This window comes from Lissotriton helveticus, chromosome 1_2 (genome assembly GCF_964261635.1).
Source record: "Lissotriton helveticus chromosome 1_2, aLisHel1.1, whole genome shotgun sequence".
Taxonomy (NCBI): Eukaryota; Metazoa; Chordata; class Amphibia; order Caudata; family Salamandridae; genus Lissotriton; species Lissotriton helveticus.
Window position 1 is genome coordinate 183,132,374 of NC_136058.1, and position 228,917 is coordinate 183,361,290.

At 45.1% G+C, this 228,917-nt stretch overlaps 1 protein-coding gene across 1 annotated transcript; it reads left to right on the plus strand.

The window, feature by feature from the left end:
- The first annotated feature begins 37,857 nt into the window (after positions 1 to 37,857).
- LOC144799482 (calreticulin-like) lies at positions 37,858 to 199,704 on the plus strand. The gene is made up of 9 exons (XM_078670817.1): positions 37,858 to 38,026; positions 67,866 to 67,967; positions 94,159 to 94,362; positions 112,219 to 112,313; positions 126,280 to 126,489; positions 153,729 to 153,842; positions 155,207 to 155,350; positions 191,226 to 191,318; positions 198,640 to 199,704. Exons 1-9 carry the CDS (start codon positions 37,933 to 37,935, stop codon positions 198,877 to 198,879), a joined length of 1,296 nt encoding a protein of 431 aa, XP_078526943.1. The 5' UTR covers positions 37,858 to 37,932; the 3' UTR covers positions 198,880 to 199,704.
- The last annotated feature ends 29,213 nt before the right edge of the window (positions 199,705 to 228,917 follow it).

The following is a 228,917-nucleotide window of genomic DNA, read 5'->3' on the forward strand; positions in this document are numbered from 1 at the left end:
CGGTCGCTAACTGGTGTTAGCGACAGCTAGGTAATACGGAGATAATTTTATCTCCGCTTTCTTGGCTTTTAAAGCCAAAAAAGCGGAGATAAACCCCCTTTGATAATATGCCCCGTTATCTCTCCCACACTACCGGTCCCCCTGGGCTTAAACGCCGAGATGGTAGGGACTGCATCCCGTGAAGATAGGCCGAGACGTCACTCAGCAGAAAAAAAAGTTAAAAAAAAGTCTATAAACATACAATAAGTTAAAAGTCAATCATTCTTCATTCCTTGTAGTACGCTCCCCAGTCCGCTTCCCGTTACGCTAACCGGGCGCACCCCACCAAAAAAACGTTTTTTGTTTTTTTTTTGCCCCGCGGAGCCCTTTTAAAGCCTCCACATCAAACCTATGGGGTCAGGGAGGATCTACTATGCACCCTTATGGTCATTTGCCCCTTCGCTTTGGCCTCCTCTTGTCTCTCGATCCTACCGAGAGACAAGATGGCGGCCGCTACGGACTGTTTGGAATGTTTACAGACGCCGGAGAACCAATCAGCTTCGCTTCACAAAGCTCCGTAACGCGAAAAGTACGCGAACTGGAGCGCTGCCCGTTCCGCTGTTACAGATGTATATCTTTTTTTGAACGTTAATTTCTCAAAATCCACTGGAGCACATATATTGAGACCTAGCAAAGGCACAAAAACTGAGCTGATGACAAAAACTGAGCTGATGATCTTGGGCCACTCAAGTTTTGCCCTCTCGCCGAGCAGCTGGCCCAACTGTATGGGCACTCCGCCTGACCCAAAGAAGGAGATTAAGAGCCTGGGGGTCTGGCTGGAGCCTGATCTGTCCTTTAGGACACACGCCAAGAAGATCGCTGGCGTGTGTTATGGACTGCTCCGATCGGCCCGTAAGGTCCTCCCCCTCTTACCTGAATTTTCCCGGAAGCTGTTAGTCCAAGGTCTGGTCATCTCACGCCTGGACTACAGTAATGCACTCTTTCTTGGAGCACCGGAAGCAACGTTCAAAATCCTGCAACAAGTGCAGAACGCGGCAGCCAGGCTGCTGCGGAACGTTCCGGCCAGGCAATTAGCCAGGCCCGCTCTAAAGGCACTCCATTGGCTCCCGGTCAAAGAGAGAGTGACCTTCAAGGCCCTCTGTATTGCTCACAAGAGCATTCAGGGGAAAGGACCTGCTATTCTGAAGGACATGATTCGGCCCTATAAGCCCACTAGAGCCTTACGCTCCGATAATAAACACCTCCTTCAGATAAAGAGAATTAGGAGAGCCCGTTCAGGTGGCAGGAGCTTTTCTGTTCATACGGCACACGCCTGGAACTCCCTCCCACTCTCACTACGCTCTGAACCAAACCTGCTCAGGTTTCGGAAACATCTTAAAACTTATCTATTTCCAGAATAATTCCAGATCTGTTCTGCTCCACACAGGTAGCTTCTTCTGATTCTCTATAAGCGCTGGGATGCCTCTGGGTAACCGTGCGCGGTACAAAATTCGTTAATAATAATAATAATAATAATAATAACATCGGGCTACCAGTCCCTACAATTTTGCCAAGTTTCGTGCAAATCCATTCAGCCGTTCGATTATTATTATTTATTTATTTTTTTGCCCCGCGGGGCCCTTTTAAAACCTCCACATCAAACCTAGGGGGTCAGGGAGGATCTACTATGCCCCCTTATGGTCATTTTCCCCTTCGCTTTGGCCTCCTCTTGTCTCTCGATCCTACCGAGAGACAAGATGGCGGCCGCTACGGACTGGTTGGAATGTTTACAGACGCCGGAGAACCAATCAGCTTCGCTTCACAAAGCTCCATAACGCGAAAAGTAAGCGAACTGGTGCGCTGCCCGGTCCGCTGTTACAGATATATATCTTTTTTTGAACGTTAATTTCTCAAAATCCATTGGAGCACATATATTGAGACCTAGCAAAGGCACATCGGGCTACCAGTCTCTACAATTTTGCCAAGTTTCGTGCAAATCCATTCAGCCGTTCGGGCTAAAAGTGAGGCCAACCGCCCTATGGAAAACTCAATGTTAAAAACACATTTTGGGACCCCCCTTTTTTCTCGGCCCCCCCTTGACGAAACCCCCCCAAATTTTCAGGGGCTGCTCAGAAACATAATGTTCCATTTTCCTGAAAATTTCAGCCAATTCCGGTTACAAACGCCAAAGTTATTAGACATAGAATTTTCAAAAATCCCATAGAGAAAAAATCCTAACTATGTATACCTACTGGCGACCGCCAGTAGGTTATATGTGTATATATATATATATATATATATATATATATATATATATATATATAGATATATATAGATAGATATATATATATATATATATATATATATATATATATATATATATATATATATATATATATATATATATATATAAAACCATAGGTTTTAGGGGTGTTATAGTTAGCTGGACATTTCACTCGTACAAAACCATTGAAATTCCTCAGTTTTAGTCAGTTGTACAAACTATAACTCGCAAGCACGCAATCCACTGCTGATGATGTCACATATTACATCATTCATGACATGGTCAGTGACATCACTGATGATATCACTGATGACATCTCAAATGATATCACTGATGACATCACTGATGACATCATCCAGTGAATGTGGTTTGGTTTGATATTTAAATATGTATTATATATATAGCAATCTGCATTGAAGAATGAGTGAATGTATAAGTGTCTGGATGGAGCATTTAGTAGCACTGTGATTGACTGTCTAAGTGACTAATTTAAAGTGTCTCACTAAATATATGGGATAGTGATTAAACTGTGTGAATATCTGTTTCACTGTATTTCTTGTTGTGTATACTACTACATAAGTTGGCTTCTAGCTGAAAGTCTATATTACTATTAATTAGTTAGGTGAGTATCTGTATTGGATAGTGAATGTATTAGTGGTTGGGTGGGAGGTGTGTGACTGTTCAAAAATGTGTAAATGGTTCAATTAGTAGGTATATGACTTTAATACTGCATGTGGAAACACTTGTTTGGGTGAGTGAATCTCTTTATGGGTGTGGTGATGAGTAAATATATTTCTCAATGATACATGTCCAACAAAGTAGAAATATAAAAGGCAGTGTATGTAACACTTGTTGTTTATAAATAAGTATACATAAGACTCAGTGATTGTATGAGTGACTGTATTAAAAACTGTATACCTGTAATAGTGATTTTATAACACACTAAGGGCCAGATGTAGGTGGCCAATTACCGGTCATTTTACAGAATCGGTAAATTTACTGATCGGTAAATTTACCGATTCTGTAAAATACCGAATCGGTAAAAATAAGTCCCACAAGCCTTACTGAATCGGTATTTTACCATAAAATTCAATTTGATGGTAAAATACCGATTCCAGTGTGCATGCACATGTGTGCATGCACACCTGTGCCATATGACAGGCAGACCTGCCCTTAGGGCATGTATGCCTGCCACATGGCACCCGACCCTGTTTTGGGGGTGCTAGAGGGTGTCAAAGTGACACCCCCTGCACCCTTGTGAAATTCGGTATTTACCGATTCGGTAAATACCGAATCGGTAATGCCCATTCATTCCTATGGGCTTCAAAGCCCATAGGAATGAATGGGCATTACCGATTCGGTATTTACCGATTCGGTAAATACCGAATCGGTAATGCCCATTCATTCCTATGGGCTTCAAAGCCCATAGGAATGAATGGGCATTACCGGTCGGTATTTACCGAATCGGTAAATACCGAATATTTCCGATTCGGTAAATGCACATCTGGATTTACCTACATCTCCCTCTTTCTATTTTACCGATTCATAAATACCGAATCGGTAAAATTCGGTATTTATGAGTCGGTAAAATAGATTTACCTACATCTGGCCCTAGGTATAAGTTACTATCTCTATGAATAAATAAAGTGGTGTTTGTATAAGTGTGTAGCTTAGTAAATGTAAGTATGATCAATTGTTTGCATAAGCGTGTAGGATGACTGCATAAGTGACTAGGATGTGTGCTTGTGTGTAATGTCGATGTAGGTGTATAAGTATAATTAATAATGTTCTATTGATATTTGTTAGCATGTATGAGAGAATCTATAGGTGTTTAGAGGTGTGTGTAGATGTAGGAATGACTGAGTGGGTTTTTAGAAACTTATATTGGTGTATCAATGGTTTCAAACATGGTACTCTATATTTTATAATGAGTGTTGAAAGGTTATGCTAGTGTATGATGAGGTGTATCAGATTGTCACATGGATGATGTAATCAGTGATGTCATTTGAGATGTCATCAGTGATGTCACTGACCATGTCATGAATGATGTAATATGTGACATCATCAGCAGTGGATTGCGGGCGCGCTAGTTATAGTTAGTAGAACTAACTATAACTGAGGAATTTCAATAGTTTTGTACGAGTGAAATGTAAGCTAACTATAACACCCCTAAAGCCTATGGTTTTTTCAGTGAATTTCTATGGTTTTTTAAATACTAATTCCTAACTATAACATGTCTTAGACCTATGTTTTTTTCAGTGAATTTCAAAGGTTTTTTAAATGATTATATTTAAATATATTTATTGTTGTATTTTTTAAATATTGTTTAAGTACCTTTTTTTATCTTTTTATTTTTAGATATGTTATTTTTTTAATTACATTACACACATTTTTTTAAAATGTGCTTTTTAAAAATAAAAATATATTTATTTATAATTTTATATTGTTTCAAATATACTCAAATAATTTTTCTTAGTATTTTTTTCTTTTTTTGGGAGTCGCGCACCCAACGCGCACCCTGCTCATTCACTGCGCGGAACGTGTCCGCCATTTTAGGATTGGTGTGTAGGATCCGCGTATGGTGTGCGATGAGTTCGACTTTTCCAATGGGACTCTCTGTGACTTGTACGCGACTCCTGGCGCATACGTGAGATGTACGTATTACGCGACGGGACGGATGCGCGGTAGTGCGTGCCGTCATATGCATGTCGGACACCGTGGGTGCGCGACTCCTGCGAAATTTTTTAATGTTCAAAAACTTATATATAAATATTTAATATAAATGTTAAGACAAGACATTATCTGAGGTAATCATAAAAATAATACTCTTTACTTTCAAAAAAAGTACATTACTTCTAAATGCAATTTCGCAAAGTCGCGCTCAGTGCGAGCTGGGTGCGTGCTGGGTGCGCGCACCCTATGCTTACCCCATGTGACCACAAAAAAAGAGATTTGATTGGTTCAATAGACTTCCTATTCAAAGTATTGAAGAACCTCACCCATTTCAATCACTCTTCTTAGACCTTTTCTTAGAGAAAGACCTGCTGAGAAGAACTGCTCTTTTTTTCTCATTGCAGACTTGATTGACCTCATAATTTTCAAAATGGCTACAAATCCACCTTCTTCTTCAGATTCTGAAGAGTCTACCACTGAGGAATTTGTTCCAGAACCTCCCCCTCCAGAGAGGTATTCATCTATTGTGTGGAAGTTTTTCACATTCCCACCTGGACTAAAAAAGGTGAATGCGACAAAGGTAACATGCAAAATCTGCAAGGCGGTCCTCTCTAGAGGTGACCCCAACAAAAAATACTCGTGTGGGACAGTGAGTATGAGGAAGCATTTGCAGACACGCCATCCTGTCAACTATGCACGAGAGGAGAGGAGAAGGCTACTGTCACGATTCGCTCCCTGTGCTCTCATGCCCACCACCAGGGGGCTGAATTGTGGGGCTTTCCAGTGTTCTAATATGCCTCCAGACACTCCCCTGTATGCATATCCTCACTTCCAGGCATTTGAACATCATTTAGAAATTGACATCCATTCCCAATTCATGCCGGGTTTTGTGAAAGCCAGCCTGCTTATACTTGAAGCCAGCCTACTCATGCCTGAAACTCCATTACCCAGAATTCTCTGTTCACTGCTTTGTCTCCACCCCTGCAGGCCAAGGATGGGTGGAGGAATTCAGCTCACATGTGGCTGGCTGCTGCTAGCTTTCTCACACCTGATGCATATGATTACTGTGAGCTCTTTTAAGCCCTAGCTCCCTTCAGACCAAGGTTGGTCATTGTAGCTGTTTACCGGTGAGACCGATCCTTGTTTCCAGTGATCCCTGAGCTTTTGCTGTTCTTGTTTCCTGAGCTTTAGTTATGCCTTGTTCCTGGCCTGCTGCTGTTTTCCTTGTTGCTGAATTAGCACTGCCTGCATTGCTACCCTGACCCCTGAGCCTTAGTATTCATTGTTCCTGAACTGCAGCAGTTTCCCTTATCCTGAATTAGCACTGTTTGCAGTGCTACCTTGTTTCCTGAGTTCCTGAGCTATAGCTATTCCTTGTGCCTGAATTAACACTGCCAGCAGTGCTCTTGTTTCCTGAGTTCCTGAGCTATAGTTATTCTTTGTTCCTGGGCTTCAGCTATTTCTTGTTCCTGATTTGCACTGCTTGCAGTGCTCTCTTGACTCCTAAGCTGTAGCTATGTCCTGTTTCTTGAACTAGCACTCCTGTAGTGCTACCTTGACTCCTGAGCTTTAGTAATCTCCCTGTTCCTGAACTAGCACTGCCAGCAATGCTACCTGACTCCTGAAGCTTTGGTAATTCCCTGTTCCTGAACCTGCACTGTCTGCAGTGCTACCTTGACTCCTGAGCCTTAGCTCACTTCTTGTTCCTGCCCCAGCACTGCCTTCTATGCTACTTTGTTTTCTTGATTCTTTAACCTGCACTATTCTAGTATACATTTGTAGCCTCCCCTTCTGTATATGCCTCTCCAGTCCCTGCCTTTCTTCCCAATTCCTTGATTCCAGTTCCTTGTTTGCTGTCTTTCTATTCTGCTGTCTTGCGTCTGTTACCTTGTATGTTTGTTACCTGCTTTCTGCCAAGTGTGCCCTGTGATTTCCTTCCTTTCCTGTTAAGCACTCCTCCTTGTTAGCTCCTTGTCTATTGTGCTTGTGTTTAGTTTTACCCTATTGCTGTTACTGCCTTGCGTGTTCCTGTTTGATCGCCAGGATCCGTGGGCACAGCTGACTACCTAGGTGGTGTTTCTTGTTCACTGTGCGTTTTGTCTTGGTTACATTTATAACATCACCATAGGTATAAACTCCACAGACCCTGCCTTTGCATGCCTATCCTACATGTGGGTATTTGCAGTCAGTATCTGTAACAGCAATTGTGGGTAAGAAACGTACTGAGCTTCAGTCTTACCGTGTGGAGCTCCTGAGTGCTTTACCACACACCCCCCCTTTATTGTTAATGTTGTATTATATATATGTCTTGCACGTCTGTCCTGGGTGTAGTTAGTCTGAATCCTAAATTGCCTTGTGAGTGCCCTTCCTTTCTGAGTCTTACCCAACTTGTTCACTTGTACAGGCTTTCTCTTTGGATCCCTTTTTCTCCTCTGACTCCCTGTATGATCCTGGGCAGCGCTGTACACCTTTCTGTGTATGTTTTCTTCCCAGTTCCCAGTTCTTGCCCAAGTCCCTGACTGTGTTCCCCACATAGTCCCGGACAGTCCTTGACAGCTACATCAAAATGCTCCTGCACCACCAGCTGTTCCAACCACATCTGGGACAGTACCGTCAACTTCAAGTTTACCACCAGATATATGTCCCCAATTTGCACGAGTCAGGATGAATTGCGTAAAATGCGGACGGCTCATTTCTTATGGAGAACAATCAGTGGACCTTGTTTGTCTGGCTATTGACAACCACCATTGTTAGGTTTTTTTTCTCCTCATAGTTTTTGGTTCTGTTCGTCCTGTTTCCCTGTTTTAAAAAAACCCAAAAAATCGTTTAAAATAACCTAGAAAAAATACAAAACTACAAAACAAACAAAAGTTATTTTCAGAACTACCTACTCTGGTTAAAAAAAGAGCTAAACTTGTATGCTAGTGTGTGAAAGTTTAGATGTATGTTTGTGTAGTGCATAATTGACTGAAAGAATGCATTTGTGATGTGTGGTGAATGCATAAGTGCAGAACTATAAGGAAATGCTGCAGCATGACACAATAAACTATTTAGCTACAGCATGCTGTGGTACATCCGAAGCACAGGGATGCAACATTTGTACATACATATGTTGCAAGTCTGTGCTTCCCTCTGCACAGCTGCTTAAACTGCAGTCATGTGGTGACACATGCACCCTTGCACCATGGTGCAAGGATGTCTGTGTCATGCGGAGATTGTTTTTGTGCAGCATTTTTCACCGTCAATATATGCTGTGCATTGTAGCATATATTGAAAGTCAAAAAATGAGAAGTGAAAAAATTCTCCTTGTTGTAATTTGCTACGCCAATTGGAGGATGGTGCAGCATTCACAAACATGGCCAGATTAATAATTTTTGATAAAACTGGATTTATGTCTTGTTCTATGACTGTTCTGTGCAAACACGCACAGCAAAACCTATAGAACGCCTTTTCAACTGAAAGTGCTGTGTAAGATGAGATTATATTTACATGGAAAACAAAAGGTATATAGAATGCCTTTTTCTTACCTTATAAATAAGAAAGAGAGTTAATGGCTAGACCAAGTCTTATGATAGGTGTAAATTTCTGTACTGCTAACAGAGAACAAGATACATTTATAAGTACTTATGTTTTACGAAACTTATAGCACATATTTATATATGACTGAAGAGAAGGGATGGGGCCTACTGTCACATGTGGAATAACACTTTGTGATGTGCTTTAAGTTAAATAGTTTTATTTCTTATAATTCTAAAATTACCAGGACCACCATATGTCTCTATTGTGTACTATACCATGTATCTTGCAGACAGGTGTTCTGAAGCTGTCTCCTATTTGATACCTGTCTGCAATGGAATTCTCTGGCACAAATCTAGTCCATCAAAATTCCATTTTCTCAACTGTGTGCAAACACAGTCCATTGTGCATTTTAAGACTTACTTAAACTTACCTCAACAGTAATACAACTAAAAAACGCTACACATTTTATTCAGTTGTTTTTTATAATGTAAAATATAATAAAATCCATATTTTAGAATTAGGATCTGTAAAAGAAAAGAAAAAATACTTATAACATGTAATAATACACTTTTAACAGCACACCATAATTTTAACATTTTACAAAGTCATTTCTTTGCCTTTTTTGCTGTTCTCAGAATACATTGAATTTCACTAGAAACAGTGATTTCAATCGTACTCATCACATAACAGCGGGCAAAAAAATCAATTAGATTGTTTAAAAAATAGCGGATGATACAAATCACACATATATAAAATGTTTACTGCTAAGAAAATTGTATAACTTAAATTTATAAATTTATGATTTAGACTTTAGGGTAGTGCAGTGGTGTTTGGGTAGTGTAGGAGGTCGTGCTGGAGTCGATTTAAGGTTTAGAGTACTGCAATGGTGTTTGGATAGTCTAGGGGGTCATGCTGGGGTAGTGATTTAGGATTTAGGGTAGTGCAGTGGTGTTTGGGTAGTGTAAGGGGTCGTGCTGGGGTAAGTTTAAGGTTTAGGGTAGTGCAGTGGTGTTTGGGTAGTGTAGGAGGTTGTGCTGGAGTCGATTTAAGGTTTAGAGTACAGCAATGGTGTTTGGATAGTGTAGGGGGTCATGCTGGGGTAGTGTTTTAGGGTTTAGGGTAGTGCAGTGGTGTTTATGTAGTGTAAGGGGTCGTGCTGGGATAGTGTTTTAGGGTAGTGCAGTAGTGTTTGGGTAGAGTAGGGGGTCATGCTGTGGTAAATTTAAGGTTTAGGGTAGTGCAATGGTGTTTGGGTAGTGTAGGGGGTCATGTTGGGGTAGTGTTTTAGGGTTTAAGGTGGTGCAGTGGTGTTTATGTAGTGTAGGGGGTCATACTAGGGGTAGATTTAGAGTCTAGGGTAGTGCACTGGTGTTTGTGTATTGTAGGGGGTCGTGCTGAGGTACTCATTTAGGATAGTATAGTGGTGTTTGGGTAGTGTAAAGGGACGTGCTAGGGTAGGTTTAAGGTTTAAGGTTTAGGCTAGTGCAATGGTATTTGGGTAGTGTAGGGGGTCATGCTGGGGTAGTGTTTTAGGGTTTAGGGTAGCGCAGTGGTATTTGGGTAGTGTAGGGGTCATGCTGGGGTAGTGTTTTATGGTTTAGAGTAGTGCAGTAGTATTTGGGTAGTGTAGGGGGTCATGCTGGAGGTAATGTCACTGCAAGAGTACATTTACTTATATGTCTGCAAACACATCAACCAAACAAATCATAAATGGAGTGTATAGATACTGACAGGGGAAATGTAGGCCTGAAACACAAGTGTGAAGGTGATTACACTACTACTTGCATAGTGTATAGGAGTTTCAAGCACTGCATGCCCTAAAGCCTGGCTCACTGCAACAGTTCATGTACTTATGTATCTGCAAACACATCAAGCATCCATTCCACATATTTCATTACTGCATTTTACTATTCAAGCTAAACTCATTTTGCAAATACATAACCAATGACTATTTTCTAATTCTACTACAATGTCAGAACACAATACGTTTTTAATCAATTACATGTCAGCAAGCACATGAAGTACCAAAATGCTTCTCTCAGACTGATTCCTAAAAGCACACAGACTCACTCTGGGATTCTAGACAAGCAACACTATCCCTTGCATTTTACCAAAACGCATTTACTAGTCTACAAAACATAAGGTGACTGTACATATTGCACACCATTTTCTACTACACATTAGTATAGAGTGCTTCTGTCAGAATGATTCCTAAATGCACACAAGACTCACTGTGTGATTCTAGACAAACAACACTATCCCTTGCATTTTACCAAAACACATTTCATAGTCTACAAGGAGTACTGCATTTTATTGTAGAACCTTGACTCATTTTGCAAATACATAAAAAATGACTAGTTTCTAATTCTACCAAAACATGAGAACAGCACGGTTATCTGTCTGCAATCACATGAAATACACAAATGCTTATCTAAGAATGGTTTTCAAATGCACACACACTCACAATAAGATTCTAGAAAAAAAAGTTGTTCCTTCACTTTAGCAGGAGAAACACATTAGTCTGATTAAAATCAAAATGCACCACATACATCTCCTCACAAATTAATAACTCAGCTTACAAATTGTTTTGTAGATTAAGAAGTAAGTCCGTCATACACCAGATTTTCTCATACAGAATTTCTGTTCTGTACACCTGTCAGGAAAACCAAAGAATGGCAAAGTTTCCCTCTCAATTTCCACACATATACATGTAATCATCAAATCACATTGCTTCTCACATTAATTCAAAAGCAAACACACATTTCTATTGGTTACACATTTCACCCCTTTCCAATTGACATACATTTGAACCCTACCTCCTATCTGCCTTCTGCCTGTTACCACAGAAACAGTTCATGGAACACTTAACTAAGCACACAGGTCAAAAGTTCCTCACACAATGTTGCTAATTAAAACAGCAAGTGTGCTTGACTTTTCAACATATCAGCTTATCCTATGTAATGTTCCTTTCAATCAGATTTTGTTAACCAATAAGAATCATGCTTTTAAAAAACAGAAACATGCACCCTAGTTTTCAGTGTAGAATGTTCTCAAACAAACAATAATTTCTTTTCTTTTTTCAAACTGCATCTTATCCACCATTTTAGAAAAATCTTACTTTTCAAACTGCCATTTCATTTATAGAAACCATCTGAGTGCATCCAGACATCCCTTCAAGATTCTTAGAGTGTGGATTGTGGGACACAGCTATATTTTCTGAAGCCAAAGGTATGCAGAAAACAAAGGAATTCACAAAGACCTAGGTTTACTAAATGTAGACATTAAATGGATTGGACAGAGAGGGTTAAAGTGGCACCAATTGATGCTATTGGTTAAATCCTTTTTGCATCTCCAACACCCTGACCTCATAATTGTGCACTGTTGTGGCAATGATCTAGGCACTTTGACAGGGGTAGGTCTGGAAATGCTTATGAAGGATGCCTTTAGAGAATTGATGGACCAACTGACCACCACCCTCGCCCTGGGACCACCCCCTGACTCCACCAACCCGACACTGCCGCCATCAACCTCAAACAGTGGATCAACGACTGCGCCGACACCCTCGCCCCACTCAAGACCGCCGCCACCAATCACACCAACAAGAAAGCCGCATGATTCACCGCAGACCTCCGGACCTCCAAGCGCAACTGTCGGAAGCTGGAGAAGAGCTGGCTGCACGACCGAACACCAGACAGCTACACAGCCCACAAGAAAGCCACCCGCAGACACCACCAACTCATCAGGACCGCAAAGAGGACCGCCTTCAAGGACTGCCTAGACAGCAACGGACACAACAGCAAAAAGCTCTTCAACATTGTGAAAGAACTCTCTAACCTTAGCTCCAACGCCAACGACTTTCCACCATCACAAGACCTGTGCAACTCACTGGCCACCTTCTTTCACCGCAAGATCACCAACATCCACGACAGCTTCAATACTGCCACCCCCACACCCACCGCCGGGACCACCAGCCCTGCGACCACCGCCCGCACCAGCCGCCTGACCACCTGGTCCAACGTCAGCAACGAAGACACCATCAAGACCATGAACTCCATCCACTTCGGTTCCCCATCTGACCCTCACATCGTTTTCAACAAAGCCAGCACAACCAGCGCACCCCATCTCCGGAAAACAATCAACATTTCCTTCGAGACAGCAACCTTCCCAGAAAGCTGGAAGCACGCCGAGATCAACGCCCTGCTGAAGAAACCCAAGGCGGACCCCAACGACCTCAAGAACTTCCGGCCCATCTCCCTGCTCCCTTTCCCGGCGAAAGTCACGGAGAAGATCGTCAACAGACAGCTGACCCGCTACCTCGAAGACAACAACATCCTGGACCCATCCCAGTCCGGCTTTCGCAGCAACCACAGCACCGAGACCGCACCCATCGCCGCCACCAACGACATCAGGATCCTTATGGACAAAGGAGAAACAGCCACCCTCATCCTTCTGGACCTATCAGCAGCCTTCGACGCGGTCTGCCACCGCACCCTAACAGCACGCCTCTATGGCGCCGGAATCGAAGAGAAGGCCCTGGCCTGGACCACATCCTTCCTCCCCGGCAGAACCCAGAGCGTCCGCCTCCCACCCTTCCGCTCCAAAACCACCAAGATAATCTGCGGCGTTCCACAGGCATTATCCCTCAGCCCAACACAGTTCAATATCTACATGGCACCACTCGCCCACGTCGCACGACAACTCAGCCTCAACATCATCTCCTATGCCGACGACACCCAGCTGATCATATCCCTCACCGGAGATCCCCACACTGCCAAAGCCAACCTCTACAGAGGAATAAAGGCCGTCGCCGAGTGGATTAAGGACAGCAGGCTGAAGCTGAATTCAGACAAGACGGAGGTCCTCATCCTCGGCCCCACTCCCTCAGCCTGGGATGACTCCTGGTGGCCAACATCGCTGGGATCAGCCCCAGAACCCACCGACCACGCACGCAACCTGGGGTTCATCCTCGAATCCGCCCTCTCCATGACCAAGCAGGTCAACGCAGTCTCCGCTTCCTACTTCAACACCCTCCAAATGCTCCGTAGGATCTTCAAATGGATCCCCTTCGACACGAGGAAAACCGTCACCCAGGCCCTTGTCACCAGCAGACTGGAGTACGGGAACGCCCTCTATGCAGGAACAACAACCAAGCTCCTGAGACGGCTGCAACGCATCCAGAATGCCTCGGCACGACTGATCCTCGACGTCCCCCGATGCAGCCACATCACACCACATCTGAGAGGCCTGCACTGGCTCCCCGTCAACAACAGGATCTCCTTCAAACTCCTCATCCATGCACACAAAGCCCTACACATCGCCGGACCAGCATACCTCAACGACCGACTCAGCTTCTACACCCCCACCGAAGCCTCCGCTCTGCCAACCTCTCCCTCGCCACAGTTCCACGGATTCGGAAAACCACAGCCGGCGGCAGATCCTTCTCCTACCTCGCCGCCAAGACCTGGAACACCCTGCCTACCAGCCTACGACAGACCCAGGACCTGCTGGCCTTCAGAAGACTTCTCAAGACCTGGATCTTCGAACAGTAGCAGTCCCCCCGCCTCCTCCCCCAGCGCCTTGAGACCCTCAGGGGTATGTAGCGCGCTTTACAAATGTAATGATTGATTGATTGATTGATTGATGTCACTTTTCCCCCAAACTACCTTTGTCTATTCTAACATATGCCAAAGGCAGAAATGGAAATGGTCCAATCATTTTTGTCCACAGATTGAGAAAGTTAGGAAGCATGTGAATAAATCTGTTTCTGCTTTTCTCCGAGACTATAGAATGGGGTCCATTTACCACAACAATCTGCGTTTCAATATGGATGGCATGTATAGGAGAGATGGTGTACATTTTACAAATGAGGGAAACAGTGTCTTCCTCATAAACTTTAGACTCTGCATCGGTACTTACTTTGAGGAACTAAAATCTCACAATAAACACAAGGGGTAATTGCGATTCCTTAAATGCAATGTAAGTAGAACAAAAGAAAGTGCACTTTAGCCTTAAGGAATCGCTAATTACCACCAACTTGACGTTGGTGGTAATTAGCGATTTCCTTTAAAAAAGCACTTTTTTGCTCTTTTTAAGTGCCACGTGGCACACATTCATGCCCTTAGGGCATGTATGTGCGCCACATGTGCGCACATGCACATTTCAGGGGTGTAACAGGGTGTCCTTTTGGAACCCTGGCACCCTTGGAATTGCTCCTACAAATTGCGAGTGCCTCTTGGTGACTCGCAAATTGCGGGAGCAATTCCCATTCATTCATTCATAGGAATGAATGGGAAGGTATTCCTTAATTGCGAATTGGAATTTGCGATTCACAATAAAGGAATCCCCAAAAATATTGCGATTCCTACCTACATGGCATTTTGCGATTCCTTAATAGCGATTCCCTAAAAACCACTATTAAGGAGTCTCAAACATGCATTTACCTACATCTCTCCCTAAATTTATACGGTATACAATTGTTCTCCTCTAGTTTATTAATTGAAGTTGTCTGAATTTAAAGAACTAATTCCATGAAACATTTCTCTCTAATAGTTCCTGGTATCCTGGTACCCTGTTAGCCTCAATGAAATAAATCAATTCTCTCAAATTGCATCCACAGTGTAATTTTAGCCATCTACTACTAGACTTGATATTATATGTTTCTGTTCTTTCCCAGGTGCAATGACTTATATAAATATTGTAAAGTGGTTGACTTAAGGTATGTTTGGGTTCAGCAAAGATCTGATAACTATAGAGACCATTTCCCTGAAGATTATCATCATTATTCTTCAAATAAGTGACATCCATCATTTAACAAGAAGGTCTGATGTGCCTCCTGTCCCATCCTGAAACCTTCCAGTGTTCTTTGCCCAAGAATCAAAACCATATAGGAGAGTACATGGGAGAACCCAGAAAAGTAATCAGGAAAGACCATATTGTTCATTCTGCTGACTTAGACTTGCTCCAGTGTCTTTAAAAAATGTAAATTAGGAAGGAGAGCATGAGCAAAGATGTAATAGTTCTTTTTTGCAGATCAGACTACAATAAAGTGTTTAATTAAGTAACGGTGTATCTGCTTCCATTAAAGAAGGCTCATCCGTCTTCCTCTATAAATCTACTTCAACAGCAATTTATGAACTTACCCCCAGATTCATCATGCTCCTCTTTCGCGAGTCCTTAATAGCGATTATTAAGGAATCGCTATTAAAGACTTGCAAAACGGGATGCATGTAGAAATCGCAAAATTTATAGCGATTTCTACAGCTTCCTTATTTGCGATTCGCTAATTGCTAATCGCAAATAAGGAATGACTCCCCATTCATTCCGAATGGGGAGTCATTCCTTATTTGCGATTTGCGATTAGCAATTAGCGAATCGCAAATAAGGAAGCAATTTCAAGGGTGCCAGGGTGTCCAAAGGACACCCTGTAGCACCCCTGAAATGGTGATTTACACTGGTGTTGCGCACACACATGTCATTTGGACATGGGTGTGTGTAACATCCAACTTAGAAAAATGCACTTAAGTGCATTTTTCTAAGTTTTCGCTATTTACCACGAAGTCAGACTTCGCGGTAAATAGCGGCCCAAAATTGCGAATTCGCAATTCTAAAATGGTTCATGAATTGCATTTAAGGAATCTCAAATAGAGATTCCTTAAATGCAATTCCTCACAATTTAGTGATTTCAAAATTTGCGATTTTTGCATTTGGGATAATGAATCCCAAATGCAAAAAAAGTGCTCGCAAAGGGCCAGATTCTGCAAGCCGATTTTTGCTTCATGAATCTGGCTGTATGTGACATATTTGTTGATGTCTTAGATGTAGAACTTTCTTGTGAAGCCATGTTAAAGGGTATTACAAAGGTTCCTGCCCAATGCAGCATCTGCTTCTCTGGTTTGAATAATTTCTAAAAGCATTATATACAAACTGTGTTAATCACCTGAAGCAATGCACTCAACCAAAACCAAGAAAGAAGACACAACAAGAATCTATTTTCATATCTACTACCAGTGTGTAAACATTCATAAAACAATTTGACATGTAACTGTCGCCATTAAGGGATAAGAATGCCCACGGTTCAACCAACTCCAATCGCAAAGACTGTACTTCATCTGCCCTAGGATCATCGGCCACTTTTGTCTTCTCCATTTGCATTCAGCCCCTCTACATAATTGATTATTGTCTCTGTTTCAGTAAATAGGAAGTCTTTCTCTTTATGACCTTCAAGTTGGTTGGGAATAGGGTAGAGGCTTGTCACCCAAAGGCATCAGGTTTCTGTACACACCTTGAATGTATCTCCTTCACTCAACCAACATGCACTACGATCTGGTGACAATAAAATGTGTTCATTCTTAAAAAAAACTCTTTATTTATAGTAACTCCCCTCAAAATGCCCTCTTTCATGCCCTACGCCATGTGAACAGCCACCATGGTGTCTCACTTCCCTTCTCTATATTTCCACTTCCTCATGGGTAGTCTCCTCACTCTTTCTGCATGTGTGGTTCTCCATGACAGGTCCGCCTTACCTTCCTGCTGTGGGAATGTTTCAGGATACAGGATGGTCATCATTTTCAAGCCCACATAGTAGCCAATGCTTTCAGTCCTTTAGGCGCATGGAACCAGGAAAAAGCATGTCCAAGTTTCCCCCTCAATCCATGCAGGATTCACCCAAACTCTTCTCAGATTCAGCTATTCTCCTGCCCATTATAAAGATATACCTGAAGGACTGCTGTGGCAGTAAGGACCTTCTCTGGCCCACGTGTTTATCCCTATTGCCACCGAAAGTATATTTTTGAGCAGGAAGTTTATACTGTACTGAATGGTGGGAGTGACCCCTGCTGACTGTGGGGCACAGGTGCAATATCTCTCTCCAGCCATGGAGCCATAACAGGCATACAGGGGCAATGATGGAAGTCTTAGTGCTGCATTTTCCTTCAGAGGCCACTTGATACACTGGTTTCTATCAATTAGTGTCACCCACTTTGTCGCAACAATGTGCTTTGTGGAGCCATGGAGTATATTTGTAGCTTTTGTGGCTGCTTTTCCTCAGTAGACACCGCAGTGTTAGCTGGACCACCACACTTGGAATGTCTCTCCTGAAACTGAAGGAGCAGCGATTCACCTCCATAAAAGACATGCTACAGTTTGTTCAAGACCTCTCATAAGTCTGACAATCATCTATTCCTGCCATCTAAAACTGTGCAGATGGGTCAATTCACCAGCCACCAGCGGCGACTTCTTTGCCATGTTATTGGAGCGGAAGAATGATAGTAAGAAACAGCTGAGGTTTTCAAGAGATGACTTGGTCAAGTCCGTCTCTGACATCAGCTAGAACGTTTAAGGTGTGAAGAGCAGTGAGCTAAAGACTGCTGAGTTGTTTCCCTGAAAAGACAAGTTGTGGCCAAAGTTTCAGGAGCTAACAATGCAGTATATGCATATACCTGATGTTGGGGCGGTAATATCCCCTGAATGGTGTACAGTTGTCTTCCGCCTGCCCAGAGTGCCATACTGCATGTATCTTTTTTTCCAAGCTTTTCATTTTGGCCCTGGTATCATGCTAATCTAGCACGTGCACAGAGGCCTAGGACTGCCCCTTGACATGAGAGAGTTCCTGGATTTGTCCTGTGACCTAGAGGAGAACACCAATCACACCTTCATTGGCAGACAATGGACTACTATCACTGTCATGGGTTTGGCACATAGAGCAGTGCTGGCAGTGTATCATGTTTTTCACATCCATATGTGTGGCTAGACATTTGTATCTGTGCCACTGAAGTTAGGGCATACTGGCCCACTCATGTAAAAGTCTGCTTCTATTTGTCTACCCTTTTCCTAGCTACTCCTAGGGCTGACATCTCACGTGTATGTTGCACATGTTTTGTGTGTAGCCTGCATGGTACATGCATAAGCTCTGCAGTATCCAGTTTGGTTAGCCCTGGCCTGTCCTTTTGCACAAGATGGAGGTGAAGTGGTTTTCCCAGACAGTGAAAGTGTATGCTAGCATTTCAGAAGCTATAGGGCAGGAGGCCTAGACATGTAAGTGAGGAAAAGAAGACACAGCTCCTTTAGAAATTCATCTGATCCTTTTTACTGAGCCTGGGACTGCTGATTAGTCTTTCTGAAATACTGTCATTTTGTGGATAGTGGGAGTGAAGGTTGGGGTAACAGACTCTCTTGTGCAAGATGAAGAGAACCCAGCCTTTTGTCTCTCCCTGATCACTGTTTTAGTTTGGCTGATGGCAACCAGGGGAAGAAAGCTCAGACTTCTTTGTGCTTCTGTTGGGGGTGTTAAAAGGCTGGAGATAACCTTCTTTGAGAATCATTACACTAAGGTTGTTTATGGAGGGCAGTCTGGAGGGGGCACTTGAAATGAGCACTGTCCTAAATCAATTCTTAAGCGAGACAGTGGATACCCATCTCCTGTATGTTGTTACTATATAAAAGTGGAACCCCTGTATCCCACTTGTAGTTCCAGTTCCAATTTATCGATAATCAAGGAATGGAATGCTCTGCAGAGTACTCAGAGGGCTGCTATATCTGCCTGATAGTCATCCTCCCCCAACTGAAGGGACATCACCCGAGTCTTCACCTTCCTGGAAGAGCTATATACCTGACCCGAAGTGCCTAGAAGCCAGCCTCCCTGTTGAGAGGGGGAATGAGCTTGCCAAACTGCAGGAAGAGTGACTGTCCAGGAGGAGTGTAAAGCAGAGTTATAACAGAACTAGTGGGGCTTCCAGAAGATGAATATTGCGACGAGCGAGCTGTGTGTTGGTGGTTTACAGTTTTTCAAGAGTGGTTCATGGTGAGAACCATGACCACGCTACCTGAAGATCACCAATCCCAGTCAGGGCTGCAATTAGAGTCCAGTGTGGCCTTTTCTATTATGTAGTACTCAGAAGAGAAGAAGCACAGCTTCTTTAAGCCATACTGCCAAGAAAGAGTTAGGCTGTCACCCAGATGAAACCGACTGGCAGCAACAGTCAGAGATCAGCCTGTACGTGACTGCACCACCACTTGAAGCGTTGCTCTGCGCATAGCAGATTGGCAGGAGGAGATTGACCCTTGTCAGAGGTGCAGCCCAACCTCAGTGCCAACAACAATATGTTGTTTCTTGCATATATTGTGTGTTTTATTCAATTCCAGCGTGCATTTAAGTATTTATTTAAAACTAAAGCACCGGGATCCACTATTAGTTATTATACTGTGGTGTGATTGAGTCCTGTGCTTAGCACCCCACAATACCTCCCTGAAAAGTCTGTGACAGCTCACCATCACTACCACTGAGAGTCAAGTGCTGAATGGTCTGCACCTAGCTCAGTTTACAGAGCCATAGTCGGATGGACCCCAGAACATCAGAGGCAAACAACTTCAGTCCGGTGGTTGAGGCCCAATAGCCCTTGCTTGTCCTATGATCCCTTGAATAGGGTCTGACAGGATTTAGGGTGGGACAAATCACTCTAGGAGGAATAAAATATGAACCCAAGGCATCCAAGTGTCCAGCTTGGAACTGGAAGGAAATGTAGTTACAATATTCGCCTAATATATCCTTCCTCTTTTTCGGTATTCTACTGTTTGGAGCCAGGCTTTCTGGCTTTATTTATTGGGCTGTACATCAATCCATGTTGATTGTAACCTAGATATCAGAATGGATGCTGCATTCTCGTAAACTGAACAGATGGACTCAGTGACAAAAATGTGCTTTTTCCAATTGAGGATTTTGAAGATAATCAATTATATGTTTTCAGTTCAGCAAACAGTTCAAATTGTCAATGGACAATTAAAACCACATTCATTAAAAAGTTACAAATGGTTCAAAATGCAGCATCCATGCTGATATTAAACATCAGCAAATTCAACTCCTTCCCAGGAGCACTCTCAAAACCCCATTGGCAGCCAGTTCGGCACAGGATAGCATATTTCAAAGCAATGTTCAAGAGAAAATATAGCCCTCTAACAAAGTGCTTCTCTTTTTACTCTCTTACATGCAATCTGAGATTGAAACAGGCAAAATGAATCCAGTAGCTCCATTTAACAGATCATCACTGGAAGGCAGATCTTTTTCAGTAGTTGCTGCAAAACTGTGAAACGCCCTTCCATCCTAAATTAAACCCAAAAGTTAATTACCGAAATTAAGGAAACTATTCAAGAACTGTTTTTTCGTTGAATAGGATCTGGCTTATTTGTGCACAATGTACAGGAAAAAGAAATTATACTTCTTGATGTTAAAATGTAATCAGAAAATAAATGGATTAGAAGTGTTTTCACAATCCCAAAGTCTGGAATAGAGGTTTTCTTCCTGAACAACTTAAAAACACTTGGCTTGCAGCCAAATGGTGAGGAGCAAACCAAAACAAATAAATCATGAGGAATCAAAATGAATAAATGTAAAAGAAATAAAATAAATCAGCACTTAAGAAAAGAGGCTATAAAGAATAAGCATCCTTTAGAGCGGAAGACAAAGAGCCAGATTTGGAGTTTGGCGGAGCGGATACTCTGTTGCAACGGTGATGTGGAGTACCCTGTCTGCCCACCTTATTTAGAGCCATGCATACCTTCAGTAAATCGACAGCAGTGACTACCTTGTCTCTTCCGCCGGTATACATGGCTGATAGAGTAACGACTATTGGAGGTTTTACCATTTGTTCACCCACCCTATTTTGAGTGGGCAGACTATTGGCAAGTTTTCACTGTCGGTCACTGCCAGGTAAAACCTGGCGGTAAGGGGCATTGAAAACTGCAAAAATAACCTCCACACCATGGGAGAAAGATCATTGATTTTTTTAATTTTCAAAATCAAAGTCCCACTTTGGTATTTTGTTTTTGGGAAATAGAAATAAGTTTGACATTTATTTGCATTTACAGGAAACACTGTGAAGGTGGTTCCGGCTAATGCAAGAGATGTCCACTGGGTAAGCGAACCTCTCTAATTTTGGGGGGTGGAGTACCCTCTCCATGGTGGGTGTAAAATACTTTGCTATAGCAACTTAATTTGTCCGCCAATCTATAAAACAGGCCAAAAATTGCAAATGCTATTAGAAAACCTGTTGAAACATAAAGCAAAGATGAAATTAGGAAAGAAGACTTTTGCAAAGTAAGAATCTTCAGGAAGGCAGGTTGTAGGGTGTAAGTATATCTTTATTTGTAGTTCGGTCACAGGAAGCTTAGATAGAGCCAAGATGGTAAATAGGCTACGAAGTATACCCCACCAGGAGCAGTATATCCTTACAGCTCAGCCTGCTGACACCAACTGCCTAACCTCATGCACCCAACATTCTGTGCAGTCATCACATTCCACACACCACTAGGCTGAACAGCAGGAAAGGGGTAAAGAAAGAAGAAGGGGGTGAATTAACCTCGCAACAAAGACCTGTGTTGTGAAATAACATAACATAACATCAAATGAAAAAAAATACAGAAAAATTAGAGATTAATTAAATATGTAGAAGAATTAAAGAGGTTGTTTAATTTCTTATCAGAATTTTCAGATTAATTACCTATCAGAAAGAAAAGAAATTAGGAACATAAGTAGTGAGAACAATCGAAGAAGCTTGGGATCAACAAACAAGAAAAAGGATTTGTACGCCTGTTTAAATTGTGCCAATTACATCTATGTTCTGAAATTTGGTATATCATCTAGCAATTGGCAAAATACTATGGGTGTCATTTAGTGTTTGGCGGAGTAGAAGGGATGTGTACACCAGCGGTTCCCTCTTCCTGCTAAACCGACATCCTCCCAGCTCTGCTTAGAGTCTGGGAACCAGTGGGCTACTGTTGGATGAGCCACAACTGATGGTAAACCCTGGCTCAGTGATCAATAATAATCCTTACGTGAAAAACGCAAACATATCACCCTTTAAGGTTTCAAGGCCCTGGGAGGCGGCCAGGAGATTGAGTGAGCTATTCACAGGTTTTGTTGAGACTACAATGGAGTGGTCTTGATGCAGGAGGGGCAAGATGGCCGCTGACAGACCGTAGGAGGCAGTCGCTACCCTCCTAGCTCCTGCTCGAAGGTGAAAGAGATGGGAAAAAAAATGCTAACGAACATTACTTTCGGATAGCATGCAGCACTCTACAAAGTTTGTGAAATGGTTCCTTAGCTGGATAACGAGAAGCAGAGCGAACCTGATAATTGTGTTCTCCTGGCTTGGCTCTCCATTAGGTCCTCGGCAACACTTGGTGCAAACCATGGCTCCACGCGGACCAAGACCGCAAAAGGAAAAGGAAAGCGATAAAGCTAATCTAAGTGACCCTGGCGTGGCCCTAAGTTCTAATTTTCGGACTCGAACCCGTAAAAACATAATGAGAGACAATCCAGATAACATGGGTAATACGGAGTACGAGGAAGAGCTGGACACTGGTGAGAACCCACAACGGAAAGATGGAGTAAGGGCAAAATCAAAGGAAAAATAAAAATAAAAGACAAAAAGGAAAAAGCGCAAGCAAATAAAAAAGGTGTAAAACGACAGAATAATGAAACCGCTGGCAGAGCAGTGGGTAAGGAAGGTAACATGAGACAACCTACCCCTCACGAATCCTTTGCAGCGCCTCCGGTAGCCCAGTTTCCAGGCGCAGTGGCTACAGCGGCTACAGTGGATACAGCGATAGTAGCGCGGACAGGGACGGAAGCAGCGGAAGTAGCAACCGCCTTACTACAGGCAGACGCAGGACCCGATGGATCTCATGGAGCCGCGCTGGGGGTGTTAGAATCGAGAGCGGAGCTTGGAGAGGATCGGTCGGAGAATCCAGGCGAAAATGACGACCAGACAGCAGAGGGAGACCCACAGTCATTGGAAATGCTGGAGAGTGAGAATACAATGAAAAAAGGACATGAGAAACGAGAGTGCCGGGAAACATCTGAGCTGGATGCGAGAATGCAGGATGCCGGCTTGCCGGTAGGACGAAAAATCATGGAAGTCTCCGACGGAGGACAGTTCACCAGGACTAATGTGTTGGGTGCCGGTAAGGAGAGAGGAGAGGGCGGTGATGGTCTCGACAGTGTGGATAGTGGCGGGGCTCAGACTTGCCTGATGGAGCTTGGGGGTCGGGTGGAGAAGCCGGTATCCGAGCAGATAGCCACAGAAACAGTAGTTTTTCCCCCACCCAGGCCGAATGATGTGCAGATTGATGTACAGTCTGCGCCCCTGATGATATCCAACTTAACGCCCCTTGAAAACGAGAAAGAGCATGATGGGGCCCCAACAATAGAGGAGGGAGGCGGGACTCCACAACAATCATTACAGAATGGTGGCTCTCATAACCAGAGGCTGGTGGCAATATTGAGAGAGGGGGAACCAGAGGGGGGACCAGGGACTGTCATACAAGCTCCTCTTGGTCCTTCTATGAACACGGGCTCTCCTAGTGATGATTGTTTTTATTCAGTCAACGACGAGGAGGACAGTAATGAGAAGGAGGACTCCACTTCTGAGAGTGTTACTGGGGGCTCGGAGACTGAATCAGACCTGGAATCCGAACTTATAACTTCGGACAGTGATGTAACTCACAAGGTGAATACAAAAAGAAGAGGGAAAAGTGGGAAAAACAGATCTCGCAGTAAGTTAAGAATTAGTATGTGCCTATCTCACACAGATGTCTCCAAAAAGCTAGACTGGGATTATGCAGCAACATCTCAGCTCTATCAAGAAGGGGTAGCAGCAGTAACACCTGGCTTGCAACCGCAGCCCAATCTGCCTGCACAAGCAACAACGATGGATATAGTATATACGACACTAAAACAAATGCAGGGAGAGGCTAGAATAGAGTCTCGGAGGGCAAAATATGCTAATCAAAAGATACAGGCATCTCTACGTAAAGTTAATAAGCTATACACAGAGATGGCATCAAGGGCTACTGAGGTAGAAACAAGAACTGAGAAATTGGAGGAAGAAGTCGGGAATTGGAACGAGTTTCGGAAAGAGCAAGAACAGATGACAAGCGATGTACATTGGAAACTGGAGGACTATGAAAACCGCCAACGCCGTAACAATATAAGACTACTGGGGGTGGCGGAAGGAAGGGAAGGGCAGGATGTGCGGGCTTTTGTTATTGAGTTACTTAAGGGAGGCTTTCCTGAATTAACAGGTTGAGAATGGGAAAGGGAGATACAAAGAGCACACAGATTCCCTATGGTTCAAAGAAGGGCTCCACCTACTGATAAACCTAGGGCTATCTTGATATTTGTAGGGAACTTCCTTTTAAGACAGGAGATTATGGACAAAGCAAAGCCTGAAGCACAAAGAACATATAATGGTATAACTTTTTTTGCCCGCCCCGACTTCTGTCACGCCACAGTGGAAAGGAGGTGGCAGATGAGGAAAATGATAACTCCTTTCCAAAATGTGGGCTGTGAAGCATATCTTATGTTCCCATCTCGGCTAAAGGTAATAGATAAGGGGCAGACTAAAATTTTCTTCTCCGAGATTAAAGCACAGGAGTATCTCGAGGAGATTAAGCAAAGAAAATGAGGCACTAAGAACATGGCGGTTGCGCTGATTCAGAAAAAAAAAGTTTAATAATAATTTGGATCATTCATTATGTAAAAGGTGGAAAAAAGTAATTTTGTCTTTTTTTTTTCTCTTATAGTGTAGTAATTGTAGAATGGCATAAAGAAGCAGATGGTAACTAGAGCAGGGGAGCAGGGGGGGTGTAGCGAGTGGTACCTGGGGTGACGGCTGTCACGCATAGGTGTCAGGACTGACCTATTTGCCTGTAAGGGGGGGTGGGGGAAGGGAGGAAGGTGGGGGTTTTGTGTCAAATTCCCTCCAATCAAAAGTGAAAATTGAAAAGCTACCACGTATAATGTCTGACCATAATCCTCTAGTTTTAACAGTAAGTCTTAGCAGTAAGAGACCGGACCGTGTTTGGACATTTGAGAGGGGGCTGTTAAAGGATGAGGCATATATATCCCATATGAAAGAATGGATTACTGATTTTTTAAATATTAATAGAGGTAGTACAGAAGCCGGGAATGTCTGGGATGCATTTAAGGCTGCTATTCGGGGGGAGACAATAAGTTATAGTGTAGCGAGTAGGAGGAGGGATAGACAAAAAGAGGAAGATCTTATCAAGGCGGTGATAGAAGCGGAGGACGAGTTAACTAATAACGTCATAAGGGGAGCACCTCTTGATCAAGTACTAATAAAAATAGCTAAAGCAAAGATGGAGGCACAGGAGAACGTAGCTAATAAAGCTGCCAAAACATACTTAGCAAATAGAGAGAGATGCTACGAGTTTAATGAATCTGTGGGACGTACTTTGGCTATACGAACCAGGCAGAATGTGTCTATCGCTCAAGTACGAGGGGTTCAGGATGAAGCTGGGAGAATAGTTTCAGATAAAGAGGATGTAAGAGAAGTATTTAGAAAATTCTATACTTCATTATATAATCAAGAGAACCAAGCTGACACCTCTAGGATAAGTGATTATCTTCGATATGTCCCAGTAATTAAGCTACTGGAGAATGACGCAAAGGGACTAGAAGAGCCTTTGAGCTCTGACGAGATTTTTATTGCCTTGACTAGTCTGCCTTCTGGAAAGGCTGCTGGACCTGACCAGATCCCAGTAGAATTCTTTAAGACTTTTTGGGACACAATTAAACAGGATTTCACAAATACAATGCAGCAGGCGCAGGGGGGACATCCATCCCGAAAAGCTGGGCAGGTGCTGATATTGTGGTAATTTTGAAAAAAGGTAAACCAACTGAACAACCTGGATCGTACAGACCCATAACATTGATGAATGCAGACACAAAAATATATTCAAAGGTATTGGCTCTTAGAGTAGCCAAAGTAATTAATAGACTTGTGAGCATTAACCAGCACGGGTTTATACCTGGGAGAGGTACTACCCACCATATACGGAAAGTCATTACCCTTCTTGATGTTGCAGAGGTAACAGGAGACCCGATAACGATTATGTTATTGGATGCTGAGAAAGCGTTTGATCGGGTCTCCTGGGACTTTTTATGGTTTATATTGAGGAGACTGGGCTTTGGAGAGGGAATGGTGAGAGCGATTCAGGTATTATATCAGACCCCAACTGCTCGCATTCGAGTAAATGCTGGATATACACTTCCATTCAATATAAAAAGGGGAACGCGACAGGGGTGTCCCTGTTCCCCTCTCCTGTTTGCCCTATACATGGACCCGTATATACGTCGCATACAATTAAATGATAATATCTGCGCAGTAGACACTTATGGAGCCCAGTGCAAAACTCTGGCCGACGCAGATGACGTCGCGATTGTGACTTCTAAGCCTACTGAAGCAATGGCAATGGTTGAGATGGAAGCCCAACAGTTTGGAGAAGTATCAGGTTACGCCCTCAACACAAGCAAAACACAGATCATTAAAAACTGTAAAGCATATTGTTTAGATAGTCGGGTGGTGGAAAGTGGAGTTTATTTAGGGGTAACAATTACAGCGGATCTAGATAGATTAGTGGAGGTAAACATAGTACCTATAATAAGTAAAGTAAAGAAGGAATTAGATAGACTACACAACATACACTTCTCAATAGTAGGACGAATGAATATAATTAAAATGATTTTTTTACCAAGGTTTTTATACATATTTCGGGCTATACCTCTATTATTTGAAGCGAAGTGGTTTAAAACATTGGACCATATGATAAACCGATTTGTCTGGTCGCATGGAAAGACCCGAAGGGCATTAAGATTTATGGCTTTACCTAGGGAGCGTGGTGGATGGGCCCTGCCAGATCTAAAACTATATTACTGGGCGGCATCCCTTCAATATATGGCAGGGTTATTAGGAGGGGGAGAAAAAGAAGGACAAGATCAGTTAGGAACCTTAGCAATTTATACACTGGCTTTAGGAGAACATGCTGAGAATCTTTTTTTGAAAATCACTGATCATAGCTATTTCAAGAGGACTAAATTTAAAACAATTAATGCAGCACATAGAATTTGGACGTCATTTGCTAAAAAGTTTGGACTTGGAAGATATAATGCCTATACTAGGTTTAAAGGGAATCCTAATTTCCCTGACGAGATATTTGCAGGGGTGGTCTTTAACGAGTGGACAAGGCGCGGGATCACGAAGGTGGGTGATATTATGGGAGCACAGGGGGTAATGCAATTCAGTGGCCTACAGGCAATATATGGGTTGGATGCAACTCATTTGTTTAAATATCTGCAAATAAGAAGCTTTATCACGACAAAAACTGGAGGGGTCGAGGGATTTAACTCAAATCCCATTTTGGCCATTATAGAGAACGGAACAGAGGGCACAATAAGAAGATTTTATTCTGAGTTGATAGAGCACCAAGCTGATGATCTGTATAAATTTGAGAATAAATGGGTACAGAAACTAGGGGTTGAAAATAACTGTTTTCATAGATCATTAGAATTGGGCCAGAAACTCCTATGCTCAGCACCACTCCAATCACAACATTATAAGACTTTGTACCTATTATATCACACACCCACCAGGATAGCACAGTGGGGAGGTACAACAGGAATTACATGCCCAAGATGTGACAGTGATGAAGCTGATCTTGTTCATATGCTCGCGATGTGTACCCATTTGAAAACCACCTTTGATGAAATAGAATTATTTCTTAAAAATGCATTGAGGATAGAAGTTACACTTACTCCAGCAGTGGTAATGCTCGGAATTAATCAGAATGCTACCCAGGCATCTTATGAATATTTTATATTTTTGGCTATGGCCGTTCTGAGACTATGTATTTCCACAGCCTGGCTGGACCGCATACCACCCACATTTCACCAATGGTTAATGAAGTTATTGAATATATATAATCTTGAAAAAGCAATTTATGCTAGGAGAGGCTCAACTAGTAAGAAAATAGGTAAGGAAATATGGGAACCTATTCAAAGATGGAGAGATATAGATCCCAGATAGGAGCCATTAAAAGGAAGGACTCAATGATTTAATTATTTTGCTGGATCTAAGATATTACATGTAATAATTATCTTTGAGGAAACTATTTTAGGATTGTAAAGTTATTGATTAAGTCTCTGTGAAATGTATAAGTTGGAGAAACGCTTGTGGATTATATAATTTGGATCTTACATTATTTTGTATGTTAAATTCTTTTTTTTTTTGTTTAATTATTATCCTGTATGTATTTGCCTGCCCTGTACCAATATATAAAATGGGGGGAAAATTTAATAAAAATACTTTAAAAAAAAAAAATACAGAAAAATTAGAGATTAATTAAATATGATGAAGAATTAAAGAGGTTGTTTAATTTCTTATCAGAATTTTCAGATTAATTACCTATCAGAAAGAAAAGAAATTAGGAACATAAGTAGTGAGAACAATCGAAGAAGCTTGGGATCAACAAACAAGAAAAAGGATTTGTACGCCTGTTTAAATTGTGCCAATTACATCTATGTTCTGAAATTTGGTATATCATCTAGCAATTGGCAAAATACTATGGGTGTCATTTAGTGTTTGGCGGAGTAGAAGGGATGTGTACACCAGCGGTTCCCTCTTCCTGCCAAACCAACATCCTCCCCGCTCTGCTTAGAGTCTGGGAACCAGTGGGTTACTGTTGGATGAGCCACAACTGATGGTAAACCCTGGCTCAGTGATCAATAATAATCCTTACGTGAAAAACGCAAACATATCACCCTTTAAGGTTTCAAGGCCCTGGGAGGCGGCCAGGAGATTGAGTGAGCTATTGCACAGATTCACATAATCCTGAACTGAGCTATCATGGCACCAGGGATCAAACCGTGATCCCGTTCTCCGGAGTGAGCCACCCTGGCCGTTGCACCACATATCAATCTGCCACAGAATTCCTGGTTCACAGTGACGTTTGTCCTTCCCTCTTCACTCATTTTCCCTGCCCTTGTATGCCATGTGCAGAATGGATGAAACAAGCATAACAATTAACAGGTTCCCATGTACAGCAAAAAAGCTCCCTGCATGTCAGGGCTCTTTACTTTTTGTTCAGGGAAAAGAAACTTCTACTTTAGAAGTTAATTTTCTTAGTACAAAATGGTTTGCCGAGCCGGTATTGTAAATGTGGTGCCTGCTCGGCAACCCCCAATGATGTGAAGATGGGGCATCTCTAAATATAATCTGGAATAATACACCAGAGTGGTGGAGACCATGACCTCCCTAACAGACTGGAGAACCGTCTTCTTGGGTATAACTAAGGCCATACATTCCAACAATTTGTGACTTGTCAAAGTGAACACTACACATATTGGGGTAAAGGCCACATGTAAAAATTTGGCAATTGCAATTTCCTAGGTGCAGTTCTTACCGAATCGCAATTAGGAAATTGAAATTCATAATCTAAGAACACTTACAAATATTGGATAGAGATTGCTAGTAAGTTGCAAATCGACCTACCTCATGAATATTAATGAGGTAGGATGCAGTTTGCCACTTATTGGAAGCGATAACCATCACAGGGATGGTGGAAAGGTGGGGTGAGCAAACCCCCATGTCTGTATTGCTTTTAAATAAAGCAATCTTTATTTTTGTAAATGCAGCCCATTTTTCTTAAACGAAAATGGGATGCATTTAAAAAGAAAAACGGAAACTTTGAAGTTTGATTTTTTAAGAGTAGTCGGTGGACCATGAGACTACTGCCTGTTCTTACATTTTATTTCCATTGGGGACGGACCCCTTCAACTTTGCGAATGCATTACAACCAATTTAAGTTGGTGGTAGAGTGCGAATGATTTGCTCCCTCATTTCATTCACAAAATATTCATACATGATAATGCAATTCGGTATTTAGAAAGGATGCCCTAAGCACGCCCCTTCCGAATACCGAAACGTAAAACGTGGGCTTTGTGCATTCCCAAAAGTATTTCTTCCTGTTGCAAACGCCCTGATTCTGTAATTCAGCCCATTTGCGATTGGAAAAATGCTTCGTACATATGGTCCTTGGAAAGAACGGCCAAAACACAGACCTTGGAAATACCAAATTTCAAATACAAATTGCGATTCGGTAACATGTTGCCAAATCGCAATTTGTGCTTTAAACATGTGTAAAAGTATTTTTGCAATTGGAAACTGCCTGATTGGGGAGATTACAACTGCAAAAATTGTTTGTACATATGGCCCTTAGTATCTTTGTGGCTTTTGCTACATCAGAACAGAACGCGCACAATCATTATTGAAGTGACCGTCACTCTAACATTCCTCTAGAAAAAATGAAAAATCGCCCATAGCAAGACATTTTAAGGAGAAAGCACGTAAATTCTCACAAATTAAATTTTGGGTACTTGAAGTAGTGACAGTAAGTAAAAGGGGAGGAGACTTCAAATAAATCCTGATTAGATGATAAATCAAAGGGATGAAATTGTTGAAAACAGTTTAAATACATCTGTTAAATAAAGCTCAAGATTTAAGTTACTTTTGGAATCAATTCATGAATGATGTGTGTCGGATGTGGATATAATGAAAAAGCTACCTTTGTCATTACAAAAAATAGTAGTAATAATTCTCTTAATTATTTATTTATTTATTTATTTAAAATACTTGTATAGCGCGACTGTCACCTTACAGGCATCCTGGCGCTGAGATAAGTCCAGAGGGGGAAGCACGGGGAAGTGCAGCAGTTCAAATGGCCAGCAATTTAACATAAGCAGTTCTAAAAAAAATACTAGAAGCGAGAGCCGCCGCTACAACTGAAGGCTACTTGGGGATGCTATGGAGAGGAGAGAGAGGGGAGAAGGAGAACAGAACTGCACTGATGAGTCACATTTGCAGGGATTGCAAAAGACTGTATTTCACATGTACTTGATTGATAGATGGGGTGATGACTAATGCTTACCTTCTGTTTTTCTGGTTACGTTTTCAGAAATGTACAAAATAATTGCTCCAATGGGATACGCTGAGGAAAGAGTTTATAACCTCAAACTGCATTGGGGAATAAGGGAGGGTTCCTATAACATGAAATCCATTGAAATGGAAGAAAAAGTTTAGATGCAACATTTAAGCAAATCATGAAAAACGAAAACGAAAACAAATTAAGTGCTATATTTTCCAGAGGAGTGGAAAAATGTTGTTGGGGTTTGAATTCATAATCTGAGGTCAATTTGGGGGTTCAGGCTGCTGTTCTTTCAGGGAGTGCGACTACATTTTAGATAAATTCAAGTACGAAAATGTATGCACACACAATTGCCACATCCATTGTATGATTAAGACCATGGGCTGATACCAATGAATGATGGGGCTTTCACTAACTCTGCATAGCTCACAGTTTCACATCTGGGAATGTAAGCACTACACAAACGTACATACCTAAAAATAGTAACAATTAATGGTTGGGTTTCATCTCAGTGTAGGAGCACAACATCTTAACTTGTAGGTAGGATGAGATGGAGGTAAATAAACATGACATTGCACCAAGAAACTGACCTCCTATGGAGGGACAGACAGAGGCTCGAGGAAATTGCCCACAGAGTTCCATTCATTGCAAACAGCCAAATAGGGGACTGTGATCCTAGTGAGTGCCACTGTAACCTTGTGCATTCAAGAGCAGTACAGTGATCAAAAGGGCAGGATGGTATGGATGACGGGCAAGATTTGGGGACATTAACTGATAATTATTTTGATACGCCAACAAGTGTAAAAACACATTGTTTTAGGATGTATTTGTCCAGGGTTTATTTTTTAATTTATGGAAGAACCTTTGATACAGGGTGGTGATTCTACTTCTATACTAGACCCCACAATGGACAAATCTGTAGCACAACTGAGTAGCCCATATTGGTCCTGGGAGTCCTTCACCAGGGAATTGGCAACCTGGTACTGATGGAAGCTTGGAGGCACCCTCGCCTCGGTAAATAGCATTGCATCCACTATTCCACACACATCGAACATACTTGCAGTTAGATTTGTTGTTACTTAGGACATCATTAGTGAAGGTGCTCAAATGTACATCTGTTTGCGCAATCTTCACATCAGGTTATGTGCCTCTTAATCTAGGCTTCTGATTTACAACATTACACCTAAAGTCTTTTGGAAATCTGTTTAGGCTTTCACCAAGGCCATGATCCAGTGAGAAATAGTATATCTATTGGTACCAGCAAGAAAGAAGTTATCAGATCAAACCAAATTTGATGGGTAGACACATAAACCAATAAGAACATCTGTGCTCTCAGTGGCCCAAAAAAAGTTCATATAATGCAAGAGCGCGGTCTATAACACTTTCCCACAATGAAGCACTGACCAGGATTTCAGGTTTACTGGCCACTCCACAACTTGGTGGCTAGCACTGGAATCTATCTGAGAGAGTTTGAATTTGTGGCTGGATGCAAGGATTAGTGTTCATTGAGGAGGTACAGTCAATAAAGTGCATTAAGGGGTCAATTGTTATCCTTGTTCAGGGCAAAGGCTATCAGGGGGTCTGTTGTACCTGAAACTGTTATTATTCATGACATGAATCTGGAAATAATGAAAAGTTACTGTGAACAGAAGTGGAATAGCAAGTGGTAAAGGTGAAGAGAAATGGAGTGGCAGCACTTATTCTGCTAGCTTTGACTCTGTCCACCACCATACTCAACTACAGACATTGAAAAAAGTTCGGAATACAAGAAGGTTTCACAGACTGCATCCTCTTCCACCTTCAAGGCAGGCACAGCATTGTCTCACTACCCCAGTTCCCATCAGCCCTTTTCACTCAAGGCTTAATTTTATCTCCACGACTATTCAACCTCTACATGAGTCGCTGAATAATTCCTACAACCTAACTGTTATAACTTTACTGAGGACATGCAGGTCGCATAAAATTGGAAAACGTGGAGGAACTAGAATCATCAAGACTGGACCAATGTGTTTGTGCCATTGATGACAGCATGCTTTACAAGGATATTACTCTGAACTGCTCCAAGACAGAAATGCAGTCCTGTATACAATGAAGAGTCCACCTCTTACTACCATCTGCCCAGTGGAATTAGAGACCCCACTGTCAAGATCAATAGAGGGAATACATCTTAGAGTGATTATGAACTCCACACTTTCCTTCATTCTGCAAGCGAATCACGTCACAAGAAGTGTTTTCTGCACATTGCAAACATGTGGAGCAACTACAGCCCATTATCACCCTAATTATGTAGTGTGTGTACATATGCATATGGGCTTTACCTATGGCTGCTATTCATACTTCATAAGCAGCAACGGATCCAAAATATGAAAGAAAGACAGCTACTGCATATCACCAGTAAGACTACATTACACCAGTGCTCCAAGTGCTTGGCTGTCTCCCTGTAGCCATATTCACTGCCTTCAGAGGACTCTGCATCATGCTTGAGCCATCCAGGTCAAATGACCCTTGTTTATCCAAGTTACATTTCAAAGATAACCACAGAATAGAGAACTCCCCTCTAGATCAGCAACTCATCTATCCATCCCCTCCCACAAGAAGAACATTGGTGGATCTTAATTCGCTATATAAGCAGCAAAACTATGGAAATGGCTCCGAACAAAACCAAGAAACCCAGAATACCATATGAAAAAGAGGAAGGAAGTAAAGACCTGCCATTTTCCCAACTAAGGAAGCTGTATGACAAACCCTGCAAGATCTGTTCCACCTGCACGCCATGGCCACTGTCTCTCAGCTGCGTTCTACTGGCCTATTGTGCCCTCCCCGTGGATGTTGTTTATAAAAATGAGCCATTGGGTGTTTCAGGGCTCAGGTTGGATTGCCCTAAGAGAATTACCCCTTTTCTGGCATCAACCACTGCACATGTTACTAACTTGACTTACTGATGCTCCTCCTTCTCTACCTACCTTTCTTTCTCCAGCCCTCCAGCCTTGCCATCTATCAACTGGATGGGGCTGGAAGAGTGAAACTCTGCCTATATGACCTCTGGGTTCTTCCCCTCCGGCCTCAAGAATCTGTTGCAGAACTATATCTATTGCCTGTGAAATGACCTATTCTGACACTAACACCGGCCGTAGCACTTGTCTTCCTCTGGAGAAAGGAGATGCTTTCGTACCCACTGTGGCAGGTATCATCCCCTTGATGAATGTGTGACTACAGGGACATACCACTGCTCCTCATCTATTAGATTTGGATCCCCTAGAGTTTAGAGTGATATGTACTAGGCTGAAAATCAGCTACAAACATACACTTTTATATAGACTTCTTGTTAATCTGTTCCATATTTGTACATTAGCCCTACACCATTCAACACAAAACACTACATGTTTAGGTAGGGATAGTTTAATATGGGATACCTGTGTTCTGGCCTCTACTGGTAGGCCCAAACATGCTGACAACATGGATGCATGCATGATTATATTCAAAAACATCCTTCTGTTTCTCTTAATCTTACTGTAGACAACCTCCAATAAAAACTTTTTGGTTACTCCCTAAGTAATTTTATTACCTTATTATTCGAAGAACTAGATCTCTCTCGCTGACAAAAAGATCTTGACAAGAGCTCTGTAAAGTAGAAGACCGTTCAGACCGTTCAGACCGTTCAGACAAGAATGCTTCTTGATGTGAACGAGGAGCAAATCAGATGATGAATGCATGAAGCATCGCACTACTAGCATCGCACTACTAGTGTGTAATGTTTTTTTGTTCTTATGAAAGGAATGTTCTTTAAAAAACAAATGACCTACCCATGTTAAGAGGTTTGTCACATTTTCTATTATTGCAGTAGTTGTTTTTAGAGGATATGCAATGGAACGTAACAGAAATTCTCTCACTACCGTTTGCTTATGAGTGCTATATGCGGTCCATGCCTGCATCTTGTTAGTGGCGGCCGGCACAGGTAGACACTGTGGTGTGGTGAGGCGGGGTGGGAGAGGGGGGAGTAGACAGTCAACGGAATAGGTATAAATACATAAATAAATAATACCTATTCTGTCGGCTTCTCGCCCCTGCCGCACCCTGCCCCGCCCCACCACTAGGCCTGGGCGGTGAACTTTGCTCCGTTCGCTGAGTTTTCTGCGACCCGCACTTCACAGAGCTCGCAGAGTGCAGAAAACTTTGCTTTGCGATGTGCAGCGGAGTTTTTTCCCCCCGCTCGCGATCATGAACGGTAAGTTGGTGATCGCCAACAGTAAGTTCGCGAGTGCAAGCTGCCGCTCGGGTAGAATTTCTACCCGAGCGGCAGGAATACCAGCACAAACTGCAGTTCACACTGCACTCCGCCACTCGCTGAACTCTGCGGAGGTTTATTGTAACTTCGCGGAGTTCCGCGTAGGAAAACTCTGCAAACTACGCCCAGGCCTACCCACCGCGCTTAACTGTGCCGAACGCTACTGCATCTTGTTAGCCTCCCAACCCAAGGAGATTTTATGGAGGTTCAGCAGGGAATTTAACCTCCTGTTTGGCTTTCATTAAATTAGAGGCTTTTTAAAGCAGGAAAATGTTAACATATGTTAATGAGTGACTTAAAACTTGGAATTCTTCCACCTAAATCTAGATTGTTGGCAGGTATGCTACATACATGTTCATAGTAATGCAGAACAATAACTTATTGTAAAGTGCATGCTCTTCTCAGTCCTGCCGAATTTGAATACACTAATACTGTGTAAGTGGGGAGGTGGGTCTCGGAGGAGGTGGGACTTTAAGTGTGGCAGGACTTTCAGACATCCAATCCATAAATGGATACTGAGAGATCAGGACCTGATGTGGGGAGATTGTATACCTGGTGTTGTCTGAGCAGTCAATGATAAACCTCTGAAAACAACAAACATAATGATTCTATGGCTGCCTCACGTGCCCAGGGAGGTAGCAAACTTGCCAATAGACCCGAGTCAGGCGAGATGCTCCTGATTTTTGTAGCTAAAATTGCTTTTTTTTTTTTTAGCTATCTCTCACCTAATATTGCCTCTGCTTCAATATAAGTCAATAGGGAAAATACATGCACCTGATTTTTCATTCAAAGTTTCCCACTTTCCATTTTTAGGTCGAAGCCTACCAGACAGCGCAGTTGTATGGTTTGCTAAAGACAACTTGGGGACATTCAGAAAGCTTCCTTGGGAACGCATTCCGCCCGTTGCTTACCATTGACTTTGTGATTTGTAACTCAAATGTTCTGGCTTTCTGTTTGCTAGCTTTATTTGTTTTAGGCTGTCTAAGGTGAGTTTGCCTCTCCCAAGGAGCAAAGCCTTTTCACACTAACAAGCCTTGTATTGTTCCATGGGTGCTCCTTTCTGTAAACAGACCTGTAAATCTTGTTCTTACCTTCTCACATTTGCTATGTATTCAAAGACTGAGGTCAAATGTCAGGCTCTGTCTTCCGGGGGAGCTTGGGGTTTACTTTTCTTTCTCTGAATTCAACATGAGAGGGTTTACGCGGCAATCATACTGCATACTGGGTGTAAGAAAGGTTTTTCATAGCACATGACAACATTTAAATGAACTCTGCAAGTATTTCCGAATATATCACAATGAGGAACACAAATAAAGCACTTTTTTTGTTCATTTTGAAGTGTGTTGGAAACAAATACTTTAATATGATCAAAACAGATCATTACACTAAGGGGATGCCATTTCTACACATTATTGTTTGTGAGCTATATAGTTGTATTAGTATATAGTATATAGTTGTATTAGTAAAGCTGAATGTGCAGATGTAATGGTCATTTCAATTGAAAATGTGTTGTCTGCAATGGCAGTGTGCTACCACACCATGTATACTAAATCTTGGCATGTCTGAGGTAGGAAAATGTATACTGGATTTTAAAAGTATAGCGCTTCTAACTCGAGATGAAATCCTACTCTATGTAAGGGTTTCTGGCGTACCGTATGTTATAAGTTCTTCACCAGTTCACTGTGAATTGCGCCGATATCTTGTTACACTCAGAGACACTGAGTGACCAGATGCTCTAACCCACTGCCATTCATCCTGTGCCTTGGTGCAGAAAATTAAGGAAAGAAAAGGGCCACCAAGATGTTCCCCAAAAAGTACTCCCCATAGGCGCAGCGTGCTGCTAACGTGCTTCAGCGCCTCATCATCGGGAATGAAACGCTATATAAGTGTAACAACAGTATAATACGTCGTCCTCCTTTTGAAATCCAGCTAAACTGCTGTCCTTTGCTGATGTAGCAGTGGTGTCTTTCGCACTGTACTCAATTTAAAAAAAGTCAATTTAGAAAGTATTTTCCATGTTTGTGCTCGTTTAACACATACATCTTTGAGGGATACAATCACGAGAATAAGTTTGTTTATATAGGTGTTCTGAGATGTCCGTCGCGTTCACCTGCGATTTGTGGGCAGGCTCTTCCTAAGGGTGAATATTCATGTCCGTTTTTTGTTTTCATGAATTTCCCGTCTCAGGGACCGATGCTTTAGCTGTTGCCTCCACAGGTTGCTCAGCATCTTCCCGCAGGACCCGCCCAGTGCGTGGTCTGAGTTGATTGGCTGTCGAGGATGCATGGAAGTGTATCGGTAGCCAATGGGAAGAGGCCATCTGTGGCAGATTGGCTGTGCTCCGTGGAAGCATCTTCTGACAGCTCGGTCCTGGTTCCTGCACCCCTGTCCAGCGCTCGCGCTCCTCCAAGAGAGAGTGATGACCGGCGTCAGCTGGTTGCTGCTGGCCGGGCTCGCGAGCGCGGTGTGCGCCGAGCCCCTCGTGCACTTCAGGGAGCAGTTCGAGGATGGAGGTGAGAACAGGCTATTGCTTTCGGGCAAAAGGGGCTGTCGCTAGATGGCCAAAACCCTTCGGCTGGCCACTGGCATTTCTGGGGAAAGATATCCAAGAAAGGGGAAGAGGAGACCCCAAGGACCTGTCTTCAACACCTTTGTGTGCGTTGCAAGGCCTCTACAATGCTCGGTTACTTACCGGTAATTTTCATTACTCTGAGTCCATGTCTTCCTCGTCACAATCCCGAGCCCAGTTTCTTTTTTCTGCATGGGAAGAGATAAACTCATAGGTTAGGACTGTGAAAGGAAGATGGACCAGGAGGTAATGTGTTTTACTAGGCACAGTGCAATGTTATCGCCAACACATTCCTGTGTTTTGTCTGAGGCACAATTGTATGGTTACAGAGACAAGTGTATGTGTTATCCTTCCAGAGAGATGCGTGTTATCAGTAAATGCTAATTGGTGCAGTTTTGAACTTTCAAAGACACACTGTAGAAGTGTATTACTAAGGATTGTAATATGCATGTATTTTAGCTTGCTGCAGACAATGTTTGTTTTAATATCAGTGAAATCAATGGTAATATCTTCCCAGGAGACTATAAAACCGGCCCTCTAATAGCCATCCACTGCTGTGTGTTTGATTAATGGGTGGCATTTTGCAAATTGTGGGTCAAGTGGGTTGCGAGCTGATTTTCATGGATCAGGAAAGTCCGAACAATAAATACAGATGCCTTTAAATTCTGTGTTAATCTTGCCACCTTTGCTGCTGCTTCAGAGACAGATGTCAAATTTAAAGCTATGCCTTCTGACAAATTGCTGCTTATTCTTTTAGCATGGGGATTGCTGTTTTCTTTCTCTGGCTTCAAAGTGAGAGGTGTTTATAAAGTGAATTATGTAACAATCTTGCAAGAGCACAGGGAGTATGAAAACATAGGCTGTAGGATGTCCGTTTTATGCAAAACACAACAAAATGTAAATACGTGTAGTTGAACTCTATGCATTCAGCAGTTTGGAAAGCAAAAATAAAACATAGTTGCTTTGGAATTCTGAAGTGTGCTGGAAACAGAGATTTTAATAGAATCAAAACAAATCAAGGCACTTTACTTGGTGATGCACAAATGATAAATATTCATAGAAACAGCGCCTTGAGACCCTCACGGGTGGGTAGCGCGCTTTTATAAATGTAGTGATTGATTGATTGGTTTCCACAAGTTATAATTTTTGTGCTATATAATTTTATCAGTAAAACTGTGAGACAGATGTACGCAGATAAATGTTTGTGATTACCAAATAGTGATTTTTTGCGATTCGCTATTTGGTAATCACAAGCACCCATGCACAAATTTGTGTTTTACACTTTTTGCAATTCCCAGTGGGTTGAAAATAGACCTACCTCACAGGCATGGCCAGCCTGTTAAGAGCGGTTGGGCAGGCTGGGGCGGGGCAGGCTGGGGGGGGAAGTCAATAAAACCCCATACCTTGCGCTCGCCGCATTGCTGAGTCGGTGATACAGCGAGTACAAAGTAAGTGGCTTATTAAAAAAAAAAAATCATAACATTATTTTATTGTTGACAGACAGTACAGTACAAGGGCCTTGTAGGGCACCCAGGGTATGTATACAGGGTAAGTTACATGAAAGCCAACATTTTCAGTAATAATAGAGGATTGATTACATAGTAAATATATTGCAGGAAAAGATAAGAACTGAAGAAAAAAGGAGAAAGAAAAAGAAAAAGAAAACAACAGTGCCACATTACCTCCGTTCAACAAATACCACAATTCTGAAGATAGGGTGAATACTTGCCACCCATAGTTACATCGAATATTAGCACTATGTTACTATTGGTCCATTGATGTCATAGCAGTGGTTCCTCAGTGTCTGTCGGGGGGGTAGGAAGCTCTAGATTTAGCCCCCAGTAATAAGCCCACCTTTTCTAGATTTTGTAATGTTTAAGGGGGCATCCCCTCACTGCAAAGACCCAGAGTTCCAGGCCCAAACAAATGTTTAGCCCTTTTTTCCATACCTCTCGTGACGGTGGTGCCTCGTCTTTCCAGAGGCGGGCGACATCTCGTTTTGCCAGAGTAAGCCCAAGGAATGGGAGATGGCTCTTGCATCTATTCCCACTTATATCCTCTGTGATATGTAACATGGCAAGCCTTGGTGAGGATTCAACGTCCCACCCCAAAACCTCAGACAAACATGTGAATACCCCCTTCCAGAACTTTGATAATGTTGAGCTGGACCAGACAGTATGTAGGAAGATACCCACCATAGAGTTACAGCGTAAACAATGTGGGGACGCGATAAGCCCAGCATGCCACAGCCTGTGTCTGGTATAGTAGGTTCTGTGTAGGTATTTGAATTGAATAAGATGCAGGAGGGCTGCGATTGCTGCGCTGCATGGAGATTCCAGAGCCTAAACCCAGTCATCCTCCTCTAAAGGCCCTAAGTCCTGCTGCCATGTCAACTTTTGCCTCAATAGGGTTAAAATCAGGAATCTCTGTGAGATGAGAGATATACGGGGTAACGGAGTGTCGGAATTGGAGATAATAATACAATTGTGTGCAGGGCATACCATATTCCGTCTGGATATCAAAAAAGGACTTAAGAGTGCATCCGCGTACAACTGTCCCCACTGTATCTATCCCAATGGTCTCCCAGCCTCGAAAACCGGGTAGTCGCGTAAGCTGTGGTAGCTGTCTGTTATCCCACAGTGGAGTTCCCCTAGTGAGTCTCCCTCACCAACCCCTCTGACAGAGTGTCGACTTCCAGATCTTAAAAACCGTGCTTGTGGCAGGTCGTAATTCTCAAAGTAATGCCCCTGAATAAAGAACTGTATGGAGGGTGTTGTCTCCCAGTAACCAACATTCCACAGCATACGCCGGGTCTCCACGGTCGCCATACCACCAGTCATTGAGGACAAGTAGATGAGAGGCCATGTAGTATGCCTGGACGTCCGGAGTGGCCACTCCGCCGGAGTAGATGGACTGGAAACAGGTCCTCCGGGCCACTCGCGATGCACCGCCCCCCCAAAGAAAGCGGGCCAGGATAGCATTCAACTGACAAAAAATGTTGGTTTTATCAGATAGGGATGGTTTTGTAATTGATAAAGGAGGCGAGGCTGGGAAATCATTTTGAAAATAGCGGATCTACCAAAAAGAGACAAGGGGAGATGGAACCACACTCGCCTCTGGTTGCCCACTTGTTTCCATAGAGGGGCGAGGTTCTTATTCCACGCCAATGTCGGAGACAAGGAGAAATATACTCCCAGATATTTAAAGCCATCTGGGGCCACTATCCCTTCCCGCGACCAGTCGCCCAACTGATCTCCGCCCAGCAGCGCACACAAATAGGATTTTCCCTGGTTCATGTAAAGGCCGGATGTTTCACCAAAGATCTGCATGATGCGGAGAAGGCGTGGACCAGTTCGGTCGAGGTTTGTGAGGAAAAACAAGACATCATCCTCATAGAGCGCTATGCAATCAGACAGGTCCGGTGCCCACTCGAAGCAGCGCAGCTGCTCGTCTATGTGTATCCAAGCCGCGAGCGGCTCCATAGTAAGAGCAAAGAAATAAGGGGAGGGCGGACAACCCTGGCGCGTCCCCCTCTCAATAGGAAAGCTTTGAGAAACCGAGTCGGTCACACGGACTGCGGCAGTTATGTCCATGTAGAGGAAGCGAATAAGGCTCAATAACCAGGGTCCGATATTGAGGCGATTAAGCAGGGCAAAGTGATATGTCCAGCTTAGGGAAGGTTTATTAATTTTTTGTTAATTTAATTTTACCTATACCATCATCTGTCAACTTCCTCACCACCCCTCCCCACCACTCTTACCTGTGTCAGCTGCACTGACTACCTCATCAATATTATTGAGGTAGGTCTTGGTTTGCAACCCGTTGGAAATCACAAAAATCACAGGGATGGTGACCATCATGTCTGCGATTGTTTTTCAATAAAGCAATTCTTTTTTTGAAATGCAGACCTTTTTCCTTAAAGGAAAGCGGAGCGTTTCAAAAGGAAAAAATATATATTTTCATTTTTTGAGAGCAGGCAGTGGTCTGTGGGACAACTGCCTGCTCTTAAATAATTTTTTTACAAAGATTCACAAAGGGGAAGGGGTCCCTTGGGGTCTTCTTCCCATTCGCGAATGGGTTACCACCTACTTGAAGTAGGTGGTAAAATGTGAATGTTTTGCGACCACATTTCGGTTGCAAAACATTCACAGATACCATTGCAATTCGCTATTAGGAAGGCATGCCTTAAACACACCCCCTTATACCGTCTCGTAAACCCAAATTGAGATTCGGTAACAGGTTACCGTATCGCAAATTGGGCTTTTGTACATTACAAAATGCCTTTTTGCATTCGCAAACAGCAGAACAAATTTTTTTTTATACATCTGGCCCCATATGTCTATGCAAATTTAGTGGCCATTTCAATGGAAAATGTGCTGTCTGCAAATGGCAATGTGCTACCACACAATGCGTTAGTTATCTTAAAAAAATCGCCAGCCTCATGTCTATTAAAGGTAGGTGGGTTGTAATAGTTTGTCAATCTAAAAAGTCTGGGGAGCACTGACCTAAGGCATAGAATGAAATATAGTACCCTAAGCAATGGAATGTGAGCTGAATATAGAGGCGCCTGTTGTCAGGTTCATTGGAGGTTGAATATTACTCTGGTGATGGAGATATGGTGCCATGTCATCCGGGGCAGTGTTGTTATACAGGCCCCCGCATCCCCTGCGGTGGATTGGGCCGAAGCCCTAGGGGGCCCTCTCAGCACAGTTCCCTAGCCTGAGAGCTCCTGGTTGAGTCCAGATCGGGGGCCCTCCATGGACCTTGCAGGGGGCCTCCTCAAGTTACATTACGGCATTGATACGAGGACCCTCTGGGGGCGTATTTTATCTGGGAGCAGAGGTTCGCCAATGTTATCCAGGGAAAAATGTTTGTGTTATTCTGGACCAAAGAAGCATGTGTACTATTTTAGGGCATTGGGGTAGGTGTTCTGATGTAAGCAGGGCCGGACTGGCCTTAGCGGGCACTGGGCATTTCCCCGGTGAGATGGAGGAGTGGGGGCCGTTTTTTTGCCCGGTGGGAGCCAGTTTTATCACTGGGGTCCGGTTTTGCAGCAGTGCTGCAATATCAGCTCCCTTGTAACAAAAGCGGAAACCGTGCTTCTTGCCCGCCCCACCCGTGCTCCCAGGGCCAGTCGAGCAGCAATCTGCCAGGGCTGGTTGCTGTTCCCAATTTATCCCTGGATGTAAATAGCATTGCATATTAGTCCAGGACACAGGGTTGTATGTTATTTGTGGCACAGGGTGCAAGCAGGCTATCCTTATGCTAATGTTGTAAGAGCATAAGGGTATAGGTCTGTTATCTCAGGGCTCATATTTGAGTGTGTTTTCCAAGGGTGTAAGTTATGTATGCGTGTTATTCTCTACCTTAGTGTGCAAGTGTTAACCAAGGGCATCTGAGTGCGTGCGCAGCTTTTTTCAAAGGCAAAGAATGAACGTGCTTTATCTGGAGATGCAGGGTGTTGTGTCTTGTGGTGCAAGCTGTGTGTCCATTAAACAGTAGTAGGGGTAGTTTCTCAGGCTCATGGCATATGTGTGTATATAACAGTAGAACAGTCAGATTTGTGCAGACGAGGGAGTGTAGAGGTGGTATCTTATATCAATGGGGCATATGTTTTTTGAGGCCCAGCATGTATGTGTTTTCCATAGTGATGTGTTATCTATGGGTTTTAAGGGTATTTTTATCCAAGGGGTGCTGTTGGAGGCGTGCAGGGGGGGGAGAGGCAGGGTTGAGGTTAGTGGTAGCTAGAGTATTCAGCTGCTTAGAATGCCACTGTTGTTTGTGGCTGGAGGTCACTTATTTCTTGCTTCTTATTAACAAAGAAGCCACAAATTTCCACATAGTCCTACACACTGTGTAAATGTGTGACTATATGTCCAATTCACAGAAACTCTAGGAGGGTGAATGAGTTTCTTATTAATTTCAGAATTTCTTTTTTTAAAATAATTTTTCTACAAATACAGGTACATTCCCATTGCAGTTGAGAGTTCCAGTTGTTCGTTACATGTAGTCACATTAAAAAAAAAAAAAACCCGGAGCAATAATTACATACTAGCTTATCTGTTGTTAACAGTCGAGCAAATTGCCCCCCTTTTTTTTTTTAAGCTTATCCATCCGGGGCCCTCTGTATTGCCGACGAGGTTAGAATAAGGATAGAGAAGTGTAGGAAGAAAGTAGAGGAGAGGAAGGCTAGTGTGCAAGAAATGTCTTTTGGTTCAATGCTTAGCCTGGGTTGGGGACAGCGTTTGTATGATCTGCTCCTGCAGCGGGAACACTGGTGGGTTCATGGTGGGTCGTATGTTCCCAGAAAAGTGTCAAGCGACTTCCACATCCCGCTAGATGCTGGTTTCCAGGGAGATTTTTGCAGGGCCGTGCTATCTGCTCCTCCGAGGAATGTCACCCAGTTGAACCAGCACCTGTATGATGTTTTGGCGGTATCTTTCCAGTTTGTAAGGACCAACTTGACGGCAGCGGTCAGCAGGAGGTCAAGGAGCTCCCTATCATGTTGTGTGGAGAGATGTGCAGTTATGAAGGCTGTGGTAAGGGAGGAGAAAGCCAGGGTTATTGTGCATCCCAATGCCTTTTTAATGAAGCCAAAGATTTCTTCCCAGGACTTTTTGAGTTTGGGGCAGTAGTATATGAGATGCGCTAGGTCTCCCTTCCCCCTGGTGGAATTCCAGCATAGGTTGTCATCTCTGAGGCCTAATGATGCCAGCCGGGCGTGTGTCCAGAATGTTTTGTGGAGCCAGAATTTTGTCTGTGACAGTGTTGATGTGATTTTGTTGTGTAATGGTGATGACCAGAGTAGAGCTAGGTCTTGGTCCGTGAGTGGGGTCTCCGTCTGTTTTACCCAGTAGCTAGTGATTTTGTCGTTGAGATTGGTGGTCTTTGGGCATAGTAGTTTATATAGGTGTGATACTTGGTGGCCTATTTTATTGAGGTTGGCGACGTACTGAATGATTGAGGGTGTGTGTGGCGAGAGCTTGGTTTTTGAGAGGCCTGTCTTGATTTTAAGGACGTTGTAGAGCTCTATTGGAGGGAGATTGTGTGTAGCCCTAAGCGTGTTGCCCTACGTGTGTTGCCCTAACTGCCCATTCGTGGAGTCTCCTCATGCATTGTGTTAATAAATTAGAACCACTTCAAACCCTTTCTTCCGTCTTTCTTTTCATGGGGAAGTATTTTCTATGAGAAGTCTACACTGGTGCCCGTTCCCATACTTAAGGTGGAGCTTACATGAGTACCATTGAGTTGGGTAACAATAAACATCTGTTTTTTAGTGCCATGATACCCCTCTGGGTGAACGTGTCCTTCACAAATACCCATGTTCTGTTATGTTATGCACACTTGGATCAATCAAGTGCAAGTTTGCAAGTGAAGTATGAGTGATTCATTGGAATTGTCTGTGAATACCCAGAATATCATGCCTCAATTGTTCAGCTGACCTGAATTTCGTTTTCCTTACCATGCCTTAGGACCCTTCACACCTACTTCTCTTCAGTCATGGCAGAGCACAAGTGTAAGCGACATACTAGTGTGCAAAAATGGATTTCAGAAACACCTATCAGTTTGGCATGCAGAGTGTCAGATTCTTGTAAGCAGAGTCAATTTACATACAAAAAAAGATTTGTAAACAGGGCCCTATGTGGGTTTCATCCCAAAGTAAAGGAGGAGGTATCTTATAACCTGGGGCCCTGGGTGATTAGGTCAGTGCATACTTTTTGAGCAGGTGGTGGGCATTAGCACTCTTTTTTGGGGATAGGGACTTACTTTTATTATTAAGCTTTAACCCAGAGCAGAAGAGAGAAAGTCAGAAAAGGAAGAACGAATGAAAGGGAGAAATTTATGAAAACAATGACACAGGAAGAAAGTAGGGATACAAAATTGCATGCAAGAGAGGAGCTCAAAGCATGACTGATAACTCAGAGCACACATGTAATTGTTATCTTATAACTGATTCCCTTCGGTAATTGTTCAGATACGCTAAGGAATGATGGAAGGATCATGTATTTTGAATTTGTATCAATAACGTTTTGTTGTCTCTACGTAGAATATTGCCTGTATCCAAGTCTCCCATGCTACAATCTGATTGTCAGAACAAATCTTGGAGCATTGATGCAATAGGCTACATACAACTCCTCTCTGCTTTACTGTGTATGTAACTGTCCTTTTACTGATCCTGTTTGATTGCTTTGTTGTGGGCGGCCGAGGACCTCAACCGTTGCATCAAGAGGTTTTTGTATATCAGGGAGATTGGTTTACCACTTTTTTCTGTAGTTAGAAGTTTGGTTCATATCTTCATTCAATTCATGTTAATGTTATGTTTATTAATTACATTTATAGAGCGCGGTATACACCCACACAGAAGTCTCTTGGCACTAGAACTGGCTTTACGAAGTGAAAAGGTGGGTTTTGAGACTTTCCCTAAAAATGAGGTGAGCAGCTGCCTTCTTTACAGAAGGAAGAGTGTTGCAAGGGGGGTAGCCACGCCTACAAAAGATTAGCCTCCTTGTGAGGACTTGTTTAACCATGGCATGGCGGGATTATTAGTGTTAGAAGAAGCAAAAGTCTATGGGAACATATTTTCGAAATCTGCAGCTGAGGAATCCTGGGGAAAGACATCTGATGCATTTGTACACATCACAGATAGACTTGAAGCAGATTCTTAGTTGACTTAGGAGACAGTGGAGCTTGCAAAAGGCAGGATTGGCCAATAATTAGCAACGAACCTAAGTACTCTCCTTTGCAGTTTGGCCTGGATGTCTTGTAGCCTGTGGACTTGACACTCTGAATTGCCTAGGGATTGGACTAGCCCTGCTGCGACAATATCACAGCTGAGACTACATTGCCTCTACTTTCCTCAGGCAAAAGTTTCAGAAAAGGTCTAAGCTTCTGAAAGAGAAAGGCACATGCGGCACTAAAGTTGGGAATTGCTAGCTGAGTCTTAGATGGTTGTCCGGTTTTATTCCCAAAGATATGACCACGATCTTGTGATAGGGAAATGGCCCACGGGAGTTTGACCAAATGAATGGGGACCAGATCTGTGGGTTGCAACCAACTATTAAAACACTTTTATCAGGATTCATTTTTAACCAATTTCGGTCCATCCATTTTTTCATATAGTCTAAACGAAGTTATTAAAGGGTTTTTTCCTTATAATGGACCACCAGAAAAAAATCTCTGTGATTAGCTTTCCTTAACCCATTCCATTTTTCATTGTTATTTATTAATACTTTCGGTACAGTATTTCTCATAGTAGTAATTTTAAACACTAAATTTGACAAGCAATTTAGAAACAACACAATTAAAATATTTAAACACTTTTATTTTATTAGTATGTATACAATTTCAGGGCGATAACACTGTTCCATCACCTGCCTTTTTCAAAATTGTTACCCCTTGTCATTGTGTCAGATAATTTCCAAAGGTTCCATGGATGGCTTTCCTTCTTTCTAAAATTCAGAGCATTCTGAATGCTGCAGCTCGAAGTGAAGCGAAAATAAATGTTGGGGTTCAATGATAATGAAATCACACAATACATTGACAATAAACCTGTTGTCCAGTGAGACTTTACACTGTTGATACTTTACATTTGTCAATGTACCAATGGCCCATCTCTCCCTTGGACAAGTTTGTCTTACCTACACAAGTGTTGTCTTAATGTAAGACAGATATTCATGTGTTTTTACTAGAGAGTGGGCCTTTGGTGCATTGACAAATCTAAAGTATCAACAGTGTAATGTCGCATTGGGCAACACATTGTCACTGTATTGTGTGATTTCATTATCAATGAACCCCAGCATTTATTTTCGCTTCAGTTTAATATCATTTGATGCATTTAGCAAGCATATACGCCTGTCTGTTGGATTTTTTCATTGTTTTGTTATTTCAGATAAATACTACTAATTCATGTACAATGTCACGAAAGGGCATCCTAGACTGACTTTAATGTTACAATGTTTTATATTTTTGAATGATTCCCTTGTTGGTAGATTACCTTACCAATAGCCTGATACCCAAGCCTACAATGGACTAACGGGTTGCCCTCTTCTACACAATAGCAGCTCGAATTGAGACATACTAAGAAGCAATACAATAGCTGGCCTTACCACAATCCCAGCATTAATATATATTAGGATACAATTTAAAGCCCTCAACTACCACAACAGGGTCACGTTCGTCAGTGTTGTTCACTCAACCTTACATTTAGTAAAATGTATTCATATAGAATCTACGCCTGTTTTCAATACATTTCTAGAGCTTCATTGCCTACAGCCGTGTTAGACAATTCCCCATTGAAGCAGCTCGGCTTTGAAATCCAATTTTACACCTATGAGAGGTATTTATGACTATATAATAATTGAAAGAAGCACCGAGTCTTGGATTATCCATCAGCAAGGTCTTCCTATTATTCCCTTCCAGTTGTCCTTGAGGATATTTTTTTTGTTCATAATTTCCTGTTGTGTGTTGGTAAATAGAACAAAAGTAAGACATATTTATAGACTTGCAAGACAATGTGAGATTTGAAGATAAATTATCAGTAGGTAGGCTTTAGCTGAATACGCAGCCGTTATTTTCATTTCACAATGACTGGTGCACTGTTCGAATGAAAAACAGATTTTGCAAGTCTTTGAAATGATTTGTTTTAAATTGATCTTAATCAATTTTACATTTTCCAGTGCTCCACCTGGGTATATTGTACAAAGGATATAATGTGCATGCCATTTCTAAGGATAAGCATCATGGGCATATTCAGGCACTGAATTACGTGGCATCTGCTGCCTGAATGCAACACTAAGTTACATTTAGGACAATCTTATGTTAATTTATTTTTATTTTACAGAGTTTTATATAGCACGAACTTGACCCGAATCGGGTATCAGAGCGCTTTACATAGCACCAGTTGCATTACATGAGGACACATTCATTTTTTTGTTAGACACGAGGAGATTAAGTGATTTGCCCAGAATCACAGAATGTTCAGCGTCATTGCCGAGACTCGAACCGAGTTCCCCAGATTCGAGGTCGACCGCCCTAGCTGTTAGGCCAACTCCTCTCCCCACTTAAACTTTACAACTTAATCTTTACAACTTAAACAAGAAAGAAGCATGAAATAAAGCCAGGTCAAACTTCCCCTCCTGCCAGCCAGCTACGCCTCCCCAGGCACCATTACCACTGAACGTAATGATGTCTTATATTTGTGTTCGAGGTATTGGGGTGTGTGCTGATCCCTGCGCCCAAGCTTTCTGAGCAACCGGGGACCCATTAAATACATAATGAGTATTTACCACTCCTTCTTTACGTGTCATCAAACCTGAAGTCTATGGAGCTTTATCTAACGCCTTGGGGCTGATAGCTCGCAATGGGGGGTTCCTATTCCAACATCACTTTCGGCCAAGGTATTCCCCCTGACCTTTAGCTGCTTGAAGAAATTTCAGCCAATGCAAGTCTTTCCATATGTACTTTCCCTCGTCCCAGATCCAATGACTGTGAGGACCACCATCTCATCGAGATGAGTCTCTTAGAGAGAATCAGTACCAAGTTGTTAAATTTGCTGTGGGACTTGTCAATTTTAGGTCTTGTCATGAGTCCCAATAACCATACCGTAGGTTAATCTATACTCTATCTGCCTGTCCAATCTGTGATATCAGCCGCCACTTCCATCCACCATCGCTGTATTACAACACATGACCATACTATGTGACCAAAGGTAGCTCCACCCAGCAAGCCTTTGAAATTATGAGAGGTGAACAGAAGGAAGAACAACGTAAGTGGTGAAGAGAAGAGAAAAAAGGGTTGGTTTGTGTAGTGCTCAACATTTAAAGAAACATAAGGTGTGTGTTGCCAGTGTAAATTAAGTCCACAGGCTTGTAGATAATGCACATCTTTCAAATTAAAATGGGATAAGCAAGAGGCGTGACTTGTGGGGTTGGAGTTTTTATTCGTTGAGGCTGTCCTTTAGTAGCTTGTGGTTACTAATTAGGCCTTTGTTGAAATGTGTCTAAATTATCACATTTATGAATGTACAACAACCAAGTCCATTAAGTGCATCTGGATGCTTTCACAGCCTGTTTCCAGTGGGACAGGATGTTCATCACATTCAAAGAGAGCGGTAGACGAAAACAGTCGTTTTAACTCAGTCTTAGTTCAGTTTTGCATGCATAACAAACTATGACCATGCTAAGGACAAGGTTAAATAAAAATGTCAGTTGAGTTTGGAACACGTGTTATCTCAAAATGCTTATAGAGGTTTACACCCATATCACATATGGATCAAATGACCAGGTTATCCTTGGCAGTACCAGCAGAATAGCAATGGTAGTGAACCCATTGTATGCATTATGTCCAGGATTTTCTAAGGTGTGTCCCAAACTTAGCTTGAGTAATAGCAGCAGTCATTGTGGTTTTAAGTATGGGTTTCCTCATTTGGGACAATTGGTCCTATGATGGGGATGACAGTTTGAGTTATACAGGTCAACAACAACAACAACACTTTATTCAGCTTTTGTAAAAAACCATAAAAGTCAGGATTACAGAAATCCAAAGTACATCATTCCCATGTTTCATCTTCCATCGTTTACAGTTCTTCATTAAAATACACATGATTAAAAATGCAAGTAAATACGAAGTAAAAAGATACCAAAGCAGCCTCACATCAATGCCCGATCCACCGTCAATAATTAGTCACAGCTCGATCTTAGCCTGACTGCAGACTTTAAAAAGTAAGAACATACAAAACTGTGCTCCCAGAAAGCATTAATAAAAAAAAGTAAAAGCAGGACGCACTTGTTTAAAACTTGCCTTTTATAAATTGGAATGATATAGGTCTTCCTCAGTACCTCACAGTAGCTACAAAACTTTAAAAAGTGGAGAATGTCCTGTGGAGACTTCCCATCTCAGCCACAGGGCAACAGGGTCTCACCTTTATTTTTCCCAGTGGATGGGCGAGAAGAAGTTGGAATAAATAAAAGCGGAACCTGGTCAGTAAAAAGCGGTTATAAGAACTAAGAAGCCCTTTAAGATATGGTTCTATAAATTGAAAAGTTTTCAAGATGATAAATCTACATATACTGGGCTTCCTTATCTTATGCTCTTCCCTGTCTGCTACCAACTGTCTGAGAAAAGCCTCCATGGCCCAAACCAGGCCCTTCCTGCTGGCTGATTCCTGGTTGGTAAAGAGATCAGCTCTTCCTAGACCCCTAAAGCTTTCCCATATGTATTTGAGCTAGGGACAATAATAAACGCGGTCAAGGGCCCGACAGTCCTTTAGGATCTCTTTATTTAAGGCAGTCTCATTACCTATCCATATTTTGATCCAAAGGAAGAGGGGGCGAATAGACAACTAGTCGGACAAATGGGCCTAACCCACCTCTTCGTGTACTATAAAAGTGAAGGTTCACTGAGGTACACATAAGAGCCGTCTCAGGAAGTTATTTTCAACTCTTTGGAGCTCATCATTGGAGATTTAGCCCCAGATTTCACTACTGTATGCAACCTGTGCAATGCACTTGGCTCTATAAATCTGCAGGAGTGATCCTCTTGTTGTTTTGCCCAAACGAGAGGCAAAGTTGAAAACAGCAGTGTTAGCCCATAAAAATTCCTCCAGCTTTCTGCTTTTTAATGGTTCCCAGTTTAACTTGGCATCCAGCGTAACCCCCAGGTAAGAAAAAGCACTGGTCTTTGGGACTAAAATAGACCCAACCTTAAAGTTAAAGGACTTCCGTGAGCTTTATCCCACCTGCATCACATATGCCTTGAAGTTATTAAGCATCAGGTCCCTGTATACCATAAATGTCATGAAGGAGTTAAGTAGAGTTTGCAGCCTCCTCGCGGTCCTGGCCATGAGGACTGCATTGTCCGCACACAATAATACTTGCAAGCCGCGCCGTCCAACGGGGGGAAATCCACCTTTGTGTCTACTAATACCTTCTCCAAATTATTAATATATAAATTTAATAAAAATGGGGCCAATATGCAATCCTGTCAAACCCCTCTCTGGATTGACAACATGCTGGGTCACCTTGCAGTCATTAGTATAATGTACCTCCGCTTTAGTGTCCCTATGGAAGTCTCGAAAAAAGATGACAGTGTCTTTATCCACTATCATACATAACAAGGTCTCCCATAGCTTACTTCTGTTCACATGATCAAAGGCAGAGGACAGGTCCATGAAGGCTAAATGAATAGGCAACTGTGTTCTTGTTTAGGATCACAAACAAATTCAAGCATTGGTCCACTGTTGACCTCCCAGGACTGTGGGTTAGATATGTAAAGATCCGGGGGAATGCCATCAAGTCCTGGTGTCTTGTTTCTAGACAGTCCTTTGATACCCTGTCTAACTTCTTCAGCTGTGATAACAAGAGCCGATTTCCCTTCTCCACTTCCTTAAGCTGTACTCACATCTAATGGGCATCTGAACATTTCCTCAAAGTGACCTACCCATTCGTCTTCTGTGATACGCGCATCTCCTGCCAGAAAATAACTTTTGACAATGCTCCAAAACTTCCCACTGTTCTTTAAGGTGCTAGCCTCGGAGAGCTTGCTCCATGCCTCCTTCCTCAGCTCGGACTTGTACCTTACTAATTCGGCTTTATATAGCTTTCTACAGGCTTTTACCAAAGCTGGATCCCTTGGTCTGGTGCCTAACGCTTCCCTCAGTTTCTTAACCGCACAAGAGCAGTCTTGATCAAACCATCTTGGGGCCCAGTTCGACGGGTACAGGGACGGAGCCTTTAATAGGTCTCCAATAGTACAAGAGATGACCGAGAATGCCTGCAGAACGATCCACAGCATTACCTTCTGGTTTGTACAGATATCTATCCCCCTATGGCACCGAGCTAAAAGGGACTCGTAGAAGAGATCTGAGATTATCTGTGCCAATCTTAGCCTTCTGCTCCAGTGGCGTGGCTTTCAGTATCCCCCACCTGTTGTCTTCCTAGATTTCCCTAGTGGAGGCCAACTGATCTTGATACACACAGGGTTGTGGTCTCTGAAGATACTGTCTTCTATAGAGAAGTCCAATAAAAGTGAATAAAGGAGGATTGAACCAAAAATAAAATGTATAAACAATGCACTTCCTCTCACTGTAAAGGTGTGAATAATGGGTTTCCTGTCTTGGTCCAGCCGGCACATGGCCAGGGTTAGATCGAACTCATCAACTACGGAATAAAGAATGTCTTACTGCTTAGTATGGTTTATGTGAATGTTCCTCAAATGAGGGTAGCCCATGTCATTTAAATTCGAAACACTCATGCCCCCACATAGATGAAGGTTAAAATCACCTGTGATCATGAGATTTCTAAAGTGAGGAGCATTAAAAGTCCATTTTCTTAGAAAGGAGCCCATCCTCGAGATATTACAAACAACCGGAAAAGCAGAGGCAGCATTATAAAAATTCAGAAGCAACAAATTATCAGACCAACAGGAACAAAACAAAGCCTATACACAAGGATTATCAGTTGGCAGCCCACCAGACTACAGTGAACTGCTAGTGAGACATAGATTACCAACCCACCCTTAGATCTTCCCACCCTTGATGGGGTGGCAGGCACAAAATAAGCCTACAAAGAAGCTGTTCGTGATGTACCATGTCTCCTGAAGGCATATCACATCAAATCCTTTTACAAATATTCTCCAGCCGAGGTCAGAAACTTGCTTGCTTATCCGGCTATGTTCCATGATACAAATTTAGAAGCCTTACCAACCTACGGACTAACCGAGAGGCCAGGTGAATTCTGAGAACAAGAGATTATTTACTCTGCTGGATCCGTCACAATGAGTCAATCGCAGGTGCCTAACATTTCCAGTGGAGCAAATCTATTAAACATGGGTGTGTCATGGGTCACCATCTGCCAACCACGCTGGGAGTGAGGAGGATGAGTAAGAAACCTTCACGGATTTGCATCACTAGGCATCATCACGCTACTCGAGGATCTATAAAAATGCCCCAGGAGGAGGGCTACGATGGACGAGACAGGACCACGGGGTTTACTCTGATTAGCCGCTTTTGGTCTATGTTGAGAGCAGACAGGCGGTAATCTTGTGCTTCAATCCAACCCTAGCACAGTTGAACTGCCGCCTTATAAAATTCCTTGATCTCACTGAACAGACAATAAAAAAACGTATCTCTACTGCCCTTGCACAATCACCATATGATGGTCCCCGGAACTAATCTAGTCAGCTTAGAAAATTACCCTTAATAACTTAAGCAGAACATCAGGACCACTTCCCCAGTGACATCTTAAAGCTGTTTTTACTGCCTCGAACAATTTCACTGGCGAGGGAGCCCCAATGAGAAGCAACGAATCTGAGGACGGATTGCTCAATAACATATCCTATATGAGACAGACTTTTTAACCTGACTAAAACAGTAACCACATTTTATACGGCTTTATGTAAGATACAGTCTGGATTGTTTTAAAACTAGTTAATTTCTTTGAAATAGTTAACCATTTGAAAACTGGTCACACCTTTGTAACAGTGGATTGTTGTTTTTAAAGATTATTTAATGTATGCAACGGTTTTAATTAATCACGCATAATAATAAATTACTTACTTACTTACTATGTGTAGAACAGAACTTTGGTGGGTTATGAATTTCCCCCTGTTATTGTTCTTATGGTTAAACTTAACAGGATTTACAGGAAGATGCATCAAGCATTTTTGCGAGCGCAAACGGTGCGAATCGCAAAATTCGGCCGTTTGCGCCCGCAAAAATGGCATTTGAGATGCATCAAGGGTCCATGCACTCGCAATTTAAGAATTCGCAAATAATTGCGAGTTCTCAAATTGCGATTGCATTTAAGGAATCGCAATTTGCGATTTCTTAAATGCAGTGCATGAACCATTCCAAGATTGCGAATTCGCAATCTGGGGCCGCTGTTTACCGTGAAGTCAAACTACGTGGTAAATAGCAAAAACTTAGAAATATGCACTTTAGTGCATTTTTCTAAGTTGTACATTACACACACACATGTCCTTGGGACATGTGTGTGTGCAACACCAGTGAACATTACCATTTCAGGGGTGCAACAGGGTGTCCTTTGGACACCCTGGCACCCTTGAAATGGCGGCACATTTGCGATTCGCTAATTGCTAATCGCAAATAAAGAATGACTCCCCATTCATTCGTTTAGGAATGAATGGGAAAGCCATTCCTTATTTGCGATTAGCGATTAGCAATTCGCAAATAAGGAATCAGTAGGAATCGCAAATAACATTGCGATTCCTACATGCATCCCGTTTTGCGAGTCTTTATTGGCGAATCCTTAAAATTCGCTATTAAGGACCCGCAAAACATAACTTTGATGCATCTGGGGGTAAGCTCTGAAACAAATTGGGAAATTGGAGATATATTGACCACACAAGAGTGGTCTGTTCTTGGTAGATCCCGGATGTTATAAAGTTCAAGGGTTTGTTTTTCACTTTCTAGTAACTACCCGAGAGAGGGGAAGGGGAGAGATGTGTTCAGGCAGGGCGCTTACGACTACGTCGGACTAGACACACAGAGGCGGAGTCCAGTGACAGCATTTATCCCAGAGTCTAACAGGAAAAAGGTCACAGAGGTAAGGATATATTGAAATGTGAAGAGGAGCAGTGGGTGATATGAGGAAAAGATCAGGTACCTTAGCGGATATTTCGAGGGACATGGCGCACTCCTGCCTAAGTAATATGGTATTGTGTTGTAATTGTATTTATATAGCGCTTACTACCCCTGCTGAGGCGTCGAAGTGCTTTTTGGTGAGTAGTGCTGGGAGAAACACACAAGTGTGGGGAGGAAACAGGGAAACTTCGGAAAAACGTCATGGGCAGGTGTTTGCAACAAATTACTCGATTGACCCAAGAGTGGTGTTGACCTGGGCAGCGCCAGGGGTGCCCTTCTATGTGGAGACTGGCAAAGCATTGGTTAAGACCTTGGTCAGTACTAGTTAGTGGATGGAATTGGGACATGAGAGATTGGACCGGGCTAAAAATGTTCAAATGAACATGACAAGCTGAGATGAAAAATGACTTTTACACCGATATTTTGGAGAAAAGAAAGTCGATCTGAGGGAGGGCGGCTGGTAGAGTAATTTAAAACGTGCCGATAAGTTACAGGACTCCTGAGACCTTGATGGAGATTGTAAATATTCGACCCTCAATGGTCGCGAAATGAAAATACATTGCAGACGCATTGGTGTGATGATTGCGTCTCCTGCGCACGAATTTCATCCTTTTAGGACAAATGTCGTATGCTCATGTTTGGATATTGTCAAGAAAACCAATAAATATATATTTAACATTAGAAATACATGATTTATCTGTACAGAAAAAATGCGAGCGTTGATTGTTGATGGTTGCAACGGCACGGATTGTTGTGCAAAGTTTCAATATGTAATATGGGGCTAAATTGTACATTAAGTTAAATCAGCATCCTCGCAGGTGTGCAATCCATGAATCCAGCCCATGTTTTTAGACACTAGTATTAGTATCATTTTACAAACATGCTTTAAAATGCATAATGAAAATCGGCTGCTACTTCTTGCTCCACACAAGTTGCCGGGGGTTTCTGCGCTCCTAGGTAAACTATGTCATACATTTGGCAATTATGAATTTTGTTTATCCCCTGAATGAGGAATAACCCCGAGCAGCACTTTGGAATACTCCTGCGTGTCCAGTGCTTTTTTAAAAATCGATTTCTGGGACAAATTGGCTGACAAATACCGCATATTTTGAGCAAACAGACGATTTCCGTCAGAGGGCCAGTAGGGTTGGAGTGGTGGGGGTCAGGTGGTAAGGGGGTCAAAGCTTGCTGTGGCAGAGGTGGGGAGGGTGTATACTTCTTCCCTGGTGCTATGTGAGTCAGGTGATAGCTGGGTTTGTACTTCTGCCCCTGCAGTGGTTTTGCCAGGTGAGATTCCATACCCACTGAAATTGTGCCAGTGTTTCCAGACTCGAAGTTAATGGGTCTAGAAACACAAGGCTACTTGTAACAGCTCAAGGCAGTGTCCTCCTCCCCGGAGTTAACCCAGGGGTGGAAGGGGTATAGGGGGAATACTGTCGGTAGTAGTAAGGGCATTAAAGGAGAAATCATTCCTGTTTTTTCATTGATCTAATCCGTCTCCAACCTGATTACTCTCCTTCTTCCCTGGTGCTATGTTTTTCTCACTGTTTGAGGTGCAGGGCCGCTGATCATACTGTGAGCAGTTGCTAACACAGAACAATATGGTCCTACTCTCTGCAGCTTCTCCGGCTCGCCAGAGGACGTTAGTGGTATGGTGAGGTCGAGACACCTTGACTAATGTGTGACTACAGGGTCCATCCCCATCGGAAAATCCATGTTGCAAGAGAATACCATAATATAACCTATTGCGAAGAATGGTGAAAAGTGTAAATTACGAATTTACCACCGCATGCCTTAGCCTACATGCTACCACAAGCTGGGAAATTAATTCTAGCCATCCGTTCTGAGGAAAGTCATATTGACAATGTAGGCACTAAAATAGGGGGGAAACATGTAGACCTAGCTTGTGTGAGATCATGATAATCTCACATCATATTCACAATCACTATTTTTTAATCTTACCCAAGGTGTCCACGGTTAAAATAACCTTGAGGGACGGATTACCTTGAGGTAGTTTTAATTCACTGATTCTCATAAACTCACAAAAAAACACTCAGCTGTAATTCAGGCATCGCAGCACACCCAGAGGCACTATGCGTCTTGAGTGGGAACCCTATGATGAAGCCTGCCACTAAATTGTGTCACTGGGTGAGGGTTCTTTTTAAAACCTAAAGGATTTTCATTCATACTTGAGAGCAGGGCATTTTGATGCTCTGAATCTTGGTAGCAAGCTCGTTTTCACAGTTGTGTATACAAAGGGAAGAGAAACGAGCTTATCTTTACATATCACTCTCCTGCTTTGTTATCGTTTGCCCATAGTGGAGAGCCAAAGATAATTAGACCGGTGACAAACATGGTGGTAAAGATAAGAAAATGTGGTTGCTGAGATTGCAACATATATTGGTCTGAGATGCTTGGGCTAGAATGCAGATGTTCTCTGTAAGTGATCATCTGCTACTCGGACCTAGGTCTGCATTCTTTCATTTGCACAAAACATGTCAGCTTTATTCGATTTCATGTCATAAAATCATAAAAGCACAATATAAAAACAATAATTTAAAACTAACCCCGTTTCCCACATACAGCAGTATAATTAAAAAGTGCAATCCATTTACAAGAACATAGATACATATCAGAATTCCATATATATACAAGAAAGGGTAGACGTAATACCAGACATTCCCAATGAATTCACATAGAGTGCCTGAACCTTATGACAGCCTTTAAGAAGGAAGAGGTAGCTGCGATAATAAATTCAGCATTTGTATTCTTAAAAAGGCTATCTGCATTGTCATTTAAGTGGCTACCGGTTTTACGGGGCACAACATAGTAAAAGAGCAGTAATTTATTACACAAGACACACCGATTCGAAAGCACCTGTACTGTGAATTGCATCCAGGTAGCTCGTGATGGAAACACATCTCTAGAATGGAGTTCACATCTATGGTATTGTGGTGTTTCTTGGGAGCTACACTATTAACTCAGCCTTTAGTTACAGCCATGATTTAGTATAGAACACATTTAAGACGTCTTATGAATTAAATTGCAACAGCGATATTTTGTTTAGAAAGGTGGTGACGCAATGATTGTCTGTGCCTGCAGCAAATGTATAACTAAATAATGGTATCAACCAGCAAATCACTTTGTGACTTACTAAATTACTAACAAAAACAGGCAGTTGCGTTTCATAAAATTTTTTTTATTGGCTTATACCAGGGGTCTTCAACGTTTTCTGTGATAAGGGGTACCTATGTTGAATGGAAATCGTCCTTAGCTACTAATATTATTAGTAACCGCATCAGACATGCTTGCATTAGTGCCCACCATGTGCAAGATATGAGCAGTGATCACCTCGGTTCATCGGACATAGGTGCCAGCACTAATGTGAAAAAGGCTTTGCTAATGTGGAATAGCTCTGCACAGGTAGTACATAGCAGCTATTCACACCAAGGTCATAATATTAATAATAAATCTCCCCAACAACGAATTATTTAAATATATTATGGATATGTAACCATTTTTCTCCATACATCGGCTTATAGGTGCTTAGAATGCATGCATTTTCATCACGAATGTAAACTTTTCAGTTTTGATCTACATACCTTAATACAACCAACCAAAAAGTCTAATTTAGTATGCTGGGCTGCACCCAAGAGAGCTACTTATAGGTAGCTGAAGAGTTGCCAGTAGCTCACAAGCTATTCGTTGTAGAAGCCTGGTTATACAAAAAGTCGGTGCAGATCATCACAATCCAGTTGGCAGCAAGGCCAGACTGTCCTTAGCGGGCATCAGGCGTTTGCCCGGGAGGCTGGAATCATGGGGGCTGGTTTTGGTGTGGTGGGGGACAGTTTTGCAGCAATGCAGTAATAAAAGCAGCAGTGCTGGGGACAGATTTGGTTAAGACCAGGCCCCCCCAGCACACCTGCACAATACCCCCCAGGGGTGCGGGTCGGTCTGAAAAACATTGCCAGGGCTGCTTTGGGTACCCAGTCCCCTGGTTGACAGTGTAACATGTATGTTTTTTTTTACAAATTCCTCACGTTAAAAAAGAAGTCAGGTTATACCCTTTTGACTCGCCTGAACTGAACAGTACTAATAATAAATTAATTAACTTCTAAATTCAACAAGCCCCCCACCAGTTCCCTCAGTGAGAGTCACAGTTATATTCCTTATGTATTCTGATCTCCGTCTGGGGGATTTCGCTACAATAGGGTTGGTTGCACTGGGATGGGAGGCGCACCAGATTTGTCATCGTGAGCACATGGGCTGGAGCTCTTCGGCAAGTTGCAGGTTGTATACATGTAGTGTAGGATCACGGGTGAGAAAGTATCATTGGAGACGTGCAGGGGGAGCAATGTCATTTTAAGGAGGGAGGAGTATGGTTGAGGAACACCAGGAAGCGTAGATCCATCTACAGTGGCATAGAGTCATCCTTTTCTGGTTCTGTCAGAGCAGTCATCAAGGTTTCCCACCCCTTTGAGCGAGTCGTTTGTACCAAGCTCTATATTCTTGTCACAGTACTTTGTATTCTAGATCAACAGCCCACTGTGCCACATCTCTCGTCCTTGCTTCCATGGCAGGGGACCTGGCCGATTTCCATCTCATTGTAATTGCCCTTTTTGCCAATGGCAGCGACATGTATGTAAACATGGAGCAAACTTTTGCTGCCTGGGATCTAGGGAATATTCTCAGTAAGCAACTTTCAATTATATGAAAATTCTCTTGACCTGCTACCCCTGTCACCTCTCAAAAGTGCCGTCCAATAAGTTTGAAGGTTGTGGCATGCCCATACCATATGTATGAAATCCACATGTGTTGGATGGCATGTGGGGCAATGGGCATTTGCGTTGGGAAAGGTGTGGTTTAGTGCCTGAGGTGTGTGATATAGGCCCTGGGGAGGACACTACTGCATGGATTTAAACTTGGCATTGTGTGAGCCCTTGTAGGAATATCGCAGGGCTGTCTGCCATTCTTTATAATGCAGACTGCGGCCTAATATTATGGCCCATCTGTCTCTGAGGGTTTGCACATTTGCTCATGTATGTTCTAAAAGGCCTTTATATAATCATGTAATCATGCGGCACCCTGACCCAATCGTCTGTAAGGTGTTTACTAGGACATGTGTCGGGGGTTCAGACATTTCTATTTGCCATTCTAAGTGTAGCACCTTACGAATCCTACTATGCAGTAAAAATTGCCCCTGGAGAAGGTTCTATTGTTCCACTAATGTGGGGAAGGGCAGTAGTGTGGATTCAGAGAATAAATTGCTGGCGATACCAGTTGCATCCTAATGTCCCCGTTCACTCTGGTTAGCGCTGCTGCACCCGCCATCATGCCGCGGAGTGGGACCATGGGAGCGTAGGGGCAGCGGTACGAGCACATGTCTGTGCTTACTCCCAGAGAAGTCGCAGGCAGCAGGCGCAATGGGGGACAGCGACCCCTCCTATGTGGTTCATGGAACAACGCTGGATTTGTCCGTGATAACGGAGGAGCCTATGGGACAGATAAGGCCCCTCGTCTGTTGGGGCTGATAATAAACCACTGTACTTAGGGATGAGAAGTCTGGGCCTACTGGGATCTATCTGGACAGCCTTTAGAATGGAATAGAATGTGTTTGCCATACGCAGAAACTGCTTTTCATTGTTCAAGTCACGCTTAATGTGACATTACATTCCGTTTTTGACATTATTTTGAGGTTTTGGGGTGTAGGGTGGACAAGCGTGGGCTGTGACCACCTACTTTGAGGCAAGGGGACCCTTGGAACCCAGCAGCAGAGGGAACAGTGCCAAATGTATTAGAAAGCTAGGCACAGTTGTGAGATAGCTGCATAAAGTGGCATTTCAGAAAGCCAGCTTTGACTGTGGTGATCCCAACCAGGAGTGTAACACAGGCTCCTGCCGCCCCCCACATCCACATTTGTAAAGCGCGAACAATCACCCTTAAGGGTCTCCAGGCGCTGGGGGGCGTCGGGAAGATTAAGCAAGCTATTGCCCAGAGTCACATGGTGCTGGGCTAACCTGCCGCCGGAGCCGGGGATCGAACCGTGATCCCCAGATTCCAGCGTCAGTCGCCCTGGCCGCAGCGCCACACCTCTACCTCTCCCCCGGCAGTGAAAGTAGGCCCCCCAGCCTACAGGGGTCCCCAACTCTACAGGGACCCCTTTTTCACCTAAAGGCCATAAATACCTGTGAGATAAAGGAGACTCAGGCACCCCTCATCACAGTGCAGTGGAGCGGGAGCCCCATCATGTTGTGTTTCTCTGCTGATCCCAGTTCCTAGACCCTGCAGATTTGATGATCTGGGAAGGTGAGTGCGCCATACCCCTGTGATCTGAAAACGGTACCACCGCTGGTGGCAGTCAGATGAGTCCTAATTACAGCAACATTTCAGTTATAGCAAGGAACACTCTTGCTCCCCCTCCCCACCCCCCATAACCTCTAGGAACCTCAGTGGACTTCTTTCCATGTTGACATTTGATTATGTCGCTCACCAGGGAAATCGTTCCATTTGCATGAACGCATGCAAAGATGTCTTTGTGACCACGTCCATACAACCACGAAGATGTACACTGCACTTCCGCGTCAAATTACCAGGCTGTACTGTGTGTGCTGGTGGTGGGACCACAGACTGCACCACACTTCCACCCTTCCTCTTCATTGGCTGACTCAGATGCAGAGTCAGTGGTCAGACAGGTGACTCCCCCCCCCCCCTGTGACCAGGGACGACACCTCCAATGTGCCCCAAGAACCTCTGTAGCATGAAGCCCCGCTTATCATCTGCATTATGCATGTGCCTGTCACACGAGTATTGGGAGGCCGCCACGTTTTGAAGCCTCAATTAATAATTCAGATGACGAAAGCAGGCTTCCTTCCTGAGGTACAACCAGCCGTGAAGGCTGCTTAAGAGTTCGACCAAGAGTAATACTCACCAGAGCATACTAATTACTTGAGATTAAACTCCATATTGGTCATATTTTTACCTATTATGTTTTTTTTCTAGGTTGCTTTTTTGGGTCGTCCTTCTGCTTTCCTTGTTTTTTTTCAGCTCACTAATGCAATGATCGGAATTAGCTTTTGCGTCAACAAGCTGTAGCCCCAGGCACGTGAAGGCACGCGAGGAGGGCACGCAAAGACATTGAGCCCCGTCACCAAGATGTTGGGTGTGAAATGAGACCAGTGTCAAATGTACTTGAGACTATACAGAAAATGCGCATGTAATGGCGATGGAGCAACATTTCCATCTGCGCATGCGCAAAATGTGTGTAGTGCAGCACCTGCATACAAATGTGTAAATTGAATTACATGTGACTCAAACACATTCACAAAGTTAGCGTGTGTTTTGCGCTCCTTTGTGCTACCCCGGCCCACCTTGGTGCAAACCCTTCTGTTATGAAAGTATACGTCCTCGGTATATTCTGGCCATTTTTAGGCCTTTTGGGCATGTTTCCTGTCATCGATACCTGGTGCAAAATGGTATAATTTAGCTTCAAAGAATGAGCAAAGGTAAAGGTATTTTCGGATTTTCTCCTTCGTGAATGAAAAATGTATTTGGATTGCCTGGACTGGACCCTCAAAGAACTCCCATTTCCATATTCAGATGAGGTCAGTCTTCAACCTGCCTTGTTGCTTCCATTTGCAGTGTGAGCTTACTTAAATTGTGCGTGGAGTGACTTTCTGAATCACATTGATTTTGTCATGTGAGTATTTTTCTCATTTGCATGCCAGCAAATACAGGAGCTAGTATGAGAACATTGCGAGTTAAGCACATTTATGGAGGTCAATTGAACAAAATGCCAGTGGTAGCGGAAGTAATTTACAACTAGGGGTGGTGATGGACAGAGTCTCTGAATTAAGCAGAGTACTCTCACCCAGTCAAGAGATCAGGGCTAAATCCAACACCGTTTTTTAGCTCATTGCACCATCCCAGTTTCAGAACCTGGCTGTATGCAAATTAGTCTGTCCCTGGCCCAGTGCATCATGGGAACAGGGCAGACCAGACTACAAAAGCCAATTCTTACACTGGGAAGGAAACAAGCTTCCGGGGACCGGTTTCTGGCATTTCAGCCGTCTTCGGCCCGGCTTGCTTGAATCCTGATGGTGCAATGAGCAAGGGACTCACATCTGAGTATACCCTTCCACGCTTAGGGTGGACAAAATTATTTACAACTAGGGGTGGTGATGGACAGAGTCTCTGAATTAAGCAGAGTACTCTCACCCAGTCAAGAGATCAGGGCTAAATCCAACACCGTTTTTTAGCTCATTGCACCATCCCAGTTTCAGAACCTGGCTGTATGCAAATTAGTCTGTCCCTGGCCCAGTGCATCATGGGAACAGGGCAGACCAGACTACAAAAGCCAATTCTTACACTGGGAAGGAAACAAGCTTCCGGGGACCGGTTTCTGGCATTTCAGCCGTCTTCGGCCCGGCTTGCTTGAATCCTGATGGTGCAATGAGCCGTGAAGGCTGCTTAAGAGTTCGACCAAGAGTAATACTCACCAGAGCATACTAATTACTTGAGATTAAACTCCATATTGGTCATATTTTTACCTATTATGTTTTTTTTCTAGGTTGCTTTTTTGGGTCGTCCTTCTGCTTTCCTTGTTTTTTTTCAGCTCACTAATGCAATGATCGGAATTAGCTTTTGCGTCAACAAGCTGTAGCCCCAGGCACGTGAAGGCACGCGAGGAGGGCACGCAAAGACATTGAGCCCCGTCACCAAGATGTTGGGTGTGAAATGAGACCAGTGTCAAATGTACTTGAGACTATACAGAAAATGCGCATGTAATGGCGATGGAGCAACATTTCCATCTGCGCATGCGCAAAATGTGTGTAGTGCAGCACCTGCATACAAATGTGTAAATTGAATTACATGTGACTCAAACACATTCACAAAGTTAGCGTGTGTTTTGCGCTCCTTTGTGCTACCCCGGCCCACCTTGGTGCAAACCCTTCTGTTATGAAAGTATACGTCCTCGGTATATTCTGGCCATTTTTAGGCCTTTTGGGCATGTTTCCTGTCATCGATACCTGGTGCAAAATGGTATAATTTAGCTTCAAAGAATGAGCAAAGGTAAAGGTATTTTCGGATTTTCTCCTTCGTGAATGAAAAATGTATTTGGATTGCCTGGACTGGACCCTCAAAGAACTCCCATTTCCATATTCAGATGAGGTCAGTCTTCAACCTGCCTTGTTGCTTCCATTTGCAGTGTGAGCTTACTTAAATTGTGCGTGGAGTGACTTTCTGAATCACATTGATTTTGTCATGTGAGTATTTTTCTCATTTGCATGCCAGCAAATACAGGAGCTAGTATGAGAACATTGCGAGTTAAGCACATTTATGGAGGTCAATTGAACAAAATGCCAGTGGTAGCGGAAGTGACATCACTGTTTGACCCATCACCTCACGACTTCTAAAAAAAAGAGACCTTCCATAACCTTTGACCTTGATTATATCAAAGGAAGTGATGTCACGTGGCGTCTGGCTGTTGATTTTACAGAAAGTGCTAACACTGAACTTCGAAAACACACACAGAATAAAAGCATCAGTTTCGAAATACAGAGAAAAATATAGAATCAGCTAAAAATCTACTTAGTTACCACCCATATATGGACTAGGGTGCTCCCATGGGATGGCAGAGGCAAGGCAATCACAGGCCAGCAGTGCAGCCATCCCATACTGAAGCACAGCCTCAAATGTCCTAGCACTACCATCATTCGCTTAGATGCAATCATAGCCTCAGCTGCCCAATGACAGCATCATACAAGCTTGTGTGCTGGCTCCCGCCATCTTACAACTAGTTTGCACTCAGGCTGCATGTGTGCACAGGTCATACAGAACAAAATCCTGTGGGCTCTGCTACTAACAATTGGGGGCCTGATTCACAATGGTAAGTTTACACTTTTGTGTAAGTTTACGATTGCTTGCTATTCCCAAAGTTTTTTTTTTTAATGGGCCCAGTCTACCTCTGCGAATCAGGCCCTCCTGCTCTGAATGAATGAAGGAGCCGGTGTGTCTGTTCTAGTGTCATATTACTTAGTTTTGCCATTCATCCACGCAGCATAGCTATACAGTCAAAATATTCCGAGAATTATAATAGTTTGGTTTCATATGTACTACAAATGTTTTGCATGTACAAAGCACATTCCACAAAATTACAGTGGTGTAATGAGAGATATGCTGACCCTTTTCTCCAGGATTTAAAACTGTGACTGCATACCTCTTACACAGGTTTCTGTCGTCAGCATTCAACTTGCTGAGTTATTTTTCCAACCAAAAATATCTACATATTTTACAGAATGCAGCCTGGAAATGAAGCATGCACAGAGATCCAAATGACAAATCCGGTAGGACTAGACACAGGTTTTTACATTGCAGATGATATTATTATAAACCGCTGTTTTTGCACAGGCTCAACCAAAACCCAAGTGCAATGTACCATAGGTGTAGGCACCTAATTGTGGATTTCTTTGTGAAGATGCGACCCTGAGGGACACAGACGTATTGGAGTATCATTTGCTCAACTGTGACTAGAATATTAGATGTAGATGTACCAACAATGCCACTGGTGGCCCTACTGGGCTATGTCAAGAAATCCCAAAGACAGTCAGAAGACTGGGCTAGCCATTTCACTAGTGCTAGCTAAACGAAGAGTATCTATGTTACGGATTTAGAGTCCAACTCCAAAGAAGCACGCTGGATTAGAGATGTGGTCATGTACGATGAAGGTGCGGAGGGCAATGTTATGCCCCAACCCAACAATTCTAGTACTCAGGATATTATGGACCTTCTGATGGATTACTTGGCCAAGATAGAAAACCAAGAGGTTAGTAGGGGATTAAGGTGTGATATAGTTCAAGTTCAAGTTCAGAAATTTGTATAGCGCACTACTCACCCAGAGGGTCTCAAGGCGCTTGAGGGAGGGGGGTGCTTTACTTATCGAATATCCAGGTTTTAAGTTGCTTTCGGAAGGAGAGGTGGTTCTGTGTAAGGCGGAGGTGGGTGGGGAGAGAGTTCCAGGTTTTGGCCGCTAAGTAGGAGAAGGATCTTCCCCCCATGATGGATCTATGGATGCGCGGGATTGCGGCGAGGGCTTGATTGGATGATCTTAATTGGCGGGTGGGGGTGTAAAAGGACAGGCGCGTGTTGAGGCATTCGGGTCCTAGGTCGTAGAGGGCTTTGTGTGCGTGGGTGAGGAGACGGAACGTTTTTCTCTTGTTGACGGGGAGCCAGTGGAGGTCTTTCAGGTGGTCGGAAATGTGTGCCTGGTGGGGGATGTCCAGTATGAGTCTGGCTGAAGCGTTTTGGATGCGTTGGAGTTTTTTCTGTAGTTTGGCTGTGGTTCCGGCGTAAAGGGTGTTGCCGTAATCCAGTCGGCTTGTGACCAGTGCGTGGGTGACCGTCTTTCTTGTTTCGGTGGGGATCCAACGGAAGATTTTTTTGAGCATGCGTAGGATGTTGAAGCATGATGACGAGACGGCGTTGACCTGTCTGGTCATCGAGAGGGAGGAGTCCAGAATGAAGCCCAGGTTACGTGCGTGGTCCGTTGGTTTGGGTTATTTACATATATATATATATATATATATATATATATATATATAGTGTTACGCATCGCAACTTGTACCCCTCGCCAATAATACACTGGCTGGCTCAATGCAATGTGGCTTTCGGGTTTGGCAAATTTACGGATTTATCCTAAGCATAACGTTATGCAATGTGTTCTTTCTGCTTGACTTTGGTGGTACTGGGCAATGAACACTACAGCAATGATACTCACCATTGTGTTTAAAGGTGTGATTATTAGACTGCCCATGTGAATGTGTTTTTATTCTTTTCTTCTTTTTCACTTTTTATTGGTATGTTGGTTACTGTTGTAACACTTCTGAATTACAAATAATAAAGACAAGCTGTTCAGCGCTTTTTTCTAGTACATCAACATGAATCAACCAGTCCATTATGAGCCTTAGCTGGACACCTTTCAGTGGCTGATTGCTAGTAGACTAATGAAGTGAAACGTTTGCACATACTTAATGTTAATTTGTGTTAAAATGTCAAAATAGCGAACGTTATAGCAAGTTCATCAGGTATTTACTAAGCATGTTTGAGATTACAGATCATGACTGTGGTTGTATTTTTTTCTCTATAATGGATGTTTGCAAAACTTTGTGATGATTCTTTTTTCTTCCAGATGAGTGGCAAAAACGGTGGGTTGAATCAAAGCATAAATCAGATTATGGTAAATTTCGACTCACTTCAGGAAAATTCTTTGGAGATGAAGAAAAGGATAAAGGTAAACAAATATGTTCAATAATTGCATACTTATATTTGAATATGTGCATATTTATATTATTTGTTCTAAAAAAGAAAGGGAGGTATATATGGAGAGACAGCAGCTTAGTTTTAGCAGCTTAGAGAGGGAGACAAAGAGAATAATTCTAAAAGCACACTTACAGCAATCACAGAGTCTAATGTACTACTGTAGGGTTAACAGTCCAGCATTGATACACATCAGAGGTACTACTTTTTGGCGTACTCTTCGATACTGCCCAGTGACACCACCCAGAACAGCCCCAGATGGCGTTCTTTCAAAGATATTGACTGTTAAGTTTTCCATATTTATTTATTTATCTAGCGATAGTGGTTCTACCCGGTCTATACTCTATCGTGCGCACCAAGCGGTTTATAGTACTTGACCAGCGGTCTTCAATGGTAGAGTTGTTTTCCACAAGCCGGTACGTACCCTTCGACCTGCTAGCCGGGCTTTGATTAACTGTAGGTGAATTAAAAGATCTCGAATGGGAGGGCCGCTCCTTTACTTGTTTGGTGACTTTACACTGGAATACTCTTCCTCTTTATTTACGCTTGACTTGTGATCTTATGACTTTTCGCAGACTGCTGAACATGTTGCTATTCCCTTATTGATTTTGTACTTAGGGTTCATGAAGTTAGGCTGGATAGCTGTCTAGCACCGGTATATCCTTCGGGGTTGTATATGCGATTTATAAATGCTATTATTAAATAAATAATCAGCATGCAAACATTTTACGTATTTGTATTTTGGATGAGGCAGCTAAACAAAGCTTCTTAATATCGATGCCAGGATATTTGGTTGGGTAAGTTAGTGCTGATTCCTAGCGCCCCATATGCTCTTGGTTCCCTTGTCCTCATTGTGCTCTGCTTGTTTGCTCAGTCTCTGGACACTGTTGTACGTAAAGCATCAAAGATCAAAAATGCATTTCTTGTAAGTGACCAGGGCTTCGTTTTATGTTGGTGGTAAATGTTTTACCACAATTGCTTTTGTGGTTTAAAAATAAATATTGTATAAGGTTACCTTCCCAAGTCCATGATTACAGTTGACCAAATTAATTCCAATACGTGCAGAGACTGTGGTTTCCTGAGGTGCTGGAACTGTAAGGTTGGTGGAAGAGACATCCAGCTGTTTGTGGGAGATGCCCCAGTGGGAGAGAAAGATCTCGTCAGGAATATACATTTTTGTCAATTTTATTATAATATTCACATACTAAAATCAAGAGTATGACAGTACTGGCAATTCCATTTCATATTCAAAAGAAGAATCATTTGTGAGTAATGCTTTGTCAGTATACATCAGCAAAGGAGATGAAACCTTCTTTTCTCATTACACATAGCAGCAGATAAGGATTTTCTGTGTTAAAGAAAGACATTCTAAAGAAAACTTAGAGGAAAGAGTTATGTTTCTTCAATTATCATCATCATCATCACAAACCCCTAGTATCACATAGAAACATAAAAAAGCACAACCATGACTACAACCCCATACCTCTCAGGGAACTAGATGTCAAAACGTAAGCAACATTAAAACTACCACCAATTAAATAACCAAATATCCAATATACTTTGACGCCTTCGTGGTCTCCTCTTTCTTTGATTCGAAACAGATCTTCATAACCTTTTCAACTTGAAACATGTTGTTTTCTGAGGACTCACACCCAGCACGTCGCCCATAAAAATCAATTTTCATTTTATATTTTAAAAACAACTGCGCAACACTTTACACATCTGGTAAGATACAACATTGAAAGACCAGTACATCCTTTCTTAGTCAATTCTCACCCATGAACTACAATCATAGCAGCCTTGCAAAGTCATCCATTCTAAACTACCCTTATGAACCATCATGTTATGTTATGCTAGTTTATTTTTATAATGCGCACAGCTACCCAACAAGGGTTTCCCAGCGCAAGCCAACAGAAGCACAACAGTGATCTAGCATTAGCAATATTGATTAAAAAAACAAGTTTTTAATTGTTTACGAAAGTTGGGAAGCAGCTTCTCCCTCCTTCATTCGCCATGAAGACAGCTTTGCTCCTTTGCATCCAAGATGGATAATACCCCCTTAATGTCTTTAAGTGACTCTAGACCTCTTTAAACATTAGTACAGAAAATTGGTATTCTAATGCAAGACGCCAATAGTGTGGTAATACTGGTTTAATATTTCCTAAAAACTTAGCCACCGGATCCACAGGTATAAAATAGTCCTTTTTAAACATTCACCCCCTCAACCAATTGCCTTCCTTCAGACTAGCCTTTGAAGATAGCCCCACTCTAAACCCCTTTGACACTATGGCCACTCTAACAGAATGAACCCCCAAAACTAGAAACATCAATGCCTGTTAACTTCATTACCCATTTCTCCCTCTTTGTTAAGGTGGGAGAGGCCACTGTATGATGGGGCCCCTTGATTGTTAGAAGTAGAATTTCTTGCCTTCTTCCCCTAAGACTCAGATTCATATTCACATCATCATATATCTTGAGCCACCTGACCAAGCAGAATGTCAGTCTACTTGGAAAAACAGGGGAAGACACTCTGGAATTAAATTTGGTTCTTCTGAAAACAACAAAGCAAACCCCATTCAGCAAAAACAACTTGCAGTGATTTCTAGTGCCCTCACATCAAATACTCTCTTGCAAGATACCTAACATAAAAGTATTGGCAACTTTTTCGACAACTCCTTGAAAGATTAAATCCGGTTGTCTGACCATTCTAAAATCAAACAGAAAACCTGATGTACATGCCACAAGGAGGAGACCTTAAGGATTTGGGAAGGCACCTCTTGGGGGATAAGGTACTTATTCCAGCAGAGGCCAGATAAGCTCAGACAGGTCCAGTTACATGTCCAGGCAGGTCTAGGTACAGAAGGTAAGCTGTGATAGCACTGAGCTCTTGAGGCGGAAGCCGGGAGCGTGATTTGACTTGTTTTTAAAAATACCCCATTTCAATTGTCACTTGAATAAATTGTTGTTATTATTTACTCACTTGCTCCGGTTCTGGTCGCACAGCGGATTTAGCGCTGCTGCGGCACCCCAACCAAAAAACCCTTCTTGCCACCATCTCGGCGAAGCCGGAGGCCAAGCCCCTTTCAGAGGCCACGCCCCCCGCCGCCGACCTACAAAAGACGCTGATTGCAAGCGCCCATACCAGATAGCACTGAGCTCTTGAGGCGGAAGCCGGGAGCGTGATTTGACTTGTTTTAAAAATACCCCATTTCAATTGTAACTTGCATACATTTTTGTTATTATTTACTCACTGGCTCCGGTTCTGGTCGCACAGCGGATTTAGCGCTGCTGCGGCACTCCAACCAAAAAACCCTTCTTGCCGCCATCTCGGCGAAGCCAGAGGCCATGCCCCTTTCAGAGGCCACGCCCCCTGCCGCCGACCCACCTTTCCTATAAATTATGTGCCTCTTCCGGACGCGCAGCGGATGAGCGCAGCGGGCGCGCCGTCTGCGTGCCGAAGGCGCACCAAAGGTAAGCCCGTCTGCGCCCGTCCGCGGCCGACCGGGCCTAGGGGCATCCCACCTTGCCCAGACTGTCCAATACTCCTCCACACAGCTCCACAACCTACAAGGTCCGTGGCCTCTGGAGGACCCGGTGATTTCACACATCGGCAGACTGGGATTGATGACCTTGTGCCCACTCCCTTCTTACCCGTCCTCATCCCCCTTTTCCCCTGTCCCCTCCGGCCCACCCCCCGCCCCCCTTACCCCTTCCATGCCTACTACCCTGTCCGTTTACTATCTTAACACCAGGTCAGCAATCAAGCACTGTCACGAACTTTTCTTCCTATTGGACTCTCACAAACCGGATCTCTTATTTCTCACAGAGACTTCGTTTTGTGACAACTCCCTTCCTTCTCTGTTAGCAACCCTTCCCGCGGCCTACTATGCTCTGCGCGCCGACCGACCTTCCGGCAAATCAGGCGGCGTCGCTCTGATCGCCCGTAGAGAATTCACCTTTCAGCCGTTAACCTTCTCCCCCATTGGATCCTCCGATTTTTTAGTCGTCCGCTCACCTTCTTTTAGAGTCCCACTCACCTGCCTGCTTATGTACCGTCCCCCTCAACCCTCTCAACTCTTTCTCCCCGGCTTCCAAGATCTAGTGGCCACTCTAGCGGTCAACAACTCCTCCATCTTGATACTAGGAGATTTTAAATTTTGGGCATCCAACCCCGCAGAATGCTTGACTTCTAAAGAATTCTCGGACACCCTTCGCTCCCTCAACTTCGACTCCCACGTTCACTCCCCTACCCACACTCTGGGCCACATCCTTGATCAGATATGGTCCCTTAATTGTCCTATAGCCTCCTTGTCTGTCTCCCCCTGCACCTGGTCCGATCACTTCTTGATGTCCTTCTCTTTACACCTCAGCCCAGTCACCAAGCCCTCTCTCCCCAAAAACACCTGGGCGCGCTCATGGACCAAGGTGGATGTGGCTGCTCTTTCCGCCACGCTCTCCGCATCCAGTCCGGACCTTCACGGTTTGTCAGCTTCCACACAAGCTGACTGTATCAATTCCTGGCTCCTGTCAGGCTGTGACTCTGTCGCTCCCCATAGGCGGGTGTCCTCCAGACGCGCGAACGACGCTAATCGCTGGTTCAATGAGGAACTCAAGGCCCTAAAACTCACAGTGCGCCATGCCGAGCGGGCCTGGAGACGAGATTACTGCCCCAACCTCAAAACCCAGTATATCATTCTCCTGTCTCAATACAAAAAATCAATCTTGGCTACAAAGACTTCCTACTTTTCCTCTAAAATCCTGGCGGCCGAAAATCAGCCTAGAGAAATTTTTTCCATCGTTCACGACCTTGCCTACTCCGACAGAGCCACCCTCAAACCCTCCCCCTCCCAGACTCTATGCGACTCTCTTAACACTTATTTTCTGGCCAAAATTTCTAATATCAAAGCAAACATCCCCTCTCCCCCCTCTTCTTTCGCCGACCCCCAGATTCCATCAGTCGGGGCACGCCTTGACTCCTTCCCTCCTTTGACAGAGGAGGTTTTTCTCTCCCTCCTCTCTTTGGTCAAATCAGATTCACCTCTAGACCCCTGTCCTGCCCACATCCTGAGGCACATCTACTCGGTTTGTGCGCAGCCCCCTCTTAAATTTCTCAACAGCTCGCTGTCCCAGGGCATTGTCATTCAACCCCTAAAAACGGCCACTATTGTCCCCATCCTCAAAAAACCAGGTGCTGACCCTTCCGCTCTTGTCAACTACCGCCCCATCTCCCTTCTGCCCTTTTTGGGGAAGGTACTGGAGCGCCATGTGACCAGAGCACTCAGTACCTTTGTGGAGGAAAACAGGGTGTTATCCCCCCGTCAAGCTGTGTTCCGCCCCGCACACTCCACGGAGTCCGTAGTGTTGTCAGTCCTCGACAACCTCAGAGAGGGCATGGACACCAACCACCCCCAGGCTCTGGTCCTCCTCGACCTCTCCGCCGCCTTTGACACGGTTGATCATTCCATCTTACTTTCCCGTGTCAGAGCGGCGGGGATTGGAGGCTCAGCCCTGGTCTGGTTGTCCTCCTTCCTGAGGGATCGTACCCAGGCAGTACGCCTGGGCAACTTCACGGCGAACTTCCGGAAAGTACAATGCGGGGTCCCTCAGGGTTCCTCCCTTTCCCCTCTTTTATTTAATTTGTACATTGCCCCTCTCATTTTTGCTCTCCAGCAAATAGAGGTCTCCGTGTACAACTATGCGGACGCCCTTCAGCTTATCTTTACTTTATCCCCTTCCCCAGAGTCCATGGAGAAATTCCAGTCTACCATGATCTTTATCCAGGACTGGATGAACTACAACCACCTGAAGTTAAACCCAGACAAAACTGAGCTGGTTCTGACAGGTGGTTGCTCCAGTCCCTGGACCCCTCTCTTTTGGCCCCCCTCCCTAGGCCCCCCCTTCTCCTTCTCCCTCTGTGAAAATCTTGGGGATCAAACTGAACGACAAACTCACTCTGCACTCCCAGGTCAGTTCTGTGGTGTCCTCCTCTTTTCTTTCACTCCGCACCATCCGTAAAGTCTCTCGTTTTTTCTCTTTTTCCGCCCTAAAACTCATTGTCCTGGCGATGGTAATCTCCCGCTTAGACTATGGCAACGCTCTATACTGCGGCATGCCTGCCTACAGTGTGCGGCGATTACAGCTTGTCCAAAATCAGGCTGCCCGCCTGGTTTACAACCTGGCTAAATTCCACCATGTCACCCCGCTCCTGAAGTCCTTGCACTGGCTTCCAATTCGACAACAAGCTCAGTTCAAGATGGGATGTATCACCTTCCAGGCCCGGGTGGGCGCAGCCCCTGCCTTCATTTCCTCAGAAATTATAGCCTACGCCCCCGCCAGGGAACTACGTTCATCCTCCCAACAACTGTTGACAGTCCCCCGCTTTAGGCGTAAAAAGTGGGGGGGCACGAAATTTTCCACACTTGCCCCTGCCTTTTGGAACTCTCTCCCCACCCACCTTAGATCTTCCACTCAGTACTCGCACTTCCGTAGGGCGCTCAAAACCTTCCTCTTGTCACAAGCTTTCCCAGTTTAATTGCCCTTTCCCTTCCCTCCCCCTCTCCCCGATCCTCCTGCCCACCTGGGTTCAGTACTACTTAGCGCCATGAAACTGCCAGGTGTACGTGCGCTCTATAAATATTTTAAACTCAACTCAAACTGTGCTGTTGCAGGGAGCCCCCTGAAGCTTGTTGTGCCCATGTAGCTCATGCAGGAGGTCAGCCAACTGAACTTAGAGTCATGCAGGTTAGCTCGGGACAAAGGTGAGCAGGTCCAGTCTTCCTTCTCAGACAGCAAGGCAGTCTTCAAGCATCAAGGCAGTTCTTTGGCAGAAGAACACTTGTTCGTCTGTAATGTCCACAGGTCCAGGATTGTTCTGATGAGTGGCTCTGGGGGTCCAATATTTATATCTGGTGCTAACCTTTGTCTGGAGGGACTCCCTAATCTACCCCCACATCTGGTTCTGGAAAGTTCTTCCCCTTCTCGTTTCAAGGCCCCAATCTGTCTAAGGGTGACAAAAGGCAGGCAGACCTGGTGTCAGATTCCTTTGTTGGTGCAGGAGGTACCTTTGAAGTGTAAGTGAGGCTGGGAACAGCTCCTCCACTAGCCATCCTGCCAGGATGGCTAAGCCTGTCTGCAGCTGAGCCGTCTTTGCCTCACTGCCTGGAAGCACTACACAAACCCCAACAGCAGAGCTATTCACAATAATGTGACCCAGGACACTGGCAGAAGGCGAGAATGGTTGGAACAAGAAAATGGCAACCTTCTTAACGTGCCATTTCTAGAATTATGACTTAAAATCCAACTTCACCATTAAAAGGCGGTTTTACATTGCAATTAATTTGAGTGTAAACAGCATATTTCTCTCTGTTTCCAATCGAAAAATAGCCCTTATTTAATGTAATAAGGTAACCCAGTGTTAGTCGATGGGAGAGATAGGATGTTCAGCAGTTAAAAACAGCTATAAGAGTTTGGCATTGCCCGGACATGTAAAACTTAAGCACACGTATTTTATTAAAAAAAAAAATACAATGCACCCATGTAAGCTTTTAGGGTCTACCCTAGAGGCGACTTATATGTATTAAAAAGGAAGGTTGAGGCCTGGCAAAAGGTTTATTTTGCCAGCTCGATATGGCAGTTTAAAACTGCACTATAGGCTGGAGGGACATGCCTGAGACATGTTTTAAGGGTCTATTGTAGTGGGTGGCACAATGGGTGGTGCAGGCCAGCTGGTACCATTTAGTTTACAGGCTCTGGGCACTAGTAGTACCTCTTTGCTAGGAACTTACAAGTAAATGAAATCTGTCAACTAGACATAGTTCAATTTGACCATGTTTAAAAAAGAGAGTGCAAGCATTGTAGCACAGGTTAGCAGTGGTAAAGTGCACAGTCCTAATGCCAACAAAAATTAATTCTGCAAAACAGGAAGGGTGAAGACAAAAGGCTTTAGGGAATATCACACCAAGGATGTCAGGTCTAACAAAACAAAAAAAGCAGGACCCAAAATACTGTTTCACACTTTTGAAAGATTGTATTTGGATTATATGTATGGCTGGCCATGCCTGTTCTTTCCTCATTGTTATAGTTAGCATGGTCGGCACCAGACAAGGCACATTTTGTGTTCCTTTGTTCATTCACAACAGAAGAATCATGCATTGAAAAACTCTTGAGGACCGCCATGGCCAAGAAGAAGCTAGCACATGGCTGCAGAGTGGCTACTTAAGAGTGTCTTAAGTGCTGTAAGATCCTGCCCTCAGAGACATGCTCTTGCCCTAACCACTCTTGCCTCAGCTGCTGCTCCCCAAACCACTGCTGACGCAGAATGACTGAAGTCAGCACGTGTCAGGTGGCACGAGGAGCTGGGACAGAAGGAGGAGTCGATGGCTGTCATTTACAAAACAAACCCATGTCAGTTGACTCATAATCTCTTCTTCAACATATTCTTTGAAGTACTTTGCAGCATTTCTTCCTTGAAAATTACTAACCCTTTATCTATAGGTTTGACTTCTCATCTCTTTCAATTCTATTTTAATCCATTCATAGCCTACAATTCTGTACCAAATACCTAATATCGGTGCATACAATTTGGCCTCATTTCCAGTTAGGCCTGATCCTCGTCCCATAGCTTCTATTGACTCCTCCTTTCTCATTTCCTTTAGCCTTCTCCAGGAAAAAAAATCCATACCTTCCCGCCTCGTTCTCAGTTCTGAATATGAGAACTTTATTCCATTCAGCAGAATGGTAGGGCACTTGAGACTTGAGTCCATATATAATTTGTATCATAAATTAGCTTAATATTGTTCAATCATTGGATTACTCATACTAGAAAGGAACCTAAAGACACCCTTGTTTACGGCCAAGACTTTAGTTCTTTGCTTCTTTCCATGAACTTTCCATTTTAAATTGTAACCTGCAAACCCAAATAACAGTAATTTTCCACAATCTCCATTTATAACAACATTTTATTTTATAACGGATTATTTTTGGAAATATCATTATTTTGCTTTTTCCATAATAATTACCTAATAATAATCTTCAGCTTTAATTGTGAGATGTATGATATAATGCAACCAATGTCTTTTGTCATCCAATTTACGGTAAGGTTTAAAAGTATTTCAAAAACAAAATGGAATCAGCCACACCAGACAACACCGACTGTAGGAACATCAGTTTTCTGCACATATTATGCATGTTTTAGTGTAATGGTTTAAATGATAACATCACTGTCTTCCAAACTTGGGGGGAAATGAGCACCCTCTTTCAAAAACCCTAGGGAAATCTAACAAATACAAAGAAAGATATGCCAACACAATCTCTTGCTTCTATCTATTATATGCTGATGGATTTGAAGCATATGTATTTGAGTTATCTAACAGCAAAAGTCTCAACAAATATCTATAATTTCCTTCAGGCTGCAATGGGGAGACCCTATCTACATTATTGAAGAAGCTGCTTCGACTTATAAATGCAACAGATACAGGTACATGCATCATTGTAGTCATTTGCGATTTCTTAATTGCGATTTTTAAGGAATCGCAATTAAGAATTCGCAAATGCCTATGCATGGGTGACCTACTTGTAGGACACCCCCGCGCCGCACGGCCACCAGCTGCTGCGTGTGCCCCCGCCTGCCGACTCTGCCTGCCTCGCAGTGCCTTCCCGCCCTCGGGTCCGCCCTCTGGCCACGCCCCCCCGCCAGCTGCTCCCTCCGCGTTGTGATCCTTGCCTGCCTACTGTATTATTTTGCTGCTTATTTCTCTGTTTATTTTTTACTGTGCCCTGATTCTTTTGCTTCTGTCCACGGGCTGCCCCTGGTTTCCCCCCCATTGTGCGGCCGTCCCCTGCACCCGCTGCCGCCTTCCCGCCACCGGGGAGTGTAGCCACGCCCCCTTCCTCCCCGCTCCCGCCTCCCAGCTGCCCCTCCCTCCCTGCACTTCTCCATAAATGGCGAACCTGCGCACGCGCAGCGGTAACGCGCAGCGGGCGCGCCGATTGTGCGCCGAAGGAGCGCCAAAGGTAAGCCCGTCTGCGCCCGTCCACAACCGGACCGCGCCCAGCGCCAGGACCCCTGTCTCCCGCAGACCCCAGCCCACCCGCCGGACGTACGACGCCGCCACCCTCAACGCACTCAACACCGGCCGACTCCCGGCATGCTACCGAGCCAACCCGAGACGAACCCACGGACCCTTCAGCTGTCACACCTGCAAGTTCTCCTGCAACCGAACCTGCCCCGCTCCAGCACCCGCCAAGCCGAACACCCGCAGCAACCACCTCAAGTGTATCCTACTCAACACCCGCTCCGTCCACAAACACACCATCGAACTCTGGAACCTCCTCGACACCACTGCTCCTGACGTCGCCTTCCTCACGGAAACCTGGATGAACGCCTCCTCAGCACCCGACATCGCCATCGCCATCCCAGAGGGCTACAAGATCACCCGAAGAGACCGCGGCAACCAGACTGGAGGAGGCATCGCCATCATCTACAGGGACACCATCCGCATCACGACCGACACCGACGACACCCTGAAAACCGCCGAACACCTGCACTTCCAGATCCACGTCAACCCCAAGACCACCCTCAGAGGCACCCTCATCTACAGACCCCCGGGACCACGCACACAATTCAGCGAAGACATCGCCGACTTCATCTGTCCGCATGCCCTCCCCTCCGTTGACTACATCCTCCTGGGGGACATCAACTTCCACCTGGAGAACAACAACGACCGCAACACCACCACCCTGCTTGACAACCTCGCCAACCTCGGACTCAAGCAGCTGGTGACCACCCCCACCCACCTCGCCGGACACACACTCGACGCTGTCTTCTCATCCAGCAAGGACATCACCTTCAGCCACGCCACCGGACTCCACTGGACGGACCACAGCTGCGTCCACTTCAGCTTCAGAAGGACCACGATCCACCACCACCAGCAACAGGTCGCCCGAAGAAACTGGAACAAGATCACGGCAGACCAGCTCGCCGCTTCCCTGAGCCAGCACCTTCCCGCCAGCTCAGCGAACCCCAGCCAGGCCGCCGACAACCTCACGAAGTGGATCACCAACTGCGCAGACGACCTCGCTCCACTGAGGACCCCGCCTAGCAGACCCGGCAGCAAGAAGGCCCCATGGTACACCGACGAACTCAAGAGCTCCAAGAAGAACTGCCGAGCCCTCGAGAAAGCCTGGAGAAGGGAGCCAACACCGAACAACATGACCACCCTCAAGCTCGCCACCCGGAAGCACCATCAACTGATCCACGCAACCAAGAAAACAGCATTCAAGGACCGGCTGGACAACAACGCACACAACTGCAAGGAACTCTTCAACATCGTGAAAGAGCTCTCCAACCCCAACGCCGGAAACAACGACATCACCCCTTCGCAAGACCTCTGCAACTCCCTCGCCTCCTACTTCCACAACAAGATCGCTGACATACACAACAGCTTCAGCCCACAAACAACGCTCCCTACGACCTCACCAACGCCCCCCACCAACACCCTCAGCGCCTGGACCCAGATCAACACAGAAGACACCATCTGCACGATGAACTCTATCCACTCTGGATCTCCGACCGACCCCTGCCCCCACCACGTCTTCAACAAGGCCGACGCTGTCATCGCACCCCACCTGCGGGACATCATCAACACCTCCTTCGACACAGCCACCTTCCCTGAGAGCTGGAAGCACGCCGAACTCAGCGCTCTACTAAAGAAACCAACAGCAGACCCCACCGAACTCAAGAATTACCGCCCCATCTCGCTCCTCCCGTTCCCAGCCAAAGTCATCGAGAAGACCGTCAACAAGCAGCTGGCCGCATTCCTCGAGACGAATGGATCCCTCGACCCCTCACAGTCTGGCTTCCGAGCCAACCACAGCACCGAGACCGCCCTCATCGCTGCCACCGATGACATCCGAGCCTTGCTGGACAACGGTGAAACAGCGGCCCTCATCCTCCTAGACCTCTCCGCGGCGTTCGACACTGTTTGCCACCGCACCCTAGTGCAGCGCCTCAGGAACGTCGGAATCCGAGAGAAAGCACTGGAGTGGATCATCTCCTTCCTCGCTGGAAGGACACAGAGAGTCCGCCTACCACCGTTCAGATCTGCAGCCACGGAAGTCATTTGCGGCGTTCCTCAGGGCTCCTCGCTCAGCCCCACCCTCTTCAACGTCTACATGAGCCCCCTGGCGGCCATCGCACGCCAGCACAACCTCAACATCATCTCCTACGCCGACGACACCCAGCTGATCCTCTCCCTGACCAACGACCCCGCAGCCGCCAGAACCAACCTCCACGAAGGGATGAAAGACGTAGCCGAGTGGATGACGACCAGCCGCCTGAAACTGAACTCAGACAAGACGGAAGTCCTCATCCTGGGCTCCTCGCCCTCCGCCTGGGACGACTCCTGGTGGCCCCCCGCCCTGGGCACCGCACCCAAACCGACAGACCACGCACGCAACCTGGGCTTCATCCTGGACTCCTCCCTCTCCATGACCAGACAAGTCAACGCCGTCTCCGCGTCCTGTTTCAACATCCTGCGCATGCTACGGAAGATCTTCAGGTGGATCCCCACCGAGACCAGGAAGACGGTCACCCAGGCCCTCGTCACCAGCCGACTAGACTACGGCAACGCCCTCTACGCCGGAACCACCGCAAAGCTCCAGAAGAGACTCCAGCGGATCCAGAACGCCTCAGCCAGACTCATCCTCGACATCCCCCGACGCAGCCACATCTCCGGACACCTGAGAGACCTGCACTGGCTCCCCGTCAACAAGAGAATCACCTTCTGTCTCCTCACCCACGCACACAAAGCCATACACAACCAAGGCCCGAGCTACCTCAACAACCTCCTCAACTTCTACGCTCCCAAACGCCACCTCCGATCGACCAACCACGCCCTCGCCGCCGTCCCCCGCATCCGAAGAGCGACAACAGGAGGAAGGTCCTTCTCCTACCTGGCCGCCAAGACCTGGAACACCCTCCCTACCGACCTCCGCCTGACCCAAGACCACCTCTCCTTCAGGAAGAAGCTCAAGACCTGGCTGTTCGAGCAGTAGCGGCACCCCCCCCCCCCCAAGCGCCTTGAGACCCTCCGGGTGAGTAGTGCGCTCCATAAATGCCTTGATTGATTGATTGATGTAGATATCGCAGAAAAATGTGCGATTTCTAAACATTCCTTAATTGCGACTCGCAAATTGCGAGTCACAATTAAGGAATCCCTCCCCATTCATTCCTAAGGGCCTAAGGGCCCATAGGAATGAATGGGAAGACATATTCATTCTGCGAATCGCAATTAGCGATTCGCAAACGGAGAATGCGAATTCAAGGGTGCAGGGGTGTCCAAAGGACACCCTGTTGCACCCCTGAAAATGATATGTGCACCCATGTTACGCACACACATGTCCCAGAGGCATGTGTGTTCTTAACATGGGACTTTAAAAAATGCACTTTGATGCTTTTTTTAAAAAAAATCGCAATTTACCATCACCTTACATGTGATGGTAAATTGCGATTCTTAATTGCGAAATCGCAAATCTTTTTACTTTCTTGCATTGCATTTAAGGAATTGTAAATTGCGAATCCTTAAATGCAATCGCAATTTAATAGATCGCAAATTTAGCGATTTCTTAAATTGCGAGGGGCTACTTGTTTCATGCATTCCAAAAGCAATTTTTGCGATCGCAAACGGCCGATTTCTGCGATTCGCACCGTTTGCGATCGCAACATGTTTTGATGCATGTGCCTGATAGTCTTTGTGGCCCTGTATTCATATGTTTATCTGTCATTATTGTTAATGCCATGCCATTAACCAAACTAGAGGCCTCCTCCATAAAGCCTTCCTGTGCTACTGGGACTAAACCACAAGGACCCACCTATCGTTGTAGTTTTAATAACAACAGTTTTGCAAACACTTTGTCCAGTTGTACCTAATACAGCTTCCAATTTGTAACTCCTTGGTGAATTCCCAGGCTTCCTTTCCGTGAAGCAAGTATTATGCAGCGTAGCCAAAAGTAACCAAATGTCACGCTTTGAGCACATTGTGCAGTGTGGTGCTTAATTATTACCATAGGGATGCCGTCATGACTTTGAACCCTTTTTGATTTGAAAGATTCTGCTATCTCCTAAATCTCTGACTCGCCTGCAATTGATTTAACTAATTCCAACTCTATTTGTGACAACTTATATACATTAGTTGTCAGACAGTTATAACCGCTTATTTAGGAGAATAGCTTCCATAAAACAGGCATCCAACAATAAATACATAAGACATTAAAAGCGTCAAAAGTTTAAAATCATTAGACCCGAATAAACATGGCAATCACATCTTCCTATGAAAACAATGGCAACAATTATTTATCAAGACTTTTCTTTACAGCGCCTCTTAAAAATCCAGCAAAAGACAAACAAATGCGTTCTGTAGTTAACATCTGTAAAAACATTACCGCCTGCGAACAAATGATGCATTTAAGGAGGGGAATTATGAATTTCAGAGGAAGGTCACAATAAGAGTCGCAGAAAAAAGATACTAAAGTGTTTCTTGTCTTGAAAAGTTGTCTCAGCCAATGAAAACCCTTCAGGCAACGCGGGCAGGTGTGAGGGCCCTGCTGCGGATACAACAGGAGAGTTCAGTGAGAGTAGCTTCGACTTGGTAATGAGACAGACTGGCTTTAAAAGTAGCATAGGTGTTACATCATTTTCCTCAGCAACAAGATGTGAACAAACGTACAGTCCAATAAACACACAGGGGCCATGATGCTAAGGACAAATCTTTTCTGGGTTATGATGTAGTGTCTGCCCGTACCCTTTTCCCTGCCCAAACAGTTTTTCTTTTTTTTTTTTTTTTTTTTTTTTAAATATCTTTTATTCAGTGCAAAGGACAAAAAAAATTACAAGCATACGTCATACAGAGTCTTGGTATATGAAGATTCAACAGTTAAAGAAGTTCATACATAGATCATGGAGCGGATCGCAAAGTGCATTGCAACAGTTCGCTGATAAAGTCAACGTTCAAACATTGCGTGATCATGCTATCTCTGTTAACGGATCTTGTTAAGCGAGCAAATTCAATAACTGCCCAAACAGTTTTTCATGACCTCCTCTACCATTAATCACACATTCCTAATGTTCCTTTTTGTAAAAATTGCAATCCGGCCCATTGATTACACTTTATCCAGCCCCAGCCAGAGATTACAGCTCGAGCCGGAGAGTACGGCCCTAGCAGGAGAGTACGGTCCGGGTGCAGAAAGTACTGTCCGGGTGCGGGGAGTACGCTCTAGGTGCGGAAACTACGGTCTGGGTGTGGAAATTACGGCCCGAGTGAGAATCTAAAGTTAGGAGTCGTAAGTGCATTCTGTGAATATCAACATTCGTAAGTGCCTTCTGTGAATACCAAAAGTAGTAAGTTTAGGATTTTGTCTCACATTAGTTCTGTGAATCGTCCCCAGAGATGTTTAAAGGCATGGGCAATGTGTCCAATTTCCTAGGGCCCCCACCTTCCAAGGGCCCCATGGGAAAATGAAAATTCTGTCAATTAGACCTCTGAAAATTCTATTTCTCTGTCTAAAGTGCTGAATTATCAGGGAATGGGTAATAAAATTTTAAATTTCAATGTGTTCTGTCCTCGGTACACCAAAAAGTGCTATGCCCATGGCCCCTCAAATCCCTAAGATGACATTAAATACGCAGTTCTCAATTTGTAAAAGAACGGCCGCCGGTGTCCGACGCTCTGCTGAGAATCTTGGAGCTGGCACAATTAAACGTTGACATGGTGAACACCAGGGCTGATAGTCTTAACTCCAGCTCATGCCTCTTCAGTTCTCTGTCAGACAAAGACTGCCTCTTTATCTCTCTCTTGGTATTATCAAGTTTCTCTCTTGGTGATGGTTTTTCCATCTTTCTCTTTCTCCGTCTCCTGATTTGTGTGTTTTTCTGATGCAGAAAAATAAGTGCAGTTCCTTAGATATAAGTGCCAATGGCTGCACCGGCAACTACCACCTCAAATTAAGCACTGCCAATACAAAGAATGTATAGGAAAGCCTATTGGCAAGTTGGCCCCAAACATGCTAACAAGTCCAAAAACCGGAAGCCTCACACAGTGGTTTCTGAAAGAGCCAAAGTCCTAAGGAGCTCTGTTGTGTTCCAACTCAAAGTTTTCATTGAAGAAATTTAACCTATCTAAAAATATACAGTCAGATATTTGCTCTGTGTGCATCAGTTGTACTAGAACTTTGACAAGCATGGCAAAGTCAATAGGACATGTGTTGGCTGGCAATCTATCTCTTAGCTCTGTCAGATTATTTTGTCTTGTTATTTGTGAACCATTTTTGTTGGGAATGCTCTCAATAATATATCTAAAAGGTTGCTCAACGGCAGGATATTTTTGGTCTCAAAAGCACACATTGCCATAGCAATACCTGACTCTCAAGGGAACTACTTTGTGTTCAGATGTGCCCCTTGTGAAAGTGAAAAATGCCCTCGCTCACAGTGAAGTTAGTCAATGACTGAAGTGGGCTGACCCATTATCCCATGCTGTATGCTGCAGTGGGTATTAGAAAAATGTGAATGACACAACAACAGATGAATGGATGGAAAGAGTTGACTGAAAACCCTTAAATACATATATAATTGTAGTGAAATAACAAGATCTTGGCTAATGCAGGCCAACAAATTCGTATCATTTACCAGTGTGACTCATGCCTCTTGATCCTTAAAGACCACTCAGCTGCCTTTGACATGAGGAATCAAGCCACCCTTCTGGAAATACCAGGCAGTGAATGGGTATGAATGGTATTGTCCTTAGGTGAATCTCGTCATATCTGTAAACCAAGAGGCATTATATCATATTGACAAACAACTTTTCCAAACCTGCGTTTATTAATCGAGTTATCCCACAGGGATCTATTCTCTCTCCCACCCTTTCAATAAATATGTGAAACCACTAGCCTCTGTCAGTAAGAGATTCATCATATCATACAATTTCTATGCTGATGCCACCCAGCAACCCAGAAGACTTGAAATGCAGGACTTTTGTTCTTGAAGAAATCAAACCTGGATTTTGTGTCACCACCTGAAAATTAACCTGATGAAAACAGAGTTTCTACAGATATCACCACCGAACTGTACTTTTTCGATCCAAATATGGCTGAACTCAATTTCAGTAATTAGTTGAAATTCCAAATAAACATTTTCCTCTCCTAAAAGCTGCTCTGCTTGCAGCTGCAAGGCTGGCCACTGGCACTAGAAAGTTCAACCACATTTCACTGATTGTAGGCTCATTGTAACAGGTGCCCATTAAGGTGCCAAGCATGTTTATACTTGCATGTATCATGCACAAATGCTGTATTTCTAGAAACACCCCTTACCTTGCCCCTAAACTGGCCGTCTCAGGGGACAATGCATCCTTAGAAACCATGCCAACTTGCTTCTTAAACACTAGGATTTATGAAAATAAAAAACTTAAAATAATCTTTGTTTCGCTCCGCGAATATGGAACTCTATTAGAACAATACAGTCCTATGAAACCCGCAAAAATGAACTCAAGATCATTCTTTTCACCGACATTGCTAAATGTAAAGTGTTCTTGTGTATCACTTCTAATCTAAATCTAAAGTCATGTCATCAATGATGTCATAGAACATGTCATAAGTGGTATCATATGTGAGGTCATTAGTAGTTCATGGCGGGGGCGCAATTTATAGATAGCACTGCTAACTATAACTGGTGAATTTCTGTGTTTTTCTTAGTTCAAAAAGTTAATATTGACACTGACAAATTCACCTAACTACAACGTTACTGTGGCGCGGTGGGGAAGCAAGAGAGAAACTGTATTCAGTAATTAGGTAGTTTATTTTAACAACACAAAGCAGGCTTGCCTTCTTCAGGGGGTCAGAGGGAAGCGTCTTCTTTCTGTCTCTTCTATTCAGAGATCTGGTTGGCTTCTCCGCTCTCTCCCATAGGTCACCGAGATGCTCTGGACGATTTGATATAAAAGGAAACAAAGGAACAAAAAAAACTATAGATGGCTGTTGTCCAAAGGTCCTTACTATAATAAGGGGAAGGGTGTGAAGGGAGACTGCACCCGAGATCCACCACCAGTGTTGTCTTCGCTTTTGCCACGCTCTACGTTACGGGCAGCCTACAACGCCACACACAGTGCAAGAACCTCACTTGCCTCCCTTCTCCTCCCAACCCGGCTTTGCGCCACGGGTTACCTTTCCCCAAGCGGCTCGCAAACGCTGTCATAACTCATATAGCCACTCGCTTTATGCCCCCAACACAGACCAACAGAGATATCTCGAAATGGTGTCCACAACCCTAGCGCACTGGCACGGGATCCCCTGGATATTGGGGGGGGATTACAATAGTGTATTGGATGCCACACTGGACCGCTCATTCCCACCTCTACCCGGCGCACCAGTGGTGGGTGCCATGAAAGCTCTTATAGCCTGGGCCTCACACTGGAACGTACACGATGTGTGGCGCCACCGGAACCCAACGGCCAAGATGTACTCGTACTACTCAGGAGCCCACACCCTGCACACCCGGTTAGACAGGTTCATGCTCACGGATGATCTACTCCCACTAGTGACGGAAGCGCTTTACATGGGCAGGACACATTCCGACCATAACCCACACATGTTAACGGTTTCATGGGCGAACACTCGCCCCCCTGTCCCCACCTGGAGGCTGCAGCCGGACCTCCTGCTAGACGCGCCCTTCCGGAACTCATTGTTCGCACACATTGTACACTACTTTGAGGACAATGCGGGCACGGCCACCTCACTACAGATGGAATGGGAGGCGTTCAAGGTGGTCATTAGGGGACAGTGCATGGGAACACAGGGGAACCTCAAACGGCAGGTGGAGAGGGACTTACACAGGGTAGAGGAGGAATTGGGCCGACACGAACGGGACTCGGTGGGAAGACACGACACTGGGCTTCAGGCAGCGCAGGCGACACACGAAAAACTGATGGAGAGGCTCAGATGTCTGAATTTCGCGGCTCATGCGGCGCGCACACACGATAGGGGGGACAAGCCTGGTAAATTGCTGTCGTGGCTCATCAATAGAGAAGACCGGACGAAGCCAGTCACGAAAGTAATAGACATGAACGGGGTGCCCTTACACACACAGGCAGAGATCCACGGAGCATTCACCGCACACTACAAAACACTGTATCGCTCTTGCCTACCCACACCCGCCCCGGATATGGAGGACTATCTTGACCAGGTACTGCTGCCGTCGCTTACCGATGCCCAACGCGCTGACCTAGCGGCACCCTTATCCCCCGAGGAGCTCCGGGAAGTCATAGCGGCGCTCTCCAACGGAAAGTCCCCTGGCCCCGACGGACTCCCGGCGGAGTTCTATAAAGCATACCAGGACCTCCTGATCCCTGAACTCGTAAAACTGTACGAGACGGCTCTGGAGGACTCCTCCCTGCCACCGTCTCTGAGTGAAGCTACCCTGGTCTCCCTCCTGAAGCCAGGTAGAGAAGAGACGCTTGTGGGCTCATATAGACCCCTAGCCCTCTTAAACACAGACTACAAAATACTAGCCTCTACACTGGCGAGGAGATTGGCCCAATACACACCTACCCTGGTCCACCCAGACCAGAACGGGTTCGTGCCCACACGCAGCACATCACACAACATCCGCCGGCTGTTCAGAGTACAGGAGTACGCGAGAGGCCCATGGCCACGATCGGGTTGCATAGTATTAGACCTGGAGAAGGCATTTGATTCGGTGGAGTGGCCGTTTCTTAGGGCAGTTATGCAGAGGTTTGGCCTGGGCGACGCATACCTGGACATGGTGGGACTCCTATACCAAACACCAACCGTCAGGGTCCGGATAGGGGGTCTGATATCGGAGGCCATACGGGTGGGGCGGGGCACACGGCAAGGCTGCCCGTTATCGCCTCTACTCTTCTCGTTGGCCATGGAACCACTGGCTGAGGTGCTGAGGATGCAAGGCGCCGAATGGGGCATCCCGTTGATAGATGGGATACACGCGGTCTCGCTGTATGCTGATGACCTACTCCTCTACGTCAGAGACCTGACACGGATACCCCCGGGACTCACCGACGCCCTCCGTGAATTCACAACACACTCGGGACTGAGGGTCAACTGGGGCAAATCTGGGGTCTTCCCCTTTCACCCGGAAATGCAGGACTGCGCAGTACAACTAGGAGACACAACGCTGACATGGTATGCCGGTACCTTCAAGTACCTGGGCATCCACGTATATAGGAACGCAGCAGATATACTGGATGGCAACTTGATTCGAGCCATAAATTCCTTGCGAGCCCAGATCCAATTCTGGGGCACACTCCCGCTCAATGTCCCAGCCAGAATCACCCTGACCAAAATGGTAGTCCTACCCAGACTCCTGTACTATTTTTCAAACATACCGGTGTATGTCCCAGCTCGGGTCTTTCGAGACTTGGAGACCCTGACACGTACACTAATCTGGAATGCGGGGAGACCGAGAGTGGCCCTGAAGAAACTGTATGCCCCGACATCCTCGGGGGGGCTCGCAGTCCCGAACCAGGAGCACTACTACCTTGCCGCGCAGCTCCAATGGGTGGTGGCTTGGTTGGCGAGTAGGAACCTAAATGACACAGCCTCAACAGTCCCAGCACTGACCCACGCGGCGACTCTCGCACTGTTCCACCCCCTCAGACGAGCGACACGCGAGACGCAACTGCACCTGGCAGTAGCGCTGAGATGCTACAGGCGAGCACTGCGATTGACCAAGGACACTACCCCCTACGCTCCGGCCCTACCACTTGAGGGTCTGCCGAGGCCCGGGGGAGTGGTGACTGCAGCACGCCTGCAAGACTGGGCGCTAGTGGGGCTTGAGACTCTGGCGGACTTATATGACGACGGAGCCCTGGTACGGTTCGAGGGACTAGTGGAGAATCCAGGTCTGCCAGCGGGACAATTCCTGCTGCACACATCAATGCTGCGGGTCCTAACGGAACACTGGGGCGATATGTCAGTGGAACCCGAGACGCACCTATTAGTACAATACCTACACGTAATGGGGGCGGGTTCGCACGTGGTGCACTGGCTAACACAGGCGCTGAGATCCCACACAGCGACCTCCCTTCAGTCGCTCAGGGACAGGTGGACCACAGACAGAGGGAGGGACTGGTCGGATAAAGACTGGGAGAGGATCCTGGAGGGACCGCAACACGTTCCCCGCAATTCGAGATTCAGACTCATACAGTTCTATATCATGCACAGAGCATACCTGTCCCCGGACAAGATTAACCGCTACTTTGGTTTGGATACCTCCAAATGCCCGCGATGCGCACTACTGAACGCGGATCTCCTACATATGCTGTGGGCATGTCCCAAGCTACGGACGTACTGGCAGGATGTCAACACGCTGCTGACAAAAGGGACGGCGCTGGGCCAACGTCACAACTGGGACACCTGTGTGCTGGGGCTCCTAGCCAGAACGAAACACAACAAGGCACATATGAGGTTCTGGGATCTGGGGCTGATAACCGCCAAAAGGCTCATAACCCGTCGCTGGAAGGCCGCGGAACCACCCCTGACGAAACACTGGAGTGCCTCCCTCATCTACTGGGCAACCGCAGAGGGCACGGTGCTACGTAGGGAGGAGACGGCGGGGCGGAGGGCCATACCAATAGCTGAAACATGGGAGGGCTTCCTGAAAGAGTTCACCAGGGCCTGCCACGGCCGAGGGATGTCATAAGGAGATGACTCCTCCCCAGTGGAGCAAGGGAGGCATGACTGGATCACAGGCTGCGTAGTGGGAAAGGGAAGAATCGGGAACCACACACATACGGGCATGACACGCTGCCCATGCGGTCAATTACTCGCCCCCATGGCCTTCCCCCCCCCCCTCTCTTTCTCTTTTCCACTCCCCTCCCCCCCCCCCAACATCTCTGCCCATCCCGCCTTGCCCCGCCCCCCCCCCACCCCCCCCCCCCGCTGGTTGGCGGAGCCCACATACACAGTCGACCCCACCAATATGCCCCCACCCGAGACCAGGAACAACCGCACACCGCTAGGACCTCCTCCCCGAGCACACTCGAGGCCAGCACCCTGCGAGACCATTACACCCGAAACTACCCAGACAGGACCCGCACTGCAGCACCCCCCCCTCCTTACCCCGAGAACGGAATCTTTACGCCCTCCCCCATTTTCCTGGTTTTCCCCAGTTCGAATTGGTGGCATCTACAGCAAGGACGCCCCCCAGTTGTCCGCGCTGGTTCTGCCTCCCCCACGCACACTTCCCACTTCTGATACACGGCGGCGAAACACAGGGGAGCAGCACACTCACAAACCACTGCCGCAACCATCCACCACACGGAGGCACACCACCGAACCTCCTAGCAGACCACGGCACACATACAAGCCGCCCGGAACCTAGCCCAGCGGGTTATTCCCACCACTGAGGGGCATCGAGCAATGTCACTTGCTAGCGAGCTACGAACGCCAAGGGTGCGGCTGGCCATCAAGCTACCCGCCCCGGCAGGAGAGGTCAGGCACTAGAGAAAGGCAGGCGGGGCGCGCTGCGCAGTACGATAGCAGTGAAGCGAATGGTCTGGTGAATACAGTGACCACCCCATGACAACGTATGCAGTTCTTTAACAACAAGCGCATTTATCAACTTTCAACTGTCGCCAACATTCGCATTGATGGTGTACGAACTGCTCCAATTGTTGTTTCCCCTTTGAATTATGCACACAAGAAATGTAACTGTATGCCAAGTGTGTCAATAAAACAGATTTAAAAAAAAATAAAAAATAAAAAAAATAACTCATATAGCCACGTCCCTCCTAGAATGTGGCTGGCCTGCTCACAGCGCTGAATATGGTCCGCCGCCCTCTCTTCCGTGGTCCCGGTAACGGTAATCTGTCTCTCCGTTTCCTCCTGGGTCTCTCCTTCTCGTAGCAGGTTTCCGTCCTTCTTCTCTTCCGGCGGGAGGTTGTTAGGCCTCTCGGGTCCAACTCCGATCTCCAGCTGGAACTCTTCCGCGTCCCCTCGGAGGGGAGTGTGAGAAGTTGGCCTGGTATATGATGTTCACTATTCTAGTGAGCACCTTGCACCAGTACAAACAACCCTTATGGTGATGGTTGTAAAGTCAACCTTATAGACCAGCTATCCTAGTGGTAGCATGGACAAAGCAGTCTTAGGCTAAACTCGAGAGGGCATGTGAAGCCAGCTGTTTTACCATATGTAACCCCTTTAATACCAAGTGAAAGGACACCACACAGGTTGTATATCAAAATATATATGTATTTATTTGTAACACAGTCCTCTGAACTCTTTATGAGGTCAGAGGCACAAGCACATAACAAGAAACTTAATTATAATACAATAAGTTGCGCAAAATACAGTAATGCCCTAGAGGCACTTCGTACCATATACTAAATTAGTGGTATAAGAACCACGTCACGAACAAAGGATAGGCCTAGGGCCTGGAGAATCGCTGGGGCAACACTGTACTACCAAAGGATAGGAAGTAGGAGGCCCACGGGATGCGCGTGCAGTGTCTTTACACGCACGCAAGTTACCATAGAGTTAGAATGGGTACGAAAGAATTGGAAACTAGTTCTTTTAGGACACTTCCAGATGGACTAGGGAAAAGCTACTTGAAACTAGGACACTAGGATAGTCAATACCCACAGGAGTACCGAAATACTTGCCTTACCTCACCCAGAGGAAGCGGGTGCATAGGTGTCAAAGTGTGTCGGGTTTCGTCGCTGATTCCTATGGAGCCTTGGAGAAAGATGCTGCAGGCGACCAGGAGAGAAGTGTCCGGGTGGATCCAAGTGCGGATCGAGGATGAAGAGTACCTAAAAGCAGAGGGGACAGAGTCTGGGTCACTACCCAGTGACCAGGAAGGAACCAGGAAGGAACCAGGCGATGTCACGAAGCAATCAGGTGATGTCGTGAAGCTTGTCTCTGCAGCCACGTGGACCAGGAGGTGTCGACGACAACAAGGAGCTGGATACGGACTGTCCCACAAAGGCTCTTGCTGTCGGCGGTGTCGTCTTCCGGATTGGAGTCAACAAGCCTTGGCAAAGGCAACCCACGCAGGAATCGTAGATGGCTTACGGATCAGACCAGCAAGGTCTGATGGACTTCTCCATTTCAGGGAAGCAAGGGCCAGTCTGGAGCAACCAGACCAGTGGTGTAAATTGAAAGGTTCATCGTCACGGAGGCCACTAGCCAAAGGGCAAGCGACCTGACAGATGCGTCAAGCAGGAAAATGCAGAAGGGCCCCACGCAGAACTCGAGGAGTGTGAAGTGCTGATCTACGGTGCAGTTGGTGCTCGGGGCTGGGGCTTCTCAATCCCCAATGCACAATTTCGAGGGTTCCTCAGAAGTTGCACGGAAAGCAATTCGCTAGCTTTCCAAGATGGCCGGTCCCACATCTCTCGTCGCCTCCACGGGTCTCAGCTCTGCTGTGACTGTGGATCGGGCTGTTGGAAGTCTGGAAGTCTGGGTCTCGTCAGGCTCTGTGTTCGGGCTCCGGCAGGAGCATCAACAAAGCAAACCGTTGATCACTTGATGGTGCCTGCTTGCACAGGGTGGTCACTCCTTGACCACAAGGGAGATTCTTCAGTCTTCTATGTTGACTAGAATGTCGAAGGTCCAGAGTTTCATTTCAAGTTTCAGTCAGGATAAATGTAAAGTTTTGGGACTCAGCTCCTACCCATATACCAACTTTAGAGGCTGGATTATGTGCTAGGTGCCTCCTATGGGTGGGACCAGGGAAGGGGGTGGTTACACCCCTTTCCCTTTGTCCAGTTTCACGCCAGAGCTGGGGCTGGAGTGCCCCAGCACCGGTTTGAACTGGACTATGCATGCGACACCTTGTGTGCCCCAGGCAGTGTCTCATTTCATTCAGCCCTCCCTGCCCCAATACACTATAGCCTGTCTGGGGTGGTGCTAGCACCTCCCAAGACAGGAAACCTATTGTCCAAGCCTCCCTCGCTGGAAGGACTCCCAGCAGCAGGATGTCAGACTTGTGTCTGTGGCAGCTGCATCCATTTTGTCATGCTGAGGCTCTGGTTAACTTTAACCGGGATTAGTAGGAACAACATGTCTTCTCCCTCTAGAAGGGTGGAATGCTACCCCCGTCGCCAGAACTGGAGAGGGGGTAGTATTCCAAAGCGTATGACACCTTACACGACATGTTTTGATAAAGCCAAACCAAAGTTAGCAATAACCGCGAGGATTATAATGCACTTAAGAGTATATGGTATGGCTATATCATAGAACAGCTATAAGGACATGGTTCCGAAAGCTGCAGACAGGCTCAGCTCATGCTAGAGTACCATCTCCCATAAAACCAAGCCCTCTGCCCTAAGGATTGTTAAGGCCTGCCATAGGAGTGACTTATAGGTGCATATGTGTCTATATATAATGGTAGGTATAGGAATACTATACCTAAGCAAGGGGTGATTACACAACCTTGCCCCAGCTGAGTGATCAGCCAGTTGTGTCAGTTTGGATGGCCAGCCAGGGGTGGTAAAATATATGCTGCAGCCCCTGGTAGGCCTTGGGTGCACCTATGCCCTGGGTACCTATGGTCCCGTCAGCTGGGAGTGGACATGGTGTTTGCTCCCGCTTGGTGGGAGATTTAAAAATACTCATACCAAGCAAAAGCAAACACAGGATTCCTGCTACATCCCAGAAGTGGGCACCCTGGGCCATAGCTGCTGAGATGGGCCCCAGGGGTGGGCCAGAGTGAACATACCAAGAGTTATTGAAACCCTGTAAAAAACATTTTCCCTTTCACAGACAGGCCTCAGTAATGTTCAATTCACAGTCCAACATTTTCAATTAGAATTATTTGCAACAACCATTGCTACTCATTAATCTTAACCCCTTCGACGCTCATGACGAGCTGGGCTCGTCATGCAGTAGCCTCCTGCTACGCTCATGACGAGCCCAGCTCGTCATGAATGTGCGAGGATCGCGAAATCCCAGCACAGCAGGGGAATTCCCATAGCATCCAAGAGGTTAAACAGGTAAATCCCATTGACAAAGCAAATAGTCTTGGCTGGTTTTAGGTGTATGTCAGTTGTTGTGCTATTTATCTGGATGCAATACCAGAAAACTCAGAGAGGCACCACAATAAGCTCTTGGAAGTCTGATACTAGTATTTGTTCTCTCTCTCCCAGGTTTGCAGACTAGCGAAGATGCCAAATTTTACGCAATCTCATCAAGATTTGAGCCTTTCTCTAACGATGGTCAAACATTAGTCATTCAGTTCACAGTTAAACATGAACAGAACATCGACTGTGGCGGCGGATACATCAAGCTGTTCCCCGCTGACCTGAAGCAGGAGGAAATGTACGGCGACTCCACCTATTACATCATGTTTGGTGAGTTCCTTAGACTCGGTGCTTCTGGGGGTTCAAGGGATGTTACAGCAAAGCTTACTTTCCCTGTTTTATGGATTGGCTCTGTGTAAGTTTCGGAGAAAACATTCTCCTGATACAGCTGATTTAGTATTTAAATTCGACATTCACTCAGGAGTAATAAAAGTGCAGATGTAAGACAGTCTCTGCCTCCCTTTTGGGGCTGTCTGGGGTCTTGAGTAGTTGAAGAGCTGTAGCAACGCTTTTGTATCGGCTTGACTGGTGGCAAATGGTTGATTGTCATGGGGACTTTCAAGTCGTGCTGCTTTTGGCTGGAATTGTAGCAGTATGTATTGACATCTTTAAAGTAAACAAAAGAGCACAACACACACAAAGAATTACACCAACATCATTAAAACATAACAGGGAGCAGCACAACAAAACAGTCAATGCAGAACGCATCATAAACCCCACACAATACAGCACAACAACATTTCAATAGTACAGCAGAAAAACACAACAAAATAAACAAGCCTTGGCAAAACCAATGGGTCTCACTTTCAAGATCTATTGGCTTTGTCAGTGCCAGTTAGCCATGCTGAACAGCGTGGCTAAAAGCTAAAAAAAAAAAAAAAGTCCAAATGATGCCACCACGTCATTTTGTATGCCACATGCATGCTCTATTACGCAAATGTGCCTATAAAATGATGTTGTTCTAACAATGGAGGTGGGAGCATACTTCAATTTGCAGTGAAGCAGGGCAGAAGTATTCATGTTTGAGCAGCTGATGATAAAGTGGTGAGTTTGTGGTGTCTTATAACCCATCCTTTTAGCTACCTTTCAGTCGAGCAACTGATGGCGAACACACCTTTGAAATGCTTCTTTCTTTGCTAGTATTTTTAGTTCCCTTTTTGTTTGTCTAGCCTCAAGAGCAAATGAGCGATGAAGTACAGCCTTTGATTTATGATGATTTTTCCTCAATAGTTTCCTTATGACTGGAAGATAAAGTGGCGTAAAACATGATAAGACAGTGACTTGCTAATAGTTAGGTCTAGGCTAGCGTAGGCTGCGCATATGCGCAGTCTCGCTGGCGAGATTTAATGTCTCTGAGTAGCGAGGTTAAGCCCCGCCCCTCTTCTCCATTGGCTGGCCTCCTAAACGGCGGCTAGCCATTGGAGAAGAGGTCCCAGTGACGACATTCTCTCGATCTAAGCCCCGTCCTTTTCGGATTGGGGGCGTGTTTTTTTTTTCTCCCCTCTTCTGCATTGGCTGGAATGTAAACAACAGTTAAAAACACGCCCGTTGTTTAAATTCCAGCCAATGGAGAAGAGGGGAGACAGAAAAACACGCCCCCCAGTCTGAAAAGGACGGGGCTTAAAGACAAATGGCAAGCGCTTGTTTAATACATTTCTAACCTGGAATACCATTTCTCTGCACATTTGAATCATTCTCTTAACGTCACAAACCATGAGAACTCTCTCAAAGGCCTGCTTTCCCGACCGTAGGGGGGAGACACTTCTCCCGTGAAGCGAATTAAGTCATCACTCGTCGAGCAGTACCAAAGTTGGACATTGGAGGCCTGTTTCCCTTTGCTGCTTGCTCTCTTTCAGTGTCTTTGAGGCTGTTGCTCCCTGGGGAAGATGGGAGGGCAGCGCACTACGGTGTGAGGATTTTTCGCTCAAAGAGCTGCTGCTAATTAGCAAACTGTGTGCTTGAATAAAAGTTTGTGTTCGCCGAGAAGGCCTCTCTCCGCTTCTTGGCATTGTGGCACCGCACAAGAATGCAGCGCTTGTGTGGAAGCCCTGCTCCCATGCAGTAAATCCCTCCCGCTGGAAGTGCCCTCAGAGGTGGCTACTGCTGCCCTGGCCCGGCCCCTCTTGGGGTGCTGCCAGCTAAATGCACCGGAAGGCGCTTTACACAGGGTACAATGCCCGATCCGCCTAAATGTCACACCGAAGTTCAAATGCCAAAGCCCCGCTGCTGCTTTCCCACTTCAAGTCTGGGGGCTGTTTTTATAGTGCCAGGGGTAGGCGACCGCCCTTTCCGCCACACTGGATGTCTGCAGGCCTCTCTGCTGCCCACTTATGACAGGACCTTGCTTCTGCGTCAGCTTCAGCTTTGAACATTTTTATATATTTTGCGTTTATTTTTCAGCTTTCCCTTTAGACGGAAGAGGTGAGCACAGGCTTTTTAAGCCTGGGAACAAGCCTCCCATTTTCCAAGAGCTCACTCCCCACCCTCTCACCCTCACACCCTCACCCTCACCGCCCCACCCTCAAACACCCTCACCCTCACACCCTCACCCTCACACCCCCTCACCTCACCCCCACCATCACATACCCTCACACCCCCTCATACTCACACCCTCACACCCACTCACCCTCACACCCCCTCACCCTCACACACACTCACCCTCACACCACCTCACACCCTCACAACCCCACACACCCTCACCCTCCCTCACCCTCACACGCCCTCACCCCCACCCCCGTTTACACTCACACCCTCACAACCTCTCACCCCCACGCCCCCTCACCCTCACTCACACTCACCCTCACACACCCCCTTCCACTCCCTCACCCTCACACCCCTCACCCATACACTCTCACCCTCACAGCCCCTCACCCTCACACAACCTCACCCTCACACAACCTCACCCTCACATCCGATTACACTCACACCCTCACAACCCCTCACCCCCACGCCCCCTCACCCTCACACATCCTCACCCCCCTCACCCTCACACCCCCCCCCACCCTCACAACCCTCTTACCCTCACACACCCTCACTCTCACAAACATCTCACCCTCACACCCCCTCACACAGCCCCTCACACACCCTCACACACCCTCACTCACCCTCTCACCCTCACACACCCTCTCACCCTCACTCACCCTCTCACCCTCACACACCCTCACTCACCCTCACACCCCCTCACCCTCACACCCCCTCACCAGGCCCGGACTGGCCATTGCGGGCACCGGGCAATCCCACGGTGCGCCGCAAGGGTGGGGGCCGGTTTTGGGCCCTGGGGGCCGGTTTTGTTACAGGGCCGGTTTTGCAGCATAGCTACAAAATCGGCCCTGTAACAAAATCGGCCGAAAACCGGCACCGCCAAAGAGCTCGGTCACACCCCCAGGGGGCCGGCCGAGCACTTTGCCAGGGCCGGTTTTGGTGCTCAGTCCGGCCCTGCCCCTCACCCTCACATCCCCTCACCCTCACACCCAGCGCTCTGTATGTGTGCGTGTCGCTGTGTGTGTGTGTGTGTGTGTGTGGCGCTGTGTATGTGTGTGTGGCTCTGTGTGTGTGTGTGTGTGGGGCGCTGTGTGTGTGTATGTGTGTGTGTGTCTGTGTGTGGCACTGTGTGTGTGTGTGTGTGGCGCTGTGTGTATGGCGCTCTGGGTGTACGTGGCGCTCTGTGTGTGTGTGTGGCTCTGTGTGTGTGAGGCTCTGTTTGTGTGTGTGTGTGTGTGTCTGTGTGTGTGTGGCTCTGTGTGTGTGTGTGTGTGTGTGGCTCTGTGTGGCTCTGTGTGTGTGTGGCTCTGTGTGGCTCTGTGTGTGTGTGGCTCTGTGTGTGTGGCTTTGTGTGTGTCTGGCTCTGTGTGTGTATGTCTCTGTGTGTGTGTGTGGCTCTGTGTGTTTGTGTGAGGGTGCAAATGCAATAGGTGTCGCATTTGCGAGAGGTTAAGCTATTGGCATTGTAAATGACAATGCCATTTATTTATCTGTTTAAAAAAAACAACCCATAAATAACAATTTTGTCATTTACAATGCCAATAGCTCTAACTTTTGCAAAGGCGGGACCGTTGCATTGTAAATGCTTGTTTTATATAAGCTGTTTGGTTACTATAATGTGAGTTGTGCATAAGATGTTATCACCCCTTGAGACAAGTAGGAGAGGGAGTGTGAGGTATTAAATATTAATTTCAAGTGATATTTTAAAAGCATTAAATAACATGGATAACCATGCACTGTAATTGGCAAAGCATATTAAATCAATGTGTTTGTGAGTGTGTGTGTATGTATATTGGCTGTCATGACGTGCAGAAAAAGTTACTTACATTCTGGTAACACTATTTCTGGTTGATTCTATATCTTCCATCTAATTCCTCACCTTAATAATATCCTCCGGGCACCAGAGTGGAGCAGGAAACTTTTTTCCCATCTGTAGCTCTGAAACACAACACTGTGGTGCTATGTGCCCTCAGGCACGACTCTGCCTGCCCAGAATGTGATGATATTGAAGTATATAATGATCTAACTGGTGCACTGGATTCAGTTCATGCCATTTTTCCTGCTCCCCATCTAGCCTTGAGAGGAGCCAAAAAAGAAACAACAGCAGCAACAATACAGCGTATGATATGCTTGCATACCTTGGGATTCTAATAATCACAGAATTAGTTCACAAGGAAGATATAGAGGCCTATTTACAAACTATATTTTGTAGTGCATAGGGTAGTACTTCATTAGTGCTACTCATGTACTATAAAAAACAATTCACAAACCAATGGCTGGAGATATCCATCTTGCCTATTTTTTCTAGGCACAGAGCTCCACCACAGTGGCACAAATCTCCACACGTGTAGCTATACATTTTAGTAGTAAATTTGGGAACAAACAAATGGGGAATACTTAGATTAGGATTTTCTTCCTGTCTGGTTGGCGGTTCTTTGGCGTTCCCAGGGCTGTGCCTACGAAATAGGCACCGCAATGGGAAAATCAAAGGCAGTACCTGCATGGCATGGCATGGATGTTTTGGCAGCCATGATAATGCCCACAACTTCAAGCAATAAGTAGAACGACGGCTGTTGGCACCGTGACATCCCCACCCTTGCAGCTACAGCATTTGGCAATTGGTATGAAGGACCAGGACATTCTGATGCAAAAGCAAGTCCACCCATGTGAGAGTCAAAGAAGAGGCTAAGCAGTGTGTTCCTAAAGATCAACATACCAAATCATTCGCGTCCAGGCCAGGGCAATTAGGATCTCCTGTGCTTAATCCTCCTGCACCTTCTGGAAGACACTCAATAGAAGTGGCATGGCCTCAGGGGTGGGAAGTGTAATTTTAATGCTTCCACTACTTTCCGTACCACCAGAGTCAACAAAGAGACTTTCTCTGAATGAGTTCCAGATAAGCAAAGGATACCCCTATCTAGAGGTGTACCTTGACTAATTAAATTTTTTAAGTCCAGGAAAAGGCCACAATCTGAGTTGTAAGAGGGAAGGACAGTAGGTTGGCATACTTCGAGTCATTATAGTCTGTATGGCCATTACACTTTTCAGCCATCAAGAGCATTGGAGTCAGACCTGGAAAGTTCCTCCATTTGAGCAAATCTCTTGAGGTGGTGCCAAAGGTTTGCTATTAAAAACAGGCCCAAACTTTTTCTTTTACCCACTCATATAATATCTGCTGGACTTGAGGGTCTTGGACAGGACACTGAAATCAGTTCCAAGGGTGTCAATGTCATGGGGAACATCAAGAGTATGGTAGTTAGCAACTTGGAGGGGACTTGCTTCCTCAGAAGCAGCTCGAAAGCTGGGGTCTGTTTAGGTTTGGAGTTGGTTGGTGTCAGAGTCATAACCACCGGAATCAGCATAGCTACAGGAGTGAGCACACCCTTCGGGAGTGGCCCAGAGTGTAAAAAGACCACTCTGAAGATATCCAGCATGGCATGCCAGAAGGTCTCAACCAGAGCAGGGTCACCATCGAAGTCCGAAATTCCGGCTTCATCTTTTTATAGCATTTTAAGGTACAAGGGAAACCCAAAGGAGCAATAGGTGAGGGACCTTGAGTGCATTTATTGTTTCAAGGAACAGTGGTCCCTAACAAGTAGGTGATGATTTCAAATAAATATAGATCAGAAATTGAAGTCTATATAAACTGTCCAGCCGGACAGAGTTTAATAACACAATTGTTGAATTTGTCAATCAATTAAATACAATATCAAAGTGGGACACAGCCTGTGTCCTACTACTGTATAAGAGACAATTGTGACACATATGAACATGAGTGAGGCAAGAGCAGGCAGTCTAATAGCTAATAATCAAATCAAATCATCCAGTGTGAGGTGTCGACTGTGTTCCCCCTCCCCAGCAGACCTGCGGATGCGGTCTTGCTTAATTGATTCAAACCAGCAATTATGCTACTTCCAATACCATTACGTATACCATTACGTATGAAAAGGCATGTAATTTGAATGTCCTGATGATGATCCTGCTATGCCCTAAGGGGATCGAAACGCCGTCGACACCTCACACTGGATGATTTGATTTGATTATTAGTTAAATCACAACAGTGTACCTTGTGCAAATAATTGTCTGCAAAAATTTGGAATAAATGCAGACTGCCTGCTCTTGCCTCACTCATGTTCATATGTGTCACAATTGTCTCTTATACAGTAGTAGGACACAGGCTGTGTCCCACTTTGATATTGTATTTAATTGATTGACAAATTCAACAATTGTGTTATTAAACCCTGTCCGGCTAGACAGTTTATATAGACTTCAATTTCTGATCTATATTTATTTGAAATCATCATCTACTTGTTAGGGACCACTGTTCCTTGAAACATCATCTTTTTATAGCGTCGCAATCAGCTCCAGTGACTAAGAAGAGCATAGTGAAATGGCAACGAGACTCCAAATGGCCCCAGGAACAGGACTGTTCCTCTAGGAAGAAGGGGTTTCTCCTTCTGATGGTGCTTTTTGTGTTTTTTTATTTTGTGGGGAGATCTTTCAGAAGACTATATCCTTTTAGGGGACTGATCTGAAAGGGAAGGAGAATGCTTCTCCAAATTATTGTTGCTCTTTGGGAAAAAATAACTTGGCTTCCTGCTCCCTAACGGCCTTCATGTACACTAGTGAACAGGAGTCACAGGTCATTTTTGGAGCTAAGACCCTGCATACATAAATTGTGTGGATCTGACATAGACATTGTCTGACATCTTTGACATGGTTTGAGCCCTGAAAACTTTAGAGGAGACCTATGACCTATAATTTTGATAGAGAAGCACCGAAAACAGCTCCGGACCCATGTCAATGAGGCGTGGAAAAACAGGAAATGACCCCAATATCGTCACATCATGGGTGGACAGTGTCACTGCTGTGATGGAATGGCACCAGCTGCCAACACTAAAGAGCCATTGCAGGGGTTAAAAGTTCTGGATCCAGGCTGGCACCTGAAACATCAATAGGGCGAGGAATCTGTGGGAAAAAGTATCCATCAGAATGAATGCTTGTAGCAGAGGCAAAGCACGAGTTGTCAACTGGTGCCTCAAACGCAAAATTGTAAACTTGAAGACGTGCACTGAATGTTGATATGTCATCATAGGCTAGTTCCACTGAAAGGCAGGTAGTGCTGGGAAAGAGTCAGAATGAGTGGCATGCCAGCCATACCCAGAGCTGTGACTGATTCAACCCTGCTTTACTCAAATGACAGGGTTCTAACCTGTTGGAATTTCTAGATTTCCATATAGGCGAATGCACTTCTGCAATCTTGTATTATATTTCCAAAAATATTTACATGTGACATTGTCGAAAGCATTGTTCTCTGGAGTAATGAACAGGACTACACAAAACATTGTACAAATGTAAAAAAAACAAGCTTACAAAAAGATTAGAAAAAATGTCTTTCCTCTCTAATTCCACTGTTGGTTAATACAAATAGTCAGAAATTTACTCCTGCAGGCTTTCACCTAAGCGTGGGAAAATGTTTAGGTTTTTTTTGTTATACCAATAAACCCCCAAGATTCTCATGGGTACTTGTGACTTTTGCAAAGTCTGAGAAGTACTCACAGTGTAAACATTTGCACATTCAGAACTGTAACTGGTGTGCATTTCATTTCAGAAGTAGAACATGCAATGTATAAATGTTTCGCATCTGCTTTTTTTCTCCTCGATGGGGTAAGCATTTTTCTCAGTGCATACATTCCATACCTTGCCCCACCACTAATTGCAAACGTATCTCCTTTCCCAGCTTGAAAATGGGCTTACTGCTGCTGCCTTTAACAGAGATACATTTTAGACTGTTCATTGTGAGAAATTAGCTGCGAAGGTTTTGTGAATACCTAACTATGTATGAGTTTGTGGGAGTTCATGCGCACCCTTCCTGCAATTCACACACCTTCCCCCTGTGAGCAGATATACTCATGTGTAAAATGAGCACACACTGATATTATTTGACATGTGAGTAAATACACTCATGAGTGAAATTCGTCAAAATTTAAATTTTGTGAGTTAGCAATTTCAATTTACACTTGTAAATACTGCTATTTGCATACCAACATGAAGCTTAAGTGCACTAATAACGTTGTGAGTTTGGACCGGAGTGCTTTGAAGTGAATGGAGAACAAACCAGAAAATACAAATTAACAGGGTCATTTGGAAACCTATTCATAGATCCCCACAATGTCAGGGGGAATCTCTATGGTGGCGCTGCCTAGACCACTTGGAGGTGCATTCAATAAACTGACTCCGCGATCGATGATCCACGGGGTATGGTGTTATCTGAATGAAGACTTGTGCTCCTTTCATATGTCTGTGTGGTGTTGTAGTTCACTTGGAATAAATCTCACCCTGCTGATTAAGCTCATTAGAAATGCTTAACTGAAATGTTTATTTTTTTTTTTTTTTTTTTTTTTTTTTTTTTTAAAAACCTTTATTGAACAATGAAAGCTCACAAATACTGGCCTACAACCCCACGGGCTGGCCAGAACAGAATGGTCAAATAACCAGCATACAAAAAGAAGATATGCACAGGATATAACATCAGGAGCACTGGTGAAGCAATAAAAACCATCGAGCGTTCAGCAAGAGCAGGATAATAAAGGTTAATTTTCTAGCACGGGGAGGGGACCAAAGAAATAACGGGCCGTACATGAGAGTACAAGGGAGGGACCGTGGCAAGCCGCCATTTTATAGACACAACGTAAGAAAATGAAACCATATAATCAAATCTAGCAAAGGACAGAAACAGAATCAGACCATCAAATAGCGACAGTGGCAACAGTCAATCGAGCTCACTCACCTCCGCCCCTACCCGAACAAAGAAGACGTGGTCAAAAAGCCCCATCACAAAGACTACGCAATACGCACCCCAACGGAAAAAGGGAACCTCCATAAAGGAGGAAGGGAAAGAGGGAGAAAAAGACAACAAAAGGAACACCCGCCAGATCATGCACCCCCAGGGGGAAAAACAGGACAATAAAACCGGCATGCGATGTAACAGAAACACGATACCAGAATAGGCAGCGAACCACAATCAGCCACACACCGGAAGAAGGACAGAAAACCCCCGGGGGAGATACGAGGTGACAGAGTCCCGAAAAAGTGAATACACAAGAGCCATAGAACAAAAAAGGGGAAAATAAGGGGGGAGAAAGACCCCCCGACACAAACAGACCCCCCCCACCCACCCTTAAGCCCACCCTGCACCCCTGCAGAAGGCTACGGCCTACCCCCCCCGCAGCGTGCCTGTCGCCCTAAGTAGAACCCGAAATATAGTGGAGCAAGAAAAGATGGAATTAAAAGACAAAAAAAAAAAAAAAAGGGGGGGGGGAAGGAAGGGAAGGAAAGAAGGGAGTAAAGACATACAAACATACACACGGGGGAGGGCCAAAGACAGGAGTAAACGCACCCATCCACCCGCCCGGGTTAAAGGTCCAAGTCCTCGGGAAGCCAAAGAGTATCAGGCCAAAGTCCAGGAGCACTAACCAGTTACACAGAACCATATCAGGACACAGAGATCATCCAAGCCGTTCATGAGCTACCGCATATAAGAGTCAGTTTTCGTCAGCCCTGACCCTTTTTATCCAAAGCAATAAGGGTCCGATCCAACGAGGACCCTGCCAGAAAGAACAGAAGGCAGGCAGCAGGAGAGTCCAACGGCAGTCCAAAAAAGTCACAGGAAGAAAAGCACGGAAGATCCAGGAAAATCACAGAATGTAGCAAACGATGCAGGCACAGTTCCAAGGATATATCCATAAAAACCGACCCATCCGGGCCGGCACAGGAGACGTCATCGGGCAGTGGTGATTGAGAGGGACCAGGAGAATCATGAAAGTCCGGCAAAACAAAATCCAGCTCCCGGGCCAAGGGCAGAGGAGGCAGCACAGGAGGAGAAGGCGCCATCAGGTTACGCACCTCCGGGGCGGCAGCCAGGACCGAGTCCGCCAGGAGAGTACCAGCCACACCCCGCGATATCAATGCCTCATCCGGTCGTGGGGGCCCGGGAGGCCCGCAGTGAGGAACCGTCTCCAGAGCCAGGAGTGGCGCGGCCACCGAGAGCCGCCAGGATAGCAGGATGTTTAAGATCCCCTTAAGTGCAGGAAAACCTTCACAGTATCCGACACCCGGGCCTTGCGGCGGGCCCCCAGTGCTCGTCCGGGCCCGGCCCAAACAAATGGGGTTGGTCGCCATCTTGAGAGCCCGAACAGGCCGCGCGGCCAACAACCTCCGCCGGGGCGGCAGTCAAGCAGATGAAGTCCCGCCGACAGGCAGAAGAACACCCCGGACAGGAAGGGGGGCCACCAGAAGAAGGGGATTCGCCGGCCCCCCAATGTCGCCAGTCCCGATCTCCGAGTCCGGGCGGCAAAGAACAAAATGGCCGGACCGGAGAACAAAGGGGGAGGAAGCTGAACACACGAGGAACCCCAATAATGAAGGGCAGCGTCACCATCCAAGGCTGCCGCCACACAGGAGTCTCTCAGCCAGGAACCTCCGGCTCACACGAACAGCGGCCCTCCAATCACCTCCAGTGCGCCCCGAAGGGCAAGCCCGCAGGCTGCATCCGGCCCAGGAGCCGGGACGAAGAGCCAGGCCAGTCCGCTCTCGAGTCCCGGGAATGGTCTGGGGCACTGCACCGGACCCACAGCAGCCAGGACAACCGGAACAAGCGGTAAGTGCCTGCAGTGCGTCGTAGTAGTACCACACAGCAAGGAGGGCTTCCCGGGGCAGGATAAATGCAGGATAAATGTGAAAAACACAGGCGGGCGAACGGAGCCGAGCTAAAGCGCGGCCATCTCGGTCGCGAGCTAGGCTCCTCCCCCTGTTTATTTGTTATTATTGGTTTTGGGATTAGTCCTGTGTGCTGCAGCCAATCATTCCATTAATTCACCCCAGTTTCTTTGTGGTAGATTAAACTAAAAGGAGTTTGGTGTTATCATTGGATTGGGGGGGCAGTGCAGGTGTTTGGTGGGGTGAGTTGATGAGCTAGAGGAGGTTATGTGTTCTTAGGTTGAAGTGGTACAGCTTTTAAAATAGGAGAGGTTCTGATCTTTGAAATGAGTTGTAGGCAAATTTCAGAAATACATAATAGGGATTAAGGCAAACATGCAAGTGACCTAGAGAAGGCTGTGCCTAGAGAGCAAAGACATTAGGCGGATAGGAAAAGAAGAAGAGGATAATTTGTAGGAAAATAGAGAGGCAACTATTTGAATGTTGAGTAAACGTAAAACATATGTTTTCCATGCTGTACTTTATGAATAAGGGCACTTTTAGACAGCATGCTATTTAACGATGCAAGACTCTAGACAAAATCAGCATTATTTGCATGTGAAGATAGTGCTATATTCGGTACTTCTACAATCTGTGGGATGCTAGGCTACCACAAGACCACCGCATCAGGAAGGATAATTGATCAACCCAGGAGTTGGAAACTTAAAATAATGGCTAGATGCAAATCTTGAAAGGAGATTCTACGAGTGGATTGTAAAGTGAGTTGGGATCCATTTTGGACACACGATGGGCGGCGAGTACAGATTCCCCAGGCAGTGGAATTGTCTCAGGCTGTAGAGTGGTGACCCAGACACTGATTTCAATGAAGACTTTGTTAGCAAGGGCCTGCAGATTGTATTTTCTGAAACACTGCCTTTTGGTAGATGGTAGGGTTGAGGGGTGAACTGTGGATTCTGTTGTGTAAGGTGAACGGTACACATCCCAGCCTTTTCAATTTTACTAAGGCTGATGTCAGCCAGTGAATATCCTCACACCTCTATCTGCCTCTGTTGTAGGTGATCGAGGATGGAGACTTCCTTGATGTGAGGGGTATTACTACACAAGGCTGTGTCTGGAGAGCAGCCTGGAAAAGATTTTGAAAGCAGAAGTACTCCAAACTAGCTCTGTAGTGTGTAGACTTGAGAAACATTAACCCTTGTTTTAGGGCAGTCCCAAGCTGTGTTAGATCAGGAAATTAAACTCAATAGTAAACAAGCATTTGCAATGCAATAGGTCTCACATTTACGTGAGTTTTAGCTATTGACATTGCAAATAACAATGCCTTTTATTTTTGTTTTCATTTTTAAAACATAAATAAAAGACATTGTCATTTACAATGCCAATAGCTTAAACTCGTGTAAATGTGAGACCTGTTGCAGTGCAAATGCTTGTTTTTGTTTGTTGCTAAGTCCCTCTCAGGCTTCCTGGGTATTGTGCATATATTTATTTATTTAATTACAGGGCATACTTTTACTGTGAGTCTTATCTAAAGTGCATGTTTCTTATGCTAGGTAGGACATGCATTTGCACTACTTTAAAAACTCTGTATGTAGAGTGTTCGTTTCAATTGCTAGTGAATACACGAGGACCCTTCTTTGTGGTGCAACTTTCTTTTGATAGGGGAGGCAACTGTGTTTATTGTATGTTTGACTTGTTTCTTGTGCTAGGTCATGCATGTGTGCTTTGCAAGTTTACTGTGCTGTTTCACACACCCACTTCCTGCGTTAGTTGATGCGCACACTTCCTACATATAGAGTGCAATATCCTGTACTATCTCATGCACATGCTCGCTGTTTAAGGTGACCGGCAATGCAGAAGCCACCTGTACAGTGCACGTGTATCTAGTGAAAAGGGTATGCACTCCACTCTCCATAGGGTGCACAAGTTTACTGTGATCAGCAACACGGAAGTTCCCTGTGAACAGTGCCCATGTTTGATCATCCAAATCCTGGCTCCTTGTAGACAGTACCAATGTCTATATGATAATCCAAGTGATGTCCCCCTTTTATACAGTGCCCATGTTTTCGGTAATGGGCCATTCAGTGGCTCACTATCTAAGGTGCGCACCTTTCTGGCGAGGTGCTCCCTGTGTATAGTTTATATGTTTCCTGTGAAGAATAAAAAAGCTGTTGGTAGAAGGCTTGAATTAATCTCAGACATACTTCCTCTGAGCGACGATGCACTGGCTTCATGTGTAGAGTGCCCATGTTTTCTGTGAGCACCCATATACACTGACTCCCACCCTGTGTAGAGTGCTTATGGTTCCTGGAAATAGTGCCTTAACATGAGCAGTTGCTGTCTGTTACTCAGTGCCTGCACTTCTTCAATTTGGAAGGGGAAGTACCAGCACTTCTGAGTAGGGGTGCAATACTCATTTTGGGGTGTGCAGACATTTCTCAGAATGAAACAGGTACTATTGGAACCTGCACTTTTTTTCTCTTTGCTCTGCTAGGTTGTTCATTGAATCATTTTGTAAAGTGCCCGTTTCCCATGGGAGCCCGCTTGCACTGTCCTGTTGAGCAATCACTGACTCGAGCAGACAAACAAAACAAGAGCAGTGAAGGTATCACTACCGCTGGCCCGATTCAGCGCGAAAACCGGAAGTTCTGGAGCATCACGCCTGTCGTGGGGCGGGACTTCCGCCTTCTGCGAGAAGCCCGCGCCCACGGAGTGGCTGGTCCAGAGGAGCAGTGGTGACGCGGGGCTCCCATCCCTGAAGGAGAGCCCCGCGGTCGCTGCAAAAGTAAGGAGGGTCAGAAGTGAGGCCGCCGATGCAGCCATAAAAGAGCCCGGTGAGTGGGGCTTAATTGTACCGTGGGGGCTGGTGCGTGTGTTTGTTTTTTAGTGATTGCGTATGCATGCACTGGCTGGGGGCGGCTGCTATGTGGTGTGTGTGCGCGTTCAAGTTAACTCTAGCCTTATTTACACGGCGTGGCTGCTATGTGTGTGTGTGTGCGCGTTCAAGTTAACTCTAGCCTTATTAACGCGGCGCGGCTGCTACGTGTGTGTGTGCGTGTGTGTGTGTGTGTGTGTGCGCGCATTCAAGTTAATTCTCACCTCATTAACGCGGTGCCAAGCACCAGTGTACACGTGCACATCTCATTCAGTACATGCAAGCATGTCTTCACAAGCGCGTACACCCGTGCAAATCGCCAAAAGCCCTGCTCGTGGTCATCTCCTGTCCCACTTCCGAGGCCAGCCCACAATAATAAGCCTCGCTGGCGACAGTGCTTCGCGCAGCCTACGCCAGGCGCGACCTAAAAAGGTTACTTGAAAAGCAACAATGGAGGCTGGATTATGGAAGCATTAAGGACACAAAACACACTGTTGCAGTAACAAATGAATGTACCACAAGGCACAGTGAGTAAAATTGGAGTGTATACTGGGGAAAGAGTTTTACAGATTATGGTGTCCTCCACAATGGAACTATGAGGCAGCACACAAACAGAGATAAGATCACCACTTCATCAACAGGTGAACACACTTTAAAAAGCCAACACCAGGATTACGCTTTGGGCTGGAGGTGAATTTCTTGCCCGATGTCCAGGTTACAATCATAACGACACAATCATAACAACTTCCATTCAGACAAGTCCTTTTCTGTGTTCCTCTGATTTCCTCGAAGCTGAAAGTTTGTTAGATATGGAATTGTTGCATTCTGTTGATGAAACGAGTGAGGGTGAAGTTTGATGGATCCTTCTCCATCAAAGGGAATTGGTGCTGTTGATTACAACTTGACCCTGATATGAGTTGTTTGCTAATGATTGGGTGACTGATACTTACTGCTTTAGGGAGGTGGAAAGTTCAAGACATGCTGGATGAAAGTGTGGGGTTAGGGATAGCTGAGAATGGCCAAGTGTTAGTTAAATGGTTTGAGCTAGATTTCACAAAACATTCCTGGATGGGACTTCTGGAGGATGCCCTACATCTTCTGTTAACATAGCCTAGGACACTGTAATACCTAATATATATTTCCATGGTGAGCTGAAAATGTTGTTCTGTGATATAAATGAATAGGCAATAAGAGAGGGCCAGTAATGCAGATGCTGAATAGATATAAACCAGACCTGGTGATGCTACAGTATGCAACTCTGGCTCTTGAGGAGTTACTTTACTCAAAACTTGCCCCCATTTGTATTGGATCGGTCATGCATTTTATGACCGGGGCTACTATGCTTCAGTGTCTTGTACCTGGGACAGCTATAGTCTAGTGTTTCTGTCGGTGTACCATCCTTTGAAGCTGCAGCTGTTAGTTCTTGAAAATGTGAGTGCCCTGAGACTGCAGTTTCCCGAGACCACAGTTATACTAGGTGGTGATTTCACATTGATTATGAATTAAAAGATGAGACTGATCCTCCAAAAACTCTGTTAGCTCAGTTGCCTGCACAAAATTGTAATGTTTTACTGCATCCCTGTGCTTGGCTGATGTATGATGTCATTCACGCAAATGTTTTTGATCGACTTGTGGTTCTTTTTCTAGGCTTGGTTACTTCTTTGCACCTCAAGTCACTTGGCCCGGGTTGAAGATGGAACATTTTTAGCGAGGGGATATCTCTGATCATTCGCTATCATGGAAGGTTATAAGAACGCACACAGACATTCATAGGGGTGGAACCTAGCTGCATGGGAGTCACAATCCCACCAGGACATAGTGGATTGCCTTACTGAAAGTGCAGATCCTTTTTAACTAAAATGTGGCATGAGCGAGGTCTGAGATATTATTATGGGAATCTTTTATGGTGGTCCTGGACAGCAGGCTATTTCCAAGGTGATGGGGACAGAAAACCTCTCAAGCAGCCACTGAGCTCTAAAAGTATATATGATGGGGGTATTACCTTACCAGTTACCACACCTGCTGCGTGTTTAATACCAGGCTTCACAGTAGGAAGTACTGAATGAATGGGTGTTAGGTGGCTCAAGAACTTTCTCACAGGATTCTCATGATATACAGAAACACCCTAGAAAGTGTCACTTACCAACAAGCATACATGATATGCTCCCGTAGCCTATAAAATCAGTGTTACTGTTGTGTGAAACAGTTGCAGCCATGGTTGGTAGGGTGGAGTAAAGTGATTCCCAAGGAATTTCCCCTATAGATATTATCAAAACGACAGCTCTTCAATGATTGGAAGGGCCCCGATGATGGAACGTGTTTGGTATGCTTAAAATTGGAGGTGGTTCGGATCTTACAGGTTTACATAGCTATGTGTAAATTTGATTTGGTTAAGAATTCTTTTGATATCTTTAGATTAGACATCACTATTATAGTATTAACCTAACTGAATGTTCTCATGCAGAGAGAAGAATGTTGACACTAGTAAGAAACTGTGCAATTAGACTCTCTAGACCTTGAACTAAATGAGAAAGATACAATTGTCCCCTGGATTGGAGGAACCATTGGCTTACCCAAGAGAAGCGGTGACAAACTCTGGCTTCAGTTCAAGGTTCTCCACATGATTTATTACACTAGAACTAAATTTGTTGAAGCATTCAAAAAAGGTCTCACCTGAGCTGTGCAGTAAGGGCTGTGAGCAAGAAGGCACTTTGAACCACACATAGCATTGAACGTTCAGGCGTTTTACAAAAAAGTAAGAGAGAGAGTCTACCGCATTGCCTCCATTGCTATGTAGGGTAAATTGGTGTTGCTTGGGGTGAGCAGACCCTGGATCTGAGTGTGGTTGACATCAGGAGTGGAGGAGTGGAGTTTAAATATGGACTGTTGTATGGCCACAAAAAAAGTTCTGATTAGCCGAATAAATTTGACTAGCTATGGAAACTGTGTATGCATCATAGTGGTTTTCCTTTAAACTTCGTTCAAGGAGCATGCTACCCTGTTTTTTTTTAACCGTGCTGCGACTGTATAATCAATGTAATGCATTGTACTGAAAGCCCTGGGTTTAATGTAAAAGTTGGGATAATTCATAACTTGCTTTTGTCAACCCCGGACTCAGTTGATTGATGACACTCGTCACTAATGCTACGTCTGTGTTTCTTTTATGAATTGTCTGATGGTGTACATAAAAAAACACAAACTAATAAAACTATTTAAAAATTAAGGGGCTGATTACGATGTAGGGCGGATCGACACCGCCCGCATGGCGGTGGCGGTCCGCCCTACATTTCCCTTGGCCCGCCACCCATATTAGTATGGCAGGGGGGGACCCTGGCGGACGGAAAGACCGTCCGCCGGTTTTCCACCAGTCGACCGGGCAGAAAAGGGGCTAGATATTGGTGGCGGTGTCTGTTAGACACTGCCATCCATATTAGCATGGGTGCGGGAAGCAGCCTTTCCGCGGCGGCGATGCGGTGGCATCCTAATTGCAGGTGCGGGACAGCCGCACCACAGGCGGCCGGTCCCAGCACCTCCAGGGAAGCGGGTGGACAAAAGTCCGCCAGCCATCCTAATCGGCCCCTTGGTGTCTGGTTTTCTTATAGATATGCACCAAACACTTTTCTCTCTATGTTTAGGCCTAGAATACAATACAGTTATTGTCACTCTTGAAATTACTGACACCATAGTATTTCGAGGATGCAAGGAAACCATGGTTTTCTGGGTTGTACTCCATGGATACCATGACAAATGGGAAATTACTGTGGAATTAGTTTTACCACACCCAACCACTTTGGTAATTTCTCATTTTTGCTTCCATTTCCACCCTAGCATTTTGACAGCTTTTTGCTGATGTAATGTCTGGAGAGGGAAAGATCAGGAATGTGGTTTTCCACATGTAATAATAATTTTGGCCAGTAGCAGGCGCTACTGGCCGAAATTCACTGTGACAGCTTTATAAGTCGAAAATACTGTAATAAAAATTGTTTCTGTAATGCAGTGATTATTTGTTTTTCGTATGAATGTGCTGGATTTACTAAAACATCCCTTATTTTTAGGTCCTGATATTTGTGGAACAGGAAACAAGAAAGTTCATGTTATCTTTAACTACAAAGACAAGAACCACTTGATCAGTAAAGACATTCGATGCAAGGTAAAGCCTGTACTTTTTATTTTCTCATTTTAAAAAACTGTAACATAATACAGTGAACTTACTTGTAATAAGCAAAGAAAACACTACAATGGCGCTGTCTCGACTTGATTCAATGTCATAACACTGAGTAGTGCCATTGAAGCCACTGGTTCAAAGAAATGAGCAGGGGTCTAAGCCTTGTGCTTTTTCTGACTTTCAACAAATAAATGCAGGCCTAGTAGAGTGTTATTGACACTTCGTTAACCTTGATGAACTTTTACGCGTATAATGTCTATAAGCACTTTTTTTTCCTTTAAAGCACCTGGCACTTTGTATGGCTCCCTGTGGGCTAAGATCAATGCAGCTTTATTTTTGTCCTGATGGAATCTATATGTATTGGCATTAATTAGACCTTCAAATAATTTCATATGGCACTTGGATGCATCTCTAACTTTGATGAACGTTTATGCATATATATTGTCTATAGGCTCTTGTTACCTGTATGTTTTTCTTTTACGGGCTAGAACAAATGTAGCCTTATTTTTAACCTTGATGAATTTGACATGTTTTAGCTCTAAATCGCATAGTCGAGTGATCCCATAAGGTTGTATGTTTCATGCAAGAATATTATATGTTTAATCGTGGGAAATGTATTGTAATGTATCTCTTCGTGATGATTTTAAATCAGACAATACAATGTATTTTACCATTTCTATATACAATGATATTGTGGTATATAAATAAATAATACCGGATCTAGGTTTTACTGGACATAGCAATAACAGATAGCTCAATAAATAAGAGTCAAGATTCGAGGTAGTAGGAGTTTGCAGGTTTAATACAGCATAAAGGACAGGAACAGGACAACCTGCACAGGAATAGGAGGACAGGGCCCTGCAGGGGGGACAGGGAATGAGCGAGCTAACGTTTAATAACATTACATAGGTATATATACTAAAACAGTTGCATTACAGTGAATTACAGTAGGCGGAGCAGTGGGTGTGGTCAATAGCAGTCGCGAGAGATAAGAGTGAAAGTGGGTGTAACAAGAGGCGTGTACATAGACATGTGATGTAAACGTAACAGAATATGTCATAAATGGGGCGGAAACATGGAGGGGGCTACCTAAGGAGCCGGGACCTCTAACCTAATGGTGCGCGCAAACTGACAATGACGTGTTACTAGGAGAAGCTGGGGGCTATGAACTCTGTGCTAGGAGCAGAGACTGAAGTCTGGAGAGTCAGGGCGACATGTACCTAAACCCTATCTAGTATCTAATGTTTAGAGGACATGTTGATATAAACTAAGAGTCAGGAGGGGAGAGGCTAACAGACTCTAAGACTGGAGCATGCATTATTCTACATGTAGTGCGTGATGAAGAATATTAAATGACCATTAATACAGTATTTCTCTTACATGGAGACGTAAAGGCTAGACAATGACGGAAACTATTGATGCGATTCAGTAGCTTAGGAATGCAGAGAAGGAGGGCTGGACTGATAACTAGAATCATAACATACTCTTGGCAGACTCAGAGGCAGAGCCAGGCCGAGCCGGGCACTGCGAGGCAGGAAGTAAGTGAAGGGTCGAGGATACAGGTGGGGGCTGTATCGCTCCTCAGCGAGGGCTCAGGAGACAGGAGCTGAATCTGGTGTCCGGGCCCTTTTGAGGCCTAGAAAACGGGGACTTTACAATGAAATAACGTGCACACTGGGAAACGTGGCAACGTAGCTTTACACAGGCCTAATACTCGTAGCTTTCACGAGAACTGGAAACTGGCATACTAGAGATGGACACAACTGTAATTGTGTCTTTAATCAAACATGGGGAATACATATGCATATTAATCATGCACACATAACATAAGATGGAGGACACGTGGGGACACAGAACATGGCAAAATTTACTTTTCCACATTCCCTCCTTGTCACTACGTTTCCATCAGGAAACATCAATATTCATGATACCATCTATCATTTCATACAGTATCATTTGCTCGTCTCAAATTTTCTTGGAACGGGGTTTAGAACTAGGAATACAAGAGGTAGCACAAATGCCGCAAATCGCGGGGCCACATTGTAAACAGAGGCAGCAACTGAATATGATCGCTACTGCAATACCCAGAAATGACAATACTTTCCATCCCCAGGCGGAAATCATATTCCAGAACCAACCGGACCATGTCCAGGTGCCTGGATCTTGGTGTAACATATGGGCAATATTATGGAGTCTGGTAATAGCTGAATAAACAGACGGCGCGTTATTAGGAATGAAAATGCAGCAACTAGATCCGATGACTCTACATGCCCCGCCCCTATCGGCCAGTATGACGTCAAGGACGAGACGATTCTGGAGCACGACAATTCTCATAAAGGATTGCTCTTCGGTTAAGTTACTTAGAGCAGAAGTAGTCTCAATCACTACTGCTTCGAGGGTTCTGGTTAATCTACGTATCAGTTTACTATTTACGACAGTACCTAAATAGGGGAAGACACCTTTATTGATATCTATGTATTGCTCTAGAGCAGTTTCAGTATAATCGACAATCGGGAGGTCTCTTTTGTGTCTAGTATGTACTAGGTGGGAATTCCTATGATAGTCAGGTGGGGCTAGAAAAACTGGTGGCAGTAGGAAGGCAATGTAACAGGTTCCCTCCCAATCGAGGGGCAAACGAACATATGCGGTCTGACCACAAACAAAATAAGAATGACGTGAAGCTTTGAAAATAGATTTCCTACTGTCACTATACTTGACAATAGTAGTACAATCACTATGGCCTACATGTACGGAACCATTATTTCGGACACATAATTCGCCTTTAACTGGTAATACTGAAATAGTAGGTAGGTCTGGAGTAGAATCAGACTGAACATTCAGGACCATAAAATTCGAAGAATAATTACTCAAATTATAAACTTCATTTTCTAGATCTAACCCTATTCTGTGGGGAAGACCTTGCTTGTCTGGAAAACATGTACTGTTAAGAAGAGACATATCTGTTGAGGATGACGTTAACGTGGACCATGCTCCACACGAACCATTATGTGAAAATGGATAAGGAAAGAGTGGCAGAACTCCCTTCGGTGTCTGGAAAGGGGGGAGTCGACCACACACCCAACAATTAGTGGCATTGCTGGTCTGGTGTGAATAATGTAACATGCGGATAAAAGAATTATTTCGCATAGCGAGACGATATGAGAGTTCATGAGGAGGCAGATCACTAAACGTGTGTTCTACTGTAGCATTAGCAGACTTATTTACATGAGAAACTGGAAAATACAAATAAAATGCATAACATGTGTAGGTAATCATAAGGCTGAAAAACAATATGAAACTTAGAAAAACGATACATCGGATTGAGTTTTGACTAACTCTCTCACTATGGGGGTCTATTTTATACATGTCAGAAACCGGTCTAACCGTTTCACCTAGGGGAGGACTTAGACAATCAAACTGGCTGACTTATTTTACTAGACCTTAGTTTTTGCTTATACTCCTGTTGCGGAGTGTTCTCTAACAGGGAGGGTTCAGTAACATTGTCTTTTGCGGGACAGTCCTTAAGAATAGTACTTTGGCTATTTTTAGAATCCTCGGAAATGATCTTTGAAACAGGTTTCAGTCCATAGAACTTCTTTATATGCGAAAGATGCACCCAGCCTTTTCTCCCCTCCAACTTCACGGCTGTACGGGTGGTTAGGAGGACCTGTCGGGGCTCTTTCCAGCGAGGCTCCAGCGGACTTGAACGATCAAAATTCCGGACAAGAACCATGGATCCAGGAACGATTTCATGCGGTGCCACCTCGGTATTGTCTGGAAATGCGGCGGCAACCTGTGAACGACAAGAGTTGAGGGCAGACATCAAGGAAGCTAGGTAATCTGTCAGCATATTACTTGAAACATCTGTAATACTTCGAGGTCTAGGTGTACCCCACATGTTAGGGGGGCGGCCGAATACGACCTCATACGGGGACAGACCTGATCTGGAATGTGCGACCATGCGCATATAAAATAAAGCGACTGGCAGAGCTACTAGCCAGTCCACACCTTTTTCTTGACATACTTTTGCAATTCGGATCTTCAGAGTCTGATTATGTCTCTCTACGAGACCGGCTGCTTCAGGATGGCGTACACAATGGAACTTCCACTGGTACCCTAACAAAAGGGAAACGTGCTTCATCAACTCAGATGAGAATGGCTGGCCGTTATCAGAATATACGACTCTAGGGAGTCCGTAGCGGGGGAAGAATTCACGAACCAACTGCTTGGCAGTGGTCGCGGCTGTGTAATCTGGGACTGGATATGCTTCTGTCCACCTGGACAAAGCGCATACAACTACAAGGACATACTTGAAACCTCGACATCGCTCCATCTGAATATAATCTATTTGGAGGACTTCAAAAGGGTGGTCAGGGGGCTGGAATCCACCTTGTTCCACCGGGACACTTTTACCTGGATTAAACTGGCAACATATCATACAGGTACGGACCTTCTGTTTGGCTGCAGCTCGTAAATGCTTGTTGAACCAAATGTTCTGGATACTGTCTAACATAGCTTTTTCTCCTAAATGTGCTGGACTATGTGCGGTATTGATAATGACTTGAACCATAGAGTCGGGGAGAAACCATGTGGCTCTACCCTTCGTTACCCATCCCTGATCTGTCTGGACCCCTCCTTGTTCGGACCATTTCTTGATTTCATCGGGAGTAGCATGTAACTGAATATCTATGACATCTTGAGTAGGGTCCTTAACTGTCATACATGTAGTCGGATCTGGAATATGTGTCTGTGTCGGGTTAACTGAAATGTCTGGAGTCTGTGCTGTAAGCTTGGCTGTTCGATCTGCTAGATCATTACCTTGAGAAATAGTGTCAGTAACTTTCGTATGTGCTTTGCACTTCATGATAGCAATAGATGTCGGTAAATGTATGGCATCTAACAGAGCCTGAATAAGGAGACCATGCTGAATCTTGGTTCCATGAGAAGTCATGAAACCTCTCTCCTGCCAGAGCACTCCAAAGTCGTGTACGACTCCAAATGCGTAACGTGAATCTGTGTAAACATTAACTTTCAGGTTCTTAGCGTATATGCAGGCTTGAGTCAGAGCAACTAGCTCTGCTGCTTGAGCAGACAGGGTGTCAATACGGTGTGTTTCTATAACTTCAGTGTCTGTAGTCACTGCATACGCGGCTACTAGTTCTCCTGTACTTGTTCTCATACATGAACCATCCACATAAAGTGTCAGGTCGGGATCTGGTAATGGAATATCTGTCAGATCTTGTCTTGGCTTAGTCATAATGTTAACTACTTCCACACAGTCGTGTGTGGCAGGATTTGAATTAACTGATGGTAACAGTGTAGCAGGATTTAGAACGTTGCAGCGTCTGATTTCTATGTGTGGCTGGAACAATGTCAATTCATAACCTGTTAAACGTGCAATTGTCAAGTGCTGAGTTTGTGTTCGGTTTAAAAGAACTTCCACAGAGTGTGGAACTTGTACTGTCAAGGAGTGTCCTAACACTATGGAATCACTTTGTCTGATAGCTAGTGCTGTGGCTGCAACTGACTTGAGGCACGCAGGCAGAGCCTGGGCTACAGGATCTAGTGTGCTCGAAAAATAAGCACATGGCTTGTATTGTCCTGCTTGATCTTGTGTGAGAACAGATAATGCTGTACCTTCACGTTCAGTGACGAAAAGTGTAAAAGGCTTACTGTAGTTCGGTGTAGCTCGAACAGGAGCTTGGCATAAAGCTTTCTTTAACTCATTGAAACTAAGTGTATGTTCAGATGTCCAAGGGAGGACAGTCGATACGGCTGCCTCCTGTGTCGTTAACTGTATCAGTGGCTTGGCTAGAAATGCATACTGAGGAATCCATTGTCTGCAGTAAGAAGTAAGGCCGATAAAAGCACTTACCTCCTTCTGTGTCTTGGGCTGAGGAAGACTCGCTATTAACTGGATACGGTCTGGTGTCAACTACCTACCCCACTTGGACAGTAAGTGGCCTAAGTAGATCACTTGCTGTACACAGAATTGAAGCTTCGAAGGGGACACCTTGTGCCCCATCTCGGCAAGGAAATACAAGACTGTAAGGGATGCTCGCTCGCAAGCACGTTCAGAACGGGCTGTGATTAGTAGATCATCGACGTACTGGAGCAGGGCAGTGTCAGTTGGCATGTGAATGTTGTCTAGTTGTCTCTTAAGTGCTTGACTGTAAATACTAGGACTTTCTGTGAAACCTTGAGGAGCTCGTGTGAACATATAGCTCCTTCCATTTAAACAAAATCCGAAAAGAAACTGGCTGTCTGGATGAATGGGGACACTGAAAAACGCGTTCTTGAGATCTATGACTGTGAAAAATGAGGCTTTGGAATCAATGGCTGTCAATAGGGAAGAGATATCTGGGACAACTGGGTACTGGGGAATAATACATTTATTAAGTTCTCGAAGGTCAATCACTAATCGATATACTGGAGGTGCATTCGGATCAGTACGTTTCATGACGGGAATAATCGGAGAATTACATACATTGGAGTCAGTTTCTACAACTACCCCTTGAGCCATGAGCTCGTCAATAATTTTGGATAAGGCTGCTACAGCCTCAGGTGGCAGTCTGTACTGTCTGATTCGTGGCAGGACTACACCTGGCTTGAGAGTCACACGATGGGGTGTGATTTGCATATAACCAACATCAGTTGGACCTTGCGCCCATAGATGCTGCGGAACATTAGACAATCTCGGATCAAAATCTCGTAACACATAGTGACCCTTGAAGTCACGTAGGAACAGTCGTATTCCTTCTGGGGAGCAGCAAATAACTGCACCTAATTCTTTCAGTGTTTTAATACCTAACAGATTTTCTGGACATGACTTCGTAAGTAATAGATCAGTAGTGCGAGACAATGGACCTACTTCTAGAGTAACTGGCTTAGATATCTCGTTTACAATAGGCTTTCCTGAAAATCCAAGGGAAACATTTCTAGAGCCTGAGAGCGGAGCCCCTGGAACTTCGGCGTGGCTGATGGTGGTCCTACTTGCCCCTGTATCAATCAGAAACTTTCTGTCTTTCCCTAGTACTTGACTATGAACATAGGGACCCTCTTGATCTACAGGAATCTCGATGAGAGGCAAGCCTACCTCCCTCTCTAGGCTGTTTCATGAATATGGCTGATACTCTGGATACTCGGACTGTGCATACTGGTACATCTGCTGTGTAAAATGCTGTGTTGCAGCGATAGGCTGCGGTGCTGGAACTGTCTGTTGTGCATTCTGTGGCTGAGAAGTCTGTGAAACTTGTTCTTGTCTAGGCGGACGTGGGCTTTCTTTAGTCTTACCAGTAGCTATATTGTGTTTCAGAACTGCACACTCGTTTATAAAATGACCTGGCTGTTTACAATAATTGCATGTCCCTTTAACGGGAACTGCAGGATGACTTGCTTGATTCAGACCCCTCTTCTGACTGTCTTGAGGAACAGATTGTGCAACTAGTACTTTCATTTTCGTGTCTTTCATACGTTTTCTTTCATGATCTTGCTCTTCTCTGATTCTATTCTGGTGGTACTGGAGCATCTGTAACATCTGGGACGGAGTATTAGCTTGCCAGGTACTTTCGACTTTCAGAACTCGGTTCTTAACTTGTGGACTTGAATTCTCGACTAATTTAGTAACAAAAAGATGAGGGTATGACTCGCTACCTGTCTTGAGGCCACTGTTTATAATAAAACACTTTTCAAATCTAGAATAAAAATCACTAGTGTCTTCGTCTTGTTTCTGTTTACAGGCTGAGATTGCATCCCAGTCTTCCTTTTTAGTGGCTAATAATCTAGGCAAAACTTGTATTAACAGTTCTGGTAATTCTTTACATTTATCTCCTAGACCGGTACCTGGTACTCGTATCTTATCTTCAGCTTCGAGAACTGCCCAATCGATCTTTTTCTCTCCCACCTCCCAATCTTTTTCCTTGAGTTTCTCGTATACCCCTGCGGGCAACAGGACCTTTAACATTTTAATTATATCTGGATACGTGTATTCTCCCATACGGAGCATGTCTTTTAATTCTCGGTGGAACCCTGCTGGATCTTTGTCGTGACAAGGAATTAATTTCTTCATCTCTAAGAGTTCCATCTTTGTAATCGGGGTGTAAACAAACACTCGTTGCATTTCACCATCTGTTGTCCTGACTGGGTGTACTTCTCGTAACGGGTTCTGTCTATCTATGTAAAACGGTTTACTTTCTGGGGGTGAGACATGAACAAAATGCGGGTTCAAGAACGTTCTATATTTGTGGCGCTGTTCTAGAATGACACTAATTAAATCGGTACCTAAACCTTTCCATTTATACTGGAGTAACTCGTTCAGGACATCGTGTAACGGACCTGGATCAGAGTGTTGACCCTCATACAGAGTAATGAGGTGCTGGATCATATACATACCCACCAGTCGTTGCTCGGCTGGGGGCAATTTCAGAAACATTTGTGCCACTATTTCGTCTGGAAAAGTGGTAGAATCAGTAATCCATCGGACTGCTGATCGGACTAGTTCTTGTTCATGCATAGTACTTAACTCACTATAACCGATTCGTGACTTCAAAATGTGATCGGTAGCTTGAAATACTTGTTCTAGAGAACCTTGTTCTGGTGCTGGATGATGAAAAACTGTCTTGTGTTCTAGGCATAAATGGCGATCTGGAAATCTAGATTTTCCTACATACGCTATTCTAGTGGGATTCTCGTCGTCTACCTCTTCGGTAGAGTCATTTTCTTTCTCGCTTACTTGTGCTGCTTTACGTTGTTCGTGTAACTTTAGTATTTCTTTACGAATTTTCTTGTACATACTCTCTATACTACTGATAGTCTTGTGCTTACCCTCGGCTATATTATCACTCCACCTTGTCAGGATTCTCATTTCGGCTGGATCTTTGGTCGGATAATCTTGTTCCCTTATTAAACAATTAATCAGAAACTTTAATATCATGAGCTGGATCTCAGCTTTTCGTTGAGACATGGCTTCGCCAATACTTTCTGGATCATTCCCTGTACGGATGAAACGATATATTCTGTCTAAATCTCCTTTCATATCTGGTAGGGTGTCTAAATACCCGGTCACCCGTCTTACACGGATGGAATATATTACTGTACTATCATCACCTGCAACTGGATCATAACGGCATTCAGTAAGAGCTCGTCGGATATCTGCAACGGACTTAAATTTGGGCGTACGTTGTAACGCACATTCATGTAACTCGGCCAACGTTCTACGTTGGTGTGGTGGCGGGGTACCAGGAGGACCTCCTCCTGCGGCCCCTAAACTGGAATCGTCGACTGACACTCGTCGTACCGGTGCGGTGGGAAATTGTAATGTAGGCTGGACCGGGGGTACCGTAGCGGGTACTGCAAAGGGTGCCCCGGTGTCTGGGGGAGCAGGAATTGCCTGATTTACAGGGACTGGCGGAACAGGATTTGCATATTCTGGGACTGTGTCGTCCAAATAGGACGAGATGAAAATATCAGCTGCGGTCGGTTTGTGACGTAGCTTGGTCGGAACTAATGGTGGCGGAAAATTACTGGATGCCTCCGGGGTCGCTTTTGGCAAGCCCTCGGCAAGAAGAGGATACATACCCTTAATAAGGGCATGCCTCTGTCTGTCTGACTGTTCGGTTTTGACTCGTTCACCTATCTCGATTAATTCCCTTTCTTGGGCTCGTTCTAAAGATTCTCTACTTAATTCTGACTTTCTGATTTCTTTTTCGGTTCTTTTATGAGATTCTTTGCGCCATACCTCGATGGCATCTTTCTGTGACTGTCTGGCTTTCTTTTTCCATAATGCTTCTTCTACTCGCATGATGCACTCGGCATCCCATGTGCCTGATACAGGCCATCTATACTTTTCCTCTAACTGTTTGGTATACTCTACCCATAAATCTAGATATAATATGGCACTTATGCCATGCTTTTGATACATAAAATGACCTGGACTGTCCCTAGGCGGGACAGGAACTGCTGCTTCTAGCAGACCTTTTCTGGTTTTTAACTGACGTAGTTTAGAAAATAAGGGCATGACTGAACTGTAACCTAGACACAGTACGCAATTACAATACACAATGAACACGATAAATACTCCACATTCATACCACGACATTAAAATACATGAAGAACATTTAAAATAACAGTTCGAACAGAATACTACCTGGAATACTGAAAACAGAATACATGAATTTTCTCGAGAAACAGAACTGACTAGAACAGAAACTAGATGTACTGCTAAAACAGTACGAAACTCACCGGTCTCATAAAGAGACACGTTAGGACCCGCATCCACCAAAGTGGACACTTCGTTTTGGGTCTGTGTACCACCAACCCACGGACCAGAGTCAATTTAGATTGACCCTGTCTAGATACTACCCCAGCAATGGTACTCACCGGGCAGCAAGAACGGAAGGCCTCGGACTGGACTGGACTGCTTCGACGCCGGACGGACGAACTTCGGACTTCTGTTACGGGTGGGCCTCCGGATACCTCGGACCTTGGACTCTCGGCTTGGGCTCCGGTCGGGACTCGCCGCGTTCCTCCACCGCCTCGTCTGGATGCTGGACCGCCACCTCCGTCTCCTCCGTGGGCCTGAGGGATACTTGAAGCAGAAATATCTGCCGGTGCGCAGAAGAGTTCCGTCACGGCTGCAGAGGGTCAGGGGGCCGGCGTGGCTTCGCCGGCGCGTGGGGAAAGGGCAAGTGCCTGTTCGGGCGCCATTATGTGGTATATAAATAAATAATACCGGATCTAGGTTTTACTGGACATAGCAATAACAGATAGCTCAATAAATAAGAGTCAAGATTCGAGGTAGTAGGAGTTTGCAGGTTTAATACAGCATAAAGGACAGGAACAGGACAACCTGCACAGGAATAGGAGGACAGGGCCCTGCAGGGGGGACAGGGAATGAGCGCGCTAACGTTTAATAACATTACATAGGTATATATACTAAAACAGTTGCATTACAGTGAATTACAGTAGGCGGAGCAGTGGGTGTGGTCAATAGCAGTCGCGAGAGATAAGAGTGAAAGTGGGTGTAACAAGAGGCGTGTACATAGACATGTGATGTAAACGTAACAGAATATGTCATAAATGGGGCGGAAACATGGAGGGGGCTACCTAAGGAGCCGGGACCTCTAACCTAATGGTGCGCGCAAACTGACAATGACGTGTTACTAGGAGAAGCTGGGGGCTATGAACTCTGTGCTAGGAGCAGAGACTGAAGTCTGGAGAGTCAGGGCGACATGTACCTAAACCCTATCTAGTATCTAATGTTTAGAGGACATGTTGATATAAACTAAGAGTCAGGAGGGGAGAGGCTAACAGACTCTAAGACTGGAGCATGCATTATTCTACATGTAGTGCGTGATGAAGAATATTAAATGACCATTAATACAGTATTTCTCTTACATGGAGACGTAAAGGCTAGACAATGACGGAAACTATTGATGCGATTCAGTAGCTTAGGAATGCAGAGAAGGAGGGCTGGACTGATAACTAGAATCATAACATACTCTTGGCAGACTCAGAGGCAGAGCCAGGCCGAGCCGGGCACTGCGAGGCAGGAAGTAAGTGAAGGGTCGAGGATACAGGTGGGGGCTGTATCGCTCCTCAGCGAGGGCTCAGGAGACAGGAGCTGAATCTGGTGTCCGGGCCCTTTTGAGGCCTAGAAAACGGGGACTTTACAATGAAATAACGTGCACACTGGGAAACGTGGCAACGTAGCTTTACACAGGCCTAATACTCGTAGCTTTCACGAGAACTGGAAACTGGCATACTAGAGATGGACACAACTGTAATTGTGTCTTTAATCAAACATGGGGAATACATATGCATATTAATCATGCACACATAACATAAGATGGAGGACACGTAGGGACACAGAACATGGCAAAATTTACTTTTCCACAATATGCATAACATAACAAAATTCATTCAAGGGCCTGAGGCGTCAAGGCCAGGAGATCCTGGCCAAGCAATCACGATGACACTATAGAGAAACACTTGCTGCAGCACCTCAGCCATATCAGCTTTGCATTTAGTTCTGAATGTTCCTTGGTGTCTAGCTCTGCTCCAAGTTTTTCTGCCAAAGGGTACATTCAATTAAAGATGAGTGCCATTGTACACTGCTTTGAGGTGGTGCACTTGCATAAGACGTCTGAACGGCAAACCACTTAAGTTGTAGCCAAAATACTTCATAGCCGTCATAACCCGAGGATTCCACACAAAATGCTGATGCATTAGAGCACTCACATATCTACATTCTATAACTCTTTCCAAGCAACAATGATTACTTAACCACCAACAGCCAGTACTGGAGGTATCTCCAGCTGTTGTCACTCTAGTCTTCTGATTGATATTAATATTCAGTGGATGACTGTAAGCATTCAGTCCCAATCTTCAATCTGCATCTGAATGAGGGTACAGTCACAAAGCAAATAATTGTGTATGTCACAAGCCTGGACAACTAGAGCTCCAAGGGTAGGAGGGAAACTGCTCTTTCTGGGTATTTCTTCAGGAAGATCAGCAATACGTTTGAATAAAAGAGTGGGATCATCTTTTAAAGGCCCTTCTGCAATTCCCCAGGCTCACAACTTTGACTATAAAACTGAGCACTGACTTCAGGAGTGCTGTTGACTTTTAAAAGTCCTGAGCAAACCTACAAAGGCACCGAGGAGTAGTGCTGTTAACTTTTACACTTTTAAAATACCTACAAAGGCGCAGTTAAGCTGCTGACATTTACAATGCCTTACTTAATAAAACCTTCCATGCCATGATACCAAGAAAGTAGATGATCCCTTGAGGAACCAGATTTGCACAAGTAACAAAATATTAAACTGCATAGCCCAAACAGCAATTCAGTAATTGTGACGTTATCTACTTGGTTTTCGGCTCTCTATAGTGAAATTAAAGCCCGGTTTCGCCATTAATTATGTTTTAAAGGCTTTTTGTGCCAATCCTCTACGAACACTGTAGACCCATAATCCTCTGCTCGACGTTAGAAGTTCCTAGTAACACATTGCTTTTTCCATAATTGTGGGCTGTGACCCGATGTGCCGGAAATGGGCATAGAGTCCATCCTACTTTTTCCTGCCTGAGTCCTGGAAATTGAGTGCTAGTCGCCCTTCCCCAAATCGGCGGGTTAATCTTCAGTGTGACCTCACAGCCCTTTCGCGAACAGGCCATCAAGTCAGAGCTTTGCACTGGCGGAGCAAGAGGAAGTCCACTGGTGTAAGCCTAGTGCTTTCCCAATCCAAAACTGAGCTGGGGAACTGAAAGTTTGATGTGATGGACAAACCTCTGGTTCACAGTGGTCCTACCTTGCTGCTGAACTCTCAATCAAGCCCTAATTATAGAGTTTCTGCTGAAAATAGTACAAATATAAATAAATACAAAGAATGTGGTAAAGACAACAAATGCAGCCTTTCTATGGTATCATGTAGTCCTAAACTTGTGGTCGAATTTTAGGGTTGATATGCGTGTTATCGCTTGTGTGATGTCCTGAGTCTAAGCAAAGCAGCAAAAACATCCAAAGTCGAGCAACTGCTGTTGTTTCAACAAATTTGTCCTCCACAACTTCTCCAACACCAGCACTACAAATTATAAAAACAATTTTGTTCCGACTGAAAAACTACTAAGTACACATTTCTTAAATCCAGCTAGTTAAAATGTTACTTCATGTTTTTGAATCTAGCAAATGCATGACTGAACTTTAGCCACATGGGGGAGCCAGTATACTGTGACGCTGCTTGGCCTTACAAGTTTTCTCTGCACCTAAGAATCAGAAAAGCGCGAAAAGTTGTGGTACAAAAGGACGCTTGAGGCCATTTTTATTGCCCCATTGATCTACACCGTTGTATTGTGTGTTTTGATTTTCCAGTCGTCATGTACTCACTGTACGCAATCCCAGAGCAAGTGACCAATGATGTAATTTGTTTTTCTCTTAATCTTCATTCTCCCCCACAAGGATGATGAATTCACTCACCTCTACACTCTAATAGTCCATCCTAATAATACCTATGATGTCAAGATTGACAATGCAAAAGTAGAGTCTGGAACGCTAGAAGAAGATTGGGATTTTCTTCCAGCAAAAAGAATTCTGGACCCTAATGCAACAAAACCAGAGGACTGGGATGAACGAGAACAAATTGAGGATCCTGATGACAGGAGACCAGATGTAAGTAGACTACTACAGAAGACTTCTATTCTCCTATTTACATATTTTTTAATTCTCTTATTTAAAAAAAAAAACATAATGCAAAGATACTTAGGCCCTCATTACAAGTGCAGTTTATATCCCAGTTCAGCCAGTAAGAGGAATCATTAGCTGAATCACAATTATAAATTATGTATACGTTTTCCCTCTGCACATTTCACCAGTAAAAACCTGTCAAACTCTGTGAGAGAAAAAGGGCCGGAATTGTGCATACACTTATTCCTGTGTTATTCCCCATCACTAAGGGCCAGATGTAGGTAGGACTTATTTACCGATTCTTAATTACCGAATTTTACCGATTCGGTAATTAAGAATCGGTAAATAAGAAGGGGGGACATGTAGGAGCATCCAGATGTTTCATTTACCGAATCGGTAAAAATCTGTATTTACCGATTCGGTAAATACCGACCGGTAATGCCCATTCATTCCTATGGGCTTTGAAGCCCATAGGAATGAATGGGCATTACCGATTCGGTATTTACCGAATCGGTAAATACCGAATTACACAAGGGTGCAGGGGGTGTGACTTTGACACCCTCTGGCACCCCCAAAAGAGGCTCAGGTGCCATGTGGCAGGCATACCTGCCCTAAGGGCAGGTCTGCCTGTCATATGGCATAGGTGTGCATGCACACCGGAATCAGTATTTTACCATCACAAATACCGATTCTGTAAGGCTTGTGGGACTCAGAAGAGTCCCACCTACATCTCAAATTTACCGATTCGGTAGAAATACCGATCGGTAAATTTACCGATCGGTAATTTTACCGAATCAGTTACACATGCCCCTACATCTCATTTCTGTAATACCGGTCGGTAACGGCCGAAAATACCGATTTTCGGCCGTTACCGACCGACCTACATCGGGCCCTAAGTCATTAACTCGTAATTTCAAGGGAATTTTCCCAAGAGAAATACCAACTCCTGCACTTTCAATATTTCCCTGTATGGCTATTCTAAGGTCGTATTTGTACTTGACCAGTTTCCAGGGTCACCCGGTAGGTCATGGGTTACAGCAGCATCAATTTGAGTCATTCACTACTCGTGACCCGAGCCCCCAGTATTACTGGACCCCGAACTGGATAACTTGATAACTAAGCACTAGACTCTCTCAGGGTACAGTGACAGAGCAGTCCCAGGCTTGCTCAAGGAGGTGAGATGAGTCAGGATACAGTTCACCAAGTAATACCAGTTAATAAGATAAGTGTCCAGTCATTGCTTTACATTATAAAGGAAATGTACTTTAATTTGTAAATACAAAATTAACATACACAGTGAAAATCAGAACTCTCTATGATCCTTTGGACCAAAGTTCTGACCCCAAATATTATTATAGCACCTAGACACTAGGCACTATAAAACAAGTTAACATTGATATATATATTCCATGTTGCACAAGGTTACTCTAAAAAGCTAGATCAACTGTACCAATGCTTTTCTTCAGTGACTTGACTCATGCAGTTGAAATAAAGTCAACTTTACTGGTTCACCCACTGTTTCACCACCCAAAGGCATTGAATTGCCCACCCCCCTTGGAAGGGACACTTCTCAGATGGTATCAGTGTTGTCGTTTGGGAGCTTGATGTCTAGACACGTTTACTGGAGTCCCAGTAGCCCAGTAGCTACTGAGCTAACCTGGTGAAGGTCCCAGAAGTCCCCTATACCCTCTGATGACACAAAAAGGGGTGAGGGCCTGTACTTCAGAGCCCACTGGTCGTTTCCAATAGAAGGGCACCCATGGGATTGTACGGTTTGCTAGTGGTGCAGGACAAGCAAGGGCAAAGCTGAATACTGTGCTGGTCTTGGGTTCAAATGGTAAATTCTCCAACAAGATAATCTCCAACTGCAGATGGAAGCACCCACAGGATCCCAAAGCACAGTGAAGCGGTCAGGGATGAGCTAGTTTCAACTTCAGTGACAGTACTTTTCCGCTTCCATTAGCTTCAGCAACTGCCTCGAGTCTCTTTGTACTTTAAAGCATTCACCCTTCCACAGTCTCCTCCGACAGGTCCTAGCAGATAGCTCTCTGTTTCCTGGGATGTTGTAAAATCTTTCACCTTGTGAGCCGAAGCCCAGCCCCTTTCATCAGACCGGCAGAAACACCTTCTCAAGCCCAGGCCCTATTCCTGAGTCTGGCTGGGAAAATGGGAATCCAAGCGACTTCTGTTCCTGGGTCTCTGCTCCACCAACCGCACTGGTCTGTGGCTATTCGCAGAAGACAAGTGAAATATTGAACAGCCCACTGGCCGATGAGGCCGGTCTTTAATCGTGCTTTGATGGATAGGATTATCTTATAGGGTCTGCTATACGTGAATCCTGGGTGCCCCTCCAATCCAGTTGGCATATTTGCTGCATTGTCACTAAATGGGTAAAGCCTGCTGCTCCACTTTTCAGTCGTTTAGTGCCCATGAAGGAATGTTCATTACCTCCATGCAAGAGGTCCTGGCTACAAGAGTGTTACTATCACCCAGAAGAAGGGAGCGGAAGGTTGTCCCTGCATCAGCACAATCTGAGCTAAACACAAGTAATAGCAGGCTCCTTCCGCTACCCAACCAGCTTCCTGGGAGGTGGAATTCCCAGCAGAACAGATACCAGCTCAGTTTACATTAACCACTGGCTCACCAATCCATTCTCACCCATTGATCTCACACTTGACATACATATCCCAAAATATAGTGTTATGGAAGGACGTTGCAGGTTTCTTTTTCTTAGGGGACTGTGCAAACTTTGTTGATAGGCTTCATGCTTTTTCCTGCAGTCTATCAGGTAACATTATTTTTCTTCCTTGTTAATCTTTGTTTATTAGGTGATAATTTATAGATATTATTTGTAATATGCTACCACTTAGGATACACCCCTGTTTGAAACAGGTGGCCCTGGGCTCTATCAATTTGATAATTTCATCCCTGAATTACATCAGCTGGTTGTTAGTCACACATAAGATGTTCATTCAGACTTCTTAGATCTGAACCAGGGAAATGAAGATCTGTTGACTTATGTACACTATTGTTATCAGTTGGCTGCTGAAACCCATTGGTCTCAGTCTAGGAAGGAATCCCTGTTTTAAGACAGGATCTGAATATAAATTAAATTATGGTTTAGCCTTACTGCCTGTAGACCACAAACCTATCTGCCTTACTATTACTGGTGTTAAAACTTGATTTAAAGAACTAATATGTGGCAGATTGAAAGATGAATATATGAACAACCGTACATTTACACCTTCGCTTGAGAGAGGGCCTATTGACATTCCACGGTCACATCCTCATGAACCATCTCTCGAGAAGAACATGAAAGCCGTTGTCTACACAAAATATCTATTGTGGTCAAGACTTTGAGAATGCCCCAGAATACACCCTGTTCTGCCGGAATTGAGAAAGCTTCTACCATGTTAGCTTCCACTGGATCCAACTTCACTCTGTGGTCTCTCCTGCATCTAAAGAGGTATTAGCTTCAATATGCTGTCATATGGTGCCAAAGGGGAGCTTGTTTAACTCCAGTAGTCCTCTAGAAGCCTGGTGGTCTCAAAACAATGTAATGAACTGGCAGACACCTTCACTGGACACCCACTATAAACTATTCCATATTGCTGTATCACTTTACATACAAAAGCCATTGCAAGGTTGCACTGAGCATAATCCTTACTGACCACTACGTACCATTTCTTTTATGTCTCCCACCCTTAATTGAGCTGCCAAAATGTCTAAAGCTGCCTCCCAACCCTGCTATCAATGTCGGCAGACACTCGCTACCGCATAATAAAACAATGTGGCTTTCAGCAGGAAAATCAGATTTGAGTCTTTGCTCTCTGTAATGAAATGTATTAACAGGGGTTACCTCATAATAAGGGTCCTTTTATGATTGCGGAATTTCCGCATCCTCCGGGCCGGCGGAAGCCACCGCCGGCCCAGAGGATGCGGGAAAACTGTAGCAGACCCACCAAAGACCCACCACCACATTAGGATGGCTGGTGGGTCCTGGTTTCCGTCCACCGCTTTTCCGCCGCGGATGGCTTACAACCGCGACGGAAAAGCTCTAATATGGTGGCGGTGTCTCTCAGACACCGTCCGCCATTTTAGGATTGCTCTCAAGATATGCTTTTCCGCGGCGGGTTTACCGCCGTTAAAAAGCATACGGATCTTCACTGCAGGGGCCCGTTGCGGGGCCCCTAGGTGAAGGGGGGTTGGGGGGTGCACATGGGGGGTACCTATGGTACCCCCCTGTATTTGTATGCAGAAAGCGGCAGGCACCGCGCGGTGCCTGCCACTTTCTACATACAAATGCAATGCGTGCATTTTTAACATTGCGGCGGGTGCAGCTAGAAGCTGCACCCGCCGCAATGTTAAAAATTTTTGGATGTGACCGCCAGGGTGGCGGTCACATCCTAATAGCACAGGAGGGAACGCCGCAGCCCATGCGGACGTTCACTCATCCTCGGTGATCGCGGACGGACTCAAGTCCGTCCGCGATCATAATCGGCCCCTAAGTTGGCTTCAGTAGATCTGCAAAGTGACCAGTTTAAAGAGGATATTAACAACATTTAACCAACGCCATGGAAAATCTTCACAGCTCACAGAAAACATACTTTTCACAGAGTATATAAAAGTCTCTCATTTCCCACATTCATATGTTTGTGTTAAGGTGTCCATGAAGCTTTTACATTATTGAGGACTTTTGTACACCAAACAGATCCGTTTCACAATAGGAAGCAGAAGAGACCTTCCCATCATCTTTTTCCCCATTCAATATTTTCCAAGCCATTCATTTCTTTCATCAGGAGCTGCAGTTGATAATATTTTATCATAATATTGTGCATCCAGTTTCTAAATCCTCCTTGGGTTTAATGTATTATTCTGTACTAGCTGCTCCAGTGTTTTGAGGGTTTCATCTTGGTGAATGTGTTGTTTTACCAGCAGTTACTAGACTGTGTTTCTTAATTACAATTTGGTGAGTAGGTGAATTATCGTAAATTGGCAGTTCACCTGGCACCCCAAACCTCAGGTTGTTCCACCTCATTAAACATGGGAAAATTAAAGGGCTTCCACTGGTGGAGACTCAGCTGACTCTGCTGGCAGAAATCCTCGACCTGCCTGCCCTGCTGCCACAAGGTCGCCAGTCGATTGTGACAGTCACTTTGCCTTGTTAGTATGGGTTGACGGATACTATCTTTTCCTGCCTGGCACCTTCATCTGAGAGAAATCAAATAATGACACCCACAAGCAGGAAGAAAATTCGAGTCTTTATTTTTTTCTCAATAACAAATTCCAGCTTTTGAAGTTTTTTGGGGAAAAACTAAAAGGTTTGCCTAAACAACATGGAACACCCTCAGCAAACTATTCTATCTAGAGACAAGCACTGCAATGGCGGTTGCATTGAAGGCAGTGAAATTCTTGCCAGGTATGTGGGCACACAATACAGGACCAGAAGAACAGTGGCCACAGCCTCTTAAAAGCTTTTAGAGGCTAACTTTAAATGAGTTCCTGAGTATTCATCTGTTTGCAATCAATGCACTGCATCTAGTAGGTGAGCAGTACCGCTGGGGGAAGTTCCACACACAATATCACTTGTATACCTCTCTTATGGATCTCACTCCTTGGAGTAAAGACTTTAAACTCCATGTATGCCCTCTCTGACTATTGGGTCAGCCCCACGGAAACATTTATATTCCCTCTGTGTCGCAACAGCCCCCCCCGACCTTATGTTCACCACTGACAGACTACAATGGACCCCACATTCTTTCAAATACCTTGGAATCAAAATATTCCATACGTCCAAGGCCCTCCTTAAGGGCAACCTTGGGGCTGCGATATCGATATATGCCATTAGATCCCATTTTCCTTACCCAGTCCTGAGGCGGAAAGCCGGGAGCTGGTGGTACGAGTGTCTATTTCATTGAATTGAATTTTAAAACTGCTTTTAATATTCGTGTGGTGTCACTTACTTTACTGTCTGTAAGCTAAGCGCCACTGTTAGGAACTGCTCCTCTTCCAGCGCACAGCCGACCTGAACGCTGTCGTGCTTTGCATCCACTACAGCGGCCGCCATCAGCCCAGGCGTGCGCGCTGACCACGCCCCCTTTAGGCCACGCCCCCCGATAGTACTACAAAAGCGCTGAGCACTAGCGCCTTTCACTATTTCCTTACCCAGTCCTGAGGCGGAAAGCCGGGAGCTGGTGGTACGAGTGTCTATTTCATTGAATTGAATTTTAAAACTGCTTTTAATATTCGTGTGGTGTCACTTACTTTACTGTCTGTAAGCTAAGCGCCACTGTTAGGAACTGCTCCTCTTCCAGCGCACAGCCGACCTGAACGCTGTCGCGCTTTGCATCCACTACAGCGGCCGCCATCAGCCCAGGCGTGCGCGCTGACCACGCCCCCTTTAGGCCACGCCCCCCGATAGTACTACAAAAGCGCTGAGCACTAGCGCCTTTCACTATTTCCTTACACAGTCCTGAGGCGGAAAGCCGGGAGCTGGTGGTACGAATGTCTATTTCATTGAATTGAATTTTAAAACTGCTTTTAATATTCGTGTGGTGTCACTTACTTTACTGTCTGTAAGCTAAGCGCCACTGTTAGGAACTGCTCCTCTTCCAGCGCACAGCCGACCTGAACGCTGTCGCGCTTTGCATCCACTACAGCGGCCGCCATCAGCCCAGGCGTGCGCGCTGACCACGCCCCCTTTAGGCCACACACCCCTCTCTGCTAGATATGTGCATGCACAGGAAGCGCAGCGGACGAGCGCAGCGGGAGCGCCTAAGGCAAGCCCGTCTGCGCCCGTCCGTGCCAAGACCGCGACAGGCGCAGGCAACTCTGCCCAATCCACCACGCATATCAGTTATCCCTCCAGCGACCTCCACCGACTACGCGGTAAGAACAGCTGCTCCTGCCAACCAGATCTGGCGAACTTCATTGGCTCGTTCCACTGTAAAATCTGCCGATGGTCTCCCATCACAACCCCAGTCCATTCACCCCCCTCCACTCCATTCCCTAGGGCTAGCCTACCGCACTTTAAAGGAGGACTGATAAATGCACGCTCTATGTGTAAACATAGCCAAGACATAAGAGACCTTATCCTCGACTCAGACCTCGACTGCCTCTTGATAACTGAAACCTGGCTAACTGAAGATAGCAATCCGGACCTAGCTATTGCCCTTCCCCAGGGATTTTCCATCTTCAGACAGGACAGACCGAAAGGGAGAGGCGGAGGAGTTGCATTAATACTGAAAAACAGTTTTACTTGCCATACCTTTAACCTAGACCCCCTAAAAGACACTGAAGGTCTTGGTTTCTCAATAAAACTCAACGAATCCTCGTCCTTTTCAGGTGGACTTATCTATCGCCCAAACGGCAATCCCTCCAGGTTCCTTGATACACTGAGTGACACTCTGGGTCATCTCTTACTTAGATACCCTCATTTCACCCTACTTGGGGATTTTAATCTCCACCTTGAGTCCAACTCCGACCAACAGGTCAAGAACTTTCTACAGACCCTAGACATTTTTACCCTTCAGCAAAATGTGACTTCGCCCACTCACACCCTTGGACATACACTTGACGGGGTATGCTCCAACTTTCCCTCTCTCACAACCCTACCCCCGGTCCCTCAAATATGGACGGATCATAGTCTGATCCCATTCCATATTAAAACTTCCCACTCACAAACTTCCAGTAAATCCAACTCTCATCCTGACAATTCCGTCAACTGGAAAAAGATGCAAGAAGCCTTCGTACTCGACCCTATCTCTCAATCTCATGTCCCCACTCTCACCGGAGACGTTGAATACGACGCAAATCTCTTCCACAGATGGATTGCTCAGGAAATCAGTGCACGGGAACCCCCTAATCGCTCCCGAAGAACAGACAAAAAACCCAAACTTAATGCCCCCTGGTTTACATCCGACGTAGCCACATCCCATCTCTCCTGTAGAAAAGCCGAACGTAAGTGGCGTAGAACGTATGATAATGCTGACCGACTATCATACATTCAACTAAGGAAAAGTTACCACTCCCACATAAAATCAGCTAAAAAAATCTTTTACATTAAAGCTATCAGTGACTCCAACCAGAAACAAAAAACACTGTTCTCTATAGTGAAATCGTTCACCCAGCCCAAAGCATTACAAACTGAAATACCCCCATCCCAAGACCTATGTAACAAAATAGCTGACTATTTCGAGGAAAAAATCAACGCCATTCAAAATAATTTTCCCCCTCCTCAAGCTACCCAAATCTCAGGTGATCTGCCTCAAAAAGCAACCCTTGGGTGTACTCTAAAAAAATTCTCTCCAGTTAGCTTAGACCAATCCAGAGAAGTTATCTTGGCATGCAAATCTGGGTCGCCCTCCGACCCCTGTCCCCCCAAAATTCTCCACCAACTCATTGATGTGGTAAATCCTATAATTAACAACATTGTTAATTCTTCTCTTTGCTCGGGCCTTGTCCCTCGCCTGTGGAAACAGGGAATAGTTAAACCCCTGACGAAGAAAGCCAACAAACCCCCGACAGATCTTGCCAATCTTCGGCCTATCTCGCTCCTCCCAGCTCTGGGAAAAATTACAGAACAAATGGTATACAAAGAACTCAAAAAATATCTTGAAGCTCATAATATACTCCATCCGCAACAATCTGGCTTTCGCCCCAATCACTCTACCGAAACGGCACTGATAGAACTCACGGACTCGATAAAAATGCTTCAAGACCAGAAAAGGAACGTCGTCCTCATCCTCCTAGACCTTACCGCGGCGTTCGACACCATCTCTCATGCCATCCTGATTAGCAGATTGGTAGACATAGGGATCTCCGACGTGGCCCTATCTTGGATAAAATCCTTTTTAACCGACAGATCCCAAACCATCGCTCTTGGTCCCTTCCACTCCAAAGAGAAGAGAGTTTCCTCAGGGGTTTCCCAGGGCTCTATCTTGAGCCCCCTCCTCTTTAACGTCTACCTCATCCCTCTCATATCCCTTATTGAGTCCTTCGGCATACTTGTAACATCGTATGCCGATGACACTCAACTCATCGTACCCTTGGAGAAAAACTCTACCAAGGCTGAGCTAAACCTAAAAAACTGCCTGAAAGCGGTCTTCCAATGGATGGACTTAAACCACCTTAAATGCAACTCCAGCAAAACGGAGATCCTCCGCATGGGAAAAAATACCACCTTCTGCCCAGCCCTCTGGTGGACAGAAAACTCTGCTGCCCCTCCCCAGACCGTTACCACTGCAAGGAACCTCGGCGTCCTGTTTGACACCGATCTATCTTTTGACCATCACGTCAGGACCGTAGCGGGCCGATGTTTCGGAATTATTAAGTCCCTGAAAAAATTCTTTGACTTTTTACCACTTGACTCTAGGAAAACGGTAGCAGTGGCCCTAATAATCTCACGCTTGGATTATTGTAATGGTCTCCTTGCTGGAGCTAAAAAGGCCACACTCAATAAGCTCCAAAGTATTCTTCACACCGCAGCCCGACTTGTTCTAAAGTTGCCCAGGAAATCGTCCATCTCCGCTGCTTTAAGATCTCTGCACTGGCTTCCACTTCACAAGAGAATATTCTTCAAGATGCTGCTTGTCGCCTTCCGGGCTTTCAATGGCTCCGGCCCATTATACCTTACCAAACGCTTCCCCCACTACAACCCGTCCAGATCTCTGCGTTCCTCCCATGACAATCTCATTCTCCCTGCCAGGTTCAATATGAAGACAAAAGGTGGCAAAACCTTACACCACTTAGCCTCTAAAGCCTGGAACCTCATGCCCAAGAATCTGAGATTCCAAACCCATGAAAAACAATTTAGAAAATTGCTAAAAACCTGGATCTACAGCCTTAAAGATGACTACACCAAAGCCGCCATATAACTTCTTCTCCCTCTAGGAAATGATCTGATCCTCTACCGGGAAATTTAGCACCAAGATGCTCCTTCCGGAGCGACCGTTGCGCTCTATAAATACCCTCACAAATTCACAAATTCACAAGTAACATTCTGGAACACTCTACCGCTTACAATAATGCGCTGAGAGGAAGCTGGATTGTACACAATAGGGGACATTTTGGAGGATGGACTGTTAATGGACTTTCTGGCTCCGAGTGCCCAAGGCAAGCTCCCACTTGGACACCTTCTCACCTTTGGCAGGGTTCGCATGGTGTTGCATCAAGGCAAAACCCTCACCAAGGACCACAAACACTCTCCGCGCTACAGTCTCTGTACATTATCGGCCATGGGAGATGGTGGTTGACATCTCTGTACAAGTGCCTCCTAGCCCACAACGGGGTGTCCCTGCAGACCTTATGGTGCAACTGGGGAGAAGAATTACACATAGTATTTAATGATAAGGAATGGCGGGTGATCCTACAGTACCCATCCCAAATAGCATGCGATGTGCGCTTTAAGTTCATTCAGGCATACACACTCCTCCGAGAGTATCTCACTCCACAAAGCAGCAGGCTATATTCCCCACAACATCTCTGAACTGCCCCTGATGCCAGTTGACACCAGCACACCTTATGTGCATGCTCTGAAGCTGCACACAGTTAAATTCCTTCTGGACTGAGGTACGAATGAGGGACAGGCCGCTCAAATGCTGCCCGCGTGTAGTCCTCCTAGGGGACTAACCTTGGTCATCATCACCAATCTGGATACTATGCTTTCACTTACAGAATTAAGGAAATATTGGTTCTTGTTATGCATTAGCACATAAGCTGCTGCTTTTTACAAGGTCATCCTACAAAGCTCATAGTGACAACTACCAACAAGAAAATAAAATATGCCAATTTTGCACGCACAAAACATTCTCTCAGCTTCCACGAAATAACAGTGAAGATACATACTTTATTTTTGAGGCCCCGGTTTCAGGCCTAGGGTACTTCGGCTATGTGATTATATAGTGTTGTGCCATTGTGGGTATTGGGAGCTGGGTAGAAGTTGCATTGATTGTACTTTTCCATGGTTTTTTTCCATTGGTTTTAATCGTGTAGTTTTATTTCGTACCACAGTGACTGTTTTGTACCTATTGCATATTGGCATGTTCTTCAGTGGTGTGGCATGTATAGGTCGTATCTTGCCACATGCGATTTGTTGGCCTTGTGAGCATTCGCACATTGCACAAAGCTCCGGGCAAAGGGGCTGCATCTTGTTTTACAGGCTTTGTAGCATTTTTTGAAATTGTATTTCAATCATACTGAACGTTAGTGTGTACATGGGCACTTTCAGTTTTCTGAACTTCAGTTCTGTGTCTGATGATCGTTATTTCATGTCCATGGTTGCGTTTATGAAACCATGGCCATAGGATGGGTGTGGTGTGGTTTCAGGTGATGTAAGTTAATGCATGTGTTTGTGGGTTTGTAAGGTCAAGAGTGGCCATCCACCAGTATGCAGACAGCACACAACCTTGTATGAAAATTGCCTCCTTCACCAACTTATTGCCCTTGAATACCATTTAACAATCAGAAATGGCTTGGAGGCACTGTATTTGGTGCACTCAGGGTTGCCCGCAGTATGCCCCCTCTAACTCTGGTGTGACTGGTATGACTCATGCGGGGGATCCGCCCGACTTCTTCACAGCTGCACAATTTTTTACATGGACAGAAATGGGCCTCTTTACTATTGGGGATTATTATTAGACCTCCACATTGATGCCTGTGGAAGTCCTTGTGGAGACTCCTGGCCTGCCCCCTGGTCAGCCCCTCACCTATGAGGCTTTGACGCGCATAGCTGTAGTTCTTTGGGGAGCAGGTGAAGATGAACCCCGGATCCATAACATTTTGCAGCTGTTGCTGGCCGTGGGTCATGAGAGGCACTTAGGTTAAGCGGCTATATGGAGCGCTTAAAGGGATGGCACATAACAACCTACAGCACCTTAGATTGACATGGGAGGGCATATTAACCAGGGAGCTAAAGGATGGGTAATGGTCAAAAATGCTGTCTTTCCCACAAAAGGTCTCTAGGACCACTAGGTTCAAGGCTATCCAGTTCAATTACTTTCGTATGACCTATCTTACCTCTAAAAATTGACTGCGATATATGGGGGAGAGCCCAAGCCTTGTCCCTACTGCGCTCAGGTTGAGGCTGATTTCTTCCACATGACATGGGCCTGTGCACATGTACAATTGATCTGGACTGCCTGTCCTATAATGAACGGGGATACATAACGGTTACTAGCGTGTTCAATTGCAAGTCATAATATTTACAAAAACGTTATACAACTGCTTGCTGATATAAAATAGATTTTAATATCCCAAAATAATCTATTCAGAGAATTATTTGATAAAAGTGTTTGTTGAACATTCAGAGTTGCTTAGATTGGTATACATGACATAACAGTTAAAAACGATTCAATCATTAAACAATATAAAAGTTGATGGGTTCCTGTCGACGCGTTTCGACACGTGGGCTGTGTCTTCATCAGGACTGTACCATCACAATGCTGTAAATGACATTTATAAACATGATTTTACTATTGGTTGTTTTTGTAGGAAAGCAGTTTAAAATTAATTCATTGCATATTCAATAACGCTAGTAAACATTTATTCAATACGATATGTCGTTAATTGCTTATATATATTCCACCTATCACATATTTCTTGTATAAATTTGAACCACATTTCTTAATTGGCAAGGGTAGTGTAACCATATATAAAATGATATTGTGCTATAATATACAGTGTACTACGTCACTGTAGACTCTTTCTGTATGGCATTTATCTTTTAACATTGTTTCTCGACATGGTGTATTCATTCATACATTTCCAAAAAGAGAACATGGGGCACATGGTATTACATGAAAAATAGAACCATAGTTTCTTAGATATTCTGTCAGTCGTATTGCCTATACAGTGTGAGCTATCTGACTAGATCATTGCCAGAGAAAACAGTTTTACAGCAAGGAACCATACATATTTGAATCCCATACTGATTTTATCCAAATATAACCTGGGTGTTGCTAGGGGGAACATGAGGTGTCAGCTTGGGTTATGGGCGCCTAGGTATGTGGTGAAAACGACCTAACTTGGTACATTGGTGCTGAAAGGCTAAATTTTCATTTCGTCAATTTAACATGTTATCATCAGTCAGACCCTTTCAAATTGCTGTGCTTCCACTCTCACCTGTGAGAATGTAGCTAAAGCTATAGCCACATGGATGATGTTCTAATTAGATAAACAGTCACGTTGTGCACCATGGGGCGATGATCGGTATCTGGAAGTATAAACCGCAAAAGTCACCCAAACGGTATGCATAGAACCATGTTTAATCTAGATGTAGGGAAACATAGTTCATAGTAGCAGCGATGTATATTACCTTTGCGTTAGGTCTCTAAAGGCACTCGCGGTTTGTTGCAACAACGGCAAGATAGCGTGTTGCGTAGACAAGAATAGTAAAGCGTGCTTGTCGCCTGGTATTATGGGGGTTGTAGTTTTCCTCGACCTTATGGTACGCCAAAGTATCGAACTACCTGCAATGGAGGGAGTCACTATTAGGGATGTGGAGAGTTTCTATTTATGGCTGTGAGTGGGGATTTTACTAGTCCTTACCGGGAGATTTAGCGGCGTTGTCCTCAAGATAGGTAATTAAATGCAGCGCATGAGTTCTCAGAGGGGCGCGCAAACGTGATGTTTCCCGATAACGGCAAGGTACAGGATGGATCTATATTAATGGGCAGAAAAAAGAGTAATGGAGGAATTAAAAAACAGGAATGTCTGGTGCCGTCATCTCGGTGGGGATTTATATTTCTAATCTTACCGGCGCTGGCGTGTGCTCTGTGATGCATTGGATACGGCGTCTTCTTTTGTTTGATAGGAGTCTCGGCAGGGCATTTGCCTGGCTCATTTTATAGTAGGGCTTTGACTATTGGCTGAATACAGTGTCTGTTCCTTAAAGGCATACAGGCTTTATTCAAGAGCGGAGTCTCGTGTTGCTCTATATTTCAGAATGCAGAATATTTACTCATATTTGAAATGGGAACAGACTCTGCAAGACTTTCTTGAGTGGATTAATGCGGCGGACAATAATCTTCGGTTCACTGCGCATGTCCATGCATCGCAAGTGGAATTCCTGGATATATATATAAGGAACCAATCCAACCAACTTGAGGTGGATTTATTTACAAAACCCACTGCAAGGAATACTCTCCTCCAGTTCACAAGCTACCACCCCAGGAGTCAAAAAGATGGAATTCCCTTTTCACAGTTTCTGCGTGTCAGAAGAAACTGTACTAACATTAAAGACTATGACCACCAATCTATCCAGATGAAACAAAAGTTTTTAGATAGGGGTTACCCTCACCGCCTTGTACGAGAAGCCTACAAAAGAGCGCGGTTTTACGACCGAGATGCTCTACTCGTATCTGACAAACCCACCAAAGAACCGAAATTGGTATGCATTACAAAACACTCCACTTTGAATGCTACCATTAGACAAACCATCAATGCAAACTGGCATTTACTTAACACGGACGCATCCAAACCCAAATTGAGTAAGCCAGTATATGCGCATCGTCGCAATAAAATCTAAAAGACCTAGTAGTCAGATCGCGGTTTGTCAGTAACACGGCTACAATCCCATTCATTCAGAAATCAATAACAGGCACTGATGCCTACAAAGGCACTTCTCGATGTGGCACATGCCAATCATGCGATGGTATAATTCCAGGAGAAATCTTAATACACAATGATTTCAAAATAACAGCAAGAGAACTATGGACATGTAATACAAATAATGTAATCTATTTGATTTTATGTCCCTGCAATAAAGGTTATGTTGGTGAAACGGCACGTACTATAAGAACCCGCCTAACCGAACATAAATCAGCTATAAAAACTAGAAAAACAGCATCCCCACTAGTTAGTCACTATGTGGAATATCGCCACGCCCCCACTGATATCAGATGGCGTATCCTAGAAAAAATCCACACACCCAACAACAACGGGGGTGATAAAATAAGAAAAAAGAAGGAAGTGTTCTGGATTTTTTCCCTCAAAACATTTACCCATGGTCTCAATAATGACTTACCCTGGGCGAATGCCATTTCATAATATGAGTAAATATTCTGCATTCTGAAATATAGAGCAACACGAGACTCCGCTCTTGAATAAAGCCTGTATGCCTTTAAGGAACAGACACTGTATTCAGCCAATAGTCAAAGCCCTACTATAAAATGAGCCCGGCAAATGCCCTGCCGAGACTCCTATCAAACAAACGAAGACGCCGTATCCAATGCATCACAGAGCACACGCCAGCGCCGGTAAGATTAGAAATATAAATCCCCACCGAGATGACGGCACCAGACATTCCTGTTTTTTAATTCCTCCATTACTCTATTTTCTGCCCATTAATATAGATCCATCCTGTACCTTGCCGTTATCGGGAAACATCACGTTTGAGCGCCCCTCTGAGAACTCATGCGCTGCATTTAATTACCTATCTTGAGGACAATGCCGCTAAATCTCCCGGTAAGGACTAGTAAAATCCCCACTCACAGCCATAAATAGAAACTCTCCACATCCCTAATAGTGACTCCCTCCATTGCAGGTAGTTCGATACTTTGGCGTACCATAAGGTTGAGGAAAACTACAACCCCCACAATACCAGGCGACAAGCACGCTTTACTATTCTCGTCTACGCAACACGCTATCTTGCCGTTGTTGCAACAAACCGCGAGTGCCTTTAGAGACCTAACGCAAAGGTAATATACATCGCTGCTACTATGAACTATTTGTTTCCCTACATCTAGATTAAACATGGTTCTATGCATACCGTTTGGGTGACTTTTGCGGTTTATACTTCCAGATACCGATCATCGCCCCATGGTGCACAACGTGACTTTTTATCTAATTAGAACATCATCCCTGTGGCTATAGCTTTAGCTACATTCTCACAGGTGAGAGTGGAAGCACAGCAATTTGAAAGGGTCTGACTGATGATAACATGTTAAATTGACGAAATGAAAATTTAGCCTTTCAGCCCCAATGTACCAAGTTAGGTCGTTTTCACCACATACCTAGGCGCCCATAACCCAAGCTGACACCTCATGTTCCCCCTAGCAACACCCAGGTTATATTTGGATAAAATCAGTATGGGATTCAAATATGTATGGTTCCTTGCTGTAAAACTGTTTTCTCTGGCAATGATCTAGTCAGATAACTCACACTGTATAGGCAATACGACTGACAGAATATCTAAGAAACTATGGTTCTATTTTTCATGTAATACCATGTGCCCCATGTTCTCTTTTTGGAAATGTATGAATGAATACACCATGTCGAGAAACAATGTTAAAAGATAAATGCCATACAGAAAGAGTCTACAGTGACGTAGTACACGTATATTATAGCACAATATCGTTTTATATATGGTTACACTACCCTTGCCAATTAAGAAATGTGGTTCAAATTTATACAAGAAATATGTGATAGGTGGAATATATATAAGCAATTAGCGACATATCGTATTGAATAAATGTTTACTAGCGTTATTGAATATGCAATGAATTAATTTTAAACTGCTTTCCTACAAAAACAACCAATAGTAAAATCATGTTTATAAATGTCATTTACAGCATTGTGATGGTACAGTCCTGATGAAAGAATTATGATGGGTTGTGGTGCCCACCTAATCGTGCACTGTTCACCTGGTGCTCCGCACCTTCTTTGCTTAATTGTCAACCAAACACTTTTTCATAGTTCTCAGTTTGATTTTTAATCATTGTCTTTCTTATATGCATTTCATTTTGTTATTCTTATTCATAATCATAATCATAACAATTTTCATTCTAACATTGTATTGTACTTTTAACACATTGATTTTCAGAGCAATTCAACATGATACATAGCATTTTGAATTAGTTGCATCTTGAGGAGCCCAATGCATTTCGGCACCTAGCGGTACCTTCCTCAGGGGCAAATCTGGAAGAAAATTAAAAATGTAGCGTGTAAGTGTATATACCTAGTGCATGGGGGTTCTAGTGAAATGTAATCTGTATTATTCATACCTTATCTCTCCTCTCGCGAATTGATCTTTCTGTAGTTATATCCTCATCAAATGCCAATATTCTGTTTAAACAAAATGAAATTCCAACTGTAATGGATCATATGTTCCTTGTTATGTAAGTAGTGTTAAAATTCTAATATGATCATGTACCTCGTGCTGATCATCTATGCTGTCTCTGTAATAATAAACATTCACATGCTTAGTACTCTACGCTTGTCACCTTTCAAGTGTTACGCTGTTAGTAGGTAATTTCACAACGTACCTTGTCTTCTCTATGGTTCACCTTTCTGTGAAAATATGAGACAATACCAGGGGTTTACTACCTTGTCTCTCTTGTTTAACGTTCTCCTATCTTTTAAAGTTTACTGAACGTACCTGGTGTTTCTTGCTCTATTCTTCAAAAATATACTGCTATCCTTTCGACGCCTCTGTTTGCCGACACACAACCGCGGAGTTTTAAAACTACGTGTGCTACGTTTACTCGCGTGGTATAGAAACTGAAAATGGACTGTCTCTGAGTACTGTACCTACTCACTAAGTTAACTGGGCGCCATCTTAGTGTGGCGAATATCGATGGTTAATTCTGTGTGTTTGGAAACTAAAAGCGTTTCCAAATGTTCTTAAGTCGCAATGATCTGATCTATACACGATGCATAACTGGTAATAATTAATGTTTGCATCTGCTCTGTATTTCCGTCACAACCTCCTGTGATCTGACTTACTCCTCTAAACGATACGTATCCCGCAGTGTTCAGAATCTAGTTCTTGGTCATGTCTCACACTCGGTGTCTGGTTTTATCGCGATTGTGTGTATAACCCCTTGCTTATCTCTAACGAATGTTGTGTATATGTGGTGTCTTGGCATTGTGTTCGTTGTTGGTGGCTCCGTGATGTGAATGTTGACATGATTATCACGTGGTTCTATATCGTCTGCCAAAATTATACTTTAACATTATATGCTGTGTTGGTTCGATGTCTAATGGCACACTGTTTGTTTAAATTTACCTTATGGTGATGCCACTGTGTATGTAATAACATAGTTATCATGTTGCTTACAGTTGTCTTCCTTAACCCCTTCCACACTCATGACGAGCTGGGCTCGTCATGAGGTAGCCTCCTGCTACGCTCATGACGAGCCCAGCTCGTCATGTAACATGTGTTTTTGTTGGTTCCAGCACACAGCGGGAAAATGCATAGCATCGATGTGGTTAATAATGAAACACTTCATGCTATACATATTGGATATCTAATGGCAAAACTTCTGATTCAATTTGCCCCATATTTATCCTTTGTGTGCGATATATAAAAAATTACATCATTGCACTTAAACCGTTCAATCTTCATAAGTAACATGCAAGGTCATATTTATCATTGAGACCTATCGGTACCATTGTGTTAAGATTTTTAATCCAAAACAGTTCTCGCTGCAATAACCTCCGATGGTTGTCAATGCCTTGTTTGATCTGTACCTGTTCTACAATAAAAAATCTCAGCTGAGCTATGCTGTGTTTTTCTTGAGTCCAATGTTGTACCAATGGTGATGTCATGTTTTGATTGCGAATACGACTCTTATGTTCAGTTATTCAAATTTTTATCTTGCGTTCCGTTTTGCCTATGTACATTTTTCCGCACGGACACTTTATGGCATAGACCACATTTTGTGTGTTGCAATCACTGCTGTGTTTTAACTGTAGTTGTTTTCCAGTGCTTGGGTGAGTGCATTTGTTCCCTGTTATAACATTATTGCAGTTTGTGCAATTGAGACATCTGTTGGTGCCTCTGTAGGTCGTTATGGGTGCTGATTGTTGCCTGTATTTCAGTCTCTCTCTTAGATTTAATCCTCTGGTGTATGCATGCAATGGCAATTCTTTGAATAATCCATTGAAGTCTGGTTCCATGGATAATAATTCCCACCTTTTGTTAATTATGTTTTTGATTTTCTGGGATTGAGTTGTGTATTTGGTCACAAATACCATTCGATCTTGTTTTGTGCTCGTCTTGGGTTTTAATAATTCCAGTCTGTTCATCTGTGATGCTTTGTTCAGTTGATCCTGCAAAATTTCCGGTGGATAGCCCCTGTCCTGGTATTTCCGTACTTGTTTAGTAAGGGCATTTTCACATGTCACTGTTTCAGAGCAAATTCGTTTTATCCGTATAAATTGTGACAGTGGTAGGTTTCTGATGAGACTTCTGGGGTGAAAACTTTTGAAATATAGTGCATTATTCCGATCAGTTGGTTTTGTGAATAGTTCTGTTTCAAATCCACTGTCCGTTTTGGTGATTCTCACATCTAAGAAGTCTATGACTTCTTCATTAATTGTATGGGTGAATTGGATCCTCGCATCAGCTTGATTCATAGTTCTGATTAGTTGTTCAAGTGTTTCCGGAGTGTCATCCCAAATTAAAAAGATGTCGTCAATGAAACGACAGTACATTTTCACATGTAACCATTGGTTGGAAGTCATCACGTGTTGTGCCTCAAAATGAGCCATAAATGTATTAGCATAGGCAGGAGCCCCTGCAAAGCCCATTGATGTACCATTCAGTTGTGCATAATATTTGTTATTCCAGGTGAAATAACTATTGTACAGGCAAAATTTAAGTAGCTGTAACAGAAAGATTTTGTTGGTAGATAATTCATCCATTTTGAGTACTGCCCACTCAACTGATTCTAGTCCTGCTTGATGTGGTATAGAGGTATAAAGTGCCACCACATCTATGGTGCACATAATCCAATGGTTTTGAAAGCCTTCTTGTATCCATGTTAGTTGATTCAGGAAATCCGTAGTATCCCTAATGTAGGACCCCCATTGTTGTACAAATTTCTGCAGAAAATGGTCAATATATTGTCCAAGTGGGTCGAATATTGACCCACACCCTGATACTATGGGTCTGAACGGCGGATTGGTGGGATGCTTATGGATCTTCGGGATCATGTATAGTGTTGGTCGTCTGGGATTTTTTTCTGTTAAGTTAAGTATGCCTGTGTTTGATCGTCTATCCATCCATTTTCTTTTCCAGTTTGTAGTATCCCATTCAACATGGTTTGAAGCATAATTGTAGGGTCTGATGGTAACAACAAGTATGTATTTGTATCCGCCACATGTTCATTTATCTTGTATTCGTAAAAATGTGTGTCCATGACTACTAGTGCCCCTCCTTTGTCTGCCGGCTGTATAGTCAAAGTTCTGTTATTTGCAAAATTGTTTATGATGTTTTGTTCCATCTTGGTCAGGTTGTTATATCGTGATGTTTTGTAATCCAAGGCTTTAAGGTCTTTTTTTACCATTATCTCAAATGTGTCTAACATTTTATGCGATACTGGGGCTTGGTATACACTCTTGGGTTTAAATTGTCTTTCTGTTTTTTCTTTCATTGTTTCCATTGGTTCTGCTGTATTTTCAAAATAATGCCTTAATTTCAATGTTCGCATGAACTTGAAAAACGCTCCCTCTGTCTCCATCTCATTTGTTGATGTTGTTGGTACAAATGAGAGACCTTTATTTAAAACTGCTGTTTCTTGTTTTGTTAATGTTGTAGAGGAAATGTTAATAATCAAATTACTGTCCGTCCGCTCGGCAGCGATTTGCCTGCCGCTTCCTCTCCTTGTTTTTCGCTTGTAGCCTGTGTCTCTGGTGGTAACGTCAGTGGTTGGCCTTGATCCTGTCCCTGTGATAAAAAAGCTGCATCCCTGCTTGTTGTGGCTTGTTGACTGCCATTGGTATTTAAGACTGTACCTTCTGGTGTTGTTTTTACTGGTCCCCTACGGATTGATGTTTCCTTATCTGTCACTAGACTTTCCTCAGAAGAATGGGCTGGTTGCGTAGCTTTTCTAGGAGTAAATTGTCGTCTCGCGTATATATCTGCCCAGGTGTACACCTCGTTGAGTTTGTAGTCTATGGTATCTCTTTTGTACTTGCGTAACTTCCCTTCTTGTAACTCTTTCTCATATTTGTCTAATTTCAAATTGATACCATCCAAGCTGATCTTCCACGTATCAATTTCCATCCTTGATTCCAGTTCTGATTTCAAGGTGTAAATCTCCTCCTCTAAGTCTTGTATCGTTTTAGCCAGTTCCTCTATTATTAGTAAGATGAGATCCAAGGAGCATTTGTTAAGGATACTATACCATTTTTCCATGAATTTTGAATTAAGGTTAAAGCGGAACAACATGGGTTTTATTGATAAGCGTAGACCTCTTGGAATCCGTTTTGATTTATGATATTGTATAAGTGTTGATGCATGCATCCTTTGATTTACTTGTCTTCGTGTCAGGTATTCTAGCTGTTTGAGTTGCTGAGTAATAGATCCCCCATGGACGTCCATGCTTTTCACTTCCTTGATAAGTGAATAAATTTGATCAGCCTGATCATTTGTATATGCCATTGTGCTTGCTCTGTTGTCGGTTAATCCAGTGATAGTATCGAACTGCATGTTCTCTGTTTTGGGTGCCTCCTTACTAGGGTGACTGAATTAGTAAAGATTAATTGGGATTGTAAGGAGCACTCCGTTATGAAACTTATTCTTAGTCTCTTATCCACTGGTGCTGCGATTAACAAGGATTGTCAATCCCTAATATATCAAAGAATTATGATGGGTTGTGGTGCCCACCTAATCGTGCACTGTTCACCTGGTGCTCCGCACCTTCTTTGCTTAATTGTCAACCAAACACTTTTTCATAGTTCTCAGTTTGATTTTTAATCATTGTCTTTCTTATATGCATTTCATTTTGTTATTCTTATTCATAATCATAATCATAACAATTTTCATTCTAACATTGTATTGTACTTTTAACACATTGATTTTCAGAGCAATTCAACATGATACATAGCATTTTGAATTAGTTGCATCTTGAGGAGCCCAATGCATTTCGGCACCTAGCGGTACCTTCCTCAGGGGAAAATCTGGAAGAAAATAAAAAATGTAGCGTGTAAGTGTATATACCTAGTGCATGGGGGTTCTAGTGAAATGTAATCTGTATTATTCATACCTTATCTCTCCTCTCGCGAATTGATCTTTCTGTAGTTATATCCTCATCAAATGCCAATATTCTGTTTAAACAAAATGAAATTCCAACTGTAATGGATCATATGTTCCTTGTTATGTAAGTAGTGTTAAAATTCTAATATGATCACGTACCTCGTGCTGATCATCTATGCTGTCTCTGTAATAAAAAACATTCACATGCTTAGTACTCTACGCTTGTCACCTTTCAAGTGTTACGCTGTTAGTAGGTAATTTCACAACGTACCTTGTCTTCTCTATGGTTCACGTTTCTGTGAAAATATGAGACAATACCAGGGGTTTACTACCTTGTCTCTCTTGTTTAACGTTCTCCTATCTTTTAAAGTTTACTGAACGTACCTGGTGTTTCTTGCTCTATTCTTCAAAAATATACTGCTATCCTTTCGACGCCTCTGTTTGCCGACACACAACCGCGGAGTTTTAAAACTACGTGTGCTACGTTTACTCGCGTGGTATAGAAACTGAAAATGGACTGTCTCGGAGTACTGTACCTACTCACTAAGTTAACTGGGCGCCATCTTAGTGTGGCGAATATCGATGGTTAATTCTGTGTGTTTGGAAACTAAAAGCGTTTCCAAAAGTTCTTAAGTCGCAATGATCTGATCTATACACGATGCATAACTGGTAATAATTATTGTTTGCATCTGCTCTGTATTTCCGTCACAACCTCCTTTGATCTGACTTACTCCTCTGAAACAGTGACATGTGAAAATGCCCTTACTAAACAAGTACGGAAATACCAGGACAGGGGCTATCCTCCGGAAATTTTGCAGGATCAACTGAACAAAGCATCACAGATGAACAGACTGGAATTATTAAAACCCAAGACGAGCACAAAACAAGATCGAATGGTATTTGTGACCAAATATACAACTCAATCCCAGAAAATCAAAAACATAATTAACAAAAGGTGGGAATTATTATCCATGGAACCAGACTTCAATGGATTATTCAAAGAATTGCCATTGCATGCATACACCAGAGGATTAAATCTAAGAGAGAGACTAAAATACAGGCAACAATCAGCACCCATAACGACCTACAGAGGCACCAACAGATGTCTCAATTGCACAAACTGCAATAATGTTATAACAGGGAACAAATGCACTCACCCAAGCACTGGAAAACAACTACAGTTAAAACACAGCAGTGATTGCAACACACAAAATGTGGTCTATGCCATAAAGTGTCCGTGCGGAAAAATGTACATAGGCAAAACGGAACGCAAGATAAAAATTCGAATAACTGAACATAAGAGTCGTATTCGCAATCAAAACATGACATCACCATTGGTACAACATTGGACTCAAGAAAAACACAGCATAGCTCAGCTGAGATTTTTTATTGTAGAACAGGTACAGATCAAACAGGGCATTGACAACCATCGGAGGTTATTGCAGCGAGAACTGTTTTGGATTAAAAATCTTAACACAATGGTACCGATAGGTCTCAATGATAAATATGACCTTGCATGTTACTTATGAAGATTGAACGGTTTAAGTGCAATGATGTAATTTTTTATATATCACACACAAAGGATAAATATGGGGCAAATTGAATCAGACGTTTTGCCATTAGATATCCAATATGTATAGCATGAAGTGTTTCATTATTAAGGAAGACAACTGTAAGCAACATGATAACTATGTTATTACATACACGGTGGCATCACCATAAGGTAAATTTAAACAAACAGTGTGCCATTAGACATCGAACCAACACAGCATATAATGTTAAAGTATAATTTTGGCAGACGATATAGAACCACGTGATAATCATGTCAACATTCACATCACGGAGCCACCAACAACGAACACAATGCCAAGACACCACATATACACAACATTCGTTAGAGATAAGCAAGGGGTTATACACACAATCGCGATAAAACCAGACACCCGAGTGTGAGACATGACCAAGAACTAGATTCTGAACACTGCGGGATACGTATCGTTTAGAGGAGTAAGTCAGATCACAGGAGGTTGTGACGGAAATACAGAGCAGATGCAAACATTAATTATTACCAGTTATGCATCGTGTATAGATCAGATCATTGCGACTTAAGAACTTTTGGAAACGCTTTTAGTTTCCAAACACACAGAATTAACCATCGATATTCGCCACACCAAGATGGCGCCCAGTTAACTTAGTGAGTAGGTACAGTACTCCGAGACAGTCCATTTTCAGTTTCTATACCACGCGAGTAAACGTAGCACACGTAGTTTTAAAACTCCGCGGTTGTGTGTCGGCAAACAGAGGCGTCGAAAGGATAGCAGTATATTTTTGAAGAATAGAGCAAGAAACACCAGGTACGTTCAGTAAACTTTAAAAGATAGGAGAACGTTAAACAAGAGAGACAAGGTAGTAAACCCCTGGTATTGTCTCATATTTTCACAGAAACGTGAACCATAGAGAAGACAAGGTACGTTGTGAAATTACCTACTAACAGCGTAACACTTGAAAGGTGACAAGCGTAGAGTACTAAGCATGTGAATGTTTATTATTACAGAGACAGCATAGATGATCAGCACGAGGTACGTGATCATATTAGAATTTTAACACTACTTACATAACAAGGAACATATGATCCATTACAGTTGGAATTTCATTTTGTTTAAACAGAATATTGGCATTTGATGAGGATATAACTACAGAAAGATCAATTCGCGAGAGGAGAGATAAGGTATGAATAATACAGATTACATTTCACTAGAACCCCCATGCACTAGGTATATACACTTACACGCTACATTTTTTATTTTCTTCCAGATTTGCCCCTGAGGAAGGTACCGCTAGGTGCCGAAATGCATTGGGCTCCTCAAGATGCAACTAATTCAAAATGCTATGTATCATGTTGAATTGCTCTGAAAATCAATGTGTTAAAAGTACAATACAATGTTAGAATGAAAATTGTTATGATTATGATTATGAATAAGAATAACAAAATGAAATGCATATAAGAAAGACAATGATTAAAAATCAAACTGAGAACTATGAAAAAGTGTTTGGTTGACAATTAAGCAAAGAAGGTGCGGAGCACCAGGTGAACAGTGCACGATTAGGTGGGCACCACAACCCATCATAATTCTTTGATATATTAGGGATTGACAATCCTTGTTAATCGCAGCACCAGTGGATAAGAGACTAAGAATAAGTTTCATAACGGAGTGCTCCTTACAATACCAATTAATCTTTACAGTCCTGATGAAGACACAGCCCACGTGTCGAAGCGCGTCGACAGGAACCCATCAACTTTTATATTGTTTAATGATTGAATCGTTTTTAACTGTTATGTCATGTATACCAATCTAAGCAACTCTGAATGTTCAACAAACACTTTTATCAAATAATTCTCTGAATAGATTATTTTGGGATATTAAAATCTATTTTATATCAGCAAGCAGTTGTATAACGTTTTTGTAAATATTATGACTTGCAATTGAACACGCTAGTAACCGTTATGTATGCCTGGGCACTTTAGTTCACATATATTTCTCACCCTGACCCAGGATCGCCATCCGCACCAGGGGGTCCCTGTTCCTTTACATAGCTATAATGAACGGGGGACACACAGGATCAAGCTGTGCCACGTACAACAAAGGTGTGCTTACTGAATTTGTTCTCACGTCCTGGCTCCAAGAAAGCGGGGAACCGTTGCCTGGATTTGGCCCTGATGTTAGCCCAGCGACAAAGTGCTATGTCCTGGAAGTCACTCATTGGCAAAATTTTGCAGGTAGTGTGAGGAGGTGGGTTTATAGTTATTCTGGCTGTTGAGTTGCATCGTTTATGTATATTTGTGTCATTTATAATGTTATGAGATCCACTCATTGGCAGGCATGATGGCATATCTAATTTATATGCTGTATTGCTTATATTTGTGCAATGTCCTTAAAACTGCAATTAAACACATTAAAAAAGTTAATAACATTCAGAAATCATTGACCTCAAACTTCTTCAAAATAAATCCAGAAAGGTCAGAATTTCTTATTATCCAAGAACACTAACCAAAATTCAAAACAGATTCTATTAAAGAACTACACCTAGACATGTTGCCCTCACTGTCCCAAGAAGTTTAATCTTTTGGTTTTTGAATCATGTGAAATCTCACTTTGCAAACACATATTGAATGCACCGCAGAATCAGCCAGAGCATCACTGCGTTTGACTTCTGTGATGTAATACAACCTAATGTTATATCCAAGACACATTTTGAAGAAATCCTTATCTTTGATGCTCCTAAAAATGTATTTGCACCCTTAAAAGCTCAACTATACTCAGTTGAAAGATTGATAACTGATTCACAAAGGTATGACCACATATCTGCAGAGGCGAGAATCTAATTCAACCTTACAAGCCTTGCGTTGAAGGCCCTCAGACATCAACGGCCAACCTATATCTGTTCACCTCTAAATATTTTCGGAGGGTCCAAAAGTCTCTGAAAAAATTAGAAGTTTTTCCACAAATGTTATGTGATTATTATTCATAAAGTGCACATGGGTTTCTTGGCACCAGCTATAGGAGTGACCAGAGTGGGCAGTTACCCAGATGTCCGGGTAAACAACCATGTTTGAGGTTAATCATATGCCTGGGTAACAGCCATGTTATGAGAAGTTTCCTGATGTCAGTAGATCTCCACGGGATCTAATTTCATGGGGCAGGGCTTTCCAAAAGCGAGGAGCCAGTACAGTGAATTTGCTGCAACCTAACCTCTGTGATTTATAGTACGGGGTGACGAGAAGGTTTGTGTGGGCTGATCACAGATAGCGGGTAGGTGTGTATCTCTGAATTATATTGGAGATGAATGCATTTTCTCCAGTAGAGTGTGCCAGTACAATTTATTGGGATACATTCTGAGGTCTTTTAGTGAGAGCGGGTTTCCCTTTTCAAAGAAATGTAGTTTATAAAGACCAGTTTTTATTTTGCCTATGTGAAAATGCTTATAGAGATGGTGTATATTTAGCAATCTTGTCTTTCCAAGTGGTCACTTTGGGTTAAATGGTGCCCATTAGAAAACAACTTGCTCAACACAAGTAAATGCTGGTATTTGAGCTATGGCACATTCAAAGATTCAAGATTCCACTGGACCTTTTGTTTTGCGTCTTCTCACTACTAAAAAAAATCCTGGAAATGGGACAATAAGATAATGGACATTGTACCTTTATTCGTCAATAGTTATCAACTGATCTAAATCTCTGTTGCAGGACTGGGAAGAAATAGAACATATTACTGACCCCGAGGCCAAACAGCCTGATGACTGGGATGCAGAAATGGATGGTGAATGGGAACCACCAATGATCACCAACCCTAAATATAAGGTAACAATGTTTAACTTCTCTGAAAAACAAGCGCTTTGAATTGTCAACACATTCATTTCCTTCAATTCATAGTTTATGTGAATTATTTTCTTGTCAGTCTCAATTTCATGACATTGGTGCTTGAATAAAGAGAACACTTTAGGCAGTTGAGGCATGTTCATGAAGTATGTATGCTGGTGCACAAAGTCTCACAAGTTCTACTGTGCCGTCACGTACACTCAGGCCCTCTTTTCTATTCCAGAAGGAGAATTTGCACCTCTTCTAGTATGGTAATATTAGGCGCACCCTTCATGTGTTTTACTGGAACCCCACTGGCTTTAGGTGGAACAAATTCTAATGAGCTCAAATATAAAAAAGGCAGGAGCAGCCGGCATGGCTCGTGGGTGGGAGGTGGGCACTGGGGGGGTTGTCACACTGTGGGGGGGGGATCATAATTAAAATAAAAATAATAATTAAAAACCTACCTTTCTGCCGGGTCCTGCGTTTCTCTGCTCTGCTCTTCTGCCTCTGACAGGAACAAAAAGCAGGCAGCCAGGCTCCGTCCCCTATGCCAATCATAACGCTGCATACACATTGTGATGGGTCTGGAGCGCCGTTACACAGCACTCAGCCAGGGGCTAGAGGGGTAGGCATGTTCTTCATGCAGGCTGCAATGCAGCCTACATGGAGAAGGTCAAAGTGCGCATGACTGGTTTGGGTGGCCAGAGAGGGCCGACCAAACAGTCTTTGCGCACTCAGGAGTGGGAAAACCACTCCTCCTCGGCCCTGCACAGAGAGCAAAGCGACCCCGCCCGCAAAGCAAACATAAAATGGTAATAACTAAAAGTTATTACCATTTTATGTTTTGGCTTCTTGCACAGCGAGAAAGCAGTGGGGCAACGCTCCTCCGCCATTGCAGAGGAGCCGCCCCTGGAAGAAGAACTATGATAAGCAACCCTGCTAGATCTCTTAGTGTCCATTACTCTTCTCCACTGCCTGCATCAGAGCACACATTAGGATCCAACTCAGTGGTTTTATTAATGCACCCTAGCTATGGGTAGAAGGCATTGCCGAAATGCATAAACAATCAGATCAAAGTGTTCTTTAGTCATTAATTGGTTCCCCCGTGGGTGAGCTCTCTCGTTTTTCACCAAAGGCATGGGTGTTGCAGTGCTGTCAACGTGTCTTGGCCAAAAAGCCTCACCAGTGCACACCCAACTGGATTGTGACCCCACCAGTAAGTGTGTCGGTGTCTTTATGTGAAGCAGCATATATGTATTTCGCTGTAGCACAACATTCAAGAACCCATGCTCGTAAATGTTTGTAAACCATTATGAGATCATTCTCTATTTTATGGAATATGTGGTTTTTTTTTATTTATTTAGGGAATATGGAAACCTAGAAAAATTGATAATCCGAACTTCAAAGGTGAATGGGTTCAACCAGAGATTGACAATCCTGAATATATCCCAGATGACAAAATCTATAAATATGAAAACATTGGTGTTATTGGGCTCGACCTTTGGCAGGTATGTGTAATAGAAGCCTCTTCGCAAATTTCAATCGCTCACTGATATTCAAAAACTTGACATTATTCTTTCAGCCATGGAAAACATTCCAAAAAAATATTTGTAATTATGGAGCAAAGGGGTCTGGAAGTGAATCTGAACAAACACACACTGTGAGGCCCATGCATCAGTGTGCTATATGTCTGCCACCTCTTTGTAGTTAGTCTATGGCCAGCAGATCTCCAAGCCAGTGGTCTTGGGTGTTTCATTAATGTTTGGAGCACTGGCACATGTGTGTGGAAATATTATGGTGCCTTCATAGGTTCCGAAAATGGTATTAAGTGTGTCCATTGCAGTTGTAATGTGTGAATGAAGCAACAGTGAAGATGGAGATAGAGGTTTTGAAGGCCAGGTCAACATGACAATCACTTTGTTAGTCAAGCCAACTGTCATAAACGTTATAATTTCTTCTTCTCTGTCAGAATATATCTTATATTTGCCTACCTGAAGCTGTGGCATTTCACTTTTCTTTTTTGCCAAACAAAATGTGAAACTGTTCTTCCATCTGTATTTTTATTTTTACAACATTTTGAGTTTCTGTCACATAATATTGTGCTTTCCTCTTTGTAGTTCTCCCAGGGTGCTAAGAATCTAACTAATTTTATAAAGCAAAGTTTTTGAGTTTTGCATCCCCTGACCCTCCTGGTAGGTCACTACCCCTCCACGCAGCTCCGCCTGTGTGCTCCTGCTGCCGAGTACCCACTGGTAAGTGTGCTCTACTCCCGTTTCTGTGCCCCGTTTGTGCCCTCTGTGCCACTGTTTTCACCCTCTCCGTGCCCTGTTTTTGCTTCTATGCCACTCATTTTTCCCCTCTGTTGTGCCCTGTTTTTGCCCTCTGTGCCACTGTTTTCCCCCTCTTTGCGCCCCATTCTGTTTTCTGTCCCACTGTTTCCCCAGCCCCCTGCCCACTCGCTTCTCCCGCCTCCCACCTCCCAGCTGCTTCTCCCTCCCAACTCCCCATATATGCCGGACGCTGCACGGTCGTGCAGCGGACACGCGCACCGGGCACGCCGCTGGCACGCCGCTGGCAAGCCCATCTGCGTCCGTCCGCTCCCAGCGCCAGAACCCCTGGACCCCACGAACGCCACAACACCAGACTCCGCCACGACGCCAGCAGCCTCCACGCACTCAACGCCGGCCGAAACCACACCTGCTTCCAGGCCGCCCCAAAACAGACCCACGGATCCTTCTCCTGCCGCACCTGCGACAGAGCCACCAAACCTCCACGGACTGGACCCAACCACCTCCACTGCATACTCCTCAACACCCGCTCCGCACGCAAACACGCCGTCGAGCTCTGGGATCTGCTCGACACCTCCGCCCCAGACGTGGCCTTCCTAACCGAGACCTGGTGGAACGACTCCTCGGCGCCCAACATCGCCATAGCCATCCCAGACGGCTACAAGATCACCCGCAGGGATCGCGCCAACGTCCACAAGACCACCCTCAAGGTCGCCACCCACGCAGACGACACCCTCAACACCGCCGAACACCTTCACTTCCGGATCTACACTGACCACAACACCACCCTCAGAGGAACACTCGTCTACAGACCCCCGGACCCTGGGCTCAGTTCAGCAACTCCATCGCCGACCTCGCCAGCACCTACGCACTCGCCTCCACGGACTACATCCTCCTCAGGGACCTGAACTTCCACCTCGAGAACAACGACGACGCCAACTCCGCAACGCTGATCGACAACCTCGCCAACCTCGTGTCAGGTAGCGCCCCGCTCTTCGGGATCTGGGTGATGCTCAAAGGGTCCACCTCCAAACGTCCTCAAGCTTGGTTCCGATCTGTACCCAAAGCTTAGAGGTGGTCTGGCGAGGGAAAAATGTATAAGGCCGGGATGGTGCGGCCCGAAGGGGATCAACCTGAAAAACAAAGGAAGAGCCTGTTACCACCACTCTATGGCACCTCACTACATAGACGTCTCAATGAGGCCGTAAGCATACCTTGTTAGGATTACCGGTGGGGAACAACCAACGCGGTCACCTGATGCTCTTCTCGTGTGTAACTCCCTGAGTTATACCTACAACGACACAAGCACAGGTTAATTCCTTCCTGCTCTCCGCTATAAGTCTCTATCCTTTCCGCCTCCTTTTTGTGTACGTACCAGAGCCTCACACCCCGATGACACTAATGAGCATTACAGGCCTCGCCCTTCACCGGTATTGTCAGCAATGATACCAATGGTTGACCAATTCCCTACTTCTGTTCCGTCACAGAAGCAATTGCGGGACTTTCACAGTTGCACCAGAGCCCAAATCAAATGGAGAAATAGAAAACAATAAATAAAGGAAGGAACAATAAGCAAGGAGGGTCTAATATAATAATAATAATAATCCACATTTGTAAAACGCACAATCACCCGTAAGGGTCTCTAGGCGCTGGGGGCCATCGGGAAGATTAAGTGAGCTATTGCCCAGAGTCACATGGTGCTGGGCTAACCTGCCGCCGGAGATCGAACCCTGATCCCCAGATTCCAGCGTCAGTCGCCCTGGCCGCGGCGCCACACCTCTTCTCCTTCTTCTAATGGCCAGATAGCCTTAAATCCTACCGCCAACCTCCTGTCAGGGACTGTCCGGGACTAAGTGGGGAACACAGTCAGGGACTTGGACAAGGACCAGGAACTGGGTAGAAGACGTACACAGAAAAGAGGAGTACAGTGCTGCCCAGGATCATACAGGGAGTCAGAGGAGAAAAAGGGATCTAAAGGGAAAGCCTGTACAAGTGAACAAGATGGGTAAGACTCAGAAAGGAAGGGCACTCACAAGGCAATTTAGCATTCAGACTAACTACACCCAGGACTGACATGCAAGACATATATATAATACAACATTAACAATAAAGGGGGTGTGGGGTAAAGCACTCAGGAGCTCCACATGGTAAGACTGAAGCTCGGTAAGTTTCTTACCCGCAATTGCTATTACAGATACTGACTGCAAATACCCACATGTAGGATATGCATCAAAGGCAGGGTCTGTGGAGCTTATACCTATAGTGATGTTATAAATGTAACTCAAAGACAAAACTCACAGTGAACAAGAAACACCACCTAGGTAGTCAGCTGAGCCCACGGATCCTGGCGATCAAACAGGAACGCGCAAGGCAGTAACAGCAAAGGGGTAGAACTAAACACAAGCACAGTAGACAAGGAGCTAGCAAGGAGGAGTGCTTAACAGGAAAGGGAGGAAATCACAGGGCACACTTGGCAGAAAGCAGGTAACAAACATACAAGGCAACAGAAGCAAAACAGCTGAATAGAAAGACAGCAAACTAGGAACTGGAATCAAAGAATTGGGAAGAAAGGCAGGGACTGGAGAGGGATATACACTAGGGGAGGCTACAGGTGTATACTAGAATAAGGCAGGTTAAAGAATCAAGAAAACAAAGTAGCATAAAAGGCAGTGCTGGGGCAGGAACAAGAAGTGAGCTAAGGCTCGGGAGTCAAGGCAGCACTGCAGACAGTGCAGGTCCAGGAACAAGGAATTACCAAAGCTTCATGAGTCAAGGTAGCACTGCTGGCAGTGCTAGTTCAGGAACAGGGAAATTACTAAAGCTCAGGAGTCAAGGTAGCACTACAGGAGTGCTAGTTCAAGGAACAGGACATAGCTACAGATCAGGAAACAAGGAGTCAAGAGAGCACTGCAAGCAGTGTAAATCAGGAACAAGAAATAGCTAAGCCCAGGAACAAAGAATAACTATAGCTCTGGAACTCAGGAAACAAGGTAGTACTTCAGACAGTGCTAATTCAGGTACAAATATTAGCTATAGCTCGGGAACTCAGGAAACAAGGTAGCACTGAAAGCACTGCTAATTCAGGAGAAGGGAAACTGCTGCAGTTCAGGAACAAGGAATGCTAAGGCTCAGAAGTCAGGGTAGCACTGCAGGCAGTGCTAATTCAGGAACAAGGAACAAGGAACCCAGCAGCAGGTCAGGAACAAGGCATAACTAAAGCTCAGGAAACAAGAACAGCAAAAGCTCAGGGAGCACTGGAAACAAGGACCGGTAAACAGCTACAATGACCAACCTTTGCCTGAACGGAGCTGGGGCTTAAAAGAGCTCACAGTAATCACATGCAGCTGGTGTGAGCAGGCTAGCAGCAGCCAGCCACAGGTGAGCTGAATTCCTCCACCCATCCTTGGCCTGCAGAGGTGGAGACAAAGCAGTGAGCAGGGAATTCTGGGTAATAGAGTTTCAGGCATGAGTAGGCTGGCTTTAAGTCTAAGCAGGCTGGCTTTCACAAAACCCGGCATGGATTGGGAATGGATGTCAATTCCCAAATAGTGTCCAAATGGCTGGAAGTCAAGATATGCATACAGTTGAGTGTCTGGAGGCATATTAGAACACTGGAACGCCCCACAATTCGGCCCCCTGGTGGTGGGCACGAGAGCACAGGGAGCGAATCGTGACACCTCCAATGGAGTCTACAGAATCACTGGGCTCCCACGTTGACAGTAGCAGGCGTCTCTTCCTTCCCTCGGAGCGTTGCTCGCAAAAGGCTTCCCTCTCCAAACCTGCAAAGGGAGAGCAATGTCCAGCGTCCGTGTCTTCGCGCTCAAAACAGCGAAGCACCACAGTGCCGCAAAGTGTATCAGCCGACACACCTCCTCCGTCCAGGAAACACCGGTTCCAAAGGTGGTTGTGTCTTCGCGCAGCTCCTTCTGTGCGAAGCACCACAACCACTCAAACAAGGAGACCGCGTCTCCGACGCTTCCCCTCCGAGATGGCAAGGTTCCCGACCCAGCCGGGTCGAACACACTGGAGTCCGTGTCTTCGCACCAGAACCAGCGAAGCACCACGGAGAACAAGCAACTAACGGGCAGCCGCACCATTAGTCCAAACACCGCTAAACGAATCCGATACAACCCGACTTCCGGGCTCAGTTCCAATATGTAGGTTCTGCCCCCCATATCACTGGGACTCCTTGGTTTTGTAGTTTCCCAACTCTAGGTAGGCGCCATGGTCCGGGTCTCAAACCCTGACACCTCGGCCTCAGACAACTCGTCACCGCACCCACCCACGCCGCTGGCCACACGCTGGACCCCATCTTCTCCACAAGCACCCACGTCGCCTTCGACCACACCACCGAACTCCACTGGACCGACCACCGCTGCATCCATTTCACCTTCAAGAAACCAACCACACACCACCGCACCCAACAGCTGCCTCGCCGCTGCTGGAGCAAAGTCACCAAAGACCAGCTGATCACCACTCTCGCCCAGAACCCACCCACCGACCCCACCAACCCAGACGCTGCAGCCTGCAACCTCAGACAGTGGATCGACGACTGCGCCAACACCCTCGCCCCACTCAAGAAACCCTCCAACAGCCACGCCAGCAAGAGAGCCACCTGGTTCACCGACGAGCTCCAGACCTCCACACGCGCATGCCGGAAACTGGAGAAGAAATGGCTCCACGAACGCACACCGGACAACCACGCAGCCCACAAGGACGCCACCCTCAGACATCACCACCTCATCAGATCAGCCAAGAGATCCTCCTTCAAAGACTGCCTGGATAACAACACACACGACAGCAAAGAGCTCTTCAGCATCGTAAAAGAACTCTCCAACCCCAGCGCCAATGCCAACGACATCCCGCCCTCACAAGAACTGTGTGACTCACTGGCCATATTCTTCCACTGCAAGATCGCTGACATCCACGACAGCTTCAACACCACGACCGCGCGACTATGCCAGACTCCACCTCCCCTGCGAACACCACCAGCGCCAACCGCCAGACCTCCTGGTCCAACGTCAACGACGACGAGACACGCAAGGTCATGAACTCCATTCAGTCAGGATCTCCGTCAGACCGGTGCCCACACCACGTATTCAACAAAGCAGACGCAGCCCAACTACGGAAGGTCATCAACATCTCCTTCGAAACAGCAACATTCCCGGAAAGCTGGAAGCACGCCGAAATCAACGCCGAAGGCGGACCCCAAGGACCTCAAGAACTTCCGGCCCATCTCCCTGCTCCCGTTCCCGGCGAAGGTCATCGAGAAAATCGTCAACATGCAATTGGCCCGCCAGATCGAAGACAACAACATCTTGGACTCGTCCTAGTCCGGATTCAGGCGAAACCACAGCACCGAGACAGCCCTCATCGCCGCCACAGACAACATCAGGCGCCAACTAGACAATGGAAAAACATCAGCCCTCATCCTCCTGCACCTGTCAGCTGCCTTCGACACGGTCTGCCATCGCACAATAAAGACACGCCTCCAAGAAGCCCGAATCCAAGAGAAGGCCCTTGACTGGACCACGTCCTTCCTCTCCGGCAGAACCCAGCGTGTCCGCCTCCCACCCTTCCGATCCAAAGCCACAGACATCATCTGCGGCGTCCCCCAGGGCTCATCCCTCAGCCCGACGTTGTTCAATGTCTACATGGCCCCCCTCGCACAAGTGGCCCGCCATCACGACCTCAACATCATCTCCTACGCCCACGTCACCCAGCTCATCCTCTCCCTCACCAAGGACCCACACACCGCCAAAACAAACCTCCATGAGGGAATGAAGGCTGGATGAGGTGTAGCCGTCTGAAACTGAACTTGGACAAGACGGAGGTCCTCATCCTCGGACCCACACCCTCAGCCTGGGACAACTCCTGGTGGCCGACCACACTGGGAACAGCACCGACACGCACCGACCATGCACGCAACCTAGGATTCATCCTCGACTCTTCCCTCTCCATGTCTAAGCAGGTCAACGCCGTCTCCTCCACCTGCTACAACACCCTCCGCAGGATCTACAAGTGGATCCCGACCGAAACAAGAAGAACGGTGACACAGGCCCTTGTCAGCAGCAAACTGGACTACAGCAACGCACTCTACTCAGGAATCCCAGCCAAACACCTACGACGACTACAACGCATCCAAAACGCCTCCGCCCGACTGATCATCAACGTCCCCCACTGCAGCCACATCACCCCCCACCTGAGAGACCTACACTGGCTCCCCGTCGACAAGAGGATTACCTTCAAGCTCCTCACCCACGCACACAAAGCACTCCACAACGCCGGACCAGCCTACCTGAACAGAAGACTTACCTTCTACAACCCCACCCGCCAGCTCTGATCCGCCAGCCTCGCCCTCGCCGCTGTCCCCCGCATCCATCGAATGATCTCTGGCGGCAGATCCTTCTCCTACCTCGCCGCCAAGACCTGGAACACCCTCCCTACCCACCTACGGCAGACCCAAGACCTACTCGCCTTCAGAAGACTCCTCAAGACCTGGCTCTTCGAGCAGTAGCGGCACCCCCCTCCCCTCAGCGCCTTGAAACCCTCACTGGTAAGTAGCGCGCTTCACAAGTACTCTGATTGATTGATTGATTGATTGATTTTTTGCTTTTTCTCTGCCATTGATGGTCTGTCTGTTTGAGGGCTAACTACGTAGAAAATAAAGGTTCGAAAGAGATCAGTTTTACTGTTTTACTCTGCCATGTTTGTTTTGCAATTATGCAGATTTTGCCCAAATCTTAGAGGAAGATATGTGAACCTCAGAGTTGAATTTTGTAAATAAACGCTCCTATAGTCCTCAGCTCACTGCTTCTATTTGCAAAGCAGGTCATCTTTGAATTTTCAGGGTCAGGGTTTGGTTACTTGCACTTCATAAGACCTCTGGCGTCAGTTTGCTTTAGGGGTCAACAGCCCTCCTGAATCCCAGCAGGTTCTTGACTATATCACAAGTCCATCCATATTTCAACAATATAATTTGAGCATGGTTTGTCCACTATCCATTCTTCTAAGTACAAAGATGGGTTTACCATAAAATACCTTATGTCTACTTACGCTATGCCTTTCGATTAGCCACAATATTGACTTGATTGTACGAAGAAAATGTGTGCTTTGATTTCAGTCTAACCAGGTTTTATTATTCTGTAGCATCTATGCGGGGCACATCTCTACTAGCTCTCGCTGTAGTACTTGCCAGGTTGAAAATATATGGTTTCTATCAATTGAGGCCTAGCCTTAATTAGTAAAATAAAATCAATGTATTAGTACCTTATGTGTTGTACTACCTCTGTCCTGTTTTTGTGCCATCTGGGGGAAACAAAGGGGAGCTCTGAAGGATCTCTTTTTTAATTTGTTTTTATTTCTGGACATGCATAATCACACAAACAGTACGATCCCTAAAAGGGACATCTGTTGCATAGCGAGTGACATATCAAATCGAGTGGGCAACAAACACCAACGTAAAAATGCATCCAATAAACACAATAATTCTGCACATCCACGATCAGTCCATAAGGAAATACAAATTTGAATGAAAACATAACTTTAAGGAACTAGGCAGTGATTGACAGGACAGTGCAGTAAAATATATTCACAGACAACCTAGATTGACATAATACCACTACTATGTCCATCCCCGTCCTCCCCCCTGGATGGAACTACAATGTGTATGGTAACAGGTATACAGGGCCATATGCTAAGGGTCCGCTTGAAGAGAGGGACTGGATGATGACCGGGACAGGAGAGAGTATCATTGCTGCTAGTAGATTATTTACTGTAACCAATGCCCCACCATCAAGTCCAGACGATAATCTCCACCCCACGAACCCACCAGGCCATGTTGGCTGATGGAGTCTGCATGACCAGGGAGCTCGCCAGTTACTTTAACCCGGGAGGTAGGCGTTCCCGACTGCATGAGAGCGTCCTCGTTCCCTCTCGGCTGTGCAGTGGCCTGTAATCTGTCCAATAGTAACCCTCATGTCTCCAGGTCCTGATTGGCATTCTCATCCTTATGAACTATGCATAGGTGTCTCTCTTCCACCACTCCCCATTCCCGCACGTTTGCTTTCCAACTAGAGAGGGAAGGGGGCGCCCAGTGAGTCCAATGGATTGCAATGCAGCCCCTAGCCAGCACCAATCTCAAGCCTGCAAACTTATGTTGCATCTTGGCCCTAACTTTGGGGGTCGGTAAAACCCTGAGTAGACAATGTTTGATTGTCGCCTCAGTCCGGGCTCCCTGACCTCCCAGAACATCCGCAAAACTCCCAAACAGAAAGAATGGAGATATAGGCTCTATATTAGGCCCCTCCGCACACCACTGGGCCGAGTATTGGAGGAGATCGGCAAGATAGTAAAGACATAGGCTAGGGAGGCCCAGACCACCCAGCTCCATGTCCAGCTTAAAAATCTCCAGTTTACCTCTGCTACACTTCCCGACCCATACCAGAGGGACAAGGAGGCTATTTAGGGTCTCAAACGTGGACCTGGGAATAGTGCAGAAGGAGTTCTGGAGAATGTAAAGACAGCATTGCAGAAGGACCATTCGAGCCAATGCCACGTGACCCTTAACAGAGAGGGGGAGGTGATTCCAAAAGTTGATAGAGGACTGTAAACCTGTGGGGTCTGCTTCCATATTCAGTGAGAATTGTGTCGTTTGAGTGTGCCACTTGGATTCCAAGGTACCGGAAATTACCACATTCCCATTGGAACTCAGTTAGGAGGAGGTCTGCTACTTCCTTTCCAACCAAAGCTGCAAGTGGAAAGATAGTCGATTTCTGATTGTTAACCTTTAGTCCTGCACCGCACCAAATTCCACCAAGATGTCTAGTAGAACAGGTAGTGCCCTCTCTGGATATGTTATATAGAGCAGGGCATCATCCGCTTACAGAGACACGACGTGAACCTGTCCCTTCACAATGACCCCCCAGCAAGTCATGTCCCGTCGGAGTGGGATCGCCAAAGGTTCTATTGCCAGGACAAACAAAAAGTCACAGCGGACAACCCTGTCCTGTTCCACGTTGAATGGGGAAAGGTTCAGAAATCACACCACCGTTGTCAGACCCTGGCAGTCGGTAGACTGTACAGTAGTCTCACCAAGGATATAAATTCCTTGCCGAGGCCCTTTCGTGCCAAAACCTCTCACCGATAGTTCCACCTTAGAGTATCAAAAGCCTTTTCGATGTCTAAGGCTAGGGCAACAGCGCTGACTTCCATGGTCTCCGTGGAATGCAGGACATGGGACAGTCTACGCAGGTTCATGTGCGTACCACAACCTGCCATAAACCGCATTGGTCTGTGTGGACCAGATGCTTCACTACTCTGCTCAAAGGGAGTGCTAGTACCAGTATTTTGGTATTGATGCCCAACATTGATAATGACTGGTAAGATCCTAGTACACACAGGTCTCTACCTGGTTTAAGGAGCATCCCAATTTGGGCTTCCATCGTCGACAGCGGTAGCGACCCTGACCGCCCAGGGTCTCCAAAAGGCGAGGGGGTAGGAGGTCTGTGTAGGACTGGAAATACTCCACCGGCAGACCATCAGGACCATGAGATTAACAGTGAGCCATGTTGGTCACCGCTTTAGTCGGGTCTTCGAGGCGGATTTCTCCACCCAGACCTTTGCGCTGGCCGTCAGTGAGGCTGGGAAGAGTCAAGTCATCCAGGAAACCCACCAAGATGTTTTGGCTCTGTTAACGTCTTCCCTATATACCAACGATATGGTGAGCATACATGAGGGTACTGATGCCTTGTTGTTTGGATACCTAGCTACCATCAATTTGCAGGAGCATAAGAATAATAGAGGGGGGGTGTTCGTGCTTAAGAAGCGATGCCTGCAAACGGCCGGACTTTTCCACTCTCGTTGAAGCAGTTGGCGGTATTCACGTGGAATCAGGCAGTCCAGCCTGTCCCATATTTCGCCCACCCTGTGCTGAAGAATATACAGCGTCTATTCCTGGGCTTCCCGGGTGGGTTCTACTCCCTGCATTGTGGTTAGGACATCCTATGCCCTCAATAAGTCCCTCTCCAATTGTCATCTCAGTCCACCCACCCTACGGCAGCATCCCCCACGGGTTACCACCTTCAAAGCTTCCCATTCTTTTCCTCTGCATGCCGGGGACCCCCAATTGTCATAAAAGCAGGCTGTCATCACCCCCCTCAGTTCTCCCTGGAACCGGTCATCTTTTAGGTCCTCTGGACAAGCAGGAGTGCACCTCACGGTTCCCACTCCAGGAGTACTGGTGCATGGTTGGAGAGGTATCTTCCCAACACTTGTATGTGTATTGCCATAATGGCTACCTATCCTGAGAGCATGGAATAGTCCAATCTACTGTAAACTGTATGTGCAGGCTGTAACAGGTGTAACCCCCCTCCCTCCAGATGCACACAGGTCTGAATAACCCATCCTGTCCATGACCCCTCTGAGTGTGGCTTACATGTTCGGTTTAGAGAGGACCTGGGGGATGTCTGTCCATGGAGCTGTCGAAAACACAATCAAAATCCCAGCCCATACCATGGGGTCCCCACATAGGGCAGCAGAAGAGTCTCCATAAGCATATAGAAAGTGCCATCATTAACATTCAGGGCATAAACATTCAGGAGACAGATTTCCTTACCATCAAGCTCTGCATGGACCAGAACATACATCCCCTCCACATCAGCCCTGCTGCCAAGGATTCTGAATGGCATCTGGTGGGCCATCCAAACAACCACTCCCTGGGCATAGATGGAGAAAGTCGTAGAAAACATCTGACCTCTCCATTTTTTATGTTTGGAAACCTCTGACCAGTTAAGTGTGTTTTACTGCAGCATAGCTATATAAATGCTATGTCTACGAAGGTAAGTGGGTACCTGTATCTCTATACAAAGGAGTTAAGGCCCCAAACATTCCATGTTACAATTTTTCATCTAGTAATCTGTAGTCTTGCATCTTCATGTCACAAATGCCCCGCCAATGCTGCCAGCGAAAACATCCCTTAGGATAACACATTCCCCCACCCCTTGGGTAGACACCACAATACCAAATCGTACCTCCCCTTTATATGTCCTACTCCCAACTGTCAATCAATCAATCAATCAATCCATCAACCAATCATTTGTAAAGCGCACTACATACCCGCGAGGTTCTCAAGGCACGGGGGGGGGGCTACTGATCGAACAGCCAGGTCCTGAGTATCCTCCTGAAGGTCAGCAGGTCTTGGGTCTGTCGTAGGCTTAGTGGGAGGGCGTTCCATGTCTTGGCGGCGAGGTGGGAGAAGGATCTCCCACCGGTGTTGTTCTTCAGATGCGAGGGACGGTGGCGAGTGAGAGGTCGGCGGAGAGGAGCTGGTGGTTGGGGATGTAGAATGAGAGTCGTCTGTTGAGGTAGGCTGGGCCGGTCTTGTGGAGTGCCTTGTGTGCGTGGGTGAGGAGCTTGAAGGATATCCTCTTGTTGACGGGGAGTCAGTGCAGGTTTCTCAGGTGGGTGGTGATGTGGCCGTTGCGTGGTACGTCGAGGATCAGTCGTGCCGAGGCGTTTTGGATGCGTTGTAGTCGTTTGATGAGCTTGTTCGGGGCTCCCGCGTAGAGGGTGTTTCCATAGTTGAATATGCTGCTGACGAGAGCCTGGGTGGTCTTTCTTGTATCTGTCGGGATCCATCTGTAGATCTTGCAGAGCATGCGTAGGGTGTTGAAGCAGGAGGAGGAGATGGCGTCGACTTACTTGGTTATTGAGAACGTTGAGTTGAGGATGATTCCCAGGTTGCGTGCATGGTCGGTGGGTGTCGGGGCTGCCCCCAATGCCGTCGGCCACCAGGAGTCATCCCAGGCTGAAGGGTTGGAGCCGAGGAAGAGGACCTCAGTCTTGTCCGAGTTCAGCTTCAAACGGCTGGTCTTTATCCAGTCCGCGACGGTCTTCATTCCTTCGTGGAGGTTGGCTTTGGCGGGGATGGGGTCCTAGGTGAGGGAGAGGATCAGCTGAGTGTCGTCGGCATAGGAGATTATGTTGAGGTCGTGCTGTCGGGCTACGTGTGCGAGCGGGGCCATGTAAATGTTGAACAGCGTCAGGCTGAGGGAGGATCACTGGAGTACGCTGCAGATGATCTTGGAGGCTTTGGAATGGAACTGTAAACTAATACCTAAAAGAAAACAGGTTATAAAATCAGTCTCTAACCACAAAAAATCGATTCACAGACTGAATCACCAGCAACTCACACACCTAACAAACACACAGCAGGCAACCAAAAAATCGGGACCATGCTGGGTCGAGGAGTGGCCCCAGCACAGCACCAGAGGTGTGTCTCTTAAGTCCACCTTCCCCCTCAGCCACGCAGGCGTGCAACACTCAGTCAGGACTCACTCATGCAATGTCACAGTAGCAGAGGAGGAGAGCCCACCTATGCAGCCGTTCCATGCCTCTGCCAGAGCAATTTGTGAGCTGCTGAGCGCTTCCAGTACACACACTCTGCACACATCCTCAAACCATTCAGCATCCTGCTCTCTGGGCAAGCTGCACAGCCACCACGGTGCCACTCAAGACGGTGTAGATGTCTGCCAAAAAATCTCCAGCAAGTCAGGGCACCGCATCCTGCGGGGTGTACTCTACGACTTCTCCAGTGCTAGAGTCATAATTTGAAAAAGTCACCACTTCCACTAGAGCCCCGGCTTCCTTCCGCTCAACCTGCAATCGCGCCTGGTTAATGTGAGGCAGTCGACTGCCTTCATGGTTGGTACTACCGTACTCCAAATCTAAAGAGGGATCGTGTTGCACCACAACCCTCTGGGAGGAGCGAGAGGATTTTATATTTTGATTTCCTTGCCACTTCGATCTATGAGAGCGCTGCGAATCCCGGGACCAAGCAGACTCCATACCTTTTGCCAGTCCCACACTGCCTCGGGCGTAGGTAAGATGTGGGTGGGATCGTCATGAATGACTTTCAATGTGGCTGGATAGAGCAACATTTATTGTAGCTGCAATGCCCTCAGTATCTGTTTCATTCCAGAGAAGGACATCATGTGCTGTTGAACCAACTGTGTGTAGTCAGAAAATATACGGATCGTGTGACTGTCAAGGGCCGGATCTTCCACGCTCCGGACCTCCCAGAGAATGCTGTTACGGTCTCTTACTTGAAGATTTTTGCAATAAGCGAACGGGCGCAGCGCCAACTGGGGGGGCTGGGTTCAGCGCCCTGTGTGAGCAGTCATTCATGAACAAGAAAGATAGGGAGGCCCCCTGGAGCGTTTCAGGGTATTTTCCCTCAATTTCCTCAGGAAAACCAATAAACCGCAGATTATATCTGCGGGGGCGACCTTCCGCGTCTTTGGTCCTGCGCTACAGAACTGCTGTTTTCACAGAAAGGTCTGACAGTGTGTTTTTCAATGTCGAGACCTCTGACTGCAACTCTGTAACTTTCTGCTCCGTGGCCAAGGATTGCGCCACTACCGCCCGGAGATCCACCCTTAACAGGCTCATATCAAGGAACACAGCTTCAATCTTAGCCTGTACAGCAGTCTCGAAAAGATATTTAAACTTTTAGCAAAATAATCTCTTACAAGAAATTAGCAGCTGCCTCGATGGCAGGAAGGATTTGGGCTCTGGAGGGGTCTGGGTGTGTTGGATCCATAGTTGGAGGGGGGTCACGTAGCAGTTCCATCTGCTGCGGTGCACCCTGGGCCATGTACTGGTCCTTGTTTGTCTGTTTTGCCCCTCTCTGCAGCCTATCCTTACCCATTTTTCCATGTGTGAGGTTCCACTGCTCCTCCTAGCCAAATATGTGAGGTTCCTCACCCCTAAACAGGGGCTGTGCACCCCGCTTCAGACACCTCCCAAAGCCCGCAAACAGATTTCCCCTGTGGCAGTCCACTGTGTCCAAGAGGTGTGCCTCGGAGGGGGAACATGTGAGATCCAGCAGGTGGGACGGGACATCGCGAAAGCCATGAGCCGGCCGGCAAGCTGTTTTACTCCCTTAGATGATTGCTCAGCCACGCAACCACCACAGAAGCAAGTGGAAACCCACTACCTGTGACGCGGTCAAACCTAGCTGAAGCGAGCCACCTAGACGCAGGGCAGGTGTTGACTGCACCAACATATGACTGTGCCAACCCGGTTCCCCCACGTCTCCTGAGGCAAAAGATTAGACCCCGTGTGGTCACCTATCTGCACAATGCATGCCGGACTGAAGGTGGGGCCCACGGGAAACAACCTTTACAACGCAGTCATTACATAGCAGTCATTACATCACAACATCATTTACATCGCATGTCATTACAATGCAGCCATTACATTGCATGTCACTACAACCCATGTCATTACAATGCATGTCACTACAACGCAGGCCTTACATCGCAAGTCATTACAACGCATTCCATTACAACGCACAGTACCCTTACACTATCCATCACTTACCCTACTGTTGCTCTCACTGGAGTTAGAATAGTCATTTTTACCCCCACACTATCCAACACTTACCCTACTTTTCCACTCACTGAAATTAGAACAGTAATTTGTACCCCTATACCATCCAACACTTACCTTAAATGCAATGTAATGGTATGCATTGTAATGGTATGCCTTGTAAAGGTATAATACAATGTAATGGAATACGTTGTAAAGGTAGTTTCTGAAAATGCGATGTAATGGCATGCTATGTAAAAGAATGCGTTATAAAGGATGTTGTGATGTAAATACTGCATTGTAAAGGTATGCATTGTAAATGTATGCGTTGTAACATCATACATTCGGCGCCCAGTGCTCCCCGCTCGATAAATGGATCTGATCAGGCACTGCCGTCGTTGTGGAGCACCCTAGGGCATGGACCCGCACCAAGGATGTCTGAAGTGCAGGGGCTGCTGCTGTGCTCTCCTAGCTGGCAGCCTCGTAGTGTGCCATGAGGCCCCCAACACGTGGTGGGTAGGGCTCTGTTGCACCGGGCGCTCTGATGGCGGAATCGCTGCAGCTGGCCGCCAACACATTCAGGGCCCACAGCAGAGGGCAGGCCCCTCACTCCGGGGAATGGTAGTGTGGTGGGGCTGCCACCTTGCTCTCCTGGTGGGCAGCCCCTGTATCTGCCGTGTCAATCATGATGAGAGGGCAGGGCCCTACACCAGTACCTTTGCAGTGGGGGGGGCACACTCCCAGTACCTCAGCAACAGGGGGTATCTCCACTCACGTACCCCTGCGGCACCGATGACGACTCTGCTGCTGACGACTGCTAGGCTACACGAGGCCGGGGATCCGTTATCACCACAGGCTCCTCCTACATGGTCTGGTTCCTCAGTGGCAAATCGGCCTTTGACCCCAGCCAGCAGCGTCGTAACGATCCTGGCACCTCTCCACAGCCAAAAGGAGAATCATCATGCAGGAGCAGGCAGGAGGGGCAGGATAAATGTAGGCAATGTCGCGGGCCGGCGCAGAGCTCCTTAAAGTGCGGCCGCCTTGGCCCCCAGCTATGAAGAATCTCTGGTGTGACTGAGCCCTAACCTCTTTTCCTGATGCAGCCACCAGGGAAACATATATCTAGCTACTGCCTACGCCTTGAGGCCTCCTAATACAAAGCGGATTACCTGCTGTATGTTCCACTGACTTTTGGGCTAGTGTAAAGCCTGGATGTCTAGCATCAGGATGCTTGCACCAACTCAATGCCCAGCAAATATATTTATGAGATCATTGCCTCTGCCTCACAAGTCAGTGGAGTAGTTGGTTTCTTTTTTACCACTGCTCCTTTAGAGGACATCTGTTCACATGGTTACAGCAGCTAAAACAGAGAGGAGGGTAAACACTAAATATACCTTGAGTTTGCTGGAAATCCCAACATCCCCTTGCCAGCTGGTTATGCTGCCTCCTTTCAAGAGTGAGTCAGCATTGTGAAGCATTGTATGTCCAAGAGCCATCTCCCATGAATGCCTTCATAGAACTGAGTAACTAGCCATTACGTAGAGCCATTCTTTGGTTGCTTATGCTCCAACCATGGCCTCCAAGTTTAATCCCACTGGATTTTTACATTTACTCAAAATCAGAGGTATTAAGCCTGTTGTATTTACATGACTTCCCAGCTTGTGAATATAGTCCAAGATTGATGAGTTAATTGGGAAAAACCAGAATCCTTTATTCTGCACATTGCAGCACATCATTGCATACTCTACCTTTAACACCAAATGAGATCTGTGAGAATTAATCTTTTAAAGTGTTAATTCCTAACTGTAGCTGACAGTGCTTAGAATCTGTCTTGCTACATCTATAGGCAGACATATACTCCCTCACACCCATTCTGAGTGACTGGGATAGAGGAAACTGTTTATAGCTACTGGGAGAGTTTTGTTATATTTGCTCAATGCTTGTTGTACTTCTAACATTTTCCACAGGTCCCTCTACTGATGGAAACATGCATCTGGTAACCTGGATTTTCAAGAGGTGTTAAAGTTTCAGGAAAGCTTCCCTTTACATGTTGCAAGGTCCCATTGCTCTTGCAGCTTTAGATTGTCTCCACGTTATTACTTTGCATTTTTCCTGTTATTGTTTAGAAAACAAGTGCGCCCTCCCCCCCCATATTTTAGTCAGACCCAGAAGTAAGCCAGATCTTGATGTTAGTCAAGGGCACCACAGGTTGACTTCTTGGCCTGTCTGTGGGGAGACTGAAGTTCTCAAACAATTGATATGAGTTCCTGAGTTGCACTCCAATCGAGTTCAATAATACTGCTATACAATTGAAACCACTTTTTGACATGCAGCAAAGGTGTGTCCTCTGTGTAAGAGCACATGCTTACATCAGAAGGTGGATGCTCCAAACCCGTGGCGGTAGTACCTACGCTCACAGTTGATCAAGTCAAATGTGCCTTTGATCAATTTAAAACTCCATAACCATCAAGTTAAATTGCTGCGAAGGTTGATATTTTCCTTACTGTTGTTTGTGTTCCTTATTGTGTATTATTGAATTCAAATATTACTTTAGAAACAATCTGTGTGTATATTGTTGTCTCATTCACCCAAAGGTCAACATTTATTTTTGCTAAATAAATTTATAAATCGCCAGAAAATCCATTATCCTGGTGCTGAAAAGGACTCTGTTAAGGTAGATAGATCTTTGCATAAAGGCCTTCTACACATTGGCCAAAAAACAACTCTGGCCCAGACTAATGGCCCATTCTACGAGGACCAAGGCTGCCACCACCGCACTGGCACATGGAGTGCCTGTTACATCTGTCAGGCTGCGATGTCGGCATCAATGCACACGTTCATGAAGCACCACTGCCTTAAGCAGGTCCAATGGAAAGAGCATTTCACCCATTCAGTCCTGCAAGATGTTTTGACCCCACTCCACAGACCCTCCACCTTGGAAAGCTCTAGTTTGGTGTTTATTCTAAATGTGAGGCATCTGCAGTTAGAAGTATCCATCAAACTAACAAGTTACTTACCTTTGGCAATAAGCTTTCTGGTGGATATTCTATTTAACCATAAACCCCTCATTGCCCTCTCACCTCCCTGTTCTGTAATATAGTCTACTGTTCTTATCTAAAAAGGTCCTAAATTAGAGTTCTGTACAGTGATACCTCCAATTGTTTTGTGCTCTGTGTCCATGGGTGTGGAAAGAGTCAAGCAAGAAGCTGGCGGCGCTTGTATGCAGCTCCGCTCCATCGCTTCCGGGGTGGAACTAACCCAGTGAGGAGCAACTCAGCACCACTTAGTGGCATGCAGGTTCACTACTATGAAAACCCTCCAGATTCAGTCTGGGGAATATTGTAAAGCTGAGGAATATGTGGTTATATAGAGTTTCCACCAGAAACATTGCTGCCAAAGGTAAATAGCTTGTTCACCTCACACATATACAAGCTTATAGGTTTGCTTCCCCTTTCATTCAGTATTTGCGCAACAGAAGGACGTAGGCAAGTGGGAATAAAGATGCCAGAATGCTCCTGTGCACATCCATCCTATTCATGCAAGTGTGATTTGAAGTGAATGGGATTGATAGAAACACCATATACATCAATATCATTTGCTCAGGACTACACCCAGCAAGAACCTCTTTGGCCCTCAAAATATTAAGGACAGGGAACAATATTGTTCTGAAGATCAGATACTGACACTACAAGCCTGTGTATAAATGAGGGCTTTGAAACCTCACAGCAGACTTCTCAGCCCCTCCATTCTGAGCCTCTGAAAGTGACAGAACAGGAAGAAATAAAAGGGTAGAAGTACCTTCAAGGGATTTTGATTTTAAATGTTAGATATTTTTAGTGATTTAAATCCAAGACCCACTTAAATGACAGTCTGTAAATGAATTCAATAACTTTTGTTAAATAGATCAATTTAATATGGTCACACTATGTGATCCAGACGTAAAGAACAAAGAGAACACGGGTGTATGTAAAAAAATTATATTTTATATATGTTGTAAATCTTAAATAGGGTACTGAAAGTATATCAACAGAAATACATGAAGTACATATATCAGAAATCAAACAACTTCATTATAACCGTTGTAAACGCTTTTCTTCTATAATGAAATTTGGTATCTTAATCCAGGAAGAAAGAGCGTAGGTCGACGTTTTGGTCTCTACAAATGAATAGCTGAGACCATCTTCAGGACAAAAAAGGATATACAAGATGGCCCCTGTACAATATGTAGCAGCTGTTTTATCCAGTTAATGAAACAGGTTCCCAGCAGGTACTTAGAGGGAGTTTCACGACAGGAAGGTCGGAGAATTATTGAAAAATGGTCGTCCTTAATGGTTGGGTCACGATCCTGAAATTCTAAATGATGAACTCTGAAAGTAACTTGAACAGAGTCGTCTAAGGTTCCCACTTTATGCCAGAGACTTAAAACCTGCAGTGGATACACGTGTGTCCGTCAGAGTTCTTTGTACTTTGACCGACACTCGCAACACCTCTGGAAAAGACAACCGAACGTGGAGTCAGCCTGCTTCAAAGTAGTAAGCTAGAACAGGAAGAAGTCAGGACACTTTGTAACTAATTCAAATCATTTGACTATATTGAAGCACATAGTTTGAAAAGCAAGATAGGAAAAACAGAAAAGGGATTCAAAAATATTGCAAAACATGGCAAGTTAGAGTAGACGAGAGATGGGTGAGGCAGTTAAAGCAAAGTGTTTAGGAATTAACAAGCATCAATATAAGATGTAGGGGACTCTCATAAAAACAGAGAAAGCAGAAACTGATGAGGGAAATGGAAATGAACAGTAAAGGGGGCTGAACGTATACAGAAGCTTATGAAAGAAGGAGGAACTGGGAAAACAAATGCTGCTCCCTGCTTCTATAGGGAAATAAATGTTACCAAATGTAGATTTTTAATCAAGTGATTCAGGCCTTTGTTTATTTCAACACAAATATGTAATTTTAAATTACTTACATTCAAACCATTTGATTAAATGCAGATGCATTAGGCATTAAATACATCAAACCAGTCACACAGAATGAGGAGGCAAACATGGTAAGAAATCACAACCCAATGTCTAAATATTTTGTAAAAATGTTAGTAGTACTTCAGTGCTAATTGGATTGAAAGCCACCAAGAGGTCTGAAAGTGCCATCAAACATGCAACGCTGCCTGGGGCATGGCCAAGCATAATATGGAGGAAGACAAACTTCAGTGCTACTCCTGCAGGCCACCCTGGAATCAACAGGAATCTTGCCTGCTCTGGGGTGATCTGCAGATCAATAGACTGAACTGAAAGTTGCTGAGTGGACAGAATGGATTGACTGTGGATCAAACCGGTTTAAGAACAAGTGAGGAAGGAAGGGAGGCCTGTGGACTGCAGCCCTGAAGCAAGATGGCGGCGGATAGAAAGACTGCTAAAGCAGGCTGATGAGAGCTGAGTGCTGAACCTGCAGCACATGGTGAGCAGAGGCTGTGGGGCTTGTTTGGACCCTACGGCATGCCTCGGGAGAGCCACACAAAGAAAAAGAGAAGGGACGCGGGCAGCCAAGTGCCCCACCCTCTGCCAGCCATTGAGGACTTGGGAGGATTCACGCATGCAAAGAAAATGCTTGAGGTGAGTGCAGAGCATCTGCAGAACAAGGTAGCAGAGCCTCTAGGACTTGTTTAGCGTTTGTGGCGGGTCTCAGGAGAACCAGACAAGGAGAGGGAATAAGCAGACTTTCTCGGACACAAGAGAGGAAACATGGCTGCAAGTAGGCAAACAGACACATTGGGAATTCCCAGCTGGTCTTACTCCTGAGGACTGAGCTGCAGTGGCTGTGGGGTGTTGCCTCTGGACACCCTGACTAAGTTCAAGTGAACAAGCAAATAGAAAATTGGACAAAGAGCCCTCTTGGGGGGGGGGGGATTGGGGCTTTGCTTCTCTTTGCACTGGAGTACAAAGGACCTTGGCTATAATCTTACTATATAAAATGACAGGCTCTGACAATAATAAGGGACTGCCTGTAAACTGTTTTACAGAGTTGCCTCTAATGTGTCGGTGCCCCACGACCACTCCCAAAACTGTGACATAAATGTGGGAAAAGTCAGCCAACAGAGAAATTTGCTGAGATGCGTTCTGATGGGGACCTGGAAACAGAGTGTGTGTTGAGGTCTGTAGGGATGGAGCTGGAAGGGCACACAGAGAAATTTGAAGCCACCCTGAAAGCTACCTTGGATACTAGTTCCACACTGGAAAATAACATTGATGCTGTGGCAATTGACGTAAAATTGTTAAGCACCGACCATAGACACTTTGCAGGAATAGTGACAAAAATGATTGAACACTGTCATCCCTGTGCCTCACTGTCTAGGAACTTCAGACTAAACTGAAGGAGCTGGCGGTGGCCAAGTAGTTCTTATGTAATAGGGAGGAGGATGCTGAAGGCTGTTCACATAGGAGTACGATTTGCCCAGAAGGTGTCCCTGAGTAGGCAGAGACGTAAAGTGCTGATTTGGCTACTCACAAATATTTATGATGGCACTGCACCACAGTTCTTTTTTTGGTGGAGAGAGCACACATGGTTTCGCCTCACAAGCCAGTTCCGGAGCACCCCTATACTAATGTTGGGCAGGTTACTGAACCTCTGAAACTGGGACCATATCGGGGTCTCCGTCTCCTTCGAATACGAGAAACCTTCATGGAGTGAAAAGACGAGGAAACCAAAGGTCATCTTCAGCTTCTGAGAGACATCTCCAAGAGTTCGTCAGATCTCTGTATGAGGCCTATGATCTACATCGTACACAGCTAAAACATTACTGTCCAGTCAGGCTTTTGAGATCCAGAGAAAAAGCTTTGCTCACTGTCCTGCATGTCAGAAGATCAAGAGTGGGTGAAAGGTCTTTTTCTTATTTGACCCCCTCCTACTGGACTGAATTGCCATACCACATCCGAGCTTGTTCAGACCATATCAAATTCAGAAAACTTCTCAAGACAGTGTTGTTTAAACTTAGCGTCTCTCCTTGCCTGTGATCTGTCCTTGCACGAGATACCCCTCCCGGGGAAGTTCATGCACGATATCAAACTAAATTAATATAACATAACATCTTAGCAGGAGCTCTCCTTTTTACAGTCTTGGGAATCTTCAAAAGTTCATATTTTTCAGTCTCCTTGCCATCCTCATGCTCCTCCTGGGATTCTCCTGATTATGTGGAAGAAGAATCTGTTTTTCAGGGTGACCCATGTGCTCCAAGGGGGAAGTATGTTTTGAATGAGGATCTGAAGCCAGCAATCTCTTACCTTTCATCAAATCTACAGCTCTTTCTGGAAGATGAACAGTCCAGTACCTTTGGGGAGTGGTTTCACCGGTTTCAAAGTCCTTCGTTTCCTAAGGTTCCAGTTATTCCTGCTATTCAGGGCTTACTAAAAAGATAACAGAAGAATCCTAACAGAGTATCAGTGGCTAGGTTTAGGGAAAGACTGTATCCCTTAGCAGAGGGTGAGATTGAGCTTCCACAGTACCTAGTTATTGACCCTCTTTTGGCAAATCTGATGGTGAAACCTTCTTTATTAACAGAAGATCTTGTGGTGGCTGACCCAGTTGATAAGAAGGTGGAAGGCATACTGAAGAGTGCTCATACTGGGCATTTCCTGTGTTGCGGTCCCTGTTGCCCAATGTTTGTATTTAGATCCATGCTTGTAGTGATTGGTTTGGCTTAAACTGAGAATGTTTTGGGACTTATCTTAAGGAGCCTGTCTTCTTCCTTGTTGTTGACCTCTCTCTTCTCCCTCTGTATCGGTTTGCAGAGTGGGGGTAAGGAAAGCTTAAATAAAAAAGGGCGGTTTAGGTGCCTGTGACCTTTTTCCAGCATGTTTAGAGAAGATGTGGCTGAAAACGTTTTTTAAAGAAAAGAAAGCAAAGTCTTTGATAATACTGACTTTCTTCCTAAAAAGCCAAATGAGGCCTAATGCTGTTGATATTAGACCCTCACTCTTTACTTAGTCCTGCTTTTTTAACAATCATGTTTCTGTACTTATATGTGGTCAAATATGAATAATAGCTTTATAGAATAATTAAACTTTTGTCAGGGAAGAAGGGAAAACATTTGTTGTTCTCTTAAGGTTCAGATTATATATTTATTTTTTTCACAACCGGTTTATTGATAAAGATGAGCATATGAATTAAGGTGGCATCCCACAGTCAGGACGATACCACCAGGCATTGTAATTACAATCACAATATAAATCTGAGCGTTGAAACAATGAATCAATGGAATCAAGGATACACGAAAAGATTAACCCCACCTTCATCTTTTCAATAATCTACCCACCCAACTCCCTGAGCCCTCCCTCAACCCTCCCTAACCCCATGCATGTGTGTGTGAACCATGATGACGGAAGCTTTTGACGTGTCAAGTGTGTGTGCGGGAACGGGTTTCGCAGGAGCATATAGGGCTATAGGTCCTCCACCGTTTCCGCCGGGGGGTCCAGTGTCAACCCTCTGTAGTCCGCCCAACTCTTCCATATTTTGAAATGTTTACGAGGGCATCCTCGTGCCTCAAAGATTGGCCTCTCCAGGCCCATACAAAAGTCTAATCCTGCCTTCCATGCATTCAGGGGGGGGGGCCTCACGTCCTTCCATGCTCGGGCCATGTCTCTTTTAGCTACCACCAGCCCCAGTAGGAGCAGATGCCGCTTATAGATATTACCACCAACCCCTTCCAGGATGTGTAATAGACCCAGGCGGTGGGTACGGGGGAGGGTCCAGCCCAGCACCTCCGACAGACAGCCCCAAACACCCCTCCAGAAGCCAACTAGTTTGGAGCACGACCACACTGTGTGGAGCAACGTACCCACCTCCGCCCCACATCTCAGACATTCCGGGGACCCAATCAGGCCCGCCCTCCACAGACGCTCTCGGGTATAGTAGGCCCTGTGTAGAACCTTGAACTGTATGAGGCGAAACCGTATCGCTATAGCCGCCCCCCTCGGGGATTCTAATGCCTCCCGCCAATCATCCTCATCTAATGGTCCTACATCGGCCTCCCAGTGCGCCTTCAGCGGAAGAAGAGTGGATGAGCAATGCGTGACCATGGTCTGGTAGATGCGTGATACTTTTTTGTCCTCAAGATCGCCCATGAAGACCTTCGCTTCGATCGGGCTGAATTCCGGGAGCGAGTCAAGATTGGCTATACTGGGCGTCAGCGCATGTCGGAATTGTAAATAACGAAAGAATTGAGATTGGTGCATATCAAATTCGGTACGAAGGGCCTGAAAGGACTTAAGAGTCGTCCCGAACATCACATGGCCGAGCTGCGAAATGCCTATAGAGTCCCAGCCATCAAAGCCTGACAGCTTAGACAGTTCCGGTAGTAACCCGTTGCGCCATAACGGCGTTTCCGCGGTCAGTCGACCCCACCAGCCCACGCGACGCAGTGCCTGTCGCCATATCGCAAATACAAGTTTAGTGACTCTCGGCAGTGGCCGACGTAGCCGGGATGAGTATAGAATGGTGTGGAGCGAGTGATCACCCATCAGCGCACGTTCCAGGGCATAGGCCGGATCTCCACCGTCACCATACCACCATTCATTTAAAACAAGGAGATGAGCGGCTTGGTAGTACGACTGTATATCCGAGGCGGCTAGGCCCCCACAATATGTGGACAGAAAACAAGTGCGCAGCGCTACCCTGGCAGCACCGCCAGCCCAGAGGAAGTGGCCCAGCACCGAGTTCACCTGCCGAAACCATTGGGGTGGGATAGGATACGGATGGTTCTGTAGTTGGTAGAGTAGGCGCGGTAGTGCAACCATCTTAAAGATAGCTGACCGGCCAAAGATCGATAGGGGCATCCGGGACCAAGTCTTGACATCCGTCTGGACCCGCTCCCAGACGGGCAGTAGGTTACGTTCCCAGGCCGTATCCGCCGAGTTTGATAGAAACACCCCGAGGTATTTCATACCAACTGTGGCCACTTGCAGTTCCGAAGCCCAGGGCTCCGTCACCGTGTCCCCATGTAGTACCCATAAGGTGGATTTACGTAAGTTCAGGTATAAACCTGAAACTTCCCCAAACAGTTGCATGACCTCCAGGACACGTGGGCCGGAGCGTTGTAGATCGGTGAGGAAGAAGAGGACATCGTCCGCGTACAATGCAATTCTATCCGATAGGGTGGCATTCCATTCGAAGCCCCGAATCAGCGCATCACTACGGACTCTGGCAGCTAGGGGTTCCATGGCTAAGGCAAACAGATAGGGGGAAAGAGGGCACCCCTGCCTAGTCCCCCGGCCAATGTGGAACGTCTCCGACACCGCCCCAGCGACTCGCACCGAGGCCGTGATGTCCGTATAAAGTAGTTTGACATAGGACCGGAAAATTGGGCCTAGGTTGAGCCACGATAGCAATGCAAATATGTACGACCAGCTGACCGAGTCGAAAGCCTTGTTGATATCGGCCAATAGCAACGCCGCCCGGTCCCCAAAAGGCTCCAACAGCGTCTATCGCCGCCTGTGCCCGTCGGATATTATGTCGCGTCGCCCTGTGGGGCATGAATCCTGCCTGATCCGAGTGGACCAGATCCGTAATATACGGAGCCAGACGGTTTGCTAGGGCCTTGGCCAATATTTTTGCCTCGATATTGATGAGGGAAATAGGTCTATATGAGTCATGGCTACCCGGGGGTCTACCAGGCTTCTGAAATGCCACTATTTCGGCATGGCGCCAATCTGGGGGCAACGCGCCCCGCGCTCTCGCCGCCTCAAGAACTCTGCGATAGTGGGGCCCCAGCTGTACGTGGAATTTCTTTAAAAATTCACACAGGTAGCCATTAGGGCCAGGAGCCTTGCCCGCATTGAGTTGCCCCAGAGCGTCTCCCAGCTCCTCCGCTGTGAGGGGTGCGTCCAAGGCCTTCCTGGCCTCGTCTGACACCTGGGTGGGCGGGAGGTCCGCGAAAAACCGGGCTAAATCGCCCTCAGGCAATTGGTCACATGAGGCGTATTGGGCTTCGAAGTACGTGGCGAAGCTCGCTGCCAACTCGTTAGGGTCAGTCAGTACCTCCCCATTGTCGTCTGTGATGCCCGGCAGCACGAGGGGTTGAAAGTTGTGTTGGCATAATCTATGGAGCATGGAGCACGACTTGTCCCCCCATTGATACACCCTACTTCTTGTGGCCAGCCACGCCTGCCTGGCTTCATCCATCAAGAGGGACGCGTACGATTGCTGTGCTTGTAGAAGCAGCCTCAGTCCGACCTCATCGCCACCCTCGCGGCGTTCCCGTTCAAGGGTCTCCACTCGCTCAGCCGCCACCGCAGTCTGTTCCCGGCGCCGCCTACGGGCCTCCGAGCACCATGCGATATCCACCCCACGTACGGTAGGCTTCATTGCTTCCCACACCACTTCTACGTCTGCCCCCTCTATCAGGTTTTCCCGCCAGTAGTGATCTATGGTTTCCCGCAAGTGTTTAGTATAAGCTGGCTGTAGCAGATGCCACGAGGACATCCGCCACCTGAACGGCTGCCGTTTTCGCAGGAGGTCCACGCTAACTGAAACTGGGGAGTGGTCGGATAATCCTCTCGGCAAGATGTCTGCGCTCTTCACCCTACTCAGGCATTCACGAGGTAAAAACACATAATCTAAGCGCGAGAATGACCCATGCACCGCCGAGACATAGGTATATTCACGGGTCGCTGGGTGCATATGTCGCCAAGCATCCACCCATCCCAGCCCCTCACTCATGGCATGCAGTCTGGTGGGTGGAAGGGAAAGGGGAGGAGTTGCAGTCGTCTCTTGGCGCCTCCGGCGATCCACACACACATCCATTACGTCATTCCAATCTCCCCCAATTACTGCCACTGACCCGGATATATCTTCCCATACAGAAAACAGTCTCTCAGCCAGGGCCCACTGTAGGGGGGGGGGGGGGCGTACACACTCCCAAACACTATAGGTTCCGTGCCCACCATGCCTTTCACAAACAGGTAGCGACCCTGGGGATCCACCCATTGTTTCTCATGGACGTATGGTATTCTACGGTGTATCAATATGGCTACTCCCCTGGATCCCCTCGAGAACCCGGCATGGAAAACCTGCTGATACCCAAACCTCTGCAGGCCCAGCGCCTTTGTGCCCATCATATGAGTTTCTTGGAGCAATAACACATCTGCCGCTGCACTCTTACCCCATCGCAACACTGCCCCACGCTTGATTTTGTCCAGTAATCCCCTGACATTCCACGTAATCACCCGCATAGAGTCTTCCGGAAGCCGCCGAGTCGAGTCAGCCATAGTCCTTTGGAGTCCACCACGCGAGCCCCCCACTCCAGCGCCACCCACCCCACGTCACACGAATCATTATAACGACACACACATGCAGTGCACCATCCACCCCAGAGAACAGCTCCAACCCCCTAGCCCCACAATCCCCAACATTCCCCAACCCCAACTCAGCAGCCACAACCCTGACCGCCCGTCCCCTGCCTCCCCCCACCCTATACCCCAATGAACTATGAGGTACCTGTCGCGGCATGGGTAGTCCCGAGACCAAAACAGAGGGCTCAGGCCCATCCATACCAATGGATCCCAACATCCCAAAGAGGAACAGTGAACTCACCCCCTCCCCTCAGTGTCCCTCTCACAAACGGGAGAGTGGCAGCCACTATCATGGAGTCCCCGAACCCCACCCCACAACCTCGTCCACGCTCAGTAGACATTAGATGTACTGTCACAAGGCCGCGATACAGCTGAAGATACAGTGGGTCTCAGGCGACCAGGTGCGTCCATCTAGGATTGGCAGCAGTAATAGCAGAAGAGGGAGCCGAGGCCCCGGAGACTTCAGTGATCCGTGCTAGATTGTTCGGAGTCCTCGGTTCTAACAGTGTTTCGTGCGCCATCGGCCGAGGCTGCGCGCTTGCGTGATTTGGAGCGTTTGGTTCGTCCGTGTCTAGACGTCTGATCGCGCTGTGGCCGAGGCGCGCCCTCAGGGGAGCCTGGATTGAGCCCCGGTTGAGAATGTGGTCTGACCTGCACCGTTTCATCGGTCCATCTGAAAAGGTCCTCCGGCGTATCAAAGAACAGTGTCCGTGACTGGAAGATCACTCTCAGGCGCGCCGGGTACAGCAGGGAATATTGTAGCTTAAGGCCTCTCAACTTTGCCTTGGCTGCCATGAAAGAGTGGCGTTGCTGTTGGACGAGTTTGGTGTAGTCAGGGAAGATCAAGATCTTTTGATTTTCACATAAGAGGGTTTCTTTATTTCTAGCTTCCCTCAGTATGGCGTCCCTGTCGTGGAAGTTCAACAGCCGTGCGATTACCGCCCTAGGCCGCTCGCCCTCAGGTGGTTTCTGCGTCAGGGCGCGGTGCGCCCTTTCAATAACGAAGCATGCAGACAGCGTCCCCGGGGGCATCCATGATTCTAGCCACTGTGTAAGGAACTGTTCCATGCCACCCTTCCCACAGCTCTCTGGAAATCCAAGGAAGCGGAGGTTGTTTCGGCGCGCCCGCCCTTCTGCATCCTCCACCCGGAGCGCCGTAATCCGCTGCGCAGTTTCCATCGCCGCCATCCTCTTTTTAAGGTTACTCACGTCGTCCTCCACCACTGACACTCTGGATTCTGCTTCCGTGATCCGCGCCACGGCGTTCCTCAGGTCCTGGCGCAATAGGGTCACATCTGCGCCAACAGCCCCTATCTTGGCATCCAGCATGTCCCGTGACTGGGTTATGGCCGCCATAAGGGCCGCGTTGTCCGGCGCCCCTCCAGGCGAGCCGCCCCCTGATGGCCCAGGGCCCCCACCAGGCCCGGTGAATTTATCGATGGTTACTTGCTTAGCGGTGCTGCTACCCCCCCTGGTCATGATCGCAGAGTTATCAGGGCCACTGGACTGCTGCTGGCCCCTGGGAGGGGGGGGAGTCTCAGACAAGTCACTTCGGGTCGGCTTAGTGTTGGGTATAGCACCGGGTGGACCTCAGTCACTGCCCCCACTTATGCTGTCCCCCCCAGCCACCGATGGTTGTGGCTCTCAGTGACCGGTAACGCTCCTCCAGTCGGTGCGTGGACCCACTGCGTCTTGCGCCACAGCGTTGATGTCCCTTCTGGTCTGTGGGCCTGGGGGGGGGGCCACTACTCACTGTTGCCGTCGGTGCGTGGACCCACTGCGTCTTGCGCCACAGCGTCGACGTCCCTTCTGGTCTGTGGGCCCGGGGGGGGGGGGTTCAGATTATATTTTTGATCAGGCGTGTTTTTATATCCATATTTCAGAGGACCCTAAGGTATATTATTCACCTTGAGTGTGCCATTCACTTGATGTGTATCTTTGCATGAGTCAAGATGAAGCAACGCCTACAGAAAAAGCATCCTTCTTCTTCGAAATGAGAGATACCTTCATGGAAGACAACAAGACCACAGGCCACCTTCAGCTTCTGAGAGGAATCTCCAGGAGATGGACAAATCTCTATCGAAGACCTATTATCTACATCATAGCAGGAGTTCTCCTTCTCATCAGTATCCAATATCTTGAGAAGGGTCCTATATTTCCAACTTCTTGCCATCCTCGTGTTCCTCTTGGGTTTCTCCTGATTACGAGGAGGAAGAATCTGGTTTTCCAAGTGACCCTTTTACTTCAAGGGCAAGTATATTTTGAAAGAGGTACAAAAGGGGGTGGTGATGGACGGAGCATCTGAATCAATCAAACACTCACACCCAGTCAAAAGATCTGGATTTAATCCATCACCGTTCTTTAGCCCACTCTGCCACCCCAGTTCAGACGTGGCTATATGCAAATCAGTCTGACCCTGTGCCTCATGGGAACAGTCCAGCCCGAACTGCCAAGCCATGTCTTCCCTGGACCGGAAACAAGCTTCCGAGGACCGGTTTCTGGCATTCCAGCCGTCTTCAGTCCGGCTTGCTTGAATCCAGTGGCAAAGTGAGCAAGGGACTCACGTCTGAGCATACCCTGCCACACTTATGGCGGCCAAAGCCTATACTGGTAATTGAGATCGATGAAGGATCAGCCAGTAATTGCTCAGGCCCAATTCCTGGGTTGTATGACGTTACAACACATACTTTTACAACGCATGCCTTTACAACAAATTTTTTACAATGCAACATCCTTTACAACGCATTCCATTACAACGCATGCCATTACAACGAATTTCCAAAAACTACCCTTACAACGCATTCCATTACAACGCATACTACCTTTACAACGCATACCATTACAACGCATACCATTATAACGCATGTTTGGTAGTATTGGATAGTATAGGGTTAAAAATTACTATTCTAACTCCAGGGGTGCAACAGTAGAGTAAGTGTTGGATAGTGTAGGGGTAGAAAATTACTATTCTAACTCCAGGGGGTGCAACAGTAGGGTAAGTGTTGGATAGTGTAGGGGTAAAAATTACTATTCTAACTCCAGGGGGTGCAACAGTAGGGTAAGTGTTGGATAGTGCAAGGGTACTATGCGTTGTAATGGTATGCGTTGTAATGGTATGCGTTGTAATGGCATGCGTTGTAATGGTATGCGTTGTAATGACTGTGTTGTAATGACATGCGTTGTAATGGATCTTGCGCTGTAAAAGTTTTGTTGTAATGGTAGTGCGTTGTAAAAGTTGCGTTGTAAAGGTTGTTTCCCAATACATCCATGGAATCTTAAGGGCTGTAGGCCTGTGTTTGACATCTGGTATGGCTTCTCTATATAGGACCAAACCACTCGATATCCAAATGCTTATCCAGTATAATAGGGGCTTGAAATTGGAAATAGGGGTAGAGATTTTAGAGTGAGGTCAAGCCATAACGGAAGCACCAGATGCTCCATGTGGGCTTTAGTAGTGATCGAATAAAATTATTCTCATCCTTTATCAAAGCCTCTGCTTTCCAAATACCCGCAGAGCTTGGACCCACAGAGGACGGCTTTGCGAAGTTTAGACATATAGAGTTCCACAACTGGTTATCAAGGTTATATAGCTGAGCGATTTGCAAAATTAAGAATGGCAGCAATTCCATCATTCAAATGTAGTTGGCTTTATCTTTTTTTTTTACAGGCGTATCTCTATTTTTGTTCCCTAGGCTTGCCTCCAGTAAGTGTAGGCAGTTTGACATATTCAGAGTCTTTGAGTGCCAGTCCATAAGAAATATGAGAATCTGATTCCATTGACTCGAGAGCTCTTATCTTGGTGGAGGATGCCCTCAACTCTGGACCAGGGGAATATTTTTTCCTATCCTCATCCAATTATTGTAACTAAAGATGGCAACAGTTCGGGTTATGGGCAAGTTAGGGGTCCCAGACAGCTTGGGGTCTCTGAAAGAGGGTTGAGAAGATAATGGGGCAGATTTACAAAGACTGGCGCATCCTTGCATATTAGCAGGCATGCGCCAGTAAAGATGCGACATGCAGGAATACCCTTGCCCTACCACAATGCGTCGCATTTACAATGCGATGCACCATGGTGCAAGGATAGCCAGATGCGTGTCGCATCTTCTGGTATAAGGGCAGCGCATTGCTGGAGTCGTGTTGCAAGTGCCACGCAACTCCAGCAATGCTCAGGGGCAGCCTATACCTAACATGCTGCGTCTCTTCTTACGGCTGCTTCAAGCAGGCGTAAGGTTTTGATGCAGCATGGACATAAAAGTGACTCCGTAAAATCTTGTTGATTTCACTGTGTCACTTTGACGGGGCTTCCTTGCGATGGAACACCCACCCTGCATACATTATACCTGACGCAGGTATAATGTAGCGCAGGGCTTTACAACGTGACGCATCTCACTAGATGCATCACGTTGTAAATCTGTTGCATAGTGACGCATTGTTTATGATGTCACTGCGTCACAGAAGTGACGCAACGGTTTCGTAAAGATGATACAAGTGGCTTGTAAATCTGCCCCTCTGTCTTTTAACTGCAAGAAACTAATGGCAATTTGAGGGCAGTACAGTTCTTTTGAACCAGTTTGAAAAGTAAAGCTCTACTGATTCGTACAGACAATATGGTAGCCAAGACTTAACTAAATCACCAGTTTGGCACCGGCTCACAGGCCCTCAGACTTTTAACTCATCAGTATATTTTTGGGCAGCCAGAATCTACTTTATCTAAGAGCAGTCCATATCAGTTTTAAACTCTTGGGCAGATTAGCTAAGCTGAGTTTTTTGATGCTCCCAAGAGCTCGTCTTGAGTCCCTTAATTTGTATTGATTTGTCAGACGTGGGTGTTACTCTTATAGACCTTTTTGCAAAACATCAGTGCTCCCAACTCTTAAGATTCTTCTCAAGGTTTGTCAGCAATGGGGTGGAAGCATAAACCAGCCGTGACTGGAAGGCCTTTTTTGCACCTTCAATCCTATTCTCCTAATACTAAGGGTTTTGGCAAGACTTCAGAGAGAAACAGCATGATCATAGTACTGTCCTTCTGGATGGGAAAACTTGGGTTCCCTCTTCTTTGGTATCTTGCTGTGGATCAGGAGTAGAGCCTTCCCTGTTTCTATCTCTCTGCAGGTCCCCAGAAGAAGTTCCACCAGTAAGGGTTATAGTCAACATTAGGCTTCTTTTGGTAGCTGGTGCAGGCCTAACAATCTCTCTCCAGGTCAGAGTTCTCTGGAGGACAAATTGGCAATTTCTTCAGGATGGCTTTGATAAGAAATGGTCCCTGCCTACACATACGCTACAATGGTCTGCCAGTAGAGCCTTTAGATCTCCGTGGAATAACCTTTCTTCAATTGAACCACTCTTATCAAAACATTTTATGGGCTTTGAAATGTCGAGACCAAGGGTTTTTTATTTAGAGTGTTTTTGAAAGTGGGAGCATGACCCAAGGGAATCCGAGCACTGCACATATGGTTGATAAACAAAAACAGATACATCAAAAGAAACAAACTCAAGTAAGATATGGTATGTTGACACCAGGCGGGCAACTAGAAACAAATTTCAGAGGGGGCTGAAAAATATTTTGGGGGGGGCTGATTCTTCCAACCATGGACAGAGTGGCTGTAAGAAGGGGTGCACACACAACAAAAGCCTCATTTACACGTAAATGGGCTTTTATAGACCTGTTAAGTACTCGGGTGCGGCTGCAAGTAGCTGCTCGCCAGCCCACAAAGCTGTCTCTGCCTGGGCTGACACACACGACGGGGGGGCTGAAGCCCCGTGATCCCAATGGGTGTTGCGCACCTCGTTGATACAGAGATAGTATTAAACATCCACCATTCACTTAATAGGTCACAGGATAGAATCTTCAGGGTGGGTTTCTGAGTTGGTTCAGAATCTGATTCAGATCAGGTTCCCGGAGAACAAACATAGAGTGAAGTTCTCCTGTGAAGGCGCTGCTTCTGTCTTGTATAGATAATACTGTCACTGTGGTGCCCAATGAGCTCAGGTGATAGGCTAAAGGAGAAGATTATGAGAGGAATCTATTTATTGAGAGAGGAATTTATTCATTAGGATTTGATTAGATCCCCTTTGACTCCTAGGGAATTCCCCTTGATTTTAGCTTTTCTATATAAGTCTTCATTTCAAACCCCTTGAGGTTTCTGAGAAATGTCTTACTCAAGGTTTTTATTCTGATAGTCTTCACTACAGCAAAGAGACTTGGGGAGTTGGGAGAACTAGAGTGTTGCCGTCCCTATCTGATTTCTTTTTAGGATTGTATTGTACTTTCCTTAAGCCCCACATTTTTGTCTGCAGTAAATACCCCTTTCCATAGGAATCAAGAAATGATTCTCCCTTCTTGGAGTCAGGTTCATCCTCAAGTTCGAATCCCTTGATTCACCTTTTATGTGTTGTAAGGACTGTAAAGATTTATCTTAAGAAAACAGTTGATTTTAAGAACTCTAACAGCCTATTTATAAATTCTGCCCCTGCTAAAAGTGGTTAGAAGTCTTCTAACTCCACTTAGAGTAGATGGAGAAAGTCTATTTGTTCTTTAGCATATCAGATAGCTGGTGGAGACCTCCGGGGTGTGAGTAAGGCCCATTCCACAAGGGGGTGGCAGTTTCATGGGCAGAATGGTTGGGGGCATCTATTGTTGATATCTTCAGAGCTGCCACCTCAACGTCCTCACTTTCATTATGCATTATAGGCTGGATGCAGCTAAGGATTCATTGTTGGTCTCAGGTTCTTGTTAAATCTATGACTGTTTGAATGTCATTTGTTTTTTTGTAGTCAGATTTTTTAAACTTTATTTTCCAAAGACATACGGCCAGCTGGCCAACAATATGTGCAACAACAGATGTATGTAAAAAGAAAACTGTATACTAGCATGCACCTGTACAACACAGCCCAACCCCACCCTTTACCCAGGATCACAGTATGAGATACAAAATATAAAAGCCTTCAGATTAGTCCCTCCGTATCGGGCCCGCCATGTCCTCTTCAAACCGGCGTATTTTGTCATTTATATAATGTTGTATGGGACAGACAAGCTCCAGAACTATTTCCCTGTAGTCCGCCCACACTTGCCACACCCTAGTGGGTTTCTGTGAACATCCCAGGGCTTTGCATACTGCCACACTAGACCCATGCAATAGTTTAGACCATTCTTCCATGCTGCCAAAGACAGAGGGGCCACTGCCTTCCAGCCCCGCGCTTTGTCCCTCTTCGCCAGAGTCAAGCCAAGGAAGAGCAAAGACAGTTTGTATCAATTGCCCCCTGGCGTGTCAGAGATATGAAGTATCATTAGTTTTGGGTCCATTGGGAGTAAATGTCATTTCTTGTTGTATTTTTCCTAGCTTTTTCTAATAGCTTTGTGCATGTATCCAATATTACTTGTCACACTTATTGGCTGAGGAAGTTAAGAATGTTTTTGGTGTTCAGTGCTTTCAGTGGGATGTATTCTTCCTTTAGAGTCTTTCAAACTCTAATGAAGGGATTCCGCTTCGGTATTACTCATTTAAGTAAGAAATGGTACTGAAAGGGATGAGGAGGTAATATTTGGATTGCTTACCAGTAATCTTCATTACTCCAATTCCTCTGTCCTCACCCCTGTCCTTACAACCCTCCCTCTCTGCCCTATTTTTCATCAGCTTTTTAATTAAAGGGCTTTTGTAACATCAGAAAGAGGCAGTGAGAGGGGGATTTGTCGCAGGTACTTCTTATATTTCTAGTACAAATAGAAGACAGCTTGGGATAACATTGATTAGACTGTTAAGTGGAACTCCTTTGCTCATTTAAAGTAAGTAATAAGACAAGGAAGGAGGAATCAAGATTACCAATAAGTAACCTAAGGATGATAATCTGTCTGGTATTTCTCCCCTCCTCTGGGAACTATTGATAGTATGAGCAATGGTAATTCCGAACAGAGGTGATTAACTCCTGTTATGTATTAACAGGAATATCATGAGTGTATTCTGAATGCTTTTCCCCATATTCAGCTGCATTTTTACTGCAACGTTTCACTTGCTTTGAGGTGTGGTGTCAGGGTGAAAAACTCCGGATGCGAAGTGTTATTGCGGGTCTTGTGCTTCTCATGGCACATGTACCTCCCAATCCTACCCCCATTGGGATTTTGGGCTGACTTGTGCTGGATGCCAGAGTGTAGAAAACATAGCTAGAGACCTTTACAGAATTAAAGCAATAGGGGGACATGAATACTTGGGACAAAAACAGTACCAGGATTCTGCAAATAAATAAGATCTACAAAGTACGTTTAGCGATCTTGAAAGCTTTCATTATATGTCTGGCTCAGCAATCACAACTCTTAATTTAATGTAAACTTTAATTAATAATGGAGTCACTGCTATAGACCAATATAATAAGTCTGAAATATTTCAACAGGTGAAATCTGGGACCATCTTTGACAATTTCCTTATTACAAATGACGAACAACTTGCTGAAGAAATTGGAAATGAAACATGGGGTGTGACAACAGTAAGTATGTTAATATTAACCAAAGACCCAGTCTCTAGTCAGTGTTTACTTATTTGAAAAACAGACTACCCTAAATTTCTGTTGGCTTTGTACAGTAGACCATTTTTTGTTGTTAACAAGTCTTTAGATTCCAGTGGGTCTCTCAGTTCATTCGCCAAATTCGGAATTCCTTCAAAGTAACCTAAAGTTCGGAAAGCAACTGACCTCAAAACGTTATTATGTGTTTACGTTACTCGTCAAATAATAGTGCATTTTACATACTTATGGCGCCCAGAACGTGTGCAGTTTCTGTGTGTCATAGGGTTTGTGTTTTATCATTTTCAGCCAGTGAGTCCTACTTCCTAAAGTTTCTTCATTCCAAACTGTACTTTCTTTTTTTTTTGTCAAATCCGTTTTTATTGTTTTAATTTTACACATAGTTATGACAGGCATCTCATACATAAACTTACAATTGTGTATCAGGCTATTCGTCAACACATACGTGTGCGGTAACCCAGGAGCCACTTGCATTCTAACTTTACTTTGATTGGAGCTAGGAGTGCTCATGCAGGAGCCAGCCTTATTTCAGTCCAAAAGCCATGATGCAGTCTCTGACATTACAATATAGGAGCAGTGTGTTAACCTTGTGACAGCCTGTACGGTCCTTACTGACCATGAACCCCGATCACTGAAACAGATGGTTTAATTATACAACAAAGGAACCATTACCTTTAGCAGATATAACCCATGTATACATATGTAACTCCCTCTCCCCTACCCCACATCCTGCCCCTGGGGCCCCTTAGGCACACTGCAGCTACGACCGCATTAGTGCGGTTGCACTCGTACCTGAACTGAAGCAAAAGTAAAGCAAAGTGCTACCAAAATATCACGTCAGTGTATTGGCATAGGGCGTGTCTCCGCCTGTGCGGTCATTATCCGTTCCCTCCGGGTGTCCCCCATGTCTCTCCTGTTCCATTCGCTGAAGCGCACAAAGCATCTGCTCCCAGTGAGCCGCTATAGGCTCCTTCCGCAGCCCCAGCGTTTCCTCCCTTCGATGGCAATCCCCTCTGCCCTAGCCCATGCCTGAAATGACAAACTCCACAAATGTGGTGGATCGTACGGCGGATCTCCTGACTCGCCACCTGATGGGCCTATTCCTTGACGCTGAGGAAGAGGGACAGTTCCCACTGGACCTCAGGTAGGCAACAATTGTCCCGATCTACTAGCAGGGAAAGCCGACGGACGACTGCTCGTCCTACCGCCCCATCTCCCTCCTTAATGTAGAGGCGAAACTATACGCCACGATCTTCGCACTCCGCATGCGGCGAGTGGTATCAGGGTTGGTCCACCTAGATCAGACGGGGTTCATCCCGGAACGGGCCACCAGATATAATCTAAGACGGACCCATAACTGGCTTAAGGAGGTGGAGGACAGGACTGAGCCCCACTGGTTCATCTCCCTGGACGCCGAGAAGGCGTTTGATGCTGTACAATGGCCCTTTCTAGAGGGTGTGCTGGAGCGCATGGGATTCGGGCCCAAATATAGACATAAGATCAGTTTCCTATATACCAGCCCTAGTGCTAGGGTTAGGGTGAATGGGGCGTTATCAGAAGCCTTCCCAATTCAACAGGGTACCAGGCAGGGGTGCCCCTTATCCCCCCTGTTGTTTGCACTATCCATTGAAGTGCTGGCCTGTGCGGTAAGACAAAATGTAGGAATTACCGGGTTCCGGATGGGGCCAGCGGACGAAGCAGACGAGAAGCTGTCCCTATACGCGGACGATGTACTGCTCTATGTCACACACCCGGACACTACCGTACCGGCACTGTTTGAGGAATTAGACCGTTACGGGAATAACTCAGGGTACCAGATTAACTGGCACAAGTCAACGCTTTATGAGCCGCAGGGTAGGGAGGACTAGCCCATGCTGCCCAAGAGACTGAAAACAACGAGAGAGGGGTTTATGTACTTAGGAATATTTGTCACGGCTGATGATAACCTCTCCTACAACCGTAATATCAGCCGGGTCCTACGCACTTTCTCAGACAACGCTAGTAGATGGCAATTGCTCCCTCTGACGATTCTGGGGCGGGCAGCTATGTTTAAAATGGTCACGCTCCCCAGATTTCTCTACGCATTCCAGAATGAATACTTTCCCTTGCCATGCAGGACATTCCGAAACATCCATGCGGCATTAAGGTCCTATCTGTGGTTGGGTAAGCAGCCTAGAGTAGCTCTCTCGACCTTACAGAGACACCAATACGATGGTGGAATATCTTTGCCTGACCTAGAGGCCTACTACTGGGCAGAATACTTGGCACCCATAAATGAATGGCTCCACGCACCCGCCACACACCCCACCTATGCACTGGAACGACACAAGATGGGCATCCACAACTGTCTTCATTACATCTATGGAGGGAAGGGGCAGGCCAGACTACTACCGGCTACTAGAATCACGCTGGGAGCATGGAAGAGGGCGACAAAGGCAATACAGTGGGAGCACAAACCGACGAAGCAAACTCCACTGTGGCACTGCACCTGGCTGAAGGAGTTGCACAAGTTGAAGGGGTTCCAGGAGTGGGATGCCATAGGTATCTCTACTCTAGGGGATGTGCTTAAAAAGGGGGTACTACAATCCTTTCCATCGCTCCAAAAGGAGTATGGACTTCACCACTCTCAGCTCTTTAAATATATGCAACTCAGACATGCATGGAGGGCGGAGGGGTCATCGCTGGAGATACTCCCCGAATATGCCCCGCTAGAAGGCCGTCTATTGCAGGAACAAATCCCTGGGAAAGCAGTGTCCCTGACATATAAAACCATCATGAATAATAGACCAAACAAATTTGAAGGCCTCAAGAACACATGGGAGCGGGAAGTGGGAGAAATGGATGATGTGGAATGGGGGGGTAGTACTGATGCACCCTAGAGAGGTAGCGATTAAATCACGCCTCCGTTTGATCCAGTTTAAGGTCCTGCATAGGTCCTATTTTGATAGGGTGAGGCTTTAAAGACTGGGGAGAATACCTGACCCGGGCTGTCTGCGCTGCGGCCACGACAGGGGAGACTTCCTACACACCATTTGGTCCTGTCCCTGCATTCAAACGTACTGGGGGGAGATCTTAGCTGAACTGGGAGAGGTGCTGGAGACAAACATCCCGTCAGACCCGAAGGTAGTACTCCTGGGGATGACCAATGACGTGGACTTGGCACGCCCACTCCTGATTTTTCTGGGGCTAGCCCTGGTAGTGGCCAAGAAGGACATAGCCAGGAAATGGGGGGCGCCTGATACTCCGCTGCTTGAGGAATGGAGAAGGGGCATGGACCTCTACATGGCAGCCGAAAGGGTCACATATAAGGCGAGGGGCTTCCCAAAGAAATTTCGTAGAGTATGGGGCAAATGGAGACACTATCACGGCCTTGATGGAGGACTATGAGCGAACGCAGACACTTGCAGGCTTGGGTATCAGAGAAGGAGTGAACATTCGGGGCCGGGAGATATCACTGCAATGGATTCTGATGTTCGTAATGGTGGGCTACTCAGGCGCTGGACTTTTGGGTCTGACGCATGGGGAGGGCGGGGAGGGGACAGGGGAGGAGGCGTTGGAGGGGTGCTTAATTATGACGTGCATGTTCTTTGTGTTTTCGGCTGCAAACGTAATGGAAATGGTGCCAAAACAAACGAGGGGAAAGTATGGGATGGGGGAAAAAGTTAAAAGACTGTACTTTGTTCGTACTATCATAATGTGTAATGTGATATACTATGCAGTCTCAAATAAAGAAGTTTAAAAAAAAAAATGTGGTGGATCGTGTGCCTTCCATCTTTTTGTGAGGAGGCGTTTTGAAACAACTAGTCCCAGATCCAGGAACCGGAATGCTACCTTGTCCTTAGGGGGTCCTCCTGAAGTGGTGTAATATGTACTCGGGCCAACAAACTGCACTTTCTTTTGGATGTAGAGTACAACTGGTTATTTATTTCCTGAGTCATTTTAAATTATTTTTGTTTGTGTTTGTTTTGTTTTGTTGTCCATTGTATCAGACAACTGGGAAAAAACAAATAAATGCAAGATATTTCACTTTAGATCCTGTAGAACAGGAACAAAAACATTTGGGTTTGGTGTCTGTGGGGTTCACCACTGGCCATGCAACCAACCTTCATGGCACGGAAAACTTAAGGCCATGCACAGCAGGGGGGTTAGATGTGTGCGGAGGGGTGGGCACACATAGACCAAGTACAGTTATGTATGGTAATAATATCTTACTTTATGTTAAAACACAAAGTTTAAAGTAGAGTTAAATGTAGGTAAGGTTCTAAGATGTTAACTTACATTACAAAACCGTAGAAATTCACAAAAAAACACTAAGTTTACATTTGAGTTATATTTAGATTTAATAATAATATAAAAACGAATGTTTAAAAACCAGAAAAACACTGAAATTCACCAGTTACACATATCTGTCCTAACTATAACTTGCACTGCCTGTGACCTCACATATTACACCACTCATGAAATGTAAAATCACATGACTGATGACATCACGTATGGCATCTCAAATCTATGAGGGTTGCTGCTGGTAGAGGGGAAACATCCCTTACGACGCAACTTTTACCACGCAGGTTTTTCAATGCATGTCATTACAACGAATTGCGCTGGTGGCCGCTCTAGAATAGGTAATAGTTTAATTTACTATCCAACACCTTCCCTACTATCCACGGACACTGGAGTTGGAATAGTAAATTAAACTATTCACTATCCAGCACCCCCCAACGCAAGTCGTTGTAACGACTTGCGTTGAAAAACCTGCGTAGTAAAAGCATGCTTGGTAAAAGTATGCGTTGTAACAACGTACATTCCTGGTAGAGGCTAGAGGCATGCATAGAAATGAACGTGTGTACGAATTATATGTTATGTGTGGTATTTTGAATTATATGCTGTGACAGTTTGCTTAAGCTTCTCATAAGTGCAAATTCACTAGTGCTGATGATCTATTTTGCCTGGCAGTTTTGCATCACTTTCAGAGGTTTTGCCCAACTTTCTCTTTCTACTCTGAGTATCGTGGCCATTATTCTTGTAAGGATAGTAATCTACGGTGAAAGAATTTTTAAGAGAATATCATGTTTCATTCTTAAATAATGATTTGTTCTCATTTTTTTGTTGAAAAGATAGTTGTTAGTGACTGTGCACTATGTTCAACATAATTTTAAATCTTTTTAGAGTGCATAGAAGACAGGAAGAAAACGGTACCATTAAGCAGTTAAGGTTATTTTGTTCTTCTCCTTAGTTTGAACCATTTTTTGGCACCCATCATCAACTTGTTTTACTTTTTTGGGGGGGAAAACATTTTTTTTGTCCAAATTACATTTCATATAAACTTTATGACTATAGAGGGAACTTATGTAAATCAGTAAAACAAAACTACAATGTGGAGAAAATTATAGCAGCAGATAATTCAGATAGGGAAGTCTTTAATATTGTAAAAAATATTGGAGAAAAAATCAGTAAACAATTGAGAAGCCATATTTAAACGAATAAGTTACTGGATAACTTCAAAGTTGGATTGAGGTCTTTGCACTGCACAGAGACAGCACTAATACCAGAAGTAGATGATATATAACTTCTCTTTGATAAAAGTCTTAATACACCACTGGTATTACTACATTTCAGTGCTGCATTTGACATGGTCTCCCTCCTACTTTGTAGACTAAATACTTTAGGAGTACTTGAAAAGCCTTAGACTCGTTTTCCTAATTCTTAATCAAACACAAAGTGTCAGGATGTTCTCCTTATCTTCAAACAATAAGTCTTCCCATGTGGAGTTCTGCAAGGTTCTATCTTAAGTCACATTTGATCTAACCTATATATCTGCCTGCTGGCAACGCTTATATGGATAATTGAGCTATCTCGGATGCCTTATGTGGAAGACTCTCAAATCGTGGTGTCATTAGTAGAGGAAGTGAAGGTGGCCATCAACGTTCATGACTGCATGCTGGCAGTTACGCATTGGATGTGTACCAACACATTAAAATTGAACAAAGGCAAAACAGAAACGTTATGCTTTGGTCCCCTATCTGTTACATAGTCACCTAACTGGTTACCCCCGGTGACAGCAGCAAATAACCTGGGCATTACCATAGATAGTGAGCTGAGTATTAATAAACAAGTAAATCTGGTTTTAGCCTCCTGTTTTCTGAAGTTAATATCATTGCACAAAGTGCTCCCCTTACTTCCAATGTAGACTCTTATACCTGTTTTCCAGGCCTTGATCTTATCACTGCTGAACTATTATAATGCCTTTTACCTAGTACTTCTAGTCAAAACAATGACAAAAACTTCAAAGAGTACAAAACTAGGAATTTCGAAGGAATTTGAAGACATGGCTGTTTCAGCAAATATAAATTGGTTTTAGTTACCTAGTGCCAGTACAGCCCTTCTTGGGTAATAGTTGCAGTTCATAAGTATATTTCACCATCGTTATCATCAACATAATTTGACAAATATTAGAAATAGGTCAACTTAAAAAATGAATATTTGTTGCTCTCCTTCCTTATATAGATTTAGGCACCTTTTCCCCTGAACCTCAATGGTCTACTCATTTTATCTGGTTTTGTCCTCTTGGCCTGGACTCATCAACCTACTAAATAATAAAATCATTTCACGCTGTCAGGAGAGCCACAAGGAATAGGCATGTAAACATTTACAAACAATTAATTTCACTGCTTGTTACTGTCATGTTAGTTGGTCTATTAGAAATGCAGGCTATCGTTTACTTTTCCGTGGGTCTGTGGGTGGAGATCTATCATCTTATAGCAGGAAACTTCAAAAGTTAAGATGTGGTGGTATTTAGGGCATGACTGGTAGAATCATATTTCGGTGGGTGTGGTTATTTGTGTCCCAGCTAATTTGCATTCACAACATTTTAAAAGGTTTTAAGGTCCTCTCAATGGTCAGATGATCTACAAGCATGAAGCAAACAGCTCATAAAAAGAACAAGTATTACTTGCAGAAAACTTTCAATTATTGATATAATTCATGTCAAATTGTGTTCGTTACTTTAAATAAAGCAATCTCTTTCCAGTGAAAATAAGTTAATGTAGGGTAATCATGTTGTAGGGAACTTTATTTCAATTGTTAGTTTGTTTCTTTACCTTAGCAGTCAGTATATAACCTCTGACCTTTACATGCAGATGTGACAGCAGAACTAATTTCATGCAATCAATGTTATATTAATAAAACTGATTTGAAAGAATGCAAGTCTTAGTTTTACAGACTATTCAATTTTCTTTGTGTATGTTTGGTATCTCACCTAACCATCAATATCTAATTTGATTATTAGGAGGCCGAAAAAAAGATGAAGGAATTACAGGAAGAAGAGGAAAAGAAAAAGCAGGACGATAAGGATGAAAAGTCCAAGGCTGAAGACAAACCAGCTGATGAGCAGGAGGATGAGATAGAGGCTGATGAAGAAGACGATGAAGAAAAAGAACCAGATGAGGAGGAAGATGTAGAAGAAGAGGAAGAGGAGGAAGTAGAAGAAACAGAAGAGACAGAATCCTCGCCTAAGGATGAATTGTAATTGGAGTTAAAAAAAAGTAGTACTGTCCACTCCTGGGCATCTAGCTGTGAGTATATTCACAAGGCTGTCTTAAGATTCAACAATGAATCCAGGCATAAGTCCAGGATCCAGCAGTATCCAGCGAATGGATCACGGGGTTAGGATGGAACTTGGAATGCAATGTCATGTTATTAACGGCTTAACTTAAGACAGATTTGTGAATGCAACAATTTTGCTTTTTTTTATTCCCTGTAAGATTTACCTTAATTTAATTTACTTTTTTATTTATTTATAATTTAAAAATAATCTCTGGATATTTTGCCTGTCTTTTCATATGAATTGGGTACTATTACTGTAAAAGTAAGTGTGAAAATACAAAGGAATTATTGAGAAAAACCTCGCTGCCTGTGTACTTAGTAAATACTTTTATTTGCTGCCATAATTTCTACAATTATTTCCGTCCTCAGTAAACAAATGTTTTTCAATCATTATGGTGTATGTTATTTCAAGAGTTGATATGTGACCTGATTAGATGTATGTTTCCCACAGAACATATGGTAGGTAGTATAAGTAGCCGCTAGTTCATACACTGTATTTCATTGTTTTGATATTATGCCTATTGAATAGACATATCTGGAGTTAGGAAGCTCACCTTCTTTAAAAGAGTTTGTTTGAACTGTGAAAAAGGACTGCTCTATAACCACAAAAAAGATATTATGGATAGTTGATTTTGTCTTTTTATATATATTTTTTGTACAATACGTGTAGGGCATGGTAGGTGTCATGCAGAATGTCTGGAAAGGGATGACTGTGTACAGTCTTAAATAAAAAATTAAATAAACCATGCCTTGGCAGTTTTGATTTTCACATGTACATTTCTGTTATATTAGTCTTTTCTTTGTGTTATTCCTACACAACCACCCCTTCTTCGAGGACAAGTAGCATGCTTAAGAAAGTTGAAGTTTAATTTGTTTCAATCAGTTCTAGAAAAGGAATCTAAATTTAGAGAAACTGACAAAGGCATCAGAAAAAGTGGTTTAAAAATCATATATTGTTTGTGGGAGGGCGGGCCGGATAAACAGACGCGGAGGCTGTATGTAGTGGGCCAGTTGTCTTGATTTATTGAAAACTTTAGGATCGGTGCCCTTAGATATTGTCTTTTGAGGTGGTCAGCGATCTTCCGGGTCTCCTTCTTTGTCAGTGGTTTCTCGTTGCCTTCGGGTTTCAAAGTTGTTGGATCTTCTTTGGGCTGGATGGTTCTCCCAGGGAGGCTCATAGGAGGAAGGAAAACACAGAGCCGTCAGTCACTCCCTTAATATCACGCCCTTAGGCGATACTGTCTCCGTCACCACGCCTGTTCGGTGTTTCATTTAGGGGAAATCTTGCTGGACGGGTGGATCTAGTGAGGGAAGGTAGGTAGTGATGGGATCGTTCTGAGCACTACTGTGCACTGTGAATATAAGGGGGGGGTAAAGTGCTAGGATTTCCTATGACGTCTGAATACACAATCACACAGGTCGAGTGGGAATGTGAGGAAGGGGAAAGCATGCAAAAAAAAAATGTTTTACTCCATCAGGCCTCCTGTCACCCCGCTCCCTCTTTCCCTTCTTCGTGGACACTCACCGGCTCCGCCGCAATTCTCTTGAGTTGCGGCCGCTCTCGAGCCTCCTCCTGTGGGGACCACCAATCCTCACACCACTTCTCATCTTCGTCTCGGGTTTCGTCCTCTTCGTTCTGCGATTCCACGACCTCCTCTCGCACGTCTCTCTTTTGCAACTCCTTCCTCGCTCCAGCTTGTTCGAGCCTGCTGTCAGTGTCTCCGGCCTTTTTCACTCCCTGTGGGGAACCACGTCCGGGGTTAGTCCCTCCTTCTTCAGTCTCTGATTCGCGCGTGCTGTGACTCTGCATGGGCAGAGGACATGGGGAGGAGTTATCTTTGCGAAGGCTGCTGTTTTGCATCGTTGGTCCCGCATGGCGATTACCACGGGTAAGCAACTGCCGGTATTTGGACGTGTCAACCCCGGTAACAAACATGTCATGCTCGGCACCCCTTCACATTGTTATTATGGACTCATGGCTTTTCTGCCCGGCATAGGACGGATGTATGTCACTACAACGCACACTTTTACAACGCATACCTTTACAACGCATTTTTACAACGCAACATCCATTACAACGCATTCCATTACAACGCATAATACCTTTACAACTCATACCATTACAACGCATACCATTACATTGCATGTTTAGGTAAGTATTTGATAGTGTAGGGGTCAAATTTACTATTCTAACTCCAGGGGGTGCAACAGTAGGGTAAGTGTTGGATAGTGTAGGGGTAAAAATTACTATTCTAACTCCAGGGGGTGCAACAGTAGGGTAAGTGTTGGATAGTGTAGGGGTAAAAATTACTATTCTAACTCCAGGGGGTGCAATAGTAGGGTAAGTGTTGGATGGTAATGTTATGCGTTGTAATGGTATGCGTTGTAATGACTGCGTTGTAAAGACATGCGTTGTAGTGGTGTGCGTTGTAGTGTCATGCGTTGTAATGGTTGCTTTGTAATGGCATACGTTGTAATGGATGTTGCGTTGTGAAAGTTTCGTTCTAATGGTAGTGCGTTGTAAAAGTTGCGTTGTAAAGGTTGTTTCCCCATAGGACTGTGTGTGCTTTATAAGAGGTGCTTTAATTTGTACCATTTATAGAAGAACAGGTCTTCCCTGTGCACAGAAATGTCCATCGTTGCCAGGAAAAACAATGCACAGACTGGAGTAAATTTAAGGTAATTCTTTTAGAAATTAATCAGAATGTATTCTACAGCATGGGTGTCCAAAACAGGACCATAAGGGCCAGACACATGCCAAATATGAAGGATATCCACACAACAAAAATATATGTATACCTTGTTCGTGAAAGTAAATATAGTCCAGTAAAACATGTATTGAGAGCAAGTAGACTAAAACCCACATTTCCAAATGCATTACTAATGTCTAAAGGTTATATTCATTGTTATTATTGTAGGGCAGCAAAACCGATTGACCTGAGTAAATACTGCTGATTCTCTCATATCTTGTATTTTAGAATGATCTTATGAAGGCAAACATCTCTGGTAATAGTCACAAAACTTTTTCATTTTAATGTTATCTCAATGCATGGATTAAACCCTTGTATCCTGGTTCTGCTGAAATATGTGTATGTATGTATGTCTTATTTGTACAGTGCAGATGTATTCAAAAGGCAGCTGAGTGCTGTAGAAGGTCAAAGAGAAAGACAACGTCAATGAGTGAGTAGACAGGTAATGGTTTTCTGGGAGCTGAAGTATACTGATCCTACATCGTAATGCAGCGTTCTTCAAAGAGGTGCGTTTTCAACTCTTTCTTACATAGCTTATAACTACTACAGAAGACAGAACATCAAGGCCCAAACCACACATGCAGATCGACATTAATATTCAACATACTATGATTGTAGAGTGATGAGAGGGGCATCATAACTAAACGGAGTCTTCGGCTCATCTGAACCATGGCCTCTCTAAATAGGTAAGAGGGAGAACACACACAACGTTTCCTCTGTGATATTTCTCGTATTCAATTTGAAGCGTGTTCAAGGGGTTTCGCTCCCTGATCAAAGAGTGTGACATCCAATCCCAATGTAGCGTCCCCTGATAGGGTCCGTCACCCCTAGCACTGCAAGAGCCCTGACGTCCTGGGGTTGTTCTAAGTTCAAGTTTTCAACATAAATAAAACAAAGAAAGCTTCTATGTAGTCAGACGATATTTATTCATTATCTGCCATCTTCAAATTCAGTTAATCACATCACTTGATTTCAGCAGTGATATGCAAATCTGGTCGCATTGTTAGATACAATCATCAATCCCTTCCTCCATCCTGATGCATTTCAGGCTAAAGAGCCCTTCGTCAGGAGATAGTTATAGAGAAATACATATAACATGACATGAGAAAACCATCCTATCATACAATCCGCTTACACAGGGATCTACAGAGGCCCGGACATGACGTCTTCCTGCTATGGCTCCTCCCCCCTCCTACGAACTCACGCAACATTGTTTTTGTTTACTGTACCTTACTATACTCTTAAAACTAATGTAACTTGCAGCGCAAATATCCTCTTGTAAAGCGTTCTGATACCCCGGGTCTAGCTGTCTCCCACCCATCCGGGCCTCAGACACAGTTACTTCCTCGTCTCCTTGCTGTGTCTCCTACCCTCTTACCCCTTCCCCCACCTCTTCCCCCTTCATTATTTGTTTGCCTCCCCTATACCTTTCCTATCTGCTCTGAATCTCTGTGCCCCTTCCTGCTTTGTTTATCCTTGTGCCTATTCTCTGCTTAATCTCCCTTCCGTCGCCCTTTTACATTATCCCCTTACCCTTCTACCAGCCATGAACCAACGCATGTAACTTGTAATTGACTGTAACGTCCTGGTGGTCTCAGGATCGGTAACAGACACTCACAAGGAGGACACAACACTGAAGTACGTATTAGGGCTTTAATGAAGGTAAATGAAAACTACAATAAGTCAAAAGGAAAAGAGTCGTTGGAATCTTCCAGCCTTTATACGTTACCAACCCACAGCACGGATGGTCCTGACCATCCTCTGCAAATACGCCGGTCCCGGCGTATGCCAACAGAGGGCAGAAAACACAGTGGCCGACAATGCCACTTGATATGCTGTGAGGGGCACGGGTAGTCTGTGGCTGAACAGAGGAGACAGGGAGACACCCAGCCGGGGTCTCTACCTGAAGGGAGCAGCCGCTCGACCTCTTCCTCAGACTACACCGGGACGCTGAATCACCTCCTGGTGTTGCGTCTCCGATGTCCACAACAATGGCAGCGATGTAGGCGAGAGCAGCCGCTCGATCAACCCTGGACACCCGGCGGCTGCGACGCGGCAAACACCTCCCGGTGTGCGTCACAGCGGGTATCACCTGTAACACTGGCAGGGCTGGGAGCCACGGCTCCAACCAGCGTCTGCACCGCAGGGGCTCTGAGTCCGCCGAGTCTACGCGGCTGTAAGCGGAGTCTCGGTTGAGATTCTGTACCTGAAACAGGGCGAGACACGGCCCAGGGAATAACGACTCGACCCACCTCCGTTCTCGCTGAATGTTCCCGCTGCTTCTCTTCTCTCCGGTAGCCTCTGATAATGATGCGGGGATGTCGGTGGAAACTCAATATCCGACAGCGTTTCTTTCCCCCTGGTTCCTCCTTTATGGGCGTGTTTTCCCTGCGTTATGCAACGGCTCTCCCGTTTGCATAACCTCGCCCGCTAAGCATCCTGGGAGTCGTAGTCTGTCTTCGCCGTTCACGGCGTTTTCCCCCGCACGACGGGAATTCTTGACATTGACGTACCTTCTGTAACAAAGTGTAACTCATAACCTATGTAACCCTAATAAGTATGCCCTTGTCCAAAGCACTCCTACTCCCCTTGTTGGGGATGGATCCAGCATTTTTTGCCTAGGAGTCTCAGAGACCCTTCTCAGAGAGTCAACAGTGACAAGGGAGTCACACATAGTGGAGGACTGGGATTGTTCCCCTTACCACTGGGAACCGTCTCCTATCCTGTCAAAAGTCAGATACTGTGTTCACGCTGAGTTTTCTGCCCCTCCCTCTCCTCTTCCCTCTGTCATTCTTCTAAGTGTGCCTGTGTCCAAAGCACTCCTCTCCTCTTGTTGGGGAGGGATCCAGCATCTATGCCCTGGAGTCTCAGCGACCCCGCTGAGAGAGTCCACCGCGACTAGGTAATCACACATAATGGAAGACTGGGAATGATCCCTTTACCACGGGGAGCCGTCTCCCATCCAGCCAGACATCAGACACAGTTACTTCCTCGTCTCCTCGCTGTGTCTCCTACCCCCTCCCCCACCTCTTCCCTCTTCCCTCCTTCATTCTTTGGTTGCTTCCCCTATTCCCTTCCTTTCTCCCCTGAGTCTTTCTACCCCTGCCTGCTTTTTTTATCCTTGTGCCTATGCTCCGCTTACTCTCCCTCCCCGTCACCCTTTTACATTAGCCCCTTAGCCTTCTAGATGCCGTGAACCAACTGATGTAACTTGTAATTGATGTACCTTCTGAAACAATGTGTAACTTGCAACCTTTTTTTAACTCTCCTCATGTAAAGCGCTCTGATACCTCCGGGTCTAGCCAGCGCTATATAAAACTCAAGTAAATAAATAAATAAAATAAAATATAAAATAAAAATTTGTGGTCAACCGGCACACACAGGTGCAGTCTCCATATTATGGTTATATGGTCTGTCATGTCTCCGTTTAGCGTATACTTCTGGATGTTGAGACCCTTGCAATGCTAGAAGGGATGGACCCAATCCGGGAACGCTACATTGGGAACCATGGTCTCTCCCCACACTCAACATTGGTAATAAATGTGATGTAACTAGAGAGGTAGGATCAGTTACCATGAATCCAATTAGTCACTGCTGTACTTGTAATAAAGCTGCAAGTGGGTTGCGTATTTGAGTTTGAAGCCCTAGAAAATCAGAGGATAGTAATTTCTTTTTACTGTGTCAGCAGTATACCCTTTCCTAATCAGCCTTTTTAGCATGAAAATCTTGAGTTCCTGTGTGTGTGAAAGAGAGAGACTACATAAGTCTTTTCAAATAACCTGAAGTTTCTAACCTTAAACGAAAGCGTAAATACAAGTTCATTCTCACAGTGTTTCTAGCTTGGGATGCCAAGGTGGCTTCCCATGATATGTAAATGTGCTTTGTTTATTCTTTATTATTACCCCTCATCTTGGATTAATGTCATTTATAGTGGAGGGGTAATACATTAATACTGTTGCTTGTTTAAACAAGGGGTACTGTCATAGTTAGTTTATGTATGTATAGGTGAATGAGAGTTGTAGGTTAACAAGATCAATAGGATTTGGAAGGCAACATCTCATTATCCCTAGAAACTCCCTAGTTCTGATCCAGGCAAGCAAAGAGGAAAGACTTCTGCTTTGCTGCTATGTACACATTAATCCTGTCTATGCTGACCTTCACACATAGTCCACATGCTCGGCCTTCTGCTAAAATCTGAAACCTTTTCTGATCCATCGCTTCCAAATGTTACTGATTCTGCTGTTACCGTTCTGCAACCGGCTATAACATCTATTTGCCCCTGTTTATCTGTTCTGGTCCACTCTGCTTTCTCTGATTTTTACTTCATTTCTGCCAGTATTTTTACATACTGTTTATTTGTAACTATGATCCCATGGTGTGTCGTAGTTCACACCCTACACTTGTGTCCCTGCACTTAGGGGACATGCTTGGTGGACTCCCCGGTGTTCAAATAAGCTCTCTGAACTTTTCCTTGTGCAATATACCCATATACTGACTTCCAGCCTCTTCTGCAATATTCTCAATATGCCTTTCATTTTTTATCAATGTCAGGTTTCATGATAGCCAGCATGCTATTCCTGACAAATTCTCCATGTACAGAACCATTCACCTTGTACTATATATCAATACTGAATTACAGCTTCCTGTAAATCATCTTGGAATTGACTTACATCTCACATCCATGCCTGGTTCTGTGGCAGTCTTTATGCTTTTTCAGTAAGCTTCCAATTCCTAAAGTTCCTGGCTTATTGGGTTGTCTCTATCTTTGCAGGCCAAGGATGGTGGAAAGAATTGGCAGCCCTACAGCTGGCAATTCTTAGCTTATTCACACCGCAAGCATGTGATCATAAGCGAGCCCTAGTAAGCTTCTGTTTTATTCAGCCCAGCGTTGGTCATTGAAGAAGTGTTCCTGTTTGACTGACCCTAACGTCCTAATGTTATTGATCCCTGACTTATTGCTAATCAGTGATCCCGTGTAGATCATCAGGATTCATGGATGCAACTGACACCCTAGTTGGAGCTTCTTGTCTACTGTAAGTATTGTCTTAATGTTACTTTTATAATATCACTAAAGGTATCAGCTCCATAGACCCTGCCTTTGCATGTATCTTGTGTACATGTTGATATTTGCAGTCAATATCTGTTACAGGAAATGTGAATGAGGAACTTAGTGAGCTTCAGTCTTACCATGTGGAGTGCTTTATCCCGCGTTCACTTTATTGTTAATGTACAGTACTTTACGCTCAGTCACTAGTGCTTGCTTAGTCTCAGAAAATACACAGGATGGCGGTTAGGATGTTTCAATAAGTATTTATTGATCCAGCGTCAGTCTTGTGTAAAACGTATTTGCTGCGACAATCAGGAGACAGAGCATACAAAAGAAATCGCAAGTACAAATATAGTAAACAGTGGATACATTTCTACCATAGTCCTAAGAAGATAAACATATATAGTTCAGGTAAAACATTTCATACACCTGTAATACGCGCAATACATAATTTGCCTAAATGTACCTAGCCTAGATATGTAGGTGTAGCATGTATATGTGTATAGATATATATGTATATAGCCAAGCATCCCCTAGGGAAGAACCAACCCCCTCACCTGATGGTAGAGAATGAAGGACCCCTTCTCTGCTCCGAGGATGACAACCCGCAAGGGATGTCAGACCGCTGCGTGTCGAAGATTCAGCATGCAGGACCCTCTGTCAGCATTGAAGGAATTCTCCTCTCATTTGCAGTGGGAATAAGGGTCTTATATACTATAGTGGTCACTCTAGGGTTTCTTCTAGAATCGATATGTTTTGAAAACAATCATAAATGTTTTTCCAAAACAATGCGATCATACATAGCTGGCCTGGTGGCCAAGGATGAAAAAAAGTGGTGACCCTTATAGAGAATAATTATGCAGTGCCTGAGGACATGTTTATGTATGTCAAGTACAGGGTTTATGATAAAATACTAAGAGCCTTGTGTTGAAGAGACAGGGGCAAACTACTAGGCAAAAGGTCACCTGTTCAGAACTGTTATTGTTGTGCGGATGGGACAATGTATGTAAAAAGAGGCATAAATGACAGGACTAGCCTAAAGGACATGACACTTCCCCATTGGATCCCTAGTCTCCTCTGATTCCCTGAGTGATCTTAGCCTGACCTGTTACCAATATTATCTTCACTTTGTTTGTCCTGCCTTGTCAGACCCCTTGATGCAAGCCTTGCGAAAAGTGTTGTGGTAGCCCTGAGTATGCTGCACAGAAATAATAAACTATTAGTTTGATTATGGAAGAAGATTTTAGTATAGTGGTTTCCCAGTACTGACATGACTCTCTGCCCTCCCCTTACTAGATGTATCCATTAAATGGAAACTGACTGTGGAAAAGTAGAATCTGCTTTCACGGTGACCTCCACTTTTTGCCTGGTGTCAGTGTGTTTTGACTGTAGCCTGCTGGGATCCTGCTAATCAAGACCCCCGCAACTGTGCTCTCTCTCCTAAATTGACTCTGGTAAGTACTTTGGTACATCCACAATTGGCTACTGGTATACCCTTGTAAGTCCCGAGTAGACGGTACTGCCGTACTTCCAGCATAGGTATTCCAGGGGTCTCCCATGGGCTGCACCATGTATTGTGCCACCCATGGGAGTCCACTTAAACTATGACTACAGGCCTGCATTGCAGCCTTTGTGAAAGGGTGCTTTCTCCCCTCACAACAGATATAAGTTTCCTTATATCTGAGGTCACCGCACTTAAAACCTATAAGTCACCCCTATGGTAGGCCATTCAGTCCTGATGGCAGGGTGCTTGGCTATAAGTGTGAGGGTGCCCCTGTATGAGCAGGACACCCCTACAAACCCCTGAATCGATTCTCCAGGCTTTGTAAGTATGGCCAGCCATTTTATGAAATATAGTGCACATCAGTCATTCCGAGATGTCTAACTATATAATGGCTGCACCGATCCTGGTCATGTTTGGTATCATAACTTGTTGGAATCATACCCCAACACAGATTCCAGTGCAAGAAGTATGATCCAATGTACTGTGGTGCTCCAAGGCACTGTACTCCCAGTAACAGCCTTTCAGGGTCTGCCAGCAACCTAGTGCTTCTGCCGACCACAAACATGATTCTGCCCTCCTGCTGCTGAGCTGAGCTCGAGCAGGGGGAGTTAGAACAATAGGTTTCCAGACAGGACTTATTATGTTGGGCTGGGGTGCTGGCGCTTTGCAGTGCCACCGACTGCACTGAAGGGCACAGTTAGTGCCATCCTTGAATACTCTGATTTGAGCCAGGTCAGGAACCATTGGTTCCCGCCCTGGCGTGAAACTGGACAAATGATAGGGAAGTATACACTCCTCTGTCCAGCCACTCTTCTGGGAGGGACCCCACAGTCGATCTACCCTTTCCCTAGGGTACTTAAGGTCACCCCTGTGCGTCGGTCCTCAGATTTGTCATGAAAAAGACTCACCTCTGAAACCAAGACACTCTTCGATCGTCTGGACACTTGGACTTCGTTAGACTTTGACTGGAACCGAGTCTGCATCAAGGAAGACTCCAGCTGCTCCTGGTCTCGCTGTTCTTCTAGTCTTCTACCTCATCTGTGACTGTGCTTTATCCCTGTTCTTCTGAAGACATGTGGGCATCAAGGACATCCAAAGTAATCTCATTTGGAGTGAAGGTGTCACTCGCCTGTATCAGCAGGCACTACAACAAAGCTGACTAGTCTGCTGCTCCTGTCGCTCTATGGACTTCCCGAGGCCCAGCAACATAGGTGGTGGTTCTGCAGCTCTCCAGAGGCCTGACCTGCCTTCTCCCTAATATTGAGGACAGTATCCCTCATCGTAACTGCTGGGACTAAACCCTTGTGCACCATGTTGACTTGCCATAGCCAAGTCTTGTTGGCTCTGCACTCGAGAGATCTTCGGGCTACATGAAGCTCCAGCCTCCAGCACTTCAGCCCTCAAAGATCAGCATCCTCACTGCATCTTTTGCACCATGGGTTTCCATCTTTGGTGAGCTGCCTGAGGTTCTCTTGCTACTCCTGTGCCTCGGCCCGTGGTCCCTCTTGTGGGTCTTACTTTACTTCAATGGACTCCCCTACTTGCTATGTGTCTGCTCTGACTTTCCTGTCCTTGGGTAGTCCCCTGGACTTTGCTGTTCCCAACATTTGTATCTTTACACTTCCAACACTATTTACGGCTACCAAGGCTTGTGTGTGCTCCCACCGGAAACCGACCACCTAGACACTGACATCCGATGTGGGACAGCTTGTGCATCACTCCTGATCTTCCTCAGCATAGTCTGGTCCTCACAGCTGCAGCGACAGGTTCTCCTCCTCAAAAATCAACCCTTGAATTACACTGGACTCCAGAGGCATCTTCTTCAAGTCTTCCATCACCGTTTACTGCAGGTTCCGATGTCACTTCCCCCATATGCACCCGTCTTCCCTGGTGCAGGTAACCTGATTCCTGCGGCATCCACGGGCGGGGTGGCTCTCCAACCTTTCATTTTTCAAAGGGTATCTTCTGGGTTCTCCATTGACTTCTATTGGGCACGCGGCTGTGTTTCCACTCTGCACACATCCTTCGTGGGGTTCCTGGGTACTTACCTTGGGTGGTTCCTTGTCTCCCCAGCTCGTCTGAGTCTTCTGGTCCAAGTCCCATTCTTCCTTACCGTTCACATTCTACTTTTGTAGTACATGATTTGATTCTCCTCTTGGAAACCAGTGTATTTTTGTGGTACTTACCTGATTTCTTTGAAGTATTCTTGTGTGTATTGTTGATATCTCTGGATTGGCGATATACCAATGTATTAGTGGTTGTGTTACATAATAAATAGACTTATTTTTATAAACACTCTATGGTGCCTTTTCATCTAATCTGCACTGTTGATTAAATGTGGTAAAGCGAGATGCTTTACACTCCTTCAAAATAAGCCTGAAGGTTGCTCTCCACAGCTACCACTTTGAGAGCTTTCTATGGTTATCAAAGACCACTAAAATCACCATAAGGGTTACCTGGATTAGTGCAAGGTGCATCATTCCATACAGTGTACACCATATACTTGGTAGTTTGCTTAAATTGTCCACTTCCTTGAGCACTTCCTTTCATGTAATTTTTCTGGGATCTAACAAGTAAAACAGCGCTGCCACCTGGACTCATAAGCTTTTCAACTCATGGCGTATCGTGACTCCCTACAATATTTTTCTTATCCATCTCTTTCATGCAGTAGGTAGATTGTTGAACAACTTTTGTGATGTCCTAGTCATCTTTTAAAGTGAGGTTTTATAGCTGCCCATAGTTTTTCCAGTAGTTTCTTGCTATAGCACTGAACTATTAGCTGGTCTCTAATTAGTCCATCCATCATGGTACCAAACATGCATTTGGTAGACAATTCTCTTAGCCTGATCACAAATTCATCAATAGATTCTTTTTTTGTCTGATGTGGAGTTTAAAATTTGTAACTGGTCATGACTACGTTTTCCTCCTTTGCAAACCTAATTTCTAGGTGACGCTTGGCATCCTAAAACTCATTTCGGATTGGTTGACCATTGGTTTCGACAGCCTGAGGAAAGTATCTGAAAATGTACTGTTCTTCTTTCCCCAAAGTGCCTAATAGCAGAGCCTTTTTCCATGGAGCAGAACATTCAAGACCATCAAGAGCCATAATGTAATTTTCAAACATAGGTAACCATGGAACAGATGGTTCTCCAGGCTGTGCTAAAAAACTTGGCTATGTTATTACTGAGAGTTCTGAGGCTGAAATTTCTATACTCACAATATGTGGCACGTATTGAATGTTAAAAACAATTCTAAAATTGTTGCTGTTGACAATGTGTAATGCATAACTTCAATTTTTGTCACTTGGTATGTGGTACCTAATAAAATGTTAGAGCGGTCACTAGCCACTGCACTTCAACACAAATGTTTATAAAAGAATAAACATTAGCTGCATTACCAGCTCATGGTGTGCTTGTCACCGTTGAAACACATGCATCTTCTCTTCAAATTAGTCTTTAAAAGGTGTTCACATCACCGTTCCAATGAGCACAAAATGATGTAGGATGATCCTGCTTCATGCGCAGATACGCGCATCTCTGTCAGAACACCTTGTGGTCGGGCAGGAGAGAAAATGGAGCCTTCCTCCAAGATGGCCACTACGTAGTGCGCGTCGACATTGCACATCTCGAGCTCCTGATGGGTGTGCATGAGGAGCAGAACAGTAATTCCTTAATCATTACTTAAATTGTGAGCGTACTTCCCCACTGGACCATTTGGAACAGTGCCGATCTGCTTCGCATCTCGTCACTGCGTATTCTAAGTGTGTCAACACCGTGGATTCTAGGCTGCAACACTACTGCTGCAACTGGTACACTCCCATCCCTGTTCCCGATGTATAGAGTGCCTCTGGCTAGCTTATCACCAAAATTGTTGTAAATAAGAAGCTAAGCAGCCTTTGGGTAAGCGTATATATGTTTCTTTATTCAATTAACAGCAGTTGTGACCACCTCCCATGCTGGCCAGGGAAATTGCCCTTTGTGGAATGTTAGTTTAAAACAATGTATGGAATTCCACACATGTGGAATTCTACACACCTCACTTAAAGCTGAACTACAACTTATAACACCAGCCTCCTACATTAGTGTGTAGCGGTTTGGAATACAGCCTGCCTTGTTTTACCACTTAATGTAAGTGAAGGTTACCTAAAAAAACATTACTAGCTAAGCACATATAAAATACTTTGTATCAAGTAAGTTCTACTGAACTTTTTCGATTGGCTGTCAAGGGTCTTAGCCAAACCCTTTCTCTAATCTTTGGAAGTTTAGTTCACTAGGGTAGGCAGGTATATTACACCACACTACACCTAATACCATATCTCAGGTTGGTAAGTCCAGTGGGGCTCAACCCTCTAGGTACAGTAGTCTTAACTTCCGGGAACTCAGGACCCTGTATGCATCTAGGAAACTTAAGACAGGTAGCAACCCTAACAAAGATCATCTCTTAGAGATGCCCCTGCAGGATGACCTCCAGAATCCTGACGGATCAGATGGGCAGGATGACTTAGGTATGGATGGTGTTGTTCCAGAAGAGGAATCAGGGGGGCTTCTGAGCATGACAAGGGGGCACCTGAAGACCCCTCACTGGTGAACTCTAGTCTCCCAGGGAATACTACTGATAGTACAGATTAAGGCCCTACAGGTAGGTCCCCCTTTATTCCTCCTGGGAGGATTCAAAGAGTCCAGGAGAGGTCCAAGTCTTCCTCAGTTAATTCAACATCCTCTGCCACTTCAATAGGGACAGCCATCTCTAGCAAGAGTGATGACTCCTTAGAAAGGGAGAGTGAGGACTCCTTAGAAACGGAATACCACCTACTCAAACTTGAGAGAGTTGAGCTCAGAATAAAGAAAGAGAAATTGGCCCTAGATACGGAGACCCTAGACGTCTGGAAGGATAGGAAGAATTTGGGATTGGAATCCCATGGTGGCAGCACTAGTGAACCTAGAATTAGGGAACAATCCTTTGACACTAAGAACTTGAGCAGGATAGTCCCTGCCTACCAGGAGAGCGGTGACATGCATAAGTGGATCCCTGCTTTAGGGAGGGCCTGTAAAGTTCAGAAGTTTCCTCAGGGGCAGTGGGCAGCTATCCTGTGGCTGTCCTGTGCTAACAAAGGTAGAGACAAACTCTTGACTGTAAAAGAAGAGGATGTAGATAATTACAAAATCTTGAAGAGTGCCTTCTAGATGGGTTTGGGTTAACCACTGAACAATACAGGGTTACATTTGGAGACACACAGAAGGCACACTCTCAAGACTGGGTAGATTTTGTAGATAGTGCTATTAAGGATCTGGAAGGCTGGCTTCATGGAAGTAATGTGCATGATTATAAAGGACTGTACAATATACTTGTGAGGGACCACATCCATAATAACTGTCAGAATCAGCAACTGTACTAGTACCGGGTGGACTCAGATCTGACCTCTCCCCAAGAATTGGGAAGGATGGCAGACAAATAGGTTTGCACTAGGGTGCAACACAAGTCTCATGATGGTGGTGACCAGGAGAAGCAAGATTCTTCTAAGGCCCAAGAGAAAGCTAGGGAGAAATCTAAGGAAAAGAAAGAGTCTTCTAAAGGTCCCCAAAAATCTTCCGCTGTGGGTGGGACCCAATCCTCTTAATCGTTTAACAAAAAACCTTACTGCTATGTGTGTAAAGAAAAAGGCAAATGGGCAAATGATGCCAATTGCTCTAATAAGTCTAGCACCAATACTACTACTACTCCAAAACCTTGCAGTGCCCCTAGCAGGAGCACTGGTAGGGGCCCCCAAGAGTTTAGCTGGGCTAACCTTGTGTACTGAAGTGGGTTCCGGCCAGTCAGGACAATCACTCAGGCTGTTTTAGTCTCTGATGGTGGCACTGAACTTGCTGCCCTTATTGTAAATCCCACTAACTTGGGCAAATACAGACAACAGCCTTTCATCAATGGTCTGGAAGCTGTAGCTTACAGGGACACAGGTAACAGAGAAACGTGTGTCATCCAGAGCAGATTCTACTTGGTCAGATTTACCAAGCGACTATTACTAGTAATGTTAGTACAGATCATTCCATTGCAGTTGTCCATCTCAGCTGGGGAGGGGTAACTGGCCCAAAGAGAGTTGTGATATCCTCAGACCTACCTGTGGACTGTTTACTGGGCAATGATTTGAAAACTTCAGCCTGATCTGAAGTGGAGCTCATGACCAATGCAGAAATGATGGGAATTTCAGTCACTGTCTTTGCTTTTACTAGGGATCAGGCCAAGATGTTAGACACTGAGGGAGCCCTGTATCCTAAAAAAACTGGACCAGCCATCTCCCAAGAGAAGGAGTAGGAAGGGTAAAGATTTAACGTCCTCTCAGACGCCTCCTGATAATCAGTCTCCTGAGGGAGATGATCTTAGTAACTGGGAAGGAAATGCCCCAGAGGAGCTTGGGCCCGACAAGGCAGAGCTGCTGGGAGCAGGGGGACCTTCCAGGGAAGACTTGAGTCTGGAGCAGAAGGCCTGCCCCTCACATGAACAACACAGAGAGCAAGCTGCTGCTGAGGAAGCATGGAATGCCAGTGGGTCTCAGAAGACTTATTGGGAAGATGGGCTTCTTTATTCTGAGAGGAGAGACCCCAAGCCTGGGAAACTCTCAGTTCTTCTTTACATCAATAGAGGAAGATAAAAGAGAAGATCAATGACTGGGTAGGCCAGCTTCGGGAAGCCGAGGAAGAGCTTATCCGGGTAATTGGGGATCTGCAGAAAAGAGAGGAATGTCAAAGAAAGATTGCAGCTGCAAGAACTAAGATACAGCAACATTATGGGGAAGATTTAGCTATTAAATTTGAGCAGCACTGGGCCGATATTTACGAATTCAGAGAGAATACTGGCAGATTGTTAGCCAAGCGTATACAGCAAAGAGCGGTCTCTAACAGAATATGTCAAATAAAAGATCAAAGGGGACAGATTCAGGATCTCCCGGTTAAGGTCCTGTTGGTTTTTTCAGGAATTTTGTCAGGAGCTTTATTCCACTGAGAAGGATGGCCCAGTAATGTCAGGTGAGGACTTTCTTTGTGACTATGTAACCTCTCAGATGGTGAACAACACTTACAACGCAACTTTTACATCCCAGAGCCTTTACAACGCAACCATTACAACGCAAACTATTACAACGCATTGCTCTGGGGGGGCGCTCTAGGATAGGGAATAGGTTAATTTACTATCCAATAACCTTCCCTAGTGTCCACGGGGACTGGAGTTGGAATAGTAAATTAAACTATTCACTATCCAGCACCCCAAAGCACTATGCGTTGTAATGGACTGCGTTGTAATACTTACGTTGTAAAGGCATGTGATGTAAATGCATGCGTTGTAATGTCATACATCCCTCTCAGATTACTTCAGAACAGAGGGATATGCTTTCTGTACCAATTGCAAGAGAGGAAATCGAATCTGCCATAACCTTGCTGGCGACAGGCAAGGCTGCTGGCCCTGCCACATTACCTCTGGAATTTTTTCGCACATTCAGGCAAACTCTTTATGGCGAGCTTGAATCTTTATTTTTAAGCGCTCAGAAGGGCCAGACTCCTGATTCATGGCACAAAACAACTATTGTAGTTTTTAAAAAAAAGGATAAGCCAGAACTTAGTCCTTCATCTTATCGTCCTATCTCTTTAATATGCGCGGACAGTAAGATTTATGCTAAAATGGTAGCATTGAGGCTTGGAAAGGTTATAGCTCCCCTAGTGTCTATCTGTCAACACGGTTTCATTCCCTGGTCGTGATACATCTGACCACGTCAGGCGGGCAATAGCCTTGTTTGATTAGGCCCAGGCCTCGAAGTCACCCCTGGGGATGATCCTGTTAGATGCAGAGAAAGCATTCAACAGGGTCTCCTGGGGTTTCTCTGGCTGATGCTGAAGACCAAAGGGTTCCCGCAGGAATTTATCATAGCTATACAGGGCCTGTACACTTCACCTGAGGCCCGTGTTCGGATATCTGGACAAGAATCCAACTTACTTTCTATTAGCAGAGGAACCCATCAAGGGTGTCCCTGCCCTTCGTTATTATTTTCAATTTACATCGATCCTTTACTTAGTAAGCTAGATGCCAATCCCCGGATCGAAGCGGTGACGGTAAATGGGGTCCCGTATAAAATGCTAGCTTATGCTGACGACGTCCGTATTTTTACAACCAACATAAGATCTGCTCTGCCGGCAGTGTATGACCTCCCGAAACAATTTGACTCTGTTTCTGGCTATAAATTAAATGCCGATAAAACCCAGGTCATACACTCAGACACTTTAAGACCGCAGGAGATCCCGACAGTTTCAACAGCAACATATTTGGGTATAAAGATTACAGCTGCGGTCGAGCAGATACCTAAGATGAATATACAGCCATTATAAAAAAACATTGATCAGACACTCACAAGATTAGATCATTTGCATTTCTCATTGCACGGACGGTGCATCGTTATTAAAATGCTTATTTTTCCCACATTTTATATTTGTTCTGGACAATACCCCTAGAATTTCCAGTTTCTTGCATTTCCAGAGCAGAAGGAGTTTGCACTAGATTTTTATGGGGTTACCATAAAGCTAGAAGGGCAGTTAAAATGGTTAATCCTTCCGAGATCAAGGGGGGGCTGGGGACTACCTTCTTTAAGGCTGTATCATTGGGTAACATTATTACAGCAAATGGGGATATTGTTGGTTGGGAGTAAGATGTTAGTCCCTGAACCAGTCAGACCTACTATATATGAAGTCCTATTAGGGGAGTACGCACAATATTGTCTAACTAGAGTTATTGAACCTAGTTATTACAAGAAAACAACATTTAAAATTATTCAATCTGCATTCTCTATTTGGAAAAAAATGTAGCATCGGCTTGGGATTTCGAATATAAATGCTTATACCCCTTTGTTCTCATATGGGTTGTTACCGCCAATCTTTCAGGATCAGTTAGCCACAAGCTGGGGGGCTCTTGGAATTAATGTTTTGGGTGATTTCTTTTGTGATGGTCAAATTATTTTGTTTTCTGAATTACAAGTAAAATACAGGCTCCCTACAAGACATTTTTTCAAGTTCTTACAGGTTAGAAGCGTTTTGGTTAAGCCTACTGCACAGGGGAGGGTCAACTTTGGCAAGATATCATTAGTAGTGACTATAGCGTCTAGGTCCAGGATAGGGAAAATGTATCAATTGCTGTTATCTGCTCTTCCTGATGATCTAGCCACTCAGAATGATAGATGGGACAGGAAACTTGTACAGGAGGGCACGGACTAGGAGACTTCGTTGGAATTGGCAAATCAGATCTTAATAACTGGCAGTTTGAGAGCTCAACATTAAATGTCCGTCTTCGACTTATACTATACTCTGGGGAAAATTGCTAAGTGGTCTGGGCCACGTGGGACTCATGAAGCAGGTGTGGGACACTGGCCGCTGATACGAGCCAAATGTTTTTTGGGTGCCCCAAGCTTGCTAAATACCCACAAGACATCGAGTTTTTCTTGGACCAGACCCGTGGCAAGACGATCTCAATAACCGTCGGCCTAGTGAACTTGGGGATAGATCAGACTCAAAACATGGTGGGATGGGCCAGATCGGATATAGGTCTAGTTTTTATCGCAATGGCCATTTTAAGAGCCAATATTACATCTCAATGGATCAGTCCCGATCCTCCCACGTTTATAAATTGGAAGGCTAGGTTACTTGCCATATATAGTATGGAGTCAGCAGTGTACAGGTTTAAAGGCCACAGGAGACAGGATATGGACAAGAAGTTGTGGGCACCAGTAACCAATTGGATAGGGTGAACAATGCTGTTTTTTTCTCGTTTTTTTTCTTCTCTCATTAAATCTGCTGCCAGTTAACTGATTATGTTTAGCTAATAGGAAATTCCTGCCTTGTTCATAGTTTCTATTTATTTTTTTCTAGTATTGGTTGTCAAGTAATGAGTCTGATGTATGATGTGTCATAATTTCTGTCATTGAATAATAAAGAAATGTTATAAATAAAAAAAAAAGAGAGACCCCAAGCCTGGTGCCACTAGGAGGTTGGTCAGACCTCAGAAGTTCAGGGGATTGCTATTGATCCTAGCTAACAACATTCAACTTGCAGGACATCTTGGTCAAAGCAAGACTTGGGACAGGCTTGTCTGTCACTTTCACTGGCCCCACATGTCTGAAGACACCAAGGAGTTTTGTCACTCCTGTGTCACCTGCCAAGCCAGTGGTAAGTCAGGTGGCACTACAAAGGTTCCCTTAATCCCACTATCAGTGGTTGGGGTTCCCTTTGAGAGGGTAGGGAATGACATTGAGGGTCCCTTAAACCCTCCAACAGCATTAGGACATAGTTTTATCCTAGCGGTGGTGGGCCATGCCACTATATATCCACAGGCTATTCCCCTTAGGTCCACTACAGCTTCTGTCGTGGCCGGGGCCCTCCTGGGAATATTTTCCAGAGTTGGGTTCCCCAAGGAGGTCCTGTCAGACAGAGGAACTAACTTCTTGTCTATCTACTTCACTGCTATGTGGAAAGAGTGTGTTGTTAACTATAGGTTTACCACACCCTATCATCCACAGGTCAATGGGCTTGTTGAAAGGTTCAACAAGACCCTAAAAGGTATGATCATGAGACTCCCAGAAAAGCTAAGGCGAAAATGGGATGTCTTACTACTTTGCCTTCTCTTTCCTTACAGAGAGGTTCCTCAGAAGGGATGGGCTACAGCCCATTTGAACGTCTGTTTTGACATCCAGTTAGGGGTCCATTATGTCTGGTTAAAGAAGGATGGGGGCAAGCTCTCAAGCCTCCTAAACAGGACATAGTAGCCTATGTACTGGGTCTGCATTCTCCGGTGGTTGAGTATATGAAAAAGTCCAGCAAAAACCTTGATGCCAGCCAGGAGCGTCAGAAAGCTTGGCATGGCCAAAAGGCTGTAGTGACTGTTTACCAGCCAGAACAGAAAGTGTGGGTGTTGGAGCCTTCAGCCCCAGCAGCTCCCCAGGATAAGTGGAGTGGCCCCCACACCACACTGGAAAAGAAAGGTAAGGTCACCTACTTAATTGCAAACACAAGGAAATGATGGAAGGAGTGCTTAAACTTTTCAGACACTCACCCCAGTCACAGATCTGGGTTGAATACATGTTCATTCTTTAGCTCACTTCGCCACCCCAATTCAGACAAAGCTATATGCAAATCAGTCTTGGCCCTGTGCCTCATGGGAACAGTACAGCCTGAAATGCCAAGCCATGTCTTCCCTGGACCGTAAACAAGCATCCTGGGACTGGTTTCGGGGAAACAACCCTCATCAGCCAGGCTAGCTTGAATCCAGTGGCAAAGTGAGCAAGGGACCCACATCTGGGCATACCCTGCCAACTTAGGGCGAACAAAGCAAACACAAGGAAATGGTGGGCAGACCCTGTGGATCAATCAGTTTGAGGAGTAGTCTTGGCAGACAGCCTCACTGGTCAACAGCAAGCTGATTGCAGACAGTTTCTCAAGCATTTTCCTAGTCTTTTTTCTCTGACACTCAGTCAAACCACCTGGTGTACCCATGAAGTGGATACTGGTGACAGACTAGCTGTGAAGATCAAAATTTACAGAAAATCTGACCATGTTAGGGAGTACATTGACAGAGGTCCAAAAGATGCTGGAGTTGGGGGTCATAGAGCCTTCAACTAGCCCTTGGGCTAGTCCTGTAGTTCTTTTTCCAAAACCTCACTCCCAGGGTGGTAATTGTGAGATGAGGTTTTGTGTTGAGACCTCAATAAAGTTACTAGGACTGATGCCGATCCAATTCTCAGGGCAGATGAGCTAATTGATACTTTGAACCCTGCCAAATATCTCAGTACATTTAACCTAACGGCTAGTTATTGGCAAATCAGACTCTCTGAGGATGCCAAATCAAACACAGCATTTTTAACCCCCAGTGGGCATTATCAATTTATTGTTATGGCTTTTGGCTTGAAAAATTCACCTGCCACATTTCAGAGACTTAACAGGTCTGAAAGCCTTCGGTGCTGCATATCTAGAGATATAGCTGTCTTTAGCTCAACCTGGGACAATCACCTGGTCCACCTCAGAAATGTACTCGAGGCTCTGCAAAAGGCAGGCCTCAATATCAAGGCCACTAAGTGCCAGAAAGGGCAGAACAAGGTTGTGTACTTGGGCCACCTTGTAGGTGGAGGCCAAGTTCAACCATTGGAGAGCAACATTCAGACCATCATTGACTGGATTGCTCCCACTACCCAAACTCAGGTCAGAGCGTTCTTGTGCCTGACTGGGTACTACAGAAGATTTGCTAAGGGTTATGGATCCATTGTGACACCCCGCATCCAAAAAAAATGCCTAAAAAGTGTCAGTGGACAGTTAGCTGTCAAAAGACATTTGATGACCTGAAGCAAGCCATGTGCTCTGCTCCAATTCTGCAAAGTCCTGGCTACTCCAAAACCATTCATTGTCCAGGCAGATTCTTCTGAGATAGGGGTAGTTGCAGAAGTGTCATAACTTAATGCACAGGGCCCAGATCAACCAGTAGCTTTTATCAGCAGAAGGTTGTCCCCCAGGGAGAAGCATTGATCAGCTAATGTTAGGGAGGCCTTTGCTGTGGTCTGGGCCCTAAAGACGTTGAGGCCATACCTGTTTGGCATTCACTTAATTGTTCAGACAGACCATAAGCCCCTCTCATGGCTTAAACAGATGAAGGGTGAAAAACCCAAACTTTTGAGGTGGTTCATGTCCCTACAGGGGTTGGACTTATCAGTGAAACTTAGCCCTGGGAGTAACCATGCCAACACTGATATTCACACTTAGAAAATGAAGACTCAATGGGTCAAGGTTAGTCTCATGTGCTTATGTTTGGGGGGTGGGGAGGTTGTGTAGGAAAGTAGGATCTGCTTTCATAGTTACCCCCACTTTTTGCCTGGTTTCAGTGTGTTTTGACTGTAGTCTGCTGGGATCCTGCTAATAAGGATCCCAGCAACTGTGCTCGTTTCCCTAAATTGGCTCTGGTAAGTGCTTTGGTACATCTACAATTGGCTACTGGTATACCCTTATAAGTCCCTGGATATGGTACTTAGGTACCCAGGGCATAGGTATACCAGGAGTCTCCCATGTGCTGCAGCATGTATTGTACCACCCATGGGAGTCCACTTAAACTCTGACTCCAGGCCTGCCATTACAACCTGTGTGAAAGAGTGCTTGCACCCCTCTCAACAGATTTAAGTTGCCTTATATCTGAGGTCACTGCACTTAAAACCTATAAGTCACCCCTCTGGTAGGCCCTTTAGTCCTGAGGTGCAGGGTGCTTGGCTAGAAGTGTGAGGGTACCCCTGCATGAGCTGGACACCCCTAAAAATCCCGAAGACGATTCACCAAGCTTTGTAAGTGTGGTCAGACATTTTAAGATATATAGTGGACATCAGTCATTAGGATGTCTAACTATACAATGCCTGCACCAAACCTAGTCATGTTTGGTATCAAGCATTTTGGATTCATACCCCAACACCAATTCCTGTGTTGAAAGTATGATATTGTGTACTGGGAAGCTCCTTAAAAGACTCCTCTGTATCCCAGTAACAGACTTTCAGGGTCTGGCAGCAAGCTACTGCTGCTGCCGACCACAGACACGATTCTGCCTTCCTGTTGCTGAGCTGGTCTTGAGCAGGGGAAGGTAGAACAATAAGTTTCCTGTCCACCTCCCAGACAGGACTTAGTGTATTGGGCTGGGGTGGAGGCACTTTGCAGCACTACCAGATTGGATTGAAGGGCACAATTGATGCCCTCGTTTCATACTCCGGTTTATGCCAGTCCAGGAACCCTCGGTTCTCTCTCTGGTGCAAAACTGACAAAGGACAGGGGAGTTTCCTTCCCGCTGTCCAGCCCCTCCTCTGGGCGGGACCCCTGAGGCATTCCAATCATTTCCCTAGGGTACTTAAGGGCTCCGCTGTGGCTGGGAACTCAGATACGTCCTGGGACAACTCTCACCTCTGAAACCACAACACTTTTTGACCATCTGGACACTTGGGCTTTGTTGGACTTTGACTGGAACAGAGACTGCATCAAGGAAGACTCTTGCTGCTCCTGGTCTCACTGTTCTTCGAGTCCTCTACCTCATCTGTGTCTGTGCTTCACCCAGGTTCTCCAGAAGACCTATGGGCATCAAGGACATCCGAAGTAATCTCCCGTGGAATGAATGAGTCATTCCCCTGTATCTGCAGGCACCGCATCAAAGCTGACCAGTCTACTGTTCCTGTCGTCCTAAGGACTACCCGAGGTCCAGCAACACAGAAGGTAGTTCTGCAGCTCTCCAGAGGCCTGATCTGTATTGATGCAATTTTGAGGACAGTATCCCTGGTCGGAGCCACTGGGACCAAACCCCTGTGCACCACAGTGACTTGTCGTTGCCAAGTTTTTTGGCTATGCACTCCAGAGATCTTTGGGCTACACAAAGCTCCAGCCTCCAGCGCATCATCCCTCAAAGATCAGCATCCTCACTGCATCCTGTGCACCATGGTCCTTCATCTTTGCTTAGCTGCCTGAGGTCCTCTTGCGACTCAAGTGCCTTCAGCCCATAGGTCCTCTTGAGGGCTTTCCTTTGCTTCAGTTGGCTCCCCTGCTTGCTCAGGACCTGCTCTGACTCTCCTGCACTTGGTGAGTCCCTTGGACCTTGCTGGTCCAAACGTTTGCATCTTTTCGCTTTCCACATCATTTGTGGCTATCAAGGCTTGTGGGTGTTCCCATCGGACACCAACCACCTAGACACTGACATCCGACGTGGGAGAGCCCGTGCTAAGCTCCCGGTCTTGCTCAGCATTACCTGGTTCTCACAGCTGCAGCAACAAGGTCACCATCATCATTCTTGAACCTCCTGACATCGGTGAGCATTTTGCTTCAGTGCCTCCTAGTAACTCTGAGTGGCATAGACTCAGTCTGTTATGCTTGCAGGTTCTCCTCTTCAAGAATCCACCCTCTGATTCGACCGGACTCCTTCACAGGGTTCTCCAGAGGCATCTTCTTTGAAGTATAACATTGTCGTCTACAGTAGATTCCAATGTCACTTCACACCTATGCACCTGGCTTCCCTGGTGCAGGTAACCTGGTTCATGGACATCCACGGGTGGGGTGGCTCTCCAACCTTCAGTCTTCCAAAGGGTTTCTTTGAGGTCCTCTGGGAAGAGTCCTTCTTTAAAACTGTAACTGCAACTTCTACATTGATATCTATTGGGCAGACTGCTGTGTTTCGACTGTGCACACAGACTCTGTGGGGTTCCTGGTTACTTACCATGGGTGGTTCCTTGTATCCTCAGCTCCTCTGAGTCTTCTGGTCCAAGTCCCGTTCTTCCTTGTAGTTCGCATTCCATTTTTTAGCATGTTATTTGTATCCCCCTGGAGACCAGTTTATATTTGTGCTATTTACTTGATTATTCTTTTTTTAATTTTGTTTTAAATATTTTTTTATTACTTTTTGGTTAACATAACATAATGCAGTTATACATGTTCACGTTACGAGTAGAGATCAATGCCACAGTGGGTCTATATAGCACACAGTTATACAGAAATCATTACCATATACAGCAGTAATAACAGTAGGACACCAGCCATTACCTTCCTGGACAATGGAACTGATAAAATAGTGAATCAGTCTACAGTTGACCCTCATTTGTGTCTATACTACCTTCCCTCTTACCTTGATCCGCATGACAGACATCTAACTCAATGTCACCTGCTCTCTTGTCTCCTTCCCTATCAAATATTGTTGAAATAGACCACAGAAGCCTTTTGGTCGATTCTGTGGGGGTAGCAGTTCATTGCATGTGTCCTCTTGAGTGTTACAATATATCATGGTTTTGGTCCATTCTTCTACTGTTGGGATTGGACCTTTGGCCCACCGCATTGCCACCCGTCGTTTGGCTAGAAGCAAACGACTAGCCACCAGCTGTCGTACACTCTTGCCTATTTTATGTAATGATATCCCAGTAAGACAAGGAATAGATCAGGGTTAATGATATCATTAAGCGTGTGAAATACCCTCTCCCAGAACTCTGAGATTTTAGGGCAGTGCCAGGCTATATGCAAGAACCCGGCTTCCTGCTCAGTGCAGCGATAACAGACCGGTGAGTCCAGTATGCCATATCTATATAGCCTTTCTGGAGTGTAGTATACTCTACTGATATATTTAAAGTGAATGAGGCGGTGTCTGCTATTTAATGAAATTCGTCTAGCCACCTCACAGCAGTACCGCCAACTATTCTCCTTTATTGTACAGGCTAGATCTTTCTGCCAATCCTGACATACTTTCATTAGAAGCGATCTTCTATTTTTTGCGTGAGGTTATAGATTCTTGTGACCAATTTATTTGGAGTGGGAGTGCGAAATGTGGGTAAATGCTAACATCACTGCTGGTGCCTGCAGACCTTCACCCACTGTCTCTTGTAACACATGTCTGACTCTAAAGTTAGTCCAGGGTCAAATGTGCATGTCCTTCCGCTTTTATATCCTCCCATTTGCTCAGCACCCTTTCTTGAAACAGATCCCCTAGCTCAGTTAAACCAACCCTTCATAGCGCCTTGGAGACTTCCCGTTCTCTGCCCATCCAGAATCAGGTGCACCACTCTAGGGGAGTCAGTGGAGAGAACATGAACGCACCTTCTTGTCTTTCTAGTAGATTTCACCAGGCGTGAATTATAGAATTAAGGGAATCTAATGTGCTGTTTTCTAACCGAGTCCGGGTCCACTGTAATGGGATTCCAGGTTCACTGGTAATGTAGCTGGGGTTAAGGGAAAAATTAAGGATTTGGCCAGTTAATCTTAAGACCAGACAATTGTCCAAAGTGAACCGTTTCCGTAGCCTCTCTATAGATGGGGGCATCATTCTGTTTTCGACCATCTCCTCATAAAGAGAGACAAGGTGAGGAAGGTCTTGATACGTTTTGCAGAAAGCAACTGTTAGTCTGTCTATGCTAGACATGGTCCCGCCTTGCATTGTCTTCAGGGCAACTGGGATCTCACTGGGGTCTAGTGGGGCCATGAAATGTTCTCTGCGTGTGTGTCAGTGAGCCATGTCGTTTGGATATGCTCCAAGTAGTCTTTTGCTGCTTTATCGTCTAGTGTTATCCAAGACCTATATATATCAGCATACTAATTACTGAATCTATTGGGAATTCCATTTGTATCGTGAACCAGGCTGCAATCCTCATTTTTAATTTCAATGATAATGCTAGCCTCCCTTTTTGGGTGCTGTGAACTCACCAGCATGGCTCAGGGGCATTAGCCCTCCCCGTATATTCGTGCAGTAGCATATTTGCCTACGTGTTTATCCTCACTGTTTGCCGTGTCATGGTACTCTTTAAGGGCCTGTTTAATGTCATCTAACAGCTTGGTATCGCCACTGTTACCAACCTCCAGCAAATAACCGTTGACACCTCTCCGGGACAGCTGGGAAGGAGGGCGTGGAACTGGGAAAACTGTGCCGCGGTCTACCGGGCGCTGCAGGCAGGGTGGTCGGATGGAAGACACAACCGTAATCTAGAAATGTAGGAAGGGAACTGCGGTACCCAGAAACCTGTGCGGCGCGCGCACAGGAAATGACGATGCTCCCTGTCCTTCAAGGCTATGAAAGCCAGCACACATGGAGGAAACATAGCATATTATTCCTGTTTGATGGGAACTCTGAGGACAAAGGAGTTGGTGTTCTGGAGTGTCCGGTGCGGTAAGGGTGTCTCCTCTGTTCATTTCCTGTTTGGCAAGTTGAGGGGCAAGCCACATTTCATTATAGTTGCCAACCTTTTTGAACTACAAGGCTATCTAGGAGCTAATACTTTGATTTTACGGCTCGAGGATATTCCACAAGTTTGTTATTTCCTGGGAGATCGTTCAGCAAAAGAGAGAATTGCTAAACCTTCGTGTATACCAGGTGGTATAGTAAATGCTTTCTAAAGACTATACCAAATTCCATTTCTACTTATTCAACTGCTTTTACCAAATTGACGGTGTGTTATGTTGCCAATAATCCACCTGAAACATTACCCAGAGTGAACAACCATATGTCATTTTGGATGTGTTAAATGTTGTGTGTTTATTGTTCGTGTTATAGCAGGTGTTAGGGACTATATGGGGGACGGGGTAGAAAATGTACCGTGCACAGAAAGAGTAGTACAGCGCTGCCCAGGATCACACAAGGAGTCAGAGATGAAAAAGGGATCCAAGGGAGATGCCTGTACAAGATGGCTAAGACTCAGAAAGGAAGGGTACTCACAAGGCAGTTTAGCATTTAGACAACTACACCCAGGATGGACGTGCAAGACATATAAATAATACCTATGGTGATGTTAGGAATGTAACTCAAAGACAATACTCACAGTGAACAAGAAACACCACCTGGGTAGTCAGCTGTGCCCACGGATCCTGGCAATCAAACAGGAACACGCAAGGCAGTAACAGCAAGAGGATAGAACTAAGCACAATAGACAAGGAGCTAGCAAGGAGGAGTGCTTAACAGGAAAGGAAGGAAATCACAAGGCACACTTGGCAGAAAGCAGGTAACAAACATACAAGGTAACAGAAGCAAGACAGCAGAATAGAAAGACAGCAAACTAGAACTGGAACCAAGGAAATGGGAAGAAAGGCAGAGACTGGAAAATGATATACAGAAGGGGAGGCTACAAGGGTATGCTAGAATAGTGCAGATTAAGGAATCAAGAAAACAAAGTAGCATAGAAGGCAGTGCTGGGGCAGGAACAAGAATTGAGCTAAGGCTCAAGAGTCAAGGTAGCACTGCTGGCAGTGCTGGTTCAGGAATAGGGAATTACTAAAGCTTCAGTAGTCAAGGTAGCACAGCAGGCAGTGCTAGTTCAGGAACAGGGAATTACTAAAGCTTCAGGAGTCAAGGTAGCATTGCAGGCAGTGCTATTTCAGGAACAGGGAATTACTAAAGCTTCAGGAGTCAAGGTAGCACTGCAGGCAGTACTGGTTCAAGGAAACAGGAAATAGCTACAGCTCAGGAAACAAGGAGTCAAGAGAGCACTACAAGCAGTGCAAGTCAGGGACAAGAAATAGCTGAATCCCAGGAACAGGAACAACTAATAACTATAGCTCAGGAACTCAGGAAACATGGTAGCACTGCAGGCAGTGCCAATTCAGGTACAAGGAATAGCTATAGCTCAGGAATTCAGGAAACAAGGTAGCACTGCAGGCAGTGCTAATTCAGCCACAAGGCATAGCTATAGCTCAGGAATCAAGGAACAAGGATTAACTATAGCTCAGGAATCAAGGTATTTCAAAAGCTCAGAAAACAAAGATCGGTCTCACCGGAAAACAGCTACAATGACCAACCTTGGCCTAAAGGGAGCTGGGGCTTAAAAGAGCTCACAGTAATCATATGCATCAGGCGTGAGCAGGCTAGCAGCAGCCAGCCACAGGTGAGATGAATTCCTGCACCCATCCTTGGCCTGCAGGGGTGGAAACAAAGCAGTGAGCAGGGGATTATAGGTAATGGAGTTTCAGGCATAAGCAGGATGGCTTCCACAAAACCCGGGATGGATTGGGAATGGTTGTAAATTCACAAATAATGTCCAAATGGCTGTAAGTCAGTATATACATGAAGGGGAGGATCTGGAAGCTTATTAGAACACTAGAGAGTCTCACAGTTCAGCCCCCTGGTGGTGGACACGAGAACGCAGGGAGCACGTCATGACAGGAGGGGGTCAGTGAGAGGTTGATGTCAAGTTTTAGCCTTCCTCCCTTGTGATGTTAGGCATTGCACAAATATTAGAGGGTACTATCTCGATTTGAAAGCATATAATTTGTTTGGTTATATACCTGTTAAGCTTGACATAATCATATCGTTTCTATTCACAGTACTCTTTGAATGAGATTTGGAACTGTACAATAGGTTCCATAGAAGACGCTTTAGCCAACTAGAAGTTCTCAATTAATTCAAATCGTCGTTCTTTAGGCTACTGCAGGAGCTTGTTTTTTTCCTTTACATGTATAAAGGGATTTAGGAAACCTATGAGTAAATGTAGGATCTGTTTAAACTGTTTCCTACAGCCTGTGTTATAAACAAGTCTTTCTTTCCACATATCTCCTGCCCGCTGTTCCCTTCCTTTCCTTCCCCCGATTGACCACCTTAATCTTCTGTGCTATAATGGCAGGTCGGAATTAAGGGTGTCAAAATGTGGAAATGAGCCTTTTTACGGGCCCACTGGTGCAGGGGTTCACCCTTATCTGTCCACTGGTTCTTAAACCAACAAAGAAGAGATTGGCCTGGAAGCTGTAATATCAAAGAAATATTTTTATTAACCTCTCGTGAGTGGGACTACATTAATACAGTACCCTCAGGTCACTGTAGGAGGTAGTCCATACAATACAGAGACCATGGCCTTATATACTCAGTTTACAGCTGAGTAAGCATGGAGACTCAAAGAGAAGGTACATCATATACAGGAATAGTTATTGACTAACATGGGCATACAAATATGTCTTGGTCAGCAAAGTGGGAGGGGAAACATTACTGCTTACATCAGTTGAAACAGCCTGACAGTTACAGTCTAAGACAGGTGCATTCTAGCAGCTACAGGCATTTCTGAGCATGCACAGTGCTCTGGCTCAGTACTGAAGGAGTTAACTATAGTTAATGACTCAAGCAGAATAGAAAGGAAAGCAACAGTGAAGACGGAAGAAGCACATGGCTAACAC

Excerpts from the sequence above, each read along its gene's own strand:
- LOC144799482 (XM_078670817.1), top strand. The coding sequence starts at position 37,933 with ATGACCGGCGTCAGCTGGTTGCTGCTGGCCGGGCTCGCGAGCGCGGTG. Across the intron at positions 67,968-94,158 it reads AGATGAAGAAAAGGATAAAG|GTTTGCAGACTAGCGAAGAT; the intron begins GTAAACAAATAT and ends TCTCTCTCCCAG. Across the intron at positions 94,363-112,218 it reads CACCTATTACATCATGTTTG|GTCCTGATATTTGTGGAACA; the intron begins GTGAGTTCCTTA and ends CCTTATTTTTAG.